The sequence below is a fragment of the Lampetra planeri genome, chromosome 5 (assembly GCF_965212315.1).
Source record: "Lampetra planeri chromosome 5, kcLamPlan1.2.h2, whole genome shotgun sequence".
NCBI classification, from domain to species: domain Eukaryota; kingdom Metazoa; phylum Chordata; class Hyperoartia; order Petromyzontiformes; family Petromyzontidae; genus Lampetra; species Lampetra planeri.
The window spans coordinates 23038973-23327330 of NC_136111.1; the positions used below are offsets into that span (position 1 = coordinate 23038973).

At 48.6% G+C, this 288358-nt stretch overlaps 3 protein-coding genes and 2 long non-coding RNA genes across 16 annotated transcripts; 4 read left to right on the plus strand and 1 right to left on the minus strand.

Annotated features, from left to right (window-relative positions):
• The first annotated feature begins 46140 nt into the window (after positions 1 to 46140).
• Positions 46141 to 56307, plus strand: LOC144719170 (uncharacterized). 2 transcript variants are annotated; one of them, XR_013585539.1, is made up of 3 exons: positions 46145 to 50206; positions 51485 to 51779; positions 54265 to 56307. It is a non-coding gene; the product is annotated as an uncharacterized LOC144719170 (long non-coding RNA). The 2 variants fall into 2 exon arrangements; XR_013585538.1 differs by having other exon boundaries at positions 46141 to 51779.
• Positions 56308 to 77178: 20871 nt separating this feature from the next.
• LOC144719171 (uncharacterized) lies at positions 77179 to 89217 on the plus strand. Of its 2 annotated transcripts, XM_078595049.1 has the most exons (3): positions 77179 to 77406; positions 82107 to 82173; positions 86368 to 89217. In XM_078595049.1, exon 3 carries the CDS (start codon positions 86401 to 86403, stop codon positions 87448 to 87450), a length of 1050 nt encoding a protein of 349 aa, XP_078451175.1. In that variant the 5' UTR covers positions 77179 to 77406; positions 82107 to 82173; positions 86368 to 86400; the 3' UTR covers positions 87451 to 89217. The 2 variants fall into 2 exon arrangements, with proteins under 2 accessions (XP_078451175.1, XP_078451174.1); XM_078595048.1 differs by lacking the exon at positions 82107 to 82173.
• A 13398-nt stretch (positions 89218 to 102615) lies between these two features.
• LOC144719172 (protein tweety homolog 1-like) lies at positions 102616 to 229309 on the plus strand. Of its 2 annotated transcripts, XM_078595050.1 has the most exons (13): positions 102616 to 103271; positions 133360 to 133532; positions 152257 to 152368; positions 163718 to 163935; positions 174624 to 174719; positions 182395 to 182467; positions 189040 to 189115; positions 191273 to 191328; positions 193339 to 193431; positions 199557 to 199649; positions 207597 to 207739; positions 209263 to 209430; positions 226747 to 229309. In XM_078595050.1, exons 1-13 carry the CDS (start codon positions 103146 to 103148, stop codon positions 226760 to 226762), a joined length of 1443 nt encoding a protein of 480 aa, XP_078451176.1. In that variant the 5' UTR covers positions 102616 to 103145; the 3' UTR covers positions 226763 to 229309. The 2 variants fall into 2 exon arrangements, with proteins under 2 accessions (XP_078451176.1, XP_078451177.1); XM_078595051.1 differs by lacking the exon at positions 209263 to 209430.
• On the minus strand, positions 184269 to 197148 carry LOC144719174 (uncharacterized). 9 transcript variants are annotated; one of them, XR_013585544.1, is made up of 5 exons: positions 196913 to 197148; positions 193250 to 196025; positions 190401 to 190516; positions 189221 to 189349; positions 184269 to 189084 (listed from the first exon to the last, which is right to left on the minus strand). It is a non-coding gene; the product is annotated as an uncharacterized LOC144719174 (long non-coding RNA). The 9 variants fall into 9 exon arrangements; XR_013585541.1 differs by having other exon boundaries at positions 193250 to 196035; XR_013585545.1 differs by having other exon boundaries at positions 193250 to 193447; positions 196913 to 197139.
• A 39201-nt stretch (positions 229310 to 268510) lies between the features above and the next one.
• Positions 268511 to 275087, plus strand: MRPS34 (mitochondrial ribosomal protein S34). The gene is made up of 3 exons (XM_078595052.1): positions 268511 to 268955; positions 271641 to 271683; positions 274495 to 275087. Exons 1-3 carry the CDS (start codon positions 268635 to 268637, stop codon positions 274785 to 274787), a joined length of 657 nt encoding a protein of 218 aa, XP_078451178.1. The 5' UTR covers positions 268511 to 268634; the 3' UTR covers positions 274788 to 275087.
• Positions 275088 to 288358: the final 13271 nt, after the last annotated feature.

Consider the following 288358-nt stretch of genomic DNA (forward strand, 5'->3'; position numbering starts at 1 on the left):
CTTTTCACTTGAGGAGGGGGGTCTACGGCTCTAAGCTAATTGAACCCCCGTTCCAAATTGAATGGGCAATGGACGAAGTGAGATGCAAGCAAGCGGTGTGAGTGCAGTGCCCAAGACTGTGGCTTCCTGACTCTGGCTTCATCATGGCCATTTATTTCAGTTGATCGCCAATCTGCGTTTGAAGTGAGGTGGGTGTCTGAATTGGAAGAGTGATGCTTATTCACAAGGCCACGTATTTGCCGTTGTGCACTCCCCTAAGTAGGTCCCACTGGTCTGATGTTTTAAACGGGAGGATCGGTCACCCCCCCACCCCCCATTGTCTACACGAGGTGTCTACGATGAAGTGCTGTTGTCGTGGCTTTTGACTTGATCACTTGTTTTGAGCCTGACGCACACGACTCTCCGTGTACCCACGCACGTTATTGCTATTGTCCTTCCAGCTTGAGCCGCGCCTATCCGGGTTTTGACAAGAGACGAGTAGATCCGTGCCAAGTCGTGCAGAAGAATACAACCTCAGTCAAGGTGTGCCAAGTCAAGCCAAGTTGCGCCGAGCATGAGCCAAACCGTGTCAAGTCGAGCAGAGGGCTCGCCAGGCTGAGCCCCCAGTCGAGTCGAGCCGTGCCAAGTCGTGGAAAGTAGAGCCGTGCCGTGCCAAATCGAGTCGAGCCAAGCAGGTGGAGGCGAGACGCCTCCGCCGCCGCCGCCCGGCGTCGTGGTGGAGGCACTGCTGCTTGTAGTCTCGTGATAGGACATCGAGGATGGATCTCGTAGGAGCGTTTCAACGTCTGCATTGCCCACGAGTAGCTAATTCTTAGATTAAATTGGTCCTAGGTTCGCAGTGTGTGATTGTAAGTCGTTTTAAGATCAAACTTATGACAAAATACAATTGTGGCCGAATTAATCCAATCTACTGCACGATAACAATTGAAATTGGACAAAATATGATTCCTCCTCGAATAATTTAATGGACTCTTCCACCTGCGGGCTCCAATCCCGTTTCCGTTGCCTCCTCGCAGAGCCCAGCGGAGGGATCCGAGCTTCCGGAAGAAAGGCGCTGCCACTCGGCATTCTTTACTCGATGGATGGCATCGTGTGGAGGGGCCACGTAAACGTGGAACGTTGGGTAAACGTTGAGCCAACGTTGTATTCGTCGTGTGGGCCGAGAGAAGAGGGGGGTGGGTAGAGTGGTCGGAATCTGTTGGGAGGGAATCCAAGACCGAAACGAGAACAAGAGTCGAGAGACAAGTGGCCTATGAAGCTGTAGAACAATGGGACTTGACAGCTGACGCTAACCCGATTCCTTGGCACTGTGTCATACATGGACGTGCGGCACCTACACTGTCAACAACCAAGTGGAAATATGCGGAAGCCTCGATATTTTGAGGTTTCCTTGGGAAGGAGGAGATTTGAAAGAACAAAACACAAATGCGCGTCGTATATTCTTGAAACAGAACGGTTTTAGTAAACGAGAATGATAACCGATGGAATTTAACGATAGCAAATGTTTAAATGAGTCTGTAAAGAAGGCTACAAAGCTGGGCTCGAGATGAACGCGAATGTAGCCGGTGTGCAACAACAATTCACTAAACTCGTGAGGATACCTTGTGGGACACAACTGGAAAATGCGAGTTCACTTGCAGGGCAGTAACTGAAGGCGGTGCATGATCAACATTATGGAATAGAGGCAGGCGGCAGCGGGATTGCATAGCGCTATTAGAAATCTGAACTTGACAATTAAAAAGGAGGTTTCATTGCCTCGAGCGTTTTAAAATCGGTGAAAAATATGACCTGCCGTAACATATGGATCCGGAACATGGACATTCGCGAAATAATGTGGAACAGAAGCTGAGAAGGGTGCACGGACGAGTGGGGCATTGCACGGAGCCGGGAGGAGGAGCACATGGGGAGGAGATGGAAGTGCATCCTTGGAATGGTGCTGACCGTCCGGGAGACGTGGGATTTGGGCTGGACCCGTACACGAGAAGGGATCGCGGCAGACGGATGCATCTGCTGGGATGGCAGCCAAAGGAGGAAAAACAACTGACGCCATGGCCAGCAGTGGATAGAAAATGTCTGGTCATAAACTTGTCCTCGATACAACATTGTGAGCCCTATGTACTAAAAGCATTGCACATCTGCTTACTCATTCATCTTAGAATTGTCTAAGCTAAATATAACAGTTCCCAGAGCACATGTTAAAGATCAACTATGTGCTGCTGGCTTTACAGCAAGGCAATATTTTAAACACGAGTTATTACTTAGTGAGAATCAAATTAATTAGCAAGCACTCCTCCATACAATCAATATCTGTCTCTCCACGTAAACAATAGTATTTGTACACGTCCCATCAGCCACACGGCCTTCTAGGATTGTACTAAGACATCCATTAGAAGGCCCTTGCTTTCAAATGCCTGGTACTTCACCCACATTGGTTTTAAAACAAGCCTCACTGATCACGAGAGGCTGTCAAAACCGGCCTAGAGTTTTGGTATGTTGAACCAACACTGTTGAAATGATCAGTGCTGGATTAAGCTAGTGCGGGGCCTGTAGCATATGTTATGAAGGGGCCCTAAATACCAAAAAACACTTAAATATTAAAACACGTAAATGTTTTACTTGAACAGTAAAGTAATTGTATTTTTTCATTTGCTATACAGCCAGACAATACGACAAATCGCTAACCTTAAACACCCAGTCGTTCATAAAAGTTGAAGGCACTATAGTACTATAGTAATAGAGCAAGTGCAGAATCACTGAACCGGAATTGATAGCCTGAGAGCATTTAGCGTGGGGCCCTTTAAAGTGCGGGGCCCGTAGCTACTACATATGTAGCTACTTTTGCTCCGAGAATAATCCGGCACTGGAAATAATGCACTCCCAGAAGGCTGCGTGGCTGCTGTTGTGTATAAATAATTCGTGTTTCATGTGGAGGGACGGATATGCAAAGGAAGCATATTGTCTGCTTATCTATTTTGTCACTTGTATTCTCTATGACACGAATTGTGATTAAGTTGTGCAAGTAGTGATGTTTGTCCTACAATGCCCTACAAATGTGTTTCATACCATATGCGCAAGGCATCGAAGGGCAGTGAAGTGCTTCAGCATCATACCGACCTGTCACAAGCACCTGAAACTTGTCGGCCATGGGGGATTTTAGAATGTTTTTGCGAAGGTATTTCTACTGTTTTGCTTTCACATTTTTAAAAATGTTTTAACCCTGACAACATGCAATGGCAGAGGCTATTATGAATGAGGTCAAACATCTCAATGTAGCTGCACCCTCGTTAGAAATGTTGACTCGATGGGACTTTCCAGGATAAGCAAAGGGTAACTGTAAATCCTGTACTTGAGGACATTAAAAAAATATATATCTTTGAGACAATGTACAAAAATTGGCCCTCGCATGCAGTGATTTTACGCAGTAGTTATGCGCCTTGCGTAGTAAACGCCCAATGTTGACAGCATCCGTAATGGGGGCAATTGAGGAAAAAAAATAGTTGATCCGGGAAAAAAATGGTTGGGCCACCACCTCGCGCCCACCGTAGCGACGCATAGGGTGCAGTTGCCGCTGAGGTGGTACGTTATGATTAACCGCGACCTTCTGTCAAACACCTGCAGCAGCAAACAACATCCTGCGGAATACCCTGGCGCTCTCCGGAGGAGCGAGGCCACCGCGTTCTGTTGCAGCGAAAAACGCGCGCCGCTCACTGAATTATTTGTTGGCTGCGGGGACACACCGCGGAGTGGCTGGTGGTAGCTCCTGCCATCATTAATTGTGCAGGCAAAGCTGAGCTGGCGGTACATTGTTGTTCTATCCGACGCCTCTTTCCCATTCACGAACCTCGCCCCCCCTCCCCCAACACTGCAGGCTTATAGCAGCTATGAGATTGCCAATGTCACACGAAGCTCGTCACGTGTTTCTCTGCAGTGGTGTGGCTAGGCTTTCGGAGATTGATAAACTTGCAACGTTTTGTGCCCGGTATTTGAGTCGACGAAACTGCCGAGTGTGTGCGCGTTTCTACGAGAAGGGGGTTTGCGGAAATAGGGTGCAGTCTGTGGCAGAAGAACGGCGATTGCGTCATCTGTGGTGACGTCTTCATATTGTGCTTTTTGCAGGTGCCGCGTTGGGATTTTTCCCCATCCCGCTGAAACGAGCGAGGATTTTTACTTGAAACGGATGAGAGAGTCCAACCTAAGCGAATCATACTGCCGGCTGGAGAACCGCCACAATCGGCATGTCCCGACGAAGTTCGCTGTGGCCTCATTGTCTCACGTCACCATCTCAATAAGCGTGAGCCAAACGTGGCCAGTCGACAGCAGCAGCAGTGGTGCAGTAATGGACAATTGTGGACCCGGTTCATCCTCATCAGACTCCTCATCAATGCATGCTCGTACATTTTGTGCCACGGTTGCGGACGCTGCCAGCGTGGCACGTGGCCAGGGTGGCGTCTTCCTTTCAAACGGTGAATGAATTGTTTATTTGTCTTCTGGAGGGAAGCCCGCCCGTTGCCACCCATTTGGGGGGCACCGTGCTCGCGGAACGCTGTTGCTGTGGCCACCGCGTTCGCTATTGAACCCACGGCGATGCACGCGCGAAGTGGCATTGTACGGCGTGCACGCTGTCGCCGTGAGCACTGCCCTTCATAGCAGAACAAAAAATACACAGAGTGGATAAGGCGACCTGAACAGTGGGGGACGGAGCAGTGGGGGACGGAGCAGTGGCGCAGCGCGGTTAGCGCACCGCGATTTGAACCATGGGCACGCCGGGTTCGATTTCTGCCGAGTGGCCGAGTGGAACCCGAATCAGTCCTTCTGCCCACCTCTTCCCCAACCCGCCCTGATGAGCATCTGGGTCGAGTATTTGCAACCAACTTCCAGGGCCGACACTGCGCGCGGGAGGCCTTCGGTCTAGCAGTGGAAGAGCCGTGCAGTGATTCATGAGCGGGGGGAATGTGGTGCATCGCGTGCACGCCACACGCGGTCGTGTGTAATACAATAGTGTGCATTGCCAGTGTCATCACTTATTTTTCTTTTGAATTCGCGTTGCTTCGGTGTTGTCAGTATTTTGCTGATGCAACGTTACCACAGTTGTACAAACACGGCCTTAACACATCTGTGATGGGTTCCTATCGATGAATTAGCATCTAAACTTCTCGGCCAACGTTAAGCCAGCGTGCCCGGGCCAAGCGAGCGCGGCGCGGAGCGGGGGGAGGCCGCTGGGATCCTTTCTTGAGGTGGGCGACACTTCAGCGCCGAGGGTCATCCAGAAGAGACCCGCGCAACCCACGGCGACGCAACGCCCCGATCCGCGCATGCGAGTGAGAACCAACGGCGACGCCCTCCGCTGCTCCTGGCTCGGTGATCTGGCTCGACCGCGGCTCAACCACCGCAGCACCGCGGTGGTTGAGGCGCGGTGCCCACGAGCGCCGCGTGGGACAGGGCGAGGGAGTCGCGAACCCAAACACCGAGACACGGACGCGAGCCCGACGTGTGGTCCGCGCGCACGCCGCTGGCACAACGTTCGACTCCGAGGCGTACGCGCTCTCTCACTCTCGCTCTCTCTCTATCTCTCGAGTTGCCCGAAACTTCGTTGGCTCGAATTCCTGCGGCGCAGAAGCGAACTCGATTGTCCGCGTGACGCCCGAAGGTAGAACGTGGCGAGCGAGGCTATTGCGTCTCTCGTCTGTGTGTGTGTGTGTGTTGGGCAGGGCTATAAAGTGTCTCATCTTATTCCTTGACACTCGCCACGTCGCAACTCTGCCTTATAACTTTAACACAAAATAATCGCTGGATACGTTAATAATCAGCTTGAGCCCGGCAGGGACAGCTGCCATGAGGGGTCCCCTAGGCAAGGTAAAACTCTGCACCAAGACGTTTTGCTACGACGCATGCGCAACATAAACATGCGAGTGACCCTGGTTAATTATTGTAAAGGAGAGCCGACACAAGATTGCAGGGGTCTCGTCCTTTAATCCTTTTCTTCCATCCACACCTGTCCCCAGCCGTCCCAATATCGTTCCCGCCAAAGGCCCCCTCTTCCCGCCCGTTCTCTCCTTATATCTCCTCGATCACCTCTCCCACTCACCCACCTATTGGTGGGAATCCTTCCCCTGACACCCCTACATCACCCCCCCCCCCCGGAGAAAAAACAACCGTCCTCGGTTCTGCCTCCCCCATGGACCATTTAAGTCTCCCCATGCCTCCCACCACTGACAGTGACGACAGCCCTTACCCACCCCACAACCATACAATGCAAAATAACACAACGAAATCAATTGCGCGGCCTGCCCAGGTCTCCAGCCAGCATCCCGTAACAGCCCGGACATCCACAGGCAGCAGATGACCGTGGCGGCCCCCTCCTTCGAAGGCCCTCTCGTCGGGGTCCCTGGTTCGGTGGTGCCGGTGTCGCCTTGCCTGGCGCCGCTGTCTCTCCGGCCCCCGCTCGTGCCACCGCTCCGTCAGGCCTCACATGGGGTGCTGTAGGTGACAAGGGAACACAGGGCACCGAACCCCCTGCCGGTCGGCGCGTGGTGGTCGGCGACCTTGGCCTGGGTAGGGATGATGATGATGTTGGCAGTGATGTTGGTGGTGATGTTGGTGAAGATGACGGTGGAGAGATGTATGGCTTAAGGCGGGTGGGGTGTACAAACCATCGTCGCTTACCCAGTTGGACCTGGACGCACTGCGGTCGGAGTGCTTTAATGACCTCGACCGGCCCTTTCCAGGGTCGGTGCAGCTTTGGTGAGAGGCCAACCGGCACCTGAGGACAGTGTAGCCATGCCTGGTCCCCGACTTTAAAGGGCTTGGCTGTCACTGTCCTCTCCCGTATCCGTACATTACTCTCTTGGCTCGTGGCCGATGCGGCCTCGGCTGCTTGGCGGGCCTCTCTCAAATAAATGAGGGAGGTCTTTAGTGCCTTCGGCCATGCGTCGGCTCTTGCGGGAATGTCCGTCAGCTGCACCTCAATAGGCGGAACGGGATCCCGTCCGTACATCAGGAAAAATGGCGAGAACCCCGTCGCCGCGTGTGGGGCCACCCTGTACGCTGCTAAGACCGATGGAATGTGGAGGTCCCAGTCGGAATGGTTTTCGTCCACCACTTGGGACAGCATAGCCGCTATGGTGCGGTTAAGCCGCTCTACCATCCCACCGGTCTGGGGATGATACGGAGATGTTCGGACCTTTTTAGTGCCCAGGATAGAGCAGACGTCCTTCAATAGCTGCGAGGAGAAATTCCTGCCCTGATCCGTGAGCAACCGCTCCGGTGCCCCCTTATCAAGGACCCACGAAGGCATTGGCGATGGTCTGTGCCGTTTGGTCCGGGAGGGCCCACGCCATCGGCCACCTCGTGCAGTACTCGACTCCGACCAACAGGTATTTATTTCCCCGTGGCGTGACCGGCAGTGGTCCCAGGATGTCCAACGCAACCAATTCGTTGACCCTGGTCACCGTGATGGGCTGTAGGGGCGCCCGGCTTACCCAGGGTGGCGGCTTTCGCCGCCCACATTCGACGCAGGTAGCGACCCATCGATGCACGTCAGCGGTCATACCTGGCCAAAAGTACCGACCCTGTAATGTGTACAGTGTCTTCCGCCCCGCCAGGTGCAGCAGCTGGCGGCCATGTACGTCCATAACCAATTGTTGATGCAGCGACTCCGGAACTACCAGGCATCGCGGCGCCCTGTTGGGTCCCATCGCATGAGGAGGTCCTCCCATACGATGTACTCCTCCCCCCCTGCCTCTGCTGAGGCACGTAGCGTTTGCAGTGGGGCTTCCTCCAGCTGTAGCCGTCTCCAATCGTCCAAGGTCAGCCCCAGGTCGTGGTCGGTCAGCTGGACCTCACCCTGTGCGCCCTCCGCCGTGCGTACGGGAGCGATGACCGTCCCCTCCGGCCTCGCCTCCTTGCAGCGTGCCCCGCCTGTGGTGCATGCACAAGGGCCCTGGGGTGCCAGTCAGGACAATGCGTCTGCGTTGGCATGTCTGGTCCCTTTGCGATGCACTACTTGGTACCTGTACTCCTGCAGGCGCTCTATCCATCTGGCCAGCTGGCCCGAAGGCTGGTCGATGCGGAGCGAATACTGCAAGGCCGCGTGGTCAGTGCGGACCGTAAATTTGCGACCATACAGGTAGGGTCGGAATTGCTGCACGAAGTAAACGACTGCCAGGAGTTCCCTACGTGTGACGCAGTAGCGCTGCTCCGCTGATGAAAGCACGCGACAACCATAGGCAATAACCACCTCCCGACCCTGCTGGACTTGCGACAAAACACTGCCGATGCCCACATCGCTGGCGTCCGTGTCCAGGATAAAGGGGAGGCCAAAATCTGGAAAGGCCAATGGTGGTGCATCTGTCAGACGTGAGCGCAGCTGCTGGAATGCCTCTTCCTCCAGAGGGCCCCAATAAAACCTCTGGTTCTTCGCCGTCAACACGTGCAAGGGCTTGGCAATGGTTGCGAAGTTGGGTACAAACCGGCGGTAGTAAGAAACGAAACCCACAAACCGGCGTACCTCTGGAACCGTTGTGGGAACAGCCCAGGCCCTCACGCAGGCCGTCTTTTCCGGGTCTGTAGCCACTCCAGACTCACTGACGACGTGGCCCAAGTAGCGTACCGACGACTGCATAAGGTGGCACTTCGACGGCTTGAGCTTCAAGTTCGCGTTCGGGAACCGCAGGAATACCTGACGTAATCGGTCAATGTGTTCCTCGAATGATCGGCTGAAAACAATGACGTCCTCCAGGTAGATGAGGCACGTTTCCCATTGGAGGCCTGCTAAGGCCAACTCCATTATGCGTTGGAACATCGCCGGCGGAGTCTGGAGGCCCATAGGCAGGCAGTTGAACTTTAACAGGCCCTGTGGTGTCTGGAACGCTGTTTTAGGCCGGGAGGCTGCGTCTAGTGGGACCTGCCAGAACCCGGACAATAAATCCAGCGTACTGAAAAATGTTGCTTCCGCCAGTGCATCCAATGAGTCGTCGATACGTGGTAGGGGATATGCGTCGGCCAGCGTGATGGCATTGAGGCGTCGGAAGTCCACACAGAATCTCAGTGACCCATCTGACTTCTTGACTAGGACCACCGGTGCCCCCAGGGACTCGAGGATGGAAAAATTATGTCGGCCCGCAGCATCTCCTGCACCGCTTGTTGAATGTGCCCTTTTTCCATTGGGCTCATTCTATATGTGTTTTGGCGCAGGGGTGCGGCATCTCCCGTGTTGATGTGGTGCTGCGACAGATTTGTGTGCCCTAGGTCGAACGGTCCCCGGCTGAACACGTCCGAGAACTCCTGCAATAACGAGTGCAGCTGCTGTTTCTGGTCGGGCGGCAATCCTGGCTCAGGCCCCGCCAGCTGGTCCATCCACAATTCGGCCCCTCTGTCCTCGGACTGGTTGATGCTGCCTACAAGCTCGGGCTCTGTCCCTGGGGCTCCTAGTGACAAGGGACTAACGTGGGCCAGAACTGTTCCCTCCTGCACCGTCGCTGTTCTATCGGAGGTGTTCAGCACCTGAATGAACAGATGCTGGTTCCTCTGTACAATAATTTCGGCTCCCACCAGCGCATGGCGATCTATGGCAGCTGACGCCGGAGACACCAGGATGGGTGAGTCTGGTCGGGCTGTCACGAGGGGGGACCGATATTGCAGTGGAATTAGCATCTGGGCTGCCGGGGGAATGGAGACAGACTTACTGACCAGAGCCTGCACGTAGGGTACACCCCGGCTGGCCCCCTCCGCCTTTAGGAAATGGAGATGCGTTCCCTGGACTTCCACCCGCCCATTGGCCACATCGATTTTCATTGGCATCCGCCTCAGAAAGTCCGTCCCCAACAGGCAGGGTACGGGCAACGTTGCGGAGACAAGGATGGGTCCTGCTACCGAAAGCTGCCCAATCTGTATCGGGGCTTCAACCTGGCCCAGGAAGCCCATGCTGCCCCCATTTGCTGCAATGAACGTTGTCTTGACGGGGACTAAAGGTCGGATTTTATCCGGCAGCATCTCGTGCATGGTGCTCGAGATGATCGTGGCTGATGCCCCCGTATCCACCAAGATACGTGCCGACACTCCCGCGATTTCACCGACCAGGACCGAGGTTCCTGACGTGGCCGCTACCACCCGCCTTGCCAGCTTCCTCCATTGTGTGGCTGAGTCTGGCCACTGACCAGGCGGCGTCTCGTTATCCTGTGGTGCATGGTGAAATGATGGGGGATGGATGTGAATGGATCGAAGATGGGGTTCCTCCCTTTGGAGTGCGTCGCAGCAGGGTGAACGCGCCCTTGTTACATAGTGTGGGCTTACCCCTGGGTTGCGGGCTGGGCTCTCTATGTGGTGCAAATTGCCCCCCCTTGGTGACGTAGGATGGGCCCCCCTTGTGGTGTGGGGGGGCCCCCCCATTGTAGGGGGCGGTGGGGCCTGGGGGGTGGGCCTTCCCGTGAGCCCCTCCCTTCTCCCCTCCCTTTCCTTTGTCACGGGGGCGTGGTCCTCCTGGTTCCGTCTCGCTCTGCCGCAAAGCGGTGGTGAGGCGGGCCGTGGAACTGCTCCAGGGCGCAATGTCAATCTTGTGGGCTGCCTCCGCCCCAGGGCCGTTGCCCCTAGCAACTCGCCGGCGTCGCAGGTAACTGGTGACGTCACGCCCGCCGGCGAAACCACGCCCGCCCGCGAAACCACGCTCGCCCGCGACGTCACGCCCGCCTGCGACGCCACTGCCGGCCGCGACGTCACCGCCGGCCACGACGTCACCCCCGGCCGCGACGTCACCTCCGCCCGTGACGTCACCTCCGCCCGCGATGTCACCTCCGCCCGCGATGTCCCTCCCGGCCTCGGCGCGATCCCCGGCGCGGTCCACGGCCCCGGCGCAATTCCCGGCGCGATTCGCGACACCACTTTCGGCCGCGACGTCACTTCCGGATGCAACGTCACGTCCGTTCACGACACCACTCCGGGTCGCGATGCCACTTCTGGTCGCGACGCGATCACCGGCCCCGGCGCTATCCCCGGCGCGATCCCCTTCCCCCGACCCGGACAATGGGGACCGGGGAACAACACCGACGGCGCCCACCCCCAGGAGACTCCCGGTAAGTTCGCGGCGTCGGAATTGTAATTGCTCGGCCCGACCGAGAAGCCGGGCGGGACGGCGTCACTCGCCTGGATCCTGTCGGCGTTCGGCTCTGGCGGGTTCCAGGTGACATTGGCGGCCTCCGGCTCCGTGCGGCACCCCCTCGCCACATGCCCCTCTCGACCACAACGGTGGCAGACCCACGGGGCGTTCCGTCGGGGGGGCTCGGCGCGATGTTGTAGAGGCGGCTGCCAGCGACGCGGCGGCTGGTCGCGCCCCTGGTCCCTGTGCTCCGCCAGTCCCCGGATCGCCGTGTACACCTCCCGCAGCGATGGCTCCGTCTCAGACGTCGGGGCTCCGTTCCCAGCTTCCCCACAGGCAGCCTGTGGCGACGGTGCAGGTTCGGCGGTTGGTGTCGCTGGACCCAGTAGCGCTGCGGCAACGGCTCGGCTGTTCCCCCCCGCCGCGCCAGCCACCGGGCCCACGGGTGGCGCCCGGCCCATGACCTGCTCGTGGGCTTGGATGGTCCGGGCTGCCCACAGCGAGGTGCGTTCCCCCGGCGTCACCACGGGCATTACAACGCCGGCGCGGCAAGCATAGGCGATGAGGTGCTCGACCACGAGGTCCTCGAGCACTTCTTCAGCCAGGCGAGGGAAAGCTCTCCTCGCCAACACGAGCAGCGCACCCCTGTAGGCTAAAGGGGATTCTTTAGCCCCTCGCTGGCGATCCTGGAACCGTTTAAAGGCTCCTTCCGCTGGGCAATAGATCTCCCCCAAAGCCTCGTAGGCCGCCTGTAGCGTGGACTTGCTGTGCGAGGGAAGGGAGGTGTAAGAGGAGAGTGCTTCTTCGCCCAGAACGGATGGCAGCGCTCGTAGTGCCTCTTCGTCTGTCCACTCGAGAGCGTGGAAGGCAGCCTCGAATCGGCGGACAAACCCCTCCCAATCTTCTTCCTCAGCCACGAACTTGTCGACGGGCCCCAACCGACGCGGCCGTCCGGCCACCTGCTCTCCGTGTTGGGTGTTTAGCCCTGGGGGTTTTGGCGGGAGCGGCGGCGGCTGGCGTGACGAGGTTGGTTGCGGCACCTGCCCGGCCGGCTGGTCGGCCTCCGGGTCCCGTGGCCTCTCCTCCCGTAGTACGCGTGGGGGTGGGGGTCCCGGTGCTGGCGGGCCCCCCATAGGGAGCCTCTGCAGTAGCTCCTGGAGTGCCCTCTCCACGCGGGCCATGCGGTCCTCCATGGGGTCCTCCAGGCGATCCGGGCCCCCTGCTGCTGCTTCTGATAGCAGGCCCCCTTGTTGCCCGGGATGGGAAGGATCCCCGGTCCCTGCTTCCTCTTCCCTTGGCTCTTTTCCGCGGGGATTCTTCTTTGTAGCCATTGTAATCCCACCGCTGCCACCAGATGTAAAGGAGAGCCGACACAAGATTGCAGGGGTCTCGTCCTTTAATCCTTTTCTTCCATCCACACCTGTCCCCAGCCGTCCCAATATCGTTCCCGCCAAAGGCCCCCTCTTCCCGCCCGTTCTCTCCTTATATCTCCTCGATCACCCCTCCCACTCACCCACCTATTGGTGGGAATCCTTCCCCTGACACCCCTACATTATTATGAGTTTCGACTCAAAGGAGAGTCCAGAATAGGTACAATTGCCCAATACCATTCAGTATTTTAACATCTGGGATGGAACGGAGCGCCACGAGAAAGCCGATGGAATCCACCATCTTTTGCTGTACTCATCTCCTGCCCAACTGGCAGCCTCGTGGCTACTACACACGGCAAGGCTGGTTGGTCACTAATCCAACTACGAACCAGACTCGAGCAGAGTTTAATTTATTCTCAGAGCAGAATTAAATACAACAACTGGTCTCTTTAGAACTAAACTGTTTTCCACCCACACTGCCAACATCCCAATGTCTTAGCCCCCAAGAACGCCCCCTCCTCTCTCCCGGCGGTCCCAGACGCCTTCCCTCAAGCGAGGCAGCGATGCTTCACTGACCGCGCAGGGCGACCCTTCTCACGCAAACGAGGCTTCAGCAATCAAAGCGTGTCGCCGGGGTTAAAGGCTGCAGCTCCTGGGGGCATCGCGTCTCGCGGCAGGGGACGAACGCGCCCACGAGGCTCTCCTCCTGCCGCTGTTTCCAACGAGCGGTGATCGGTGCGCCGGCGGCATTTGTCTGGGGAGTGTGCCCACGTTGCGGCGGCGTGTCCAGAATAGAGATACATCGGAGTGGGGGCGGAAGCAGCGGCGGCATTCATTACGAATTGACCCACCCGGCAAAGGACCACGGGGTCAACAGACGTGGGATGAGACGCGTGTGGTGGGGCACGCGTCTGCTCGGCGCTCAGTTGGCGAGGCATCGCGTGGGCGGTCGGGTGGCGCAGCGGTGACACCAGTTGCTTCTCAGCAACAACAAAAAACTAAAAAATGGGCCTGCGTTCGATTCCCGGCTGGTGGCTACGTGGAGTTTGTGTGTTCTCTTTGTTTCGCGTGGGTCTCATCCAGATTATCCGGTGAACTTCCCATAGCTAAAAGTCTACACGCAATGTAACTGCATAGCATCACGATGTTGAAAAACGAGCTGCAAATTACTCAGTTGGGACTACACGCGTAACAACATTGCGGAATCCTATGAAAACATTGGCAGAACCCTCCTAAAAAAGAGCCGTGACTCTTGGGGGAGGCTTTCCTGGGTAAACAAACAGAATTGTAATATTAACAACAAACATAATCATAATAACAATAGTAATGACAACGTGTGTTGTGCTTCCCCACCCCCTCCTCCCCCCCCCAAAAAAAAAACTGGGGTGTGCATGGAAGCCAAGATCGCCATCTCACTTCCTTTCCTTTGTACCTTGGAATGCGTTCACTCCTTTGGCACCCAAAAGGCCGGTTGGTTGAGTTGCACTTTGTGTTCCAAACGAATCGGGTTGTTAAATATTTGACACTGTGTGTTTTGTTGGTGTATGCTACGGGTATCGTTTTTATCTCGCCGATTTCTCAGATTCATGGTTTCCTTCTTTTGGTAAACATGCCTTTGGTCACATTTCTGCCAAAAAAAATTCTGATGAAAATGAGGAATCTTTCGAGATTGAAATGATATCCAAAATGTTTTTGAATGCTGGAATGCTTTCAAGAAATTTTCACGACATTGCTTGGCTACAACATATAGACATCTATTTGTTTTGTATTGCAGTACAAACGTCGTCAAACGTTTCGCGGCCACAATTATGTTTCCATCGCAATGTCGCAGTGACTTTTAATTGGACTGTAGTGGAGACTGCATTTGGTGCATTCTATGCGAATGCCATTGTTTCAGACCGTGCTCTCTCACCTCTTCGTATATTCCGTCGCAACTCGTCATCACCTCTCCCGTTGTCGCCTCGCTGATGATCTCTCTCTCGTACCTTCACTGGAACTGGAACCGCTTTCCCTCAGCGCTCACTCCTCTTTCACTCGGCAGCGTTGTGATTTAATTAAAATACCGATGGGTTTGTTTTACCGTTGTGGTCATTAGCAGCCTGTAGTTGGTGGGAGGGTGGAGGTTAGTCGCTTTATGACCCCATTATGTACAACATCATTACATTGTAAAACATCGATTTGGCGCCAGCACTGCGAGCTACATACGCTATTGATGCGTAGGCACGATTCGCGAACACAAATGTGCAGCTCTTTTAAATTCGTACAAATGTGGTCATTCAATAATCTGTAGGGGCGACTACGGCTCAACTCAGCCAAGGATGGACAGGGCACAGTGCGTTTCTTGGCTGAAGTTCGTTGGACTGCTTGCAATTTGCCATCTCAAGCAAAACAATCGAAAAATTATGTTTTGCTTTACCAGCAATCGTTGTTTGGCTTGCGATGGTCTCCTTCAGCTGTGGCACTATTTTTCATTCCTATTCTCATCAGATCCGAGCTGTAAACAACATCTTCCCATTCAGCTGATGTTGAGCAAAGGAACAAAAAAATCCAAGTGATTATGGTAAACTCGATAGCTTGCAGAGTTCTGCACTGAGGGTGCAGTAAGAGTATAGTAAGAGTTTATAGATAATATAAGCCAGTGCACAACATTTACACGTTTTTGTTCAAATGGTTTATTTTGTTTACATTGCCTGACGCTTGAAGTCGTGACTGTGGTTGCTGGACGCATCCAAGTAAGGAAGTTTTGCTGATGTGAAGATTGTGTGGATTGCACAAGGAGCTCGAGGTAAACATAAGATCTCAAAGGCGAGGATCAAAACCATCTGGGAATATTTATGTTTTCATCCATGATCTGTCTTTTGAAAACGGGAGAGAGGCCCAGTGTAAAATAAAAAAACACAACCTAAACAAAAACACAAGCGTTCACTTGCATTCTTCACGAGGCATTATGAGCCATTAGTCCAAGAAAAAATATTAACGCTGATCTTGACAATTCTTATATTCCCTTAGCGCCAGAACACATTAGCTTACGTCCAATTCCCTTTGGATGTGATGTCAATGGGAACTTTAATTGCAAATAACATTAAATTTTGGCTTTATACATCTCATAAAATCCACTTTGGTTTATTACAATGAGTTAATTTTTTTATATATATTTGAGGATTACAAGAGAATGTGCTCGGATGCAGCATTTTTACTTCAAAATGGATATTCTACCATGAATAAAAATGTGCTTCCATATTTACACGTGAAAGCAATACAGTTTGGTACTTTTGATATAAAAAGGGAAATTCCAGGGCTGTTTGGTCTGATAATTATAATTCCGCATTGACAAATAAATTATCTTATTAGTTCAGTATTCTATTGTAGCTTGCCTGATCAAAAAGTAAGATTAAATCTTTGGAGGTTAACTGTGCCCTTGCGATAGACGTCAGGAAGTTATATATTTTTTTCCTATTGTTTGTGTTGGGCAAAATTCTAGTGGCCTATGCCAAATGGATTTGGAGCCATTCTGGCCTTTGCCAATCCTCGTGAAGGCCTGGGGCTTGCACCCTGGCTACAGGCCTGAGTGAAGGCATTGGGCTTAGGCTGTGGCTTAGTGACCGGATGGGTAACAGCCAGCCAGCCCATGGAACCTGGGTCTGTCCCGTGAACTCCTGCCAGAGAGCATTGGACACTTCACGTGGCCTCAAAGTGCAACAAGCCTGGCACAAGCACTGTGGGTTATGTCATCGCCACTGAGTGGTGAATGGCGGTTCTTGTTGGTGGGGGCCTGGCGTGTTGGTTTAACGTGTAAGTGTAACATTCAATGCAGGTGGTGGGAGGAGGTCAAGATAACTATGCTGCGTGTCGGGATTTGTTAATGGGTGGTCAACTCATCCATGTTGACCTCGAGACACAAAGAAATAGACTAAACATGTTGCATTGCCTGGGACACCACTTTAAGAGAGGTGCCGCCCATTTATTTAAGTGTCATATATAAAGAGGGTGGTATTAATACGGTGCAGTGTTAAACACTCTTCACTCTTGTCAGTGTCGTGACGGTATGCCAGGAAATGACAAGGTGACATTGGTGTAATTTACTTCAAATGACTGTGTAAATAGTGAGCATTTCTGAAGTTACATTTTGGATGGATAACATTCAAGAGACAATGGACTCTAAACATCAGCCCTTAGGACTTTAGAATATTACTTTAACCTCCCACGTGTTCCACGTGTTGTACATGTCTCTGCGTTCTATGACTATCGTGATGGTATCTTTTGGAACTGTGCACGGTCATGAACACATTTCATTGTCTCGGGGTCAATGCTTTAACATGCTGTGTGGCCAAATTGACATCTCCACAGCAGTAACAAGCCGATCTTTTCTCTGTAGCCTCCAGGCTCCGAGTCTTGCATGATCTGAATAGCAATATAGTGGGGGTTTGTTTTTATAATTTGAGATTTCGTAAATACCGCACCAATAATGCGGTGTGCTTTTAATGAGGCTCCAGCAGAAAGAGCGCGTCTACAGACGCGCTTGATTGTCTCAGCAACGTGGCGAGCACTCTCTAGTTCGTACATTTTGTTGAAAGTATTTATGAAAAGAATGTTCCATTTTACAGCAGCCCTTAATTGTGTAGGCAAATCAGTACACATTTTTAATTATACTGCTATGCAATTCAGGAAAATTCTGTATCACCTCTGCAGAAGTTTCTTGGGTTTTATTCACATTTTTGAGTTCAAAACATTGCTCACAGCAAAGTTTTTCAAAATAAATCAAGAAGTAGCTTTAACGTAATGCTCTTCTAAACCCGTCATAAGCCCCTTCATAACTTGCGGCTTAAAGTAACCCATCTGCCAGAGTCGTCATCGTGGGAATGTTGTCGTATTATTACTGTCCTCAAAACGTGCGTTGGCAGCTATGGGGGGCGGGGGGGCGGCTGTTTGAAGAACAGTTCGCAAGCCCTCCACCACCTCGTCAAGAATTCCCCCGAGATTTTATTGGCATGTTTTGGCATCGTAGCGGTTTAGCTTTTGTTCGTTTTTCAATCGCATCCATACCACCAAAGCGCTGCAATGTGGGTTTTTTGTGCTTGGGGAAAGAAAGATGCGCCGCTTGTTTGGCCGCGGATGAATTTCTCGGAATTGGTAATCACGGATCAGTGTCGGAGTACAAACTGGAGACGCTTGGAAGAGGCCAAAACGTATTTTGCCTGCGGACTAAAAGTGAATCCGCCCCCGTGGAACGCGAGTGCTGCAACAGGAAAAACGCTCAAATGCACGGCTGGCTTTACCGCTCCCACCATGCGCTGTCTGCAAGGCCGACGTAATTATAGTGACCTTTACCGAGTCTTAAGACATATTCTTTGGTTCTTTTGGTAAAGTCACGTAGATATAAAATATAAAAGTTAATAAACATTTTTTTTTTAAATACGACGTTTCGATCACAACACAAGCAATCGTCATCAGTAGGACCATTGCTTGTGTTGTGATCGAAACGTCGTGATATTGTTATTTTAATTAGTTTTTTTTATCTACGTGGCTTTACCGAAAGAACCAAAGAATATGAATTCCAGCAGTCACGAAAGTTTTTAAGTCGAGTCTTAAGACACTTTATTAGGAGGGCCCTGCTTTGGGAAGAGTGCCCAATCCCATGAAATGAATGTTTCACGGGACGTGGGAGGCAACCCCGGGTTATCTGGTGAAAGCCCCCGAATGCTCGGAGTGACACTCAACACAGCCACATCCTGCTCCGCCGTCTCCTTCAAACGTTGGCCGTGGAAGGTGTCGGTGGCGATTTTAATCACGGAAAGCCACCAGGCTATTGATGAGGAGCCACCAGGGGCGCGTGGAGGTATTGTGGAGGCCTGCGGCAGAATGTTACGTGTGGATACTCTTACATTTATATATGTCATATAACAGGGCTGCTTGTAGAGCCCTCTTTTGCGTTCACCCCGGGAGAAAGAAAAAAACCCTTTCGACACCCCCACCCCCGTCTGGGTGGCCCTCGAAGCTACACAGTCTACACCGTGAAACCCTTGCCACTGCAGTCACACACACGTGCTCCACCATCTGCCCTGTGACGGAGGTGGTGGTGGGTGGTGATGGTCGTGGATGGTGGTGGTGGGGGCATTTCCCTGCGAGCAAAGTCTGAGAACCAGAGAAGAAACATTCGGCGGCATGCGTTCCACCCCCCCTCCCCACACGACCGCAGCAACACGTTGACCCCATCTCCCGCACGAGTCCGCTTTTATTCCCAGCAGCGCGCTGGCTTCCACATGTTGGACACCATGATGGGGGAAGGGCGTTATTGCCGCTGCTGCTGCTGTGTTATTGGTGAGGCACGAGTCCCCATGGGGTGGGGGGATGGAGATACCCCGCTGAGTTGGCTGTTTGTGCATTGCCAATACTACAGAGGCATGGCGTCGGGCGTGCCGGCTGAGAATCGCGGTGTTCGCCTTCGTGTCCGCTGGGCCACGACGGAGATCGCGTAAACACGGCGCGGACGTGCGGAGCAGTGGCGTCTCCTGCTCCAGCCGGGTTCCCACCTCTCCCCCTCCTCGCCGCTCACACGATGCCTGCTCGCCGACTCTGCACGTCCGCGCCCGTCTCGATCTGACGGCGTCGAGCTTTATTCCCAAACGTCTGGAGCGTGCGCCGCGATTGCGTTGCGGGGTTGTGCGCCGACGGGTTTGTTTTTGTTTCTCGACGCCGCCGCCGCCGTATGCTGGCGAACGTCACAGGCGCTGCCTGAAACGCGATGGTCGGAAGCGGTGTTACTTGCCCCCTGTGAACGAACACTTATTGGCCCGACGTGAACCCACTTCCGTCGCCAACTCGTGACGGCGAGCGGACGAGAGTTGACAAATTTAAGAGTGAACGGATGAACGAGGTGTTTTGTACCGCACACCGCCGCCGAGTGGCACGAATTACCACAAAACTACAACAAACTGACGCAAAGTTAGCACAAAGTTATCACAAAGTACCACAAACAATCCTTAAATAACATAAACATCAGGGCATTTTACACTTCGAAAATCATGCATGCTCACTAAATAACATACTACAACACATAACTATAGATAACTTGAGGTGATATACGTTTTGCCTTGATTGTTTGCGGTAACTATGTGGTAATTAGTGGGGTACTCTGTGGTAACTACGTGGTAATTAATGAGACACATCCAGCTGGCCGTGTCCACACTTGATACCACGAGCTCCAGCCTTAATCTGCCCCCGGAATCGAGCAATCCCCTTGCCCCCTTTCATCGAGGGGCTTACAGCCGTGCAGGGGAACGTGGCGATCGGATGTCTGCTTGGTTTGAGCCAGATCGTGAAGGTGCTACAGCTACGCGGCTGCCCGATGTGCCGGTGGGTTCCAGATGGCCAGATCGTGCACGCACGGACGTGGCAGTATCACGTCGTGGTTTTGTTGGTTGGTTTAAACTTCGCTTGGATATTTTGAGACTAGTGAGGTTGTTGGCCACTTGTGTGCGTTTCACTTTCCCTCGTTGGGTTCCAACAACTCTCCCTCCCCAACGTAGTGCAGGTAAAATAAACAAGTCCACGCTAAACCCCTTTAGCATGTGAATAGAGAAACACAACGCGACTTTGGACACGAAACCCAGACTATTAATACAATAGTCGACCACTGTGATCTACGCTCCTACGATTGCTGAATAGCAAAACGACACAAACTCTCTCTCCTGAAGCCCTCTCTTCGTGGAGAGCAGACCTCGGCGTTGGCATTTAGCTCCTAAACATATTGCCATTCACAGGGATAGGAGAGCAGCATCTGAAGCAGTATTTCAGCCGAAGGAAACGCTGGCATCTGCTAGAGATGACCGCGCAAGCCGAGTGCTGCGTGCCGTGTCCGCGTATTAGGGCACTCCTGCTCTGTCAGTATAAAATAATGAAATGTTATACAAAATATATTCATGGGGAAAGTGCCTACATCCATAACAACCTCACGAGACGTTTTTATTGCAGGCGTAATGCTCGAGAAATGCTTTGCTGGTGGTGGATGGTTTACGGTGCCTGCGCGCGCGTGTGTGTGTGTGCACTGGTGGGCAAGTGCTTGCACGCAACAATTGGTCACCTGTCAATTTTTAATTGGTGGTTTTTTTTTGCAATGTGGGCAATTAGTCTGCAGCTGGTAAAGCTGCAGTTCTGGCAACCGGAGAGAGGTTCCAGGATGAGGACACGAACCCCGAGAGAGGCAGTTTCATGCTCTCACTTGAGCATGGATGAGTGCTCGACTGCCATTCCACAACCTTAAAACAGCAGTGGAAATTCCATATTCCCATGGCAGGTGTGAGTCTTACAATTGGACAACCACTCAGTTACGTCCAGGGGTACTCACTTTAGAACCCCACCCCCCTTACCGTAATTTAACTTTCGGCCTTCGCAGGGATTTAGAGCAGGTCGGTGAATGGGAAAGCAAGTCTCAAAGGCAATCGCTGCCTCTCCACTTTATTCACTTAAGACTTCTAGCAAATAATCCTGGGTAGAACCCCGCACCTTGCTTGGCGAGCAATTTTTTTGCTAAGATCTGTCAGCATCCGTGAGCATCACAAGGAAGGAGAATAAACAAGAAAGGTTGGGAAGTCTTTTGTAAAGTAGACACCCAGTGACAGATATCTTATCGCACGGTGCATACCGACGTGTGGGGCTTTCTGTGCCGTTCTGAGCTTTGAAGCTGGCATCACGCGTCTTGATAAACGCACAGAAATAACCGTGCGAGGGAACTGCAACAAACTGGAATCGGGGTTTCTAGATTCCGTTTTTGCCCTGCGGTGGAACTTATCAGTGTGTCGCGGTGGGGGGGGGGGGGTCGTGCGCGTCTTTGTTATGGTGGCGGTAAGATGGCACGGGTTTAATTTCACTAATGACTTTAAAAAAAAAATCTGGTTGCCCCGCTGATCATCGTGCTTTCCCACCAGCGGTTAAATTCTCCCGGCCTTTACAATCCCCATCTTGTTACCCTGCGAATCTTGTCATGGCACAGCAGTGCCTTTTATAGTTATTGGCACGTGGTGGATGATTTTAGACTTTAAACGAGTACACGACTTTCAATGCAATTCAAAGCCATTGCCAGGCATTGTTGCAACTTCAACGTTTTCACGTAGCACGCAAAAATACCCTTCCCCACCCTTGTGTCGCAGTCAACTCGTCTGGTGGCTCTCGACTCGCGACTGAAACCGTCGCTCAGGGGCGACCGGGGAACTGCGGGAGACTACTTGGTGGTGGTGGGGGGGGTCAGTGCCGGATTATCCTCGTAGCAAAAGTAGCTACAAATGTAGCTACGGGCCCCGCACTTTCAAGGGCCCCGCATTAAATGCTTTCAAGCTTTCAATTCCGCTTCAGTGATTCTGCGCTTGTTCTATTACTATAGTACTACACTGCCTTGAACTTTTATGAACGGCTGGGTGTTTAAGGTTAGCGATTTGTCGTATTATCTGGCTGTATAGGAAATGAAAAAAAGACGTTTATTTTACAATGCAAGTTAAAAATTTGTGTGTTTTAACATTTACGTGGTTCTTCTTTTATTTAGGGCCCCTTTACAACATATGCTACAGGCCCCACACTAGCTTAATCCGGCACGGGGGGGGGTGCAATTTATCCGCCTGTGCAGGGGTTGAATTACTTCCCACTACTCGTCGTCGTTTTGTTTTTCCCTGTGATTAGCTTTCATTTCCTCTCTGGGATTAATGGCGCACGAAGGCGGGGCAGGGTGAATCGGTCACATTTCCTCGGGACGCTATGGACCGGCTGCTCCGTGCCCTGCCCATGAATCGAGCTCCGTCTCTACGACCCGTTGGACAGTAGACCCGAGCCATGCTGGCTTTTTCCAAGAATCGACGGGCCCTCTGCTCATTTATTGTTCCGTAGGTTTGAGCCGCACATGTCTGTCGACTCGGATACTCTATTACTCCCTCCCTTCCGACTGCAAAACAAATACAAATAGTAGTGTGGAGGGGGGTGAGAAGCGATGCAAATAAGACGTTGAAAATGAGACTTATTTTTTGAATGGAATTGCATCCCCAGAATCGCGGGGTGCCATTGGTCCTCCCGTGGTACCCCAAGAGAGGATGAATGAGTCACCTGCTTAAGTATTCATGCGAGGAGTGTCGGCGAATGGCCCACGAATTCGTTAAAAAAAACATCCGAAGGGCAACTACGTACAGTATTCCCGTTGGGGAATTAAATAATTCTTACTCTTTGGTTCTCGCGGTAAAATCACTTGATGGCCAACTCGATTCGAAGCTTCTTTAAGGCCTCGACGCAGAGACGTTGTCTTTCTGTGTGCCTATGTGTGTGTCTCTCTCTGTTTGTCTCTGTGTGAGTCTCTTTCTGCTTGTGTCTGTCTGTGTGTCTCCGTGTCTATGTTTTGTCTCTCTCAAATTTAGCAATCTTTGGAATTACGTAATCAACCAGGTGGGGTGTTGACTGTTGTGTTGGCCGACTCTCTGTGTTGTATTGCATTATATTTCCAAGTTTACTATGTTTGTTTTCTCATTCATTTGTACCTGATGATGGTTGCTTGTGTTGCAAATGAAACGTCGTATTCTATTATTATTACATTTATTTCTACGTGACTTTACCGAAAGAACCTAAGTGTAGTTGATGAAGGCACTCTCATTTTTTTGTCGGGAGGAGCAAAATAAAAAAAAGAGTGCTTTCGGTCCGGAGGAAATTACGTGGTCTGTGCTGATTAGGCTCGCAGTCTGCAAAGTCCAAAAGCAGCACAGAAAGCCCCTTTGTCTTGCTGCCTGCCTGCCTGCCAGGAGGCTCAAGGGTGTTATGCTTGGCATCTCTACGTCGAGTCTTCTGTAGTGCCACACATGCCTCGCACGGCCACCGCAAAAATTATTAGTGAGTCAGATCGTCGTAATTGCAGTTCATCCGTTGGCGTACGTGACCAAATGAGCGGTTTGTGTAGTTATACAAAAACATACAATCGAGTCGCACCTTCACACGGGTCATTATTTTTCAGGTGGTTTCAGCTGCTGGTGAGATGAATGGACATTGCCGTGAAATTAACGATCACAGTTTAGACGTATACCTGAGTTGTTACCTGCTCCAAGATGTAATATTTTTGTGATGTTACGTCTGCTAAGTCAAACAAAGTATTTGCTGATGCCGCTGCATTGGCAGTGATGCACGAGCACCATTAACCATAAAACTCCACAAGTTAGTCAACGGCACTGTGCCCTTAGTAGACAAATAGATACAATCTCCAATGTTCTGGGAAATAGCCCCGGTGTTTCATTCGTGCTGTTAAGAAAGAGACATTGCTCAAAATGTTGCCCATGCTATACACGTATTTAAGGCAGTGTTATACGTATGTTGAACTTCTTTCGCGCCGTACACAGCCAACCATTGGAGAGTGTGAGTATGTCGTCGGTCTGCTAACCTAGGCAAGGCGCACCTTGACAGCCGTAGAAATCGTGTCCAGGTCACCGCTGCTCATCCAACGGACAGCCTCGGCATGCGCGTGCCCTCCATACTCGCCTCGCATTGGGCTGCATCTCAACAAGTCCACCGTATCTGCAAAAACTGTCGTCATCTTACTTGCGCAGCAGCAACACGTTGCCGTCCATTCATTGATATGCTAATTTTCTCTGCCCCCTCCCTCTCTCCGTCCCCGCCCCCCCTCCCTATATTTAAGGGACCGTTTACAGAAACGACCCCTCTCTCTGTGCCGATATGTGTCCTCTCTCTGTGTGTCCTTGTGATGTCTGTCTGCTTGTATGTCTGTCTATAGTTTTCTAGTTAGATTTTTGTTGCTATTTCTCTTATGCCTGATGATGATTGCTTGTGTTGCAATCGAAACGTCGCTATTATTTTAATTTAATTTATAATTTATTATTTTATCATTAGACGTGACTTAACCGAAAGAACCAAAGAATAATTCCTGCAGTCACGAAAGCTCCAAAAATTAAGATAGCATTGAGTTTGATTAACAGGACAGTGTTGTGTACATACTGCTAGTGGTAAATACCGTGCTCTCGTAGCTTCAGGCATCATCATTCGAAGCATCTCCAGAAGTAATACTTGCTAGACTTTTAGGTATCACTAAAATACTGCGCAGGAGGTTAATGCTTAATTTCACAACGTGAACAATGTTGATTACGTTGATGCATTTCCAGACGCACACAAGTGTCTCGTACAACAAGTGTCCGGTACACAAACGTCTCATACACAATTGTGTCTAGTACACAAATGTCGAGTAAACAAGTGTGCAGTACACAAGTGTCTTGTACACAAGTGCCTAATCCACAAGTGCCTCGTACACACAAGTGTCTCCACACAAGTGTATCTCTCCACAAGTGTCTCCACACGAGTGTCTCCACACAAGTGTATCTCTCCACAAGTGTCTCCACACAAGTGCCTCTACACAAGTGTATCCACACAAGTGTATCTCTCCACAAGTGTCTCGAGCCAATTGCCTTCCTAGACGATGAGTTGCTGTGCTCCGGGTGTGACCCTCCGCAAATTCCTCTGCTGACCCAGCGATCTCTGCACAAGACCTCTGGCCCGAATCCACAACCCTGAACCCCCAGGATATTTCATCACGTGCGAAAATCATCTCAAGCTGTTACGAATTACGGCCCGCGTTATCTGAACGCCAGCACCCATTTGTTTATTTTGTTCATGCTGCATGTTTTCTTTCTTTGGCAACGACCGCATGCGTTCCTTAACGACATGCTTTTCTGCCCTGTTTTGTAATTTACAAATTCATATTTTCTCAATACTTGCTTCATGGGAAAATGTGCCAATGAGCTGTGGCTGGTGACATGCCGCTCAAGTCCACGTGTGCGTAGCCACAGAGTAACAGCAACTGGAGTTTGCCAGTCCTTGCTGGATCAAGGACTCCGTGCGCCGTGTCGGTTATCGGGGGTTACTTGACCATACTTCGCCACGCTGGTCAGTGCGGGTTGGTAAAGGGGTGGGTGGGGGGCTCATGTTTGGTTCCGTCAGACACCACTCACAACTTGCGTTCGCCACGGTTTCGAGTCAAACTCGGTCCATTCGTGCTATGAACCCTGTAAACAAACCGTTGCACCACTGCGTCCCCCATACTTATCATACTGCAACAGCTAAAAGAAGAAGAATGTTACACAAAGACGCATCCGCAAGAGCCAACCAATGTGTTTTTTAAACTTTATTTTAAGGATTCCGCTCTTGACACGTGAGTTGTTTTCAAGCGGCGTGACCGTCCAGTGACGCACCAGAAGCCCCAATGAGTCGCGCTGGCTCAGCGAGCAGAGTGGGCCTGCACTCCGCGCCTCGGAGCCACAGGCCTTGGACTCGTAAAACATCCCAAAAATCCCGGCGAGCTGGGCGCGATGCAGGCAGCCGAGTAATTAAAACAGGAACGAGACGCCAGCTACGCACGCGGTCGCCAAAGGCGAGCATCGTCATACAGCCAGCAACGAACAGCACGCTTGCATATATGGGGTTGTATCAGCTTCAGCACGATTACAGTTGTATTGGATGAGAGTTGACACGTTTCTTCATTAAAATGTGTTCCATGTCCGACACTATATATCGTCCGAATCATAAGTTGAGTTAAATTTGATAAATTCAGGTTATTTTTTTCAGGCCAATTTACCAGTTTAAATAAATGTCACCTAATGAGTTCTCAAGTAATTAAGAGTCGGGAACATGAAGTTTGGCAATTAGACTAAGTTTACTTTTAATAATGTTCATGGGGAAACGTTTTTTTGTGCCGTTTGGTGAATAAGTTTGACCAAACGTGCATCGGGTCACACGCAGCTCACCCACAAGGATGGAACGAGATTGGTTGTGCGGTTCGCCACCACGCCAACACGTTCACCAGCACCGATGATGAACAGATCGTTGGGCGCCACGGTGGTGGGATGTTAACTACCTCGCCTGGTATACATGACGTGGGTTCGATCCCGAGCTCGATGCCTGTATATTTGGAGTTTGCGCGTCTCTCTCTCTCTCTGTGGTGGCGAGGATGTTTCTCCGAGTCCTCTGGGTTTTCTCTCCACTTTTAAAAACGTGCGTTTAGAGTATTTGGCTGCTATCACTTTCCACATGATAAGCCACTTCGTTGAGCTATCGTTTGGGGCCAGGTTGCTTCTGAAAAAGAGCTCATAGCTCAGTGGGCCTTTCCTTACCCGGTATTGTATCAGTGTACCCGGTGCATAAGCCACAATTCCGTGCCGTTCCGGTACAGCTATTAATAATAATAAACACCAGCAACGCCACTCTGAGTCCGAAGACTCATAACAGCGTCATCTGCTACTTTGGATGTTTGACCAGCACCAATGACTTTGTGCGTGTTTAGCTTTTGTACACAGAACAGGGGACGAACATACAAACTCTACACACTCAATGACATACTCCCTCACACAAACGCACAATTAATTCACATCCACTCACTCCGTGACTCACCCTCAGACACACGACACACTCACGCAACACTCCCACTCCCCCCAAAAACGGTGGGAAAACATAGGGGCCCGAGTCAGGAATCGAACCAGGCCGTTCTTGCTGCGTGGCACGAGTCGTCAACCACCACCGACCTTCAGCCCGCTGCTCCTGCTGCAGCCAGGACACTTCGAACTTGGGCTCGCTGCTCCTGCTGCAGCCAGGACACTTCGACCTTGGGCTCGCTGCTCCTGCTGCAGCCAGGACACTTCGACCTTGGGCTCGCTGCTCCTGCTTCAGCCAGGACACTTCGACCTTGGGCTCGCTGCTCCTGCTTCAGCCAGGACACTTCGACCTTGGGCTCGCTGCTCCTGCTTCAGCCAGGACACTTCGACCTTGGGCTCGCTGCTCCTGCTGCAGCCAGGACACTTCGACCTTGGGCTCGCTGCTCCTGCTTCAGCCAGGACACTTCGAACTTGGGCTCGCTGCTCCTGCTTCAGCCTGGACACTTCGACCTTGGGCTCGCTGCTCCTGCTGCAGCCAGGACACTTCGACCTTGGGCTCGCTGCTCCTGCTTCAGCCAGGACACTTCGACCTTGGGCTCGCTGCTCCTGCTTCAGCCAGGACACTTCGACCTTGGGCTCGCTGCTCCTGCTTCAGCCAGGACACTTCGACCTTGGGCTCGCTGCTCCTGCTGCAGCCAGGACACTTCGACCTTGGGCTCGCTGCTCCTGCTGCAGCCAGGACACTTCGACCTTGGGCTCGCTGCTCCTGCTGCAGCCAGGACACTTCGACCTTGGGCTCGCTGCTCCTGCTGCAGCCAGGACACTTCGACCTTGGGCTCGCTGCTCCTGCTTCAGCCAGGACACTTCGACCTTGGGCTCGCTGCTGCTGCTGCAGCCAGGACACTTCGACCTTGGGTCCGCTGCTCCTGCTTCAGCCAGGACACTTCGACCTTGGGCTCGCTGCTCCTGCTGCAGCCAGGACACTTCGACCTTGGGCTCGCTGCTCCTGCTGCAGCCAGGACACTTCGACCTTGGGCTCGCTGCTCCTGCTGCAGCCAGGACACTTCGACCTTGGGTCCGCTGCTCCTGCTTCAGCCAGGACACTTCGACCTTGGGCTCGCTGCTCCTGCTGCAGCCAGGACACTTCGACCTTGGGTCCGCTGCTCCTGCTGCAGCCAGGACACTTCGACCTTGGGCTCGCTGCTGCTGCTTCAGCCAGGACACTTCGACCTTGGGTCCGCTGCTCCTGCTGCAGCCAGGACACTTCTAACTTGGGCTCGCTGCTCCTGCTGCAGCCAGGACACTTCGAATTTGGGCTCGCTGCTCCTGCTGCAGCCAGGACACTTCGACCTTGGGCTCGCTGCTCCTGCTGCAGCCAGGACACTTCGACCTTGGGTCCGCTGCTCCTGCTGCAGCCAGGACACTTCGAACTTGGGCTCGCTGCTCCTGCTTCAGCCAGGACACTTCGACCTTGGGCTCGCTGCTCCTGCTGCAGCCAGGACACTTCGACCTTGGGTCCGCTGCTCCTGCTTCAGCCAGGACACTTCGACCTTGGGCTCGCTGCTCCTGCTGCAGCCAGGACACTTCGACCTTGGGCTCGCTGCTCCTGCTGCTGCCAGGACACTTCGACCTTGGGTCCGCTGCTCCTGCTTCAGCCAGGACACTTCGACCTTGGGCTCGCTGCTGCTGCTTCAGCCAGGACACTTCGCGGCCACCACCGCAGGCTCGCGGCCTTCCCAGGCCATGGCCGCCCTTCGCCACCAGGAGCTGTCCTCTCGAAGCCTGCGAGTGCTCTCTGCGCACTTGGTCGACGTCGAACCTCCTTCTCTGATCCAGTGTCCTCTGTTTCGTTGTCCCGATCTCGTGGTGTCCAGTCTGCTGTGGGTTGACCGTCAACCTCGCATCGCCAGGACTGAGAGGAGTGAAATCTGAAGGCGACTCTTCAGCCCTCTCGGCTTTTCCTTGTTCGGCGCTCTGCGGTCTCTTATTGGGCAGCGCCCGTTAAGAAGGAAGTGGAGTTGGCTGCCAGAAATAGCATCGGCTTGTCGATAAAACGTGGCAACGACAACTGGCAACAACACTCTTTGGAATGAATCACTTGTGCAAGTCAAAGCCCGTGACCCATACGGGTAATCACGCCCCCAAATAATAGCCTCTAGAGCCCACTAAGTGTGAGTGTTGAGGCACGATCCTTTTGTGTTTTTATGGCTCCCAGTAGGAGTTGAACTCTCCCCCCCCCGCATCCCGACACCTTTGAACTGAGTTTAAGTAGCTCCAAGTGTCACTCAATGGCTCTACACTGCAACCCGAGAGCCAATTCACCTGAATTCCTAACTTAATTCCTATAAAAAAAAACATTACGCAAACCTGAACAAACTACAACGAGGGTGAAGCCTGCAATATGCATCGACAACAAAACATGACAGCCCTTCGTCCACGCCGTGTTGGTAATGCTGGTTATTTGACCTTACTGCACCATGCTGGTCAGTGTGGGTTGGTGAAGCGAGTGGCGTGTCCAGGACCATTTCAGATCGAGCTCGCTGCCACTGATGTTAGTCGTAGCGGGATTATGTTGTGTTGACAACAGTGCCGGATTAAGCTAGTGCGGGGCCTGTAGCATATTACGTTATAAAGGGGTCCTAAATTTAAAAAAACACGTAAATATTAAAACACATTTTAAACTTGCACAGTAAAGTAATTGCATTTTTTCATTTGCTATGCAGCCAGATAATACGACAAATCGCTAATCTTAAACACCCAGTCGTTCATAAAAGTTGAAGGCGGTATAGTACTATAGTAATAGAGCAAGTGCAGAATCACTGAACCGGAATTGATAGCTTGAAAGCATTTAGCGCGGGGCCCTTGAAAGTGCGGGGCCCGTCGCTACTACACGTGTAGCTACTTGTGCTACTAGGATAATCCGGGACTAGTTGACAGACTTATGTAAAAGCCGTGTGCTATTTAGGTCTCTCTGTGATTTTGTTATTTCGAAGAGCTGAATTGAATGCATCGACAGAGGGGAAAGGCCTGCTAAAGGATGTTCCAACGGGAGAAAGACGTCGGACATGGACAAGAGGTTGAACGGATTTGGAAGAATAGGCTGTGGGGTGAAACTAGAGGAGAGCACAAGATGCGAGCGGGCAGAGAGAGCTGGAACATGTCCAGTCGGCGAACTCACAGGAGCATTGTCACGTGCAACATCGTGTACAGTCAACCAAGTTACTTGGTGTAACAAAACACTGTTACGCCGTGATTAACTCTGAACCACAAATAATGAATGAAAGAGTGTGATAGAAAATGATGAATTGACATCCTGACACTTTTGATCTTTCCGATTTGGGTTTGGTATCCACTGTGCCCTTGATCATTATTGACGTAGCATTGCAAGCGTCCGTGTTATTTTTATAAAGAAACGTGATCTCGTGGACTAAAGTTGCACTTTGTGTATGCAAACATTCGTATGCATTTATGGATGCTGAACTTCTTTCGCGCCGTACGTAGCCAACCGTGCTAACCGGAGGTGCGGGGAGGGGGCGGACAACAAACTAAACGCAAAAACATCAGTTGACTGTTCATGATCGGCCGTTATCACTCCACTGCTGAGCGAAAGCCTCCTCGAGCTGTTGCCGCCGTCCATGGTCTCGTGATGCCCCACCTCGCACCCGCAAACGATTTCCTCTTGGTTGGGCATTTCCCTTCTTTTGGCTGCCGATCTATCGTGAGGCTCGGCCACAGGCCAATGTCTACATCGTGAACACTTAGACAATTGTATTCAAGAACAATGCATTTTCGAATGTTTTGTTAAAGTATATAGTTTGCTTAAAACCGATTTTTTTTTTTTACATCAGCATGTCATCATTTGTATAAATGATTAATTATAAAAAAAAAAGTATTGCATTTACATCATGCTCAGCTCGTGAGCGGAGGGATTAATGTTAAACGACGAATTGGTGCATGAATCCATGCCACATACACAGTTTACGAAGTTATATATTTTTTTGTCCTTGAAATGGAAATGGCATACATATTTAAAATCCATTGATTACCTCCTAACGCTGCTGACCACGGTTTATGTCTTTGCCCAAGTGCCCAAGTCCCATCCCTCATCTATTATTCACGGAGTGCTGCTCGTGACTTCAGACTGAGCCCGCCATTAAACTAAACTTAAACCATAATAGAGGTTTTTGGGTAAGATCGCGTAAATATATAAATGTGTCGTTAAAAAAAAACATCCGAGTCACATTTGGCACGGTACATAAAATATAGAAATTAATATCTGGTACAAAGATGTATTACCGAAGCTATCAACAGAAGGTGTGTACAGGATTAACTGCACATGTGGTAAATGTTTTGTTGGGCAAACAGGACGAATGATCAGCACGAGACTAAAAGAACATCAGATAAATATTAAATACTCCCAAATACAACTGTCAGCAGTAGCAGAACACGCGTGCCAACAAGGACACTCAATTGGTTTTGATAATGTTGAAGTTTCGTGCAAAACTAGCGACTACTGGCCACGACTAATTAGAGAATCTATCGAAATTGAAAGAAATCAAAATAATCAATCTAGCTTTGAAGTTTTCGTGACTGCAGGGATCCATACTCTTTGGTTCTTTCGGTAAAGTCACGTAGGTAGAAAATGAAATCACGACGTTTCGGGCGCAACACAGAGATGTATATCTGGTACAAATAACTTTAACCGTTAGGATAGCTACCGCCTTAGTGCTGTGTGGAAGCGATTCATCAAATAACACATTATTTAAATACATGTTTGCAAAAGGCAGCGCACTTCAATAGGGATTACCTTTGGTTGGGCTATTTTAATAAACACAATAGACAGGAAGGACAAGTTCAAAGGGCTCGCATAATGCACATGCATCATGTACGTTGCTTCAGTAATCCCCCCCACCACATTGTGCAAGAGCGCAGAAGGGTGGTCAACACATCTACGCCTCTAGATAAGGAACGAAACAGTAAGACTTCTCCACAAATCTGGCTGTCGCCTGATGAAGCTAGTTGTAATTTCTGGCAAAACGTCGTACTCAGTTTGTCAATGTTGTGGCTTGGCTCTCCAGCACACAGGTGTGCAGTACTAGTGACGAATTGGCCATGTTCTATTTAAAGCTTTCGTGACTGCAGGGATTCATCTTCTTGGTTCTTTCGGTAAAGTCACGTAGAAGGGAAGTAATAAAATAATAAAAATACAACATAATAAAATAATTCTCACGACGTTTCGGCCACAACACAAGCAGTCGTCCTCAGGTGAAGACCAGGTCTGTCGGGGAGACACGTGAGAATTATTTTATTATGTTTTATTTTTATTATTTTATTACTTCCCTTCTACGTGACTTTACCGAAAGAACCAAGAAGATGGCCATGTTCTGTTTACGTGACAACCTTTACTAGTTGGCTGTGTCGGGTGGTGGTGGGTTTTAACGACACATTTATATATTTACGCAATCTAACCCAAAAACCTCTATTATGGATATTGGTCGCGAAAGCCTGCTACGTATAAAACTAAACATTTTTTTTTTTTACCAAGTAAGGCCCACAAATAATAGCCCAACAAAAGTGGTTTATCGCCTGGAAATTGTATAGCAGCCAAATTACTCAAAGCGCACTTTGATTCTAAGTGTGCAAGGAAAAACCGAGGGACGCGGAGAAAAAGCCACAATCTCCCGAACACCAGGCGAGGTCGTTAACGTTTCGCCACCGCGGCACCGTCGTATGCACCACGTACTCATTGTGTTTGTCGACTATTTGTGGGTGGCGAATTGAATCGAGAATCTATTTTGTTTGTCTTTTTTTTATTTACAATCTTGTTTGCATTTCTAATGTGGTCTCGAAAAACACTTGTAAGTTTTCACTTGCACAAAAATGGGGTCAACAGAGCATGCTGTGGAAGAGGGCAGGTTAAAACAACATGTTCACAGCACGTCGGTCGGCGTCAACTCGGTCGTTCACCAGCGCTGGCCGCTTGCCAGCAGAGTGACCACAACGACGTGGAGCGAACTCTGTTCAACACACGGCACCAGCAGCGGCGGCGGCTTTCAACTCCGAGTTTCTCCGAAGGGCACGAGCCCGTGTTTCAACACGGGTCACAATCCACCCACGTTGGTTTGGTGGAAACGTCCTCCAAACCGAACCTAGCGATGATCTATAAGCAGTTATTTCAGTTAACAGCACACACACACAACAACTAATTGCATGATTGCCCAGAAAACTTTGCACAGAGTGGAGAACTTACAGCAAGTGCGACCACACGAGTGCCGTACTGCCAATTTCCTTCTGGTTGACCGCGACTGTGGTGCAACAGAGCTATGCTCCCACCGCGAGACTCGCAGAATAATCATTCTGGATCTGTTCGGTGAAAAAAGCAACGCATAATGAGAAAGTACTGAAGACGAAAGCCGTTGGTGGAATATATTAGGTTGTTGTTTCATATATTTCTCACCAAATTGCCACGACGGTTGCATTTTCTCGATCATCACATGTCGGAAGCTAAGCAGGTTCGGGCCTGCATGTGGTGGGCGACCGAGGGCGGTGCAGCGAGATCCACCGTTGTACTGTACATCTATGATCCGTCTTCACCAACACGCACTGACCAGCGTGGTGAAGTATGGTGTTACAACCCCCACGGAATGGAGAGGCCCTCATCCAACAGTGGATTTACCGAAGGGATGTGTGTGCGCTTGCGACTGGAGGATCAGTCGCCGTGGGTCTGTCGAACTGGCCACTGGGGGCTGAGATGAGAAATGCGCGCACGGTGTAATGGGGCCACGGTGTCAAATTCTTTCTGAAGACTCGATCCATTACAAAATTATTATTTTTTCTCAACGAAGTTTGTAAAAATAAAAACCACGTGGAGGTGTTCCTTCCCGCTGACTGGTTAGGTATTAGATTTCATTCATCAAACCATGACTTCCTCGTTATTTAATCCCTGTTTAATGTTTACAGTGAAGTCCTGCGTTTGCAGTGAAAGCACATCAACTGGATTGACCGTGAATGTGTAAACTAATGTAGTCACAGCAGTGATTTGAAACAAACGACCTCTGGTATTTAAATAGAAGTACATACTGAGGATGCTAGGAAATTAACAGGGGGATAGTTAAGCAACTAAGAAGTTCATAATCCTGTACCATTTGGACAGTGTTGGAGATGTTATTCGGAAAAGGAGGTTGTGATTCAAGTTCACGTGTATTTGTTTATCCAGGTGAGAGCTTGAGGCAACAGGCGCCAGGCACCAGTCTTATTAGCAAGAGCGACCTGTGGTATTGTTGGAACGTGTCTGCACGTTAGCAAGACGCTCATTGGAGGGGCACCCAGAGTTTAGCAGCTGATGGGAGGACCGCAGTCAGATGGTGGCATTACTGTAAGAATTGACCCGCAAAGTTGGGTATTGTATAGTAACATCAAAGGCATTATGACCTCTTGACCTTGATGTTTGTAGGCTGTTTTCCCCTATATCTCCCTACAGCCCGCATCACTCGCGAGGCACTGCAGTGCGATCCGCACGGTGGCGGAGAGGCGTTTGAGTCCTGGCGGAGGACTCGCTCCTTGTTGACTGAGTGAATGAAAAAAAATAGGGCTCCTCCAAAAGGAATCGAGCCCCTAAGGGTTCTTTAAAGTGAACAGCCCTCGCTCTTACAGCTCGCAAGCTTAACTGAGCGCGTGTACGCTGCTGTGGAAGCATGGCACGGATCTCACCGTCAGGAGGTCATCGTGGCCAGCGCTCTCGATGCCACAAGACCTTGCTGTGGTGTCCTCTGGCTTCTACCATCTGGCTTCTGGCCTTAGACGTCGCCCTTGTGCATTGGCGTTGCCTGGTCTCGGTGACCTGCGGCGCTCTATCCTGCAGACGAGTCCAACCCATAGCAACCACAGTTGCCAGTCGGCGTCTACGACCACTGGCTTTCCATGCCCTAATCTGACCCCCCCCCCTCCCGAGATACCTACTCCATCCTGCCACGCGATTCCCCGTTTTCTCGACACTGTAATCTCTAAAAATAAATTCATTATGGAGAATATAAGTAAACAGGCAACATGCATCCCTTCCATATTTATCCATCCACATAAAACATTTTTTAAGATAAAGGGGTTGTTATTTTTTTACACATCTACATGCCATGGGAGTGCAAATTTTCAGTACCATTGGATTAATACAAGCCAATTCTGGACAGGTTTAGACATTCAGTGTTTCATCAGTGCTTAAACCAAACTAATTCTGTCATGCCCTGAAGCTGTATATGAAAATACCTCTGTGATGCATCACATGACAATGTGATGTAGAGCAATTATTTCCTGTTAAACTATACTTCACAATGTCCAGTGCTTGTTGAGACTTCACCGGAATGTTTTAGAGTTTAGAAAAGGGAAAGTACCAGGTGGCTTTTTCATATTAAAATATTTCGCCTGGAAAATCCCTTGAGAAGGAACAACTCATTTGCAAGGTTGTCCAGGGTGCCAGCTGACGCATACATAGCAGACGCGTGTACACACACACACAGGCACACTTAAATCCATAACTCATACAGTGTGCATTAATACAATAAATAGTTCACCCAGCCAAATGCATGACTAATTAAACAGTGCTCACCGCTGGACCATAGGGAACATACTGCCGCTGTAACAGCTGCTGTAGCAGCCAAACCTCCTCGTTCGCCATGTACCGGCCATTTCACTCTTTGTCGTGATGTGGGCCACCATGTCTCCTGGCTTAATGTGAAGCCTTTAAAACGTAACTGAGTTAACATATTTAACAAAAGCTCCGTCCATGTGAAGGCAAAACCTTGAGCAAATGTAAACACGTGGCGCTTGAGTAAAATGTGTTCAAAGACCGCCACTTTGGCTTGTCCACAGACTTTGTCCGTAATACTGGCACGATAATAAAACGCGACTCGATGCATGGTAATGATTAGCCCTGTTAGTAGATAATAATACCGCATTGGCGAGTTTAACCTTTGTCTGTGCTCAACTGCAGCTGTCTCGGGATTAACCTTTAACCCGGGTCTTTCCCATAGCTACGTCATTAGCCGGCTGAGCGCAGCCGGTTCGGTGAACCCTCGGAGCAATGGCTCGGCTTGGTCAAGTCCACGTGAGTGGCAATGGCATTTCTAGTGACGATGTGTGCCACTGGCGGTGAACATTGTGTGGATGTCTAGAGGTACAAGGCCAGTGAACTCTTTACCCTGCCACGTGTGTCCGTGTGTGCGGCTCACACCGCCATCGAAAATCAGCGTCTGTGTCTAACAATGGGTGGCGCATTGACGCACACATTCGAGTCGTCACGTGCCGAGTGTACACGACAGAGGCCGGTTTGTGTTTAATTTACCACGATTATCACATGGGCCACTTTAGGCGTTGATTGTGTTTTGTATTTGTTGTTGTTGGTGTATTGGCAGTTTATCGTGAATGTGTAACTTGCACAGCAACGCCAGCAGTACGTGGTCATTGCTGGGTGGGGTGTGGTGGCGGCACTGCGTGGCCTGGCTGCCCAGGGCACTCCTTATCGCCCCAGTGCGATAGCTCACGATCCCTGCCAGGCGCATCCGTGTGAGTGCATTCACAATCACTCTTGCACAACACGGTGCAATACACACAGGGGAGATGATCGTACAAAGAAGCGTCTGTCGAACTCTGATATGCAGCGCCAATGATTTGCTCGGGGAAGCCTCGCTGAGTTGAGCAAAGCCGCGCGATTCCAGCGAAAATTGCGAGTCTCATGGTGTGCAAACTAAAAGGTTGACTCGGTTCGTTCATTAGACAACATAATAATTCCCATTTTTAATAGAGGGGTCCTTTTAAAAAAACATAACAAAAAAACATCTGGCTTGGTTCAAGCGAGCCTCACTGCTGATGAGAAACTGAATGTCGAAACCTGTTCACAGTTTGCTTGTGTTGAACCAATGCTCGTGAAACTAGACACTCCCAGAGTGCCGTGTGACTGATGGATGTGTAGTGTCAACGATGCAGAGTTTCTAGGAGGCACCTTCGTTATTAACAACTTTCACGGTCTCGTCCGCACACTCTCCACAGTAGCCTAGCCTAGCCTCTACACAACACTAGCCGTCTAACACTGACAGCACTGACTGAGACAGCCAACTGCTCTCCTTCGTAGCGCAATATCTAGCGGAGACGTTTAGCGACAACGGCGGCGAGACGACGGCAACGACGAGACGAGTCCACTCCTAGAAACGGCAGCCTCGAGCTCCCGGCTCTCGGCTCCCAGTGCGGCCTGGCTCCGCCCTGACCACGCCTCCCTTCTCGAACCCGCTAGCAGGTTCCAGGGGCCTCCAGACGGGGTCCTCCATGACCCTTGCCCCAGTTCCTCCCGTCTGCCCACACACCGTGCTCACGCCCTCACCGGCGTGTGTGCTGTCTGTCCACCACAGTTTCCGCCGCTGTCCACCAGCCGGCGCCATTACACTACAGATGTTTTAAAAAAAAATTACTTTAATTTTCATGTGAAGAGACATATGTGAAGGGAGGGGTGTTGTCTACTTATTTATATTGCCATGCATTAGAATGGGGTTCTAGCGGGGATTCTGACATGGAAGATCCATGCAATAGGATTCTGTTGCATTTCTACCTCGAACCTTGCTTCGCGAAGCTTCAGCTGGGCTTGGCACGGCTAAGCAGCGCTGATCTCAGGCGACCAAGAATCGTGGTTGGAATATTATCGCCGATGCCTGGTGCACCGAAGGGGCACGATGTTCACCCAAGTTCTGGCATGGCGTTCAGGTAAATAGGAAGGACCTGGCTGGAAGCCTGCCCAGGAACAGTATGTCTGTGTATGTATTTTGAATTTCTTTCGCACCGTACACAGCCAACGTGCGCCAATCAGAGGTGCGGCAAGAGACACGCCGGACTGCTGATGATACACGTAATGTTGAAACCAGTTCAGGCTCCTTACCCATGCAACACACTGGTTTCAGAGGAACAGCTTCTGGGTACAGCCAGGGCTATATACGGACTTGACTGTCCCGCGCCTGCTCCGGACAACTTATTGGCTGCTCCATGCATAGCCCGGGTGGGCCAACGGTCCCCACGGAGCCTCCCTCCAGGGTCTGCACAGCCAACGTCGCCCCAAGCGCAACTCCACCGATGCTACGCAGTCCCGTCAGGAACTGCGTTCAACACTCAGAATGGAATTGTGGTTTCAGGATGGAGAGTCCTGGGAATCCCCCAGCTCCGATCCCAGGAGAGAGTTTGTTGTTGGAGAGCGTTCGTTCAATGGCATCAGTGAGCGTTAAGCATGTAGAAGGACATCGCAGAGCGCAGAGAAACCCCACTCCATGCACATCCTGATGTGCCCGTGACCTATGTGCCGTGAGGAAGGGCCATTGTCAACAACATGGCCGACGATAAACAGTCGTCCTGCTAAGGCAGAGCCATTGACGCCTGCGAAGTTTTCGTTTACGTGAGGGGGATAACACCCACAGCCTTGTAGAACCCGGATCGGGAGTTTTAGAACCAGTTGCTAAACCATTTGAGACGAGAGCCTCGCAAGACATTTATTTCGCTCCATTGCCCCCCCCCCACCACCCACCGACTTATTTTAGTGACCGTAGCAGGGAGTGACAACCGAGGCGGCGTCGGCGCTTCGCCTCAGGCCTGCCGAGTCCACTCGCACTGCGTCTTGTTGTTGTTGTCGTTGTTGTTGTTGCTGCTCCTGAACCCTTTGGCCGCGGCTGTGGCGATCCCCGCCCCTCTCCTCCTCCTCGTCATCCTCGTGCGGGAGAGCTGCTGCGGGCTGCTCGGCCGGCAGGACCGGGCAGGCCGGGCCCCCCAAGGGGCATCGTTTTGTTGGCCCCGATGGAACAGGTTCGCTTTTCATCGGAGGCTGGCGGTGAAGTAAGTGTACGGGCATGCCCGGTGACGTCCGACGGCATCACGCGTACGCTCTTTAGGAACACCGTAGATTTACACATCCATAATGACAATGGTGATGTCCGATTTTATAATGCACGCAAGATTCGTGCTGCGAGTCTCTCGCTCAACATTGAGAAACAGTAATGGATTGCAGTGTGAGCGGAGTCGAATACAGTGCGTAGGGCTATACACCGGGCAATAAAACGTGCTCCGCTTTGTTGGAGTTCAATAGTTTCCTCTCGAGATACGAGCCCTGTCATGGAAATGTCGAATTTCTCCACTGGCTTAGGGCTGGCAACAGTCTGGGTCCCATGCCCACGTGAGTGGACGAACTCGCATTCCCTTATCCGACACCGACCTCGGTTGCACGTTCTGCTGGGCTTTTGCCAGTCGTGAGAACTTGGTGAATGATGGAACACAGCGTTTTGTGCGCGTGTGTGTTTATATGAAGACCTTTGAGCTAAGGCCTTGTCAAGTGAACTGTGGAGCCACCGATACAATCGCTACTAAACATTGCACTGCATGGAGCTGCACGTTTTCGACTGATGCAAGAAGCACTACGAAGCACTATCGCCGTGCGAATGCTAGATTGCTCCGGCATCTACTCAGTGGAAGTTGAGCTAGACGAGGAATATCTCAAAAGAAGTTATTTGCAACTTTTTGTAAATGGGGGGGGGGGGCACAGTGGTCCAATTTTCATTCGTTTTGTATTTTTTTAAATTAAAATATTTTACATGGAAAATCCCTTCAGATGTCGAGGGGTTCATCTGGCAGGTACATAGCAAACACGGGATGACACGAGCACGCTTGGTTAGTGGACTGTGCTGTGAACCCAATCATGTCAGAATCCCGGCCGAGGCTAATGTCGGTGGCGAGTGGCATCTGAACCGGTCAAGGGTCAATCGATCAACCAAGCCGACCCGCACTGGCCAGCGTACAGCATCGGCAAATGACACAGAGCTGCTGAACATCTCCACTTTATTCATTATCAAGAACAACACTGCTAAAGAATGGAACCTGCCTATTAAATTAACGATGCGGTTAATTTTTTTTTTATCCAGATGTTAACGATTCTTAGTGGGTCTAAGCGGCAATGAGTGCTGCTGGTTGGAATGCTCCTCTGGCGCTCGAGCGGTCGCTGCGTTCGGCGTCTCATGCTGCCAGAACGCGGAGATAACTTTACAAAAACAAATTGTACAACAACGTTGGAGGCGGCGTCTCTTTGGCCCCGACTCGGCTACTGTACTGGAGCGGGCATATGAACCCGGCAGGCAGAGGGGGGTCGTTTTGGTCCAAAAGAGCCATTTTAGTCCTAAAAATTCGCACTCACTCAGGCGGAGACCAATTCTAATTTAAGACCAATTATAATTTGAGACCAATTATAATTGCTATTGGTCTCCTCCTTGGCCCGCTGCCCATACTTGCCATCGCTCGGTCACCGAACCAAACAATAAATTATACTTCTTTGGGCACCCTCCTCGCCTGAGTGAAACACCTCCTGTTAGCACGGTGGGCTACGTACGGTGCGAAAGAATTTCAACACGTACATACATGCATCCACGGCTGCTTTGAAAGGCCTCGATATGTTAGTCAACTCTAAATGTTCCAATCGTTTTTTTTGCCAACAGAAAATTCCGAATGAATGGCCGATGGCTCGACTAACTACGTTTAACGTGCGGTGCCTTGAATGCCTTTAAAGAGACATTCTTTTCTGACCACAGCAGGCCAGCAGCTGGTATACGCGCCTGCAACTCTTCCTGGGCAGAGGCACATGACCTCGGGATGCTGGCGTGTCGTATTTGGTTCAAACAAGCCTGACTGCCGACGAGACGCTGAATGTCGAAAACGGCTCCAGAGTTTTCTTGTAGTGAACGAATGGTGTTGAAAGAGCGTCACTTTCGTAAGTTCCGTGTGGCTGATGAAAACTCAAGAGGCCAATGAAGCAAATATAAATCAGAGCAAACACAACCACGTTGCAAAAGCAATTAAAGATGGTGCACGAGCATAATATTCAGTAAAAATAAAACTCCTAGTAACAAACGTTGGCTTGAATAAAATAACAAAAACAACTCCTAAGAAGATTCAGTTAAAGAAACATCAAAATCGCTGTATGTGATGTTTGCATGAGTGTGTAGGGGCATACGTCAAATACAAATATCCGGGCTGTCGAATGCTACAGCGTCACATTCCAAATATCGGCTGGGAATAGTCTTCACTTTTACGAAGGGGGGCTTGATGCACAATCCACATGCGTTTGGCTCTCTCTCAGGCACGCCGATTTAATTCTAAGAACCATCGGCACAGCAGACAGTGCACCTCTTCGGCCGCGTGAGGAATGTGAAGGAGGTGTTTCTGTCTTCTCTGAGACCGTAGATTCCTCTCTCCCCCTCATTCGCCCCTATTCATTCACCTCCCAGACCAAAATCTGTGCAATTATTTTTCTCCGTCAAACCGCCACTACTATTCGTCTTACCTCAATAACTTGCTCATTACTCTGGGTCAGCAGACTTTTCCGTCCAAGAACTTAAGAGTGCTGAATGCGTTTTTACGAACTGAGTGTGGGCCGTGTAACACTTTCCCCAAGGTTGCAAATGGCAATGCATCAGCTCCGTCCGTCCGTAATCGGGAAGTGGGGGAGCGGTAATGTAGCGGTTAGTGCGCTGCGCTACGAACCCGGCAACCCCGGTTCGATTCCCACTCACGGCCAATGCCAGTGAAGAATATCTGAATCGGTCCTGGGCCTCGCCTAGATCGACTCGGCCTCAAAGGAGTACCTGTTGCGGTGTGTAAACATTGCCACTGGGGAGACAACGGCGAGTGTTCGTGGTGCTGGCCACCCACCTTCTCGTGTGCCGTGCTGGCCTTCATAGGTGCTCGCAAACAGCACTTGCCCCAACTGTCTGATCAAGGCTATAGGGAGATGTTTGGGGAGGAGGGATCGCAATAACTCCAGTAAAGCTGATGCAAATATTTCCTGTTGTAATTCGAGACTCGCCCTAGAGAAAACTGGCCACATTGATCAAAGAGTTTGACGCTAAAACCAGCGCTAAAAGTGTCACCGTTGGCGTTTAGCCCAGACCGCCACACTTGTCCATTGCGTGTGACGTAATCTCGCTATGTTGACATCGTGCGCCGCGTGGGATCGTCTCGTTATGCGACTTGGAACGTAGCGTTGATCATCATTGCTAACCAAATACTTTAATTGGATGAACGCATGCGGGGTGGCATTACAGAACCGAGTGCGCGTGATTCTTCTTCCTTGTATTTTATTGCCTAACAAAAGGGGCATGCAGGCTGTCTCTATCTATCTGTCTCAATAATGAGATCAACGGCATGGGATCTGCACTGTTGAAGACAGATCCATTTGGTGCAGTCGTGTTATGAGCACTAAATATTCACAGTCGTGGTGAGCCAGAGCATGTGATCGGATCTCAACTCCACATGCGCAGCTGTGAGGACGCTATTAATTATTAATGCGCCTAAGTGCTACAAGTTTATGCAATTTGACTTTAATATTCACTAAATTGTTTTAAGTACTTATTAATGTTCACTAGTCCATGCAAAAAAATATCCATTGGGTGCTAAGGCTGCTTCTGTTGGCCATGATAAGGTTCGCGTTCTTTAAATGTATACACAGTCAGAGGTCAGTGGCACTTATACTACAAATTACAATGCGCCATAACTCATCAAATAAGTATTCAGCTCTCCGACACCGTGACATCTCGAAAGGTTGTAGATCCTCAAAGCTGATTTTTTTCTCTCACAAACACACGCATGGAACGCTCTTGACCTTTAAACGGTGTTGAAATATTCTGAGAAAAGTTACTTTTGTCAATGTGTGTCCATTGTTTTAGAATGTTTCACATTGTGTAAACACGGTAAAGGTCGCCTTACACACATCATCATCATAATAATAATACCGCTAAGGGTAGTAGCGCCCTTTACCCAGGAAAGTCTCTCCACTCAAGGCTTTAAAGGTGAGGCCTGCGTTGGAATGTTTGGCCAATTCGTATGAATGTTTGACAAGTGAGAGGAAACAGGAGTGCCCAGGGAAAACCCACGCACACATTTCAAGCTCCAGATGGATAGATTCAAGGATCCATTGCAGCGCTGCCATCTTCTAGGTCTCTGGCAGGGGCCCAACGCCTCCAACAGCTGGTATTCCCGGACAGCCTTCCATCCAACGACATCCAGGCCACAACCTGCCTCGCTTTAGAAAAATGTCACTTGGGCGCAAAGTGATTTGGTCGTAGGTGAGTCTTTATTTTTGTATGTGGACAGTTTCCCCTGTTTTTTTACATGTACGTTACATAATGTCTGCGTTTCACAGCAAAGTGCCTCAGGATGTTTGGTTGTTGCTGAACAGAATTTGTGATGGCGACGGAAATGATTCCACGCCGTGGCTTCGTGGAGCGTTTGAGACGAGTTTCGTCTAACCCTAGACTGAAAACTAATTTCCTTAGAACTGCATTTTGTGTTCAGATTGTTGTCCTTCCCCACACCTCCGTTTAGCACGGTTGGCTACGTACGGTGCGAGAGAAGTTCAACATACCGACATTCAAACGTTCGAGCTTTTTTGACTCACGTGGTCTCCGAGGCGCGTTCGGTTTGCTTCGCCACAGCTGCGGGCCTAGAGGCACAAGTCCCAGGGCTTTGCTGCGAGTCGCAGGAAAGGCCGTCGAACTCGAGTTCGATTACCGCTCACGGCCAAACACCAGTGACGATCATCTGAACCGGGTCCTGGGCTACGTACGATGCGAACGAAGTTCAACCACCAACGCAGACGCTTGCCGAGTTCGCCGCCGCCGTCGCCGCCGCGTGAATACCCGGCGCTGCTCGCTCGCCGACGTTCCATCGACCCGTCAGACGACGGCCGGCTGCCTTTTCCCGATAACATTGCAATGTCCCCCCTCGCTGTGGCGTCACCACGACTGGGAGCACACGGAGCCACACCCAGCAGCAGCAGCGGCGGCAGTAGCAGCAGCAGCGGCGGCGGCCACCGCAGTATCGGAGGCGAGGCGCCAAGCCCCAGAACCTCACGCGGGCGAAAGAATGCGGGGGGCGTTCTGGCTCGAACTCTCGCGGCTCCGCGTGCGAGTGTTCGCGTACAGCGGCGGCGCTGTGGTTGACGCACTGCGCGGGCATCAAACTCGGTGAACTGAGTTAGATCCCCAGCCACGGCTTCCAACGGAAGCGGTGAATATCTGAGCCGGTGCTCGGCCTCCCCTATGTCGACCTTGGTTATAAAGGAGTACCTGGTACGGTGTGTAAATGTCAGCACTGGGGAGACAAAGGCGGCCGGGCGTGGCGCTAGCCGCACCACTTCCGTCATCATTAGGTGCTCGCTAACAGCACTTGTCCCAACACTATGTTTAGGCATCATGCGTATCATTGCATTTGTGCGTGTATGAAAATATTATATATTAATAACTTTAAACGCTTCGTACATATACGTGGTGTGCAATGAAGCGAAGGGAGTGTCGGGGTCAAATATACCCCGTGACCTCACGTTGGGGAGGCCCTTATCCAGCAGTGGATTGGCACGACTTACAATCAGGGCAACGGTAATTGATTGTTTTTTGTTTAAGGAATTGATGAGGAGGGAGGGTGTCAGTGCTGGTTTAGATATTCAGGTATGTCTTAAAGAGGGGATACTTTCAATGACTGTGGGGTCCCTCTTTGAGTCTGTGGGTCATCGTGGGCGCACGGAGTAGCTGAGCCTCTCATTAACGAATCCCATCTGTGGCTGCTACGCCACTGGATCCTGGGTTCTGTCATGTTTAGATCGCACATGTACACGCCACGTGACATGCCACGTTACATGCCACGTGGCGTGTACATGTGAGCATGCTACGTGTGAGACGCATCGACTCGACATCAGCGGTGCGCTTCTTGTATCTACTTACAACACTGGGCATGTGTGGAAAAGTATCTTTGTAGCTCATCGGATTCCTCCAGTTTCAACGAATATTCTGATCCAGCGTCGGTACCAATCCACAAATGCCTCCGGTGCAACTCGAGTGAGTGGAGTTTTTATTTATTTTAAATAAAAACTTAAATGCTGATATATCAGACTGTGTCACTGAGTTCAAAATATATATTTTTAATCGTTAATCAGCCTGTGCGCCTTCCAGAATAAAGTTTCATAGGAGCATTGCTTTAAGGAGGCAAACTCTGGACGTCACTCTTGCTTTTAAAATAAAAACTCGACACATGCGCCCATAACTCTGCGTGGCCTATAAAGAAAAAATACATAGTAAAAGATTTAACAAAAAAGAAAAGAGGCGTTTCGGGCAATGAGCCCTTCGCAGCGCGTACATGGAGGCCACTCGAGTAGCCACGCGTGACTTGAACCAGCGAGTCCAGAATTTGCATATGAAATCGAAGCACTGCTTTGAAAATGTCCGACTGTTGTTGGCACGGACATGGCACTGAGAGAGAAAAAATTGGAAGTGGAAACATGCCCTCGTATTTTCATGGCATTCACTCCAGAGGTAATGCGTTACTTATAATGAGAAGTTACAGGAAGGGCCCTTCCGGGAATCGTAAGACTTGGGCGCAAGGCAAGATCACGGCCAATGCCGCTCATGCCAGTGCACCCAGCAGCCGCGTGCGGCCGCGGGCTCACTCGGCGTCTGCGCAGGGGACGCCTCCCGTCCGACGTCTGCACTTGCAGGAGCCCACCATCTGACTCAAGGTATTTCTCTTAATCGCCAACTCATGTGTTCACTGCAGTCGCCTACAGTTAGAAACGTTTCCGTTGGTCTTGAAATGCCATCAGAAAGTAAAACGTAAAATACAAATTACATGTCCTGCTCAAATGGGCACCGAGTTTGTGTTCATCCCCTGTTTATAACTCCGAGCCAGTGGTGGAAATTCCACATTCCTACGGCCGGATACGTCTCTCCGCAGGACGACCGCTGTTGACTTCCCCGCAAGGTGGCAGGAATTTAGTCGAACTCTGACGGACGGTGGGCCGACTCAACCCCCCCCCCCACCAGGAATTGGAACTCGCAACCTTCCGGTTGACATTCCGCTCCCGGCTTCGCCCGGCTGGCGTGCACCGCTGTTTGATTTGTACATGCGGCTCGGCCCTCCTGGCCACCCTGTTTGGATCCGACATACAATTGTTTATTGTGGACACATTTTTACACGAGGACAAGAAGGATGATGGGTGTTTGTAGTCACCCCCTCTCCTCTCCTAAATCACGGTCTCTGTGTTCTCAGTTCAACTCTCAGATCCCCAGAGGCCAGTGCTGAAGCCCAATCAAAGTGTGTGAGTTTATTGATGATGGTGATGCAGTTAACGCAAACCATATGCGTTAAAAATAATAATAATAATAATTCAAAGCCATTTTGGTATTTTTTTTCACCAGAAGCTGCCTTGTTTGACTAATTTGATATTGGCGCTGCTTATCAATGTTGCTATCTCAAGGAAGTGCCAGTCACGTGAGTCACTTGTAATTAATTAAAACTGGCCATGGCTGTATCCTGATTCCTCTTGAGGCCACAGCCAATGGTCCATTGTCCGCCGGATTCTTGTCAGAGGCTCTTCGCAAGGACATCTCGATTTTCTTTCAACCGCATATGCAAAGACGGCCGCGAGTAAACAGCACTTACCCAAAACGCTTGATTGCTTCGGTATGCTGAAGGGCATCTTTTGACAGATGGCATGTTTAAATAAGCGGACGACGTGCCTCCTTCCCACATCTATCCATCCACATGAGAAAAAAAACTTACACATCACATCAGCCACACAGCCTTTTTGGAGATTTTTTTTCAACAGCATCGGTTTCATATAAAGCAAACTCTAGACTGGATTTGACATTCAGTGTCTCATGAGCAGAGTCAGGCTTGCTAAAACAAATTCTAGTGAACTGTTAGATGTTTATAGGAAAGATGTGGGTCATGTTTCAAAGCAAAACTGTATCATGCACAACACAAAATAATCATTGCCATTGTTGTGTAGAGTATAAAGTAACAATTTAACAAACAGACATGACGCCTCCTCCAAAGTGCATCGTTGTTCTGTAAACTGCGTGTTTGCAGTCTCTGGTTTAAAACAAGTTCTCAAGCTGAATGCTGTTGGTTAACAAGCATTGGCCACACGTTCGTGTAATTATGCTAACAATAGTGGAGGTGCACGACCTGTACATGTGCGTGTGTGGGTGTGAGCCAGTCAGACTGTCTGGAGTGGTTGGGTTGACGCTTGGCACGCTGAATTCCACCCATAGTTGCGCATGTCAATGGAATTTGTTGTTTGTTTTTTTGGGGGGCGTGGGCTCCTCGCTGGATCAGTCGACTCTAAAACGAGAAGTTAGCCATGCACGTCGAGACCGTTCGAAGATCAGATCAAGATGTCCAGCACGACCAAAGCCGTTGATGCCACCGTCACCACCACCGTCATCGCCACCACCACCACCACCGCCACCACCACCACCGCCACCACCACCACCGTCACCACCACCGTCAAGGTGCTCTCTTTACCCTCTTCCGGACCCCGCAGCTGCTGCGCCCGAGACAACACAGAACGTCCAACGTCTGCCCTGATAGTCTCCCACCGTGGTCGCGGATCATTGCGGGGGAGATGCCAGGGTTTATCTGTGTCCCGGTCGAGGTGTCGTGCTTCCCTCTCTCCATCGAAGCCTTCGAACGCGCGAGGGATTCCTCCGGCGAAACGTGACGGACGCAGTCTTTTTTTCTTGATAAAATTTTTCTCGATGATGAGCACAGCCGTGGAATAACGAGTTCCAAACCTGTGCTCGAAATGACTTCGGTGGTCACGTACGTGGGCCGGTGTACGACTTACATTCTAGAGCTCCAAAAAAAATAAAGAAACGGTTAAATTATTGTCAGATGTTCTGAGAGATTTATTTGAGGGGCAGGTTTACAGTATCCTGTTGTTGTTCCCCACGGTAACCACGCCCGGGCATCGCCGGAACTCGTTTGTGACGTTAGCGCTTCGCAGAGTGTGGCCCCCTGCGAGAAGACGGCGATGGCTTCCACATGCCCACGAGGTGCTGGCCAATACCGGCGACCGCCCGAACGGTAGCGATCCGGACAATAAAGGCGCGTCTTATCCGGGCCTCAACAAGAGTTGCCTGCAGACATAAAAGCGCAGCATTGTATCTATTCACATCTGCAGTCAGGGCCCGGGTGTAGCGAGTCCTCCACTTGGGCGGGAGACGTTCGCGGCCACCGTGTTAGCAGTGGCAATCGGGAGAGTGACGAGGGGGTGACGGACCGCGGGTGAGCGAGTGACGGTGAGCGCTGCATCACCACTCACCTTGTGAAGTGCATGCTAACGCGAAGCTAAAGCCTTTCCACGTGACGGCCATAAATGTGGCTGAAAATGAACAAATAAGTCAAAATATTAAGTCAATTGCAACTCCACTGCACGTTATCACGTGACGCGTCTGGGCCGGCGCATTCATAAATACAAGCCCTTTAAATTGGGTTGTGAAACATTTTATCCACTCGAGACGATAATAATAATACGCCTGAATGTTACCATCCCTGAATAGCGAGGTCACGAGTGCCACGGTCGAGCTTGGAGCCGAGTTGTCAGCTGCACTCACGCCTTCCTCGCCACCCGATTGGCACGGCGGGCTACGTACGGTGCGAAATAAGTTCAACGTTCGTACAGCTGTGCCCACGTGGAGTCGACGTGTTATTCAAATACCGGATTTTTTTAAAAGACGGAAATGTAAAAAAAAATCAGACCTTTAAGGAGCTGGCACACGCAAAAAATAAATCACTGCCGCCTCAACGTTTGGAAACAGAAAAATAATAATTTTCAATTGCATCGGTGGGAATGCGAGCTCTAAGGGATTATTAAACAAAGGCGGCGTTTCACCCTCGGTCTAATTAGCCACAGCTTTTGCCAACAGTTACAGCCACATTGAGCGAGGATACAGCGTGCGCCACGTTCGGGAGCCGCCTCTGTTGCTGCAGGTGCGATGCTGTCACTGGCGCCGAACGCTACGGAATGTGCAGGTGAGCAGTGGAGGCGCGGTGAGCGGCGGCGGTCAACTGGGTCCTGGGACTCCCCTAGGTCGACTCGGCCTCAAATTGGTGTCGGGCGCAGTGTGTGGACGTCGACTTTGGGGGGAGACCAAAGCGGGCCGTCTGCTCGTGGAGCTGGCCACGCCACCGTTTCCCGCATTCATAGCCGCGGTCGAGAACTTGAACTCCGGTGATCGGAGTTCAATTCGCGACCACGGCTGTCATCGGTGGTTTCTGAAACCCGCAGTGGAAATCCGCTCTCCGCCCAACTTCACCAACGCGCACTGACCAGCGCGATGACGCGTGGACAAACGACCTCCGTGATTGACACCCGCACGGGGAGGCCCTCATTCAGCAGTGGCTTGACAAAGCGACGTCATCACGATTGTTATCGTCGTCATCATCTAATATCTGCTATTATGAATAATGTGTTTGTGACTTGGATGTGTAATGTTCACCGCATATCTGATCTTCATGTCAGAGTGCATGTGTATCTGCCTAACTGCACGGGTAATGCCCTGCACACACGGGGGTTGCTCGTGTGGCCTGCGCGTGCGTGCTTGTGCGTGTGCGTGCGTCTTGGGCTCTACACTGGGTCGACCGTGTATTTATACTTTAACTTCTCACATAAACACATCTTTCAGCTGCAAAGAGAAAATGCGTACACCATACCCCAGCTCGCCGTAAAAATGACATATTCGGCAGAGAATGTAAGCCTCTCCGACAGGACTCAGGTGAACTCTGTGAGCAGCTTAAGAACTTCCATAAAAGGGAATGCAGAGCTACTGCTGCTGCTGCTGCTGCATACTTCACCATTATTTGCCATCGTCTTTGTCAGCCTCGGCTCCAGGACTGCAAGCCAAGTCCTCTGTGAAATCTGCACTTTAACCCGGAGATGTATACTTTTTTTTAACAAAAGGTGTAGCCCTAGAATTTCTCTCTGACGCCACCGATGGCGACAGGGCCGCCACTAGAGGCCGCTCTACAGAGCCCCTCTACGGCAGTGCCTCCCAGCCTGCGATCCCAAGGACCATGGGAAGCGGGGCTGCGGGACTGTTGCAGATACGACGATTCGTTTTGATTTGGAAATATACGTGGTGTTGATATGTTTTCGGTACACAGTGGTCTGAAAATAATTGTTGAGGCTGGAGGGTGGGACTGTGGATCCAGTGAGGCTGGCAACCATTGCTCTAAGAGGGTGTTTTGGCCGAAACCAAAGACCCTCTAGGGCTCTTGTATAGGGCAATTGGTTGATTATTATTGCACGCTGGTCAGGTGGGAATACTCACCGACGAATGCCAATTATAACGCAGAAAGATGGGAGTTGTATTTAAAACCAAGTGACAATCCTCGCCACCCCCCTCCCTCTCCAGGGCGGCCTGTGTCATCGGAAATGCAGTACAACGGATGCAATACAAGAGCATTCAAATATAACAGAACGATAAGACAACGTCATGCAATGTAAAGGTCAAGAGGTACAAATCCATAGTTTTGGTTTAAGTGGTGTAATTTATATCGGTCAAGATCGTGTGTATTCATATTTTATAGAAGTAAATGGAATCGCTCATTACAAACTGAATGGGAATTGTTTTATAATTATATTGTAGGTCTTGATTTGAAGCTTTCGTGACTGCAGGAATCCATACTCTTTGGTTATTTCGCTAAAGTTACGTAGGTATAAAATAAAATAAATCACGACGTAGCTTTCCCACCTGATGATGGACGCTTGTGTTGCGCCCGAAACGTCGTGATTTATTTTATTTTATACCTCCGTGACTTTACCGAAAGAACCAAAGAGTATATTTTGTATGTGTCACGTAGTTCCATGTGAATAGCACCGTGAATGAAATTGGAATGATGAGATGTAGCACTGATTTTCCCAAGGTGATTGTGGGTCACATGCCTTCTTCTTACAGCATATTGGAAAGGAATAAGCAGAAACGTACTGTGAATGCGTAGCTTGAATATGAGAGCAAGAAACACATGTACGCATTGACTGCTGACGTGAACACATTTTTAAATAATTCCCTGACTCGTATTAAATCCATTGGGAAAAGTCTAATGCAGAGCTGGAATTTAACAAAATCGGATAAATATTTCTGGGGAAATAGCCATCATACCAGGGCCTAAATCTCATTAATTAAATTCAAACCATGAGCATTTTTCGCGCCATGGATAACTTTCACCCTTTGATTTTGTTTAATTTCCTTCGAGGTGTTTTATAGCTGAAGGCACACATAACACAATTGTCCGTTTGTTCCTGGGAAATTATGTTGGCATGTGGATCAATTTTGTTCTGTCCTGCAATCGCTATTACCCAGGAAGAGCCGGTGCTGAAGCAGCACTTGCTAGGCCAGGTGGGTCCAATTGTGGCAACTGAAGAATGAACGTCCTCTGGCATTCCCACTGCAGCTCGAATGGCCCCGCGTGGCAGAGGCATTTCGGAATTTCGTGTTGATGCCCCGAACACGATTGCGCGGATTCCACCACTGACTGTGGGTCTGTTACGCCTTGACCTCTGGTGCTCAGAAATTATTTCGCATATTGTAAAAATAATACAATCACAGTTATCAACCAGCCGCTGATCGTTGACTGTTAATGATACAATACTGACATTTTGAAATAACGAATTATATATGAGAAGGTGTAAATAGTATCACGGGAAAACAGGTTGCACAAATACAACTGTCGCTATTTAATAAATTCTCCTCTGCACTTCTATAAACGTTGCTTGTTTTTCTTTCTTCCCAAAGCGAAGACGCGTGTTGGACGTGACGTGACATTTTCAAAACAACTCGCCGCACACCGCGTGCTCATTGCACGCAGCTGGAACGAGCTCTGCTCGACCTCGCATCTTCAAAGTTGCTGCATTCAGACAACATCAGCACGGCGCTGCCTGGGACTCGTTGATTCCGGATAAGCGGTGTGCCACGTGGCCATGCGGGCGGCACGGGGGACGGCGTCACGGCGCGCGTGCCCTCCCGCTCACCCGGCCGCACTCCACGCGATGTGACCGTCCGCGGCATCGTGCAGAATGCAAGTTACAAGGTGAATCAGCAGACGCTCTACGCCTCCTTCACGCAGCTGTGCCGCCACATACCCACTATTATTATTTTGTACACATCCCGACGGCCACACCCACCTCCGGGTAGGATCTTTTTCTCAGTAACATTGATTCAATGTAAACTCTGCACTGGTTTCGATATTGAGTGTCTCGTCTGCAGATTCAGGCTTGCTCGAGCCATATCGAACATCTGGTAGTTCACTGGCATTGTTTTAAGCAGGCCCGACTCTGCTTATGGGATGCTTATTGTCAAAACCGGTTCAAAGTTTTTGTTGTATTGAATCAATGCCGCTGGAATGATGCAGACTTGGTAAACAATCGCATCAGGCAGGCTTCTCCCCGGGTTGGGTCCCACATAACATCAGAATCAGTATTAATACTGCAGGACAAATCCGATGAGCTATCGAGTGTTTCTTTACAGATGTCCAGTAGGGGCGGATCAGAACGTTACAACAACAAACACTGCGTAAATTTCTTCATGAAATATAGTTACGACGGCTTAGGCTGATTTAGATTGTCAAAAGAGCTAAGCCTCTTTGTTCAGATATAGAGTCATAGGATGACTTTCGGTGCAATTTCATCAAGTCAGATATGCAATTAAACCAACCACTCGTGCCTCAGCAACGGCATGAGCTCATTGCAATCCACTGCCATGAGCTACGGTCGACACAACTTCGCAACTAGTCAGCCCACACAACCGAACTCATTCTCCTCTATCGTGAATGAGATCATTGCTCCATGGCGATGAGTGCACTGCACTCTCAACTCGCCAATGCCAAGATAGATTACCATCCATGGTGAACATCAGTAGGGACAAATATTAAAACACAAATTTTTTACTTGCATAGTAAAGTAATTGTATTTTTTTATTTGCTACACAGCTACGACAAATCGCTAACCTTAAACACCGAGTCGTTCGTAAAAGTTGAAGGCAGTATAGTACTATAGTAATAGAGCAAGTGCAGAATCACTGAACCGGAATTGATAGCTTGAAAGCATTTAGCGCGGGGCCCTTGAAAGTGCTGGGCCCGTAGCTACTACACGTGTAGCTACTACATATGTAGCTAATACACATGTAGCTACTACATATGTAGCTACTACATATGTAGCGACTTGTGCTACCGGGATAATCCGGCACTGCCAACCCGCACTGTCCACTGCGGTGAAACGTCGTCAAGCGACCTTCGTGACCTATTTGGGACTTTTTTTCGAGTATCAAAAAAAATAGGTTTTAACCTTTCTGGCAAAAAAAGAAACCCACAGGTGTTAAGATGTTCAATAACCAAATAGGTACCTCATAATAATTCATAATCAAGGGTTTTGGGTTCGCTCGCGATGTTGCCAATTCGGAGAGGCGGTAATGTCCTCAGCAAAGGAAACGTTTTATGTGGCAACTTTGTTTTCGTACGACGAACCATGTGCGATATACAGAGCGTGACACTTTACACGGCCAGATATACCGTGTGAAATAAATAAACGTGTCCCCACAGTGTCTGTGGCACTGTATTGTGAGTGAGTGGAACTTTCCGGAGCCAGAATTGATAATAGTGAATTCAACTTGTAATGATTGGCCTCGTAGAGTGTCTGTTCATGGGGATATAGATTCCAGTCAACTGGTGTCACTAATTTGGTATATCACGTTAATGTTTAAGAAAGTAAAAACATATGTAGGCACACATTTTTTTGTCAAAACTATATTTTAAAATTTTTATAATAACATTTCATTATTCCTCATTGGAAGCTATCGTTACTGCAGGAATCTATACTTTTTGGTTCTTTCGGTAAATTCACGTAGGTATAAAATAAAATAAATCACGACGTTTCGGGCGCAACACAAGCGTCCGTCATCACCTACAAGCGTCCGTCATCACCTGATTTATTTTATTTTGTACCTACGCGACCTCACCGAAAGAACCAAAGAGTATGCATTTCGTTATATCTGCGCTCTATTTGTTACGGTGCATTTCTCTTTGGGGGTTTCTTGTCGCTGTCTTGCTTACACATTCGAATTCGTTGATTCGCTGGCGCTAACCTAACGTCCGGTCTCCCCAGAAAGAGACTCCTCTTCTCAATGGCCCATTATCAAATACAAGTCACCGGCCTATTTAAACACATTACACGCGGCCCGTGCAATGGATCCATCTGCATTTAAATCGACCGAATCCAGGACAATGGACAAGAGGAGGAGGAGGGAGGAGATGAGCTGACATCGCGTGCACTCTCTAATTGGACCTCCACTGTGAAGAGCTGTTGTGGGTAAACATCAAAATCAGCGACTCTGCCTGACTCACGTTAGCCATGAATCGAACACGCACTCCCGCAATCATCTAGTCAATAAACACGGAGCCATTCAAAGTGCCTCCTGAGAACGGATGGCACCGTCTCGCCCGGTGTTGACAAACGGGGGGTGGGATTCGTATCGTCGTGACTCACAAAGACACGGCCTGTCCCGCGTGCTCGTTTTTGCAGCAGGACCGTTTCCCACCACACTTGCTGTCTGCTGCGGCGACACCAGCTGGGCCCACCTGCTGCACAGAAGGCCGCAGGGGCGCCTCGGGCAAGTTTCGTGAATGGCTCTCCGACTTTTCCTTCTGACCACGGCACCATCCTCATCTGTGTACGTTCAGAGCTCGCATTCCTCTACCCAGTCCGGTCAGAGTAATTCAATCATCTCGGTTGAATGTTGATTTCTTTAGAACTGATTTTTGTATTTAGTTTGATGCCCCCCCCCCCCCCCGAACCTCCGATTAGCGCAGTTGGCTACGTACGGTACGAACGAAGTTCAACATAATACACAGTGTGGCTTCCTGGGTGAACAACTAGTAATACTTGTTATTATTGTGATACTTTGTTGGCGAAGTGGCTTTGTCCACCCTTTGTCCCACAAACCACTGGCTTTGCTTGGTAGCACACAACGCGCGTGATCAACATTGTGGGGGAATTTAAGCAACAAAATAAATCATCAGACGTTCCACCTCCTCCACGTGTCTGTCCCTCCACCGACGGCCCACAACGCCCCTCCCTCATTTCGTCACAATGGACGAGGAGCGAGCGGCGCATCGTCCCAGAGGCCTACGCAGTGGGGCTGTTTTCACTTTGGTCATCTCCACCTACGCTGTCAATTCTCCGACGTCCTCTTGCCTCCCCTCTCACATAAACTTTTTTCTGAAGCGCAGTCTCAAAGCCATCGCGTCAGCGCCCGCAAACGCGTCCACACCGAAAGCGAACCGCAGGTCGCCGTCGACGGTGTTTTTTTTCTTTCTGTGAAGATACGAAATCTCGTGTCGGTGCAGCCAGACGCAGGCAGGAGCTGCCCGCATGGCACTGAAGGGCACACGAACCGGAGTGCTACTGTTTCTGTTGACAGCCGCCGAGATGAAAGGGTTTCTCGTGGCTCTGGTGGCTTCCGAGTCTCGCACTAGGCTACGTTAATGACCGTATAACAACATTCATGATGCCTCCTACCCAATTCGCGTCTTCACAAAACATGTTTTTGGTACATTTTTTGTACATGACCCGTTGGCCTTCTGGGAAGTGCATTTCATGAGCAGTATTGGTTCAAATGCAAGAGCATTCAGAACCGGTTTCGACACTCGGTATGTTGTCAGCGGTCAGGCTTGCTTGACCGTTTACAACAGCTTCCTGGTCAACTGTCCCGATGTTTATCGGCACGGACCATTTCTGTACGTAATGTTCTAATTACCGATTTGTTTTATGTAATGCGGACTGCTCGATAACAGTCGTTGCACCTGTGGCAAACAAAGCTGAACAATTTCCTTTGCAGGCGAATTTCCTGGGAATGTAAAGAGGTTGTCAAACAGAACCACGCCCCTTGTCCTCTGTGCATCCTATTGTTGATTTTAAGCCAAGGAGCGACTTGTAAAACCTATTTTATTAAGCAACGATTTTGTCGAAGCCTTTTAAAGCAGGCATGAAACTGTAAAAGGGATAATAAATAATGTTGGACCTGCGCCAGTGTTTGACAAGTTGACGACAACCTGTCGACACGTGTTTGTGTTTGTCGTGGATGACATCTCGCTGTGAGTGTGGACGTATTTGCGCCGCGCTGGCAGCTCACGCCGCTTACTGCAGGTGCGTTCGAGGTGTGCACTCGCCAGCTGGGCTCGTGAGTCTGACCATCGCCACCACCGTCCCTTGTAGCCACGACGTGTCCTGCCAAAGCCCCCCTTGGATGATGCCACGTATAATAGTGAATTAGGTCGTGGGGAGTTTGCGTGCGTCTCTCTGCATGTTCGCGTGGATTTTTCTCCGGGTCATCTGGTTTTTCCCTCCATATTTAGAAACGTTCGTTGAGAGTATTTGGCTGCTATAAAAGTCCACGCGATAAGCTTCTTCGTCGAGCTCACGTGTGGCCAGGTCGCTTCTGAAAAAGAGCTGTGCAGCTCAGTGGTCCTTGTCCGGCAAAACTACAAATAGTTTTGCTTAGAGTTGATTTTACTTTAAATTATGGATGAAACGCGCGTGGAGCACAATAAAGTTGTACCAAACACACGCACGGTGCTGCTGTGGGGCTTTGCAAAACCAGGCAGGCACAGGACCGTGCAGTGCTGCGCGGAGTCGCACCCGAGGCTCCCATTGCAGAGGTGGATGGAGTGGGGGCGACTTGCGTGCGAGATGCTTTGGGGCTGCCTCTTCTGTCAGCCGTGGGTCCGGAACGCGGGCCCCTGTTTCACGATGAGCTAAACATTTCCACGAATGTAATCTCGCCAGCTGGGGCACTCAGCAGGACCCCTCGCGATTTATCGCTCTGCAACGCGCTGCTTGTTAAAGGGGTTCACTGTGCCGAATACTTTTTCTCCCTTTCGTCTGCCAAGCCATTAAAGTAACGCCGCGCATTCTTCCCTAAGGCAGATGACAATGTTCTTGCCGATTTTCGCCAGTGCATTTTTGCCACAAAAATGCAATTTAATTGCGTAACATTCGTGTGCAGGCGTGTGCCCGTGCGTGTGAGAATACACGTATACGGTACTGTGTGTGTGTATCGCATAGGGGTTTGGGCATTTTTTTTATTTCGCATTCAAAGCTCCACACAAGATTTTGAAAATCCTTTGCTGCATTCGCCATGTCTACAGCGTCTGTTATTCCCTGTTGGTCTCCCATCCAATTGCTAAACAGGCAGAACTCGGCTTAGCTTCCAAGATCTGATGATTTGCGCGCATTCAATGTGATTTGGTCCAACGTGCTCATGTTGTAAAGTTATGTCGTGAATAGGCTTATCGGAGAATTTACACTACGCCCTTATCATCCTGGGTAGTTCGATTCTTGGCCATTGGCAATTAACATCTGACCTCCGGCAGGATCTCCCCCAGATTAGCTTGACAAGAAAACTGGAATACAGAACACGAAATAATCGTGAGGGTTCATTTCGTTTTGGGAACTCGAACGGGGACGTGCGTTTCCAACAGTTCATTTTTAGGAAAGGAGAGAAGCCCTCTCGTGGCTATCAGACCCCAACGTTGACATTTAGCTCCGAACCTCGGGTAAGACCTCAATCCACACGGTGGTGGCGATGGTGATGCGGCGATGGTGATGTGGTGGTGGTGATGATGTGTTATTGTCTGAGCGGACTTTGAAGGTCCGGTCCTGGGTCGCCTTTACAACAATCGCGAGGGAATCAATGAGCAGGAAGGAAGCGGTGGCCGTGTCAGAGGCTCCGGTCGGGATGACCTCAACCGATGTCTTAGGACCAGAGGGGGATCCGGGGGAGGCAATGGGAGAGAATGACCCCCCCGCGCACCCCCCCAACCCCCCCCCCCACTCACCGTCCCCCCCACCCACCGTCCCTCCAACCACCGCCCCCCCCCACTCACCGCCCCCCCCCACCCACCGCCCCCCCCCCACTCGCCCCCCCCCCCACTCACCGCCCCCACACCCTTTGAGACCCTCAATATTGATATAACAGTAGTATTTATGAAAGTGTTTTTTTCCCCATCCTATTGATGTTTTAATAATTTTCTCTAAAATAAATAAGAAAGTACATACAAAAAAAGCCATATTTGCCAGAGAAAACGCATTGAATGTTTGTTTACGTGAACGCAGGGCCCAGTTTGAAAGGCTTGGGTTTTGGACGGCTCCTTTCCTTCGCGACTCCGTCGATATAAAAACAACGAAATAAATGCAACAAACTTCTTCGCACATATCTTACAAGGAATTGTGGCTCATTATCATAGCTCACTTAAAGTTTTCATAATGTTTTCATAATTATTTAAATTGGTCCCAAATGGGAGAATGAAGGGACATTAGACATTCATAATTGGTCAATTTAAGCGCGCAGTCATGGATAATAAATCTTTTACGAACTTATTTTTTACTTAATAATTAAAAACAGTTGCTTCAAGGGAGAGCTGTGCTTAATGAAGACTATACAAGACCGAACACTGGCACGTCCGTGTGTTCGCAGTCGTTCGTATCAATACGGCGTTACTGTAAACGAATGCCACTGAGAGACGTAATCAGTCATCGGGTCCCAGCTGTAGCTGGGAGGCGGCCCCCACGGGGTGGGCAGCCGCTCTGCAGCTCTCAAACCCTCAGGCCCAAAGCCAAAGAAGCCTCTTAGTGAGGAAGATGGGGGGGGGGGGGTCAGTCGGGGGGCCGTCTCGTGACAATTCAGCAGGTGGCTCGACAAACGCTCCACGATGAACTGGAGAAGGGAAAAAAATGCGTTCGGAGCTTCAAATCCCTGCGTGCTGCCTCGCGACTGTGGGTCACACACAGAGAGAGAGAGCGAGAATATACCGAGGGCACATCCGGAGCCAATATCTTCCGAAGTGATTTCCTGCTCAAATGAGCATTGAGCATTGCGGCTCAAAGGAGCTTGCGATGACGGCGGCGGCGCGTGCCGCGGCTGGACGAAGTTGACCTCTGGCTCGTTACACCGCAGAGGATGAAAGGTCAATCGCACAGAGGGTGGACGCACAAGAGGTCGCCGAGCTCCCCTGCTCCACCACGCAGCGCTCTGTGTCGACCACCACCACCACCACTGTGTGGGTTTCTTGCTCAAGTTGCCCCGCCAGAGTTACCCCGCTACAATTACCCCGCTACAGTTACCCCGCTAGAGTTACCCCGCTAAGTTACCCCGCTAAGTTACCCCGCTACAGTTACCCCGCTACAGTTACCCCGCTAGAGTTACCCCGATACAGTTACCCCGCTAAGTTACCCCGCTACAGTTACCCCGCTACAGTTACCCGCTATAGTTACCCCGCTACAGTTACCCCCGCCAGAGTTATCCCCGCTCGGCAGTGCAGGGATACGGTACTGTTTGTGTAAATATGTAAATTGAACTTTGAACCATATTCTAGAGCTGTAATCGATCGCCTACCGTTGATATGGTTACAGAAACCCTCCGTGAGATGTAGGGAAAGACGTACAAGCAGATACTAATGTAGAGCCCTTTGCCAATCCACTGCTGGATGAAGTCAGGGGACCTGTGGCCGTGACTCGAACTCGCCGGGTGCAGAGCGCGCGGCGCCCGGCTGCCGTGAGGTGTGGAGCAGTCGCAGCACACGCTGCGGGCCTTTGTTGGTAGAGTTTAGGGCTGAACGATTAATCGATTTCAAATCGAAATCGCAAGTAGATATTTTCCCCAAAATCGTTCAGCCCTAGTAGAGTTCCGCTCGTTTTCTAATCTGCGCGATCGCATTTTGGAAGCAAAACAGTTTAAATTCACCACCACCACCCTGGATTTAACGTAATGGTTTGGCTGGCAATTACTCTGAACGTAATCACTATAATTAATGCTTGATTGCTCATTGATGAGCGCATGATTACCATAAGCGGTGAAAACCAAAATGAGCCATTGCTCTTTATATTTTGATTATCCTTATGAGTAATTACGACCGATTAGTGATTAATATGGCTCGCTTACACTTTCATCGGTACCATAATAGCTGGGACCGGTGGTTATGTTCATTGATTAAAATTGGATAATGATGCAACAAGCTGCATCCGTGCGGTTATACACCATGATTAAATTAATTATGAACTGCGCTGATTTTAAATGTTACCAGTGCTGTATTATAATGTGGAAATATCATTGCAGCGTTAGTGAGTGTTTCGATGAACTTTCATTATTCTTAAACTAACTTAGCGGAAATAAAAGTTATCGTATGACCACAGAATGGCACCATATTCTCTGGAATATAAGACGATCTGGAAAGTAATACGCGCCCCAAACTTGTGCCGCTGTCAATAAAGTTATACAGTTCTGGCCTCACACATACACACACGATCACCTATACCGGAATGCAACACGCACCCTGAACGTTTGCTTTAAACTCACGGTAGAATGCGTGCGTCTTATAATCCGGAGACGGCGTTTTCATGGTCATAACCATATCTTCGTTATACTTGTTGCTGGAGAGTGGTGTAAAGACGCGCGCCTTTCTCCCAGGCCCGTGACCTCGTGCTCAGGGATCTCTGTCTGAGCAGACGGTGACTGACGCTTCTTCACCTGCGTGCGTCTCATCCATCCCCCCTCGCCACACTCCACATCTGGCATCTTGCGTCTCAGACACACACCCGCCCTCCCCGCGGGGCTATTCCCTCGTTACCATACGAGTCGCCGTACCCACGGCGCACTTCACATTTCCAACAAAGGACAGATTCTTGCATGAAGGGAAGTCAACAGGCGCGGAAGGCATGGCGCGGAATAGCAATGAGCGGCATGTCATTAAACACCGGGGAAGCACTGATCTAAAATAGTCCACGATGGTGCTCGCAGAGGCCGAAGGGTGAGAGGTAATTTGCGGTAATGTGAATAACAGCACGTACACACTTTTACTTGGAAAGCTTCGTTGCTAGTAGTTTCAATGGCGATGGTAACATTGTATTGCTGCGACTTTGTCTAAATGTGTTGGGTCGTGTGAATGAGAGAACCGGAACGATTCGTCCATTTCATCGGTGCCATTTCCCAAGCTCGCCCTGCACGCATTCACAAAGCACGAGGCATACAGAGAGAACGTGTGCGTTTCAGTCCACGCCGAGCTTGCAGCCATTAGAGGCATCACCGTTCACCCAAATGTAAATAAACACACCCGAGGAGTGGTGACATAATTATCGAATGGCCGAGAAAGGCAGGGAACTCCCACCGTGGTACAGGAGTCACAGAGCGGTAATTAATTAGTACACAATTGTAGGCTTGTAAATTTTCGTCAACGGAAGTTCCATCACATTCGGGCACAATTACAATTGCACACGACCAGAGGATTAACCACAGAAACAGATTATCTCCCCATAACAATGTATAGAAAAGCACACACACGCTGAATATAATTCAGGAGGATTAATGTGATGCTTGTCGCCGTGGAATAATCATTACGGTGACCATCGCAGCCAAAACGATTATAAAATGTAAGCGCCTCGCTACTGGCGTTCAGTGTTGGCTTCATTGCCTCCGTTTCTCGCGGCAATGCCACCGTTTGGCGAGAGAATGGAGTAAGTTTTGCCCCTTCGGGGGGGGGGGGGGGGGGGCTCTGTGCCTCGTGCGACGGACCTCGGCCTTCACAATCCCACAGATCCCTCCCTCCCTTGCCACGGAGCGACTCGCCGTGGGACGCGAGGCGTCGGGCTCCAGCGCGGGCCGCGAGGGCGTCTGTGGTCGGCAGCGCTGACCGCAGGCCACACCGCGCTCGAGAGGGCCGACGTGCGGTCGCAATTTTCTGTAACTTACAAATCTAATATTTCCAATACAGCCTGCTTTAATGTTTACGTTTGCGATGGGGTTTACCGTCACATACCGATTCGAATCTTCGTCGGCGAGCTACAACTGGTGGACGCGAGACATTTGAGATTATTTTGCTGCTAGAAATGCCCAAATGATAGGACACTTTGTTGAGCTATCGTTTGTGGCCAGGTTGCTTTTTAACAAAACGTTAATACCTCAGCGGGCCTTGTCTGGAAGGATGGGGATAGTTTAGTTTAAGTTGTTTGTGTGTGGGTGATTTGTTTACCTTTCTTGTGCTTTGCACTCCTATCGTGTTTTTGTCCTGTTTGTTGTTGTGACGTTCTTACCCGCCCCAACTGGACATCTGTGAAAAAAGAGCTTCATAGCTCATCGGATTCTTCCAGTATAAATACATCTTCTGATTCTGATTGAGAATAAATCGGCTCCTGAAGAAGCTTCCTGTAGTACACGGAGCGAAACGTCGTATATCGTGCCCCAACAACAAGCGGCACAACCCGAGAACATGTCGGGGGAGGCCCTCATCCAGCAGTGAAGTGACAAACAGGCTGCGCACGTGGGTGTCACGCGTGCCGTGTTTACTGCTCCCTGTCGGGAGAGAGGTCATGCCCCCCACACACACACAGACACCCTAAACTTAGGCCTGCCTCGTGGCTGCCTTGGCAAATCTGTAATTCCGCGCGGTCTACTGCAGCAGCAGCAGCATCTTGCGGCGTCAACGCCGAACGATGACGAACCGCCCGGCCCTCTGACGCAGTCTGCTGCTGCGCTGCGGTGCCCGAGGGCGACCCGTGGACAGGTTTGCTGCTGGCGGGGGGGCGGTGGGGCGCGTGTGGGGAGCTTTCGCGTGGAGCTGGGGGACGCGCGGTGCCTACACGGTGTGATCGCCGCTCCAAGGTTCAGGTTTCCACGCTCAGAGAGAGAGAGAGAGCGAGGGGGAGGGAGGGAGACAGACAACAACATAAACAAAGAGAGAGAGAGAGAAAGTCATTACGTTTCGTGATGCGTTATGGATTCCAGAGCTCACAACCCCAGAGGGAGAAATCCAGTGGGAACGGAGTGCGATCTGATATTCGGAACACTCCTGGCAGTCTGTTTTCCTAAATCATTGTGGCATTCAAATAATGAATTAAATATGAACCTGGTAAAATCATTGGAATACAATGGGCAAATGTGATGCATTTATTTAAACGCAGTTCCTGAGCAGAGGCATAAAGGCCCAACACGTCAAACGGCCAGCAGACACGGAGCAGCACTATCAGCGTTGTACGAGATTCGAGTGAACGCGTTTCTTGAATCGGGCGAGATTATTTTGCGAGCTTCGGAGCAGAGAGAATGGGAGGAGGGAATTCCAACGTGGAGCAGTGCGAGGGAAGAAGCAGAAAGAGGAGTGAGGCGACCTGCAGTGTGGTGAGTGGGTGGGCAAGCACAGAGTTTGAGTTCATGTGTTCCACGGATGATCCCCAGTGTGAATGAGACGGAATGGCAAATGACAAAAAGCGATGCATGATCTACAACTGCACAGCAAAATAATGTGTCAGTAAATGAATAAATGATACGGTGAAACATTTAAACATTTGCACTACATGGTATGCAACTATATTTCACTCGGTCAGTGGGTGGAATGTGCGGTAAAGTACCTGTGTAATGTGGTGGCTATTACAGCCTATATATAACAAAAGGTCCAGTCAGTCGTCTCTCGATAATTAAGTGCAATTTGAACCATTTCACGAATTAATGAACATTCCTTTAGATATGAGGAACAATTATCTAAAAAAAATCACACAAAAGTGGTTTCAATCGTATACAACACAGAATAATCCACGTTAGCATCGTTGTGAAGAAAATCAGTTGCAAAATACAAAGGTGGACGATGCCTCGTTCCCATATCTCTCTCTCTCTCCAGACGGCCTTCTGGGAGTAGATTGTTTCAGCAGCATTGGTTTAATTCGGCAAATTGTGGAATAATGTTGACATTCATTGTGTCAGTAGTCAGGCTCGATTAAACCAGTGCTGGCAGACTGCCGCATGTGTGCTGGCAAGTGCCCCCTCATCGATAGGCGATGCAAAGCGATATAATACAGCACCAAATAATCATTCACATCGATATGGAGAACATACAAAATAATAATAATAATGAGACAACATGCCTCCTTCACGTAAAAAACGTACGAAAAGTATGTTTCATACATCCCATTGGTCACACAGCCTTCTGGGAGTTATTTGTATTAATCTTGATTTGAAGCTTTCGTGACTGCAGGAATCCATACTCTTTGGTTCTTTCGGTAACGTCACGTAGGTAGAAAATAAAATAAATCACGACGTTTCGGGCGCAACACAAGCGTCCGTCATCAGGTGAGAAAGCATGCCTGTTAATTGCATTAATGCCTATTAATTGCATTAATGCCTATTAATTGCATTAAGGCCTATTAATTGCATTAATGCCTATTAATTGCATTAAGGCCTATTAATTGCATTAAGGCCTATTAATTGCATTAATGCCTATTAATTGCATTAAGGCCTATTAATTGCATTAATGCCTATTAATTGCATTAATGCCTATTAATTGCATTAAGGCCTATTAATTGCATTAAGGCCTATTAATTGCATTAAGGCCTATTAATTGCATTAAGGCCTATTAATTGCATTAAGGCCTATTAATTGCATTAAGGCCTATTAATTGCATTAAGGCCTATTAATTGCATTAATGCCTATTAATTGCATTAAGGCCTATTAATTGCATTAATGCCTATTAATTGCATTAAGGCCTATTAATTGCATTAATGCCAATTAATTGCATTAATGGCTATTAATTGCATTAATGCCTATTAATTGCATTAATAGGCAATAATTGCATTAATGGGCGACTGGAGATGAGCCACGCTCCGATCATTTAAAGAGGCTGCTGCGCCTCTTCCTCAAGGTCACGTTGCTTCCCACGGTCTGTTTTTTGAACATGCAAATGAGTCTCGTTAAACGGCACCGGACACGCAATTAAGCTGAACCAGTAATGTGGTTACATTCTCCACTGAGTTGACTGTCTGAGCGAACGTTGTTGTTGTTTTCCCTAATTACGTCCGATTTTTTTGTTGCAGAATCTTACATTTCTTCCATCTGGTCAGTTGCACGACATATGCACATGCAATTGTTGATTCATGCCAATCGTCTAGCTGGTGCTTCAGTGAACACAATGCATAATAAAGCAGATGTGCTACTTTCAAGTATGGTGACAGGTTTGTTTATGCTATAAATGAGGGTCGACTGGACTATTGGCCTGATATAGCAAATGTTGACATTTACAGAGTCTTGGAAACGGAGTTTGGATGGTGGGTACATTTGAATTGGAGTAACACTTTACTCGCCACTAATGTTCACCACAACCAGCAATCGAACTCTGGGTGCTTTCTTCACGGCGCGGGGCTCTACCCAACACCTCACTGCCGCTCCCTTCCACCCCAGCGCATTGCACTTCCTCGTGAGTTCTTATGAACTCAGTGGTAATGCACAAGGGCCAGCTTCATCTCAATGTCAACAAGCTCTCGTCTTTGTACAGCTGTGTGTGTTTTGTGTGCGAGCCACTCGTCGTCCTCTTCGTAACTGAGTAATCGCCCATTGTCATGAGGGTGAGCCATTTGCGTACCTCGCTAATCCCGTGTCTGGCCGTGTGTCTTACCGTGAAATGACATCGAACGGCGTCTCTATGTTCGCGTACTCCGCCTCGGCTAGAGGAAGTGTTGTATACATAAATAACCTTTTAGCCGTTGCTGCAGAATCCATGAAACTCGTGCTAAATATGAAGCTGCAGCAGCTGCAACCACAGACCTCAACACGGCAACGGCCTCAAGCCACAGAAGTCAAGATCGCTAATTACGCCTCTAACCCAGGGAAGCCTCACGCACTCTCAACTACCGGACAGCTTTATAGCTCATCTTCTTGGTTCTTTCGGTAAAGTCACGTAGGAGGGAAATGAAAAAATAAAAAATATAATAAAATAATTCTCACGACGTTTCGGCCACAACGCATGCAGCCGTCCTCAGGTGAATAAATGTAGCTTTATAGCTCGTCGGATTCCTTCAGTATAAATACATATCTATGATTCTGAACTTTTTTTTTTAGAACGTCGTGCCAATTGTTGGCAGTAGGGTGCCGGTGTTGCTGTGTACAACATTATCTCGATTGATTTAATTTGCAGGTACAATTTTCAGTATTGGAATGCTTTGGCCAATACCATTTCTGTTGTATGTTTATTTTTTTGAGCTATAGGAGGGAAACCGGAGACCCCGAAGGGAACCCATTGCAGAACATGTGAGCACGTTCAATGTCCTCGCAGAGAGGCGCCTGAGTTGGGAATTGAACGCGGCGCTTCTTCCTGTGCGGCGTGCGAGTGTCTCCACTGGCGCTGCGACCCTGCCGGTCACAGGGAAGCCATCCGGAGAGAGAGAGAGAGAGGGGCGGCCGCGTGGCTCGGAGGTCAGAGTGCTGAGCCGCTACCGCTGAGGACCTGGGTTCGCACCCCGTTACGCAGACTTGCTGGGTCCCATTTGGAAAAAAACATTCAGTGACTCACACTCGCGTGTGTGTTTTTTATTGTGGCATAAGTCAGATGCATCATTATTGTTGACAGCCTTTTTTTCTGACAAATCTACCGCTGGATGCAGGCTTCCCCACTCCGTGCCGGTCAGTGCGTGTTAGCGAAGGCTGGCGCCCAACACCTGTGCAGATGTCACTCGCCACTGGTATTAGTCGTGGCCCCGAATCTAACACGGGTCGCCGCATTTACAATGCGGCACACTCTGCGACCCCAGGTCAGAGACCGCGATTAATTAGCGAATTAATAACAAATAGCCTTGATGAGTGCGGCAGGAAATTGGTCACGTGCCAACTACCTGCAAGCCCTCTCTGGGCAGCTGCCCCCTCTCTCGTTTTGTAATGACGCAAAGCCTCGGTACTGAGAAAGCCCCCTTCTCTCTTTTTCTCGCTTCCATTCATGGTGGCGCAAGGTTTTGTAACGCACGAGCCCAGGGTGGGAATTCAGGAGGGATGTTTATCTGGCTCACACATCTGCTTGCTGCTGTTTGGGCTTCTCACAGCCGTGTCCTCGCTCCGTAAGGGAGTTGCTGCTTTGTGAGTGAGTCTGTGCTCTGGTCAAAGTTAACTTGCCCAACAAAAGTAATGTAATACACTCACTCCAGAATGTGTATTATGATATATGTAAAAAAAAACCCTGTACTGTTAGGTATCCTGAACCGTAGACAATAACACGAAGTATAATATACCGGCTATTGGCCACATTCCTCCCACGCTGAGGACTCGCTCGACCAGACTGACCGTCTCGTCTCATCCACAGTGCTCACCCTCCACAGTGCAGGCCACACTCACCCACTCACCCACTACACCGCATGCCACTAACCTATCACAACTTCGCACCCGGCCGCTGTGTTGCTGCCCGCTTGACGTTTTGCCCATTAGGGCCTGCACTCAGCGACCTTGGTAGAAACAAGTTAACCGGTCCTGAAACCACCCGCCCCGACGCTTCTCCAAGCCGCAATAGCCGGTGCAGCGAAGTACGGCCAATCAACCCGCATGGCCAACAAGATGCGAATAGATCTTCATCCAGCAGTGGGTTGACAATTAATTGCAAGTAGTTTGCCTAAAATGTTACGGCTAAATCAAGCGAACAAAAGCGTGCGGCCCAATGGTAGAGTCACCATCGAGACGCGGGATTTATTTGGTTTTGTCCACTATGACGGACAGCAGTTTTCCATGCCTGGGGGGGGAGGGGGGTCATTAGTCGCTGTGGTTTTTTTGTTGTTGTTGCTGTTTAACCGATTTATTTACGTCCTTCAGAACAGCGAAGACAAAAAATAACGAATGAAACCTGTGGGAACCACGGGGACATTTCCGGATTAGAGGGGCTGCACACACACACACACGCCCCACCGCCTCCCCTATTCGCCCACGGCTCTGCGTGTCCGGGGGAGTGATGCGTGGTTGGGAGTGGGCGTACAGAGTGTTGGGGGAGCGGGGGTGGGGGGCATCACCTGCACCCCCCCCCACCCCAGGAAACAGACGCACGCACCACGCACAATGGACGGAAACAGCCAACGGGGACATCATCGCGCGTCGTTATTTATCGTTGTAAAAAAGTGTTTAATTGTAACAACAGCAGCAGCATTATTATTATGATGCCAACACGTTTGAAACAATCAAAAGCAATGTGACAACGATGGCGCTGCGTGTCAGTTGCAAATGCGTTTTGACCCCAACAACGAAAGCTCGACACATCCCTTAATAAAACTGGCGTCAAGAGAAACCAAACAGGTGACAGTCTGGGCAGTGGCTCTTTGTTCGTGGCTTAGAGATAAGAAAAAGGTCCGTCACCACGTGGGGACCTTTACCAACGCGGTCTCACGAACACCCACCCACACGTGGCTATGTGTGTACAGTTTGTTGCTGTGAAAAAAGAGCTTTATAGCTCATCGGATTCCTCCAGTATAAATACATATTCCGATTTTGACGCTGATGTACGTTGAACTTCGTTCGCACCATACGTGAGCCAACCGTGATAATAATCGGAGGTGCGGTGGAAAAGGGGACAACGCGCTGAACACAAAACGCAGTGTGTAAATAAATGTGTTTTTCTCCGTTCGCGACTCTCGTCTGCCGCGTCGCCAGAGACTCGAAGTCGTGAACGTCGAAGGTGGAGCTGGAAGCGGTGGCCGCCACGCGCTGCTGGCGCTGCGAGCGACGCTCCAACTCCGTCCGCGCCTCAAGCGACGGCTGCCACAGCGCAATTGGCGCCCCACTTGGGCCACGGAGCAAAGCGGACGGTCCCCGCTTGGCGCTGACCGTGGAGTTTGTCGACGGGGCGCGCGAACGCCGCCGATTCACTCGCAACGGGCTCGCACTAAAGGCAGAATGTCCTCGAGGAAGGGACAGTATCACACGAGCGACACACAATAACTCCCGCTGGTTACATGCCGTTCGCTTCTCGGAGCAATTGTATAGCGTTGTAATTATGCGGTGATCATCTGCCAAAAAATGTGCTACTTGTTTTATTTGTACTTAACTCAAGTTTAAAGGATTTTTTTTGTAATCTCGGAGAATACAATGAGGTTTCTGATCCTAATGGTATGCCTTAGCCAGACTGTGTAGTATTCCAGATAAGACACCAAGATTGGAGTGTTCAAACAGTCATGGTTCTGTTTACCACTCTTGCTGTACCATTGTCTTCTAGATTGACTCACGAGTCGCAGCAAATGCCCTCACTTGATTGCAAATACAAATGTGGCCTCAACTGCGGCATGTTTGTCCTGTGCGTACGAAATGAAAGCTTGGCACTCACACTGGGATGACCTAAACACCCCCGATTACAAAACAATCATTAGCGTCTTTGTGGAGAATGTAAGGTACACAATAAATAAACACTCGTCTCCTTCCTTTGATCTGAATCCACATGAACACAAAGTGGTTTGTACTCATCCATCCACGGCGCGGCCTTCTCGTGTCCATGTCTATACACATCTGGCAGTTCAGCATTGGTTTAAGCAAGCGTGATTCTGCTGATGAGACAATTAATGTTTAAACTAGTCCAGAACTCGCTGCTGATACGCAGTGCCGGAATAAGCTAGTGCGGGGCCTGTAGCATATGTTATAAAGGGGCCCTGAATATAAAAAAACACAAATCTTGAAATACAATTTTTTTTACTTGCATAATAAAGTCATTGTATTTTTCCATTTGCCAGATAATACGACAAATCGCTAACTTTAAACACCCAGTCGGTTATGAAAGTTGAAGCAGTATAGTACTATAGTAATAGAGCAAATGCAGAATCACTGAACCGGAATTGATAGCTTGAAAGCATTTAGCGCGGGGCCCTTGAAAGTGCGGGGCCCGTAGCAGATGTAGCTCCTGTTGCTACTACGATAATCCGGCACTCCTGATACATTCACTCACTACTAAGAAAAACCCGTCATGTAACCATTGCCGCATTGATTCATGGATATTGTGCCACCCATCGCGAGCAGGAGTAACTTCAGCAATCACAAACCATCGCTGTGCCTGCAGGCAGTTGTACAAGTAACTTTGCGTGTGTGCGAATGTGCGACCGGAGGAGACGAAACGATTACTTTGAAACGATTTACAATAAACAGTGGCAATAATAATCAGGCGGCACCCTGCTTTGGCGTGATCGTGGATGAGTGGAGTGGGCGAGCGAAGCGGGCCAAGACTACAACAACAACAACACATTTACGGCACGCGAGAGAATAAAACTCAATTACATAAAAAACAACTAATTGATATCAGCACAAACAGATGTGTATACACCGATAAACTAAGAATCGATGACGATCGGCACGATTCAACATTGCCAATCACATCGTCTTCTCCAGGTTAGAGGTTGTTTGGGTTAGATCGCATAAATATGCGTCATTAAAATCCGCCCCACTCGACACAGCCAACTAGTAAGAGTTGTCACGTAAACAGAACATGACCAATTAGTCACTAGTACAGCACACCGGTGTGTTGGAGAGCCAAGACACAACATTTACAATCTGAGTACGACGTTTCGCCTGTAATTACAAGGAGCTTCATCAGGCGACAGCCATATTTTGTGGAGAGGTCCACATCGTCTCCTATTGTACGTTAATTCGCCACCACCCCCGGGGTCGACAACTCAACGATCTTCTCTGCCACCCCCTCCGGGTGCAATGGGCACAGAGGATGGGGTGAGCGGCTCGTTCACGGCGAGGGCCGCTGCGCCCACGTGCTGCGGACCGGTACAGTGCTGCTGGGGCTGCTGCTGCTGCTGAGGCTGCTGGGGCTGCGTGCGCCTGCTGCTGGGGCTGCTGGGGCTGCGTGCGCCTGCTGCTGGGGCTGCTGGGGCTGCGTGCGCCTGCTGTTGGGGCTGGGGCTGCTGGGGCTGCGTGCGCCTGCTGTTGGGGCTGCTGGGGCTGCGTGCGCCTGCTGCTGCTGCTGGGGCTGTTGGGGCTGCTGGGGCTGCGTGCGCCTGCTGCTGGGGCTGCTGGGGCTGCGTGCGCCTGCTGCTGCTGCTGGGGCTGCTGGGGCTGCGTGCGCCTGCTGTTGGGGCTGGGGCTGCTGGGGCTGCGTGCGCCTGCTGCTGCTGCTGGGGCTGGGGCTGCTGGGGCTGCTGTGCGTGCGGCCCCGCTGCTGCTGGGATTGCGCCGACTCATCACATCTCTGACACGACCCACTGGCGAGCAGAGAATGTTGCGTTGGCACACAAATAACAAAAACACACACATTCGCACACATTCACACACATTCACACACATTCACACACACACATTCGTCAACAGCACTGTGGCCCGAAAAGAAACAAAATATATCCCGCAAAACGGCGATGTTTAGGGCAATGACGCACCTCATTGCCCTGCACATCTCATTATTTTTTTCCTGTTAGGGCCACGGAGTTATTGGTAAATGTGTGTACTTTTCTGTTGAGCAGAGGCACAGTGCTTCTCTGTAGGAAGCTGACTGTGGCGCCCGTCAGTAGCCCCCTATATGTGAACAGCCACGTAAACATCCAGCCAGATCACATTCACAGCTTTGCAATCACTCCACTGATGTCACGATTCAAACGTTGTGCCAGGGCATTATAATTTTGTTTCTAAATGATAGTTTGTCAACATGATGTATGAACGTAAATATTACAAACACGTATATAAATGCGTATATGAAGTTAATTGTACGCGGGATGCTAAAGTTATTGAAGGATATGTAATTAAATTAAAACCCCATCTTAACACGTGACATTCCTTCGACTATGTGTGAAAGCTTGAGAAAGCACTCGAACATTTTTTTTTTAACTCTGACCTGGGTGCCAATGTGAAGCAATGCAGAGTTACACAGTGTTACATCTGGGCGGTCGTACAGTACCGCTCTCTACTGCGGCGTGATATTTTCCAGCACATGTGGAGCGCACACGTGGATTATGAACCATTCGCTCTGCGGGGGAGCCACGCTCTTTCTCCTCTGCTGCCCCTGTAATCTGGAAGTCCTTTCCATCGAACAAACGCAATGTTCATTTCCAGCATCAAGAGCCTCCCCCTGTTATTTGCCCATCGTTGGCCGTGCTTCTAGAAATAAAGTACCACTCGCTTTCCCTACCCCGTGATGACCACATCGCGCTGTTTGTGAAGAGCATCTTGAGATGTGGTTGTATTTGGACGTTCTACATCCAGCTTGTATTCTAAGGCAAATTTGATATCCTTTTAACACATCCGGGCTGAACAGCATCTGCTTCTCTATACTTTACCTTGTGCGCTGACTTAGTTTACAGCCCCTTTGTGTCGATCCACTGTTGGATGGGGTTGTTTTTGACCACACTTAACCACACTGTTCATTGTGGGTTGAAGGAAGGGGCCCTAGACGTTATAGTACAGTATAATACAATCAGCTTATTTTTTTTATGAAATGCTGTTTGTGGACAACATCGCCCCGTAGCAGCCTACAATAATACACAGTGGCCGCCCATCTCAGCACAAACCCAGGCTCAAACTCAGCTTAGCTTCCGAGATCCGATGGGATGTGACGAGGAACACAGTTTCAAAATAATGTCGCTCCCACACCGTGTCGATGTTAGCCGTGGCTGGGAATCGAACTGGGGCCGACAAATTCAACAGCGCGGTGCGCCCCTGCCCTGCTCCACCCCACGAGTCTCCTGCCTGAACTTGCGCTCATCGCGACGGAACTCGGCGGCTCGCGAGCCAGCGGCGGTGCGCCGCCGCGCGCGGGGAGTCCGCGCGTCACGGCGCATCGGGCCGCACGAGAAGGGGTAATTCTGCTTCGGGATTTTCCACCTCCAAGCCGCAAGCGTTGTCCTGTGGAGCCTAACGGGCTGAGTAACGATTTGCTGGTTTTACACAAAGTAAGCAAACATTGCGCGCCCGCCACACACATCTGTCTCTCCGCGTAAATAATAGAAGTGAGTTTACACATCCCATCAACCACATGCCTTCTCTCGGAGTGCATCATTTCGGCAGAATTGGTTCAACATAAGTAAAACTGACTTAAAACTTTCGTGGCTGCAGGAATTCATATTCTTGGTTCATTCGGTAAAGTCGCGTAGATAGAAGAAAAGTAATAATAAAAAGAAAGTGAATACAAATAAAAAGAATACAAATAAAAATAAGAAAAAAGATATTATTTTAATTCACTTCATTTTTATTTTTCTATCTACGTGACTTTACCAAAAGAACCAAGAATATATAAGTCAAACTCTGGGCAGGTATTAACATTCAGTGTCTCATCAGCAGTCAGGCTTGCTTGAATCAATGCTGATGAACTGGCAGATGTTTATCGGCAAATAAGATATGCGTCCTAGTTACATGCAGTGCTGTGCATTAACACGACGCCCACATTGTTTTGCGTACGGACCCGAGAGTTTACGTTAGAGGCAGATCCGGGGCTACATTTTCATCAAAGGGCATTGCGGAGAAATCCATTGTTGTCCTGTACATCTCCACTCCTTGACCAACCCGTCGTGACCAGCGTGGTCAAGTGTGGCGCCCACATCACGACCCCCAAAATAAGCGTGGGGGAAGGGTGGGAGGGCGTGGACACCCCCTCCCTTTCACCAACCTGCACTGACCAGCATGGGGAAGTATGGTCAAACAGCCTCCATGAGCAACATGGTGGTAAGTAGGGCCCTCATCCGGCAGCGGATTTGACAAAATATGCATGTACACCCACGTCAAACAAACAAAGACACTGATATCCCGTGAAGAAGAGGAAGGCTGGAACGTGTTAATGCTGATTTAGGCAGCCCGGCTCAGGGATAAATACTTAATGTGCACGGGAGTGTGGTGTATGGGGGTTGGGAATGGTGGCAGCCGGGATGGGATGGGGGGGCGGTGGACAGGAAGGGAGGGGTGGGGAGGGATGGGGCTGTTGGGCAGCTCTTATTGCAGACGAATAACTGGAAAACCAGCATTTTTCAAGGCTAGACATTAGACTGTTAAAAGTCAAAGTGTGATTTCCTGCTCAAATGAACATCTCCCGTTGACAGCTCCGATCCAGTGGTAGACATTCCTCATTCTTATGGCAGGATCGAGTTGTTGATTCCCCCACAAAGTGTTACTCAATTTATAGATTCTGGAGGGATGATGGGCTGAGTGAACCTACCCCAACCAGAATTGTAACTGGAAACCTTCCGCATACGAGCCGCTCGCTGTACCACTAAGGTCTCTCGCCGGGTTGAGAGTTGGTTATACCAAAAGTGATTTGAAGCTTTCATGACTGCAGGAATCCATACTCTTTGGTTCTTTCAGTAAAGTCACGTAGGTAGAAAAATCTAATGAAATTTTTGTTTATATATCACGACGTTTCGATCGCAACACAAGCGGTCGTCCTCAGGCTGAAAAAAACAATCCAGCAGTGGAGCTGCTGGATAATTGACAGCCTTCTCGCTGGTCCAGCAGTGGAGCTGCTGAACCAGCGAGAGAGCTGAGGACGACCGCTTGTGTTGCGATCGAAACGTCGTGATATATTATTTTTTGATTTATTTTATTTTTCTACCTACGTGACTTTACCGATAGAACCAAAGAGTATCCCAAAAGTCTTCTTCACAATTATATAAAACAACAGGAATAGAGTATAATTGTTTTCATGAAAGGGGTAGTATAAAAAGAGAGTTTAAATCTTCAGTTAACGCATCGGTTAGAATGTGAATTATTGCACGTTTAAAGCTACAAATGCTCTAGAAAGCGTTTTCTGAATACTTGGGCAATTCATCATTGGTCTTGGCAGAGGGAAATATGAGTCACTGGCTCTCTCGGCACCCAAACTTACATCATCAGTAGTCGTCCTTTTCTCTCCAGCTCAGCCACATTCTCGTGCACTCTGCGTGGCCATCAACATTCGTGGGCTCAGTGGTTTGTGTCCAACGCTTCGAACCCGGAGACCCGTGCTCGACCTCCGGCTGTGGCTCACATCAGCGGCGAGTGTTATCTCGCCCGGTCCTGGCCCCCCTCCCCTTCACCAATTTGCACTGAGCAGCATGGTGAAGTATGGCTAAACAACCTGCATGAGAAATATGATGTAAGGAGGGCCCTCATCCAGCAGTGGATTGACGAAGGACTGTAAATTGTATTTTTGTTATGTTTACTGCCGAAAATGACGATGTTATGCGTTCATTAAACATCAATAATAATTAAACGAAAAATGACAATCATTTGGATATATCGCCGATAGCTTGAGGAATAGTTTCAGTAAAGTTTATATACATTTTCTACACTGGGTTTTTTTCTGGTGCCTTGAGTGTAGAAATACTGTTCATTTCATTATACTGTACAGTCCATTGAATATTACGTTTATTTATTTAACCCAAGAGAAATGTCTTCAGGGAATATACTTTTTTACGAGCGAGACCCGGACACATGAGCGATTCTTGTTCTTGTGTGGACCATTCAATTCTAGTATGACGATGTCAACCTGTGCTGCCCGAGCAATGACGTCCATGAGCTGTGTTGGCCCACAGACATCACGACCACTGCGGTTGCGTCGCGTCCACGCCGTGGGAGACCCCACTCGTGACGAACGTCCACTTCGACCGGTTCTCCTCACTCTCTCCCTCGCCAGCCCTCGTACGTCTCCCTCTCGTTGTGCGATAGCCCCTGGTGTGGCACCCAAGGGCATCGCTGGGTGGTTCTCATTGGTGGATACTGAGCAGATTACCAGACAGGATACGGGAAGTTCACAGCCGCACCACTTTGTCACGGATAAGATGCATTTTACTGCTCCATAATTATCTTACATATACACAACTGCTGGCGACTCAGTACTGAGCTTACTGTTGGTGTGCGAATGTGTTTATAGGTTCCGTCATCAACATTATCAGCTTAATCAGCACATATGTCGCCTGGTTGAAGGGATAGCAATGTGGACTCAGAAATACCAGGATTTTGTTGTTGTTGAGGTGTCTGCACCCTCATGACACACACAGTTGTCGCTGCTCGTATGACGCAGATGTGGCACACCACTGTAACCGGTGATAATAACGGAGCCTGGAACACTCCATATGGGTGAATCAGCCCCGAGGCTGGAGTGTCCGGAAACTGCAACAATTCATCCCAGTCTGTTCCTCTCCCCCGGGGTTGTTTCTCCCCCACTCCGAATTGAGCCTCGTCTTGCCAAAAGCAGAGCAGTGCAAGACGGATGATGACTCCATTTCACGGTCAGCGATGAGTAATGCTGATGCCGTGTGAGCCACTTGCGGGCTTGGCTCGCGTAAGTTGTTCCGCGTGCATTGTTGTGCAATTTAGAGACGCTAATTAAAGCTCTCAGAATACACACACGCCGCGAGTGCCTCCACCGCAATACACAAACCCGCGCGATCTCTATTGTGCTGCTGGGTCTCAATCCGCACTGGAAGATCACAGACCGACTCCTCATCACAATACACGACTCGTGAAGACAAACGCGCCGTGGACTGTGAGGCCTCCCACAGTCCTGGCTCTCACGCATGTCCACACCCCCTTTGTCAATCCACTGCCGGATGAAGGCTTCCCCACGTCGTACGAGTTATAGTTCACCATGCTGGTGTGTGTGTGTGGGTTGGTGAACGCGAGGAGCGTAGACGTGAGACATCGAAATACAACGGGCGATTTGGCTGCACTGCCTTCCACACAACCCTGTATTAATACTCGATCGCGTTATATGTTGTTTTTAATCAAACTTTTATTTAAGGGTTGACAGTCGTTAAAAATGGCAATGAACCAGACATTCACTGGTATATTGCTAGCAAACACGAATTACAAAACCTCCACCGTAAGTGAAATATAACATCAACGATTAAATGTTGGCAGTCATAATTGCAATGAATTGGAAAATACGCAATACATATTGCTATATTGACCCATTTATGTTGTAAGTCTTAAGTGTTAACAGGCTACGTGGCTTGGCAGCAGAGCGGCTAACATTTGGAAAGTTTGGAGTTTAACTACTGGTTGAAGGTTGACTTATCTCCATAATCCCTCTGGGGTCGATAAACTACTGTTTTGTTGGGAAAGTCAATAGTGGATGTCCTCTGCATATACTTGCACCCGACATAAGAATGTGGACTTTCCAGCAGTAGTTCGGGCTATACGCAGATGAGCACCGCCTAAATGATAATATGAGTAGGAAATAACTTTGAGCTTTGTTAGTAATGTACAGTGTCCTTATTTTATGTGAACTGAATTTTAGTCGATGGGCCAGAGGATATTCGGTAGATATTTAGGATTGTGCGGGCAGACATTTAGGATTACCAGTTTCTGTATATTACAACTCAAGGTCGATAATGTGATAGCATACTAATTAACTCATATTATTTCGATTCAAACACGTTGGTGCAACTCGCGTTTTGCCATCTCAGGTGGGGTATCAACAAGTCAAACATTTGGTCCTGCTCCCACGCTCCATTTGGTATCTCGTGACGCATTTAAATGGAATGGCCCCGCCACCCAGCGCCGCCAGGATTGGGCGGCGCAAAAACTCCAAGCCACGCCCACACCCCGGCTCGGCCCCGCCCCCCTTTGCGGCGGCTCGCGACGCCATTGGCCGAGGGGCGCGCGCGCGGACGTGGGCCTCGATCGACGATTGGTCGGCGAGGCCCGAGGGGCGTGGCGTTGGCCCCGCGTATCGGGGGAGGCGCGGTCCGCGTGCGGCACTCGCCGGGCCGACGCCACCGTGCGAGCATCTCGGGACTACCACCTCCACGCCGACCTGCCCGCCTCGCACCCTCTAATCCGCGACTCTTTAACTTCCCTGCGGCTCCTCGACTCGGCAATACCGCTGCCCCGACGACGACGACGGTGGGGAAGGTTGTTTTGTGGCGCCTCTTTTGGAAGGGAGGACGGGGGGAGAGCAGCCTATGCAACGCGCCGTCCGCTAGCGCGTTAAAACCAAGGTGAGGTTTGGTTTGTGTGTGAAGAGTTTATTTTAGTTCGTTCGCCGTGTTCGTTACACGCGCACGGCTGGTGCGGGCTGCCCCCCCGTGCTGCCCCCCCCGTGCTGCCCCCCCCCCCCCCCGTGCTGCCCTTGAGCTGCCCCGTGTTAACGCGCGAGTCGCTGCTGCTGTCCACGCACGGCCCGCGCTTACTGCGTGCGACGCGACTTCGGCGATGTTATAACACCGTGTGGCTCTTTCACAACGAAAGCAATCGACGTTTCGGGCAAATGGCCCGATGGTCGCCGTGGTCAGCGTTGTTGTCGAACACCAAAGTGTCGAGTTGTTGTTAGAGAGAGAGGTGTTGGTTGCGGGATTCCAAAGTTTCTGGGGAGCGGTGGCGCAGTGGTTGGCGCACTGCGCGAGGAACCTTTCGTCCCTCGAGCTCGATTCTCGGACACGGCTAACATCCGTGTAAAGTGATATCTGAACAAGCTTCGTCTCCCTTCGCCACCAACCAGCGGTTCGGTATTCAACACTGACCAGAGGTTGAAGTATGGTCAAACACCACCCCCCCCCCCCCACATGAAACGGAGTGGGGAGTCCCTCATCCAGCAGTGGCCTGACCAAGGGCCGCGCTGGTTGATTGTGCCCAGACCACACGGCAGACGCCGGCGAGTTGTTGCTGCTGATCGCGGGCTCGATTAGGGTGGCTCGAGAGTGAACAACAACAACCACGACAACATCACCCACAACCCCAACACGGCAAGGCAACAGCGATGGGGGGCCCCGTGATGTTCGTGCATGGCGATGTCTGTGGCCACAGTGCTACTCGTCACGCATTCCTCAACAAGAAGTTGTTCTTTTGAAGACAGTCGACCTCTGGAAGGGCGATTTCCAAGGAAAGGTTCAAACACTGCACTCTGATGGCAGGGTGTGATGGGCGGGGGGGGGATGTCGCTTGACCATACTTCACCGCTCTGGTTAGTGCGGGTTGAGGGAAGGGGTGCTGCTGGTGTGTGTGGAGGGGCAGGGCTGGCTCGGGTTTCACTCGCCACTGCTGTTAGCCGTGGCCGGGACCAGGTTCGTAGCGCAGTGCGCTCACCACCACTGCGAGTGGGTTAACTTGGAAATAACCGAATTGGAGAAGTGAGGAATGTCCCGCGAAGAGCTGTTTTCTATTTGTGTAAGTGCTGCCGTGTATTGTGAGCTCACGAGGAGAAGATGACAATGATATCGTGCAGTTCGGTGCAGTTGAGAGTTTCGGGTGTGTGGATTGTAAAGTGGACGAGACGTTGGATAGTAAACACTGCTGCTGCACTGTACCAGGGTGAGGCTAACCTCTGTGCCAGGTGTGCACGTGGACTGTGCCCTCCCTGCATGGCTCATAGACCATAGCCATAGCAGGCCGACACTGCTGATGAGACACTTGAGTGTGGAAACCAGTACAGAACTTTGCTTGTTGAAGCAAATGTTGAAGAATGTATGTACTCCCATTCGGCCGTGGGATGTGTAAATTTAACATATCTATTTGTTTTTTTATGTGGACGGAGATTTATGAAGTGAGACGAATTGTCTGCTTATCGTATTATTTGCATGGTATTCTCTGCAAGGACCCGGATGGTGATGTTGTCTTATCTGGTGGCACACACATCTGTTGGGAGGTGGTGATCTTCGAGAGCCAGATTGCAAGTTGTGGGTTTTCAACCTTATACAAAATATAACAATGTAATGCCACATCCTGTTGTCACTCGGCTGCTGTACGAAGGCCTGCTCGCACTGATGCCAGTTGTTTAATCATCGTTCGCCACACTGGTCAGTTGCCACTATCAAAGTCGGCCATATGGATCAAATATCTGTGTGCCCTGGAGGCCAGAAGCCGCCATGTGGAGGGCGGGAGCTTGCTTGCCATGTGTTGTTGTTCTGCCATGCTACGCGATCGCTGGGGGCATTATCAGAGTGCGCTGGAGAACGTTTAGGGTGCTTTGTGTTCGCGATGCGGAATGTGCTGTTCGTCAGATGTAGAAATCCATGCTGAGCAAAGTGGGGACATCCATGTAAGTTACTCTAGAGATTTCGATCGGGGATTTATTTGCCTGCAAAGGAGATCACGTGGTTAAGTAAAGAGAATGTGTGGGACGTGACTCTAAGAGCCGAGTCTTCCAGGGGTGAACCTAAACTATTTGTTTTCACCACTAAAAACAAAACGAACAACTGTGATCTCACAATTGCAGACGCACTGTCGTCTCCAATTAAATCCGCAGCCCCCTATCTAACACGTGAAGCGGATTGTAATACGTTCGGATGCGTGAGCACGCTAACAAGCTTGGTAATTACAGTGGTGCTCTTTTGATTCTTGCTGAACATCGAAAAAAAACCCATCCCCAACATTCTAATTAATGGTGTGCGATGATCCGTGCCGCTGGTTAATTAGGAAGGCGTCACGTGACCCAGCAGTGTGCTAGTTAATTAGCCAAGGCGTTTGTTCCGCAGTCCTATAGCCAGACTCCTCCAGCCACGATGAGGATGAGGGTTGAGCAACAGGAAACGCGGCGGCACAGAGAGACCAGGGGCGTGCCCAGAGACGCATCGAGCTGGTCGAATAACTCTGAGCGGACAGCGCCCTCTGTGGAGCGCGGCTTGTGGCTTCGTTGATAAGTCCCATTGTTGAGACCAGCAGAAGGCATAATGATGTCACTGCCAAACAGACGTTCCATGCCCATTAATCGGTGCCCTTTGCGGCCGTCGTCGTGACCACAGACAGACGGGCGTTCCTGTGTATTGGGTAATTGATCATTTGAATCGATCACGGTGGTGGTGCTTTGTATATTCCATGTCATGCAGAAGCACCACTAAACCGGCACAGTCCTTATGGAACAGTGTGGCGCATTGTGTTATCCATCGGGCTGTTGTTGACTCCATGAGCTGATTATTTAACAATGGTTGCACCTTTGAGTCATCACATGGCCTTCTTATTACACGACGTTGTCTTGTCTGCTTGCTGCTTGCACACTCGCTACAGTAGTTTCTCGTTTCACTTCATCGCACACCTCACGGCCACCACCAAATCACCCTCAAGGCGCCAAATCTTATCCGATCATGTAAGCTAAGCAAGTTTAAGCCTGGTTTGTACTTTGGATGGGTGACCATCAGGGGCTTTCCAGGTGTGATAGGCTTGGGGCTATGAGATGGCCATGTAATGGTGCAGTGTCTCATATATTAGTCTTCTCTGGTACTCAGTTTTCCAGGTTTCCTCTTGCCAAGCCAAACACTCAATCATGAAATTGGCCTAAATCCGATTGTAGGTAGGAGCTTCGTGAAACATTTCCTGAGGCTCGGTGAGGCTTTCGCCTGGTTGATAATTAATGGGTATTACAACATTACTAATACACATCTGTCCTTTGCAAGAGATTTGTTATATATTCATATCCTTGGGTCTTTCGGCAAAGTCGCGTAGATCGGTTCAAAGAAAATAACAAAAAACTACGACGTTTCGATCGCAACACAAGCGTTCTTCCTGATGGCGAACGCTTGTGTTGCGATCGAAACGTCGTAGTGTTTCGTTATTTTTTTAAATTATTTTCTTTGAACCTCTCTACATGACTTTCCCGAAAGACCCAAGAATATGAATTCCTGCAGTCACGAAAGCTTTAAGTCAAGATTGGTTATAAGTGGAAAAAGAATCGCTACACTTTACCATTAGTCGAAGAGTCTTTGGCTGCTGCTATAAATGTCCACGTGATGAGCCACTTTGTTGAGCTATCATTTGTGGCCAGGTCGATTCTGACAAAGAGCTATACAGCTCAGGAGGTCTTACATGGTCAAATAAGAAAATATTAAAAAATAATGAATAAAATGAGTTAGTGCCAACATTGCCAATGCTGTATTAAGCACATTTTTTTAATTATGCCACTCGATTTTATTCCAATGCAATTGTGTTTTTGTTTCCTGCTCATGCTCCTGAAAGATATTCCACGTCCAATAATTGGATTCTCGTCGGGTTAAACACAGGATTGATGCGTTGTGTAGAGCTCATCGTGTAAGGAGACACGTACACGCAATGGTGCGTGTGGATTTCATTGCATTGTATCCCGTGTAACACTGATGGCCACACTTTGTTGGTCACCTTACCATTGTTGAGGTCAAGAACAATGCTCTATTTCTCGGGGGAGGCCATGTCCTCTATCTGTGATGGATGCGTTCTACTTTGTGCTACTCGCCCAACTATTTCCAATGCAGTGAATACACAAGAGGACACGAGCGCACATTGTAGTCTATGTGCAGGATTTAGCAATGCGGTATTCCCCTTCCTTTTCCGCTGTTGGACAGGTTTGTGCCATTTTTAAGCGTCTACAAATTTGTCACTTTACAGGCTGAAAACACTTGACATCCACTGTCAATGGAAATTACTCGAACCGATATTGCATCCATTTACAAAAGGGATGCATCGAACATGCGGTTTAATATTGATTCTGAAGGTTCATATTATGAAGGATCATTGGCCAAAATGTCACTTCATATGATAGTCATTTCACATTTTGGACAGTGCCCCTTCGTTTGGGGAGATTCAACGACAAATCCATTGAAGATGTCGTTCATCATTAGGATGCTTTCGGTCATCATGGTTTTCGACTTTTTACCTCTTAGCAACTAACAGTAACGCTCAGATTGCTCATTGTTGTGGCCATTACTCACTTACCATTGCTTATTTTTGCTCACAGTTTATGCTACAGCTGTTGAATCCAGAGTTGCTGACTGCCAGATTCTGCCCGTAACTTTGAAAGCAAAGTGAGTGGAATGTGTTCTTTTTCATGCTTTTGCCAAACAGCTGAACATTCTTTCTACAAACATGCCGGGTGGTTGGATGCTTCTAAATGGCATTGCAAATATTGAGTTGTTTTAACGTTGTTTCTCCCGTGCACGTGAACCGTAAGGTATTCTGCCGCCGGTGGGTGTTGTGGGGTAATGAAGATGGAACGCGCTGGACTTTGCAGTCCAGAGGTCACCGGCTCGATCTCCCCCTCTGCCCACCCAGCAGCAACATAAATGGGCACACCCAAGCGAGTTTATCGCTTGCGGTGCGGTGGAGTGTGGCGACGCTCACCTCCTCCAACACATCTGATCGGTGTGGAATAGTCGACTTAATAGACTTCCTCTAGTGGAGGTCCTTCTGCCAGCAATGTCGTGAACAAGCACGCAGGAAATTGCAGGGCTTCACCTTTATCCTTTGCCTTTGCTAACGCTCTCAGACGACGCGCCCCAATTCGCTGCGGCATGTTGACACTTTTCCTCCCACATTGCCTTCGTCCCCAGTTGGCCAGCGGAGGCGTAATCAGCTGTGAACATGCACACTCCAAAGTACAAAGAAGGCAGCTAAATGCCATTTGTATAAATACTGTACCACATTGCTGAACGAGCTACGAGAAAAAGTGTTTGAATTAGTTGTTGCTCTTAAGCCTATTCAAATTTGTCCCCAATGTGGGGAGGGGGCTGGTCAACACAAGAAGACCTTCGGGTACAAATGACAGCAGGAGCCAATGCTGGCTATACCGTGCTGATGAGTCCAAATAAGGGTAAAACGGGTACGCAGTTGCCTTGCAGTCCTTTTTGCTGCCAACAAAAAAACTTTCCAGAATCTGGTATGGTTTGAGCTGGTGGCCATTGGGGTAATGCTGCACGTTCACAAAGTACAATCCAAACACGAGCTGCTCATTGTTCCAATGCAAGTCACTCCACCTCTTTACTGTACACGACCTAAAGCCGTACCATTCGCATTAATCGGATATTCTGGTGTGTCCACACATTAGCTGCGTTTGATCCTGTGTTGGATGCTCGTAATGCTCGCGCCGATAAGACTAGCCCTGTGTGTTCCGTCGGTCATTTGTCCATCCGTAGCTGTAGGAAGGGAACTCCATGTTGATGCAGTAGTACAGCGAGGCAGCAAAAAAGACTTGACTACACAGTGCCCACAAAAGTATCGTCTTCGTAGTTTTCCAACGGCGGGTTGAACTGTAGTTAAAATGTCGGCAGCTTATTTCCTTAAGGCGCGTGATGAGCGCTGGAGACGAGCGTGGTGGAGATGTGGGCGGACGGCCGGGACTGGAGCGTGGCGACGCGGGGACTCGCTCGGAGGCGTGGGGTCAGGAGGAACGAGGCTCTGCTGGGACAGCGAACATCGTTCACACTGCCAACGCGCGTGCCCGTGTTGTTGGCCCACTTCGAACTGCTGTCTCATTTAGACTTTTGTTTTAAGCGTGGATGACATCTTTATGTAAAAGGTGCAGTGCTACAGTTTTGATCGCACCACTTCTGGCGAAAGGGCCTCCGCTGGAGCGAACTATAGATGGTATTTGGCCTATTCTTCCGCTATTTAACACCTTATCCCACCACACGCGACCTGCCGATGGACTCTGAACCCATTTACACTGCTGAGTGGATACATGTGGTGGTGAGGTAACCTCTGGATTGCAGGTGCAGGGCACTAACCATTACACCATGGTACCTGTGTACCTTTATGGACCCTGCTTTATATGGGTTACCGTACTACGTTTACTTCACCACTCCACACACTGCTCTTCTCAAGTCTGAAAGTCCTCAAAAGGCTTCCGAGAGTTTACGCTTTAGAAGATTAAGAGCTCAGAATAGCTCGTGACGTGCGGTGACAAACACGCCGGTGGCAAGTGCACGCACGCAGAGGTCACGTTGGGGTGCTGTGGTAGTGCAGGCGCTATTCGCTTCATTGGAAGGAAATCTTGTAAAGAAAATGTGTTTTTTTTCAAATGCAATTTATTGAAAAGTTTCCCTTAATCCATTCACCCAACTAAGCAGCTTCAATTGCATATATGGATTGCAGTAGTTATTGCTGTGGTCCATGCAGAGCATTGTCTTCCCAATTGTTATTCCCATTTTGCCATAATCTTCGTTCTGAGAAATGAATTGTCCACTAAATTCTCGTAAAGCAATGCATTCCACTCGTGAGAGAATGATCCGTGGAAGCAGATATCACAGAACTGTTTGTACTTTCTAGCATACTTTGCTACATGGCAGTCAACGTGATATTTATTTTCATTCTCCGAGCTAAGTTTGAGTTTAGTACAAAACTAAGTGTAACACATTCTTTGGTGGCCAGGCTTAGGGCATCAACTCGCTACACTTGAGCACCGGGATTCAAACACAGGAAGTAAGCGAGCGGTATCTGCTGAGTTGCTGCGATTCCCGGAACCACCTGGCCTCTATTTTTGTTTGACAGCTATTGGCCAAGGGATTGCAATTGCTATTTTGGAGTTTACAGACATAATCGTACGGAGCTTTGAAAGAGGCCCAATTATCCTTAATTGGCACGTCTACTTCCACTGCACGGAGGTAATCGTGTGCAGGCTTTTGTTCCCTGTGATGAGCGGCATGGCAAAACGAGTGTTGGCGTTTCGGCCACCCGAGGTCGTGCGGGGCCCAGCTGCTTATGGCTCATGAAGCCGCTGCTAATGCCAGGCAGCCGGTGCAGCACTAGCATTTCCGATGAGCACGGTTGGCTACGTACGGCGTGAAAGTAGTTCAACATGCATATGTACGTTTTGCATTTTACTGGAAAAGATACTGTGTTTCCTACATATGTGTTTACAGTACAGAAAATTACAAAGCTCTTTTTTTTACGCTTCGTATGGTTTTCCTTTTGTCGTAAATTTTAACTGTGTTTAGGAAGGCGCATTTTCTTAAAATATTCTCAAGCATCTCGTCAAATTGTATTTACAATCCTTTTTGCACAATTAGATTAGATTTATCCAATAAAAATGGATATAGGCCATTACATTAATTCAGTAAGGCAGGACCCAGTTAAACCATAAGCTTGTTTTGCACATTGACTGAGCCAATGGTAATTGCTGCACCATGTGAACAATTTCGAAAGTCCATGTGCCTTTGCATAATTCTGATTTATCATTGAAACTGGATTGTTTTTTGGATCAGATCCTACACATTTTTCTGCATAAACACTAAACACCCACTGTTACAGTCACCTGGCACTTATTTTCAAGTGAAAGCCCCTTGTGGGTGGTTGCAAAGTATGCCAACATTTTAACCGCCTCCAGTGCGGTGGTATTTAAAACCCAAATTGTTTGTTTCAAGAATAATTTACGAGGAAGGTCCCACTTTTAAAAATGTGAGTTCCCGACTGGTGATGTTGCAGGATGAAACTGCCAAGAGCGTTACACCGTGAACTGACTGTAAAAACAAACAAGGCTGAAATCCCAGACTGGTAAATGTACCCCCTTGTGTCGCTGCCGCTTATAAAGGGGACCTATTCACCGATTAACATCGTCAGTGATTGTGGCGTAACACGATGCTGCGTGTGTTTCTTTTACGATTAAAATAACTTCCCTCAAGGTATGCAAAGTGCATACTGTGAAGCGTACCATTCCAGTGTTTCATGCATTATTTAATTTTTAGTAGGTGAGACTGTTTAAGAGGAAGTTACCGACATCAAAAAATTGAAACTTGGCATCGTAGCTGACACGATTTGGCGACGGCAGATTGCACGCGTTTGCACTTAACTGTGTTCATAATAATTTTGGGAAAATTTGGGCTAATTTAGTGACTTGACACTAATTATTTTTAGCCATTGGGAATGTAATTTGTGCTGATTGTATCCAATATTTAACAAAAGTTGCAATCTGTCTGCTGCGCCAGCAATTATGTCGCTGTGTGTGGCTGCCACGGTAATCATTGATTCTTTCCCAGCTAAAATGCGTTTATTTTACGTACGTTAAATAACCTGACGTGATTGTCTGTGTAGATTACAGCTATGGCATTAAAACACACACAACCAGAATTGCATTCGAGGTGCAGTCGTGAATTAGTTCCAATAAAAGACCTTTTTTTCATCAAGGAGAATTGTAATAATTTTCGCCGACGAACATTGAATAAAACAAACGAAAACCAATTCTATGCCTTGTATTGACACCGGTCTTTGTCCAATTACGCTTGCAGGTGCTTCCTTCGCTGGGGGGACGGACTGCAGCCATGCCCATGTTCAGGCAATCCAAGCGCAACTCGCGCATCGACCGCGACATGATCAGCGGCCCTCTGGGCGACTTCCGGCACACGATGCACATTGGCCGCGGCGGGGACGTGTTTGGCGATACGTCCTTCCTGAGCAAGCCCGGGGCGCCCCCGGACCGCGCGGCCGACGCTACGCCGCTCCCCTCGCCCGCCGCCAGCCTCGCCGCCCCCTCCGACGCCTGGCCGGCGCCCGCCGCCGCCGGCGCCAAGGCCAAGTTCTCGTCGCCGGACTCCGGCCTCTTCGACGAGTCGGCGCCACGGGCGGACGCCGAGTGGTCCTTTGCCTCCCGCGGGAGCCGCGCCGGAGCCCCGTTACCCGCGGCGGGCGGGCACGCCGCCAACGGCAAGCCCGCGGACGACGGGCGCGTCGCCAACGGCCACCCCAAGCCGGAGCGGAGCAGCGGCTCGGACATCGAGTCTTACGACAACTACGGCGGAGACGCCGCGCCGTTCTCGTCGCCGAGCGGCGCCGACCCCAGCATGGCGTTCGACCTGGACCTGGGGCCGTCCATGCTGGACGACATCCTCAGCATCATGGACGTGAAGGGAAGCTACGGCTCCGCCTCTGCCTCGTCGCCGGAGAGGCGTGACCCGGCGCCGAGAAAAACGTGGGAATTCCACCGTGACCTCGACGAGGACGAGGAGGCCGGCGAGGGGGCCGGCGGCCGTGGCCGCGCAAGCCGGGCCGGGACGACGGGCGACGGCCACGGCGCGCCGGCGCCGCGCAACTGGAACCACGACAGCGGTGTGGTGTACGAGGCTGCGAGCCCGCGGAGGGACGACGTGTTCGGGGGTGCGGGGGCCAAGGCGATGCCGGCACCGTACGCCTCCCCGAGCCACACGGTGCGCTCGGCCGGCAGCCACGCGTCGTCGGGCAGCTCGGCGGAGAGCGGCGTCGCGTGCGAGGACGAGCGCAGGAAGTTCTCGTCGGGGTCGTTCGACAAGCTCTCGGACGACGAGCCCGGGGAGTCCTACACGTTCGACGACGACGACGACGAGATCAGAGTTTGACGGAGGAAGATGGCGAAACTAAGAAAGAACAAACTTCACTGCGCGTCTTAAACGGGCGCTGCTGCTCTCGAAGCGCAGGGCCCCACGGTGGACTTGCAACCGAACGTTTTTTTAGTTGATGGCAATAACAGAACTCGGGAAGGAATGAACTCTCTCTGCTCTGTAATAATTAGACGAACCCCTTTTTAAACGGCGGTGTTTAGCCCCCTCGGGTTTCTGCACGAGACTGCGGGTGCTCGCGAACTCGCTCGTCACATTCTCTTCATTCTGCACATCTCCCGTCGGGTGAAACTGGAGCCGTCTCAGCAGCAGCAGCACCACCACCACACCAGATGATTTTACTGGGAGATGTCATTCACCACAAAGAGCACAAACTTAATATTTATATGATAGTTGAAAAGTTGCCAACACGTGAAATTCTCTTTCTGTTATTCATCGTCTGTTTCTGTTGAGAGATTTGCTGTTGTTCAGAGGGTGGCTGGTGTGTGTCTATCTCTCTCTGCGTCACTCTCATGGGTGATCGAGTCCACGGTGTCGCGTCACGTTGGGCGTGTGAATATTGCCACTGCCTTCTCAAGGCCACTAAAACGTCGTTTGTATTTTTCTTTTCACGAATGCTGCTGTGCTGAAATGGACACCCTACTTAATGACCACCACATGGTATGCACATTATTTTCACGTTTGTGAGAATTACAACACTAGCCAAAGGGATATACATGGCAGTTGTGTGTAGAATGTGCTTTAAACTTTCATCTCTAAACACACGCAGGTCTTTTAGTTAGTTTAAATTATTCTGCTGCTTTAAAGCTTTGTAATATTTTCAAGCTGTGTTTTTATAATTTAGACCTGTTGTAGTTAACGATCGTTTTGCATCACACATCGGTTCTGCCCACACTCAGCCATAGCACACTCGCTTAACCCTCACCGCTGTACATCGAAGCGAGCACACGAAGTGTGCGTGCGTGTGATTGGCGGATGCTTGCCAAGGTTTGGAATGAACGAGGATCGCCAGCAGCCCCTGCACTCTTCACCGGAAGACCATGCGCAACACGAACGCTGACATTTTTTTAAAGCAGAAAATAACTTGGAGGTTGAACATAATGCTTCATTGGTTTGGCTCTGGTTTGACGATTAGAAGTCTGTAAGCTACGTGGATGGTTTTAACACGGTGCTGTCATGGGGGCGCGACTTGCCGCGGTGGTGCCGAGCGGTCCTCCTCTGGATCTGGGGATGAAAATCATCGGCAGGCAATCCAAGTGGGCTCCTGGAACGCGATCTGCCGCGTTGTTTTCTACCTGCATCCTGAATTGAAGAGGATGCTGCCACTGGTTCTCAAGATGGTTGTCCCATTCATCTGACCGTATCTGCGTCTGGCGGAGGTCCGGAGGTTTGGAGAGGTGGGCTACTGCCGTGAACGACGATGTCTCTCGCTTTGACATGACCTGCAGACCTGATGGAGAAGAGCTTGCTGTTTAAACCTCGTGGTGGCATGGACCGCGGTCACGTCAAACGCAGACCCAGATTTATTCACGTGCAACAGGATTAAAAGCTACACAAGATGCAAGCGTGCAGTTTCCATTGGTATCGTTACGAACTTGGCTACATGCTTAACGGGAATAACGTCTACTGTGAACGTTTATGACGAGGTGGAAATATATTTTGCTCAAAAAGAACAAATGTGTATACACAATAACTATGTAATCCGTTAAATACTAATTGCTTTCCTGTTGGTACTTCCTTTAGAATAAAATAACATTTTTGAAAGTTGCTTGTTCTCGGCTCATATCATTTATTACAGAACCACCCTAGCTTTGTATTTCATTTCCGTCCGTTCGGCTCAAGTGTAGCCGATGGTGCGTCAGACGGACCGCGATTGTCCCTGCTGTGAACGCTTGGACTCTGTGGGTTGCCCCTGTGGGTTTTAGAGCTGTTGATGACGGCGCTAATGTACATTTGACTCTTGAACCCACATCTACATTTGTTTTTATCGCCTAGGATTTGGTTTGGATATTTCCCACATAAAGACAGGCTGCGATTGCTTGTGAATGTTCAAGATATTACTATTGAAGTGGCTCGTTTTTCATTCATTTTTAATGGTTGTATTTCCAGTTTTAGTTTTGATCACATTGGTTGACAGCAGCAGGATCGTCTTGAATGTAAAAGCCACCGTGGGGTCAATATTGTAAAGGCTATTTCTGGACACTCGCCAAAATCTACAGATTTGTGCTCACTCATAAATCCTTACAAATGCCATCCTTTAAAGCTGCGCTCTTCACTTCAAAAGCCACATTCCAACCTAAAGGCCATGTTACAGTCATAAGGCCATGTGCCAAATTTAAATCTCTGGCAATTTCAGGTTCATGTGCCAACCAAGGTTAAGTGCCAACTTAAAAGCCCTGTTCAGCTGTATTTAAGTCCGTGCCAGCTGCTCGCGAGCCGCCAATGGCGACTTGGAAAATGTAATTACCGTTTGTGGCACGTTTGCCACGGGGGAAAACCCTTGTAGCGTCCACGGCGCTTCATTTCAAGCAATTAGAGGTGCACCCGTGCATCAATGTAATTGATATGAACTCTCAAACGCACTGCATACAATTGGGCTTGTCTGTGTAAGAATCAATTCTTATTGATAAGAATGCGTTGCATATGGAAGCGCAGCATGCAGAGCCGTGTGCTTCGCTTCATACTGAAAGAATAATAAGTAATAGTTAAAAATACTTTTTAAACACACGCTTTAATGAAATGTACCGTACTCGTAATGGCAGAACCCCACGACTCCAGGAAGTGGCGGCAAAGCTTGCCATAACGTTAAGGGGCCGTGGTGATTTATAGCCAACGTCAGTTGAGCGTGGACAATTAGACCCAAGCCGAAACATAACATAAAACAATGTTTAAAAATACATATTATTTGTATGATAGAATATAGTATTGTCATCAGTATGACATAAGTATACCAAGTTTGCAGTCGATACCACATTGGGAAGTGGGTTAAAATTGAGTTACAAGATTTGAGGATACGACGACAACAACAGACAGTGAGTTCATAGAAAGCGTGTAAAAATACAAACAAGATGAGCTCGTGGATTAGAGAACGCATTCACATTAAAGACGTCATTGTGACTTGTGACTGTAAACTGGCTTGAGCAGGACACGTGGTCGCTAGGGGGGCCGATGGTCGGCGGTAGACTGCCGATGGAGCGGCAAGCCCAGGGAGGGAATGCTCCTGTAGGGGCGTCCTGTAGGGGCGTCCCACACGGAGATGGGCGCGTGTGCAGCGGACGGGAAGGATCGTTCCATCATCCTTTGTCGATCTGCTGCTGGATGAGGGCCTCCGCAAGCCATGTCGGTCATGGGGGTTGTCTGACCATATTTCACCACATTGATCGGTGCAAGTTGTTGAGCGGGGATGTGCCCATGATCAGTTCAGGTATCGCTCGCCACTGATTCCAGCCGAGGCCGGGAATCTAACTCTACTTGCCATAGTATCAGTGTCTCATCTCGATGAAGCAAAATAATCGAAACAATGCTCTCGGTACTAATTACGAATCCGGAACCGCTGGAGAGAAGCGACGAGCTAGTCCATGACAGCCACAAGTAGGCGTGTCAAGTTGAACGTGTGTCTCTTTGAAATCCAGACAACAGCTTCTCTACACAGGTGCAAAATCCCGACCTGACATCATAGTCTATGCGTGCGCTTTACCTGCGTAAACAATGAGTCATTGTGGAGAATGTGTACCCACTTCTGTGAAAGATTAAAACGCTGCAATTTAGCGAGGCGGTTTGGCACGACCGGGGCAATGTTTGTTTAGTGTTATTGACCACCGGTTGCTAAGAGGTGATCAGGATTTTGCAAAGGTTTGCTGGAAAGCTTTACAAACCTACACACGGTTGTGTTACCGATGGCAAAGAGGCTATTCGGGTGCTCAGCACAGCCGTATATACACACACACACGTAGCGACGATGGCATAGCCGCAGTGCGGCACGGTGCCGCGACGCCTTTCTTCTCTCGCGTGGCCCTGAATGGGAGTCGCAGCTGCAGGTCGATGTCTGGGGTTGTGGTCTCACGCTGCTGCGTGAACCCCACTCGTGCCCTCGGAGATCGCTGGCATTGGACAGGCTCAGACAGAGACCCACAGGCTCGCATCGACTCGCAGTGGTCATATGTTCACTCAGACCCATGAATAGACACGCTCAGAGACCCATAGACTCAGAGACTTGCACAGAGACCCATAGGCTCATGCAGACTAGTGCAGATCCATCGACTCAGATATGCATAGACTGCCAGTGGGCGAGTTCACACAGGGACCCATGTACTCGCTCGGATATCCACAGACTCACGATTTGTTCCACTGTTGCGTTGCGCCGCGGTCACATTGGGGCGATTATATAATTTTCAAATTGTGAAATACCTCCAGAGACCTGGTCGGATGTGGTGCGACGGCGAACTTCCACCACGCAGTGAAGTCATGCTATGAGTGATGAGAGCACGGAAATATGTGGAGGTGGAATCGGTAATTTACCGCCCGACCACAAAACGTATGCGGATTTGCACATCGTCGAATGCGCCCCAGTGATTGCAGCATCGCATCGCATCAGCGAGAGCCGTGCCCTTTGTTACTGCCGTGTTACCCATCCACAGGAAGTGCCACCTAAACACGAGTCGGTGGGGGGGGGGTGTGAGTCAGGATCCACGGCACGCTGAGCTCCAGTTCACAAACATTTACTCGCTTCTTGCAATCCATTGCGTGCCACGGAGTGTCCTTGGTGAAGGTGACACGACCCGTGTCATGATACGGATCCGAGCTCGGTTCACAGAGCAGTTGGTGGTGAACTTCACGAAAGATTGTAGTTTTTGTTGTTATGCCGATCGGTGTTGGACTACCTGCCGTGAGGTGCCTCGGGAGGGTGGTCGTTTACGACAACACAACAACAACTGAAAAAGTGTGCATAGAAGCGGAGATTGTAAGAGGACATACACAGGTTAGAGACATCATCCACACGACAGTACGATGGACGATGGCGAGGCACGTGGAAGCCACGAAGGAGATCCACCGTGAACTCACAAGTGAACTCAACGTGAGTATCACGTTGTTGTGTTGATACTTGGGGACTTGCCGTTTAGGAAACCGGCCATGCTGGGTCAAGGGTTGCGCAACATTTTTTGAGACAAACCAGGACAACAAAGAACGACATAATTTACACTTCACGCAACCACGTCGCTGTACCTTGACAGCTTCCGAACCGCTCACCAATCACTTCCGAAGACAAACACGCGTCGGACAACATTACACAATACATGTGTACACACCATTGCGTTTACTTGTTTTAAAATGAATGTCACTTTCCTCTATCTTACTTTACTTGACATGAATTTAAAAAATAGAGACGTGACTTTGGCTGTCACTACATGTACATGTTCACTGTACAGTGTGTAGACATGGCGTACTGCATCGATTGTCCTTGTGAATTACGTTCGTGAGGTCTTTCAGTCGAGGAATAAAGTGGCCCATCACCACCCTCAGGTCATTAAAATCAGTTCCAATTTACGGAAAGCCGTCAGTGGAGGCCTCTGCTGTCGGAATGTGGAGTTGGAATCACTGGTTGAGGACCATCACTGAATTAAGATGAACACCACATAACTCGAAATGAGCAGGGACCTATAATGTTCTCAGAATTCATTTAAGTTCATAGTATAAAATATGCTTGCATCTCTTGACTTAAAGCTTTCGTGACTGCAGGAATTCATATTCTTTGAGACTTTCGGTCAAGTCACGTAGATAGTTTTGTGTTTGTTATTTTCTTTCAACCTATCTACGTGACTTAACCGAAAGTCTCAAAGAATATGCTTGCATCTTTAATTAAAACATTTTTTACGTCAAGTTTGTAATAATGTTATGATATGTAATTGTTTTTACACCTGTAGCTGTAATAATGCATACAAGCCTTACCTTCCATCTGTTACAACTGTGATATGAGTGCTGTTTGTTGCTTGCTGCTTGACCTTTTGGGCCTCGGGGTCGGTGCTCAGGGACTGTGTTAAAAAAAAACAGTCTACTGGAGAGGTCATTCAATATTTAGACCTTGGTTACATTTAGTCCGTTTTCTGTACGTAGTGATGATGATGATGATTAGGTGGGCTAAGCGGTGCATTGTGGAGAAATCGTTTTTAATCCCAAAATTGTTGTTTCCCTTGCAAGCATCCTCCTCTCTGCACCCGACAGGAACAGCCAAAGCTGATTTTCTGTGGACCGCAAAGCGGTGTGTGTTTGGACAGACGGCACGAGCGTAATTATGATGAGCAATCTCCCAACACCACCCACCCACCAACACGACCATCAGAGGGTCCTGTGAAACTCGCTTCAGAGCAGCGCACGTCAACTAATAAGGTGCCCGCCTCGACAGAAGCGCACACCCTCGGTGGAAAATAGGTCACGTTGTGTATGTATGTCACGTACATGTTTGAGGATACAATTAAATAACAGTATGTGCTGGAAATAACTCCAGAACCATTCTTTTTGTTTACATCTTTGGTTGTTTTGGAGAATGACATCATCCACATGCTTCATCATTGTTGTGACAGATTTATGAACTGGGAAACCGTCTTGTTTTCCAACTCTGGCAATCGAATGATAGCAAGGGTACTACAATGGACAGCTCTTTTACTGTCGGTCCACTGCTGGATTTCATCAATGCACTCCACTGATAATCTGATGATCCTCACGTGTCCATGATGTCACAGGGTTGCTCAGGTTCACTTCAAAGCCAAGGGAGAACAGAGTCTATACCTGCCAGTGCTTCATCTGATGATCACCCAACACTGCATTGGCTCTCATGGTCCAACCAAATGCTGCAGTAAATGAACAATTATGAAGTGGATTATTAATTTCATGATAAATATGGATATTAATCTATTATAAAGGGTACAGGCACATTCAACATTTAACTGAGGTTTTGCTTTTTTACAAAAGCATAATAAGACCATGACCAGTGGTCATGAATCACACATGCAGTAGACCCACATACTGCAGCACTCACGAAAGTGTTCAACCTTCCTATTTTCCTTCAAATAAGACAACACACTCGGAAACAACATTGCCTTAAAGGAAAAAAAATCGGCGACGTTTTGGGATGGCCCTTCTTCATAGCACGTGTGCTATGTTGAGTGTTTTTGTTAATTGTACTTGGGCACTACTTCCCAAGCAGCAGCATCAAGTAATACTGTATTCTCGTTGTGCATGCAAATAAAAATTAACCCCATCGTCAAATAGGCCAGGTACTTTTTTCCCTACAAACTTATACAAATCGGCAGTAGAATGAAAGTCAAACTTTCGTATTTCCAGTTTTGATGGAATGCCCAGCGTCTGGAACACATTTTCACATTTAAAGTGCGGAATGTGAATCTCCCTCCTCCCCGAGGCTATAAATGTGAATGTGTGCCTGTGCACAACACCAATACGACGGTGGCCTTGGACAAACGGTGCTTCTAAGTGGTGGAGTGACATTGGCTAAACCCGACACCGACATTGTGAACGTCTGCGTGCGGCTTGTGCAGGGACACCGTGGTAGTGTGCAGTGACTAAACAAAGCAGCAACGGTTCATTTGTGCACTACATTAGTATACGTGTTGCGTGTGTGTGTGTGCTTCAAAAGTCCGGCAAAAACAACCCCCTACCTCCTCGTGGTGCCGGACGGCAACGCTGTGGTGGGCAGTGCCATGGGGGGAGGGCCAATTTAGATTGACCATTCCCCTCATGGCGGTTGTAACCACCACAGCGGCCAAATGGGGGCTCTGGACGGGTGCGATGGGCTGGTAACTCCACCTTCAATTAATTACCACAAAACCACGTACAAATAAATCATCTAATTAAATAATCGTCTGACGGAGGCCCCGGGGGGACATGCGTCTATGACGTCTCCTGGCCAAATCCCATTTGGTGGAGCCAGGAGATTGAATATTTACCCTCGGGGCTCCTCCAGAAACAATAAAAAACCATTGAGGGTGGCCACATGGAATGTTCGAACGCTCACTGCGGAGGAGAGGCTGCCACTCCTCTGTCGGGAGCTGGACCGGTACCGCCTGTATCTCTGTGGTATTCAGGAGGTCCGGTGGGCCGGCTCTGGCTCCTGTCACCATGAGGGGTGGACAGTCCTCTACTCGGGGCGGGAGGCTACCAAACAACTGGGAGTGGCTCTTCTTCTGAACAAAATAATGAAGGGGGCGTGGGAGCGTGGCAGTGAGGTGTGGGAAGCGGTAAGCCCCAGACTACTTTGGACTCGCCTTCCCATCAATCGGAGGCGAGGAGTGGTGGTCGTGGTTACTTATGCCCCCACCGAAGACGAACATACGTGGAGGGATGCAGGCAAGGCCGATGGCTTCTATGACCTGTCACAGGTGCTAGCTAAAGTGGTCTCTTGGGATAGAGTCATCCTGTTGGGTGACTTCAATGCCCGAGTTGGTCATGATGCTGGCACCTGGTCTGGAGTGTTTAGAAGGCATGGGCTAGATCAGCTCAATAACAACGGTAGGAGGCTGCTAGATTTTTGTGCAGCCCATGGGCTTGTAATTACCAACACGCTGTTCCGGCATTGGCGCATCCACACAACATCATGGATGCATGCCGGGTCCAAGCAAGAACATCTGCTGGACTACGTAGTGCCAGAACAGCGGATGCGGGCCCATGTCCTTGACACCAGGATCTACCGTGGAGCTGATCTGCCCACTAACCATCGACTTGTCATCTGTAAGATGCGCCTGCCATTCTTCCACTCCGGTGGTGGGTATACACCCAGGACCCCATTCAAACCCAAGGTGGCCTGGTCTCAAACCCAAGGTGGCCTGGTCTCAGCGAACTGATGAAAATTGCAAGCGATAATTTAATCATCGCTTGCGGCTGGGGTTGGCATCATCCCCCGCTCCTCCATATGTCGAGGGGGAATGGGCGAGGTTTAGGATTGTGGCTCATGCAGCTGCAATGGCTGATTTGGGTACACGGTCCAGACCTCCCCAGAGACCCTGGCTGACAGAGGAGATGTTCAAGCTGGCTGAGAAAAAGCGACAGACCCACTCTCATCTTCTACAGGAATGAGGAGGCTTACCGCAGCCTTCGCTCGGAGGTTTGGAGAGCCGTGAGGCACTGTAAGGATGGGTGGTGGTCACGGGTTGCTGAGGAGATGGAGTCTCCCTCAATGGCCCGCGATCACAAATCACTATTTAACTCCATCAAAAGAGTAACCTGCAGCGCCACACCTATTACCATCATTAGGGGAAAAAACGGTGATCCAATCTCCGACCCCCAGGAAGAGGTTTGCAGATTTGCTGAGCATTTCTGTGAAGTCCTTGGGGAGGGGAAATCCCTCGGCATGGAAAACATCGTGGATGATCCTGCTGAGGCTGCGGTGTCTCAAATATTGGAAGAAGTCACCCCCTGTGAGTGGCTGGCTGAGGTGCCATCTGTTGAGGAAGTACTAAAGGCGATCCAGAGTCTGAGACCAGGAAAGGCACCAGGCAGAGATGATCTCGCAAGCGAAATGCTGAGGGAGGGTAGCGTCTGTGCACAGACTGCCCTACATGATATCATTACAAGTCTGGACCACTGGACGGGTTCCGCAGGATTGGAAGGATGCCCTGGTGGTCCCCCTCTTTAAGAAGGGGGACCGCACAGACTGGAACACCTACAGGGGCATCTCACTCCTCAGTGTGCCGGGACAGGTCCTGGCGAGGATTATTCAACATCCCCTTGCCAGGCACGCTGAGGAGAGGCTTGCAGAGCCCCAATGAGGTTTCAGGAAAGGGTGGTCTTGCACAGATGCCATATTTTCTGTCCGTCTGCTACAGCAGAGGTATAGGGAATTCCAACAAGACCTACATCTCTGCTTTATTGACCTGGTCAAGGCCTATGATACCATCAGTAGACCTGGGCTCTGGGGTATTCATTGTGCTTTCGGAGTCCCTGACCCTCTGCTCACGATCATTAAGGACCTTTATGATGGTGAGTGGGCCCGGGTAAAACTACGTGGCCGGGAGTCGGAGCCATTCCCTGTTCACCTTGGGGTGCGACAGGGATGTCCTCTGGCTCCCACATTATTTCACATATTTTTCGACCACGTAGTTCGTGAAGTCTTTGATGGCTGTACCGGAGGAATTTACATCTGGTATAGATACAGTGGGAGGCTGATCGATGCCCAGGTGCGGTCAAGGCATGTCACCCTATTGGTCAACCACGTTATGTATGCCGATGATCTGGTAATTGCCGCTCACTCAGAGGAGGAGTTAGAGGCGCTGCTGCTGAACCTGGAGTGTGCCACTAAGAGGTGGGGCCTTACCATCAGCTCCACCAAAACTAAGCACTTGTCTGGGTATTTTGTACCATCGGGTACTCCACCCCCACAACTCCCAATTGGTGATGGGGCATTTGTGGAGAGAGTGGAGTGTTTCCCATACCTGGGCAGTGTGCTCATGACCAGCTCCGGTTTGACAGCAGATGTCTCACTCCGAATCTGTTGAGCGGCATTATCTTTTCATCAGTTGCGTAACGCTGTGTGGAAGCTACCTGGTCTGTTGCTCCGCACGAAGCTTTGGGTCTTCTCGGCCACGGTCATTCCCTCCCTTTTCTACGCTTGCGAAACGTGGACCCCCCCTAATGGATCATCTTCGCCGGTTGGAAACATCTAGGCTGGCCTGCCTACGATCCATCCTGGGTTTAACCAGGCTGGATTGTGTGAAGAGCTCACAAATTCTTGAAAGATCTGGACAAAGTCCCATCGGTGAGCTCCTTCGGCAGGAAAGGCTGCTTTGGCTGGGTCATGTAGCCCGCATGCCCAGTCACCGCATGCCTACCTAAACAGCTTTCGTTCGACCGAATATAGAGGGCTAAACGGGCGCGCACGGGTTAGAGAAGAGATGGAGTGATGTGGTACAGTCGGATGTGGAGCTGAGTGGACTTGCTGATGACTGAAACCAGCAGTGTCAAGATCGGCCTCTGTGGAGGAGGCTCGTGAAGGACGCTGATACTGTGCAGTTGGAGGCAGTCGCACTCCAACAACAACAGAGGGCGGAGGAGCGACGCTTACAACAACGAGCGGAGCGCCGGGTGGCTAAAGCACAGCAAGTGAAGACAGTAGGAGGCACAGGAGGTACATCAGCCAGTCATCTCAGTCAGTCGACCCGTGGTACCTGGGTCTGCCCCGTGACCTCCTACCAGCAGGCGTTCGACACTTCACGTGGCCTCAAGGTGCACATAGCCTGGCACAAGCATCGTTGTGACGACACCGCCACTTACTGACATGCGAAAGAGAGAGAGAGAATGCAGGCTTCTTGCTCGCGAGCATCCATCTGCCTTCACGGTCCCCAGACGTGCCAATGATCCGCTCCCATGTGGCCCCACGAAACAACACCCCGGTCCTTCTCGGTATTATTTTTAGACATTGGAATATGCCATCCCTATTCGCAACAGTGACTCACATGTGTGTCGTCTACGTGTATGCAAATTATATATATATACACCGTACTGTAATGTTGCAACTACGGTCACTATATTTGTGGGAACATTGTTTGGCCACTGAAGCCTCCGTTTCAATCAGTTTACATTCAAGATCACGCGTCCCAAAATCACATATCTCAAGATCACATGTCCCAAGATCACGTCTCAAGATCACATGTCTCAAGATCACATGTCCCAAGATCACATGTCTCAAGGACTCTAGCCGCTGATGCCACCACTGCACCTCCTCAACGCCGTCTGCCGCCTGTACCAGACTCAGAAGCTACTCCCTTGCATAGTCGACACAGACACACAGAGACCTGTACGCTTCTTGGCAGGGAGCGGTGGTGTAGTGGTTAGTGCACTGCCAATAACCCTAGCGACCTGAATTCGATTCCCGACCACGGCGAACATCAGCGGTGAGTGCTGTCTGAACCAATCCTGGACAACCCCTTCATCGTCCCACACACACTACGATGGTGACGTATGGCCCAAAACCCGCTTTACTGACAGTGTGGGGAGGTCTTCATCCAGCAGTGTATTGAGGCAGGGCTTTATATTATTACTGTATAATAATGATGTTGTATTCCATAATGTACTTCATACGTATTTTGGTACAGGGCTCAGCTGCAGACTGGCCATTCCCTTTAGTGAATGATAATAGTAAAGAGAGGTCGAGTGGATGGCCAATGGCTTCATCTGAAGTGGATAATAAAGGTAATTTGCCCTGTAAACTGCCCCGTAGTTTGCCTAAACAGGATGATGAGTGGTGCATTGTAAACTTGTTTGACAGAACACGGGGGCAGGCAATTCTCTGCATTCCTCAGCGCTTAATCCACAGTCTGGGATCTATTATATTGCTTCTCTAATCCCTTGATTTGGCAATTACAGAACAACCGCATGAAGAGACGTTTATGTTTAAAATTACAAAGTGTACTTCTACCTCAGCAATACACAGTACGTATAGCAGTTCACACCACACACGCTGTAGTATAATTAAGGGCCACTTAGCACACTCCCATAATACAAAGGCAATTTGAACGGTCGCTGTTGGATCGATGTGAGCGGCAGAGAGAAATCTGGACAAATGATTCAGAGCAGGCCTCGTGAGAGCTGACTTGGTTGATGTCGGTAGCAGGGCGATTAAAATAACGATGTTTTGTAAGAGAATACTTTGCGAGCTTGCATCACGGCACAGGTATGAATATATATACACTGTACTGTACAGGTCTTGAAACCCTAACTCGAATGAAGTAAAATTGTATTAATTGTCCACAAATATGAAAGAGCTGAGTCCAAACAAGGGATTTTGCAGTGTATTCTTTAATGAGATGAGTTGGAAAGCTGGCTGATTTTTTTACATCTAGCAGAGCCTTTTTTATTCCAAATCGAGCTTAGAAGTGAGTGCTTGCTTGATTGCTAAATGCTGGTTGACTGCCAAATGTTTAGAGGCAAATGTCCTCTGTAAAATAATGGGCCCTAGTTCGATGCAACGCTGTATAATACACATCACGATTCTTTTGTTAGCTTGTTATCGCTCTACAGTAAATAAAATTAACACATTGGTCAATTACACTGTGGCCTTCAAACGAGAAATACATTATGGGCAACGTTTCGAGCAATGGTCCTTCTTCATAGTGTATACTGTTACGTACCATTAAAAAATGTTTATTGCCCGAAACATCGATAATTATATTTCTTTTTTCTCTTCAAGGCCATTGTTAATGGAGTGGAAGATGGCAGCCTTCACGCGGCTCACTCTGTTCAGTGAGAAATAACGACGAATGCCATCAACGCGGCGACCGAACATCGATCATCGATCTCGCAGAGCAACAGCACAATGACGAATGTGGAATGCGTCGTTAATACGGTGCTACCGCCCCCAACTGGAGCCATTATGTAACCGCACCGGGGAATGATGAACAAGTTCGAAACGTGCTTGGCATGCCGTGCGGCAGTTGACGCCTGTTTCCTCATGAGAACAAGCCACGTTTAGAAGGGCATGTGCATGGTGAGTAAGAAGGGACTCGTGGTGTTGTAGCATTACAGGCCTGCCCTTTCCATGTGCACATATCATAAAGCAGAACTCCATCATGTCTCTCGACATATGAATACTGTGCAGATGTATTGTTTTAGTCCAGAAACCATGTGGTGTTCCACAAGGCCAGTGGTAATGACGAATGTGTTGAGCTTTTATTATTTTGTATTCGAACGCCCCAAAAATAACCTCCCTTGTGTCATTACGAAGAGCCCGATCTGCAGCACACGCTGGCACATCGGTTATTTTGACGCCAGGTGGCGCCTTTGCCTCAACAAAGACCCGTGGGTTCGTCCGAAAGGAGTTTTTGGGAACGTCATCATCGGTCATGGTCAATCCACTGCTTGCTGGATGAAGGCCTCCCCAAGTCGCCACCGCCACATGTCACGGCCCTGCCGTGCAACGATCCACCCAGCGTGAACTCATTTCACGAGTAGCTGGCTTCGTTTGTAGTTTCGCTAAGAAACCACCGAGGCAACACTTTTGCAAACAGGGGGACACTTGAACGGAGCGTATCCGTAACATCACGTGATATCCACAAGCTGCGGATATTTGCCCGAGTAATTCCCAGCATCAAACACCAACAGAAGTCGGTAGACTGTGTGTAGAATAGAGTGAGAACATTAGCTGCTCAATTTAGTTCAATGGAGACGGTGATGTACTGTATCTGACCGTGAGGACATTGACGTGAGTTCCATCTGCCCGTGGACCAGTAACGATGCATTTTAAAATATAACAAAACCTACAACTTTTGGGGAAAGAATGGAAGTGAGTGTGCAGAAACTGCTGTCAATCATCTAGAAACTTCCAAAGGGGACGCTACTGAAATTTCAAACATTTAAAATAGGACCCTTACACCCCAAATCAATAAACATGCGATATATCTCACGTGGTGGATAGCAGTTTACAGTCATACTGATTTTCGGAGTCTCGTGGTGGGGGGAGATTTGTATTGAGAAAGAAGTGAGCGAAAGTCGTGTATTACGCAACGTTTGAGGTGAATAGGAAATCACTAATCGATGCATTAATGATGATGGGCAGAACAAGATAAACAAATCGTCCACGCGAGATCCCGTACAGGTTAGTTGGGCTCGCGAACACCTGGGGCACTTCCAATTGCATTCTGAGGTCCTGAAGGGGCTTTGTTGTTCCTGCTGCTACTGCTGCTGGTGGGAGACACGGGCGAGGGGTACAAGAGGAGAGGGCAGGCTGTTGTCGGCGGGCGGAGAGGAGATCTTTCGTGAAATATTTCATTTAAAAAGGGGGAGGGGGCACATAAAGCAAAGCATTGAAAAAAAAAACGAAATGATGAACGAAGCAAAGTGCCGACTACACCGAGCATCTTCGTGTTTCCTCTGATCGTAAAAAAGGGGAAGAGGAAGAGAGGGGAGAGAGGGGCGGGGAGCGAGAGGAAGAGAGGGGAGAGAGGTGGGAGCGAGCGAGGGATCGAGGAAGTGGATCTGTGGCGTTGCGGGGAGAGGGAGGCAGGAGGGAGGGAAGCGAGAGGGGAGAGAGGAGAGTGGGGGGAGGAGGGAGGGAAGCGAGAGGAAGGCAGGAGGGAAGCGAGAGGCGAGGGAGGGGAGAGTGGAGGGAGGGGAGAGAGGGAGGGGGGGGGAGAGAGGGAGGGGGGAGGGTGGAGAGGCGGTGGAGGTGGAGAGACACTGCCGGCTGGAGCACCGAGCGCGTCGCTCTATCCGAGGTGCGGGCTCCGGGCTCCGGGACAGAGAGATGCCCGAGCGCCGTGCGGGGGAACCACCACCAACAACACCACCAGCAACACCACCAGCAGCAGCAGCAACAACAACACCAACACAAACACCACCACCAACACCACCAGCAGCAGCAGCAACAACACAAACACCACCAACACCACCAGCAGCACAAACAGCAGCAGCAGCAACAACAACACGGGACACAGAGACAGTAACATTCATAGCAGCAGCAGCAGGACAGGAAGAAAGAGAAACAGCAGCAGCATCAGGAAGAGCAGCGGAAGCAGCAGCAGCTCTTAGAGAAGCTATAGAAGAAAGGGCAGCAGCAGTAACAGAAGCAGCTGCAGCAGCAGTCACAGAAGCAGCAGCAGTCACAGAAGCAGCAGCAGCGGCGGCGGCTAAAGAAGGAACGGGAGCAGCAGCCGCAGCAGCAGCAGTCGGAGTGTGTCTGCGGACAGGCGGTTGCCATGGCATTCGCGGTGAACTACACGTCGCAGTGGTGGGTGTCGTGGCTGCACAGCTTCCCGCACGTGAGCTTCGGCTTCCAGCTGCTCCACAGCGACTTCCAGCCGCAGGCCGAGACCTACCTGCAGGTGAGGCCCGCCGCCGGGAGCACCCGTCGCCATGGCGACCCGGTCACCGTGGTAACGCGACGAGCTCTCGTAACCATGGTCTACCGCTGACCCCGGTCACCGTGGTAACGCAACGAGCTCTCGTAACCATGGTCTACCGCTGACCCCGGTCACCGTGGTAACGCAACGAGCTCTCGTAACCATGGTCTACCGCTGACCCCGGTCACCGTGGTGGCGTGACGACCCCGGTAACCGTGGTATAACTCAGTGACCCCGGTAACTATGGTAACACGATGACCCGAGTAACTATGGTAATGATGTGACCAGGTTAACAGTGCAACCTGGCAACCCTCATAGAATGGTAACTCGATGGCCCGATAGAATAGTAGCCATGGTAACGTGTAAACCATGCTGCATGGTAATATATAATTATTGGTACCACGGTAAGCTGGTGGAATGGTAATCGATTTACCAGAACCTGGTTACCCTCGGACCGCAGTAACCCAGCTATCGTTGTTACCCTGTCAGCAGTATTACACATGGTACTACACTTACATGTTAACTTGGTAACCATAATACTCTGGTAACCCTGTCCATTGAGCAATCCTGGTACGATGGTTATGGGATAATCATGGGTGTGCGGTAACGAAGTAATGCTTGCCCTGTCAACCGAACAGCCCTGATGCAAGCTTATTATCCCAGTAACCACGGTACCTGGCGTGGCACGAAGATGCGGGTGCTATGATAACCAGACCTGCCACTGCGATAATCCAGCAGCAGATTTCATTTTCCGCCATTGCCGACCCCAGCTTTGGGCTGGACACCTGTCACAAACAGCTCCATAGCCACTCGAGCTCATCAGCTTACATCGAATGTCTGTGCCTTGCTACTGGAGTACCTATAAAGCAGGTACACATTGCGTCCTTCCAGCTCTCACGGTGCCCCTGCTACGGCTGTGTACACTGATACCACATTGCTACGGTGACCGTGATATCTGTGAGCGTTCGCCCGCTCAGGGACACACATTCTGCTGTCTGGGGCGCGTGTGGAGGAGGCACGTTCACTTACTGTGCCACGCACGCGCACACTCCAGAGGTGAACATGTCCCGTGTGCCATTGTCCCTTCTAACACGCCACGTGGCTCAGCGGTAGAGCGAGCGGCTCGCAATCAGAACGGGTTGTTGACTCAGCCCATCATCCCTCCGGGTCGGTAAAATCACGACCACTGTGTGGAAGTCAACAGTGGTTGTTGCCTGGAGAGACTCACCTCCATCATTTGAAATATGGAATTTTCGCTGACTGACTCAGGGCTATGAACAGGATCCCAGCAAGGTCTCGATGCTATAATCTTGGTTCTTTCGGTAAAGTCAGCTCTCGTCCCCTGCCCACTCACTTTGGAAACCCTCATAAGCAGTTGCATTTGGAGGCTTGCCCCCTCTTTTCTCTCCGCCTGATGAAGACTGCTTGTCTTGCGATCAAAAGTCGTGGGTTTTTTGCTTTTATTATTTTCAATTTATTAATTTTAATTTAATTTGTATTATGTTTTATTTTTATTTTCTATCTACGTGACTTTACCGAAAGAACCAAGAATATGAATTCCTGCAGTCACGAAAGTTCTAAGTCAAAATGTCTCGATGCTAATTTGAGAAAGAAACTCACCACACTCATACCAACAACACTTCCTTTAAAGAAAAATAAATAAATCGGTGACATTTCAGGCAACGGCCCTTCTTCGTCATAGCACATACCCCAGAAAGGACATTGCCTCAATCATCGCCGGCTATATGTTTGGCAGTGTTCTTGACAAGTGTGCTGAGTTGTTTTGGTAATTGTGCTTCTGCACCACTGCCAATGCAGCAACAGGACCATCATCACGAAATAATTTGTTCAATTTACGAAATAGATCACTTAGACTTTTTATATTTAACTTTTTTTTGCGAAGGACGCCATCATGGTGAAAATGAAACGAGGGATGATGGGTAGGAGGCCCAAGGACGGCTCGAACGACGGCTGTTGTGTTCCCTTCAGCGCTTGCAGTTGAGCACGACCGCTCTCCACCCAGAGCTGCAGCCTGCCGGAGAGCACTCGCTGAATGGAACATTCACGCCGCAAAATGCCTCAATTACACCCGTCAACCTTTCTCATCCGCGGCAACAAAGATGCTGAATTAGTATTTGTAACCATCCGGATTTTGTAGAAGTGAAAGGCCCGCCGCCTCGAAACAAACGAATCTACTGAATGAATTTATTATCTCTGATTAAAAAAGAATGAGAAAGCGCGGAACATTTTCTGAAAATAGTCTTGATGAATAATCTATTGCATGCAGCATTGAGCTGCTGTTAATGCTCCATATGCCTACTATGAATACTATTGATCGTGTGTACTCAAAGGAGCGTGCACACAAAAAGACTACTATTTTAGCTAAATTATATTTTGGAGTTATACGTCACTAGGCTTTTATGTTAACATTGATGAGAAGTGAAGCGTTGATGTCTCAACATGTGACGACTGGTTCTGGGAAATCTGCATAATTGTATACGATTTTTATTCGTTAAGTTTTTAATTGGCTATGGGCTGCGTGTCTATAATTGCACGACCATCTCGCATTGTGCATTACCTGTGCATCTTTATGCACCGACACATGGTATGAGCACATTCATGTAGGTCACATGCTCATCGTGCAAACGGGTTAACTGGAACAATACCATGTTTTCTTTAGACTCATGTTTTACGTTTATTTGATTTACTCAAGTTCCTAGCTTCCATAGATTTCACGCCATTGCACATTAGACAAGCCCTATTGGATGTGAATTTATGTATCTCTTTCATGGGCTATAGGGTCGTGGTAGGGCTTGGGGTTACAGATTTAGTCTGCCTGATCCCTCTACCTCTGACAAAGTGCTATCTTGCCAGTTTTAGCAACGCAAGCTGTGATGTGCTATCCTATTGCCACTGAGAAAAAAATTGCTACGAGGGTTTGTACACAATAATTACTGGTACTTCCATTTCATCGCTTCGTGCAATAAGTGGGTAGCACAGGAGTAAAGTGACCTACGTGTTGGTTTTGTTTAAATCTCAGTGGCTAAGTAGAGGCCCGAAAGATTTTCATGCAAAATAACCAGCAACAGCAACTATGGCACTTGGAACATCCAAAGCGAGATCCTGCGTGATGATGCATGCAGTGCTCCTTCATGTAAACTTGTGTACTGGTACAGCCCGTTTGTAAATCCACAGCTGGATGAGGGCCTCTGCATGCTGGTCAGTGCAGGATGGTGAACACGAGGAGCATAGATGTAGTAGCATGGAAGTACAGTACAGTAATGGCTTTTGCTGCACCGCCCTCTGATACCCTCCACGTAGCTAAGCTGCCCTATGACATCCGGTTTGAGTAGGGTGGTCATCCATCCAAGCATTATCCAGGCTCACCCTTGCTTAGCCTCCGAAGTCAGACGAGATCGGCGCTGTGCGGTTGATTTGGTCACGCCCTTTTACAACTTAACCCCCATTACAGATTACCAACCACACTTATAGTGTTGGCTTATCTCTGCCAGCATTGACATCATGGTGAAGCGTTAGATGACAGTCATGTATGCGGTGTAAAGTGGAGTAGCAAATGATAAATTACGGAGTGAAATGCACCAATCGTAGCGAAATTTAGTTTGGTGCTCAATGTTGGGCTTGTTCGTGATTTAAATGATTAGGTTTATTTCAAGCGGCAAGGCACTGCTGTGCGCGAGTGACGAGGGACATCTGAAGCACGCTGTGATAATCTAGCATTGAGAGTGGGGCGAGATGTGAATGTTGAGCACCGACCTAGGGGCCCCCAAGGCATTGCCATGCACGCCGTTCTGAGAATGAGGCTCCTCAGAGGGCATCTGCATGGATATGTTCACTTTGAAAACTGTATCTGAGAAGGGCCATTATACGGCTCGTGTCGGTCATAAATGTTCTAAATTACAAAAAACGACGATAAAATCGAGCAGAGTACAGCCCTTCATTCGTTACAAGTGGAGAATGTCACAGCGCACTATTGGGATAATCCACAATTTTTAATGTATGAACCGTCTTTATACAAAAAGAGATAATGACACATGCATTATTAAATAGCAATTCATAAATAAGTAGTTTTTTATTACTTCAGAATGATTTTTGGCCAGTCCATGAATTACAATATAAAGATATACAATACATTATGCTATGATGTGCTTATTGGCAAATGTTCATTTTTTCTCCAGTTTTTAGCCCAAAATGTGCTGACATTTTCAACACCAACAATGCGGTAACATTCCGGCAATGTGTTGCCACTGTTTTGTTAAGAAAGTGAATGTGGCTCTTACAGAGCTCTCCTAACATTCCAGTTTTTGTTTGTGCACGTGTGTATTTAATATACACAATGCATTAAATGTTATATCGCCATTATAAATGCCGTTTCACCTAAAAGGAGCATTTTACCAGGCATGCCGCTTCACATGGCATGGATTGGAAACACGATCTCACAAGGTACACACATCAAGACATGTAAACAGAAGAGGAACGTCAATTGATAATAGGGTTTCCCCTTTTTTCTGGCAACAAAACAGGTGTTAAGATGTTAAAATACCAAACTGAAACCTTTTACAAGGAATCATGTCTGCATTAACCACAATACTTGTGGTCAGAATGCTGTACGCCTTTTGGCGTCCTCTGGTCTAACACCGTTTTGAGACTAGGCTCAAAAGAAAGCTGACTCTGGTGTGGACCAATCAGTTTAAAAGACAATGCATATATTATCAGAGTATGTTTTTGTTTGCATTCTGACCACAAGTATTGTGGTTAATGCAAACATGATTCCTTGTAAAAGGTTTCATTTTGGTGTTTTAACATCTTAACACCTGTTTTGTTGCCAGAAAAAGGGGAAAACCTAATCTCATATTTTGGTACTGGCAAAGGAGGTCACATGATGAACCTCAATTGCTTCGGACAACTGAAAGTTAGTAGAGAGGCCACATGGAATGAGGCTACCACCCAATCTCTGGAAGGCTCAACCAGAACACGCGGTGGGTGATCTGGCGGCTCCTGCCTCTGTCAGCCCCGCCCACTTTGACATAACCACGCCCACTTCGACATAGCCACGCCCACTTTGGCATAGCCACGCCCACTTTGACATAGACACGCCCACTTTGGCATAGCCACGCCCACTTTGACATAGCCCCGCCCACTTTGCCATAGCCACGCCCACTTTGACATAGCCACGCCCACTCACCCACTGTTCCCATCCACACACAGAGAGGGGGTGCTGAGCTCACAAGTTGGCCTTACCCACTACTCATAGGCCCTGCCCACTCCCCATGCAGCCCCGCCCACTCCCCATGCAGCCCCGCCCATTACACAGGTAGCCCCGCCCATTACTCAGGTAGCCCCGCCCATTACCCAGGGAGCTCCGCCCTTTGCCTGCATCCCGAGTCGAGCCTGAAGCCAACACAATGTTCGACTGGGACAAAAATCCCAACGTTCACAAATGCTTCACGACACTACCATGGCTCTCCTGAACCGGGACATCTGGTAGTTTTACACATGGATTGCATTACAATTTGCTATCGGATTGACAACCAATGAACACAAGCTTAGAATTATCATGCAGCCAAGAGGAGTAACTAATTTTATTACAATAACAAAACATATTTGCTGTGGAAATGCCCAAAAGATCAAGCGGCCAACCCAAAACACTAATATAACAGCAGTAATAGGTGAGAGTTAACACTTCCCTTGAATTGAGCAAAGTTAAAAGAGTTTCGGAAATAAGACGATTAATGTCCATGGATAGTGGATAAGGGGTGAAGTGATGGATATACTACGGCACGCGTGCCAACAAGGGCACCACATGAGGTCGTGGGTTCGATCCCAATCCTGATGCCTGTATATTTGGAGTTTGCATTTTCTCCCTGTGGTCGCGTAGATTTTTCTCCGCGTCCTCAGGTTTTTCCCTTCACAATTAGAAACATACGTTTAGAGTATTTGGCTGCTATAAATTTCCACATAATGACAAGCCACTTCGTTGAGCTATCATTTGTGGCCCGGTCACTTCTGTATAAGAGCTATATAGCTCAGTGGGTCTTACCTGATAAAATAAAATAGTTGTGTTTAGTATCGTCTAAAACAAAATGATTTGCCGTTAGCTGCACATGCCCAGTGGTATTGGCAGTAGGCGGTGGATGAACAGACCTTCCTGAGAATAGTTCACGATTGAAATTTCCACTTATAGTGAGGAGTATTTGATCCCCTGTTGATTTTGTACGTTTGCCCACTGACAAAGAAATGATCAGTCTATAATTTTAATGGTAGGTTTATTTGAACAGTGAGAGACATAATAATAACAACAAAATCCAGAAAAACGCATGTTAAAAATGTTATAAATTGATTTGCATTTTAATGAGGGAAATAAGTATTTGACCCCCTCTCAATCAGAAAGATTGCTGGCTCCCAGGTGTCTTTTATACAGGTAACGAGCTGAGATTAGGAGCACACTCTTAAAGGGAGTGTGACAACAGTTGGTGCGATTATTCGCAAATGAAAGAAACACAAAAGAACTGTTAATCTCCCTCGGCCTGGGGCTCCATGCAAGATCTCACCTCGTGGAGTTGCAATGATCATGAGAACGGTGAGGAATCAGCCCAGAACTACACGGGAGGATCTTGTCAATGCACTCAAGGCAGCTGGGACCATAGTCACCAAGAAAACAGTTAGTAACACACTACGCCGTGAAGGACTGAAATCCTGCAGCGCCCGCAAGGTCCCCCTGCTCAAGAAAGCACATATACATGCCCGTCTGAAGTTTTCCAATGAACATCTGAATGATTCAGAGGACAACCGGGTGAAAGTGTTGTGGTCAGATGAGACCAAAATGGAGCTCTTTGGCATCAACTCAACTCGCCGTGTTTGGAGGAGGAGGAATGCTGCCTATGACCCCAAGAACACCATCCCCACCGTCCAACATGGAGGTGGAAACATTATGCTTTGGGGGTGTTTTTCTGCTAAGGGGACAGGACAACTTCACCGCATCAAGGGGCCGATGGACGGGGCCATGTACCGTCAAATCTTGGGTGAGAACCTCCTTCCCTCAGCCAGGGCATTGAAAATGGGTCGTGGATGGGTATTCCAGCATGACAATGACCCAAAACACACGGCCAAGGCAACAAAGGAGTGGCTCAAGAAGAAGCACATTAAGGTCCTGGAGTGGCCTAGCCAGTCTCCAGACCTTAATCCCATAGAAAATCTGTGGAGGGAGCTGAAGGTTCGAGTTGCCAAACGTCAGCCTCGAAACCTTAATGACTTGGAGAAGATCTGCAAATAGGAGTGCGACAAAATCCCTCCTGAGATGTGTGCAAACCTGGTGGCCAACTACAAGAAACGTCTGACCTCTGTGATTGCCAACAAGGGTTTTGCCACCAAGTACTAAGTCATGTTTTGCAAAGGGGTCAAATACTTATTTCCCTCATTAAAATGCAAATCAATTTATAACATTTTTGACATGCGTTTTTCTGGATTTTGTTGTTGTTATTCTGTCTCTCACTGTTCAAATAAACCTACCATAAAAATTAAAGACTAATAATTTCTTTGTCAGTGGGCAAATGTACAAAATCAGCAGGGGATCAAATACTTTTTTCCCTCTGTATTATTATGGGCAGACACGTCGCCACCATTGGAGATGGTTCTTACACCACGCTGAACAAAAATAGCTGACATGTGTCTCGGCTTGGTTCATACCGATCGCACCACCATCGGCTTCCATTTTTAAAAGAAAGTGCGCATAGCTCTTGTGAAACGTGGCTGCCGTTGCTGCATCGGTTGTCTTGGTTGTATCGATGCTGCATCGGTTGTCTTGGTTGTGTCGATGCTGTGAGGCTGTTGAGGTGTAAGCCGCATCGCTATTTGCTGGTTAAGGGCTCTTCATTTCTGCTTAATTTAGGGCTGTTATTAACCTGGCGGTAATAATACCAACAGTTTGGAATGACGCTACAGAAACACTGCCGACATGAATTAAAGCCACGCTGTTTATGGCTTTTTAAGCAGCGGGCTTCAGCATTTAAATGAAGAAAAAATGCATCAAATGGCAGGAATATTTCTGGATTACCCACTAAGTTGCATTCCATAGCCCTCTGTGCACATTGACCATAGCATATTGGAAATAAGTTCACCCTTCGACAACAGAATTGCAAGAGATCTGGCCTTTAGAGTGTGTGGTGATTATCAAGCTGGTGTCTTGCAGGGCATGACAAGACACATATGTACACTACATATATACACAGTAATACATACTATTTGGAGTTTTAGGTAAAGTCACGTAGATAGGTTCAAAAAAAATAACAAAAAACTAAAACACTTCAGGAAGACGACCGCTTGTGTTGCGATCAAAACGTCGTAGTTTTTTGTTCTTTGAACCTATCTACATGGCTTTAACGAAGGACCTAAAGAATATGAATTCCTATAGTTACGAAAGCTTTAAGTCAACACAGTAATACAATAGAGTATAAGTTGTATTACATAGTGCATCTCAAGATCCCACACCTAAACACTGCGCATGTTTATTTTGTAGAGAGAGGCAGTAAGTCATTGGTAGATGGAACAAAAAATAGGATTATTGAGCCTGGGATTAAACGGGTTCAGGGAGCCCACGGCATGGTTGGCAGGGGGAAGGGAGTCAAACTAAACTAAAAACTAAACAAAAACTAAACTAAAAACTAAACTAAAAAGTAAACTTTTTTTATTTCACCAGGTAAGGCCCACTGAGCTATATAGCTCTTTTTCAGAAGCGACCTGGCTATCACAAATTATAGTTCAACTAAGTGGCTTTTCACGTGGAAATGTACAGCAGCCAAATACTCTAAACGGATGCTTCTAAATAATGGAGGGAACATAAGCAGCAAATACAGTGGCCACTGTCAGATGATAACAGCAGAGATCCCAGTCAGTGACAGTCCGTTTATGTTTTCATATGAACCCCAGTGTGTAGATCATTGAGAAATGAATACTCGGCAGTTTGGGGCATTGCCAGATATGACTGCAGTAGCTCTACATTCAGCAATGGGGATTTTGCGTGGGTAGATGTGAATGGGGACTGTGTCACATGACCATCAGACAGACCTGTGTGTCTGCATCCATTATATAAACGTATAGTGTGTACTCTGTAGATTTTCAATATTTGTGTACGTGTTATTACATGTTTGCTTTGTGGGCCTCACTCGATGGCCTAGGCAAAAAAATCTAAAATAACATAAAAATCTATGTTTTCAATGTCACATTGGCTTATGAGTCTTTAAAACTAGAACAATCAGAAAAAGTATAACACGTGACTTTGAACATGTTTTCGTAAAGTTAAAAAATCATATGTAGCATAAAAATAATAATGCTGTAACATGTATCTGTGTTAACAAATCCGGCTATTTTTACTGCTTGTAATCCGGCCATCTATCCCAGCGGGCACACGTGACCCGACTCTTACTCTGCTTGCATACGAGGTGGACATTTTCAAAACCAAAAAACCTCCAGCTGCGTACAAACCCAAGCGCCCAGCCGAATCTGGGAGCAGCGTGGCCATTGGTATGATCGCACTAGACCGCGGCAAGGTAAGGTAAAAGGTAAAAACAACGAGCCTACCTTTACCCTACCTTTTACCCTTACCCCATACAAATTACCCGATTACAGGGTAATTACTGGTGTACTACACATGAAAAAGGTTTATAACAGGTAAATGCTAGGTAGAGCGCTTTATTTATATAGAATATTCTCGAATCGTGCGTTGAGGCTGTCGACGACACCGTCTTCCATAACCTCCTCATCCCAGTCGTCTTGGTCGATGACGATCTCATCAGCAACCTGATCAAGGTCGTCATTGCCGTCGTCCTCGGACGAATGACAGGCTACTCCGGCCCACTTAGACGGGACTTTCAGGCAGCCGGCCATGATCCACGAGCACAAGCACATGGACTGGATGAAGAGCGTCAACGACAGCGACTGGCAAACGCACGTGAACTCCCGCTCGGCTCCGCTATTCGCACGTTCCCAGGGAGTTGACGTCGCCGGCGCTCCCAAGTAGTCGCAGGCCATCTTGTAGTGGGCGGGGAGCAGCTGTTTGCGGGGAGACCACCACTTCATTACGTCAATGAAGGCGCTGGCGGTCTGACACCCATGCTCAGAAAACGATCGACTTCATCGCCGTCTTCGATGGAGCTGCCGACGTTGCTGAATAGGGTGCTGAACAGCAAACCCCTCCTCCATATGGGCAGCGACTGCCGTCAGCGGGATCGCGAGCACGTCCGAGTAGTGATGCTGCAGGACAGAGTGGATCGTGGCCGTCAGTGTAGCCAGGTCGTCTTGGTCTGTCGTGTTCGGCAGCTGTGGATTCAAGTAGGATGCCACAATGGCGGGTCCTGAACCAGGAAGTCGCGGTACCGCACCAGCTCGGCCTTCATCCCTGTCGCGGTCAAGGACTCATCGATCGCTCTAAGGGCGGCTTCACCGTGATCACAATGACGGATCAGGTGCTCCATCATCACCAGCATGAGATCCAATGTCGACTTGCGGTCCGCCGTCAACGAGGTCATGACCTGGCACGGCATTCGCAGGAATGCTGTCACGCCCTCAATGTTTGCCCACTGCAGTTCAGAGAAAGCACCGACGTCGATCACACCTGGAAAGCGCGCCATGATAATGTCCAATGGGACACGCTTTTTAATGGCATCGTCGCCCATGTCAAACATCGAATGCCACCTGGTTGGCGAGTCCTGGTGCGTCGGCTCCTTGCTGGCGAGCTTGGCGATCTCAGCCTCGCGGCGGTACGACTGCCGGACTACCTTGCTGCACCTGATATTGACGAGCGCCTCGTGCAGTTAGGCGTTGGTCGACTTGATCGGTTTGAAAACTTGGACGACACTGATCTGGACCGAATGATCCGCGCAGCGAATATGGTGGCAAGCCCGCAACTGCTCATATCCGGCGTCCGCGTTGACTAGGGTGAACAACGTTTTGACAGCACTGATCGCATTGGAGCCATTGTCGCTGGTGACGGCGAGCAGCTTGGTCGAGACATTGTGCCCGAGGCTTTGGAGGTGCTCAAACAGAGCGGTGCCAACTCGCTTGCCGACACCCCTTCCGGACTGCACATCGAGGATCGTCAGCAGCATGGATTTCGACGCACCAGATTTGGTGTCGATCCAGTGCACCGTGACCCTCCAAAATCCCTTCAGGTTGTGGTTCGACCACCCGTCGATGGTGAGCGAGATGGCGACGTCCAGGTTGGAGAAGAACGCCCGATGATGGGCAGCATGATGGCGTGATGCTCGACAATCCTGCGAATGACGGTGCAGGTCGACGGGTCCTCGTATCCCTGCGTCAATGTGTGGACCAAGGTCTTGAACTTGTCGCTGCCGGCGGCTCGCAAAGAGATTGCACCTTGGATCACAAAATTAACCATCGCGTTCTCAAACTTTACCAGGAGGCGATCCGGGATTGCTGGCCGGCTCACCGTTTGCTGCATTAGGCGGCTCGCTGATGTCGACGTCCCGACCTCGCTGCCTGGGGCGAGCACGTTGTGCTTCCTGAAATGGGCTTTCCACCCCGACGTGTTCGTGTGGGAGGAAAACTACTTGCGGCAGTGCACACACTGCCGCTTTCCTTGCTGCACACGGGAATCACCCTCCATCTAATCGTGAGTGTGCTCCTACGGGAACGCATGCCGCTGCCTCTTTCGATTGCTGTTTGCAGCGACCCCGAAAATGCCGTTGCTGGCATCCTCGACCTCATCCTCTACCTCAAGAACGTGGTCCGTCTCCATCTGGTCTGACATCAATGATTCCAATTTAAAATGGAGGCCATGGACTGCGCCACGGAGCTTTTAGCGAACAGGGTATTTACCAGGTAATACTTCGCGCTACCTTTACCCTACCGGGTAATTCTTCCGCGCTACCTTTACCCTACCCTTTACCTTACCCCTTGGCATGGTTGACACCTTTACCCTTTACCTTTACCCTTTTACTTGGTAAAAAGGGTAAATTACCTTACCTTGCCGAGGCCTAGATCGCAATTCCGATTCGCGCCATTGGCTACGTACGGTGCCAAAGAGATTCAACATGCACACGTCCAGCTATACGAGCCGGGACCCCTTTTCTGACCATAGTGCAGCGCGAAGGCCAAGAGCGTTGTACACGCAGGAATGTGTTGCAGGCAGCTGTGTCCGTGGTGAACAGAGCCTCCTCTGTTGGGAGAATGCCGCTGAGCTCTGAAGGTTTTGGTCACCGTCACGACGGGTTCTCTCCAACCAAGAATCCCACTGGGAGCACAAAGCGAGGAAACGGAAAGGAAAAGAAAACCCTGAGTCAGTTGTTGGAACTTGGAGGCACAGATTAACGTTCCACGCTGTGTTCTCGAGGGTGAATAGTTTGTTTTGTTCCCTTGTGGGTTTTTTTCCAGACCTTTGCAAAATAGTGCATTCGTTAACAAGAAAGGTCTAGCGAGTTAAAAAAAAACTACAAAATAGACGATGTACTTAGCAGGGTGGTTAATGGGATGGAATGCTTTCAATGGTCATTTGTTCATGGCTGAGCTTTAAAAGTGCAAAGTGTGAAAACGACTTTAGAACAGGATTGACATGCTTTATCTCAATTTCATTTAGAATTAAAAAAATTAAGTCTCCTTCTTTGATAATAACAAAAAAACAACTTGATTAAATGTTACCATAAAACCAGTAACGGCAATAAAGTCGCATTTCATCACGTGTGTCATCAACTCACAGCGGCGGTAATAACACACCCCGAGCGTGCGAGCACACGCCACCGAAATTGGCAGCGGGCAACGAACAATATTCCTGAATAGAGAAAGCCTCACGAGCTGAGCACTTGAGGCACTTCGTGTAAGCCAACGGTATTCCCAATACGCTCGGCTTCATCCTTCTGCCGCCAAGGGCAGAGGGCCGGGAGAGGCTTTATTCCCGCCAACTCGTGGGGCCATGCACCGCGAGCGCTTCCACTCCACCAGCCTCAGTGAGCCACTTCCCATTCAAGGCAAACCCAGCGATGTCCACATTCACGACGGCGATGAACTGAGTTTGCCGTCTTTCATGTCTCCACAGGCCCGCTTTACGTTTGAAGGCCCCGCGCAAATGTGCGTGGCGCGTCGGCGTCGCGCGTTCTCCCCGCGCGAGATTACGAGTGTTGCAGCATGAAAGCTGCTTTGGTAATGCTCGTTGTGGCTGCCGTTTTATGCGTGTTGAGGAGGATTTAAATGCCAAAATAACAAAGTGCCAACGCAGCGGAGTCAGCGGGGGTTGCCAGGGAGCTTAGGCAACAATCTGCGGAACACGTGGATGAATGAGAGCGGATCGCGCAAGGAACGTCTTACTTGCGTTTAATTGCAAGGAACACGTTACGGTCAAACATGTACACAATCCGTCGTGTGACTGCAACACGCTTCTCTGATCACAAGTGATTATTTGTTTCAACGTTTATGGTCACCGCTTTGATTTTAAAGAAGTTCATGTATTTAGAATGTTTTGCCACGCGGCAAATGAAATTTAACCATTTAATTATGGCTCTTACTAATAAAGCACTGTAAATATAACGCATACTGAGCGAATCCCTTTGGAAATATTGCTGACAGTTCGTGTGCATGCGTGAATGCTGTTACCAATCGCCAGGAATCTTACTGAATCGGTAAGAAACATTTTGACCAATAGGCCAGAACCATGGAGACCCCCAGGTCTGGGCTATTGGGAATAAAATACATTGGCCATCTGCTGCGTGTCAGATAACAGCACAAAAAATCCTTACGTATAAACATTAGAGTTCACGGCCATAAATGTGCTTTTACTGATAATGCCATGATGTAATTATAGATAATGTCTGCAGCTTGCTTTTCACGTGTGAGAAATGCAGAGTGTGCCACTTAATGGCAGAGGTATCTCGCAGAAGCGTGCATGCGAAGCAAATGTTTATTCACTGCGTTTACTGGAGACACTGCACCTCATGCTATCCTGCATGGCCTCTCTGGTAGGATTTGAATGTTAAGTTTGTGCATGGTCGGTACAATGTTGTCTAATTATGGAATAATGCGGACCTCTCCGCAAAATATCTTGAAACTCTTTTCCATCCACAAAGACATTTTTTTAAAATGAAGATCACTGGGAACCAAGCAATGAACAATGTATAGTCCAGGGGTCGGCAACCAAAATAACAAGAAGAGCCATTTCTTTCCAATTCGGTACAAAATTCAGTATTTCAAGAGCCGCAATGCATCTATGTACATATGTACATATCGTCAAGAAGCAGCCCGCAAAGAGCCGCATGCGGCTCCTGAGCCGTAGGTTGCCGACCCCTGGTATAATCCAACCAACCTCGTGAACTCCTGTGATCTAGAAAAGTGATTTCTGTCGTGAACCGCAAAGACTTACCGAGAGAAGCGTGCTTGGGATTACACCGAGAGACAGACAGAGGAGTACATGGACCAGAGCACGTGCACAGGTTAGTGACGTCACGTTGAGTGTTCATCACGTGCACAGGTTCGTGACATCACTATGAGGGTTCATCACGTGCACAGGTTAGTGACGTCACGTTGAGTGTTCATCACTTGCACAGGTTAGTGACATCACGTTGAGTGTTCATCACGTGCACAGGTTAGTGACGTCACGTTGAGTGGCAGTTAAAGGAGGTTAACCGGACAAACGACGTGGACATGGATTGATGATGGAGTGATGTGCTCATGTGCTGGAGCTCGATTCATTTTGCATCACAGGATGATCAGGGATGGTGTCGATTTCAGCCGGCCTTCGTGCTGATAGTAGTTAGATCACGGCTTATGATGATTCCATTTTTTTTTATTTTCGTGCTCAAGAAATGCTTTTAAATGTCACCTCTGCTGTGCATATGTGAGCACCAAGCCAATAGTTGTTCACATTCTTTATATTTTAAAGGCCACATCATGACTCGTGACACATTGCTGGAAATTGCTTGTCATTTCAAACAACACTGAAATTGTCCATCAGTGCAGTGGATAGACATCAAATCCAAGTGTGGTGTGTTGCTTGTAATCGAGCGGTTTGGAGGCAAGGATCGATGGATCAGAAATTGATGGAACACCAAGCGGGCTTTTTAACCCACCGTATTTGACCTATGAGTATAATCCCCTCATATGGCCATGGGTCTCCTCCGGCTACTTGTGATTGTATTCCACATGGCAAAAGAACCGTCGAAAAGGAATTGGCCATGAACTAATGAAGCTCTGCTGACTCAGATATGAGCAGCCCGCTTGGACTTGGTTCCGAGGTACGAACGTGATGCCCACTCACTAACACGGCAGCCCACTCGCTAACACGGCAGCCCACTCACTAACACGGCAGCTGATTGTGCCGTCCCCGTCTCTGCAGGGTTAAGATTGAACCACGTTGTTGTTGCCGCGAGAGGTGTAAACATTGCACGGATTTTATTTTCATATCAGTTTTTAACTTGACGATGCTTGCATCGAATGACCTGCGTCAGAATCGATTTCCCCCCCCCCCCTTCAAAAGACACGTGTATGTCAACACAAGTCGAAGTGATTTCCTCCTCATGTGACCCTTGAGGCTCATCTCCTGCTTACTGCCCCGTGCCAGTGGTGGATATTCCTCATTGCTATGGCGGGGGAGAGTCTATTCATAGAACAACAACTGTTCATTTTCCTAATTTTATCGTCCCCAGAAGGATGATGGGCTGAGTCAACCCCCAACAAGGATTTGAACTCGCAACCTTCCAATGGCGAGCCACACGCGCCACCTATGAGCCACCCACGTTACCTATGAGCCACCCACGTTACCTATGAGCCACCCACGTTGCGCGTCGTGGGTTCATGCGACCACTGTAGCCACGGTTCACTGTGTGGGGGTCGCTAGCCCCCGAGATCCCTCCCTCGGTACCCCTAACGGCCGGGTTAATCTCATTACTCGCCCCCTCGCTGCTAGGCGAACCGCTGCTGCGTTCTTCATCCATGGGGTGAGAGCCGTCGCTCCAGGATTCTCCTCCCCCGCGGGTCCGCGTAGTAGGCATGTTTAATTACGTACGCGCACACCCACACACAGCTCTGCGCGGCACTCACTCAACCCTGACCACTCACGCTAGGATCGCGCACCTGTATTATACACGTCGTGAACGTGCGCGCACACACGCCTACAGCTCCACACGCGATACCCACTCTTGCGCCGCTCTGCGCCGCGCTCGCCGCTCACGTTATGATCGCGCACCTGGAGTACGCTGATTACGCACGCCGCGAGCTTACGCATACACAGTACCACACGCGTTCACACTTATAACACGAGATCACACGACGCCACGATCAGCTATTAATGATTTATTATCCGCTACCTGGAACTAGATGTTAAATCAGTGAGTCGACGAGGCTGGCCTACGCTGATACCTCTATACCTATTCCCGATTTATCTGCTATGATTCTAATTCACCTTCTTACTCACTGTTAAGTGTCCACGGCGGTCCGCTGATCCTTGTGCTAACAGCGTACCTCGGTGCGTCGCACGGACGTCCGGGTCGCTGGCTGGAGCTGTGTCTCGTCGCCTTGCGCTGGAGTAACCCCCATTTCCCCTTTTTGCCCCACTATTTATCCTCCCTACATCAAAGGGAGGCTGCGCTGAACAATGGGCTCGTGCACCTCGAGCCCGCGCACGGCGGTTCCGGCGCTTTTGATATGCTAATCAGTGAGCGGCGTTGGCGGCGTACATCCTAATTACTCCCTTACCCTTCCTAACAATGGGGCCTGTGCGCTCAAGCATAATGTTCCCAACCCTCCATGACTATGCGCAAGAGTCCATGCGGTCCCGCTATTCATGCTGTCCCCTCCCTCCTCCGCCTGTCTCGTCGACCCGTGGGGGTGTGTGTGGGGGGAAAATGCGCCTCCACCGCGGTGGCCGAATGCCCCATGCCGCGACCCCACCATATTTAAGGCTGGTCGCAGCGCCGCGGCGCCACGTAGCACGGGGGAGGTCGTCCAATTCCCTGATCGCCGGAAACCGTGAAAGTTTAATCCCGATAAGGGCTTCTCGGATAAAAACCGGTCGGCCAGGTGACCTCCCCACGAGCTCTATGGGGGGGGGGGGAATGCGTGCGGGTGTGTTCGTGCGAGGTGAGGTGAGGGGGACGCGGGGTCGGCTCCGTCGCTTGGTGGTGGCGAGGTCTTAGATGGGGCGCCTGCTGAACGGCTTCGTGGCGGCGGCATGACATAGCCCCCCGAGGTGCTGGTCCCCGTCCCGGGTTGACTGGAGCACCTTGCTTGAGCCGCGCCCACGAGGAAACGCTGCGGGATCCGGGGGGTCCGTCCGGCCCTCGTGGCTGGTCTCGGGGTGGGTGGCTCCGTCCTCTGCAGCTCCTGCGGCGGCCTCCTCCTCCACTCCAGCGGCTCTCCCTGTACCTCGGTACCTGCGGGCTGGGGTACAAACTCAGAAGCGGAGGGGTTTAGGGGCCGTCGTCCGCGCCGTCCCCTGGCGGGGTCGGGGCGTCTCGGGGGCCCGGCGGGGCCCATGTAGGGTGCGAGGCCCCCCAACACGAGGGGTGCGGGTACTCCGGGATTACGGGGCCTTCGAGTGACGGGGTTCTCTCTCGCCGGGGCCGCTTTCCACGGTTTTAAGCGGCGGACGTTGACCACCGTCTCTCGATCCCTCTCCCCGCCATAAATTAGTACCGTCCAGGGGGAGATCTGTCGCACCACGGTCCAGGGTCCCCGCCAGTAGGTCGTCAGTTTCCCCACCTGCCCGGCCCCGACGCGAGGGGTGTGTAGCCACACCTTAGCGCCTGTCAGGAATAAGGGGGGTTCCATGCGGGGTCGGGTGCCCTGTTCCTGCCGCCGATGCGCGGCTTCCCCTTGCGGGTATGCTCGACCTCGGGCTTCTCGCAGGGTCTCCAACAGGTGTTCCACGAATGCCCGGGCCACCACCAAGGCCGTTTTATCAGGGATGGCCACTGCCACGGGGTAGCGGGTGAAATACTCTACTGCGACTAGGATATATCGGTTGCCTCGATGGGATCGCGGGAATGGCCCCTGTAGGTCAATCCCGACCAGCTGATTCGTGCGGCTGACGCGGAACGGCCTTAGGGGTACCTGGTATCGTGCCGGTTTCGGCCCGCACTGCTGACAGGCGCGGCAGCCCTGTACCCAGGCCGCCACGTCTTGTGCCAATTTGGGCCAGAGATACTGGCGACGCAGGGTCTCTCGAGTGCGTCGTTCCCCATCGTGGCCCCCGAGTGGGTGGTCATGCACCAGCCGAAGCAGCTGGGGTCGCACCTGGGCAGGAACACAGATGCACCCCGGCTGGCCGGCCTCGGTTAACTCCCGTACCACTCCGTTCTGCACACACAACCGGGCATACAAACCGCTCCAGGGTCCTGGCAGGGCGCTCTTTTCCTCCCGCAGTGCCGCCTCCACTGCCGCCAGATCGGGATCTCGCTGCTGGGTCTGTCTCAGCTGCTCGTCGTTCAGGCCCGGGAAGGCGCAGCCGACGTCCTCCTGGATCCGTCCGATCGGGTCCCGAGCCGCGGGTCCCGCGCTTGCCGTGCGGTCGACGGGATCCTCGGTGCCACCTGTGAGGGCCTCTGTGGCGCACACTGCACTCTCTCTCGCTGGGGGGGGGTCAGTGGCCGCGGCCGCTCGGGGGTCCGTTGCCTGCCGGCAGCGTCCCCCCGTGAAGCACGGGCAGGCCTCCTCCGCCCTTGTCTCAGCGTCCACCGTGGGTCGCCTCGACAAGGCGTCCGCGTTTGCATGCGTCCGGCCAGCCCGATACTCGATTTGCAGGTTGTACTCCTGCAACTGCGCCAACCACCGGGCCATCTGCCCCCGCGGCTCCTTGAATGTGAGAAGGAACTGCAGAGCATAATGGTCAGTGCGTACGCGACATTTCCTGCCGTACAAATACGGCCGGAACTGCTTACATGCGAAAATCACGGCGTACAACTCTTGGCGGGTCACGCAATAGTTCAGCTCGGCCCCACTCAAGGTCCGGCTGGCGTACGCGATGACTCGTTCCGTCCCATCCTGTACCTGTGACAACACCGCGCCCAGCCCGCTGCTGCAGGCGTCGGTGTCCAAAATAAAATCGGTGGTAAAATCGGGGAAAGCGAGGGTGGGGGCGTGGGTGAGGTGGTCTTTGAGAGTGGTGAAGGCCGTCTGGCAGGCCCCCGTCCACTGGTAGGGGTGCTTAGGGGAGGTGAGTTGGGTGAGGGGGCGTGCAATCTCGCTGAATCCCTTTACAAATCGACGATAATAGGTGGCGAGCCCCAAAAATGATCTGATCTCCGTCAGATTCCTTGGCCGTGGCCACTCCACTACGGCGCGTACCTTCTCCGGATCAGTGTGCACGCCTGCCTCGCTGACGCGATGCCCGAGGTACCCCACCTCGCGTTGTGCGATGTAACACTTACGTGGCTTGAGCTTGAGATGAGCCGCTCGCAATCGCTGGAACACCTCTCGTAGCCTGGACCAATGCTCAGACAAAGATCTACTGAACACTATCACATCGTCCAAGTAAATCAGGCACTGTTCCCATTGCAAGCCCCGCATCACCAACTCCATCAGCCGCTGGAACGTCGCAGGCGCATTGGTGAGTCCGAACGGGAGTACTCGAAACTCGAATAGTCCCATCGGGGTGGTGAATGCGGTTTTCGGCCGATCCTCCTCCGCCATCTCCACCTGCCAGTACCCGGACGCGAGATCGAGGGTGGAAAAATATCGCGCTCCGGCGAGGCTGTCGAAGGTGTCATCGATGCGGGGTATGGGGAAGGCATCGCCGAGCGTGACTGCATTTAGTTTACGGTAATCGACGCAGAACCGGGTTGACCCATCCTTTTTCGTAACTAGTACCACTGGGGCTGACCAGGGGCTCGCCGAGGGCTGAATTATGTTATCGCGAAGCATGTCCCCAACTGCCTCTTTGATTTGGGCGCGTTCGGGTGCGCCCACTCGGTACGAAGGGAGTTTGATGGGTCGGGCTGCACCGGTGTCAATTTGGTGCTTAACAAGATCGGTCCGACCCACGTCCGAGTCGTGCTCACTGAATACGTCGGCATACTCCCGCAGTAACTCGCGCAGCCGATCGGCCTCTCCCTTAGGTAAATCCGCCCATGGTACATGTAACGCGTCGAGCAGGGGAATGACCTCGGCTCGGGGAGTCGGGCCGACTCGCCAGGCCAGGTCCTGGTCACCCTCAGGACGACCGGGGTCTTCAGCCCAGAGTGCGAACACCGAGTCGTTAGAGTGGCGTGCGTGCAGGGGGTGTACAGTGGCTATCGGGGTGCGCCGCCGCAGTATCGCTGGGGTACTGTGGGGGTTAAACATCCGCATAAACAATCGGCCCCCATCTGCGTTTACCAACGTGGCGGATCCCACAACCCCATACCGTTTTGCCAACTCCGGGTGAGGAGTTAGCATTACCTCCCCTGATGGTCGGAGCGCGGGGTCGGTGGGGGATGTTGCCACCGGCACCAGCATCTCGGTGAGCGGGCCGATGGTGACTGCCGTCGCCAGGATAGCGGCCACAGGTGCGAAGCGGGGGCGCGTCGGTTCTCGTCCCAGGAACGGTATCCGCTCGCCGTTGCTCTCCATGGTGGCGCATCGCTGGCGGGGTTGCACGTTGAGTCCCAACCGTTCTAGGAGGTCGGTACCTGCGATACACTCGTGACACAACGCACTCGACACGTAGAACTCCTGGGTGCACACCTGGCTGCCTATGCGGACCTCTAGGGTGGCTCTCCCTAGCAACCCCATTCCGGCTCCGCTCGCCGTGTGCAGCGCGCGGTCCGGGGCCTGCAGGTGACGCACGTCGACCCCGATCGCGCTGCAGTGCGCTGCGCTCACGAGCGAGGCCACCGCCCCCGTGTCCAGCAGAATTCGGGTACGCACTCCGTTTACCTCCCCTTCCACCAGCGACGTGGCCCCCGTGATCCCCGCCACCAGCTCCCGCAGCCAGTCGTCAGGAGTCACCGTTTCCGTTGGCATTGTTGCTGGAACCTGTGTGGAGATCACTCGCTCGCCATTATTCTCACAGCTTGTTTGTGTCGGGGCTACGTCGATTTGACCCCCCGGTGGTCCCCTCTCTAGGGGGGCCTTAGTGTTTGACCTTAGCTCTTGTCTAGCTCGGGCGACCTGCGGACAGTCCCTCCTGAGATGCCCTCGCCGATCGCACACATAACACGCCCGGGGAGGGGTGGCGGTTCCGTAGCGGGTCCCCTGTCCGCTCCCTCTCCCTCCCCCAGTACGCAGTTGCCCCACATCGGACTCTAATTGGGACACCCTCCCGGCTAGTCCCCCTACTGTCGAGCGTAGTTCACCCATCTCAGACTGGAGGGTCTTCACATTTTTATTTGCTTCCTCGCGTACTTGGTGTACCTGGCTAGCAATATCTCCCATGCCGGTCTGTAACCCAGCTACCCACCCCGGAGTTGTTTCGCTGGGTCTCTGGGGCTCCCTTGCCCGTCCCCTTACTGCAATGGCGAGCTCTTCCTCCTCGTCGGAGAGTAGGCTCGCTACGGCGCACTCTCGTCCCCTCCCTCGAGGCTGCGCGCGCTCACCTGAGAGTTTCTCGCATTTTCGCGCGCGCTCGACGAGGGTGTTAAAGGAGAGGCGTGCACCGTCTACATTTGGTTGCCACCACGGGGTGCGTGCCAAATATCGTTGGATTTTACCGGCGGCGAGGCCCTCAATTATTTTGGCCTCGTACTCTGGGTACGCGAGCTGGGTCAACATGCGTACATCCTCGGCGTAATCTCGCAGATCCTCGCCGGGTTGACGACGGCGTGCCTCTAAGGCCGCCTGCGCATCCTCCTCGTCATAGGCGCCGAAGCGCCGTTCGAGTTCGCACATTAATTTTTCCCACTGATTTTGTGCGCTTGCGGGCAAAGCTTCCACAAAGTCAGCTGCCCGCCCATCTAAATGTAACTCTAACTGCTGCAACGCCTCCTCATCTGACCACCCATTAACTTTTTTAGCCCCTCTGATGCTGCGGGCAAACGATTTCCATGATGGAATTCCTTTGCCCGTAAATGTGCATTTGATTTTAATCTGGGTTGGGGGGCCTCTTTCGCTTGGGGGTGCGGGGGATCGTCCCGTTTCTGACACCAATATGTGGGGGTCGCTAGCCCCCGAGATCCCTCCCTCGGTACCCCTAACGGCCGGGTTAATCTCATTACTCGCCCCCTCGCTGCTAGGCGAACCGCTGCTGCGTTCTTCATCCATGGGGTGAGAGCCGTCGCTCCAGGATTCTCCTCCCCCGCGGGTCCGCGTAGTAGGCATGTTTAATTACGTACGCGCACACCCACACACAGCTCTGCGCGGCACTCACTCAACCCTGACCACTCACGCTAGGATCGCGCACCTGTATTATACACGTCGTGAACGTGCGCGCACACACGCCTACAGCTCCACACGCGATACCCACTCTTGCGCCGCTCTGCGCCGCGCTCGCCGCTCACGTTATGATCGCGCACCTGGAGTACGCTGATTACGCACGCCGCGAGCTTACGCATACACAGTACCACACGCGTTCACACTTATAACACGAGATCACACGACGCCACGATCAGCTATTAATGATTTATTATCCGCTACCTGGAACTAGATGTTAAATCAGTGAGTCGACGAGGCTGGCCTACGCTGATACCTCTATACCTATTCCCGATTTATCTGCTATGATTCTAATTCACCTTCTTACTCACTGTTAAGTGTCCACGGCGGTCCGCTGATCCTTGTGCTAACAGCGTACCTCGGTGCGTCGCACGGACGTCCGGGTCGCTGGCTGGAGCTGTGTCTCGTCGCCTTGCGCTGGAGTAACCCCCATTTCCCCTTTTTGCCCCACTATTTATCCTCCCTACATCAAAGGGAGGCTGCGCTGAACAATGGGCTCGTGCACCTCGAGCCCGCGCACGGCGGTTCCGGCGCTTTTGATATGCTAATCAGTGAGCGGCGTTGGCGGCGTACATCCTAATTACTCCCTTACCCTTCCTAACAATGGGGCCTGTGCGCTCAAGCATAATGTTCCCAACCCTCCATGACTATGCGCAAGAGTCCATGCGGTCCCGCTATTCATGCTGTCCCCTCCCTCCTCCGCCTGTCTCGTCGACCCGTGGGGGTGTGTGTGGGGGGAAAATGCGCCTCCACCGCGGTGGCCGAATGCCCCATGCCGCGACCCCACCATATTTAAGGCTGGTCGCAGCGCCGCGGCGCCACGTAGCACGGGGGAGGTCGTCCAATTCCCTGATCGCCGGAAACCGTGAAAGTTTAATCCCGATAAGGGCTTCTCGGATAAAAACCGGTCGGCCAGGTGACCTCCCCACGAGCTCTATGGGGGGGGGGGGAATGCGTGCGGGTGTGTTCGTGCGAGGTGAGGTGAGGGGGACGCGGGGTCGGCTCCGTCGCTTGGTGGTGGCGAGGTCTTAGATGGGGCGCCTGCTGAACGGCTTCGTGGCGGCGGCATGACAACTGCACTGTGAACGAGCTGTCATGCCGGATGATAAGGCATTGGCCAATGATTACACAGTCGCTCATGACATGCTTATATTAAGCATCGTACTGTGCCGCATTTCTCACGTGAATATTGGGGACAGGCGAGACCCAGGAGGAGAGTAAACGGAGGAGTCGTGCAGGCTGCGTGTGTGAGGGAATGAGTAGTCCGTCTCTTACACAGCACACTGAACACAGTGGGATACATTACTCGGTGTCTCGGTCAAAATGTTACAGTGGAGGACAGAGGGAAATAACTGGACTGCAATGTCAATAGAATCCGGTTCAGGGTCTGGGGAGAGAATTCACCACACGTGGAGGAGAGGAGGACCTGAGCTTGGAATTGAACTGGGCGATTGCAAGGCAGCAGCCGCATCAGCAGGGAGGGTGAGAAATGCGTCCATAGTTCCGTCGATTAAGGCGCCGCCTTGCCTTGAGGCGATTGGAGATGTGAGGGCCCAGTTCGGTGGAGTGAGTGAGTGGAGGCCACACGAGAAGGGGTAGAGTGAGATGAGATTAGCAGGCAGACAGGGTTTAAGACCGTGCTGGTTTCGAAAAGTGTGTGAAAATGCATTGTTCCTCTAAAGGCACCTAGTCCTAAATGAATAGTTTTTCTGTAGTACGCCGATATAAATAACTGAATATTATGGAGTCGGTGCGTAATTACGGTTTTATGGTTTTATGAAGCAATTTCCTTTCCCAATGGTGTATTAAAAAGCCATGTCAAATGTGGTTAGTCTCGCATTTATTAAACCGCGCTTTAATAAACAACATCGCCCCCAACAGTATTACAGTAGCATACAAATCACGCTGACTGCAAACAACAGCAATGCAAAGCGCGTCTCGTCACTAAACAGTCAAGAGGTGCCTCTGCTCTCGTGAGTTCACGTGGCTGGTTTTCCTCCGCTTTGGCCATTTCTCGCATGGAAAATTGGCAGGAGAGCCGCTTCCCAGCGGCAAGCGAGCCAGGTGAAATGCGAATTAGCCCCCTTAAAAACAAACATTCTTATATCAAACGTTTGCGCCTTGTAGAGGTGGTGGCAAGTCTGTATTGCTGGGACACAAATGCACCTGTGGCCAGGAGAGAGCGGTAAACACATCTCAACTGCTGTCATCATCACGTAGAATTTAAAAAAACAGAAAGCTATTCCTCCGCACTGTGATGCTAGCGAGTGAATCTGCGGCGGCATGTTTGATGCCACAGTAAGGCATCGGGTATCCCTCCTGGCAGGTTTTGTTGTAAATTCAGCGCTAATAGCTGCACGATGATAGGCCTGTGAAGCAGAGATGGTTAATTTGTCGCTTAGCAGGAGAGCATTATGGTAAAAACAACGTGAAACGAATGTGCAAGTAGCAAAACAAACGCAACACTTTCACCAAAAAAATGCGTCCTTAAAAATAACCAGTCCGTAATAGGCAACGTTTCGGGCAATGACCCTTCTTCAGAGCACGTACGGAGGCCGACTTCTACCTCTCTGGTCTCTCTCTCTCTCTGTACTATGAAGAGGGGTTGTAGCCTGAACCGTCGCCTTTTATTTGTATTTCTGTTTTCTTGTAAGGCCAAACACACGGTGTTATTGAGGGCTGTGTTGTGTAGCGGTTATTTGTGCTTGTGCATCACTGCCGACGCAGCATCACCAACTGATTGCTTTGTGTGCAAAGAAGATAAACAAGTGCAACGGTTAAAGGTGATGTTATGAATCTAAAACGCATACGTCTGCCATACTAAAAATGGGTAATGTAGAAATAGTTTTGAAGAATTGGCACAGGCGAATAATAATTAAACAATAATTCACATCCCTGTGCCAAGCAACTGCTGCATGAAGTGCTGCCCATGCCACATTGGCCCTGGGGGTCTGTTTGCCCATACTTCACCAACCTGGTCAGTGCGAGTTGTTGCTGGAAAGTAGCCCACGACCGGCTTGTGTATCACCCGCCGCTGACGTTAGTCGTGGCCAGAGTTCAAACTCGGCGTTGTCAGATTCATCGTTTATTTTTTGGGGGGGTCAGATCGCTGCCGCTTGAGTCAAACGCCAACGTGTGTTGTACACCCTCCTCCACCCGACACGGCCAACTAGATAACAGGTGTCAGGCGAGCAGACCCGCCAAACGGGTGACTGCTCCAGCAGCACCGCCAAACGCGTGACTGCTCCAGCAGCACCATCACCGGGGTGCTGCTGGAGAGTGGTCCAGGCGCGCGTTTAAGAATCGGGTCTTGGTGTTTATTGAAAGTTACAGCCAGCAACATCAAGCGTTTGCCACAATTGTGAACATTTCCTCTAAACGTGTTCAATAGTTGATACTGTATAGCAGAGGTGTGGACTCGAGTCATGCGACTTGGACTCGAGTCAGACTCGAGTCATGATTTTGATGACTTCAGACTCGACTTGGACTTGCCTCATCTTTGACTCGACTTGACTCGGGACTCGAGAGCAAAGACTTGAGACTTACTTGTGACTTGCATAACAATGACTTTGTCCCACCTCTGCTGTATAGTTAATAGTGCAGTGTGCTAACCACTGCGCTACCACTCCCCGGCCTGACATAGGTAAAGGGTTATTGTACAGTGTTTGCTTAGAAAGAAGGTAACAGCTGTTCATCGCTTAGTCCTGCATCGGAGGATGAGGCGTTACCCTGAATTGCTATCCGATGTGTGAGGATTTGTGAATGGTTTGGTTAGCATGTCTTTCACACGTGGTGTCCTGAGCCAGAGTGCCTGTAACGATCGATGGCCACTGCAGGGGATTTCATTGATCACCGGCACACCCCGAGCCGCAGGGTAAAGCCACGTGAAACACGATTTGCGTGTATCCTACACTGACGGATGGAATGTCAAAACCGTTTATGACATCTTAATTGTCATGGACACAATTGTCAATGGTCTAAAGAACTGCGTTATTCCGTAATGTACACTTTCACTGGCGCGTCGCTTGTAAACATGCTCACCCATAGGCTCGACCTTTCTCGTTGGCAACAAGGGTGTTATGTAGAGAAGATAGGCCGGGCAGAGCGAAGCTTGATCCCTTTGTAGGACCGCGATTGTCATGACAGCATCGTTATTGTAGCAGCAGCTTTTGCTTCTGGCTTCCACTCATCAACAGGAGGACGTAACCCTTAAGCCCTACACAAACACGCGCTCGAGTCACGTCTTAAATAATCCAGAGGTGATGAATATTTCAACGCGTCTGCGCCTAAATAAAGTGCATCACTTACATGCATGCATTCTGGTGGCCCCTTTATAGACACGTGCGCGTGTGTGTGCGCGCGCCTGTGTGTGTGTGCACGCGCGTCAAAGCGCGAGCTACGAGGCGTGTGGGGGGGTTAAAGGGAAAGCGATGTCACGCAACAGCCACGTGTGGTGGAGTAGCCCTCGAGCACAAGCTGTGCGTGTGCGACGAGCAGCCCGACTGCTATAACCGAGCGCGACGTGAAGTATTTATAAGTCCTGATTAAGCTGACCTCCGCCCCAAATTTGCCAGTATTTCTGGTCGCTGTTTAACCGAGCACTTACGATGTTGCCAAAATGTTTACGTGAGTTTCATGGAAATGTATTTTTCAGTGCCGGAAGCAGGGGACAATCGGTAGGTAGACAACACGAACAATTGCAGACACGCTTGTCCTCTTGCGATGGGGTTCATTGTTTTTCAGAAAGTCACTCGGAGGAAAACGATCTCTTCCAGACTGATTTGCACACTCCATGCACCGTGTTTGCAACAGCCTTGTCTGTTGGCAAAGCTGAGATTTTCAGCGCGATAATGCAGGAACTTGTTAAAAAGCTACGATTGAAATCTAAATATTTTAGGAACCACATTTTTTGTCAAGGCTTACCCGGAAGAGTAATGGTCGCGAATTATGCAGGGACATCCTCGCCGCGTCTCACGACTTCCAGGGGGTCCACTCTTCACCTCATGTGGCCAATTTGCTCCTGAGCCTTACGTCGTGTGGGAGGAAACCGATAAGCCAAGAAATAATAATTACTTAGAAATCATCATCTCCTCTTTTCCACGTGGGTTAACATTTCACAGATCAATTGCAATTGAACCTACCAAAAATGACCCGGAATAATACAAAGAGAGTGGATAGCATTTCACAATGCACATGGCTCATCACCAATCTACTTGCTATACTACATCCCCTGGATACAATTATGGTTTTCAAACACGCAGTGATAATTATCGAGTGAACCACCAACCCCAACTTCAAATCACGTGGCGTACGCCTATGTTTGCCCCCTGTCCCGGTTTGACCCCAGTACGTTGTGAGAATTGGCATCTGTGTCCGGATGGCAGGGATTTTATTTCTACCGAGATCTGGCAGGAGTATTTAGTTGAACTTTATTGCCGTTATCACAGAAGACTGCTGCACAGTTTTAATAATAGATCTAGGTCGACTCACCCACTCGCTTGCTCGCTCGCTCACTCACTCACCCACTGGGGTTGCCACCCGTCTTGGTTTGACCCGGGAATTGGCGTCTGTGTTTGAGATCTGGTGGTTTTGTGTTGAACTGCATCACGCTATGTGGCTCGGTTTTAATAATAGACCTGGGCCGACAGAGAAATATGCTTGGGTCTTCAGTGGGACAGGTGGCAACTATGATTGCAAGCACGTGGAATTATGGTTTTCCATTTTAGCACAACTAGGGGTTGAATGATCGCTCTGTTTCCCATTGTGTACAGCACACACTGTGCCCGCTGTTAGATCATGCACAGTTATTTCTGAACAGCTTCAATCGTGCGGAGCTGCAGGCTGTCGATTCGTCATCCATTGGTTAATGAAGTTTTTATCCTGTGGCCGTCACTGTACAGTGAAACGTATGCATGCATATGTATGGGGATGATTTATTTGCATGGCCAAAGATTTAACAGACGCATAGCAGTACATTCTTCGCTTTGTTGTTCAAGAAAAACAATGAAAATGCTAATTATGTTTTTCTGCTTTGTTTGGTTGCGAAGGTGTTTGCCTCCTGCCCAATTCATCTCTCCATATTTGTTCTTAACTTTTTCCCATTCCCACTATCCGTGCGTCTAACCAGGTCCCTGCATTACGCATCACATTCTTATCTTTGTGCATTTGCCAACGCATTTCCCGGCTCACGGTATTTTGCTATTTGCCGCTGTTACCTCCATAATGTTAACTCTACAACCAGAGCGTTGAACTTTTGTCCACACCCGATGATGCTGGGTGTAATCTACGGCGAAACGTCGTTTAAAAATTTGTGAAAGGGTTGCTTGCTTTTGATCATTTCTCTGGTTTGCTGATAAACCAAATCAATTAGCACATTCACCCACGTGACAACTGGATTTGGTGTAGGGTCAGAGTTCAAAATTGTCAGGATACCTTCACGCTGAGCCAACCGAAAATAAAGGAATTATTCATCGACAACAAAGTTAGAATCCCTCTGCCATATCCGGGGTGCTGCACCCAGTTTCATGTTTTTTGCACTTGACTGAATTCGATATGAAGCAGTCGGCGTGGGTGATGATTCAGCACTCGCTGATGCACTCCAGTCAGTTGCTCATCGGCGGTCAGTCGCTTCCTTATCTCTCTGCTGTCGCTGCTACCATGGTTACTGTTCCTGCTATCATCACTGTTTGATTCCTCCTCCCATGTTGCATTCTTTGTCTGCCAGACTATCTGTTTCCTCTCATCCACGCTGTGTCCACCCCCTCACTGCAGGTCACAACACTTCTCTTGCAGCATCTTCCCTTGCACTGTTAAACTCTGGAATCCCTTCCCTCAATTTATTTTGCCAACTTCTTCTAATAAGCTTGCTCAATTCACAGAAACGGCTTAAACATATCAATAAAACAATTGTGTTAAGATGTTAAAGGTCCAAACAGAAACCTTTTGCAAAGAATTACAGTAAAACCTTGGATTGCGAGCATAATTCATTCCGGAAACGTGTTTGTAATCCAAAGCACTCGTATATCAAAGCACTCGTATATCAGTTGTGATCACGTGACGCTCGGCAGACAAAGCGTCTACACGTACTACTCGTATTGCAAGACCTCACTCGTTATATTTATTAAAAAATTTTGCTCTTCTTGCAAAACACTCGCAGACCAAGTTACTCGCAATCCAAGGTTTTACTGTATGTCGGCATTAACCACGCATACTTGTTGTGAACATGCAAACAAAAACATGCTCTGACGGTATATGCATTGTCTATGAAACTGATTGGTCGCCACCAGAGACAGCTTTCTTTAGAGCCTCGTCTCAAACGGCGTTAGACCAGAGGACGCCACAAGGCGAACAACACAATGCAGACAGGATTCCTTGCCAAGTTTCTGTTTGGTGTTTTAACATCTTAACACAACTGTTTTATTGCCAGAAAGGTTAAACCCAATTCTTATATTTTGATACTGGCAAGAAAGGTCCCATGATTAAACTTGTCAATTAAATATGTATTAGTGCTGTTTGTTGCTACCTGCTTGATGTTTGGGCTTTTGGACCCGTGCTTAGCAACTGTTTTCAAATCACAGAAATAGTGCCGCTGTGTCTGTCTTCCCCTATTTTGCAAACGAGACTGCTGCTCCCTCGACTTGTCGCCTGCTTCACCGGACGTCAACGTGAACTCTCGGCCGTTGCGTTGTGCCCCCCCCCCCCCCCCCGGCAGTCGCTGGTGTTCCTGGTGGGCATCGCCGCGGCGGGGCTGGCGCTCAACCTGCTCGTGCTCTTCGTCTACTTCGTGCGCCTCTGCTGCTGCCGCCGGCACGAGGATGAGGCGCAGAAGCGCTCCAATGTTTGCTGCACCACCTGGTGCATCGTCATGGCCACGCTCATCTGCAGGTACGGCCGTGCGCGCGTGCGGTGGCTGGGAGATGTTATCTCCCTCGCCTGGTACGCAGGAGGTCGTGGGCTCGACCCTAACGCGTGTATATTTGGAGTTTGCGTGCCTCTCTCTCCGTGGTCGCGTGGGTTTTTCTCCGGTTTTTCCCTCCACATATTAGAAACACGCGTTTAGAGTATGATAGGCCACGACGTTGAGCTATCATCTGTGGCCAGGTCACTTCTGAAAAAAAGCTACATAGCTCAGTGGGCCTTACCTGACAAGAAAAATCCCCCTGCTGGGTGCCGACGGCCTCCGTGTGCCCCGTGTAGGTCGTGGCGGTTGTTTGACGGAACTCCATCACGACGGTCGGTGAGGGTTCGCGACGATGGCGGAGTGCAGCCTTCTGCTGACAAGGAAGCCGTGCAGCGTGCCGTGGCCACCTGGCATGCATGGCGGTCGCCCCATCCACGCACTAGCCAGGCTCAACACTGCTTAGCTGCTGAGATCTGTCGAGATTGGGATTTAATATACAGTGCCGTCGTTCAGGAGTTCAACTCAGAATTTCGGCATTTCAAGTTTGGTAAAATGAATTCCACTTTAAACTTGATTCCACTTTGTTGGTAGGAAATCAACAGTGCTTTTCTGATAAATCGGCTACCACCCACCATAGGAATATGGAATTTCCACCACTGACAGAGGGCTACCATTGGCATTGAACAAAACCTCAGGCTGGTTTGAGTGGCGAGACGCTTGGTGTATTTAGCACGGAAGTCCAAAACATTCCGTATGCGAATGAATATCCATTCAAGCCAAATCAACACTTCATTGCGAGTTTATGTGAAAAAATGTACCTTCACTTCATTCATGCACCATCTCACTCTGTCTTTCATTTTGACCGAAACAGATCGTATTCATTTTCCAATGTTCCCACATGAGCCCATTTTATTTCAACTTGGCAGGTGTTTACGTGATGCACACTCCGATTCCAAACCACTAAACCAAATGAAGCGACAAATTGTTTGATGTCTGCTGTTCACCAGTGCTACGTGCGTACGGGCGCTTGCCGTTCGCAACTGGTGTTGTGGCACAAAAACGCTTCCCTGCAGCCTCGGAGCGAGGCTGCTTCAGTAGTTTTGCTGCTGTGTCTCTGATTTATCTGTACCGACAGCACATTCGGAGGAGCCACAATGCTGCGAGCAAAGTAAAATAAAAGATATTTCATTTACGAGATGACCTATTTGTCATGGTCTGTAGTTGTTGTTAATCTGTTTTGTTGTCAGAATTTCAGGTCTTATGAAGCAACATTAAAATAAAATAAAACTGAAAGAACATTGAGTTTTTATGGAAATTAGTCCAAAACTTTTACAGCTTAGAATAACCAGGGTTAACATTGCTAGATTAGGGAGTTGGTAGTGTAAATCTGTAATATCATTCATATAATATTCAACAATAAACTACAGTCACTTACAGCCCTTTGTCAATCCACTGCTGGATGAAGGCCTCTGCCAAGCTGTACTGGTTGCGGAAGCTGTTTGACTGTACTTCACCCCGTTGGTCAATGCGGGTTGGTGATGGGGGAGGGGGATGCTCAGGTCTCGTTCACACGGTGCTACTGATGCTAGCGATGACCGGAATGTCGAACTCCCCGGCTCACGGCACAGCGTGTGGTGAACCTCTGTGCCACCACCCACTTCTACCCCAGCATGAACTCATCCTGCCGGAATTTTTTATTGGCCAATTTTATTTGTATTCACAACAGCAAGAAGAACTTTCCCACGGCGTGCGCACGCGATGAGTGGGTAGGGTGCAAGTGCTTAGCGACGCTCTCCGGGTTCGAGAGATGTGCGACGTGAGGCCGCCGCGATGGCGAACCCCTCGGGCAGCTCGGTGCGGGCACGGCCTGCGGGCACCGTGTGGGGGCACACACCGCACCACTCGGCTTGCGATGTCTTGTGAGCCCACAACACATTGCTGCCTGTGGGACTGGCTCTGGCACGTGCAGAGTGTGATCTAATGCACATCTGTCTGTGTGTAAGATGCTCGGAGTGGGTGGTAAGGCCTCGGAGTGCACCTGGCCTGGCACGAGCAGCGCGGGGACAATGGCTGCTGTTGTTGTTGGTGGTGGTTCTTATTATATTCGAGTTAAAACTAAATTAATTATAAAACCCCTATTTAAAAGTTTTTCATCATTACGACCACATGTGTGTTCCATTCGCTATTTTAAACGCTATGCATATGCACATATGCAGACTTGTACATGTTTAGCTTCTGATATCTCAAGAGATCGGGTGCATCTTGGGCGATTTGGTCATTCGGCAAAATTGGACAATATTACACAAAGGTGATATAATATTCTATATCCTGCTTATGAACATTGGGGGTTTCTTTAATACATGAACGCGTTTAAGGCAAACCCATTTGTGAATCTAATTTGTTTTGCCGACGTCATTCGCACTCAGGCGACTCTCCCTTACGTACGGTTGTTAAATCCGTTGAACAAACTAGGAGGGAGGGACGAGTGTGTGGGGTCAAGTGAATTGCAGCCTGCTCTGCCACGATAGGTGAAGTCCCGAGATTGAGTTACAGATGACAGCGAGCCAGCGTAATCCTCGGAGATGCTGGGCGAGTCCAGTAAGTGCTGATAAGGCTCTTGAGCGGGCAGTGGTTGTTGTTGTTGTCGTCGTCGTTGTTGTTGTTTTTGCCACGCTGGAGGCTACTCGGAGTCGATGAGAATGAGGAGAATATTGCCGTGGGTCTCGCGTGCCCGTACGGCGTGGTTTCTTTCCTCAAACCTTAACTGTTGACTTCATAAACCTGGCAATGAAGCCAGATCACCCAGAATGATCTGGCTCTTGGAAGCTAAGCAGAGTTGAGCCTGGATAGCGGTTGGACGGACGACCACCCTCCGTGCTGCCTTCGGCTGCTGCTGGCTATGTTGTCAGCGGACGGCAGCGCAGCACAATCCATTGTTGTACTGTACTCTGTGCCAACGTCTATGCTCCCCACCTTTACCCTCCCGCACTGACCAGGGTGGTGAAGTACGGTCCCACACAGCGTAGAGACCCTCATCCCGCAGTGAGTTGACGAAGGGGCCGTGCGTGTCCAGCGCGTGGGTGACTTCATTGCAAGGTTTAACGGATGTGCGTGCACTCTTGAGATTTTTGCTCGTGTAATTGTGGGAGGATTTAGTTAAAATTGTGTTTCATTCGAATCTGGTTTTGTAAAATAATTTGTATGGCATGCTTGGGCTCGGGTTGAAGTAAGAATGCATTCACAATCGCTGATGTGGAATGGCTGTAGAAGCTCGGCCACGCTGCTCCGTGGCAGCCCACTGCGCCGGTCGATGTGACAGGTGACATTTTGAACATTTACTGCCTCCAGTCCAGAATTATGGTGTCCATCCGTCACTGTAATTGATTCTAGTGGTTGATTATTTCCTCATTAAGTGACAGTAATTATCCCAAACGATCGTTCGCGCAATACTTTTGATGTCTGCTTTATTTGGCCACCACTTGGAAAATAGGTTTTCACTCGTATGATGCAATGTGGCTGAGCGAGAAGGGAAGGTTTATCTCTTCATTTCGTATGATGAAAATGTATTCCCACCATGCCTTTGTGGGCTATATTACGAGGATATATATCCCGGTCAGCTCAAGCCTCCCGTAACCCACGTGACTTCCGTGTGCCCACCCCCACCCTGAGCCACTCTCCTCCCCCCATCGCCGCCCACTGTGAAAACACACGCCACTCCTCCGTGCAGCGGAGGAGCCTCCTCCTGCCTCCCCTCCTCATCTCTCCCCGAAACCTTCGCTCAGTTTCTCCATTCCGTTTCCACCCTTTTCCTCGCACCTCTCATTCCTTCTCTCTTCCCATCCTTTCTTCTTTCTCCACGCATCACACCCTTGACACTGCAAGTTTAATTCTGCACAGTGCACACTCGGTGCAGGTTTGTGGAGCCAGGCAGTGATGGCTGCTGCCTGTGATGCAGCACTGGAGTCAGCAGCGAGGGTTGAGAAACTCCATTCCCGTGGGCGTCGAGGAGGTGGGGTTTTTGGGTGCTTCAGTTTACTCCCACATGTATAATAAACATATCATACATTCTCTTTGGTTCTTTCCGTAAAGTCACGTAGGTGAACAAAAAAAAAAATACGTGACTTTACCGAAAGAACCAAAGAGTATGGATCCTTGCAGTCACGAAAACTTCAAATCTAGAATATCATACATTGGCTGAAAACATGCAAATAAAAACCCAATGCAGGACCCTCCTGAATAGGTGCTGCAGTGGTGAGATGTTAACTACCTCACCTTGTATACAGGAGATTGTGGGTTCGATCCCAACCCTGACACTTGTATATTGGAGTTTGCATGTTCTCCCCGTGGTCGTGTGAATTTTTCTCCGGGTCCTCCGGTTTTCCCCTCCACATTTATAATCAACATCATGCTTTTAGAGTATATGACTGCTATAAATGTTTACATGACAAGCCACTTCTATTGCGGTATTATTTGTGATCAGGTCGCTTCTGAAAAAGAGCTTTACCTGGTAAAATAAAAAAGTTACTTTTTTTTATTTAATAGTTTTTAGAATAAGAGTCTTACAACTGGCTGTCCTGGATAAATAAGTAAAATAAGCTGAGGAGCCGCGTCAGCGCTGTTAGGCGGCATTCACAGTTGTTCAGAACTCCTCTTGGTTGCATCCTCTCAGGAAGAGGTCACAGCCGTGGGGGCTGAGCGAAGCAGCAGGAGTCCTATTATTATTATTCAGCCACACCCGCGACGAGGGCTTTTGTGTCGAGGCTGAGAGAGGAGGACGTGCTGCGACTATGCGATAACTTTCGGTTTTGAACGCCGCAAGACCGAGGCAAAAGCACGGCCGCTACGAATCAAGCGCGCGCTCGTTACCCTCGGGGCTCATCGGCGTGCCCCCGGGATGCTGCCATTGATTAATTGTCGTGCATTTGCAAACAGAAGCGCTATTGAAGTAACAGCAAAAAAATATCTAGAGCGTGGTAACCGCTGTTTGGGATTTGCATCAGAATGCAGGAAATGCCTCCTGCCCGGGGACTGCTGTTCCGTTGTTGCAGTCGGGCAGAGTTGGAACCTTCCACCAATTCCAAGGCCTTCCGTGTGGTGATGAGAAACTCATCGGGTATAAATGTGTGTGCGGGCAGGAATCAAATAAGAGTAATACCGCAGGAAAACAAAGCGTGTTCGGAGATTTCTGCGTTCACGTAAGCTCCCGAGGTCACTCGATAAGTAATTGTCCTCCCGATTGCAAAAGACAAGAACTCAACGCAGTCGTCAATAACACTGCGGTTTAGAAAGAGAAAACGATATATAAAACCCGCCGACGTTTCAGGCAATGGCCCTCAGAGCACGGTGCAAAGGAGTTGACTCGCCGCTGTGTCAGTGGGACTCACTCTGTGATGTGTTAGTGGGACTCACTGTGTCAGTGGGACTCTGTACGTCCACACACACAGCATCCAGTCACGCTCGCGCGCCGCTGCCTCTGCTGATATTTACGGGGCTCACGAGAGAAGCGCCGAATGGAGGTGACACTTGTCTGGCTCCGGTTCAGCTCTTGCCGTCTTCCAAACAAGTTGAGTGCATTTACCTTTTGTTACGAAGACACTTCTCCTCACTTCGTAACACTTCCTGACAATATGTCCTCCGAGCTCGACCCGTAATTTGCTACCAAACAGAATGAGTGGTTAATGGCCATCTTCGGTGGGTCTGTCAATCGTCGCAGCCGTGCCTCCACTCCCAGAGAAGCTTGAGCGCCCATCCACAAACTTGAGTCCATTGGCGTACGAATATACTCTCAACTTAAGTGCACCAAGTAAATAACATTACGTCAAAGGGACAGACACGCCTGCAGCATAGCAATCATTGTTGCACGCGCATAATCACAGAGTGCTGTGCATGGAGAATCAATAATTATTAAATACACCTCCCAACATTTTTTAAACGCACCAATATTTTCAGTCGATTGGTTTATTGACCTTCCAGACATTGTTGATCAACAAGAAAACTCTGGACCAGTTGGGATTTCATCATCTGAATCAGGCATGTTAAGTAAACACTGCTGGATTGTCGGATGTTCATTTGAACAGGAGGGCAGATTTGAAATGTTTATTATTTTCTGATGAAAGCTTTTGAGTGTCGTTTATTTTATATTTCCCAAAATGCTTCATAACAGGGCACACTCAGTTATTTGTACACATTGAGCCCTGACAGAAGCGAACAGATCCAGAATGTTCTGAAATATGGTGGTATTAAAATAGTGCTTCGTATAAGATAATACCGGCTTGTGTATATAAATATTTTCCAGAATTAAATAAAAGGGCATACACGTGTGTGTGTGTATATATTAATACATGGTTTGGCTGGCATGCCGTAATATATTTCAGCACATGAAGAACTCTGCAAGTTACTCTTAATTTACAAAGAGCACAGTCGGGTCGCATCGCGTTGTCGAGATGAGACTCTGCTGTGTTCAACATGGACGGTGGGGCTTTATAAAACCAGCAAACAAACAAACTCTATGCTTTGAGCCTCCTTGACGGGCCCGCTGCCGTTCTTGTCATCGGCGGACTTTGGTTTCTTGTGCAGACCTGAGACCAGGGGCGACGCGTGTTTCAGAATCCCCTTGAACAAATGATTATTTACGGAGAGAAAAAACAAACAAAAATCTCGATTTAAAGCTTTCGTGACTGCAGGGATTCATCTTCTTGGTTCTTTCAGTAAAGTCACGTAGAAGGGAAACGTCGTGAGAATTATTTTATTATGTTTTATTTTTATTATTTTATTACTTCCCTTCTACGTGACTTTACTGAAAGAACCAAGAAAAAACAAACAAAAATCTGTGTGGGCCATTGGAATTATTGCCACCACCGGCAACAAACGCAGCAGAGTTGAGCCACCGGCGTGGTCCTGCGCTTGCTACAGACAGACGAGAAGTCGTCTCCCGGGCAGCAGCGTGGCATGTCGGGCTGAAAGATTCATCGATTTCAAATCGAAATCGGAATTCGAAACAATGCGATTTTTTGCGATTTGAAAAGTCCTATTACTTTCTTATTGGAATTGTTTTATTTTTTATTATTATTATTATTATAACTGTATTTAATTAACTTAACAATTGTTCTATGTTTGATTGTTCTATTTCAATTTTCTTTTTTTAATAAATACATGTTGGAAGCAATTAATATATTTTAAGTTCTCATCCTTGCATTATAATATATAGAGCAGTTCATATTTTGATGGTATCATGTGGTAATGCTCCATCACATGTTTGAAATCTATCACACAGTGAATATTGAACTGAAGCTTGACTTAAAACATTTTAATCGCAATATTTGTCACAAGAATCCCAATTAGATATTTCCCCCAAACCGTTCAGCCCTCGTGGCGTGGAGTGGCCGGGCCCCTTCCCCCCCCCCCCCTCATCGGAGACTGGGCGCGATCGCCCCGCACGCTCCATCTCGCCCCACACGCTCCGTCTCGCCCCGCGCGGTTGCCCAGCGGCCCGTGAGCGGTCATCGACCGCTACCGCTCCTGCGAGATCCATTCCGCCCCCACCACCACCACCTTCGACAAGTCTGCTCTCGGTGGTTATAGCACGGAGGATAGTGCTCGACGCATTTTAGACGACAGGCGGTACCAATGTAAAATGCCTTGCGTCAGCAGCGCAAAGGCCATCACGCATTGTGGACTAAACATTTGGGACGTGTTAAGATTCTTGACTTGAAGCTTTCGTGACTGCAGGAATTAATATTCTTTGGGTCTTTCGGTAAAGCCATGTAGCGTTCGACGACGCTTGTGTTGCGATGGAAATGTCGTAGTTTTTTTTGTCATTTTCTTTGAACCTATCGACGTGACGTTACTGAAAGACCCAAAGAAGACGTGTTAAGATGCATGGGGGGGGCGAGCCGCAGCACATTGCTTGGCGTGCTGCAATATGAACCCAGTGACCCGAGCCCGATTTAAGACCACGGTCAACATCAGTGACGAGGACATTCTTGAACTTGCCCTTGGCATTGCCTCCCCATCACACACAGACCAGCACGGCGAAGTATGGTCAACACCCCACCCCGACCGACACGGCACAGAGAGGCATCTTTTGAGCAAGTCGTGGATTAATTACAGGTCATCGGTAACTAAAATGCATTAATAACGATGCTTACGTGGCTCTAATAATTATCTTGCCGCTCATCACCATGACGGACCAACTGTGCTGCGTGGCAGCACGTCGGGCTGTTTGTCTCACGCGGTGAGGGTTAACCAATCATGCACAACAAACGCGCGTTCGCGTCACGGCAGTTGTGTTGTTGTGCGGCTTGGATTGGAATCATCGGGGGGGAAATGCAACGAAGAAATCATTGTGCGCTGCACAACGTGAGCCGCTCGAGCAACGGAATTGTTTAAAATTCTCCCGCGGTGTTTCCGTTCCTGTTTGAGGTGACGTAATGGAAATGAGGGAGTCAAAAGTTCTGTTATTATGGCGACTCCATTATGTGAGGCCGCCACCCCTCCTCTGGACGTTCAGGGTCGCTCGCCACTCGGGTTGATTTCCACGACGACTCGGTTAACGAGCTTCGCCATGTGTGCACGTCTTCTCCAATACTCGCAGCCTCTAGTCGTGAACTGCATTTGAAATCCATGTATTTGGAAGTCGTTAAATTGGCACGCTATCTTTGACCAGCGTGCAATTTGCCACATTTGTGGCTCTTGAATGCTATCTTTTTTTTTTACATTCGTGTTATGAATTGTCACTCTACAAGGACCATGTAGATGAATCTTCTCATGTTTGGCCAGCGTACAGACACAACTTATGAACTTTTATCTTTTTAGTGATGCCAGATATGGCGATGATGACTGCCTGAGGGCCCATGCACTTTCTCCACCATTCGACATGGCCCAACACATTCACTCCCCCCAAATTCAGTAGAAGCCGGATATATAAGCACAACTTTTTGGGAGCAAGGCCAGGTGTGCGTATATCTGTCATGATTACTCTGCTTTATATACCCAGAAAAGCCTCACTGAGTCTCAAGACGGCTTTTTTTCCAGAAGGATCCTGCCAAGCTTTCGTAGCCGGGAGGCGATGTTGCTGCTGTGCGTGATCCCAAATGAGTAATTGGCAGGTCATTTGTCATCATTGCAATGTTTTTGGCCAATATCCGGTGAACAATGTGTGGGGGTGTTTTTAAGCTACGGTTGGAGGAAACGGAAGAATCCGGAGGAGACCCAGGCAGAACAGTGTGAGAGAATACAAACTCCACATAGATAGGCGCCCAAGTCAGGAATCAAACCCAGGGCCCTTCATGCTACGAGGCACGAGTGTTACCACCGTGCCACCCTTCCACCCATAGCGTGCTCATATAACAGATATCCCTTTACCTACCCCCGTGCCGGATTATCCTCGTAGCAAAAGTAGTTACATATGTAGCTACGGGTCCCGCACTTTCAAGGTCCCCGCGATAAATGCTTTCAAGCTATCAATTCCGGTTCAGTGAGTCTGCACTTGCTCTATTACTATAGTACTATACCGCTTTCAACTTTTATGAACGACTGGGTGTTTAAGGTTAGCGATTTGTCGTATTATCTGGCTGTATAGCAAATGACAAAAATACAATTACTTTACTAAGTAAGTAAAACATTTATGTTTTAATATTTACGTGTTTTTTTATTTAGGGCCTCTTTTTAACATACTACCATAAGTACCCGGCATTGCCCGGGTGAAAAATATATTTCTTAATAACCTTACATATATACACAGATGGGCTGCTACCCCTGCCCCCCCCCCCCCAGCCACGATCTCCTGGGCCGCTGTGCAGTAATATGTACGGCCTATAGTGTGGTGGGGTGTCGAGGCCTAGTACCGTGCAGAGCCTCCGGCCTCGCCTAAATTGCCCACCCGGCTGAGGTTGGGTACAGGGGCCATTACCCACCCCCCCCCCCCGCGCTACAATAATACTGTCTAATCGCTATAATTTTATTATCTACCGACCCTATAATAGTAATTGCACACATTGTGGTGGGGGGGGAGTGAAGAGAACGTGAAACTTTGATGAATTTACCTCAGAGTCGCGTGGTGGGTGTCGAGGCCTAGTACCGTGCAGAGCCTCCGGCCTCGCCTAAATTGCCCACCCGGCTGAGGCTGGGTACGGGTGCCGTTCCCCCTCCCCCCCCCCCCCGCGCTACAATAATACTGTCTAATCGCTATAATTTTATTATCTACCGACCCTATAATAGTAATTGCACACATTGGGGTGGGAGGGGAGTGAAGAGGACGTGAAACTTTGATGAATTTACCTCAGAGTCGCGTGTTAATGCGTGCGCATATTTTTTACGGGAATTAAAAATGGCGTCCACCCCGCAGCGAATGCGTCGCTACCCGTTGCCAGGGGCAACCGCCGTGGAAAACCAAACGGACCAATCGTGTCTCGCAAATCCCTCACATTTCGTCCAATGAAACTGCGTATGGTCCGGCGACACACAGAAAGACACACACACAGACACACACACAGACAGACAGACAGATTTGCGATTTTATATATATAGATGCTACAGGGCCCACACGAGTTTAATCCGGCACTGCCCCCCCCCCCGGTGCAATGTGAGCACGTGTTGTCTATATCACAGCTGTGCTTAATATAAGGTGCGTTTACATCCAGCTTTCTCCCGTGTCCCCCCACCGGTCGTGAGAGCTGTTCTCGCCCTCACTTCACGGGTCTCTCCTCTCCATTCACCCCTCCACTCCACCATCACCATCTCTCGCGCAGCCATTCCGCCGTCGGCTGATGAAGCGTCGATACAGTCTGCAATTAACACCGAGGGTGTTACTTGTGACGATATTTAAGCAAACTCTGCTAATATAATCTTTAATGGGAGCCAACAGCACATTTTGGAAGTGTGTTTCTGATGGTGTTATGTTTGGTCTATAATTGCAATCACAATCCTAACGTATAGCTCTTTATTAATCCACTGCTGGATGAAGGCCTCCTCATACACACTGTTGGCGATGTTTTTATTGACTATACTTCACCATGTTGGTCAGTGAGTGTTGTGAAGGAGGGAAGCCAGGACATGTTCAGATGTCCCTCACTGCTGATCTGAAGGAGTCAGATTCACGGTTCGGTGCATAATCACCACTGTGCCACTGCACCTGCCTATAACTGCAGCGATGATGAATGAATATTCTTTGGTTCTTTCGGTAAAGTCACGTAGATAGAAAATAATAAAATAAAAATGATAAAATAATGAAAAAATATTTTTTAAATAAAAAAAACTCACGACGTTTCGATCGCAACACAAGCGGTCGTCACCAGGCGGAGATGACGACCACCTGTGTTGCGTTGGAAACGTCGTGAGTTTTTGGTATTTATTTATTTATTATTTATTTTATTTTATTATTTTCTATCTACGTGACTTTACCAAAAGAACCAAAGAATATGAATTCCTGCAGTCACGAAAGTTGTAAGTCGAGATGATGAATGAAGTTGCATTTTTTTAAAATAACGTGTCTTCATCAAAATACCTTATTGAATTACTCCTCACATTAAACACGAAACGTTAAACCCTTCCAGGTGCCTCAGCGATAGAGTAAGCGACTCGTGATCAATAGGACACGAGTTCACATCCTCATTGGGGGTAGACTCAGCCCATAATCCTCTGGGGATCGTTAAAATCAGTACCACATTGTGGGGAAGTTAACAGTGGTGTAAACAGGAGATAACTGATAATATGAGCAGGAATTCACTTTCATTTTGACACTTTTGTATTTAAACGGTAATGCATTCAAGTTTATTATTACAATTAATTTACGGAGTCATAACAACGTCTGGTTTGCTTTTGCCTTATTATCATGAAGAGATACTGTTAAACTATCATGTTATTTTTCCGTTGTCGAGGTACACTGAAGCCAAGAATAACATAGCTTTGTTCAACAACAAGACTGCAATACAGTCAAACGTTAGAGTCTGTGCATTGTGGGCCAGGGAATCGTACCCTTCACACACATAAAGGAGCACAAGACAAATTCACATCCAAACCTATCGGTGATCCAAACGATCGTTTAAGATTTGGGGTGACAATGTCATTTGTCGACTCATTTGTTCACGAGTCTTGCACTGGTGTCACAGCCCAGGGGCGTCAAGTTGGCCTCCGATGTGCGTGAGGGTCACACAACAGCCGCGTGACTCCCATGTTCGACTCGACTCTCACCGGATATTTGAACGAGGAGCCGAATGCCGCTAAACACGAATTGTCCGGGTATTCGAGGTGTGTTGTGATGCACGCGACATGGTGAGCATGAACGGGGCTCGTAAGTAGTTGGGGTGAACGCGTCCGCCCCGCTCGCGTGTGATCACGCCAGCTCTCGCCTGGCGCGTGGGGCGGGACGATAGCGGTGTGGGACGATAGCGGGATGGCAGTGGTGGCAGCTAACTCGCCGTTCCTATTGTTGTCTGGAAGGACAAGGATTCGCACACGTTAAAAAGGATCACGTATTGCATAGTTTCAAATCACCTATGAAAACACAAACCAGAAATAATTTTTTTTTATAAGGACAAAAAGAGGAGAGAATGAGAGTGATCAAGGACGTCTATAATTTTGTATTATTAATCCCGGTTATGACAACCAATTCAGTGGCATGAACTTTAGTTAGTAGGTAGGACATCTTAATGCTGTGGAGCTGCTGAGTCTGAGTCACCTCTGTGCCCACTAACCCGCTCAGCTGTGTCAGAGCGTGATCTCTGGTTGTGCTTGGTCAACCATGGCAGTTGATGGGGTTCACCAGATTTCTACTTCCAGCTTAACCTTGCTGCCACGGCAAAAAAACACCGGGATCCTTTTTTTAGCCATATACCCGCTGAGTAACTGCATTGACCACCATCATCATCGCCATCAGCCTCGGTCCCTTAACCGTGAGCATTGTGGGAGCATCAGTGATGCTTTAGCAACTCAACTCTGTACGCCTCTTGCCATATCCACAACGCCTGCCGCTGATTCCCTGCCATGGACACTTGTGTTCATCTGGCCGCTGCTCCCTGCTGACGTCTCCTCCTCGTCCCTTCCAGGGGGCTTTGCAGGACGCTGCTGGGAAGTCTCTCTGCTCTGGGAGTGAACGTTGGTCAGACCATCGCAAGTGTCTTCCACCCCTTTGCTATTGCCGTTCGTGGTTTGTGAATTCAGATCTCTTTGTAGAGCTTTGACAAACCACTCATGGTTTGTAACTCCTAGAGGCAGAGTGTAATGTGCCCCTGTGGCCACATTAACTCAGAAATATAAAAATCTCAAAACTAAAAGGTAAAATCATTACTATTAAAATGAACATCGAGGCGGTGATTATTTCAAATTTACAGCCCTGAGCCAGTGGTACAGATTCCACATTTCTATGGTGGGGACGAATTTATCCAACCACTGTTGATTTCTATACAAAGTGGTACATATTTGATCGACCCCAGATATATGATGGGCTGAGTTAACCGCCAACCAGGGTTATAACTCACAAGCTTCCAATTGTGAGCCGCTCGCTCCACCCCTGAGTGACCTGGCCGTTCCAATCCAAACCCAGGAACGTCTGATCTGATTGGCTGCACTCAGATCCACTCGGCGCTTCATTGCATTTACACAGAGCCGTTCCACTCCCTGGGGATGCTTTGTGTGCATATGTGTGTATTGACACATAGGCTGTGCGCTTTAAAACTTTAAAGAAAAGCAATTTAAGGCTTATCCAAATTTTACATCGTATTACTATTACGTATAACCACCAGTACCGTTTTTATTTCTGCGATAACAGTGACCACTTTATTATGAAAAATGTTGAAAAAACTTTCAAGCCAGATAATAGTTTGCAGTGGCACTCCTGACATCATTTTATACGGTGTGGTGTGTACACATCGTGGCACGCCGAGGTGGCTCAGCAGTGGAGCGAGCGGCTTGCAATCGGAAGTTTACACGTTCTGAGTAGGACATCACTTTGACTTGACCACTATTCGGTAATAATTTGTCACCGTTCCTTTTATTTGGTACACTCCTTTATTGTGCAAAAACAGTCGGCACAGAACCAGTTTTCCATTTCGTAACGTCTATACATTCTCATGCAGAAAGTATTAATGGTTTATCAGTACAGTGCTGGGATTAGTGCAGTATCACCACGACATGGATAGAGGACATCCTGGCTTCACAGAGAAGTTGTGCCAGATCCGTCACTTGGCAAGGAGTTGATGTAAGCCACTCGGAACTAGGGCTGTACACCAGGTAATTGTTCACAGCATGTGATAATTGTCAACGCAACTTCGTAATGTTCAGCGCAAAGTAGTGTATAGAGCGGCATGCACATGTATTTGTCAATCCACTGCTGGATGAAGGCCTCCCCAACCCGTGATAATTATTGTGTTTGACCAAACTTCGCCATGCTGGTCAGGGGGTGGGGGTCCAGGACAGATTCAGATATCACTCGCCAATCATCTTAGCTATAGCTGCTGCTCGAACTCACGTGGTCAGGTTCATAGAGAAACGTGCTACCATCTATTGCCACTGCTCCCCACTTGCTTAAAAAAAAAGAAACACTGAGTGAGTTGGGAGAAAAAAACGAAGTTTTAATCGCTTTTGTATTTACTCCGCCTATTGCCACTCCACGCGAGAGGCGGTTGTCCGTTCGGCTTTTATCGTGAGTGCCAGAGTGGCGCGCTGCAAATCGCTGGCCCCCAGTGGGCTGAACAAGATGGCCGGTGGCAGCGCCGAGGCCAGAGCGCGGCCCCGTGCACCGGACTTTGAGCCCAGTCGGCGCATGGCCTCACCGCGGACTGGGAGCCCAGTCGGCGCATGTTCTCACCGCGCCGGCCGCCGGACCACACTGCACGGGAAGCTCGCTGCCACGTGTTTTTCGCCGTGCACATTTGTAAATAATATTTCCGTAAATATGGGCTTCAAACGATAACTGCGTGCACATTCTCCGAGCTTGTTTAATGCAACCTTTGGCACAGGTTTCTTTCCCCTGCAAAGGAAATGCACGTGGTCCTGAATTTAAAATGAACACAGTTAGACTCTGGGTTGAGTAATGTGTTAATTGCATCTGTGACCCAATAAAGAGGTCCTCGTGTGATGAACGCCAATGACCCCTCACCACCACCTGTGACCCCTCACCACCACCTGTGACTCCTCATCACCACCTCCCCGCATGGAGACTTGTCTGTCAGCTCGCAAATGTTGATCTCGTGACCTTGTAGCTCATCCACCCTCTCTGCCGTTGATACGCAAGATCCTCTTCTCCTAAAACGGCCACTGACTTTCACCTGTAACCAGACCAACTGTGTCCCCATCCATGTCTGTCACTTGCATCTCCAATTCAACAAGGTTTGATTCGCTAGACAGAGCCAGTATGTTCGTACCCAGTTCCTGCACCTACCCAGCAACATAAGAGACCCACGCACTCGCACAGATCCACACAGACATCCTAGACTCAGAGACAAAGACCCCCCCATATAGCCTTAAGAGATTGTTGGGGCTTGTGCTGTCAGCGAGCACCTACGAAGGCCGGCACGACTCACGTGGGGGTGGCCAGCACCACGCCCGGCCGCCATGGTCAAGGTCTGTCGATTATTGTTGGGGGTTGACTCTACTTTACCATGCTGGTCAGTGCAGTTTTGTGAAGGGGGCTCCTCTCGTCTGGCCTCTTGCTGACCACGTGCTGCCGTGCATGCCCCTGTCGAGTACTAGAGCCGCCCAGGCCTGCACAGCCCTCAAGCCTCTCGTCACCACAAGGGGTTTTGTTTCACTATATTCTACTGCGGATGCGTTCGGCGTTGTGCTGATGTGGTTTGGAACTTCTCCACCTGGCCTCAGGTTGCACTCAAGAAAAACGGAGAGCTGCTTCCTTCGACTTTGAACGTCTCGGCATTTTAAGAAAATCATTCAATCACCGAGCGATTCGGCCTCCACTTGTTTCCCACTCACGCAAAAAATAGAGGTTACAGCGACTGTCATTTCAGCAAAATAACTGGCCTGCAGCTCGGTGTGATTTCACGTCACAATTCCCTTAAAAATTACGGCTGTTCAATCTGTGGCGGTGATTCAAACTGGTTCCCCCCCTCATGCCTCGCGCTCGTTCGCTCGCTCTCGAAGGGAGAACGAACGTCGTGGGATTGCGGCCGCGCTTTATGAGTTTAAATTATTGTCGCTATGATTATAGTCGACGGTGCTCAGGTGATTGTGGTTATGGTCGTGCTCAATTGGCCATTGTGGAGGCGAATCGATTGCGGAGCTTTCGTCGCGTGCAGCTCCACTCGGCCCTGCAGCGGAATATTGATTCAAAATCACGCTCTGCACAAGTAGAACGCATCACCAGAGCAATTAATGGGGAGCGGAGGTAGACTCAAAGTTCCAAAAAATATATTTATATGAAAAATAGGAAGAGCTTTTGTCCTTTCTGGCAATAAAACAGGTGTTAGATGTTCAAACACAAAGTAGATACATGTCGCAAGGAATCAAGTCTGCATTAACCACACTTGTGGTGAACATGCAAACAAACTGATTATGATATATGCATTGTCTTTGAAACCGATTGGCCTACACCAGCATTCGTTCTGCCTCTGGTGTAGGTCAATCAGTTTCAAAGACAATGCAGATGTTGAGAGTTGGTTTGCATGTTCACCACCAGGACGTGTGGTTAATCTCCTTGGTTCTTTCGGTAAAGTCACGTAGGAGGGAAACAATAAAATAAAATATAAAACACATATTCATTATTATTTTATTATTTTCCTTCTACGTGACTTTACCGAAAAAACCAAGATGATTAATCCCTGCAGTCACGAAAGCTTTAAATCGAAATTTAAATCGAAATTTACGTGTGGTTGTTAATGTTGACTTGACCTGTTTAATTGCCAGAAAGGGTAAAGGGTAAAACCTATTCTTATTTTTCATACTTTGATACTGGGAAAAAGGTCCCATGATATGAACGTGATTATGCTGAGGTGCAACATGTGGCAGATTATTACTATAACGAGGCAAGGATGTCTGTTTGTGTGTAATGTACGTGACGTCACTCCACATGTCGCACCCCCTTAATTAATATTCATGAGCGGGTGGATTTTTACACTCGCGCAGAAGGTCGAGCGGAAAGAAATTATTTTTTCCACAAATTCGCTTTAAGTTTGACGTTTCTTTATTGAAAGTTAATCTAATTAATAATTCTACGCAGCAACAAAGTGGATTTGGTGTCTTTATTTATTTATTCAGCACTTGCGACAAAAGATAAGTCTAATTTATGCTTCTACATTATGGTAAATTAGACATTGTATGGAATTCCAATTTATTTCAACCCCATCGACCGAAAGCAGAAGCGAATAAAGTGAATGTGAACAAATTGAAGGTCAGTTATATACAGTGCTACAGTGACATGAAGTGAGGTGTTTTATGACATAGTTTCGTGCAAGAATCACTGTCATTAAATTTACACAAGATACAATTATACACTGTATTTTTGGTTCTTTCGGTAAAGTCACGTAGAAGGGAAATAATAAAAGAATAAAAATAAAACAATCAAATTCTCACGACGTTTCGATTGCAACACAAGCAATCATCATCAGGTGTGAAAACCACAGCAATAAATTTTGAAAAAGTGGCGGTTTTTTCTTAACGTTTCAAATTTTCTTGCAGTGGTTTTCACACCTGATGATGATTGCTTGTGTTGTAATCGAAACGTCGTGAGAATTTAATTGTTTTATTTTTATTATTTTATTATTTCCCTTCTACGTGACTTTACCGAAAGAACCAAGAATATGAATCCCTGCAGTCACGAAAGCTTTAAATAGATAATTATACTCCGCTCAATTTTTTTTGTAAATATTACAGCTTCCGTCCTAGGACGGGCAAAGAAGCTAGTATTTAATAACGCCGTGCCTAGAGGGTTCAGCAGCTTGCTTCGCAATCATGTCTAAATCACTTAGATTCAGTTTACCTACGTCGCAACGGATTCTCATTGCAGCTAAAACAACAAGGCCCCCCCCCCCCACGCTTTTCAAATGCAGCTGCCACGAGAAGCTTATTGAAGCTACTGGGCCATGTAACTATGTGAGTTTAACACGTAGTCGGCTTTCGTCACCGATTTCCATAATCGAGGTGTTTTGGGTTATATCTCGTAAATATACAAAGGTACCGTTGAACCCACCACCGCCCGACACAGCCATTTAGTAAGGGTTGTCACGTAAACAGAATGTCATTTCGTTACTAGTACAGCACACCAGTGTGTTGGAGAGCAAAGCCACAACATGTTGGCATTTTCTGTTTACAACCCTTACTAGTTGGCTGTGTCGGGTGGTGGCGGGTTTAATGACACATTTATATATTTACTCGATCTAACCCAGAAAAAAACGTGTATTATGGATGTAATTATGTGTTTGTGTATGTATGTGTGAGTCTGTGGATATAAACACATGTTTTGGTGATGCTGCTCCTGCAGCGTTGGCAGTGGTGCACCAGCACAATCAACAAACAAAAACAACTCAACACGCGCAGCGTTAGCATGGGAAGAAGAAGGGCCGTTGCTCAAAACATCGCCGATATGCAGTATATTTTCATTTTAAGGCCGCAGTTATAAGCGTGCGTGCGCGTCACCACGTGTTTGCGATGCATGTGTACACTGACACCATGGGCACGCTTGCAAACGAGGTGTCCCATCTCCGGCGATGTCCCCGGGTGAAATAACGATGCGAGGGCTGCGTCTCCTCTGTCCCCCCGCAGCGGCGCCATCGGCGTGGGCTTCTACGGGAACAGCGAGAACAACGACGGCGTGCAGAGGCTCACCGCCAGCCTGCACAACGCCAACAGCACCGTGCACACGGTGGACGCACTGGTAAACATGGCCACGGGCCACGCGCACTCGCACACAAAGATCTCCCGTATAGCCTGTACCAGCCTGCACAACGCCAACAGCACCGTGCACACGGTGGACGCACTGATAAACATGGCCACGGGCCACGCGCACTCGCACACAAAGATCTGCCGTATAGCCTGTACCAGCCTGCACAACGCCAACAGCACCGTGCACACGGTGGACGCACTGATAAACATGGCCACGGGCCACGCGCACTCGCACACAAAGATCTCCCGTATAGCCTGTACCAGCCTGCACAACGCCAACAGCACCGTGCACACGGTGGACGCACTGGTAAACATGGCCACGGGCCACGCGCACTCGCACACAAAGATCTCCCGTATAGCCTGTACCATCTTCTTAGGTTTTTTCGGTAAAGTCACGTAGAAAGTAAAATAAAATAAAAAATAAAAATAAAAATAAAATACAAATAAAATAAAAACAAAAATCACGACGTTTCGGAGGCAACACAAGTCTCCGTCATCAGGTGGGACCGTCACAGCCAGATTAGCTGTATCAAGTGAGGCAATGATTCAAGATGTAATCCCTTAAAAGCGAGTTGAGGGGGGAGGGAGAGGGAGGGGGGAGCTCATCAGACTATGGTAGCCAATGAAAGGAACGTATCGGGAGGGAGGGGGGGCGAGGCCAAAAGGGTGGGCGATGGACGTGGAAGCGCTTGTGCCCAAGCGGCCAATTACTGCACACGCCAACACAATGGAGCGATTGTGCGCAAGCGGCCAGCCACTGCACCCGCCAACACAATGGGCAGAGAGGAGGAGGGGGAGGTCTAATACACATGATAGACAAAAGAACGAAAATGATGATGGGTACAAACTTAGGGGGAGCTCATCAGACTATGGTAGCCAATGAATGGAACGTATCGGGAGGGAGGGGGGGGGGGCGGGGGGGCGAGGCCAAAGGGTGGGCGACGGACGTGGAAGCGCTTGTGCGCAAGCGGCCAATTACTGCACACGCCAACACAATGGAGGGAGAGGGGGAGTGGGGGGTCTGATACACATGATAGACAAAAGAACGAAAATGCCCATGTTTATACCAATGCTGGCTGAACAATGAAGAGAGTACTGTTAAAATAACTGGGGATGTTAACACTCGGTAAAGTACAGTAAAATAGTGCCTGTCAGATAAGATGGTCCAAAAAATTTGTGATTAAGTCTTTTTTGCGTGGTTGATAACATCTTTCCAATGATTACTAAGTTTGTACCCATCATCACGGTTGAAATTATGTCTGTGTTTGTATATTTGTATGGCTTCGTGTACAAACCTTTGATGGTAGCCGGGAGGTTTGCAGAGAACCTTGGTCTCGGAAAAGACAATTTCATGAGAGCCCACCGAGTTGTAGCAATGATCGGCCACGAAGCCATACAAATATACAAACACAGACATAATTTCAACCGTGATGATGGGTACAAACTTAGTAATCATTGGAAAGATGTTATCAACCACGCAAAAAAGACTTAATCACAAATTTTTTGGACCATCTTATCTGACAGGCACTATTTTACTGTACTTTACCGAGTGTTAACATCCCCAGTTATTTTAACAGTACTCTCTTCATTGTTCAGCCAGCATTGGTATAAACATGGGCATTTTCGTTCTTTTGTCTATCATGTGTATCAGACCCCCCACTCCCCCTCTCCCTCCATTGTGTTGGCGTGTGCAGTAATTGGCCGCTTGCGCACAAGCGCTTCCACGTCCGTCGCCCACCCTTTGGCCTCGCCCCCCCCGCCCCCCCCCCTCCCTCCCGATACGTTCCATTCATTGGCTACCATAGTCTGATGAGCTCCCCCTAAGTTTGTACCCATCATCATTTTCGTTCTTTTGTCTATCATGTGTATTAGACCTCCCCCTCCTCCTCTCTGCCCATTGTGTTGGCGGGTGCAGTGGCTGGCCGCTTGCGCACAATCGCTCCATTGTGTTGGCGTGTGCAGTAATTGGCCGCTTGGGCACAAGCGCTTCCACGTCCATCGCCCACCCTTTTGGCCTCGCCCCCCCTCCCTCCCGATACGTTCCTTTCATTGGCTACCATACTCTGATGAGCTCCCCCCTCCCTCTCCCTCCCCCCTCAACTCGCTTTTAAGGGATTACATCTTGAATCATTGCCTCACTTGATACAGCTAATCTGGCTGTGACGGTCCCACCTGATGACGGAGACTTGTGTTGCCTCCGAAACGTCGTGATTTTTGTTTTTATTTTATTTTTATTTTTTATTTTATTTTACTTTCTACGTGACTTTACCGAAAAAACCTAAGAAGATGATTCCTTGCAGTCACGAAAGCTTCAAATCTAGAATTAATAGCCTGTACCAGCCTGCACAACGCCAACAGCACCATGCACACGGTGGACGCACTGGTAAACATGGCCACGGGCCACGCGCACTCGGACACAAAGACAAAGATCCCCCGTATAGCCTGTACCAGACTGATGGGGCAAGTGCTGTTAGCGAGCACCTATGAAGGCCGGCACGGCATACGAGGAGGTGGGTGGCCAACACCACGCCCGGCCGGCCGCCTTTGCCTCCGCAGTGGTGATGTTTACACACCGTACCAGGTACTCAATTGAGGCCGAGTCGACCTAGGGGAGGCCCAAGACGGGTTCAGATAATCGTCACTGGTGTTGGCCGTGAGCGGGAATCGAACTGAGGTGGCCGGGTTCGTAGCGCAGCGCGCTAACCGCTACACCACCGCTCCCCACACACGCACACACACACAGACAGGACTCACCGCCTCAAGTCACTGGCTGATTGTAATTGTGATTTGTTAATGCTCTCTGGGAAGGAGCAGTGTTGTGTGCTGTTGTCACTTCAGATTGATTTGTAAATTAGAATTGTTTGCAATCAGGGCTGCTGTTCAAGGCTACTTCCTGACCACCACAAGACGGACACACAGATGCTTTCAGCGGCTGGATGGCCTCAGCGGTAGAGCGGGCGGCTCGCAATCGGAAGGTTGCGAGTTCAAGTCCCGGTTGGGAGTGGAGTCAGTCCAGCGTTCCTTCTGGGTCAATTGGGAACAACTTTTGTGGGAATTAACAACAGTGGATGTCCTATGGATAGACTCACCCCAGCAATAAAAATTGTGGAATTTCAGCCACTGGTTCAGGGCTGCAAACAGGAGATGAGCACCAATGCCACAAAGTTTATTTGAGGAGGAAACTTGTCAAAAAGAGCTTTGCAGCTCTTCGGATTCCTCCAGTCTAAAGAAATATTCTGAGGATTCAGAATTAACTTTGATTTGACCGCTGTGTAAGGTAATACATGGAGAGTTATGATAGATACTACAGACTGAGACCAATATCGCGGTTTGTCAAGTAAAACACCGGCTAGAGTGGGGGGCTGGGATCTCGGGAGGGCATCGTCGTCGTTGGGGCCGTCCGTGCCGGTGTGGGTGGAGCGTCGCTTCCGTCCACGCGCATTGCGAGGTCACCAGCAGTACGGCCGTGGCACGGCAGCCGTAGTGCCACTGGCACACGGGCTATGTGGAGGGCAACGCTGAGGGAGATTGTCCGCGGCACGGGGATTGATGATCGGAGCGCACCCTGTTCTCCTCACCATTCAAGCGAGGCGATTTCCCCATGGTCGTGCTGCGAGAAGACGTCCATAGTCGGCGCTTGGTAATATGGACATGGCCGCTTTGGAGCCCTATCTCAAATCTCAACGCACGTGCAGCTTCATTTGTGCCTCGGTAATTTGTTAGTTTTGATCCCTGTTTGTATTTGTGACCCGAGTTCCTCTTGTAAAATACTATTTTTAGTGTCTCAATGGGCTCTCAGAAGGAACATTCACGGAGCTCCGATTTCCAGCAAAATCTGTAGATTAACCATAGGGTCGGTGAAATGCAACGTGCTTTCACGGCCCATGGGCTGATTCATTCAAATTTCTAATTAAAAAGTGACGGACACACGGACGCGATTTACAGTGGGCCACATGCGACGACCGCGGCCTCGCCACATGCACAGCGCTCCACGTCCGTCTGACAGTTTTGTTTGAAGATGTCCATCGTGCAGTGAATGTTGAGCCGGTGTGTTGGTTGTGACTCGCACCTGAGATCGAAGCGTCCCGCTTTGAACCGCGCACACCGATGACATTCTTGAATCGAGGAGTTGACAAACCGGCTCCGTTGCGTGGAGCAGCACGCGATTACCCCATCGGTAGAGTAGCCGATGATCGCCACGATCAAGAGAAGAAGCCAGCGCCTAGTGAACAGCGCGTGGCGTGTGGAAGGGTCAGGGCTAATTCCTCCATTGCAGCTGAGACAGCGAGGGCCAGCTGAAGTTCCGCCGATGCGGTTCCTACTCCAGTCTACGGCCAATGCCGCTCATGAAGCCGTTTACAACGGTGTCCACTTATATTGTGATTTCCAAGTCTTTCGTCGCGGACCATATTATCAATGCAATAAACAATGGGTATTTTTCTTTTTACATTTAACAAAAAACATTATACACACATGTCAGTGCATAATGTGTGTCTAATTTACTTTGTTGCACAAACATATTAGTGCCAAATTACTCTTGAGGTAGGGACATTACTACTTTAGTAAGCCACGAATGTGTGTCCCGTGCGTCACCTCACTCCACATGAGGCCCACCCCCCACGTGACGTCACTCCACATGAGGACCACCCCCCCACGTGACGTCACTCCACATAAGCCCCCCCCCCCTCATTAATATTCATGAGTGGGTGGATTTAGGTCGAGCTGAATTAAATAATTACTAATATAATAAGCCAAGAATGTGTGTCCTGCACGTGACGTCACTCCACATGAGCCCCCCCCCCCCTCATTAATAATCATGAGTGGATGACGTGAAGCACCCCCCCTCATTAATAATTATTAACGGGTGACGTCACTCCACATGCCGCACCCCTCCCCAATAACCATTTGCGGGTGACGTCACTCCACATGGAGCACCCCCCTCATTAATAATCATGAGCTGGTCATTATTTTCGATTGAATATTTCAGATTAACTTCAATACACACCCGTCCTTGGACGGGCAAACAAGCGAGTGCTATAAGAATGTGTAATTCTCTGCAGCATGTTGACATTGTGACAGGGTATGTATACCCCGTACACACACACGCTCGGCTGGCTTGGCCTGGGCTGCAGGCTGGAACTCTGCTGATGAGGCGAGACCGAGAGGCGCGGGGCAGGAGGGCACGGCCAATCCTGTCGGCGTTGTGATGTCCTGCACACACCTCTCTCTGTGTCTCTGCTCCCGCAGCACCCATCTCTCTCCCCGTCTCCTGCCCCCCTCTCCCCTCGTCTCACCTCGTCTCACCTCGCTCCGTTGTGTGACGGTGCGAGTACAATCACCCCGCAAAATGGGATATTCCACGGGCGCACGGCCAGTTTAGTAAACGTCCATCACGGTTCACGCGACGATTCAATTCTCCGGGCGTTAAATAATACATGGGGGTGTGCACGCACGGGCAATGCGTGCGCTCGCATGCAATATTCAGAACCATCCGTATTTACATTGTTAACTACAGGTCTTGAATAGCTTTGAAATTCCTGTTGATATTGAATATTACAGAGGCGCCCTGTAACCCTACGAGGTCAAAGCCATTAGCGTCAACGTTTCGCTCGGCTCATCGTTTGGCCAGACGCGCTCACGGTGGCCGCCCGCACTTGGCTTCGTCTCTGCTTGCTGTCTCTCCGACTGCGTTGTTGTGTTGTCCCCGTTGTGATGTCGGACGCTGTCTCTCCGTCTCTCCGTGAGACAGCGTCGGAGGCACGATGGCGGTCACGCTGGCAGTTCCGTCGCCTATTAAGCAGTCATTCGTTCCATTTCAGTGAATGAATAATATGATTACTTTATTTTTCTAATATAAAAAATTCAAATTTCACGTTTTATTTATTTTTAGCAATAAAAAATAAACAACAAAGTCAAAGAGATTTTCTGCTCAAACGAGTATTGGGGCGATGCTCATCCCCTGTTCACAACCCTGAGCCAGTGGTGGAAATTCCACATTCCTATGGCAGTCGTGAGCCTCTCCATAGGACAACCTCAGTTGACTTGCCCACAAACTGGCACCTATTTTACCAACCCCAGAGGGATGATGGGCTGCATTGACCGCCCAGGAATTGAACTCACAACCTCCCGGTTAAGAGTCCCTAGCTCTGCCGCTGAACCACTTGGCCGGATGAGAACGGCGGCAGGAGACGTGGAGTCGTGGGTGACTGGCTGGGAAGCCTGACGCGGGCGCTCCGATAGCATTGCCGCGTTTCACGTGCGCGCGGTGAAGAGACGCTTTTTCATACGGCACGGGAGACGGTGATTGATTCGGCGTCGAGAGAGATATTAGCGCAAAGCATCACAGCCGGAGGAAGAGGCAGCCGCCCTGAGAGGGCTCTCCGGTCGTCACTGCCAGACGGACATGTTTCTTCGTCGTCACTTTGACAGAGCTTATCACGTGGCTCCTCATTAAATACTCGTTCATGTAAAGTTGCATGATTAAGGCAGTCAGATGAAAAGGCCGGTCATTAAGTGCAGTAATTATCATATGGAGCCCATTGTGTGAGGTTTGGATTGTGTTTCGGTTGTCAGAGGGCCATTGAGTCTGATGCATGACGGTGGTGCTTGATTGCTGGCACAGTGTGTGCCTAATTACGAATGAAGCCCCCAAAATGGAGCACTTTTTTGCGTTGGACAAAAAAAAAACCCCAGTCTCCCGCGCTTATAATTTATGCGGTTAAAATGAGTGAACAATTTCTGCTTCTTCCCTCGTAAATGTAGCTGCACCCGTGAGTGTCTGAGCCGAATACTTTATAGCCTTTCAACTCACAGCTCACAGACGCAACAAGATCCTTGTTTGTAAATAGCATCGAGGGGCAATTTGGGTTGTCGTACAAATGCGTACGTGTAGTTGTAAACTCTAATTTTAATGAATATGTAAACAGCAGCACTGTGCATGCCATGAAATAATTTGTCAAACACATTGAGACGTTAACAATAGGGTGCAGGGAAATAGGATAATCATGTAAGATTTATTTTGTTGTAAAGTTTGTGGCTCATTTTCACGGTGGTATTGCCAATAACTGGTACCAGCAGTGTTAAGATCGGCCTCTGTGGAGGAGGCTCGTGAAGGACGCTCCTGGGCAGTAAGAGGCAGATGCCCTCCAATGACAATGGAAGACAGAGGAGCGACGATCACAACAACGAGCGGAGTGCCAGGCGGCTAAAACACAGCAAGTTGGCATAGTAGGGGGCACAGGTGGTGCATCTGCCAGTAATTTCAGTCAGTCGACTCATGCCACCTGCCAGCGGGCGTTTGACACTTCACGTAGCCTTAAAGTGCACATTTGCCTGGCACAAGCGCCGTGGTGACATCACCGCCAGTGGTGAATGGCGGGTGTTGGTGGTGCGCACAGCAAGTACGACCAAATCTCCTCCGTGCTCGTGTAGATCCATTGACTCTTTGCTATCACCCCCTTGCTTGTTGATCCCCTACCTGTTGGACGTCATAGATTCTGAATAATTATCGCAGCCACTACGATTCGCCGCACACACACCGCAATGCATCCTTGCGTCGGATCGTAAACTTAAATTGTGACAAGGCCATCAAATTCCCCGCGAGGGGACGGGTGACTAATTCCACCGCTTATTGCATGAGTTGAAACATTACATGGTAAAATGTGTTTCCAGCCTCATATATTACTAGCTTTACTACCCGGCTTTGCCCGGGACTTGGATTTACCACGCCCGGCCGCCTTTGTCTCCCCAGTGGCGATATTCACACACACCAGTTACTTGTTTGAGGCTGAGTCTACCTAGGGGAGGCCCAGGACCAGTTCAAATAATCGTCACCGGTGGTGGCCGTAAGCGGGAATTGAACTCAGGTCGCCGGGTTCGTAGCGCAGCGCGCTAACCACGACACTACCGCTCCCCCCCCACACACACACATGCGCGCGCGTCCATAGGTACACATACACGCGCTTGCTGCAGACACACGCAACTTTCAGGTTGCGTACGGCAGTAAACGACTGAAATAATAAAGCAGCAATGGTGCGCGAAGAACGCCTTAGACCTGCAACACATTTGTATGGCACGTTACTCGCGGAGGGTTGGGGGGGGATGCGTGACATCAGCAGGCACACTGCGTGACGCTTCCGCATGTGGGTGACATCACAGATGTGACGTCAGAGCTTACTTGCCGTGCAAAATATATCCATTATTGCGCCCCCCCCCCCAAAAAAGGAATGTTTTTATACTTTTTGCATGGTCTACAGTCTGGAAACTACCCACATGCCAAATTTATATATATATAGATTAAAATGAACCTTCCCATCAGTGATTTGGTGACGCTGCTGCTGCTGCATTGGCAGTGGTGCACAAGCACAATTAACAAAACGGCTCAACACCATTCGTCACTAACACTGTGGCTCTGCAAGGAAAATATAAAGGACGAATACATGCGTGACCCCTATCTGTGTGCTATGTAGGAGGACCATTGCCCAAACCGTCGCCTATCATTTGTTGCCAAGTCGCTTCTGAAAAAGAGCTGTATAGCTCCGTGGGCCAATTTGTTCTATAAACATCTTACCAGTTCACCAACATTGCTTCATGCGAGCCTGACTGCTGGCCATTCACTGAACGTTGAAAACCGGTTCAGAGTTTTCCTTGTGTTGAACCAATACTGCTCAAATTATGCACTTTCATAAGGCCATGCGTTTGGCTGATGGGATGTGTAAAATTAAAAGCTTTATTTTGTATGTGTAGGGACAGATGTGTGAAGGAGGCATAGTATTGTCTGCTCATTTACTTTCTTATAGTCTCCGCAATGAAGAGAGCGATTAATTTGTGCGACTAATATTCGCAGAGGCGCAGAGCCGCTTTGGATGCAGAGAGGAGTTACTCCGCTGTTGCAGTAGCAGCAGGGCAACAATAGAGCCGAATAACTGTGAAGGCCTTTATTCATTCAGTTGAGAGCAATTTGTATGCAGGGTATGGCAGACTGACACTCGAGAAAGTTCAGCGGAAATGCAAACCAAAAATAAAGTGTTTCAAGCGCAGTGGACTACTGCACAGGGCTGCCGTGCGTCTGAGCGAATCACCAGCAAGCAGGGACCAGGAAGACTCGGTTGTAATTGTTATTATCATCATCATCATCGTTTACAGCACTGTGTCAACCCGCTGCTAGATGAATGCCTCCCTGTGCCGTGTTGGTCATGGTGGCTATTTGACCAGAAACTTCATCACACAGGTCAGTGTCGTAGGTGAAGGTGGAGGGGATAGGGTGCTAACCCATGTTAGCCGTGGCCAGGAATTGAAACCAGGTCACCAAGTTCACAGTGCAGGGCTCTAACCACTGCGCCACCACCACCAGATTAGATCGTGACACGTATAGCAGACCTCCCTCACAAATGGGGAAGGTCTTTCGATCAATGATAATGAATCCTCGACAACCTTGATAATTGATCGTTTTCAAGACTTACTTTCACTGCAGGGCCAGCAATGCAGAGAACGTGATCGATGAGGAGACACTGCATTATCCTAAACTATAGTGCACTGGGGTTTAGGGAATTCAGGACTAACGAATTTCATTCAAGCTGTGCTCAGTGTATCGGCAATGATGTTTTATTTTGAGTGCAATCAATAGAGGAAGTGAATCCAAAGCTGGGCCTTGCCATGGAAGGGTTTCATGGTCACAAAGCCAATGGCCATACGAATTCTTAATGCTGCCATGTGAGGCGATGGATTAGCCTTCTCCATGATACACGGCTTCTCCAAGCCACGGGTCTGGTTACCCGCTATTCTTAACATATTCGCACCCGAACCCACAATCCTTTTATGGATGGGTTCTTCACATTACCAGCGTATTTGTCCAGATTAAAAGGAGTGACCTCGAGCAGCGATGATCTGCGGGAAGCTCCGCGGATAGCGGTGTGGAGTGGCGCCTGCGGTTGTTGTTGTTGCTGGGAGACGAACGTGGGCCCTGAATAGTGTCAGAGTCGTGGCGCGGTTTGCCTTTTGCAGCAGAACTCCGTGATTCAAGACCACCGGCCGCCCCTGGGTAATAAAACTGTGCTCGCGCATTGTTCATGAAATGTACCGCGCATGCGCAATCCGCTTCAGTAGTGGATGTTAAAGATCCCACGACGTTAGTTGAAACACGAGTGGACCCTGTTTGCCGGCCTCATGGTTCAAATTCGAAAATTACTCAACCGAGTAAAACCACACAGCGACACTGTCCCCTATATGCAGACTACACGGTTTGTGAAACACAACGGCTTCGTGATGGCCTTCGTGGTATGAGAATGGCATTGATATCATCATCAGCATTGATCAATCCACTGCTGGATGACGGCATCCCCAACCTGCCCCTCCCCCCTCACCTCGCGGGACATTGCGATGCGGCGATCCACGCAGCTCTTGCACGCAGCTCTCTGTTAAGTTTCCGCAACGTCGCGCCATGACGTGCGAGAAACGACGCCGCGGTGACCGCGTCGCTCCCTGGGAGGAACGAGCGGCAGCATCGCGCCGATGGCCGCTCGGCCCTGGGCTGAGGATCAGATTTAGCGACGGCAACGTGCGGTCCCCCCCCCCCCCCACCGTGCATTGGGGGCCTTCTGTGCGCCGCGAGAGCCCCGAGCGTGAACCCCTCGGGAGGTTGAACCCACCGGTGAATGCTTGCTGGAGATCGCCGTGGGCGGTCTCTCGCCTCTGGCGATTGGCAGATGGTGTGCGGTGGGGTAAAGCGTGGGTAGTGCCACCTCTTGGGAGATGTCTGGCTAGTTTGGAAGAGTCGACCAAAATATTCTCTGGAGGGGCTCTCTGGAGCTTCCTCCGTTTGAGACCCTTCTGCCAGCAGTGGCGTGAGCGGGACGTTGCAGGGCTGCACCTTTAACGGTTTAATGCCATATTCTTGGTTCTTTCGGTAAAGTAAAAAAAAAAATTATTGTTTTATATTTATATTATTAGATTATTTCCCTTCTACGTGACTTTACCGACAGAACCAATAATATGAATTCCTGCAGTCACGAAAGCTTTAAATCAAAAAATAAATTAAAGGTTTAATGTCATTCAACCGAATTGGTTAGCGTCCTTAGTGTGGTGAAACTGAGCTCACTTGGATGTGCAGAGAAGACACGCAACAAACACGGATGTGACAGGGTGGAGATTGTGAGTCAGTTCCACGGTGAAGATTCACAGGGACTGTCTGGCCTCGAAAGACTCGCTCTGTGTTTACACGACTCTACTGGCATATTAACTAAGCAGTCGAGCTGGGGATGTAGTGAATTCCTCCGATTAGAGGCCACCGCTCTGACCACGGTGCGACCGTAACTCTCGGCGACGCGACCGTGACTCGCCGCAGGTGCTGGTGACAGAGTCGAACCTGCGCGAGGCCGTGGGCTCGGAGCTGCTGCGGCTGGAGGAAGCGTTCGCCAAGCGGCCCGAGTTCCTGCGCCTGGTGCGGCGGGCGCGCACCGAGCTGGACGGCCTCCTGCAGCAGCTGGCCGGGGTGCCCTTCTGGGGCCGCGGCGTGTCGCTCGAGCGCACGGCGCACAGCATCTCCTTCGTCGAATTCTACAGGTCAGCGCTTGCTCGCTCGCTCACTCGCTCTTTCTATCGCTCTCTCTCTCTCTCCGGGTTTTGTTTTTCCCATTTGTTTATTTTTTGTTACGCTCCCCACCCCCACATTGGGCAGCTGCTGGATGAGCGAAGGCGCGTTTGTGAGCTTGGTTTAAACTCTGGGCCGCTTGTTAAGAACGCCACCGAGGTGGAGGCAATGTAAGCGGACGCGTGCTCTGGGCAGAGCTCAGGGTTGTGACACGAGTCGAGATGAACGGGGAAACGTTCACGACATTTATAATTGGTACGATCGGTGGTAACGCCTAAGAGTTTGTGACTCCGTGAGCGTGTTTGTTTAACCGCCCGGTTCGTTTGTTTACGATAGCATTTTAGTTCATATGTTGGGCCTGCAGGGCTTCCTTCAGGAATGTTGACTGTGAGTCACTTAGGATCAGGGTGGAACAGTTCACATCAAGTCCGGTGATGGAAATGGGAATGTATAAGTTCTGCTGTGCAACCCATTCGTCCCGAAGCCCAGGAGTCGGAGTGGTTGTGGGAAGTGGCGGTCCGCACGTTCGGTGCTCTGGGAAGCTCTGGCACGGCTCCTCTTCTACTGCCGCTCAGGTCCAACACGTGATCCATAAACAAACTGTCGGTTTTACAAAATAGCTCACGGTGGGAGTATGTTCATCCCTGGATTGGTCAGGATTTGTCCCCATCAGCAATGTGTTACTGTCGCATCATCATCATCATCAAATAAATCGCATTCAACTCTTAACAGCTAGCAGTATGCAATACGATGACGTCATGGTTGCACAGGGAGAGATGCATCTAGCAGTGGTTTAATGCAGATGATTCAGATGATGATGACCACCACAGAGTTCACGTCATAGGTTCTATGTACGCGCGTGTCTCGCCGAATAAAAGCCTTGTTGTTGTCGAAGAGTCAGCATTTCATGAAGTTGTTGGTTCTCTGGAACAGATTGAATCATATTCACCATGCTCTGTGCATCGATATTTCGCAACAACAAAAAAACATCATCAATGTTGACGCCGTGTTGTGAGCGTGGGGTTACGTCTCCCGCATCGGCGTGAGCAGTGGCAGCCGCCCATGCTCATTAGCATAAACATCACAGCCATAACGAGCATCTCGCCCGCCAAATGATGATTTGCACACTGCGGATGGTTTTATATTTATTTATTTGAAGCATTTGGTCCTGAATGAAGGAAAACTTTGCAACGTTAAATCGTGGATTTTTTAAAATTCCCTTCATGACTTTTCGATAAAACGGCACGCGGTGCGCACTCGATCCGTGTTCACTCTACGAGGAGGACTCGCGCGCGATATCCGCCGTTGAGGACGGCGTGCGCGTGTGCAGTGGGGCCACGGGGATAACCGAGATGAATCGACCACCGGCAGAGGTCCGTGGTGTCCACAAATGCCGCTGTTGATGTTCTAGAGGTCATTGGCAAGTCGGTAAATGGCAAACGATAAAGGTGCATCCCTGCAATTTCTTGCTCAGGCCACTGCCAGCCTCCAATGGAGGGAGCTCCCTAGAACCGCTCTCTGTCAGCCAGGGCCTTGGTTTACATTGCCGTGGGTTTAGCGTAACGTGAACCACCCAGCTCACAAAGCAACTTCACCGATGTAAACGGTGTAACGACGCTGTTTTGTAGTTAGTCTGGTGTGTTTTTTCGCAAGCAGCAAATGCATACTTTTTGTCACGGCAAGCAACTTTGAATTCCAAAAGAAAGGACATGAGTTCCGTTGAAGTTTCCTGCCCTGTGTAATTTTTTTACCTACGTGACTTTACCGAAAGAACCAAAGAGTATGGTTTCCTGCCCTGGTCCGGTGAGCGGTTTGTAGGAGCAGCCTCGTAAGTATGTATGTGTGTTGAACTTCTTTCGCATAGTACGTAGCCAAACGCTTTAATTGGAGGTGCTGGGGAAGGACAATTGCTGCTGCTGCTGCAGTGTAAAACAAAGATGCAGCTTTGGTGAAAGTGAACTTTGCTTTAGTTACTCTACTCATTCATGTATCTTTGCGTCCTTGTAAAACAGTTTTTCTTCCGAACACAGTGATGAATTTATGGGAATCACTGTTGCCAACAATTGTTTGGTGACGAATCGTAATGTCTCGGCTTTTGTCTGTCCACTGACGGAGGCCTCTCCCTCCGCTCGCCAGTGCAGGTCGTGACGGGGGAGTCCAGGATCGGTTCACTTGTCACACGCCACTGATGTTGGCTGTGACCGGGAATCAAACCCAGGTTGTGTGGGTTCGTAGTGCAGCGTGCTAACCACCAACCGGTGCCGCCGTTCCTCTAATGTGGAAATAAATTGATTACACAGCAAACGATTCGGTGATAAACTGTTCCAGTTAGAAAATGTTTTAGAAGGTATGTTTGAAATGTGACTGCAGTGGCTGGACAGGTTATACATGTAAACAGGTAGGTGACACGTTTAAAATTCACAGCCTATGCTACAAATCATGGCCACAATTTGAGAGGAATTATGCTGCAGTCAAAGGTGGCAGGTTGTGGATAACGATGATAAATGTCAGGGCAATATATGAATACAAAAACACCCTTTTTTGCCAAGCGTATAACCTCAAAAATGTTCTCTCCACACGAACTTATTAATCAAATTTGCTGATTTTGCTGTACCAGTCCGTGTGCTAAATGCGCGTGTAGCGATGCCGTCGTAAATTTGTATCGCCGTGCATTCATCACGGAGGGCCCCGAGCTTCACGGCTCCACACGTTTCAAAGCAACATTTCCTCTGCCTCTAAAACAAATACGCGCTGCGTCTCTGGTGCCGTTGGATATAGATGTTGCAGGAATCCAAATTTGCGTTGTGTTTTTCCTGGTGATTCGTCCTGAGATTCTTTCTGAACGTGTCAAAAGTGACGTCAAGAAAGCAGAGAGAACACAGCGGTACTGTTGTTGTAACAGAGTACAGCAAGAGAGAGAGAGAGCAGGCGACACATTCACATGAGCAGACATGCACAGAGACAAATAGAGAGACAGACACAGACCAAGAGACAGACAGATACAAAGACAGAGAGAGACAGAGAGACAGATACAGACAAAGGCTGCACAGACAGTGAGAGTAACAATGCTAGCAATCACAATAATAGTACAATGACCTTCATTTTCACGTCTCCAGAGCCAGAGTAATGCAACATTAATATTCATGACGTGTTGATTAAAGGTATTTGTGTCGTATAAATCTGCAGTGGTGGGGCGTTAAAACGTCTTAGTACGATAATAGGTTTTCCCCCCCTTTTTTCTGGCAACAAAACACACCTGTTTTGTTGCCAGAAAAAAGGGAAAACCCGATTATCGTATTTTGGTACTGGCAGAGGAGATCCCATGATGTTTTAGTACGCACGCACACACACGCACGCGCACACACACACGCGCGCACACACACACGCACATGCACGCGTACTTATGCACGTGCACACACGCACACGCACACACGCACGCGCACACACGCACGTACGCACACACACGCACGCACGCGCACACACACACACGCACGCATGCACGCACACACACGCACGCACACGTGCACAAAGATAACAAAGAAAAATATCCCCCAGTATAGCCTTAACAGACTGTTGGGGCAAGTGCTGTTAGCGAGCACCTATGAAGGCCGGCACGGCACACGAGGGGGTGGGTGGCCAACACCACGCCCGGCTGCCTTTGTCTCTCTAGTAACGATGTTTACACACCGCACCAGGTACTCATTTTAGGCTGAGTCGACCTAGGGGAGGCCCAGGACCGGTTTAAATAACCGTCACTGGTGTTGGCCGTGAGCGGGAATCGAACCCGGGTCGCCAGGTTCGTAGTGCAGCGTGCTAGCCGCTTCACTACCAACTCATAAAAGGGGTTTAAAACAATTATCATGTAATCAAGCGTAATACTTTTGATAAGTTCCTGTTTTGTTTGAGTAGCTTGTTGTAGTCGTTATGCTTGAGACTCTAGAACACACTGGTGCTGGGTTGCAGTCTCTCCCGTAGTCCTGTGAATAACCTTCCGGAGGCATGCAGCAGATGCCACATTGCATATGCATAACCCAGCACACTTACTCTGCAGTCCCATCTGCCACATTTAATCCACAGTGTCGAGTCAGATTCAAGTTCAAGTTCAAGTTCATTTATTAGGTATAGCCCTGTGAGCCATTCAGCTCTTGAATCGGGTGCAACCGCAACAAACAAAAAACAAAAACATGAACAAAAAAACATCTTAAAGTGAATATGTGACTAAGTGCAAACAGAAAATCCAAGAAAAGACAGCAAAATATTGCAGAAAAAACACCGTACACCAACGCTGTGTGCAAAAATCCCAGTGGGATGCAAGTCAAACAACAACAACAACAACCACAAGACAGCTTAAATTAAGGCCATCAGTCTAACTCTGTACTACAACAAACAAACATGGCTAAACCAATAAACTTTTCGAAATCACCAAAATAAAGCCATGAAAGCAATGAGAAAGCAATCATAGGAACTGTGACAGAATTTTCACAATAAATGGCATAAACAACATGTACTACCAAAACCCTGCAGCCATAGCTGGCTGCATGAGTCACTCCACCTTTAAGATCAGCACACTAAATCAAAACACAGGTCATACTTTGTAGCGATCATCCGGAGCGAAACATTTTATTTTAGGTCACTGAATAGCACTGGCAGCTAGGGGTGTACAACTCCTCTAGAGCAGTTTTGAGTGAAGATCTCATAGGTAGTGACTCAAGTTTCAATTTATTGGCAACAGCATTCCAGACCCTGGGGGCATCAATAGCAAAGGCCCTTCCTCCAGTATATGTACGGCAATAGGGAATATTAAGCTGGTAAATGAGTGTAGACCTTAGGTCAAATTTGTTCTTTGAAACAGAGATGAGATCCAGCAGGTAATCTGCAGATTCTTTTGCAAGTACATCATGAATAAATAAGATCTGGTGCACAAGCCGTCGAACATTCAGAGATGTTAAGTTTGACCCAATGTAGAGGTCACAGTGGTGAGTCCTATATGGGCAGTTCAATGCAAATCTTAAGGCCGAGTGATACATTGAGTCAAGCTTCTTCAGTACAGTACTTGGGGCTGATTTATAAACAATGTCACAGTAATCAAGTAGAGGCAGTATGGTAGCTTTAATCAATTCCAAACGGAACATAGGGGGGAAGCAGTGCTTGTGTCGATATAGAAAACCAATTTTAATTTTTGTCTTTTTCCCAATATAATCAATGTGATCTTCAAAATTCAGTTTTGAATCCAGGATGATCCCAAGATACTTATAGATCTTAACTTGCTCTATTTGATCATTATTTAAGGAATGTAATTTGGGGAAAATAACTTCCCGCTTTAGTCCTGGTGAGAAGCATAGCACCTTGGTTTTGGCAGGATTTAGGACTAGTTTAAGAGCAACTAGCTGATGTTGTAGTTTGTTGAAATCACTCTGGAGCTTAGCAATCACGTCATCCGGAGAGCGGCCAGCAGTAATTAGTACCGTGTCATCTGCAAAAAGATTTACCCTGGAATAATCCAGTTCAGTGCCCAAGTCATTTACATAAAGAGAGAACAAGAGGGGGCCGAGAATGGAACCCTGTGGAACCCCTTTTGTTATCTTAACACTGTTTGACCTCCAACCATCTGTGAATACAGTTTGGGTGCGAGAAAAGAGGTAATTTTTTAACCATTTTACTGTGTTTTCGGAAAAACCGAGGCAACTTATTTTACTAAGCAGGATGTTGTGGTCTACTGTATCAAAAGCTTTGGACAAGTCAAGAAAAAGACAGGCGCAGTACTGCTTATTATCAAGGCTACTGTAAATGTGATTCATAGAGTCTAATGCAGCAGATGTGGTGCTGTATTTTTTTCGGAACCCAGATTGTTTTAGATGTAATAGATTGTTGGCGGACAGGAAACTGATAATTTGGTAGTTCAATAATTTTTCAAAAATTTTCATCAACGGGGACAAAATTGAGATAGGTCGGTAGTTATTTGGATCATCTTTAGGGCCCCCTTTGTGAAGTGGACGAACATAGGAATGTTTCCATTCTAGAGGAACTGATGCTTCTTTGATGGACAGGTTGAAAATATGGGCTATAGGTTTGTATATTAGGTGACCAACACTTAGTAGAGCAAAGACGGGAATACTATCTGCTCCGGTAGAGGAGGACCCTTTGAGGAAGGACAGTTGTTTCAGAACATTACTTTCGTGGATTGGCTGAAAACTAAATTCGCTTAATGTTTGGATAGGGGTGTAGGAATTTGCATGAGCAGGGGTGACTCCCAATAGATTATCAAATAGGGTACCAGCTTCAGAAAAATGAAGGTTAAAATTGTCAACTATTTTTTGGGGATCTGAAAAATATTCCCCATTTCGGTTAAGCTGAACGGGCAGATGATCTGTTTTGGATGCTTTTTCGATACATTTGATTGTTTTCCAGAAAATCCTGGCATTTCCATGAGATTCAAGGAGAGTAGAAGAGAAGTAGTCATTTTTTGCATGCCGTATTTTTTTGACGCATCTATTCCTTAAAATCCTGTATTCTAGCCAGTCATTAACCAAATTACTTTTCTGAGCACATGCCCAAGCCTTGTCTCTAGTTTTCATGAGTTTTGTAATCAAAGGATCAAACCATGGTGGACGATTGCCTTTAGTTTTAAATTTAACCAACGGAGCATGTTTGTTAAGAATTTGTAGAAACGTGTACCTGAAGGTCTCCCAAGCCGTAGTCAGGTTTGGAATATCACAGACCTTGTCAATATCCGAGTGAAGCACATCATTAGTAAATGCCTGTATGCTGAAGTGTCTCATGGAGTGCTTCTCAACCAATTTAGGGGGGGCTTTGTGTCTGGCTGATGATCTCACCCCAAAAATGAAGGAGTGATCACTAAGGTTATTACCTAGAACACCAGTCAGTGCGAAATTGTGAGGGGCATTTGTCAATAGGACGTCAAGCAGAGATGACTGTCCCGGATTTTTTAGGTTGGGTCTTGTGGGGACATTTATTAATTGAAACAGGTTAAATTCATCTGCAAAATTTGTGGCCACGGCCGGCGGGTTTAGCCAATTCCAATTTAGATCACCCACTAAAACTATTTCACCTTTAGGGAGGCCCCCAAGAAGCTCTCTCAGTGCAGATGCAGCTTCAACATCCTTACCACTAGGCGGTCTATAGCAGCACACTACCAATATGTGTTGATTATTAGGGAGAGTTATTCTGAGAGCCAGACCTTCAAAGCAACATTTTTTAAACAAGGAGTGAGCTGGTGAACATGCAATAGTATTACGAACATAGATGGCAATTCCACCTCCTTTAGATCCTCGGTCAAGCCGAAAAAGGTTGTAGTTGTCAATCGTAATCTGCAAGTCATTGACGGCAGGAGTGAGAAATGTTTCTGTTAGGCAAAATATGTCCGGGTCAAGATTTGCTACTTCTAGTTTTAGTTGACTTAATTTTATCAAAAGCCCTCTGATGTTGACATGTAGAACACCAACACCTTTTCTGCCAGAAAAATCTACAGAATTATATGAGTTCTTTACATTTGGGCCAGGATGAAGCTCAATACCACCCAGAAATAAGAAAAGTAGAATTAATAGTTTGCACAGGTATTTTCTGTGAAAGGATGAAGAGCGACGAACCTTGGACGAATAGCAGCAGCTCACAGATGGTGTTATTTTTAAGAGCAGAATGAAGTTTGGAAGGAGTGCTGGTGAAGTAATGGGACAAAGATAGGGTTTAAAAGGATACAATGATGGAGTGTAGAAGTGTCTATAAGCTGTTTCATTAGCAGGTGTAGTGGCAAATTTAGCAATAAGTATTGACGCGAAGTAACGCGGGTAGCCGTTTGTAGAGTTGAGTGTGGCACTAGATATGGCCGGGAGGGACAGTAGTAAGATACACAGCAGGTGAATTGACATCTTTAAAACACTAAATTTAAACACACACACAGCTCACTCACACGCAGCTCACCCTCACCCACTCTCACGCACAGCCCACACCCATGCAGCACAACGCACACACGGCCGCACACGCCGCCGCCATCTTGCTGCTGTTGTTGTTGCAGCTGCTGCTGTTGTTGCAGCTGCTGCTGTTGTTGCAGCTGCTGCTGTTGTTGCAGCTGCTGCTGTTGTTGCAGCTGCTGCTGTTGTTGCAGCTGCTGCTGTTGTTGCAGCTGCTGCTGTTGTTGCAGCTGCTGCTGTTGTTGCAGCTGCTGTTGTTGCAGCTGCTGCTGTTGTTGCAGCTGCTGTTGTTGCAGCTGCTGCTGTTGTTGCAGCTGCTGCTGTTGTTGCAGCTGCTGTTGTTGTTGCAGCTGCTGTTGTTGTTGCAGCTGCTGTTGTTGTTGCAGCTGCTGTTGTTGTTGCAGCTGCTGTTGTTGCAGCTGCTGTTGTTGTTGCAGCTGCTGTTGTTGTTGCAGCTGCTGTTGTTGTTGCAGCTGCTGTTGTTGTTGCAGCTGCTGTTGTTGTTGCAGCTGCTGTTGTTGTTGCAGCTGCTGTTGTTGTTGTTGCAGCTGCTGTTGTTGTTGTTGCAGCTGCTGTTGTTGTTGTTGCAGCTGCTGTTGTTGTTGCAGCTGCTGTTGTTGCAGCTGCTGTTGTTGTTGCTGCAGCTGCTGTTGTTGTTGCTGCAGCTGCTGTTGTTGTTGCTGCAGCTGCTGTTGTTGTTGTAGCTGCTGTTGTTGTTGCAGCTGCTGTTGTTGTTGCAGCTGCTGTTGTTGTTGCAGCTGCTGTTGTTGTTGCAGCTGATGTTGTTGTTGCAGCTGCTGTTGCAGCTGCTGTTGTTGTTGCAGCTGCTGTTGTTGTTGCAGCTGCTATTGTTGTTGCAGCTGCTGTTGTTGTTGCAGCTGCTGTTGTTGTTGTAGCTGCTGTAGCAGCTGCAGCCGACCCAACTGCAGTTGCAGGAGTCATACACGAAGCAGCCGCAGCTGTGTGTACTACAGCAGAGCAGCAGCGGGCGTGCGGCCTGGAGGCGCCGAGGCCGAATAGTTGCGTGATGTGGACGTGGAGAGGCGAGATGTTTGGCCCATCAGCTTCATTGTTCTGCTTCCATTGACGAGCACCCTCCACGTAGGCCTCGACGTAGGCCCCCACGTAGGCCCCCACGTGGGCCCCGACGTAGGCCTCGAAGTAGGCCTCGACGTAGGCCCCGACGTAGGCCTCGAAGTAGGCCTCGACGTAGGCCCCGACGTAGGCTTCTATGTAGGCCCCCACGTGGGCCTCGACGTGGGCCCCGACGTAGGCCTCTATGTAGGCCTCCACGTAGGCCTCTATGTAGGCCTCCACGTGGGCCTCGACGTAGGCCCCGACGTAGGCCTCTATGTAGGCCCCCACGTGGGCCTCGACGTGGGCCCCGACGTAGGCCTCTATGTAGGCCTCCACGTGGGCCCCGACGTAGGCCTCTATGTAGGCCTCCACGTAGGCCTCGACGTAGGCCCCGACGTAGGCCTCTATGTAGGCCCCCACGTGGGCCCCGACGTAGGCCTCTATGTAGGCCTCGACGTAGGCCCCGACGTAGGCCCCCACGTAGGCCCCCACGTGGGCCCCGACGTAGGCCTCGAAGTAGCCTCGACGTAGGCCCCGACGTAGGCCACGAAGTAGGCCTCGACGTAGGCTTCTATGTAGGCCCCCACGTGGGCCTCGACGTAGGCCCCGACGTAGGCCTCTCGGATCCCTCAGGACAGAGCAAAGTCCTGGTTAGACTCCAGCTTGTTCAGAATGCAGCTGGATCAATGGCGTCGATGGAAGCAGCTCCACACTGCACTGTTTCAATGAAGAGGGCGGGGTTGGGTGGGGGCTAGGGGGGAATGATTGCATTTTGCAGATAATCGTATTGCTGCTGCTTGATCTCTGGGCACCCATGTGTACCGAGCACTCCCTTATCCTCAATCATTTCATCGCATTTTTTTTTATCTCAGCCAGAGGGAGACCCTTTATGGCAACACCCTGTGGTGCTTTTCAACCGATGGGATTTCTGTTCACAGTAACCATCACTCTACCCCCCCCTGCCACCACCCCCTCTTGCACTTTCAACTAAATTATTTTAGCGTTGATTTTTGTTCAACCAGGTGGGAACTGAAGAGGCCAGGATGAGTCTGAGTTGTAAGAGCCGCTGACCTGGCTGACCAACACGACAAAAAGCAACGACGTCAAAAAGAATTACAACAATGGCCCAAATATAAATCGGCAAAAAAAACAATCAAGGTCATATAAATTCGAACAAAAACAACTGTGTTACAGAGGCAATGAAACAAAAAAAGTCTACTCATATTTTATTTGGACTGCATGCACAGAATGCATGCACAGAGTGGTTGACGAAAACCTTTACAGCGATGCACAGAGCACACGAAGACCGTTTCTGCGCATTGTGAGTCGAGCAGCAGCAATGGCTGCACCATCGTGGTCTGTTGAGAAATGGGCTCCAACGTTTGTGTTGCCATTGTGGCCTGCGAGTTGCGTTGTTGAGCAAGCCGCTGTTGCAGGTGTAACGAGCCGATGCTCGCCACCCCCTCTCGGAGGCCAGGTGCCGAGTCACCTCGTGCCGCACAGAGACGGCTGCCACCGGGGGTGCTCAGTGGCAGACGGGATGCGGTGCAGGGCGCTTTGTTGCCAAGGCATTTCAGCGCCGTATAAATGCAACGATTATTGTTGTTGTGTGTGTGCTTTTAAATGATTACACGGCATTCTTTTCCCACGCACAGGTGGCTGGCCTACCTACTGCTGCTCATCCTGGACATTATCATCTGCCTGTTGGTGCTGCTGGGCCTCTCGAAGCAGTCACGGTGCCTACTCATCCTGTGAGTTTTCTTTTGCGGGACAGCCAATCACTCTTCTCTGCCTGCTACCATGGTGACCATTCCCGTGAAATTCACTCGATAATTCCTCCACCCACGTTGAGGACTCTGACTCTGCCAGACACTGACTCTGGGGTTTCATCCATCCACAACATTGCGTTCAACTACCACACTGCTGGCCACAACAACCCACTCACACACTCGCTAACACACTCACACACTCACTAACCCACTCACACACTCGCTAACACACTAACACACTCACTAACCCACTCACACACTCGCTAACACACTCACTAACACACTCACACACTCACTAACCCACTCACACACTCACTAACACATTAACACACTCACTAACACACTCACTAACCCACTCACACACTCACTAACACACTCACACACTCACCAACACACTCACGAACCCACTCACACACTAACCCACTCGCACTAACTCACTCACACACTAACCCACTCACACACTAACCCACTCACACACTCACTAACCCACTCACACACTCGCTAACACACTAACACACTCACTAACACACTCACACACTCACTAACCCACTCACACACTCACTAACACACTCACACACTAACCCACTCACCCACTAACCCACTCACACACTAACCCACTCACACTCACTAACCCACTCACACACTCACTAACACACTCACACACTCACCAACACACTCACTAACCCACTCACACACTAACCCACTTACACTAATTCACTCACACACTAACCCACTCACACACTCACCAACACACTCACTAACCCACTCACACTAACTCACTCACACACTAACCCACTCACACACTAACCCACTCACACACTCACTACTCACCCACTCACCCACTCACACACTCACTAACACACTCACACACTCACCAACACTCACTAATCCACTCACACACTCACTAACCCACTCACACACTCGCTAACACACTAACACACACACTAACCCACTCACACACTCACTAACACACTCACACACTCACCAACACACTCACTAACCCACTCACACACTAACCCACTTACACTAATTCACTCACACACTAACCCACTCACACACTAACCCACTCACACACTCACCAACACACTCACTAACCCACTCACACTAACTCACTCACACACTAACCCACTCACACACTAACCCACTCACACACTCACTACTCACCCACTCACCCAGTCACTCACCCACTCACACACTCACTAACACACTCACACACTCACCAACACACTCACTAATCCACTCACACACTCACTAACCCACTCACACACTCGCTAACACACTAACACACACACTAACCCATTCACACACTCACTAACCCACTCACACACTCACTAACACACTCACACACTCACCAACACACTCACTAACCCACTCACACACTAACCCACTTACACTAATTCACTCACACACTAACCCACTCACACACTAACCCACTCACACACTAACCCACTCACACACTCACCAACACACTCACTAACCCACTCACACTAACTCACTCACACACTAACCCACTCACACACTAACCCACTCACACACTCACTACTCACCCACTCACCCAGTCACTCACCCACTCACCACACTGCAGGTCACGACTCCCCTCCTCCCGTCGGATTGTTCCCCCACGCTCCTCTGCTCAAGTCAAGAGACGTGCGACACTCTCATCGATTCCTGGTAGTGCTGTTTGTCGCTGGCCGCTTGACGTTTTGTGTCTCTGGGCCTGTGCTCAGCAACTGTTAAATAAACAACATAAAGCCCACTATCTCCTGTGATTGGTCACTAACGGACAGCCCGTCCTCTAGACGAGCTAATGTGAGATTCACCTGACCCTCGTCACACATTCACCGTTCTAGTAGGGCTTGTTTGGCCAGGGTGAGAACTCAGGAGGCCAGGATAGTCTCATTCTGCACGAGTGGCCTGGGTTACCACAATGACAAAAGCAGTAACGTTTCGGCTACAACGCAAGCAGCCGTCTTCAGGTGAAGAATGAGACACTGCCAAGCTAGGAGCTTATATATAAGCTGGGTTGGAGGTGGAAGAAGAGCGCCTTAACAAAAAGAATGTGCATATCAAGAGGAATTTAGCATATTCATGGGAAATGCGTAGGAGGTGGGCGGGGGGGTTTCAAAGTCATATTATGCCCATGCATTATGCAGGATCAGCAGCACCAAGAGAGGGTGCAGGGAGTAGCATTAACAAAGGAAAGGAATGTTAATGCTACTCCCTGCACCCTCCCTTGGTGCTGCTGATCCTGCATAATGCATGGGCATAATATGACTTTGAAACCCCCCCGCCCACCTCCTACGCATTTCTCATGAATATGCTAAATTCCTCTTGATATGCACATTCTTTTTGTTAAGGCGCTCTTCTTCCACCTCCAACCCAGCTTATATATAAGCTCCTAGCTTGGCAGTGTCTCATTCTTCACCTGAAGATGGCTGCTTGCGTTGTAGCCGAAACGTCGTGAGAATTATTTTATTTTATTATGTTTTATTTTTATTATTTTATTACTTCCCTTCTACGTGACTTTACCGAAAGGACCAAGAAGATTAATCCCTGCAGTCACGAAAGCTTTAAATCGAAATTTACAAGCAGTAACATCCACCACTCGCCTGGCCCTTACTACTCACCCACTCACATGGCATAGACAACCACTGCCAAAGGTTTTGCATTGTTTGTATACACGCATCATTACGTGTTCTTGGTTCGTTCGGTAAAGTCACGTATAAACAAAAATGATAATGAAATAAAAATAATAAATTGAGAATAATAAAGAAAAAAACCCACAATAAAAAAATAGCAAAATATTTTTTATTTTATTTTTATAAATTGAAAATATGAAAAGCAAAAAACCCACGACGTTTCGATCGCACCACAAGTGGTCTTCATCAGGCAGGGAGTGTTCTCTTCGCGTAGGTGTCGATTGACACCCTGAACACCCTTGCAAACGAGACGTTCCATCTCATTGAGTTTTCCAGTTGAAATATTTGAGCTAAAAAAAAGTTACGTTGGAAAGTACACGTGTGTCTGTTGCGGACGGGCGGTGTTTATAAAGCGGGTCAGATGTTCCGTGCAGAGCTTCTCGCAGACTCCCCTTTGAAGTATACATGGCACTCCCCCTCAGATGAGACGTTGATAGTTGCGCTTAAAAAAAAACCGCTGCACCTTTTCTTCCTTAGGGAGCAGGGTTGGCTGCTCAGCGGGGTGCGGTGCAGGATAAATAGAGCCATGTTCTGGGAAAACGTGTGGCTGTTGTAAAGAAGATTAATGAGGTAGTTGCCCCATGATGCTGATGTATGCCCCGCTCGCCACCGAATCCAAGCATCTCCAGATTCCAAGCATCTTATCATCATCATCATCAACCATGGTCAATGCACTATTGTATGAAGGCCTCCTCAAACGGGCGTCGCATCTCACACGATCCTGTGATGCAACATTCCGTCTGCCACGTGAACTAATGTCATCGCTCCATCTCCTAAGAGGACATCCTCTAGGATGGCGTCCATTCCACGTCTTGTTCCGTCTCAGGCTCTGCAATTACGTGTTGGGAAAAGCACCAGGTATCCCCATCACCATTCCCCTGGAGCAGATTTCTAGAAGGCCTGCACAGGTATTTTGGGTAATCTGATCCAGCGTGAAACCTGCGTGAGTGCTCAACTGTCACCAAACTCGTCCCTTGCCTTGGGTTCCCGTGGACAGGGCAGTGTTTTTGTATGGGAGCTACAGGCGACCATGAGACAGTGGTAATTTGTGACCTTGCTTGCTGTGTTTTTTTTTAACGGCAAAGCTTTTTAACACTTTCCATGGCAGCACTAATTAGGACAATTAATTAAATTTGGTTGCAAATTAAAATTGATTACCGACCCTATTCCCAACTATCTGATGGGCTTGACAATGTGAGGGGATAGAGTCACGGGGGACATTGCAAAGGACACAAAGCGAACAGGATTTTACGCACGTAGTTTAATATAAGATCATCCTCCAATTATTTTCACGAAATGAGTATAATGAGCCAGAAAAGTCACGTAGAAAGAAAATAAATTAAACAATAGAAAACGACGTTTCGATTGCAACACAAGCAATCGTCATCAGGTATAACTAAATTTGAGAGAGAGAAAAAGCACAGACACGGAGACACACAGACAGACACACAAGCAGAGAGAAACACCACAGAGACACAGAGAGAGAGACACACAACATAGACACACAGAGACGTATTCTATTATTTAATTTATTTTCTTTCTACGTGGCTTTACCGAAAGAACCAAAGAGTAATTCCTGCAGTCACGAAAGCTTCAAATCAAGTTTGAGTATAATGATAATTACAATATCTGGGTGGAGTAGTGGCACAGTGGATAGGGCACAGCGCCATGGATCCAGCAGCCCGAGTGTTCACTCCCAGTGCTTATCGAGTTGCTCGTCCCATACTGCATTTGTCCTGCACCGCGCCGCATCCCAGTAAGCAGTTGCTGAGTGAGTGGAGCTCATATCTAGGTGAATGCCACTGCATATTCCGTAACTGGCCGTTTCTGAAGTTTTTCCGCCGATCCCACGGAGAATGACGGCGCTGGTTCTGTGCGCGCGTGCGTTCGTCTCCTGGAAACGTGGCATGCGGGCGGCAGAGGGCAGTGCCGAAAAGTATGTTGTTGTACTGTACTTCTATGCTGCTGCATCTGTGCTCCCCGCCTTAACCAACCCACACCAAACAGCGTGGTGAAGTACGGTGAAGTAAATGCCCAGGACCCGCGCGGCGTATGGAGGGCCTTCATCCCGCTTTGGATAGACAAATGGCTGTGCGTGTGTACTGTAGCTAGTGTGTAGGTTTGAGTTGTATTTAGAGGTGGAACGGGTTGTCTCCCTTGCGATTCGATGATTTGTCCTGATTCTGTTTCACGATTTGAGTTAAGAATCAGCTCTCCTCTTGAATATTGTCGTGGAATGTCGTGGACATCAACTCCACCTGGTTCAAGCACAGGTGGCTGAATCCTGGATTCGAACCCAGGAATTCAGCGTTGCTGGCACAGCGCTCAATCTCTGAGCCAAGTGGCCGCCTCCTCCTTGGCTGTGTTATTTTCTGACACTATGCTGGATGTACGCTTGCCTTCACAGTTCGTGTGTACAAGGGAAAATATTCGATCGTAGAAAAAACACACAATTTCTCCAGGGAAAAAGATACCACGGCGCAATTTGCACCTACGTGTACCAACATACGAACACAAAACGAGCAGCTCCTACGTCTAATATCATCACAACTCATGCTTTGCATTTAAATTGCTGCCTATGCTGCACGCTCAAGCCAGATTCAATTTTCACCTCTGCATTGCGGGGGAGGCGTCCGTCCTGCCGGAGCACTCGCGCAACCACCCCGGCACGGCGTGCGGAAGAGGCCCTCATCCAGCTGCGGATTGACAGCAGGCTGTGTGTAAGAGCCCGCTGAGACCAGGAGCCTACAGAAGTCGTGTTTCTCATTTGGAAGCCTTCTCTAGAAATAGAGCTGCCAACGCACTCGCGTGTCTTCGCCGACGTACGCACGGGCCGGCATTCGAATCCAACTCGTTGTCAGGAGCGTTTGCGATAATCAGATGACTGATTGTCAATCGTCTAGGATTTTTTGCGTCGTATGTAATGAGAAATAGGCCCAGGGTCGAGTAGCCATGCCCGAACTCTATCGCCCTTGAATAGTGCTCCTCTCAGCGCTGTCTCTCTGCGGGAGGTCTCCGACTCGAGCGCAACGCCCCGGCGAGCGCTGAAGCTCATGAATGGATCTCTCACTCTCTCTGTCGTGCATCGCTTGATTTCTCTGTAATCCATTTAAATGGGTTTGTGCGGTGGTCAGGTGTCTAAACTGACCGTCTGACAATTGACCACATGTATAGCTCTTGTTTTCATGCACATGGTAAATCCACTGCTGGATGAGGGCCGCCCCCCTGCCGTGCCGTCATGGGGGTAGTTGGACCATACCTCACCACGCTGGTCCGTGTGGGTGGTTGATAGCGGGGAGCATGGATTGTGCAGAGCAACAGGGAACGTTCCTGTACCGCCCCCTGCTTATAACGTAGCCCTGCAGCAGCCGGTAACACCCGGTGGTCGTCCATCCAAGCACGTGCCAGACTCAGGCCTGCTTAGCTTTCGAGATCTGACGAGACCGGGTGCAACTTCCAGGTGATTCAGTCCAGGGGTCCCCAACCACCGGGCCACGGGCCGGTACCGGTCCGTGGCCTGTTAGGAACCGGGCCGCACAGCAGCAGAAGGTGAGCGGTGAGTCCGCGCGTGGCCCGCCCCCATTGTTTTATTATTCACCACTTCCGTCCGCGTCTCTTTCCCGCACTGCGCACTTGTCTCAGTCACAGTGTTGGTCAGCCCACAAGCTGCTAACCCCTAGTAGCCACAATGAGTAACAAAACAAACGTCGCTGGAGAGCTTCTTTGAAAAGGGGGAAAGACCCAATGAAAAAAATGTCTTCCACGAAACCGGTCCCTGGTGCCAAAAATGTTGGGGGCCACTGATTTAGTCGTGGGACCGCTGGTTTAGTCGTAAGCTCGCGGATTTTACAGCTTCACATTTTGGACGCACATCGCATTTGGTTGCGTGTGTGGTTTGTGTTGGTTTGTGTATTGCGCCGATAGAATTGTGCACGGCTTCATGTAATTACTGCACAGTGCATTCAATGTGTTCCTGCACGCGATGGACAATGGGAATAAGTCAACGGCACGTGTACGGATGAATATAGGTGCGGTAGAAATGAGTCTTTATCAGCCAATTTCTACATTTTTTTACGTTTGATTATACGGAGGGAATTAGGCTGTTTATGTTGACATAATCGTGTTGCTCTGTGTTGTAATGGGAGATGCTAATTCGCACCCTGGTCATCATTTATTCATGGTCTGTTTGTCAGATGTAAGACCGGTGGGGGCATAGGCACTGATCACCGAGCCCACTGAGTCACTGATGCGCTCATGAGGTATCGCTGGATATCTTCCCTATGACTGTACAGAGCACATTGTGCATAGCCGTCTCCTGCTTACTGCGTAGTGCTATATCCACTTGCGTTGTGTATTCCATAGCGGTGTGTCGAACTAGGGTCATTCCCGATAACCGTCTGACAGTTCAGCACTGCTTTAAGCATGCCCGAGTCTGCTGATGAGATACCAAATGTCAAAACCGGTCCAGAGTTTGCTTACGTTGAACCGATTTTGCTGGAGAATAAAAACTCGCTCCTAGATGTTGTGGTGTTACATTCTGTCACAAGCATCACAAGCCAAAAAACAAGTATCGCCCCCTCCAGTAATTTAGTACATTTCCACGATTCAGGGTTGCGATTCAAGATTGAAAAACCTATTGTTTTCATCTCACTTTCTGCATGTATGTTGGACTTCGTTCTGACCGTACGTAGCCTAACGTTGTAATCCTTAGGCTCCCTTTATTTTGTTTGCTCTTTCATTTTAGGCTACAGAATAGTTCTGTCGCCTCGAATGCAGCGTTCGCATTTCATTCGTGCGCGTTACAAATCACGGATTCCTGCACGCGTTATTCTACGCGTTTTATCCCGAGTGCAACGGTCGATGTTGGTGGACGCGTTGCCGCGTGCTCCGTCACGATGCCCGCCACGCTTGTGCTAAACTACCCCCCCCCACCCCCCGTACGTGTGTGCGTGCTCCAGGATGCTGTTGCTGGGCATCCTGATGTTGATCGTGAGCTGGGGAACTCTTGGAGTGGAGGTCGCAGTGTCTGTGGTAAGTTGCCGTGGTAACCGGGGGTCGCGGGCGGTAGTGATGGTGTGGGGATGGAGGGGGGGGGTGTGAGAATGGACCGGCTGGGCTCACGGCGCTCGCCTTGGCGATGGTGATCGTGGAGGAGGAGGGGGGGGAGCTTGTGGCTGGGCCGTTGGGCAGCGGCGCTAATCGCAGCGATTGCTCTCTCTCTTCACGCCACTCTGCTTAGCAGCTGAACAATGAGGGTGGTGACGGTGGTGCGCTGCTGCGTCACCCTCCTCAGTGAGGGTGGTGATGGTGGTGCGCTGCTGCGTCACCCTCCTCAGTGAGGGTGGTGATGGTGGTGCGCTGCTCCGTCACTCTCCTCAGTGAGGGTGGTGATGGTGGTGCGCTGCTCCGTCACTCTCCTCAGTGAGGGTGGTGATGGTGGTGCGCTGCTGCGTCACTCTCCTCAGTGAGGGTGGTGATGGTGGTGCGCTGCTACGTCACTCTCCTCAGTGAGGGTGGTGATGGTGGTGCGCTGCTGCGTCACTCTCCTCAGTGAGGGTGGTGATGGTGGTGCGCTGCTGCGTCACTCTCCTCAGTGAGGGTGGTGATGGTGGTGCGCTGCTGCGTCACTCTCCTCAGTGAGGGTGGTGATGGTGGTGCGCTGCTACGTCACCCTCCTCAGTGAGGGTGGTGATGGTGGTGCGCTGCTACGTCACCCTCCTCAGTGAGGGTGGTGATGGTGGTGCGCTGCTGCGTCACTCTCCTCAGTGAGGGTGGTGATGGTGGTGCGCTGCTGCGTCACTCTCCTCAGTGAGGGTGGTGATGGTGGTGCGCTGCTACGTCACCCTCCTCAGTGAGGGTGGTGATGGTGGTGCGCTGCTACGTCACTCTCCTCAGTGAGGGTGGTGATGGTGGTGCGCTGCTGCGTCACTCTCCTCAGTGAGGGTGGTGATGGTGGTGCGCTGCTGCGTCACTCTCCTCAGTGAGGGTGGTGATGGTGGTGCGCTGCTGCGTCACTCTCCTCAGTGAGGGTGGTGATGGTGGTGCGCTGCTCCGTCACCACCCTCAGTGAGGGTGGTGATGGTGGTGCGCTGCTACGTCACCCTCCTCAGTGAGGGTGGTGATGGTGGTGCGCTGCTACGTCACCCTCCTCAGTGAGGGTGGTGATGGTGGTGCGCTGCTACGTCACTCTACTCAGTGAGGGTGGGGACGGTGGTGCGCACCACCCTCACTGAGGAGGGTGATGGAGCAGCGCACCACCATCACCACCCTCACTGAGGAGGGTGATGGTGGTGCGCTGCTACGTCACCCTTCTCTCGTCGTGTTTCTCTGTTTGTTTGCAGCGAGTCGCGGCGCCGCCAGTAATCTCAGCTGGAATGACGATGTCTTCGAGAATGAATTATCCATGCCACGTGGTTTGAAATGAAATGAAAAAAATTTCACCTGTAAAATCCCTTGATTTATAACATCTCATTTGTACGCGTGTCCAGGGTATCAATTGACACACGCACAGCAAACACCTAATGATACGTTCACTACAAATGTTAATTATTTTAGGTTGTGTGCACAGGACAGTAAATAACGGGTTTTTGTAAGTGATGGATTTTTTTATATGTGCTCTGCAGACTTTAAGCGAGTTTGTCACACTCCAGAAGGCCTCATGTAAAGGCCTATATTCTATTGTTACTGCCACTGCACATGTACTATTTATGATTTTTCCACCCACTTTAAAGTAAGCCACTTAGACCTTGCCAATATTTTGCCAGCCACTAGTAAAATAGCCCTGGGGAGTAGTCATGGAAGGAACAATAAATAGCCACATTCCACAGTAATATTCACAGTCATATTCTTTTTATATTTCTCATTCGGGAATACCCACTGGCTTGCTTGGCCCTGCTATGAAACCCCCAATTCCACACTCCTCACTCGAAAGCCATCGGTGCAGTGGTGTGGATCGTTGCGGGTGCCGCTGTGCTCCGATGGGTTCGCGTGGTGCTCGTGGCGTGGATAGCGGCGTTGTGTCGGCAGTCTGGCCTATCCTGACCCTCTACCACTTCCTGTAATCGTAGAAATAAAATGAAAGTGAGAATCCTGAATTATATATTCTGCAGCTTCAAATGCCATGTTTGACCCACAGAAATGTCTAAACTAAGAATGTGGTTGGTAAAGAACTCCCGTAGCACTTCCCCCATATGAATTATGCACAGCATATTTTCTATATGCTTTCTCCTTGCCCTCTAAACATACCAACTATAAGCCCATTTGTATTCAATGCACATTGTAAGCCACGGGATCATGTTCGTAGTATTTCAGTCTTTCAAAGCTGACTCTAGCGGACATAATGTTGTCAGACTGTCCCAGCCTCACTCTCCTCCTGGTTCTTTATTAAGGTGACTGAGATACGTTGCAACAAGTCAATGTAAGGCCAAGGCTGCTGTTAGGAAACAGACATTGCTCTATTATTCCACAAATCTGTGGACCGTTCGGAGCTCGTTCTGTTCTGATGATGCCGTGGGGCATTTACACGGTCTCCGGCTTCAAGGGCATTGGGCTCGATTCACTTGTCGCCGAATGTTCCGTTTTGTCTGATACTGTGGAAAGTGTCTCTGTTTCCATCACCAAGACCGGTTGAGAACATCACTCAAGGGTACTTGGTGAAGGTGCGAATCTGACCCATGAAGCGTGGTCATGAAGTTTAGCTTAAGCTGACTGCGGATTTGTGTTGAAATGTATCACTCCAAGGTTTTGATGCATACATGTTCAATAGGATTGAAATCTCAAATACTTTTTATATTTGTAATATATTTTTTATATGTTGTATTTTTTGGTTGTACTGAGCTATGGCCCCGTGACCTGAGTTTGATTCCCAGCCACGGCTAACATCGGTGGCGAGCGATATCAAAGCCCCCAATTTCACCAATCCTCACTGACCGACGAGCTGAAGCATGGTCAACCAATCCCGGTGACTGACCCAGCATGGGGAGGCCTTCATCCAGAAGTGTATTGACAAAGGTTTGTGGATTCTTAGTCGTAAATTGCCTTACATGTCTAAGAATCCACTTTGTGTGTAACGGTCTTGTGTAGTAAAGGCATCCTATCACATCCTTTTGTCAATCCATTGCTGGATGCCATATCAGTCATCAGGATCATTAGGGTTGTTTGACCGGCTCTGATATCACTCACCACTGATGGTAGCCATAGCCTGAAATCTAACTCAGGTGGCTGGTTTCATGGCGAAACTCGCTAACCACTGCGCCACCACTCCACCCCACGGTAGAACTCTACTAATGTGGTTGTGTAAGACGTCTGTTGGGGAAGGCCCCACAATGCGTCATAAGCGCGCTTTCATGTGCCAATGTTTTTCACAGCAGACTTAATTCACTCTCAAGCAATAGAAGTCGTTTTTTTGTTTGTTTTTGGGCCTCGTGCCAACCTTGGCATGCATGGTATGGTTATAAAGCACTGTATGGTTCCACTGTGAATTAATTACAATTCAAATCGTGCCCAGTGGCTTCCAAGGGACAATTATTCTATTTACTTTCAACACACGCGGGTAGTTTTTTTCCTCACTTGGTGGCTTTCCTCCATGTCGCTACGAAACAACCGTGCACATTTGAATTCACGAGAACCAGGTTTGAATTCCAGACGAGGCGGCTGAAAGGGTTCCCTGAGTTTTAAAATCAGGATTTACTTCGGTCCACACATCACCAAAAGGGGACATCAAACGAATTCACTTGATTCAATGAATTGGGTCGGGTGAAGGTGAAGGCACTGCCAGTTCCTCCAACTACGCCAGTTTGAAAGAGTGAGCAAGAATGCCTTGGGAAGTCTGATGCCTCTGTGCTGCGTGGCGCTGCGCCCTGCGTTGCCAGCACTGGCACCGTTCAACTCTGATGATAAAAGGATTTCAGATTCAGCTGGGACATGCTTGGGGCTTTTTTCTCTTCTGGGCGAAGGACTTAGTGTTTCACATCGTACCTCATTCCTGGCTTATTACGCAAGCCACAAATTGCCACTCCGGCAACTTGAATGCTCGTTTGTTCAGATAGCATTCTGTTTAAAATGTAAGCGAATTTACTCGTGCCTTATTTAAATGTAAATTGCATTATGTTTCTGTGGCTGTATTTCATCTTTAAATTGGAAATTGTTTTGCGTTAAAGAAGTTCAGTAAAATAACTCCCACGACCCTCCTGGCATGGGGAGTCCTTGACCCAGCAGTGGGGTGGGGAGGCCTTGACCCAACGTTGGTGGGGGCAGGCAAATTGTCCGGGGGTTGAGACGAATGACTGAGTGTCAGTTAGGGGAGGGAACACGCTGAGAGGACGTCCACTGTGAGGCAGAGCGATAAAGTCCGCTCAGTCGCAGGTGCCACACAAATTGTTGCGTCGCAGGGTTGTGAGAGACGGTGACAACTTGGGGAGGCCTTCATCCATCAGTGGACAGAGCATGGCTGATGATGATGAAGGTTGTGTTTTTTTGGCGTTACGCTAACCTTGAGAAGTGGAGAATGCTCCGACATGCTACCCGGCAAAGCCGCTCTCTCCTGGAACACGTGCGTCTCGTATCGACCTCTTTCTTTGTTTTGGCGAGGAGTTTCCGATGGAATTTCTGTTGCTCGCCACAACTCCAACGTTAAATATGTCGAACAAAGCGCCGTTGTTTTGAATTGCTTGCCAGGCATAATATATATGAACACTCTTTGTTGCTTAGTGGTATTATTTGTTCTGCAAGGTTCTTATTTGTGAGAGCATGATTACAAAGTAGATGCATTTTAGCAAGTCCAATGCTCAAATGAGCATTTGAGTGATGGTCCTCTCCTGTTTACCGCCCTGAACCAGTGGTTGAAATTCCACATTCCGCAGTTGACTTTGCTGCAACGTGGTGCTTATTTTATCGACCCTGGAGCAACGATGGACTGCGTTATCCCCCCAAACCAGGACTTGGACTCGCAACCTTCCGATGCGGAGCTGCTCGCTCTATCTCTGAGCCACCCTTGGCAGATTATTTGCAGTGGAGGAAGAAAAGAGGGAAAACTTTACACTTGTCCGGGAATTAATTTGCCTGGAAAATGCGGCAGATTGGGTTTAGGTCACTGCATCAATGAACTTTGCTGCGCATGTTCAAAGGAACGAGAGCAAGGTCGGCGTTATCTTTGCCTGGATGTTCGTTTTTTTGGCATTATGGCTGCTCAAAGAGGGCCGATGGTAAGCGGCCTCTGAAAGGCCTTGAAGCCCACAAGGATTGCTAGGCAAAGGAGTAGAGGAATGTGCGATGTTTGAGAACTCACACGCACATGCCTTGCTTCGGCATTCTAGCCGAGTTTGTGATGATGATGATTATAATGATAGTGATATCATATGGAGGAAAATCAACATCTGACAGTGAAGTTTTGATATCCACTCGAGAGCTTAAGGAGATGCGGAGTGAATCTCAGATGTTTCTAGGGAATGAGTGATCATGGACCGATAGTTGTTCACGAGGTTTTCCATTGTGATGTTTTTCACCCCACATCCGCACTGTGAAATGTCCCAAGTCTCCATATGTCCCTAAATCGTGTGTGAGTGAATGGGTGAGCATCTATGAGAGATTGATCGTGTGAGAGATTGATCGTGTGAGCGAGCGAGTGAGTGTGTCAACGACCCAGCGAGCGACTAGTTGGGTGATTGCACAAGCGATGGTGAGAGTCTGCGTCCGTGTGTGAGCTCCTCCTAGCGTCGGTGTGAGGATCTCTTGCGGTCCATGAGCATCGTCCGCTGAGAGTTACAAACGAGTTATTGAAGACTTACTAAATGGTTACTAAAACCACCATCTGCTATGAAGAGTACATTATGTTCCTGTGAAGTCTTTTGGAGCGGCGACGCAAAGGATCCCAGTTGTAAACCTGCAGGATGCCCTGGTTAATACTGCGGGTGTATTAACTCAACTTCTTCACGCCATCTGGTTCCCATCGGACATTAAAGATCCCCTGACGTCATTAAAAATATTCCATGTTCGGAAAATATACCCACAAATTACTGAATTGTGATTATGCATAGCAATCATCTCCCCCTTCTGGCAGACTTATACCCACTCGCAGGCCAGGTGCCGGGTAACCTCGTGCCACACAGGGTCACCTGCCACTGGGGGTGCCCCTTTCATATGTGTTAAAATGAGTGTATGTGATGCAAGTCGCTGCGTGCCAGTCACTGAGTTCCTTATATCTGGGTGTTTCTTATTTTTTATTGGGTGCAAATGTGAACAATATCCACATCAGACATTAGTACATCGAATGGCATAATCATTTGTTCACTGCATCTCAAAGACTCGGTCCTGCAAGGCGTGCAGTGAAGTTAGGCGATGTCCATGTGCTCGGCATTTAAAGGCCTGAAGACCAGAATCGGCGATCTCGTCGACAATGTGTTCAGGGAGGTAGTTTCCATATCCGGACATCAGAGAGCTTCTGTCCAGGGATCATGTCTTGGCAACTGGGGGAAGGGCAATGGCGTGGCTTGGCCGCGGCTTGCCTGTTTCATTCAATCATCCTGGCAGATGATTGAATGAAACGGACGTCCGCGATGTTCATTGCTCACGTGATTGAATGTGATCTTGTGTTGTTTTGGTTGCAGGGCGTGAGTGACTTCTGCATGGCCCCGGAGAAGTATATCACGAACCTAACACAGGAATATTCCATCATGAGCAAAGGTGAGTCCGGCGGTGGCCTGGTGTATGTGAATAATCATGCATTGTGCTCGTGTCATCTTCAATGTGGGCATTCAAAAAACATGATCATTATTTATCCAGGAATACCTTTGCTGAGTCTCAAGACTCGTGTTCAGGAGAGTGCTGCCTCATTGGGATGTTTGGCCAATCCTGTCTGTGAATATTTGGCCTCGTGTGGGAGGAAAGCGGAGTATCTGTAAAAAAAACCCCACGACACTGCATACGAGGGGGTGACCCTCAGCATTGCCACCTCCAGCCCACACCTCGCAGCCCCATGACACCGACAACACCTGGCAAACCTCACCAGGCGCAGGCCTGCTTAGCTTACGACACCCGACCAGATTTGGGCGCATTCAGACCCATTTAGCCAAAGACTATTAAAATCCTTGACTTTGTTGACTGATTATTCACAGCCAATAAAGTGAGTTCCTGCTGAGATGAGCGCTGAGGCGGTGCTTACATCCTGCCCACTTCCCTGAGCCTGAGGGCTATGAAGAGTACATTACGTACTTGATGGGAGTTCTTGACGCTGTTGTTGATGTGTATCTAAGCACTGTTTATTTGTTTATCCTGTCTGCAGTGAGTTGTGGCGTGGGTTTCGTGTAAACAAGTTGTTGTTGTTATTGTTGCTCTGGTTGGTTTGCACTTTCCCTCCACCCTGCGATGCCCGGCAGCTGCCGACGGCTCTGGGCTGTGGCCGTCTTCGTGCCACAGCTGCTTAGTCGAATGGGGCCTCACCAATGGTATACATTCCACATTCCCATGGTGGGGACGAGCCTCCCCATAACAAAACCACTCTTGACTTTTCCACAAAACGGTGCTCGTTCCGTCACGGACCCCCGAGTGACTAAGGGCCGAGTCAAGCCCCCACCAGGATTTAAACTCCGCAACTTTCCCATCGCGAGCCGCTCACCCGCTGGGCCACATGGCTGCACTGTGCAGACTGATCGTTAAATAGAAGAGCATAATACCATCATCACATGAACTCCGGTCATCTTCGAAGCAGCGGCTTTGTGCTAGCCATTGAACAAAGACGGTCACCGCATCGCGCGAGATTTCAGATGCACTTCTGCGGCGGTCTGGAATGCCCTTCAGATATTAAGAAGCCACTGGTGCTATGCAACTTTTAAATAATCTAGATTGAAAGCTCATTTCTTTATAACTGTTCTTTAGAACTGCTTTATGTGTTTAGTTTGTTGTCCCTCTCCCGCACCTCCGATTAGCGCAGTTGGCTACGTACAGTGCGATAAAAGTTCAATACACGTACATACATACTGCTCTGCGTTGCATCTTGCCCAAGGTTCGGAGCAGAAGCAACGCGGATGCCCCGTGCGCGTCTCGTCGTCACCACATCGCCACGATGATGATCCCCCCCCCACCGAGCTGCGCGGCAGAAAATCCGTGGAATTAGCGAACGCCTGGGGGAATTACCCTGACCGCGGCTTCCGGGAAAAACACAATAATCTGTTGACTTTATATTTCTAATTCCTAAACGGAATGTTGAGTGCAACTGAAAATGCTTTAAAAAAACAATTTTTTGGAAACATCGACTGCTCAATGAATTTGCTTCTCCGTCCAGATCTACAGACCGATGGCTCATTAAGCTGCAAGTCAGGCACGTTTGCAGCCTCGGGCGGGGAATTGCAAGTGGGATATTGTGTTCGCCTTGCTCCTTTCCTCGTGCTCTGCCCTTGTGGGCTGCTCAATCGTCGGAGCAGTGATGCGGAGCGCAGTGCAGAGCTCTGCCCCCACCAACGGCGATCGCTTTTGCCTTTGCATGTGGTCATCGCAACAACAACAACAGCCGCAGCAGCAACGGAGATGATGCCCTCTGCTTACCCAGCAGGAAAGCTTCCCTCAGTCTCAACACTCTCTTTAAGGAAGGCCTCAGAACTTGTTTTCAGGAGGGTCCTGCCCTGGCACGTTTGGCCCTGAGTATTGGGCACGTGAGAGGAAACGTGTTTCATGATTAAATTCCACGTGCAGTCTTCTTCTTCTTTCGCACGGCAGGGCGATTAGCGCCGCCGTGCGTAGGCGTGGGGGTTGCCTGAGCCCCGGGGAGCGACGTTGCGAGCACCGCGCATCCCTTCTGTGTGATCCGTAACGACCGTCCCCCCCACCCCCCTTGTGTTGTTGCAGACGTGTTGCAGTACTACCTCCACTGCAGCCTCCAGACGAAAAACCCTTTCCTGCGGGTGAGCATTGCGCCCTGGCGCGAGCGTGGCACTGTGTGGCCACGTGCTGGTCCTCTGTGCGTGCGATCGCAGCTGTGTTTACCGACGCGCTCTATGAAAGCCCTCGCACACCGGGCACAGTGCCGGATTAAGCTAGTGCGGGGCCTGTAGCATATGTTATGAAGGGGCCCTAAATAAATAAAAATACGTAAATATTTAAACACGAATTTTTTTTACTTGCATAGTAAAGTAATTGTATTTTTTTATTTGCTATACAGCCAGAAAGTCAACAAATCCCTAACCTTAAACACCCAGTAGTTCATAAAAGTTGAGGGCAGTATAGTACTATAGCAATAGAGCAAGTGCAGCATCACTGAACCGGAATTGATAGCTTGAAAGCATTTAGCGCGGGGCCCTTGAAAGTGCGGGGCCCTCAGCAAACGTGGCGACTTGTGCTACGATGACGACCCTGCAACTCCTCTCGCGGGCTCAACAACCCCCCCTCCCCATCCTCTCCTCCCAGCCCCCCTTCGCACCTTCGCCTCCCTCATGAGCGGTTCGGCTCCCACGTCGTTCATCAAACCCATTTCACGCTTATGACTTACGCGACGTTGTAAGCACCGGCCAGGTGGCTCAGCGGTACAGCGAGCGTCACGCAGGCAGAAGCTTGCGAGTTCAAATCCTGGCTGGGGGTTGACTCAGCCCATCACCCCTCTGCGGTCAATGAAATGCGTGCCGCTTCAAAGTCCAGCTGTGGTGTCCTATGCAAAGACTCGCCCCAGCCATGTGAATGTGGAATGTCCACCACTGGCTCAGGGCTGTAAACAGGAGATGAGCACCGCCACGATGCCCATTTGAGCAGGAGATCGCTTTGGCTATCTGTACACGTGAACACGCTCGCACGTGTCAGAATACAATAGCTCCCTTGGTGTTCAGTCGGTTATGCGAGAGCGGTTGCTCTGAATTGTGCTTTGGAGGATTTAATGGGTTTGATCCAGTGCACGTGGTACAGAGTGAGTCACCAGGTTGAAATCTTCACCGCGGATTTTTTCTTGAAGGTTGCCCTTTCAAAACACCACCTGAAGGGAGGTGATTGTGGGAACACGTGTGCATGGATTTGTTTAACTTGTCTGTGTGTGAGTGCGTGTGGAGCAGTGGCGCAGCGGTTACCACACTGAGCTGCATCAGTGGCAAACCTTGGGCCACTCTTATGTCCACTCAGCCTTAAATGAGTACCTGGTATGGTGTGCAGATGCCAAAAATGGGGAAACAAAGGTGGAAATGCATGGTGCTGACCATGCCACCCCCTCGTAGATCGTGACGGCCTTGATAGGTGCTTGTTGGCACAACAGTGCGACTGTGGATGTGTTGTGGGATGTTTGTTATGCGTGTGTGTGCATGTGTGTGTGTGTGTGCATTCATTCTTGCCACGTTATCTTACTCGTGCTTTGGAGATGAAGCCACTGTTAGGGATGATTTGCTACTAATGGAAGGTGGTGGTGGTGGTAGCATATTCAGATATGTACACTGGAATCTGTGTATGGACTGTGTACTCCAGTGTGGGAGTTTCCAAAGTACATTCCTCAGGACCCACCGCCGTTTCACTCCCCACGTGTCTGATGACTGTTAAACACCTCGCACGTGACGACGTGCGAAGCAGATAGTGCTCTCTGCATCACGTGTGTAATTTACACACACTGCGATCTCGGTCTTCACTTGAATCGGGTCTCTGTAGAGCGAGCGGATTCAAATTGAGAGACAGATCCAATTCAAATTAAGATTGAGATCTCATTGTGTGTGCGCCACGTGGGACGTTTTTGAGCAATCATCCGGCCTGTGCAGAAAGACGTAGCGCGGTGGTGGGAGGCGGGGACTGGCGTTTGGGATTCTCTGCCCGAGTGGCCGTTACACCCGAGCCCGAGTGACCGTGCGCTCGCCGCACCTGGGCTGCCGGGCTTGTCGATCGTGCCGACGTTGTCGCGACGTTGTCGCCCGTTTGTCGGAGCACTGTCGGGGGCGTGTCTCCTGCAGAAGATGACGGGCAGCCTCCGCATGCTGTCGGACTTGCAGTCCTTGGTGCTGGAGCTCATCATCTTCGCTGTGCAGGAGTTCCCTGCCATGCAGGTAGCGCTCCCACACTCTGCACACCTCGCACAGAGCAATTCTTTCACGGAGCCGGTTTTACATTTTGTTTTGTTTAACGGCAAAGCTTTTGAGCAAGTTTGTTTTTTTACAGCACTTGACGAGCCCCCTGCAAATATTAAAACACACATACATCCCACACAGACACCCACTCAAGATACACAAAACTCGGTTCACACAGCACAACATTCACCACGCTGTGTACAGAACACCACTGTTACCATCCACACCTTACCCAGCGCACCCTACCCCAAATCTGCACAACACGGCACGAACAAAGCGAGATGGAATGTTTTCAAGTCGAGATCAAATCAACACAAAGACACGTCGCGTAGGCCGTAGAGACGGAAGGAAGCTGCGGACACGTGTGTGTGCGAGCGCTCACTTTGGTTCTCCTATCACCTGGGAGGCTTCTTGTGGCCCCTAGAGAGCAACTCAACGATCTCTGCTCGAATTAATGCAGACATTTACAGGGTTATATTTACACAATTAACTTCAACAATTAATTAGGTTGGGTGAATTGAGTGCCTCCGTGGACTGTTACCTCGAATTCCAGAGCCTGGCAGAGTGTTTAATCTGTCTGAGCCATCACTCTGTCCAAATTCAACCTCTTTTCATCTGAAGTGTGTCCTTAATGATGAACAAATTAACTCAAATTATTAATGACCAGGTGGCAGTTTACTAATCTTTTCACTCACAATACTGGTGCAATTTACAGCAACTGTGGGAACAGCATGGCGAGTGCGACATTGGGATATTATATTTGAATTGCATTTTGTTATTTCACTTTCCATCTACGTTCTCCTTAGGCAAATGACGGGCCAGTGTGAGGTTCAAATGTATAAAATGTGTAACGCGCCCTCACTCGAGGACATCGCTTCTCGCGCTTGACGACACAAAGCACAGCGGCCATGGCAGGGTAGCATTCGTCCCCGGGCCCCTGCGGCTCCGCGTGCCGCTCGGCGCTCCGGCCTCGTTATGCTGCCACAAGCGATAGCTCCGTTGATAAAAACGCAGCAGCATTGGATAACCAAACGTGAATTTCGAAGCACACTTTTTTTATCTTTTAAGTAGGTTGTTATACTAAAGGGTGCCCTGACAAAGGTTAATAAGCAATTATACCAGCGTTGTAAAGGGACAACTTAGAAACAAAAGGTAATTGGGAGGAAGGAGAGGATGGGTGAGTGTGGGAAATGCTGTCACTACTTATGATTTAACATTTTTATTTCTACAATCATCGCTTTTGCTTGTTAATCCACTCGTGTTCTCGCTCATTCTTTATGATATTTTCATTATTCACTTGCCACCAGTCCTACCCTTTACAATCGGTCCGGACTACGGGACAACTTTACTATAGCTATTTTGAGAAAACTGTAAGTAAGCGTTCAACAACAAACACATTTTGGGTTTTCTGATGGCTGCTGATCACTCGAGGCCATCAGCGGTGTCTACAGTGAAACCTGTGTACAGACCAGGCCAAGGGCAAAGTCAATTTGCACCGGCTGTCCGCAAGTTAATTTACGTGGATCTCTGTGGACTGTAAACTTTGTAGTCAGTCATCGATTCGAAGAACCAGCTTTGTTTCACCGTTTGCGTCGTATTTTCATGATAGTTTTACATTCATATTGAATTTCTCGTGCTCGTTACGTTTCGGTGTTAGCTGATTAAATAAAACCGTTGATATGTTTTACATTAAGCACAATATTTATCTAGAAAGGTAAATGTAATCATTATCCTGCTGGCAAATATAGTTGAAACTAGTAGCTGTTTATATGCGGACACTTTTTTTGCAAAACTACAGTGGAGTGGCAGGTGCAATGAAAGGATTTAATAAACACAACTGAACGGAAACAAGATTTTGAAGCACACTAACGCAGGTTTTACTGTAGACAGACTAACGCAGGTTTCACTGTACACAGACCGGCCTACAATGTTTTTGGAGAGATTTGATATCCCATTTGAGTCGAGAATGTGTCACATCAGCAACGAAGCACATACAAAGTGAAATCTAGATTGGACACACGCATCTGTCAAGATTTGATATATGCTCAAAGTGGCAACAGTCTATCTAGGTACATCAACGTTTAACTGGATACCTAATCTAAAAGTTGTAACATGCCAAGGATTTACATTCATTAATGCGTTGGTATGCAAATTAATTAATTAATATGGTGCTTCATTAAAAAGCAAACACGACTCTTCTGCTTACAAGCCAATGCCTCATCACGGTCAATGCAGCACCACCAGAGATAATTTACATAAAAACACAGATGGCCGGTTAAAAATGAAACTTTAACATTCACAGATTTAAGATATGTTTGCGAGTAACCATTTTTAAACATAAGCCTTTCATATCTGAACATTATAATAAATATGGGTTGGAACCTTTGCCCCATCGCATCGTTTGAAGTTGGTCGTTGCAGATACAAAGGCTTTTACCCTAGATTCCTAAGGACAACTTTGGCTGTGATCTGTAAACCATAGAGCACACCACACTGGGTTCAACCACCACACCGCAGGTCACAGCCCTTGTCTTTCTGCTTCTTCCCTCGCACTGCTCTCTTCTTTGGAATTTCCTGCGACCGTCTCAAAGTTCGTACAATAATAACCTTAATTAACAAAACACGTCATCTCTTCTCTATTACAACTTTGATAGTGCCGTTTGCTGCTGGCTGCTTGACGTTTTGGGCCTTTGCGCTCTGGGCTTGGCGACTCTGTAAGGCGCATTCTTGCCTCGGTATCACTCACGCCACTTGGATCTGATAATGCAATGTGTGATTTTAGAAAATGAATCCATACATGTTGCACACTCGAAATGAAGGACGTGGGCAGGTTCTCCAAATCGAGGGCAAGCACATTTATTTATTGTGGTTAATATTAATCTTGGGAAGAACAGCACCGTCACTCTGTAAAATGCAACAACACGTGTGTTACAACCAGCCTTGCGCCCGAGTCGCCATTAACCATGTGACTGGTATATCCGCGTGGTTATTCATTAACCCTTTCTCTTAAACCCAATTCTACTACTGATAAACCATCTTTGTCTTTGACAATCACATTTGCACATCACTATTCGAATATTACTTTAATCCTAAGCTGTATGTCTATCTATACCATCCACTTATATCGATATATTACACCCATTATATGTACTGTATGTGTACAGTATACCTACTGTATCGCACCATTGTACAGCTTACTACTTTACATGTGTTCTATTCTCAATAACATTGCAAGTAGTTATACTCTGGGTACATGGGCATGGTTATAGACTAAACAGTATTAGAGTTAGAGAATTACAATGACAGTAACTAATTACAGTGCGTCATCCCTTTACAATGCACAGTGCTAAAACGCCTCTAATTGCATATATCACAAACAAACAATTCAAAGCCAAGCTTAAAGTCTAGAACAAGTCTAGAACATTTATATAACGATCAAAAACAACTTTTGGGTCCTTTACCTGTAAAATGCAACAACACGTGTGTTACAACCAGCCTTGCTCCCGAGCCGCCATTAACCATGTGACTGGTATATCCGCGTGGTCATTCAATAACCCTGCCAGCCACCTACAGGCCCGACTCAGTCATCACATGCTGCTGTACACACATGCATTGATGCACTGCACAGCACATCAGGACTTTCACAGAACCACACTTTACTCCCTTGCTGCACAAGGACATACTTAAAAGAGTGATCCATTCCTAATGTGCCACATACATCTGGAACGGCACGCGAAGCTCATCTGGCTGCGCCACTGAAGCACCACGCACGCACCCACGCTCACACGCACGGAGCGGCTGGACCCACACGGGGACATCCACACACACTCAGCCAGGGAAGCCTTCGTGCTTGTACGATATTGGCCTCCACGGCGTCGTACGCTAACCAAAAAATAGAGAATTCGAAATACTCTCCACATTTGTCACGCACGCTGCCTTGCGCTTTGGATGCTTTCGCTGTACGTGCGCCGATCCACACCCTTGGCACCTCTCCAAACGTGAGGTTCCATCTCAAGGGGTTTTCCGGGTGAAATCTGTAAAAAAAAAGATGCATAGAAAGCACACGTGTCTCTCCTGGTGCTTATTGAGCGGGTCAAATGTTCTAGGCAGACTCCCCTTTGAAGTCGACATGGCCCTCCCTTCTCGGATAAAACGTGGATAGTTCCTAAAAAGTGGAATATTTTGATTTAAAAAAAGAACGATTATGATAAAAAAACACGTTTATTCGGTTTACCTTTTGAAATGTCAGCCCACTATATATGTCAGTGTCCATCACGAATTGTGGCGAGTGTTTGTGCAGCTGTGCCTGTGCACCACTGCCCATGCAGTCGCTTGATTTATCTGTCTAACAAGAATAGAGATATACTGAAGCAACGCACTTTGAGTTTACATCAAAGCCTAAACACGCTAATATGTCAAGTTCATGCAGAGTGTCCTGGAATTAAATGATTTTAATTTAAATTAATACAACATCAAAAAATAAGTGAATGTTACAGCAGTGTATTTATATTTAACCCATTGGTGCTTTCATTTCATCGTAATGTTTTAACTGTCTAACATCATCGTGGTATTTAAATGGCCACATTTCCACGGTTTGCGATATTTCACTTTTATCATCAATTACTTTGACATTCATGTATTTATTTTATCAGTCACAACGTAAATGTCTGTCGCTGTCAAGTGACCCATTAAATCAGCAAAACCGTGGGCTCTTGACCTGGAAAGGTGTCACTGTCCCCAGCGGGGCGGTTACAAGTCGGGCCGACAATATACCGACAAATAAACATTTAAACGGGGACGACGTCTTCTGTTTAACCACGGAAATGAGACGGCACACCAGCCTGTCGGTTGTCAGTATCGCTCGCCGCTCAAACAGCGACCATCGCAGGGCCACGACACCACCCACCGCTTGCAATGATTCTTCCTCCTCTTCCTCCCTGCGCCGTGGATCGCCATCGCTGCGATACCATGGCTGCATCCGAGGGGCTGCTGGCCTGAGCAACAGTTCACTTTGTATGTGCTTTATTTCTGCTATTGTTGCGTCGTCGATGACACGGATCCCCGTTTTGTTCGTGACTTGTGCGTGGAGGCGTGTTTGCCTCGCTGTAATTTGGTCCCGTCATTTTGGGTAACCGCTTAGTGTGCTCCTCACGTGACCGTCTTGCCTGCGAGAGAGATTTATGTACGATTTACTTTGACTGCACGGATGAGGAGTCTACGGGGTGGTTAACATGTAAATGTGCAATGCTGCGCTCCACGTACGTATGATGCATGTGCGCGTACGTGACATTGCGTGCCTCGTGAAGGCCATATGAACGTGCAGATTACGAGCGGCATGTGTGTGTCTGTGTAGACCACCAGCCGACCCAAATTCACATTTACCAATTCTAAAATACCATCGTGATGTGAACACATTGTGTGACGACGTAAATATCATAACTTAAACTTATAATTTACAGTCTTTTGTCAATTTATCAATCAACTGCTAGATAAAGCCTTCCCTACGCCATGTCGGTAATGGGGGTTGTGTGACCATACTTCACCATGCTGGTCAGTGTGGGTTGGTGACCTGCACGAACCAGCGTGGCATTAGGCCCAGACCCAGTTCAGACATGACTCGCCACTGAGTTCATAGTGCAGTGCAGTAACCACCTCACCATCCCTCCAACCCTACTCCTCTCTTGGTCAAACACAGTGGCCAGGAGACATCAACACTCACCAGGACACATCTACACTCACCAGGAGGCAGTCACACTCACCAGGGAGATTGAGGCACTAGTGAGGGAGATTTCAGAGCTCAATAGTTTAAGAAACTCCACTGAGACTCCTGTCTAGCACGTGGCCTAGCTCACAGGCAGCCACACACACACCGTAGGAAAAGCTGCATGACAAAGGACCGACATTTTTTTACGGTCCCAAACTATGAAATGGCCGGTCGATGTATTGAGACTAATGTCTGGGCCGTAATTGGCAAGTCAAGATCGCCGCAGGTGCGGGTCTCCACCGATCAGGATCGGCCGAGTGGAGCATTCATTACTGGTACTCGCAATGCATCTCACACCCACGTGATTTGTTTTCTCTTCGTCCCCCCCCCTTCGTCTTCAGAAGGAGCTGTGGAATATCCAGGGGTCGCTAAATGCGACAGAGACCTCGATCCACCAGCTGACCGCGCTCGTGAATTGCCGCAGCCTGCACAAGGTAATCGGCCCCAAGGCCCTCACCTGCCGCTGGCTGTGGTGCCGCGGTGCCGTTCATGACGATGCGGTGGTAACCACGCAAATCGTCCACTTTGGTCGTAAATTGCAAAGCCCTTTCACTTCGAGCGTTGCAGCAGAGGGCTCTCTGGCCTCCGCCATTTGTGGCTCTTTTAAATTCAATAAAGGAAAATTGTCTGATAAATAGTCGCTATTTTGGGTACATTCCTGACTATGGCCATGCTGGGGTTTGTATATTTTACGCTTTCTAAAGCGTTCGTCGCACTTGAGCTGCACGATGACTGTGCTGCACCTCTCTATGAAGTAGCTATAACCTGTTATGCCGCATTGCTTTATTCCAATAATTATTCTACTCGACATTACTGAAGTATATTATTTGAAAGTAATTGCCGCGCAATGTGGTGAACGTGGCGTTAACTCTGTTGGTTAAGATAGTTTTGCATTCGTGATAACCGCATTGATAGCTGCACGGTCAACATCCGGTTCCCGACTCCTTGTCCTTCCCCCGCACCTCCGATTAGCACGGTTGGCTACGTACGGTGCGAAGGAAGTTCAATATATGTACACACGTCTCGTGACGAACGTAACCCTTGTACTGCTGCCACAGCGATGTAATGGCCAGCACTCTGGACTTGTAATCCAGCGGTCGTCGGTTTGATCCATCTCCTGGTACGGCCGTTTAAACAACGGTGCCAGCTTCCTAATTCCCGCAGCCTCTGTACACCCAGCGAGCCAACTTTGGGGGCAGCACAGCGAGTGGCTCGGCAGGTCGTGTGTGGTGGTGAGGTGAAGGGTGGTACGCCCACTTCCAACGAAATAGAATTCCACTGGAAACAATTCCAGTCCCGCTTCTTGACAACACTGCTGGCATAGTGAAGAAGACTGACGTGTTAACTCATTCTGAATGTTAACGTTGATAGTTTAATAATGCGTGTAATCACACAGTGGCTTATTCAAGGTGGTATTGATGGAAGGGTTAGAGTCAGGTTATCATAGGCAAGCTGTTTTTTTTTTTCCAAAACCTCACTGTGCCTCTGTGATTCATGTGATCCTTGACGACAGACCTCATCAGTTCACATACCATCACTTCCGAATAAGTCCTTTGGAAGTCCTTGTGAAGAAATGCTGACATTCCTCTCCGCGATTGTCTCTTGGGCACAATGCTCATTGGAACATGACAAGGATTAAATATCACCACGTCTGGGATACTCTGCGTACGGTGCAGGTTTTGCACGAACAATGCATGGACAGTATGTGCCTGAGTTGTTGATTTCAGCCAAATGTTGGATTGACTCAAACGGCGATGCAATGCACAAAGCAGGTTACACATTTCACGTTGTTTTTGGGTGGGCTCTCGAGTATTCACGTCAGATCTTGTCTCTAACCTTGAGTCCATGATTCTGTTTTCATTAGCCTAGTTGACTGGAGCAGTGAGCTGGCTGGAGATCACACCTCACGGCAGTTGTGGTCATCAAGATTGTTGCTCAGGAGTGGCAAATGCAGCCAGGTGGCTCAGCGGCTCGCAATCGCCAAACGCTGGTTGGGCGTTGACTCGGCCATTCCCTTCAGGGTGCACACATGAGTACCGCTTTGTGGGGCAGGTCAACAGTGGTTGTTCCATGGATAGACTTACCCCTGCAATGGGAATGTGGAATTTCCACCACTGGCTCAGGGTTGTAAACAGGAGATGAGCACCCCCTCCATGCCAATTTGAGCAGGAAATCACTTTTGTCTTGACCCTGCTCTCTCCCGGATAATTAGCATGAGCTGTATGAGACTGGAGGAGCCACTGCTCCACGCACATGGCACGTGATCAGCCTATTGCGGTGGTGCGTTCGCTGTGCGCGAGTTTGATGGCGGGCCCCATAAAAGCGGCCTGCCGGGGACACGTTACTCATGGGCTAATTATCCGTTTGCTGTGCAGCAATAGGCCGTGTAAATCTTGCCGCAGCTGCGAGCCGTGATGCAGAAATAGTTGAAAATTAGATTTTACAAATGCAGAAACGTAGGTATACATTTTAATCCTAATTTAGTCACTTATGAAGTTATATTTTAATGTTTCATCTTGTTTATGGATATATATTGGGCTGTGCGTTTCAAACTTACGGTTCCAAATGGTGAATAACATGGCCAAGTCTGTTTGTCTTCTTGTCACTGTATACCGTTTCGTTTTATAACAAATAACACCTCGTGTCCCCCGCGCAGGTAGGCATGTGACTGGTGTTCACGGTTAGGTGACCGAGACTTTAATGGGAATCGGATCTGGCCGAATCCATGCATTCGATTATTCTGTATTATTCTTGTAAGAATTGCATACGGTTGTAGAATCGCTAATTCAGCACACAGGCTGCTCGACCGAATCACCCTGAATCCTAGAAGCTCAGCTGGGTTGAGCTTAGTTTGTTAAATGGTGGAACATGGCGATGATGTCAAGTGGGCCACATTCTTGAAAACTCATCAAGTCTGTTGTGTTGGTTTTCATCTTGAAGGCACAAATACAAACAAATGGATGTGTGAATATCACCTGCCTGACTGGAAGTCATACACCTAAACATGTGATACATCATCTTAGAATTAAAAACAGTGCCAAATATTACAGTTATTTAAAGTAAAAATTTGGCAGAAGTTGGAATCCTGTGTTCATATCTGGGGTGGAGAACCCAGCTATGACGTCACTGCACTTGACAGAATTCACTGCAAAGCAGTCTGGGTGATTGATAATGCAGTGCTCACTGTGTCTCTCTAGGCACTCGCTCCCGATGGGGGCAGCCACCTCCTTATCACTCTTCTATCGCTACTACCCATGGGTACTGTTCCTATGAACTTGACTCGTTGATTCCTCCTCCAGATATTGACTCTTTAGTCTCATCCACATTGTGTTCAATCACTGCACTGCAGCTCAACTGCCTCCTCACTCACCCACTAACCCACTCATTAACTCACTCTTCACCCACACACTCACCACACTGCAAGTCACAACACTTATCTCCCTTGCTCAATTCAAGAAACACGTTCACTCTTATCTATTGCAACTTTAATAGCGCTGATTCATAATTAATTGTTGCTTTTGGTCACATAGCGATCATGGCTAAAATGTGTGCCATTCAGAACCCTCCACGACCTGCCACAGCCAAACAAAGGCCTTTTGGCCTGCGCTTGGCAACTGTGTTACAACAAAAACACCACCGCCCCCCCGTTCCAGTGTGAAACTTGAAACACACTTCAAGCGAAGCGAGTTGGGCGCCGCGCGATTCACCCGCACGGTGAATGGTGCCCCGGTGGACGCTGTCTCACATGAGAGCGACTTGTCAAGTCTGGCTGAAGGAACACGTGTGCATTGTGCATTGCATTCGTTTGATTTCATTTCCACGGACTTGGGCTTTACAAACATTGGAGCCTCTATTTGGGTTGCAGGGTGGTGCCATGGTAACACTCGGGCCTCACCGCACGGAGAAGGGCCTGGGTTCGATTCCTGACTCAGCCGCCGTTCTGTGCGGAGTTTGTATGTTCTCCCCCTGTTCTGCTTGGGTCTTCTCTGAGTTCCTGTCTCCTCATAGCTGGAAAAAAATCCATACAACGAACCGGTATTGGCCAAAATAATTACCAATGCGGACATTTATCTGCAATGTACTTGTTTGGGATCACACACAGCAGATGCAATATCGCCCCCAATTGCGACAACTTGGCAGGATCCTCCTGAAAAGAGTATGGAGACCCAGTGAGACTTTCCTGGGTAACCAAGCAGAATAATAATAATAATGATTTAATTCTAGATTTGAAGCTTTCGTGACTGCAAGGATTCATATTCTTAGGTTTTTTCGGTAAAGTCACGTAGGTAAAAACATAAAAATTTATAAAAGTAAAATAAAATAAAAATCACGACGTTTCGGAGGCAACACAAGCTTCCGTCTTCAGGTGGAACCGTCACAGCCACGACAGCTGTATCAAGTAAATGAGAGATTGCAGGAGCTACCACTCCGTTTATATAATGGTTGGCCCTTCCCCCCTCTCCAACCATTATATAAACGGAGTGGTAGCTCCTGCAATCTCTTATTTACTTGATACAGCTGTCGTGGCTGTGACGGTTCCACCTGAAGACGGAAGCTTGTGTTGCCTCCGAAACGTCGTGATTTTTATTTTATGTTACTTTTATTAATTTGAATGTTTTTACCTACGTGACTTTACCGAAAAAACCTAAGAATAATAATTTATTTGTACAGTATTTTGTTGAAAGGTTTTACATTTCTCACCGGCATGTGTTTAGGATTTTGAAACGTCATGAGAGATTGAATGGCACCAGCTGGCTTTGTGATTTCTTTGGCATGTTTTTAAAACCTGTTTAAGATTATACACAGCTGCTTGGCGGGTGCTGTTTTACCAAACATTCCAAGCGCTGTTTGAACAGCGAGCCTAGATCTGCTCTGCAGTGCATGTCGTGGTGCATGTCGTGGTGCATATCACAGTGTATATCAACACAGAGTTAGATAGCAGTGCGATCGTATCGTCTTCCCATACCCCAATCGTGCTGCTTGTTAATATCCTTACACATGTGCTGGGGCACGACGATGTTGAGATGTTAACTATCTCGCCTGGTATACAGCAGGGCATGGGTTCGAACCCGACCCTGAAGCCTGTATATGTTCTCCCCATGGTCGTATGGCTTTTGTTCCAGGTCCTCCAGTTTATCCCTCCACATTTAGAAACATGCATTTCGAGCATTTGGCAGCTATAAATTTCCACATGATAAGCCACATAACTGAGATATAATTTGTGGCGAGGTCGCTTCTGAAAAAGAGCGACATAGCTGAGTGGGCCTTACCTGGTAAAACAAAAACAGTTCAAATGGTTTTAGCTCATAACATAAAAGAAATGTGTCGTGTTCTTACCCTATTAAATAATAATAGCTATCGATTTTTGTAGACATGATTTTTGGAAGAATGTTATTAACCAACATGTACAGGAAGAACTGCGGAAAACATCTAGCAATGACTAAAAACCATGAATATAATTGATATTTTAGACAGTTTTTCACTCAGCCCATTTTATCAACGTGCTGCGTGATGATTTGATGCCTCTAAATGGCAGAGCCATTTATCATCATGCAGTTTGCAATTGCGGGCAACAAGAGATTCGTTTTATTGTAACGTAGGCTCCCGGTCCCCGCTTGAAAATCGCCACAAATCATTTTCTTTGGTCACATTTCCCAATGCTGATGCTGTGTTTTGCCTCGATGGCCAGGGGGGTGGCCTGCTGATCTTGTGTGCAGGAGTCATTGCCGAGCGAATCGCTATGTAGCCCTTTCACAATTACTCAGTCAGTGCCGTTGTTGATCTTTCCAGTTAATGTGTGAAATTAACGACAATAGAAGGACAAGTTTCCTCTCATCCGCAAGGATTGGCGGGGGCCTTGCACAAAGCAACAGATATGTTATTCCTAATATCTGGAGTAAAACTCCTCTGCTCCACAACTATTTATCTACAGAAATTTGGAAATGGGAAAAATGTCCTGGCAGTACAGTGTACCACGACCGGTTTTATTTTTCGAAGCTATTTTCACGGTAACATTAAAAGTGCGTTAATTAGAGCTGACATTTTCCTGCGCGTATTTGGTTTGTACGCGGATTAACTGCGGTGCAATACAATATTCCCCAAGGATAGGAAAGGAAATTCCACGATGATATGATTACATTTCTCAGCAGTGTTGCAGCTTGAGTGGATAACGAGTGCAACGTGAAATAAACTTCGGTTAGAGTATAGATTTAATTATAAAGTATTTAATTAACGAGTGGCATACCAACAGCTGTTTAACCCAAGTGTAAAAACCGAAAAAAAGACCGTACACAAGCCCCTGCTTTCATGGCTTTAAAATTTATTTGAAAAGTATTCTCGCAATGTTTGGTTTAGCAGTGCCAAAGCAATTGCACAATGTTACGGGAATGCTATATTATGCTAGATATTATAAATGCTATATATTTTTTAATATGATGAATAATACATTTGAAATACGGCACTCCTGAATATGTTTACATTGATGCAAAGCAGTTTAAAATCGTGATCCGGTGTGATAGGCACTGGAGAATAACAAAGCACATTTGAGGTCTTATAGTGTACAAGATCATTGCTTTTGCAAACACGAATAAAATAAAATCCTCTAACCCAATGCAGTTCAGTATTTGTGATTTTGGCTCACATTAAAAAGGGTGAGTTGCTTTCGGTTAAAGGCATTATTTTATCGCTTTTACGAAAACAGTACCCGTTTAAATTATCTCCCAGCTGATATGATGATTTATAATTTATTCATAATTGATTTACAGTGATCTGGCCAACACTGTGACTCTAGGAACCCTCCACCACCCGACACAAACAATTGTATCGCCACGTTTACGAGCGTAGAACGACGCACAAATGAATTATTATCGTTTTGTTCAGCTCACGTCTCGGCCAGAGGTAGCGATGAAATACGCGGCGTTCCGCTCGAGATTCCGTCAAGACGTTATCGTGACAAAATCTAGGAAGTGGCGGTGGCGCTCCCAACAGACATTGCCTGCTCACTCGGACGCCTGGTTGTAAACTCAACAGTCAGGCTTTGATGCATCAGCCAACTAACCACTCACGCAAAAGTGGGCCGTGACCTGGCTCTGTTATGTTCAAGTTCGTCATTGGCACTTCTCAAATTCGGGAGGATGCTCGTTATTATGGATTATATTTTTTCCGCCTGAGGTCGACCGCTTGTGTTGCGATCGAAACGTCGTGATTTATTCTATTTTCTACCTACATGAATTTACCGAAAAAAACAAAGAGTATGGATTCCTGCAGTCACGCAAGCTTCAAATCAAGATTATGAAGATTGTTTTTCCCAGACAGCCGAGTCTCGAGAATGTGGTCCATTTCGTCTTGGAGTGTTTTCGCTTCATGTGAGAGGGAAGCTCAGAGAGTGCCAGGAGATAGCCCGCACCTCTGTTGTGTCGAGAATTAATTACCGTTCATAAATCACGCTCACAACATAAGCAGAGCGTTTTGTTCATAAAAATCAAGTTGATAAAATTACGCGGCGTCAACATAATCTTTATAAATGTGTTACGTCACAAATTCACGATCGATGTGTTCCCAGGTGGGGGTGGTCTTTGTTTAACTGGACTCCACACGATATTGGGTCTCAGTCTATTAATAAAGAGATAAAAAATTATACGCGCACCTCCGATTAGCACGGTTGGCTACGTACGGTGTGATAGGAGTTCAACATGCGTACACGCCGCAACGCATGTGGAGTATGTGGCGGTCGGTAGGGCGGCAGTGGGGAAGCCCAAGCGCGACGTCTCCTCCCTGCGAGGACTCCCACGACACTGCCCCAAGGCCATGGATAATGGCCTCGCCTTCTGTGTGTGCACTTCAACCTCACTGTTGTAGCGCGTCAAAAAATTCTAGATTTTAAGTTTTTGTGACTGCAAGGATCCATACTCTTGGTTCTTTCGGTAAAGTCACGTAGGTCAAGAAAATAATAAATACAAATAAAATAAAAGATACAAATTTAATTACATTTTATACATTTTTATCTTTTATTTTTATTTATTATTTTCTTGAACTCGTCAAAACCGTTTGTTCAAAGTGTATTTCGTGATTACACGTTATTATTATTATCACCGTTTCAAAGTAGAATTGTAATAAAAAAAACACGAGCCAAAATGTTTTTTTTCACGTCACAGAAATGTGGAATTTCCACCACGCACTCTGCAGGGCTGTTAACGGGAAACCAGTAGCGTGGCGTCAACACTCATTTGAGCAGCAGGAGATGGGCAGATGTTGAGCAACTGTGGTGCGGTGTGACGTGGTGTCGCGTGGGGCGATGCGTGGTGTGACGTGGTGCGGTGACTGGTGTGGTGCGTTGTCACGTGGTGTGACACGTGCTTTGACACGCGCTGCCCCCACTGCAGGACTACGTGGAAGCTCTCAACGGGGTGTGCTCGGAGGGCCTCAAGGGGATGCTTTTTTTGGCGCTCTTCTCCATCGTCTCGGCCCTCATGTTCAACAGCGTCATCTGCATCGCCCCGAAAACCTGGCGCAACTTCCGCAAGAGGTGAGCCCCGCTATCGTAATGCTGCACCACGACAGTGCTCGTTTCTCACTCGCAGCCCTGTTAGACACTGGTAGGAGTTCCACATTCCTATGAGGGGGGAGGGGCAAGTGTGTCCATAGGACAACCACTGTTGACATTTACCCCCCCAAAAAAGTGATACCTATTTTAATGACCCCAGACGGATGATGGGCCGAGTCGGCCCCAACCGGTATTTGAGCTCCGCTTGCGAGCCGCTCCGCAAGGCTGCGAGGAGGAGGAGGCGAGCGCCGCTCTCGCCGTGAGCCCGTACGACGAGGGGCGTCACATCCACGAAGCCCGCGCGGTCCACCAACCCCCGCAGTGAAAGCGCCGGCTTGCGGGGCATCCGTCGCGCCACCGTGCTTGCCCGGCGCGGGCTCGGCGGTGGCGGCGCACGGTGGTAACGGCGCGCGCGGCGCTCTCGCATGTGGGCAGCACTTTGCCCGTGCGGTTCTCTCGCCACTGCCGGCTGCTCTGGGCCAACAAAGCGAGGCGCGTGGCTTGACGTTTACAAATCACGTGGAATTCTGAAAAGACTGAAGTGCTGGTTTATGTGAAATCGTTAACGGACCTTTCTGTCGTAATTTGTTTTGGTCTTCAATGAAAAGGAATCTTTCCTGGGCTGATGACGCAGTTTCTTACTGCTGCCGACAGACAGGCGTTAATGGATAAAAAAAATTACGGGTATTTGTAAATTGTATCGTGTTTGTTCGGATAATTTTACAGCTGCATTTAAAACAGGATCAGTTGACATTCCTGAGTTTCCTCTCATAGCAAACAAAACAATGTAACCTGTACGGGCCAAACGTCCCAATGCAGAAAAAACAAACCTGCATATTGCTCAATTGGGATCACACAGCAGCAGCAGCATCGGCCCCGACTGCTACAAGTTGGCAGGACTCTCCTGAATAAGAGCCATGGGACTCGGAGAGGCTTTCCTTTGTAAACAAGTGGAGTAACAAGTGATACCATTGACAAGGCCACATAGGTTGTCCGCACACTGCTTGGGAAGCGCTCGTTTCAGTCCACGCACGGGGGAATTCCGCTGCAGTTTGTGGAGTTAGCAGTGGAGTAAGCCTGACACGGACAGCGTGAACCATGCATTAGAGCAGCAGCAGCAGCAGGAGTGTGAACTAGAGGGGCTCGTGACCCTTAACCATTGTGTCTACCAGGACACTAAGCCGGGAGCGAACTCAAATTACCACAAGGTACGCTCACACTTGGGTCACTGACTCGTGATTTTAACGGCCGCTTGGGCAACGTGTACCTTGGGTCCTGTGTTTCGGAGCGGAACGGTCACAGCAGTGCCGCTTGGACATTCGCTTTCATTCAGAATTGACGATAAATACGTGGGTCAGGCCAGGGCTGTAAACTCCGACCGGATGTCGCACGGGGCATCATGCACTGACTGGGGCGGCACAGTGGCTACTGCTCGCTGCTGCTGCTGCCACCTTTGAGAAGGAAAGACGGTGGTGGTGGTGGTTCTGGTCGTATGGTCCCCGCAGGGAGAGGCAGTATGAGGACATGGATGAGGATGAGCCGTGCCGGCAGCCGCCCGGAAACACACGCCGCCCGCCACTGCCGAGCTTCTACAGTTACAGCAGCTTCGGCAGCCAGACGAGCATTCAGCCCACCTCCCAGTCCATCACCAATGCGCCCGTCTCCGAATACGTGTGAGTGCGCAAAGCCATTGGCCTGCCCTGCCCCGCTACGTGCCCAGCCGGTGCCGTGTCCTCACGGAGGGTGACTCTCCCCCTCCTCGACTCCCCACCCCCCCCCTCATCATCACCTGAGTTGTGTGTTTTTTAAGCCAAATGTACCCCCACCCACCTTCCCCCCTCCCCCCAATTTTTTTTTCGGAGTTTGTGCCCAAATCTCAGAAGCTGACCACTTATTCGTGCGGGAATGTAGAAGGGCTTGGCAGTGTTCAGGAGAATGCCTCACAGGCTGGGAACGAATACAAACCACAACACGCACGGAGACGTGTGACTGCAAACAGCCACGTGTTCAACTCTTTGAGTTTGGTGGTCTTAACGATAATGCGGCCACCTGTTCAGCCCTTTTGTGGTTGATGGTCTGGACAAGGCTGAGGAGCATTAGCCGTGGCGTGATGCGACAAGCGCCTTGCGCGTTGCTATTTCTCGACTGGAAAGGCGTTTACCCCTGGGAGTTTAATTATTCTTGTTGTTGTTGTTGTAATCGAGCTGAACGGCTCCAGCTGGAGCCCCGGTGACAGAAATTGCGGCATCTGCTGCCCTCCCCAAAGCTGGGATGGCTCTGTCTCGTCTCGTCTGCTCCACATCCAAACATTTGATAGCGTGCCACTGATAACGAAACAATTTATCGCCCTAATGCTCGGAGAGCGATAACTTGTTTGATGGCTGGGGCGGCAAAGAGGATAACATTTGTGTAAGGTTAATTTAGCGGGCCATTGTTATCAAAATTCAATGCCGAAATTGCTCTTTTGGAATGACTCCTAAATGTGATTTATGTCCCCGTAGAGAAAGAAAGAGTCATTGTGTCTGTGGACAATATTTTTTTACATTGAATCTTTTAAGAGTTCCCTGTAAGTACGAAATGTAATTATAAATTGCATTAAATTTGCAATACAGCTTTTTCTATGCTGGAGCAAGTCACAGCAAACATTCAATGAGTTCCATTATTTATATCATCAAATTGACGTTGAACTCAAACGAATACATCTAACTTAAACATTAACAAGAATTCTATCTGCATGCCATATAATTTACCTTCGAAGTAAACATTTTTTCTCAAGATTTATTTTGACTTGGTAAACAAACGCACATTAAAAGCACAAGCTGTTTGTGCACTTTAATTGTCTAAATTATTCACTTGTCTGTGGACAATATGTTAATGTTTTACTTGTTTATACATTTGCGTCCGTTAAAAGCAATTCAAGTGTCCGTGCATGTTATGTTTGATTTGCGGTGGTGAAAAAATAATTAATTAACAATCTCCATTTCTGCGTGTGAAATTATATGTTGAGGCACTTGGATGTCTGTGCTGTTATTGTGCATCACCACTTAGTCCGCCATTACGTGTGATTCCTGTGACAGCTTCACAGAAGCCAACTGAATGCTCTCATCGTCTCTAAAATACTGATTCAGTATAATTGGGTATACATTGTCTGGCATATGCATTGGCCTTGGAGAGAACAATTAAGGTGGTGATTTGTTGCTAATGGACTGATGGCACTAGTGGATGCACATTTATGAAGTGTGACAATGTGACCTGGAATGTCAATGCATGAGAATAACACGAGCATAATAGAAGTGGAAAAAACTCGTGATAAAGGAAACCGATTACTCGCAGTCTCCATGAGCCAACATCGGTTATAGGGGTGCGTTCTAAAGTTTGTAGCATCGGCATTTTTTTCTCAATTAAATGGCGTTTAAAACATTCCCACCGAAATTGCTGAGGAATGTCATCGTGGCGCGGACCATCTGGTTAGAAAAGGGTCAAAGCCATTCATTCCATTGCTGTGGGGTCACGGCAGCATTCATGCCACCGTGACCCTTCACCTGTTCCCAAATAGTAGTGGCAAATGACAAGGACGGTCCCCTTTTGTTAAAATACTAAGTGACAGATTTACATTTCGCAAAATCAAATTAACAACCCATTGCATACGACGTCCGCACGCAATATTACCACCGGCAAAAAACGCACATCGCAAAATCGGCATCACATGAAAAGAGGAAAGACAGCAGCACAAGGCAAGTGGTCTCAGTCTGGCTTAACGGACACACGGCCACAGCACCGGTCTTGTATTTCCTAATCGTTCCATGTGACGCATTCAACAAGGCTGCCCATGCAGCTCCAGAGCAATTAACATAAAACCAGCTCAATATGTCCCAGATGTTCTACTTTGACCGTCCGCAACGCATCTCTCCTCCAGTACGCCAGGGTTCGAAGAGAGACAAATTAACCCGTTGTCCGTGTGAGGGGGGGGGGGTCCCAGCGGCAAGTCACGTGGGAACCGGCCGGGCCTCTCTGTGCGTGGGATGCGTGGGAACACGCAGCCACGTGCATTTGCATGCAGATGAGGGTGACCCCCGCAGACGCTCAAACGTGACCTCTGCCCCCTCCCCCCCTACACTCTGTTTCCTTTCTAAGTTTCCCCGCTCTTGAACGAAGCACGGCCCTTTCTATTCTCAGTCTGTGGCTTTCTCTGCGTGGCCGTCTGCGGCTCAAGGCTTCCCCTTTTTCTGCGAATTGTAAAGCGCCTGAACAATGGTGGCTTAAGATGGTTTTGTCTCGCAGCTAGGGCATTGTGCCAATTGTTATGCTAAAAAAGTCTGTGCTAGAATAATAATGTAGGGCTGAGGACAGAGCTTCGTTTTCCCCAAGTTCACATCACGATTTCCATGCATGTTTCATAATTGCAATTGCAAGAGGAAATTAACTGTGATTAGAGGCAGAAATCTCATGAAATGTACATGACGGTATGTGTTTAGCACATGGCTCTATATGCATACACAATGAAGTGTGTGAACATCTTACAGTTATGAATACACGTGGCAGAAATACGTTGTGTAAATAGCTGTTATGAAGGTAAAATAAATCACAAATAGGTCATTACCGTCTACTGCACACGTATTTAGTTCTCAAATAAGTATTTTACGATGCTATAATTAATTACACGAGAGATATTTATCGTGATTTGTTGATAGTTCCCCAGGCTGTGTGGCTCGTTCCCTTAGACGCCAGTGTGGGAAGTAATTCCAGATTTCAATCCGTGATCGCAAGCACAAGCAAGGGCCTGGATTTCGGGGTGTACTTTTATCCCTGAGCACCTGCTTGGCCCTGCAGGAGTCTAGCTTGAAGGTAAATGCCCTTTCTGCGCAGCTGCTGCTCCCATTCCACCAGATGGCTTCAAAGCTCAAGTAAATAACACAACACCATCAGTCGCCTCGTTGCGGAAAACATAAAAGTAACAAAAATAAATAAGCAGACAAAAGCACCTCCACATATCTGTTCATCCATATACAAAATGAAAGTGTATTTTTTTCATAATAGAGCAGTTTTGGATTAGATCACGTAAATATAAATGTGTTGTTGAACCCACCACCACCCGACAGACAATTTGTAAGGTTTATGACGTAAACAGAACATGCCAATTCGTTACTAGTACAGCACACCGGTGTGTTGGAGAGTAAACCCACAACATTTACATCTAACCCCAAAACCTCTATTATGGATATTGGTCGCGAAGGCCTCCGTGTGAAACTGTTTTTTTTTTTACACGTTCAGCCACACGGCCTTCTGGGGGAGTGAATAATGTTAGCAACGTCAGTCTCAACACACGCAAACTTTGAGACCGGGTTCAAGGCAATCATCTCTTGTGTGGCTTGTGTAAAACAATGACTTTACGTGGAGGTCACAGATATGTGAACGAGGCGGATGTAGAGCTGTGTTCCAGTTGGACTGCGACCCAGGAGCATAAATGAACCCACAAAGCATTTACGTGCTGCGTGGGACGGAACGGGACGGTTCACAAGCAAGCATCGTAAAGCACTTCACAGCCGCCGGTTTGCGCGACGCAAAGCAGTCAAATGCCAAGTGCAATTTATCTTCATTTAATATTCATTTGTGATTACGACGCTGCTTTTGCGGTGGTAGAGGCAGAGCATAGAACATCTCAAAATAATTTGCTCGACGTTTTACGTTCCTTTGTGATATATTTAATATGCGGTGCACAGCAACGTTCAGCGTGCCACTCCGTAGGGTTTCACGGTTGTGCTGCGCAAGCTCTCAGATGCGTTCTCGGGTTCATACCGCTTCGTGTTGTTCGGCACGATGTCCGACGTTTTTCTCCACGTGCTGGGAGCTCCCTCAGGAAATGAACCAAGCTGCTCTCGACTGTATCGCTGCCGTTGGCCGCTATCTCCGGACAACGCACGGTCCAATCCGGAGACGCGCTAGAGATGCATAAGAGTGGCCCGCCGAGGGAGCTTGGACCCTCCTCGTGGTCATCAACCTAGGGACCCGATGAATCTGAGGCATTGCGACCCCGATTGAGACTGTTGGCCGATCCTACGTCGGATCGTGACCAAGAGGCCTCCCGTGGTGGAATTCCGTGTCTCGCCAGCCACGGACTGCTCGCCATGGCGATCGCTGAGGCCGAACATAAACTAACTGGAGACACCAATAAGGATCCTGTGTACCCCACATTGATGTCTGAGTGGTCCCCTCGCTGTCTCCTATCAGCCCCTAACATTCTCACAGTCACACACACAGGCTCGCAGTCACACACACAGGCACACAGACACAGGCTCGCAGTCACACACACAGGCTCGCAGTCACACACACAGGCACACAGACACAGGCTCGCAGTCACACACACAGGCTCGCAGTCACAGGCTCACAGTCACAGGCTCACAGTCACAGGCTCACAGTCACACACACATGCTCGCAGTCACAGGCTCACAGTCACAGGCTCACAGTCACAGGCTCACAGTCACAGGCTCGCAGTCACAGGCTCACAGTCACAGGCTCATAGTCACAGGCACAGGCTCACAGTCACAGGCTCACAGTCACACACACAGGCTCGCAGTCACAGGCTCGCAGTCACAGACGCAGGCTCAGGCACAGCCTCGCAGTCACAGGTTCACAGTCACACACACAGGCTCACAGTCACAGGCTCGCAGTCACAGACACAGGCTCGCAGTCACCGGCTCACAGTGACAGGCTCACAGTCACACATGGACTCAGAGGACAGCGCTGTCTGACAACAGTCCTGGGCCACGGTCGCAGCTCGCAGAGCTCTCTCCCCCGGTGAGCCTGCGACCACCGTGCGGAGCCGTGAGCCGGCAGGGTCGCTGAAGGATCCTCCACCGTGGAGAGAGGAGAGAGCTCCACGGTCCCACGCTCCGAGCCGCCACGTTCACGTGCCGTGCGCTCTGTTTCCGCGCAGGAATCGGAACACGGCCTCGGGTAACAATCCCAGGCACGAGAACGTGCCGTTGATCGGACGCAATTCTCCTCCGCCCTCCGTAAGTGACGATCAGGAGGGCACCCGTGAGTTTCTCCATCGGACTCCCCCGGTCAGTTTCATTTTATAGAAAAAATAATTACGCTCCTGTGACCGGACAGAGCCAAGCAGTCAGCCCACCAGAGAGCATTGCCTGCCGCTTGCTGCCTCCTGAGCTATGGAGGTCGGGACAGTGTTTCACCAGGATTGTGTTTGTCGAATTATAAGTGTAAATACATCAGTGTTTGAGTGGGTCATTCGTTGTTTTGGATTGGATCGTGAAAGTATGATGTCGCTGTTTAACTATGACCCTCCACCACCCGCCAGAACCATTCACGATCTAACCCAAAACAAATGATGAATTAGAATATTGGATGTGAAAGCCTGCACACAAAAGTCTACTCACTTAACCGTAGTTTAGTATCAGTTTTAGATGTTCCTACCCATATCATCAAACAGCCGAATAGAATCCCTCTGTTAGGAGTTCAGTGCTGGTTTGTATTGGACTGACTGCGCTGCCTGGGCTGCTGGCAGTATTTTGGTTGTACAGGAACATCCACAGCTTCATGCTTGCGTATTTTTTTTCAGCACATTCAGTCCATTTTTATATGTAAAATAAAACCCATTGTCACAATCGCCATTCGTATTTGAATCAAGAACGGCGTTTAATGCGGTCAACGTTTCCCAATCACGGTGTCGTCCACGGGCGTCGGACGTTACCCAACGCAAACCTCATTGTCCACAACGTGGCTTTAGCCACTACTACGTCTCCCCTGTGAGAAGCGAACCCTTAACCAGACCACCGCTCTCACCTCGGGGGCACTCGCAGGCCTTGGCATCCTTCTTCGCCCTCACCGCCGCCACCTTACCGCCAGGCACATCGCATCAAAGTGTGACATTCGAGGCGTTGTGAGTTATTTGATTATTTTGTTGTTGTTCCACCCGTGCTTTTTATTTGCTTTGTTCACGGCCTTTGGTTTCTTCCTCCCCGGCGCGCACAACGCGGGCAGCGGTCTCCGGACCGCGCCACCTCGGGGCGAGGCCGCAGCTGGCAATCACACGGCTGGGAACCCGTTAAAGTAATGGAGGAGCGCTTTTAGCTCAAACTCCTGTCTCCTCCTCTTCATCTCCGTGCCCAGAGCCCAGGTACCAGTCGCGGCCACCCCTCCTGCAGTCAATTCCACCCCCACCCCCCCCTGGGTGTTGTTCAGCAGTTGTCGCCGTGCTCCCCTGTTCCGTGTCGGGTTACTCTGGCGTCAACTCCCGCGTGCCCCAACAAGCCACGTGTTCAATCTTGACTTAAAGCTTTCGTGACTGCAGGCATTCATATTCTTTGGGTCTTTCGGTAAAGTCACGTAGATAGGTTCAAAGACAATAACAAGAAACTACGACGTAGTTTTTAGTTATTTTCTTTGAACCTATCTCAGTGACTTTACCGAAAGAACCCAAGAATAAGCCATGTGTTCCTAATGAACGCCGGTTGAGCAAAGCCTCGATGACGGACATTTAAAAATGTCTCAAAACGCCGCGTCACAGGGGTTGCATGATTATTCCCAACCCGATCGCCGCCAACGCCACATGATCAATCGGGGAAGCCCATCAGAGTTTAAATGCATGTCCTCTCCCCTGGATATGATCGTGTCCTTGACAACAGTTCCTTTCCAAATGCATTTCCTTTCTTCAAACCTCCTGAACGTGGACTTGTTGTGTGCGGTAACATTTCCGCTGTTTTTCACGTTCACGATCCTTCTTGCTTTTCCATTTGCTCATTCGCTTTTTGGTATTTGCTGTCCTCTCGCCTTTTTTTCTTCTTTCTCCCCATCGACTAAAAAGCGAGTGTTGTGGGTAAATGCGACCCATGCAGAGATATCATCACACACGTTGTGCTCAGGCTGGATGTTTCCCAGTGATGCCAAACGGTGGAAACAATTCTCATATATCCCTCACTCGAAATGGGTAACAGTGATTTAGAAAAAAAACTAAACAGTTGCTCAGCACAGGCTCGCAGATGCTAAACGTCCAACACCCGGCAACAACCAGCACTATCAAAGTTGTAACATATAAGAGTGTAACATGTTTATTTAACCTTCTTGGTTCTTTCGGTAAAGTCACGTAGAAGGGAAGTAATAAAATAATAAAAATAAAACATAATAAAACAATTCTCACGACGTTTCGGCCACAACGCAAGCAGCCATCCTCAGGCGAAGAATGAAACACCCCAAGCTTGGAGCGTATATTTAAGCTGGGTTAGAGGGGGGGGAGGTGGGAAGAAGAGCGCCTAAACAAAATAATTTGCATATCAAGAGGAATTCAGCATATGGAAAATGCGTAGGAGGTGGGCGGGGGGGGTTCCAAATCAATACTATGCCCGTGCATTATGCAGGATTAGCAGCATCAAAGGGGGGGGGGGAAGGGGGGGAGCATTAACAAAGGAAAGGAATGTTAATAGTATGTAGCTGTAGTTACTAAACAACCACGTAAAAAACTACAGTATAAACTGCATGACAAACTAAAGTATAAACTACATAGCATCATCAGTAAACTTACTATACTCTACAATAAGCTGAGTTACTAACAGTAAGTAATACATGAAAAATTCTACGTTGTAAAAAATTATATAATATGCTTCCATCTAAACTTTATTCTCTTACATCACACGCGTCTATACCGTACTATATACTTCCATAGGCAAAACCAACATTAAATTACATACTGTATTGCTATAAACCACCCTATACCTTATACATTTTAATATAACACTATGTATTATTCTACCCACCCTAATGTGTAGAATAATACATAGTGTTATATTAAAAATGTATAATGTATAAGGTATAGGGTGGTTTATAGCAATACAGTATGTAATTTAATGTTGGTTTTGCCTATGGAAGTATATAGTACGGTATAGACGCGTGTGATGTAAGAGAATAAAGTTTAGATGGAAGCATATTATATAATTTTTTACAACGTAGAATTTTTCATGTATTACTTACTGTTAGTAACTCAGCTTATTGTAGAGTATAGTAAGTTTACTGATGATGCTATGTAGTTTATACTTTAGTTTGTCATGCAGTTTATACTGTAGTTTTTTACGTGGTTGTTTAGTAACTACAGCTACATACTATTAACATTCCTTTCCTTTGTTAATGCTCCCCCCCTTCCCCCCCCCCCTTTGATGCTGCTAATCCTGCATAATGCACGGGCATAGTATTGATTTGGAACCCCCCCGCCCACCTCCTACGCATTTTCCATATGCTGAATTCCTCTTGATATGCAAATTATTTTGTTTAGGCGCTCTTCTTCCCACCTCCCCCCCCTCTAACCCAGCTTAAATATACGCTCCAAGCTTGGGGTGTTTCATTCTTCGCCTGAGGATGGCTGCTTGCGTTGTGGCCGAAACGTCGTGAGAATTGTTTTATTATGTTTTATTTTTATTATTTTATTACTTCCCTTCTACGTGACTTTACCGAAAGAACCAAGAAGATGAATCCCTGCAGTCACGAAAGCTTTAAATCGAAAAATGTTTATTTAATTGAGCAATGTCATTCATTATAAGCGCTTTGGGAACAGAGAAGATAATGGGAGGAGGGAATTCCGAAGTGGAGCAGTGAAAGGGAAGAAGCAGAAAGAGAATTGTCGTGACCTGCAGTATGGTGGGTGGCTGAGTGCGTGGGTGGGTAGGTGCGTGGGGGGTGGATGGGTGAGTGAGTGGGTAGGTGCGTGGGGGGTGGGTGGGTGAGTGAGTGGGTGAGTGAGTGGGTGAGTGAGTGGGTGAGTGGGTGAGTGAGTGAGTGGGTGAGTGAGTGAGTGGGTGAGTGAGTGGTGAGTGAGTGGGTGGGTGAGTGGGTGAGTGGGTGGGTGAGTGGGTGGGTGAGTGGGTGAGTGAATGGGTGAGTGAGTGAGTGGGTGAGTGAGTGGGTGAGTGAGTGAGTGAGTGGGTGAGTGAGTGAGTGGGTGGGTGAGTGAGTGGGTGAGTGGGTGAGTGAATGGGTGAGTGAGTGAGTGAGTAGGTGAGTGAGTGGGTGAGTGGGTGGGTGAGTGAGTGAGTGAGTGGGTGGGTGGATGGGTGAGTGAGTGGGTGGGTGAGTGGGTAGGTGGGTGAGTGAGTGGGTGGGTGGGGGTGGGTGGATGAGTGAGTGGATGGTTGGGTGAGTGAGTGAGTGGATGGGTGAGTGAGTGGGTTGGTGAGTGAGTGAGAGGGTGGGTTGGTGAGTGAGTGAGTGGGTGGGTGAGTGAGTGGGTGGGTGGGTGAGTGGGTGAGTGGGTGGGTGGGTGGGCGAAGTGGGTGGGTGGGCGGGTGAGTGGGCTGGTGAGTGAGTGAGCGGGTGAGTAAGTGAGTGGGTGAGTAAGTGAGTGGGTGGGTGAGAGTGGGTGGCTGGGTGAGTGAGTGGTTGCGTGGTGAATTTGTGGGTGGGTGCGTGGGTAAGTGAATGTACTGTATTGTTGGGAGCTGGAGTGTGGTTGAACACTGTGTGGATGAGAGATGAAACAGTCAGACTGATAGGCCGAGTCCTCAACAAGGGGGGGAAGTATACTCTTAGGTTCCCCCCCCCCATTCTGTACCTCGTCCTCCCTCCACCATCCGTTGCACCCGTCCTCTAGGATCACCTTCACCTACCTGGCTCCACCCACACCCCAAACCCCCCCCCCACCCTGCACCCGTCCTCCTTGGCTCCTCCCCCCTCCTCTGACCCTATATAATAATGTCCCATCACAGATAACTCTCACTACAGTTATTTTGCTGTGCCTTTCACACCTGATTAAGGAAGCTTGTGTTGCCTCCGAAACGTCGTGATTTATTATTTTATTTCTGTAACTATTTATAGTATTTTATTTATTTACTTTTACCTACGTGACTTTACCGAAAAAACCTATGAGTATGAATCCTTGCAGTCACGAAAGCTCAAATCAAGGGGGGGAAGAATCAATGATAGAAGTTCACGGGAGCAGTTACAACTTTAATTGATAAGCATCATCAAGTTCAACATCCATATGCAGATATATATATTTTTAATGTCAGTCTATGAGCATGCATACTCTGGAAAAATATAATTTTGATTATATCTAATTGTCTGTGGTTATTTTATAATAAGTGACAATTTACTGTCACGTGTAAAACGTACATTTATATGCCCGTGAATAATAGGGCCTTGCTGGACACCATTCGACTTTTGTTGGTTTTAAACTTTCCAATGTGTTTACTGTAATACAGACAAAATCTAAGATCATTATCTCACGGTGTGAAATACTCAATGAGTACTATACAAACAGAGACAAGATTTACACGTTGCACATTTCCAAGTGCAAGCACCAATTATATAATTATTTGTTTTAGTTTAAACCTTTAAAGTCAGTGCCTGTATACGAGCTGCAACATGCACGTCTGGGCAGTGTTTTGTCAGATGGTAGTACCCGTTAAAAATGTCCTCTTGACTACACGAAACGAATTATTTGGTGACACTGCTGCTACATTTGCGTCAATAAGACCGTCGCCGTGAAAGGACAAATATTTAAAGGGTGACGTTTACAACAATAGCCGTGCTCCACCAGACAGAGAGACGCCAGGGAGATCAGAGTGGGGCCCTGAAGAGAGCTACACTTTAAAGTTTGTTTTCTGATGAGCAGTTTATACATGGGTATGTGCATTATAACCTCACAGCAGCTAATTGGCAACAGACGAACCTTTGTTGTCTACACTGGTAGCATACAGCGTGGCTCAGCCAAACGTGAGCTACAGTAGTTGATTCGTTAAGTCACGCAGATGTCCATATCTCCAACATTTTAAAGTTACATCCATAATTGTTGCTTGCTCATGGGTCAGGATTCAGGGATCAGCGATGAACTGATTCATGTGGACGTTTAAGCTGAATGATGCACGCAACCAAATGTTTTGGAAAGTAGTGAGACGATTCGTACTTGCTCTGCGTCATGGGTTCGTGTAACCGCCTGCATCCACTAGAGGCCGCGCTCATTCATGTTAGAGCAAGAAGCGAGTCTCGTAAATTACGTTTTTTTCAGTTTCATTTATTAGGCGTAGCCATGTGAGCCATGAGGTTCTTGGCTCGGGTGCAAACGCAACAAATACAAACATGAACAAAGAACATCTTAAAGTGACGACGCTCAACAGAAACATCCAGGAAAAAAACAGCAAAATCTTGCAGAAAAAAGCACCGTACATTAACGCTGTGTGCAAAAATCCCAGTGGGATGCAAGTCGAACAATAACAACCATAAGACAATTTAGATAAAGTTATCAGGCTAACTCTGAACTCTTTGGTTCTTTCGGTACAGTCACGTAGGTATAAAATAAAATAAATCACGACGTTTCGATCGCAACACAAGCGGTCGTTCTCCGGCGGAAAAAATATAATCCAGCAGTGGAACTGCTGAACCAGCGAGAGAGCAGTTACAACAAGAGGTTATTATATACGTGGCGATGGGCAAGCAAGCGGGGTCTGAGCTGGAAAGGAATTCCATCCACGGAAGTAAGCACGCCAGTTGTGTTAATGGGGGAGATTAGGGAAAGAGGGATTACTTCAACAAACAAACATGGCTTAACTATACGTTTTTGAAAATCACCAAAATAAAGCTATAAAAACAATGTAACAGTGATCATAGGAACTGTGATTCAAATTTAACAATAAACGAGAAACATAACATGTACGACCAAACTTTGCAGCCATCGCTGCAGCACGAGTCACTCCATAACAGCTGGAGTATCAGCAGGAGTATCACAAATTTTCAATGCACCTTTAAAGATCAGCACACTGTAATCGAAACTCAAGATCATACTTTGCAGCGGACATCCAGAGAGGTGCATTTGATTTCAGGCCACTCTGCATAGCAGTGGCAGCGGGGGGTGTACAGCTCCTCAAGAGCAGTTTTGAGTGAAGATCTCACAGGTAGTGATCCAAGTTGCAGTTTATTGGCGAGAGCATTCCAGACCCTGGGGGCATCACCAGCCAAGGACCTTCCTCCAGTATTTGTACGGCAATAAGGAATGTGAAGCTGGTAAATGAGCGAAGACCTTAGGTCACATTTGTTCTTCGAAACAGAGCGGAGATCCAGCAGGTAGTCTGCTGATTTTTTTTGTAAGTACATCGTGAATAAATAAGATCTGATCCACAAGCCGTCGTGTGTCCTGAATCGCCTGTCGGTAGCCGGAGGAGGTAAATCATTCCACCGCTAATTTCCACGATAATTTCCACGACATGGACCTGACATTCATCACTTTTCCCTCTTGCCACGAAATTCTTTGTGGCTACAGGCAGGGGGAGTGGGTGGGAGGTGGCGGGGTGGGGAGTGGGTAGTGGGTGGGGAGTGTGGAGTGGGTGGGGGGTGTGGAGTGGGTGGGGAGTGGGTGGGGGGTGGGGAGTGGGTAGTGGGTGGGGAGTGTGGAGTGGATGGGGGGTGTGGAGTGGGTGGGGAGTGGGTGGGAGGTGGCGGGGTGGGGTGTGGGTAGTGGGTGGCGAGTGGGGAGTGGGTGGGGGGTGTGGAGTGGGTGGGGGGTGGCGGGGTGGGGAGTGGGTAGTGGGTGGCGAGTGGGGAGTGGGTGGGGGGTGTGGAGTGGGTGGGGAGTGGGTGGCGAGTGGGTGGGGAGTGGGTGGGGGGTGGGTGGCGAGTGGGTGGCGAGTGGGTGGGGAGGGGGTGGATGGCGAGTGGGTGGGGAGTGGGGAGTGGGTGGGTGGGGAGTGGGGAGTGGGTGGGGGGTGTGGAATGGGTGGGGGGTGGGTTGGGGGTGGGGTGAGGGCCATCATCCCCTCCTCCACCCATCCCGTAGTGTCTGTGCTGTAGAGTGATCCCTTGAGGTATATTTACTACTACTGTATATGAGCCAAGAATGCCTGTCCCGCGCGTAACGTCACTCCACATGTAGCACTCCCTCAATAATCATGAGCAGGTGACGTCACTCCACATCGAACAGCCCCCCTCATTAATAATCATGAAGAGGTGAAGTCTTCCAAATGGACACCCCCCTCCATTCATAATAATTAGCGGGTGACGTCACTCCACATGGGGAGGCCGAGGCGCCTCCTCCCCCCTCCTCGGCGTCAGCTTACAACCCTCACTACAAAGGCAGAACCCTCACGTCACGCGATCTCCGTAACGCTGTTGAGACATCAAAGTAAAAAGGACGTCGTGATGAACAAGGGATTATAACCTTGAAATGAAATAAGCCTGTGTCACCGCGCCCTTACAAATTGCACACGCATTGATGCAATGGATATCACGGTCTGGTTTCCGCTTGCAAGTTTCAGATTTACTGAAATACACCCGTCCTTGGACGGGCAAAAGGCTAGCATTCTGATATTTGTCATGAAGATAATTAAGATTAATACCTCTTTGCCAAGCAAGCATACCTTTGTCTTGTTCTTCTTACGGCGATTCAGTTACCGTGCCGAACATTACATCATCAATATGTTGATGTTACTTGGTACGAAAATTATTTCGCTTAGTGGAAATGTATTTTGTATTCCAGGGCAATTACAACATAATTCAGTTCCTAAATTAATAATAAATAAATATAGCTCTTATGCAGCAAGATCAGAATCAGAATATGTATTAATAACGGAGGAATCTGATGAGCTATTAAGCTCGTTTTTACAGATGTCCACTTGATCGTCCCAGGCTCCCAGCAGGGCTCTTTCGGGACATCTCTCAGTGCTGCGCTCACTCACGACGGCTCTGCTCCTGTGCAGTGAAGTGCGTGATGCCGGAACACGTGGGAGCCTCGTGCACAACATCTCACAGATTCTGAGCAACGCTTTCTGCAGCAACGTGTACGCCACGCGTCTATAAAACTCCGCCAGCAGTTGGAGCGGTGCAGCTCAGCAGCGCTGCAAGTCGACGGGCATGCACGGCCCGGTGTCGCACGGCAGGGCATGGGTGGTTACCCAGGACTCCGGCGGAGGAGTAGCCACAACGCGAGGCACATCGGCGAAGGCCGGGCACTGCTGACAGCGTGTCAGACATTCATGGCACCCACTCCCGCAGCACTCAGCCTCCGCATCGATACAGAACGGGGCCTGCGCATCAACCTGCCCCACGCTAGAGGCATAACACTCTGTAACACCATTTTTTGTTACTGGGTAGTAGTTGTTATTTTTCAAATTGCTTAAGCCTAAAAAGCTTCTAAAATGGCTATTATTCCCCACAACCTTTGCTTTTGTGACCACGACTTTATGTGAACGAAAGACACAAATGCACACGTTTTCTCATTGACAATAGGTCAATTTCAAAATATCACTGTCCTGGTCACAAAAGCAAAGTTTGTGGGGAATAATAGCCATTTTATATACTTTTGAGGCATAAGCAATTAGGAAATAACACTTAGTACCCAGGAACAAATTATTTGTATTTGTTACACAGTGTCATCAGACCGGCTGATTGGCACGTGCCAGCGACCGTGCACCGTGATGGCAGCAGGGCAAGATGTTCATCCAGCAAGTGGAATGAGAATCGTTGGCGATGAACAACGATGTAGTCGTCATCTAAAGCTGCCTGGTCCATCGTCGGAGCTATGAGAGTAGAGAGTCCAGTCGCCTTAAGTCACAAAGCAAATATGAGTTTGACCATACTCTTTTGTTCTTTCGGTAAAGTCACGTAGGTATAAAATAAAACAAATTACGACGTTTCGGGCGCAACACAAGCGTCCACCATCAGGTGGGATAACCACAGCAAGAAACAATTGCTGGAGTGGGCAAAAGGGCTGCTGTGACAAGAGGCTATATAGGTAAGAAAGGGGGGAGGAGCAAGGGAGGAGAGATCGAGAACGCTCTCGCAGCGCTCCACTCCCCCTTCCCCACACCCCCCTCTATATATCTCCTCCCTGGCTCCTCCCCCCTCTCTTATCTATAAAGCCTCTTGTCACGGCAGCCCTTTGCCCACTTCAGCAATTGTTTCTTGCTGTGGTTGTCCCACCTGATGGCGGACACTTGTGTTGCGCCCGAAACGTCGTGATTTGTTTTATTTTATACCTACGTGACTTTACCGAAAGAACTTCAAATCTAGAACGACTGTGACCGTTTAGCGATAGTTCATTGTTAAAAAAGCAAAGAAAACGCACGTTCAAATTACTTTCTGATGAAATTATGTCTTGTTCTATTGTTCCATCAACATTTTAAGATTATTAACGGGTGACAATCGAGCAGATATCACGCTTGGAAATCTCATTCCTCAACATCTTGAATTCGTGCTCTTAAAGGATTCGCTCTTCCAGTCACGGCGATTAAACTGCCTCAAATGAAACGTAATGACATACATATACATTTACATTGAAGTGATCACAGTGTAGCTTGTAGTTTCATAACACAGGAGTCATTGAAACATTTACACAAAGAGAAACTGCAAAGCATAGCCTTAAAGAGATTTCCTGCAATTTTGACTGTCAATAAAGCATGAGGAGACTGCGTTGCATCGACCCATCTATCATTGTCACGCGTTCTGCACAAGCTTTGTGTACTCGGCAACGTTGATAATCTGCCCTCTTTTTTCAATCAATTTGACCTTTGGCTTTTACGAACGCTAATTCTAGATTTGAAGCTTTCGTGACTGCAAGGAATCATATTCTTAGGTTTTTTCGGTAAAGTCACGTAGGTAAAACATCAAAATTAATGAAAATAAAATAAAAACAAAAATCACGACGTTTCGGAGGCAACACAAGTCTCCGTCATCAGGTGGGACCGTCACAGCCAGATTAGCTGCATCAAGTGAGGCAATGATTCAAGATGTAATCCCTCAACTCGCTTTTAAGGGATTACATCTTGAATCATTGCCTCACTTGATGCAGCTAATCTGGCTGTGACGGTCCCACCTGATGACGGAGACTTGTGTTGCCTCCGAAACGTCGTGATTTTTGTTTTTATTTTATTTTATTTTCATTAATTTTGATGTTTTACCTACGTGACTTTACCGAAAAAACCTGAGAATTTACGAACGCTGTTTGCACTTTTCATCAAGTATGACAGAGTCCTGTATGTTAATGATTTGCCGAGACTCAAGCGCGTGAGGGCTTCCATCGTAGGCAGGTTCGCCAAGTTGAATAAATCTCCGCTTCGCACGGGAGCCCTCCGAGAGGAGGCTCGTGTTCGCAGTGACGGAGGAAGATTGTTCTTTGAAAGTCCAACATTGCAAAAGGTCTATACATAAATACTCTTCCCATGTGCTGTAGTAGATGTACTTTTGGTGTTTGTTTATTTTCCTTTTACGTTTCATCTGAAGTTGGCGTCTGGAAACATTCGTGGAGGTGTTGGCCCATTTGTTGTCGCTTGTCAACATTCGCGTTTCCATTCTGTGTGTGCTCCACTCACGACACATCGCCATCCCTGAGGGTGCTTGGATGGTGAAGGATTACAAATCTACTTTAATCGTTTTTTAATCGTTTTATGACTATAAGAATACAGTAAACAAATGTAAAATCTCCCAGTGATTCATACCTAAATGTTGCTACTCATTCTTAAAAAAACAAAGATTAATTGAAGGAAGCCTGCCTTGCTCTTCTATTTATACCGCAGTCCCTGATCGAACGTTTGATGTATATTGAGCTTCTTTCGCACCGTACGTAGTCAGCTGTGCTAATGAGAGGTGCGTGGGAAGGACAGCAAACCAAGCACACAAAGCTAAATCGTTATGAGTTGCAGTCGCCACTCATAACGATTAATCTAACGTGAATATAAATCTGCAGCAGTCTAATATTAAAAATTCTGCTCGTCTTTGAAAAAGCAACGATTACCGATTTCAATCCCGATCATCGGCGTTAATGGAGAACGTGCTGGAAACCGCAGCACGCGCTCGAAGTCGTAACTAATTTGCACGTTTTGTTTACGTGACAAATCTAACTAATTGGCTGCGATATTTACACGATCTAACCCCCCCAAAACCCCCTTTGCTACTGATAATATCTGTCGCGAAAAGCCAACTAGCACGTGTCCAGCTGCCCCTACCGCTGTGCTTCTTCCAGTAGCCTGACTCGGCGACGTGCGTCTCTCGCCCCGCTGCAGTATTCGCCGGGTATGAGGGTCTCCTTCCTGTCCACGACCAGCGCGCCCGACCCGGGACGAGCGGGCGACGCCGCGGAGAGGGGAAGCTGAGACGTGGCGCGGGGCAGGCGGAGCGGAGGAGGGACGTTACCGGGCAACGACGCCCGCGCTGCCAACCGCACGCAGCTCGCAGATCGTGGCCACGGCCTGTGAGCCCGTGTGACATCTCTCACCCGTGTACATTTCTATTTTGCTGTTGTTGTTATCGCTGTATAGGCCATTGTTGCATATGTCTCTACAGGTCATCTATCTAAACTAGGTCTCGCTTTTTTTTTAAACCATCAGTCAATTGATGTTATATTTTGTTCTCCGAAAGTGGAATACCGCATAGATAATTCAACGTGGCTTCGTAAGGGCTGCAGCTGTAGCGTGTAGATGTATGGACATCACACATGCCGTGTGTTTTTATTGTCAGGGTTAAGATGTGGCGTGGGAAATCAACTCAATGCTTGTGGGACAGAGCGTATGGCTCGGCACCATTCTTTATTGTCAGTAGTGTTGTTTACTTAGAGCCCGAGGTGATTCATTTACGCAATTGAGATTAAATATAGCAATCGTTACCCCCTACTGGCAGACTAATACGAGAATAAGGCTGATGCTGAGTCATCTTGTGACCTTGTGCTGACACTGAGACAGTTGCCACTGGGGGTGCCCTTCGAATGATTGAGATGTGATGTAAGGCATTTTGAGTTGCTGGCACATTTAAGCGACGCCATATATATGCCGTGTTTATTGTTCGAGATACACACACAGTAACATCTTATCACTGCAGTTGTAGCTCTCCCCTTGTGAAGATGTCTCGCCTTGACGCACGATGATCAAGTAATTTTCAGCAAGTAGCAGGATGACAGAAGCTACCGTTCTTGTGCCACGAGTTTAACTTATCCAACTGAAGTCTGCTGCATGAAACGTCTCGTCCACCTGGGCGCTGATTTTGTGAGGGAGCCACTGGTCGCCCACGCATTGGACAGTGCGCACGAGGCGTTAAACACCTGGCACAGGCCAGGTAGCTGTTGTCAGGAGCGATGGTGGAGTTAGTTTTGGTGCCCTCGTATCTATGTATTTTGAACTTCTTTCGCAACTTAAGTAGCCAACCGCGCTAAGCAGAGGTGTGCGGGAAGGACAACAAACTAAACACAAAAAGCAGTTCAAAAGAAATTCGTTTTCAATCTCGATGATGTAAATGTGCATAGCTCCAGTCGCTTCCCAATGTCGAAAGGAAGAGCGTTCCAGACGGCCGCAGAAGCGCACCCGAAAGCGCGCGATGCGGTGACCGCCCTCTTTGCCTGATGGCCAGCCAAAGAAGCACGTGACCCGAACTCGTGAGTAATCCTTGCGACGAGACCCGCACGATGGAGATCCAGGGAATTCCCTTCTCATCAGTCTCTCTGTTTGCGCGCTGTCTGAAGCGAGGGCAGACGCTGGGATGCGCGGCCTTGCGGCGCGTCGCAGCCCGTTCGGAGGCAGTGGCGGCGGTGCGAATGAGAAAGTTAGTTTAACACGTAGGCTTTCGCGACCAATATCATCCATAATAAGAGGTTTTTTTGGGTTAGATCACGTAGATAGAGTTTTTTTGGGTTAGATCGCGTAAATATTTACACGATCTAACCCAAAAAAACTCTATTATGAATGAGAAAGTAATTTATTTACACACACAAGCCGCTCCGCAAATCGGGCCCGCCGAATTAGATTGAGCAGCGCATTAATGCTGTGTCGGTCCACTTCTCTTGCACGTTGTGGGCTTGAAGATGTGTGGATCAGTTTTGATGTAAATAAGCGAAGCGCATTGCCACAAGACCCCCCCCCCCCCACTCGATGCAGTGGGCATCCACCGTGCAGCTAGGCTTCCTGAATTCATCTCGCACACGTTCAGTTAACGAAACAAGTACGCATGCATTGCGCCCTACTTCCCATATCTCGCCCTCTGCATGAACAAAATGAAAGTGTTTAGTTTTGATTTTTACCCGTATACTGTATTTTTAATCGCTAGACATTGATTTTTAAAGACCCGTGAACATCGCACGCTTGCAGCGGTTTGATGTTCATGTTGAGGTCACGTTACACAGTGTGATCAATACCAGGGACCAACTATTCGCTTCAGATTGTTACTTCAAAGTACCTACTACCCCTTTTAACAAAGTAACTGTAACGTTTTGTAAAAAAAAAACTCTAATCTACGCATCAGATTTATTACGTAATTTACCCTCGCGGCAGTTTTTGTTTGTTAACGAGCACGATGTAGCTCGAGTTAGCTACCCTGTGTGAAGTCATCATTAATAATAATAGTAGCGAGTAAATATGATTTGTTGCATCTATGAAACGACAGGGAAGGAGCCTTGATCCCAGCAACACGACTACCTGATGATGACGGCGAGTATAGAATGCGTAGAGTAAACATCACTTTCTCTACGTACTGAGAGTGATACCCGACCAGGAGCATTCGATTTGTTGGGCACAACATGATGCCAGTTGATAGCTTTCCATTTTGTCCACGACTCAGCAGTGTAAATAATATTTTCCCGAATGTATTGTTCATGATGTTTTTGTTACACACTATAATACACAAAAACCTGCCAGTCATCTTCGTGACAACAAAACAATATGTTCTGCGAAGGCTATTTGCATTTTACCTAACATCCCTCACCTAACATCCCGAGTGAAAGTTGTCGATGCGTTTCCGCAAGACAAAGTGAAAGCTTCGTAAAATTATAGAGAGCAGTGGGATGTGGATGATGTATAATGATGCGCACTTTGAGATGTGTGGTGTTATTTTGTCATTGTCAGCCCTCCGTAATTACATCCCTGCAGCGAGCGTTGCTGCCGCTCTGCTAGAATGCAAGCCACGGTGCATCAGGATAGAACAACGCATTATGCGTTCGTATATAATTGTCGGTTGAACCGTATGGCGAGACCCCGTGGTCACGAATAAACGGAAGTCAAAAATGTCATTAATTAATTAATGTATTGGCGACTCCTTACCACCGCGCACATAAATTGCCGCAGTCATAAACAAAACGTTGACACTTTTATTCGCGCATCGTGTAGAGCTCGCCGGGAGGAATAGATTGCCGTATCGTTCGCCTACAACAGACATAAGATGACGTCGCAACGCAGTTTATGCGAGAGCCGGGGGCTTATGGGACCCCGGGGTCCCGCCATAAGGTTCAGTTAATGTCCGTGAGAAAAGAAAGGCTAAGCATAGCTGCTGTCAAAAAGTGCGTGGAGATGTGAGAACATCTCTCTCAGTGTTTCAAACTTACTTTCATAATGACAATGAGTGGCTTTGGCAATCCTTGCGTGGTGACGGCAAGCTATTAACACGAGTCATTTTCAATGTCCCAAATGCAACCGCTGCAGGGCTGTTTTTTTGTTGTTGTTCATTAATCAGATGTGAGAAACTAAAAATGATCGTGTTGCGGACCGCACCGCTGGGTCCCTGTGCAGGCCGAGCGGCCTGGCTGCGCAGTGACGCCAGGGTCACTGCCAGGGTCACTGCCAGGGTCACTGCCAGGGTCACTGCCAGGGTCACTGCCAGGGTCACTGCCAGGGTCACTGCCAGGGTCACTGCCAGTTGCGTTAACGAGCGTGGGTGGCCAACGCTACGAGTTGGGTCCCCTTGACAACCACACTGGTGTTTAACAACAACAGTGTAAAGGAACAACTTATTTTGTGAAGATGGGAGCGCCCCTACAGCGTTATGTATTCGAGACCGTGAGCGTAACGATGCTGTGATTAGGTCAGAGGAGCCGAGATGTATAATTAGAGTCTCTAAGTGCGACCGTCCGAAATAAATCAAATTCTGGGGCCCCACCTGACCAATTGCCGCACCCCCTGAGCTGATAATGCCGTTACTACACCACGGGTCACTGCTTGTAAACAGCATCTTCCTTCCTGAGTTCTGATATAGGACGAGGGTGGTTACGGAGACATTGATCCAAAGCCCACATGGTACTTCTCCGCCTGTGCCCTCATGTGTTAGCGCACGCAAGACACAGCAATGGCCGGGCCTTTGTCGCTGCTGTCGTGCTTTGTACTGTTGTAACGATGCGCAGTCGTCGATTCAAATTGATTCTAAAATTCACAGTGCATCGTCGGACATCGATGGAATCGCGCGTGCGTAAGATTCGATCGTGTGCAACGTGCACGCGTGGTGCGCGTTGAACGCGATCCACACGATCCACACGATCAGCCCCTGCGACCACTGTGAGGCCGCTTCACTCATCACGCAGAACAACAATCATCATCGTCTCATTCTGACGTTGAATCATGCCCCCCCCCCAAATCATCCTGACGATTTCCTAAATCGCAATGGGGCGGGGGGATCATCAATGTGAGCAAAGCGCGAGATCTTGTGCTACTGCACCTGGCCCATCCCTCGTTGTCTTTCATTGGCTCGACACACCGAGTGCATTCGCTGACTCTGTGAACTCGTGCCAGATCTCCGAATGCACCGAGCCACAGGCGTTCTCCTCTCGCTGTTGGACTCGTGTGCGAGTGCTTGGGCATCGTCACAAATTGTTAATGCACCCCGCCACCCCCCTCCAAATGTGCGGTTTTAAATGGGTGGCTTCTAACTTTTAAAGCCGCAGTGTATCCTGCACATGTCCTAGCAATCATCCGTACGTGGTATTGATGTTGGCTTTCTTCCACGTAACTTCTTCCTGTGTGGTTCATTGTACCCTTAACTGCTCGAGAACTATTATGGCATGCTGCTTCTGTTGTATCCAGTTCCAGGTGAAATGTGAGTGTCAGTGTAACGCTTGTGTCTGGAGAACGTGAGTGTCGCGCTTGTGTGGTGGTCACCGCATGTGAACCGTGCTCTAGGCTGCATACTCACGACTTGTGCATTCACGTTGTTTTGCGTTCGTATCTCATTTGTACAAATGCATGGGCCCAATAAACATTGAACGTGGGTCGACGTTGGGCCAAGGGTTTCAACCTCGTGCCAACGTCGGCCCAACTGGGAGCAGGGTAGGTGTGAGTCAACTTTCACAGCGTCGTTTGCGTTACACTTTAGTCAACTCGTGCTCCCACAGAAAACCATGCTTTGGCATAATATAGATTTCCCATGCAAGCATTCACGTCCATTGATAAGAAATGTGTTGTGAAAGTGAACGCTGTATAAACATCATGTGAGTGTGTGCGTGCTCTTGGATTCAACAATATATAAATTGTAAAATACAGGCTCCACCATTATCGTGCAGTTCGTTCTTAAAATATTGTAGCTTAGGGATTATTGTTTCTTACATTTTTCTTATATTATTAATCTCCTGACATTACATTTATGTAGTAAAAAATATAGTTCGACATACAGTCATAATTATGAAGGGTTTAAATAACTTGCTATTGTCCAGAAAATTAATGCTTTTTAAAGACATTCTGGAGTAATTAACTGCATGGTGGTTACATGACGTCGTAGTTCTCAACATGAATTAGATTAAGTAATAACTTTGTACTGACAGCATGTGCATCACAAGTATTATACACCGTGATGATTAGATGACCGAGAGCGCGCTGATTTTTGAGTGAACCGCATACAGTAAGTCGTCTGTATTCGTATAGCAAAGCACAAACTAAGACAACGAAAAAGTGCTAAATAAAACCACACGAGCGAAGGGAAACCGATACCGCGATTATCGTCCTGCCGTGACGTCACGCGGCAGGGCCGTGACGTCACGCGGCAGGGCCGTGACGTCACGCGGCAGGGCCGTGACGTCACGCGGCAGGGCCGTGACGTCACGCGGCAGGGCCGTGACGTCACGCGGCAGGGCCGTGACGTCACGCGGCAGGGCCGTGACGTCACGCGGCAGGGCCGTGCCCAGATCACATCGTCAGGCGGGCAACTTCTGTAAATGATATCTGGCGTCTAAATTAAGTTTGCACGATGTTCAATTAAAATTATCCAACATGGAGCATACGTTAAGGACAACTACTTATTTCTTCACGAATATTACATTCGTGAAAAACGACGACAACGCCTTGTGACGTACACCTACATACTCAGGCCGTTGCTAATTATCAGGTGAGGGGGGCACTGTGGGAAGCATCTGCCACCTCCCCCCTCAGTCGGGCACCCCCCCCCCACTGCCCCCTACACGGTGGTCGTGTTGAGTGGCACGGCGCTGCTGGAGAGTCACGGCGCAGGGAAGACATTGGGCGACAATGAAGCCGGTAATGATGTAATTTGACGCCGTCAACATTTCAGCCCTTCTTCTTAACCTACGCTGCAGCCTTGCACCCCTTTGGTCCTCGATCGTTAAAAAAACATCGGGGGTTTGATGAAACAAAGTAGTTGTGCTGACGTGCCCGTGCTTAATGTGTTTTTCGATTATTTACCTTCTCAAAAAATATGGCCATGCCTCGCACCCCCAGAAAGGGCATCCCAGGGGGTGCGCATGCACCCCAGGTGAATGCAGACCCATTATTACACTGCACATTAGCGCTGTGCTGTTTCCCTAATTGGTGGTGCCATCAGGTGTCGGGATGAGACACGAGGTCTCATGGAAATGGAATACTGTACTGTAATATTTTATATTTTCCACGGTTCCGTTTTTGTCTATAATGCTAGTTTTGTAACTACTTTGAGTCGCCAACCCAAAGTCTTAACCACTCAGATTACAAGGCCGAGGGATGTGAATGAAAATGTCCCATTTGTTCTTCCCTTTATGATGGTGCTGAGGTTTGTTTTTTGTTGCAGATGAATAACCTCTCATTAGTTAGGGTCACCAGGCAATTACTGCTCTTCCTGTTACTTCGGTGTCATTCTCATTTCTCGTGTGAAAGTGACGAGGCCATTGAGATGCTTGTGAAGATTTTGTTGATTTACCATTGCACATTTTACGACGTCGCGTCCGTGCTTTGTGTTAGGGCTGCAGTTTAGTCAAAGTCGTCTCTGCATAGGTGATGTTGTCCTACATTACCGGATTCCCATGATTGTGCAATGGAATCTAAGAGAAATGTACCCTCGTGGAGAAATCATTGTACAAAACGAGGACGACATGTAGATGATTAACTGAGTAGGCTAGATGGTACATGCAGAGGCATGATTGTTTAACTGCAGTATGGTATTGGGGGTAATCTTGGAAAGTGTTAAATCATTAGGTTAGCAATTCACACTGACAAATAAGGATATCTGTAATGTTAGGCTTAGCTTTGCAGAGCCTGTGACATTGTGTAATTTGCTCTCCTCTCACCATCACAAGTGATAATGTGCGCAGAGCGCCAGAACTAGAGTACGTATATTTTAAAATTTAAAATTCTAATATGTGTACTCCAGATTAAAACGTCATTTGAAAGGGCAACGTGCGACTTTTGCCGCCGTCATCGTGGGTCCCGTTTCGTTGAAGAGATCTTCAACGAAATGGTGGCGGTGAGTGTGGTCGTGGTGAGTGTGGTGGTGCTGGTGGTGAGCGTGGTGGTGGTGTTGGTGAGTGTGGTGGTAGTGAATGTGCTGGTGGTGGTGAGTTTGGTGGTGCTCGTGGTGGTGATGGTGGTGGTGTTATATATGTTATGTATACCATGATATATGCCGATGATCTGGTGATTGCTGCTTAATCAGAGGAGGAGTTGGATGCACTACTGCTGAACCTGGAGCATTCCACGAAGAGGTGAGGCCTTACCATCAGCCTCACCAAAACTAAGCACCTGCCTGGGTATTTTGTAACATCAGACACTGCACTACCACAACTCCCAATTGACGATGGTGCAACTGTGGAGAGAGTGGAGAGTGTTCCATACCTGGGCAGTGTGCTCATGACCGGCTCCAGTTTGACAGCATAGGTCTCACTCCGAATCAGTCGAGCGACATCTTTTCATCGGCTGCATAATGCTGTGTGGAAGCTACCTGGTCTGTAGCTCCACACAAAGCTTCGGGATCTTCTCGGCCACGGCCATGCCTTCCCTTCTCTACACTTGCGAAACGTGGACCCCCCCCCCATAATGAAACCTCTTCGCCAGTTAGAAATATTTAGGCTGGCCTGCCTACGATCTATCCTGGGTTTAACCAGGCTTGAATGTGTGAGGAGCTCACCAATCCTTGAAAGATCTGGACATTGGTGAGCTCCTCCGGCAGGCAAGGTTGCGTTGGCTGCGTCATGTAGCCCGCATGCCCAGTCACCGCATACCTAAACAGCTTTTGTTTGGCTGGATAGAGGGGGCTAAACGGGCGTGGCACGGGCTAGAGAAGAGATGGAGTGATGTGGTACAGCAGAATGTGGAGCTGAGTGGAATTGCCGATGACTGGTACCAGCGGTGTCAAGATCGGCCTCTGTGGAGGAGGCTCGTGAAGGACGCTGCTGCTACGGCGTAGTTGGAGGCAGTCGCCCTCCAACAACACGGAGGGCGGAGGAGCGACGCTCACAACAACGAGCCGAGCGCCGCGCGGCTAAACACAGCAAGTTGGCGCAGTAGGGGGCACAGGTGGTGCATCGGCCAGTCATCTCAGTCAGTCGACCTGTGGTACCTGGGTCTGTCCCGTGACCTCCTGCCCGCGGGCGTTCGACACCTCACGTGGCCTCAACGTGCACATAGCCTGGCACAAGCGTCGTGGTAACGTCACCGCCACTTAGTGGCGAATGGCGGTTGTTGGTGTTGCTGTTGAGTATGGTGGTACTGATGAGTGTGGTGATGCTGGCGGTGGTGGTTAGTGTGGTGGTGCTGGCGGTGGTGCTGGTGGTGTGTGTATGTCAATGGAGCTAAGTGAATTCGCGTAGACAGGATGGTTTGCGTTTTGGTGACCCTGCATTGGCAGTGGTGGACAAGTACAAATAGCACACTCAGACACATTTAAACGACCCTCCGCCAAGGCAGTGTATGGCCCTTATGGACTGATTGTTTCCATAAGTACATCAGGTCGCATTTCTGTGTATAATGGAGAGTCCTGGCTTTTAACGTTTCTCGTGGTTTATTCTCCCTCCACTTGTGTTGCGGCCTTTTCTTTTAACGGTCATATGGTGCACTGACATTTGCCTATATTCTGCATTTAGGATGCAGCAGTGTATAATGCACATGCTGGGGGGTTGCAACTGTACAGTTTAAGATGACATGCTCGGACAGTATTAGGTTTGCAAAGTAAATGTTAAAGATAAAATCTGTTGATCTTAACCAAATAACTGAGTACTGTGTGTATGTGTGTGGCCGAGGCACGTTTGAAGGCAATCCCTGCCCTGGAATACAGGCGGCGCTCGCCACTCCACAGCGCAAGCATCCTCTCAGTAATAACAGATTCAGGGACAAGTCTAAAGAGCGTCAGATTACTAAAACAAACTAAGTGGTTAATTTAACTTTTATATAAATGTAAAAAAAAAATTGCATTGCAATTGCTTGCGACGGTAATGAACAATGCGTTGTTTACAGGCGGTGTGTTGTGAACGTGAGGTTAACGGCATGCAGCATGTTCATGGCGCAATCACGGCGTGTGCCGTGCGACCGTCTGAGATGTTCGGGCGATGTGGCCGTGCGCTCGCTCCGCTAAGTCGCTTCCTGTAGTGCCACGGGCCGCGTGACCCCCGGCGTGTCCCCCTCCACTGCCACGCCATTGGCTGTCGAAGTGTTTGCTGTCAATGGCCTTTTGAATTCCACGCGCATTTGTTCATCGTGCGGGACAGCAAGTTGCCCATGTGGGACCGAGCACAGGGCAGATGTAAATGAAATTTGAGCTCAGTCCGGTTGCAATGCAGTGCATTTTACAATGTTTACCAAGCACAAGTTTGGGGGATGTGAATGATGATCTACAGAGTAATTCAAAATTAGCGAAATAAATTAGCAGACAATATGGCTCCTTCCCATTTATGTCCCTCCGCGTAAAACACAAACGTTTTTTTTACACATCCCATCAGCTAAAATGGCCTACTGGGAGTGAATTTTTTTGCAGCATTGGTTCAAGCAAACTTTGCAGTGGTTTTCGACAATTAGTTTAGGCTTTGCTTCAACGAATGCTGGCGAACTGCCCGATGTTCATCGACAAGGACCCTCTCTGTCAGATATGGGTCTTTGTTCGATGCAAAACTACATATACTGTGACGCATAACACCATGCGAATGATCACATCGTTACCTAATTCAAAAGTGGCCGGTGTCCAAAATGCCGATGGCCATCCACACTCGCACGCCTTGACCTGCTGTGATCCTAAATTGAGACCCAGACTGGACACGGGCCAAGGAACTCTCCTTGGCCCGCCCAGGCAACGCGATGTCGCTACGCGGCGCAGAGTAACTTGTTTACGTCACGCAATCTCGACGCTATTTTCAAGTTGTATTCCTCGAGAGCAACCTGTCAGCACATTTCACGCATCGCACGCTACGGCTTAGTTGAGGAGCGCCTGAGCATTTGCTCGAGCGTCGCAAGTTCGTGCCGGTTCCCACGGGGTCCTTTGAGGCTGTTGAGTCGTGCTGGCTGTGTTTAACCGCGTGAGGGTGCAGTGAAAGTGATTTACACGACACTTGCGTATGATTTGCTTCACCAGCATGGCCGGTGCACCGCATGTAGCAGCTATCGAAGCAACAGAACTCCACGTTACACGTGACTGAATGGACGAGGATAAATTCATCGCTGTTATCAATGATTCATGATTTAAACGTCATTTTCAAAGTTTGTTTTACATAACTAGGTTTTATATGTTGATTTACGCCAGTGATATTGATAGACGGTTGCAACATTGTTTTATTCTGCCACTTTATTAAAGATGGATAATTAAAACATTAACTTTTTATATTTACCGACATTTTGCCAGTCTTAGTTTGCGTATTTCCTAACAATATTTTAATGTTTTTTTTTATGTTGGTAGGCTTAATAGTATTTAATTTTATATTTCAACACGACCCTTTACATTAAATTGGGTATTGGCTTGCTTTTTGTGATGTGATTATTGTGCAGCTATTTGCATTGTTCAGAGCCATAGAATGTCCGCCTTTCAGTATATTCATAAGCGCGGTTGTCTTTGGGGAAAACTTGTAACTGTAGCATCATAAACGGTAAATGCAGAGTTTAACACTGCCATTAAGAACTTGGGTGAATTGCAATGGGGATTTGCTGCTCACGTGAGCATTGAGGCGATGCTCATCTCCTCTTCACAGACCTGAGCCAGTGGTAGAAATTCCACATTCCTATAGCGGTGCCAAGTCTGCCCGTAGGACAACCACTGTTAACTTCGCCATGAAGTGGAACTCATTAGACGTCCCTGTAGGGATCACGAGCTCAGTCAGCCACCAACCAACGCTTGAACTCGCAACTTTACGATTGCGAGCCGCTCGCTCCAAGGCTGAGCTCCGTGATTGGGACTACAGACGTCTGGGTAATCCGATGTATTTATTGTATGGGCGTTTGAAGTGGTCTGTACATTAAGGCTGCCCATTGAATTTCACACCAGCACAACACTGGAACACAACCCGTGCATATCGGTGCATTAGAGGCCACCAACGTTGAGCATGCTTGAAGCTGGCATTTTGCGCTCCCAATTAGTCGTGACGTACCCATTAGATCCCGGCGTGATTTTTCCGAGTTTGGATAAGAGTCGAGCCTTTTCTGCTGTCGAGCTTGCACCATGACCGGACGATTGACGCAGCGCGTGGCGAAAGCTTTCCAGCAGACCGGGCCACGAACCCACGGCGGGACTCGGAGCGCGCTTGAGAGAGAGCGCGCGCGCGCGTGAGAGTGTGGGGAGCGGTAGTGTAGCGATAAGCGCTGCGCTATGAACCCGGCAATTTGGGTTCGATTCCCGCTCACGGCCAACAACGGTGACGATTATCTGAACCGGTCCTGGGCCTCCCCTAGGTCGACTCTGCCTCAAATGAGTACCTGGTGTGGTGTGTAAACATCGCCACTGGGGAGACAAAGGCGGTCGGGCGTGGTGCTGGCCACCCACCCCCTCGTGTACCGTTCCGGCCTTCATAGGTGCTCGCTAACAACACTTGCCCCTACAGTCTGTTAAGGCTACACGGGGGATTTTTGTCTTTGTAAATATCCTCACTTGGTGCCGACCGTGCTTGGCGTGCAATGGCAGTACTCGTTGCCTGCCGCCCATGGACGTGTACCCATGGACGTGTACCCATGGGCGTGTATCCACCTGCGCAGCTCCGCGTAGTCGTCGTCGTGGTCGTCTGTAGGCTTAAAGCGCCATCCACGTGTCGTCACCACCTCCGTCCTGCCGCTCGCTCGCTGTCTGCTAGATTGCCACGGCCTGCACGTGCCGTGCCGCTTGTCGACGATTGCGCCGCCGTCTTGGGTTGCTTTACAATGTTGTGATGCTTTCACCCCCCCATCGCTTCTCCGTGGTATAATAGTAATACAAATAACGACAATGGTTATGATATGAACACGAGGAGATGTGTTTGTTTAAACGGCTTGGAGCTGTTTTTTTTACGAAGCTTGATATTGTGTGGGAAATAATGTTGTGTTTTAATGTCTCACGCGTTCATATTCTTTATCTCTCTTTTTTAATAATAACAATTCTCATCCCAAACTCAAATTTGTGATATAAATGTCCGTTAGTAAAAAAATAAAGAATTGATATATTGTAACTACCCGGCAGCCTCGTGTGTTATTGGTAACGCAATCATTCAAAACAAGAACAAAATGCACCGCTTGTACAGAAAATGATGATGATGTGAGCCACCTGTTTCAGATGTCTATATGTTTTATTGTCTGGAAAGCAGACACTCTTCAATTATATTTATGCAAAAACCGGTAATCCCGCTGCAACGTCAGAAATGCAGATTTATCGCCATGACATTCACATTTTATACAGCAATGTGTTGATGACCACAATAGCCAGTAAGCCGAAGTGGACATTCTGGTGACATTTCTGCAATGAAATTAACAAGGAGTCGATACCCCTCCTCTTCCCATAGGCCTCCTCCTCTCTACGTAAAAACTAAAAATCCCATCAACCACGTGGATTTCTGGGAGTGATTTTTCAGGCGCATAATTTTCTTATTTCACTCCTACCATGGTGACTGTTCCCATGAACTAACGTCATTTATTCCTCCAGCCACGTTGAGGTCTCCCAGACGCTGTCTCGTCTCTCAATTGCTCTACCTTGACAATTCCTTCCCATCGTCCCTTTCCCAAGCTATAAAAATAACTTTGCTTAATTCAACACGTGTGTTTACACGGTCGATATCTATTACAAATTTGACTGCTGTTGTTGCTGGCCGCTTGACATGTTGGCCTTTCGGGCCCCGTGCTCAACAACTCTGTTTAAAAACCACCCCAACAGCGGGAGCAGTGGCGGCAGCAGCGGTGGCAGCGGCAGCAGCGGTGGCAGCGGCAGAGCAACGCGTGGCCGACGAGAAGAACTTCCCGGCGGTCGGAGCCTCCGGCGCCGTCTTGCTCGGAACAATCGGAGAATCGCGGCCATCCCCCCGACCCCCCCGGCTGGTGGCAGAGCTTGGCACGAAAGACTGACATGGCCAGGGGTGGTGGGGGCAGTCGGAGAGAAAACGCAATTTCGTTTTGGTCGGTGTCCGCAGCGCGGCTGATAATAACAATACGTGGTCGGCAGGGTTGCGCGCCGCTGTGATGGACGACTCGAGGGCGAGGAGGAAACTGCATCACGCGGCGCGCGGCCGTGGGAAGTTTCACTGCGATCGCTGAGAGCAACTCTCACACGGGGAGGATGCACTGATCTGTCTCCGGTTGCCAACCGTCGGGGCTTTGACCCGGGTATGACCCGGACAGTCCCGGGACTCGGCGTCTCGCGTTCGAGCGGCAGGAATTATTTTGTACTGAGATCTGGTACCACCGGTATTGCTGTGTTGAGCTTCATCGCAGTACGCTGCACAGCATTGATCATTGTAGACCGAGGCTGACTTGAGAAACTTGGCCAGGTTTCGTCAACAGTGGGAATGGTGGAAACCATACTCTGACGGACCACAGCGAATACATCGCCAGAATTTTAACAAAAACATCCGTTTTCATCCGTGGGGGTTCTTATCGTGGAACAATAAATTACTTAAAACCCACGAGAGTGTAACTTTGGCCTGGTTTGTGCTCGAGTTCGATATGTCATAATTGTTTGACCTAAAACTACAACATATACTTGTTACGCTGGATGATATACCATGACAATACAGATGTGCTATATTGATTAATATACTTTTTCAACATCAACAGCCATGATTTACCCACTGCTGGATAAAGGCTTCTCCAATGTGCGCGTCCCGTATCCACGACCATATTGTTGAAAGTGGAAACACGTCAATGCATAGCGTGTTTAAGATGGACTCCAATTCCATTTGTAAAGGGGCAGCCCTGCAATATCCTGCTCACACCACTGCTGGCGATAGGCCCTCTTCGACAGTGAGCTCTATTGTGGCCCACTCTTCCACGCCGGGCAGACATCGTGGAGAAGGAGGGAGTACCCTGCACTTTACCCCACCACGCACGACCCACCGAACTGCGGTGTGCCCACTCATACCGCCCGCGTGGACAGAGTTGGGGAGGTTTTGTGAGCTTGCCCGTCACTTAAACTGCTGCGCCTGGAGGACACACTGGAGACCCCTGGGATGCAGGTCTCGTGGCCTCACCGTGACGCCACTGCCACATGACTCCATTGTCACGTGCACGAGGGATTCGATAAGCAGATTCACCGAGAGGAAATGAAAGTCTTAATGTTTCAGTCGAATGGCCTTGCTTGGGAAATGTTAAAGTTCACTGAAGCAGCGTCGTAATAACTTAGAACATAACGCCCCGTCACATCGGTACTGCACATGGCAGAAGCAGAATATTGCGGAATAAATACAATTAGAATTACATGCGTCCATGTAATGATTCACATTCCATATGGATTACAAGTGCGAGTGGGATATCGAAACCGCGTGTTGTCGCACTCGTGTCGCTGTGCATGACGAGTTTTGATCTGAAGCCACTTGCTACTTTATACATCGTTTCGGCTTTGTGGCGCCCACTTCTGTCCCCTGTCCACATCTGAACATCGACATTGAAACACCGCAGTCGATATCGTTATGCCGTTGTGGAACGATTGCCTCGCTCTGCTGATGAGACACTGGATGTTGAAACAGACTTCGGGTGGTACGCTTGTGTTGAACCAACATGCCCTCCCAGAAGACCGTGCAGCTGCTGGGAGGTAAACAATATACCTTTGTGCTTTATGTGGAGAGACAAATGATTGAATGAGGCGTATTGGCAGCTTGTTTAATTAATTTAACATTTTACTTTTGCTGGGGTAAAATCAAGCAAGTGGGAAGGAAAGCCTTCACTTAGCTCATGCCGCCCTTTGAGAAATGTGCACTGCTGCATAGTTCATTGTGCACATTTGGCCAGACCTCTGAGTATGAGCCGGTCTTCTCTCGATACCCTGCATAACTTGGCCATGGGCGTATCGTCGCGTGATGAATGGTAAGTCTTCAGGCAGAAACACTGGTCATTTGTAAGAGTCTGGATCAGCCACCTTGGCAATTGCAAACGCACACATGTGAATTTAACGTGGGACCGCTCTTATAGTGACAAACTACATGGTGTACAAATGTTCTGGTGAAAAATGGGACTTGCAGATTCCTGATAGGTGGCAATTTTAATACAATTTTATATTTTTAAAAATCTATTTCACTGTAAAACATTTGGTAACCACTCAAACTCGATTTTTTTTCATTCTGTTCAAGTTGAAATGAGTACGTTTATACAGTGCATTGCATGTGTTCTCTCTTGACTGTGAATTCAAAACAAATACGACGAAGTGCATTACTTCGTAATGATAGTGCATAACATGTTTAAATTTTCATGATTATTAAAATAACCCCATGGTAATGGTATTAGATATTATACACATTGTTCAACCTTTCATAATGTTAATGCCTCATTGTGAATTATATAAGATCACTCCCCTTGAAAGGATATTGCCTTAGGGTGGCAAATCGTATACTCGGACTTAAGTAAAACAAACATAATCTCTTGCAGTCATCGGTGACCATCAATGAACTCCGCAATGTGAGACGTTGTCTTGGTCTCGGGCAGCCGATCATTATTCGAACCCAGATCCTCATCATTGCCGCTTGCCTTCTTCAGCCAGGAGAAGGCGACGCGGCCGCTGCCCGCACGGCGCCGGCCAACGAGAGACGACGTCTGCCGATTCGATCTCATCATGTCGGGCCAGAGTAGAAGAGTAGGCCAAGTGACCCTGTTTAGGGGCCCTCTAGAGTTGCCTCTAGCGTCAGCAGTGGCACGAGCAATTGCACGTCTGCACCTTGAGATATTATTTCGGCAAAATACATCTAAACGTTATGTACATACTTGTCTACATTTGCGAGTGACAGAATGGAATATGACATGAATCGATCATGGGACCTCCTTTGCCAGTAGCAAAATATGATAATAGGTTTTCCCCTTTTTTCTGGCAACAAAACAGGTGTCAAGATGTTAAAACGCCATATTGAAAACTTTTGACATGAATATAGTATCAGTTAACAACCAATCAGTCGATCTGCTGGCCAGCACAAGCCATAATTAACGAGTTTCAGCAGCAATGCTGATTCTGTCAATGAGCATCGGAAAACGAAGTTGATGGTGCCTTGTGCTCCGTGTGTTGTCGTGCTCGTGCTGCTTCACGGCTCTACAATGAGTTTTCTGGTTGTTCCGCGTGTTGTTCGGCACGATGTCCGACGTTTCGTCCCACGTACTGAGAGCCTTGTCAGGAACTGAATAACTCGGTTCCGATTGCGAACAACACGTGGAAAAACTCGAACACACATCGGAGAGCCTCGTAAACTCCTCGCATTTTGTACAAACGCCCAACAATTAAACGTGACAGCTGTAGACTCATGCCCAACCTATTACACTTAATTTGCTTTCACGACGATTCACCGGCACTCTGTCGTTTCCCATAATGCACCGTGGTGTCTGGCTGCGCGGGTGGGGAATGGGAATGTTCGTTACGATTTTCCAGTTTTTTTTTCCGTTTGCGGCGGCAGATTTAGTTGAAGCAGGCGACCGATCGTGCGCCGCTGCGAGCGTGCACGCTCCGGTGAGCATCGACTCCTCTCTGGCCGTGGGGGCGGTTGCCTTTGTAAATGAACACCGCGGAGGGATGTCCGATGTCGCTGACCTTGTTTTCTCTTGCGGCGGAGTCTGTGGGAGGTGGCGGACATTGACGACCCCGGCCATTCGTGGGATTTGTTTGAGATGCTGCTGCTGTGTTGGCCGTGGTGCACATGCACAATTAACAACAACACAAAACTCAACACATTCGTGAATAGCACTGTGGCCTTAAAAAAGAATATATGTAATTGGTAACGTTTCAGATTATTGTTCTTCCTCATAGCACAAAATGCAAACAAAATTTGCATGCTATGAGGAAGGGCCATTGGCCGAAACGTCACTGAATCAAGACGTGTTCTGTTCAGGCTGCAGTGTTCTTCACGAAGGTGTTGAGTTGTGTTCGGCCAATCACGTGGGGTCTCCAGTGAGAGCGTAAACCCTAACCGCATATATTTTAAATGCAATATCACCTCCACTCAAGGGAGTATCAAAACACTGTACACTGAAATGAAAAAAATGTTTTAGTAAAAGCCATGAGAAAGTAGTGAGTCTTGTACTCAAAACACACGGATGCTCGTAGCGTGCGGATCACCGCCGGCAAGACATTCCCGATCCTTGGGGCAACACTTGAGAAGCCTCGAACCCAGTGCCGGATTAAGCTAGTGCGGGGCCTGTAGCATATGATGTTATAAAAGGGCCCTAAATAAAAAAAAAACGTAAACATTAAAACACGAAATTTTAACTTGCATAGTAAAGTAATTGTATTTTTAAATTTGCTATACAGCCAGATAATACAAATGGCTAACCTTAAACACTCAGTCGTTCATAAAAGTTGAAGGCAGTATAGTACTATAGTAACAGAGCAAGTGCAGAATCACGGAACCGGAAATTATAGCTTGAAAGCATTTAACGCGGGGCCCTTGAAAGTGCGGGGCCCGTAGCATTTGTAGCTACTTTTGCTACTGGGATAATCTGGCGCTGTCAGAACCCCCCCACCCCAGGCGTCGAGCGCAATATCCGAGGCTGGGAGAGTAAGTCGGTCCTGCCCTGCAGAGTGTCGCGTGTCACGCGATGCCGTGAAGCGACGCACGCTCCCGTCACGGGGGGCACGACGTACGACGGTTCCCGCCGCAGCTCGCGGGGAGAGCGCAGCCCTCGGGCAGCTCTGCTTCGTCGTGGCCGGCACAACTCCGTAAATCGTACGCGCGTTTTCACTTGGACTTTTTCAAACCGAGCGATGAATCGCGGTTTGCATTTCACACGGGGCTTGTAAATGCCTGGCTCCTGGTTTAATTGCGCATTATACTCACTCGCTGTTTTAACAAGACAGCGCACCACTTTCAAGAGGCACTTGTTTGTACCCGATTGACAGCATTTCCTATTTCAGATCCCATCATTAGTATTAGCTATGTTGCGAGCGAGGCGCGGCATTTGTTATTTCTCAGCAATTTTCTCCGCCGTTTCCCACGGCCATTCCTTTCACTCGGGAAGAAAAAACAAACCGAGATGCGAGACAACGAGCACGGATTCGAACGACACCAGCTGCTGCTGCTCGATTTAGCGACAGGAAGGAGCATTCGAGTGCTCCGTGGAAGGGACAGAGAAGGAGAAACAGGTTCTCTGGCTCCTCGGAGGGAACGAAGGGGGATCTGAAAGACTGCGGCTCTCCGCCCAGAGCTGAGAAGTGCTCCCGCAACTCTTACAGACACGTTTTTTTTCACAAAACACCGGGTTTTGCACATTGCAACAACCATACTCTTTGGTTCTTTCGGTAAAGTCACGTAGGTATAAAATATAATAAAAATACGTGACTTTACCGAAATAACCAAAAGTATGGATTCCTGCAGTCACAAAAGCTTCAAATCAAGATTGGAACAATCATTTCGACGTTTTTTTGTGCCTCATCAACGCAGCTGGCTATTGACCGAATCTGCCGATTGTTGGCATTGATTACTCGGGTGCGGTTTTAAAATGAAAAAAAATATCTTCGTGGTGCGTGGTGGCGCGCGGACGTTTGTCAACGGTTGTCAGTGGCCCGTGAGAGTCCACCACCACCACCACCACCACGCGACCACCACCACCACCACGCGACCCCCACCACCACCACCACCACGCGACCACCACCACCACCACGCGACCACCACCACCGCCGCCACCACCACGCGACCACCACCACCACCACGCGACCCCCACCACCACCACCACGCGACGCGACCACCACAGGTCCCACGGGAGAGCCGCTCAGCGCGACCATGAAGCCGGACGCAGCAGCGTGAGCTGCGTTACTTTGGTGAAGTTAAGACGCAGCGAGAACAAATTGTACGATTTTTAAAATATGCTTTTTAACAAGTTTCAATTGGTCAAATCTCGAACACGTCGAAATGTCACCATGACCGATGCTTAAAGGTGCCCACTACATTTTTCCGTCACTTCATTCCGTCTGCTGGAACCCAGCCCTCGGGCAAAGATGACACCGGCACTCGGAGTGTGGACAGACAATGTTTAGATCCAGGGGTGGAGAAGGCCTCACCACTACCCATCCTCAGCACTGCCACCTTCGCGCCTGTGGACTGCTTGCGTGGACATTGGCCCACTCCTCGGAACGGAAGGCAATGTTTACAAATGACTGGAAACAACACTTTGCTCAAGGTCGTTTTTTTTCTATTTGACAAGGAAATTGAGTTTTTTTTCTTCCCCCCGTTCGCTTCGACCCCATCCGCATCAAAGTCCTACCGCCAGAAATTCCCCCCCCCCCATCGCAGTCAGCGGTCGGCATTGATGAAGCCAGCCTCGTCAACGGCACTGTCAGCCGTAGCGTCAGCACGCAGCAGAACTCGTACCCGCCCTGGCGGTCGAGTGTCGACTGCAGCAGCTTGGGGATGATGGGGGGGGGGGGCATTGGGAGCGAGGAGGAGTGGTGGGAATCACGGCTTTGGCCATGGGAATATCTTGACTTTCACCTTGCTGTGGGCGAGCCTCAGCCTCGACGAGCATTACTGCCGAAACAAAAGGGGGGAGGGAGGGAGAGAGGGAGTGGAAATGCGCCGACTTTAATTGCGCCGGTTGTTTGTTTGGACAGCAGATGTGAGCCTCTCTCTCTCTCTCGCGCGCCCATCCTCGCGAGAGTACCCCGCGGCGACCTATAAATAATGGCGCTGCTGTTGCTCTTCATGTTCACAAATTGCCCGCACTGTACAGGGGGGTCGCTTGCGCTCTGCACTATAATACCGCGGGGCCTGATGAAAGAGTCGTGTTCCGAGTGGCTGGTGAGGGCAGTGCTGGGCATCCTTGCCCACTGAGCCAATTTGCACAGATTCAGCGGATTGATGTTGTGCCCCCTCGCCGCGGTAGCTTCTGTAGGGGATGACCGAGGGACGCCGTCCGCTGTACAGCGCTCTATATTCGTTTCAACGGAAAGCCATTGTGTGTCGACGTTGGGAATATTTCTAAATTATTTGCATCTAAGAGTCAATAAAATAGTATACATTCTCAAATGTAGTCCCGATCGTACGATCGCCATGAGACAAAGTTCAGATTTCTTGCTGAATGCAACCTTTCCTTGAAGAATGGCCCACGGAAGCGGATATTGCAGAACTACGTTTGAGATCCCGAAAAGTTATCTCCTTCTACACAGTAGAGGGCAGCGCTTTCCCACCCTCCCAACAATGTGAGAGAAATGTTTGTTAAATGGCAGTCAAACTGATATTGTTTCGTTCTCAAAGCTGTAATTTCACCAAATGAAGTTCAGAACCAAATTTATCGTGATCTTTTTTTGTGCAGTCATTAGTGGCCGGCCTGAGGCCATCAACTAACTCCACTTGATAATCCAGTTTCATCACAGGCAGTGGTTGGAACTGGGATTTTCAAACCCAAGATCTCAGCTGTGCCGGCTCAGCGTCTCTGAACTCTGAGTGACCCGGCCACCGCCTTCTGAGTGTCACCACATCTTGAGTCATCGGTGCCGGCTGTCCAATCGCTTCACCGCCGTTGCCTCGAGAGATTTCTGAAGGGAGTCCAATGTCATGGGTGTGGATGAATGTAATTGATGACCTCTCCCTTGTATGCATGGAACACATCGACTGTGCTCATTCGGGGAGGAACGATGCCCGGATTCACCAACGCCGATTATGAAGCACACAACACGTCCACTGAATTTCAATGCGTTTATTCTCGAATTTAACCGTGGCCCTGCTAATTTTGTAGAAATAAACAACGATGAAAGCAACTGACATTTTTTTACCCAATAATAAAAACATGGAACAATTTGGCAGCTCTAATATTATGAAACACGCGTTCTTAGTTTGATCAACATATGGCAGTCTCTCTTAGTTTTCAATGCATTACGAGACAATTGATCAGTTTTACAGGGGGTGGGGGGGGTCTAATGAAAGTGTGAACTTAACGACTGCACATTTATATCGCATTCGTTTCACAGCTGCAACTTTATTTTTTCATTAATTTAAATCGAAATGCAGCAGCGTCAACATACAAACGATGACTGCGGGCCGCGCATTCCTCGGGACCGGCGCTTCCAGTGTGGCATTTGTGAGACGTCGATTGAAAGAGACGCCACGGCCGGTCGTCTCCCTTTAGGGACCATGCCACGGACGACAGCACACTGATTATAGAAACCGTTTGACACACGCCGGGGTCGTAGCTCACAGTCAGTGTTGAGGAAAATTTCACGGCGCTACGTATCGTTGGGTTTTTTTTAACTTAAACTACCCAAAGAAAATACTTTGAGAGACCATTCAGCACCTTGCCCAACACCCAACAGCAGCAATGTTATATCAAATGGCAGGCGTGTGGATTGGCCTAATAGCGTTAACCATTTTAATAAAATTGCTATTTTAATAACATTTAAACGGAATTGTTAATTGCGTGAGAAAATGTTGCTACCGTTCGCAAAATCCAATTTAAAAATAATCCCAATTTTTTAATTGACTTTGTGCGTAAATGGGGGAGAGGGGTGGGGATTAACTCTTGGTGATATTAAAGATAGATTTTTTAGAATTTAGGGGCGATCCATTTAGTACGTACGCAAAAATCTGTCAAAACTTGACTCCTCCCTGTACGCACGCGAACGTTTTACTCCCCCCCCCCCCCACCTGCGTACGTACGCTGACGCACCCCCCCCCCCCCCCGCCGAATCCCATAGAACGGCCGATATTTAATCCACGCAGAAACGATCAAGGATTAAGAATATTAACGTGGTTTAAGCAAACAGATAGTGCACCGCCGGACTATCTAACTAATTTGAAAGCCAATGTAGACAAATTATTATCGAGGCTTCACCCCCCCCTCCCCCCTCCATGCGTACGTCCTAAATGGATGGCCCCTTGCGCGACTGGCATGGAGGCGGCGAGAGGACCGTGCGGGAAATACCGAGACGCGACTCGGGCGTGGCCACGAGCCGGCACGTCCCGCCCAACGCAGCCGGGCAGCCCTCGGCAGCACCCCTTGAGTCTTCGCGGAGCTCATTCCTGCATGGGGCGACACGCTCAGAGGACAACCGCAGCACCGCTGCGTGTTACCACGCTCCAACAATGGCATTACTGACCCGGTAAGCAGAGGCTGAAAAAAGATCAATCACCAACCTTCACAGATAAATAACAGTATTATTTTTCCAAGTTGCTCTCTGTGCGTACTATATCTGACCTGGGGATGGGTGAGTGTACCAAACCGTACCCGGACTGGAGAATTAAGCTTCTGCCTCATTGGCTGATTGATGTGCCCTCCCTCACCCTGCAAGGGGATCATTATCCGGGCCGCGGGGCCACACACGATGTGCGTTGCCTGCATCGTGGAAAACAACGACCAAAGGAAACCCATTGCATTGTGAGCGTTTTCATTCCATCACATTCAATATGTCAAGCACACGGCTGCACGTGTGAAGCCATTTGCTTCATCCACTGCTGGATGAGGGACTCTCCACGCAGTGTGGGTCGTGAGGCCTTCATCCAGCAGAGGATAGAGTGTGGCTGACGACGATGATGAATAAAGTTCGCTTCAAAATGTCCCGTTGAAAAAAATATTTCCCCGAATGCTGAAACATTAATTTGCGTTGCTTAAATATTTACAATCATATAACATTTACTAATGAGTCAAATTCAATTTGTTAAATGTTTTTCAGAATTGTATTATGTATGCAGAATACATTATTTCACGAGATTAATATTGTGTTAATTCAACCTGTACATGTGGAAAGTATGGTATGCAGTAGAGCACACACAGCACGTGTCTGTGTGCATGTAGCCTGATAAAAAATACATGGTGCTCGAGTGGTGAGCTCACTGAACTACAACCCTAGAGACTTGGGTTTGACTTTCCAAGCACACAAATCACTGGCGAGTGGGAATTGAATCTGTCTTAGGCTGACTCTGGGGTCAGCCTTAAACGAGTACCTGGTCTCGTGTGGAGAGACAAAGGCAGCTGGGGTGGTGCTAACCGCTATAACTCCCCCTTGTGCCGTGTCAGCCTCAATTGTGTTCACCAACAGCACTGGCCCGATAGTCAATGAGGCAATCGGGGGATAAACAGCCTTTTGGCACTAAAGATGGTGCAAAAATGTAAAAGTTTAGGGTTTGGGGAACTGAAAGAGCCAAATATATGAACATTAGTCGGTGACACTGCGTTGGCAGAGCAGCACAAGCGCAGACAACTCAGCACGTGCGTCAAGAACGCCGCGGCGTTATTTGGAAACACCAAACATCTGTGTGCTGTGAAGATGGGCTATTGCCCTGAACGTCAAAAAGTATCGATGTATATATTTTTAAGGCCAAAGTATTCGTGACGAATGTGCGTTTTTAAGAAGTCGCTCTGTGATGTAACCTCCCACGGTCCACTCTCCAGTGCGGGGCGACGCGCTGCTGTGCGAGACGTCCGGATAGACGCGTCGCCGTCACCCAGCAGTGACATGCGTGGCGAGCTTGTGAGTGGAAGAGAGCGGAATGAACACTCTGTCGTCCGTCATACAGCAGAGCACAGAATGTTATACTCGCTAATATCGACTTGGAGGTGAGACTGGTGGCACGGGTGGCAGCCAGTTTCATAGTGAATACGCGAATTTTAAAACCTGGAATTTGGGTCAGGTCAGACAACTTAATTGTGTTATGATCACCCTCCGATGAGTTTGACAGGTAAGACATTTTATTCCGCAAGTCAACAAAAGGATATTCTCCACTGGCATTGACTCCACCACTTTCAGGTCTGTTGCTAGGAAATAAAATGGGGCAAAGAAAATGCAAAATGAAAGTAAATATATTCGCAGGTATTGCTTAGAAATATTATTGGGCACGTACTGTATTTAGCTTAATCACTAAACATTTCAACTAACTGTAGCAACGTTATTTATGTGTTGGTAAACCTCGTTATTTGATTCTCAATTTTAGCAAAAATAATGGCATCTGAATAAAGTTAATGACGTCTATGGATGACGAGTTGAATTATTTTTATCATAAATACATCTTACCTATCAGTGACATCACAGATTAAAGTGATATACACGTAAAATATAAAACAAATTGAGTTTAAATTCTCAACCTAAGCATAATACTGAGTAATGACAAAATAAAATTACAGCACAATAACAAATATTTCACAGCCTTGTGTCAGCCTTGTGTCAGCCTTGTGTCAGTCCACTGCTGGATGGAGACCTCCCTTCGCCATGTTGGTTATTTGTGGGGGGGGGGGGGGTGGTTTGACCATACTTCACCAGGCTGGTCGGGTTGTCAAAGAGGGGGAAGCAGGGGGGGAATGGCCCAGGACCGGTTCGGATATCAGTCGCCGCTGATGTTTCCCGTGCAATCCAACTTGGGTCGCTCGGTTCACAGTGCAGTGTTGCTCAGCACTCTGTGCCACCTCGACTCCTCCACAGTAGCACTATGCAAGCCTGCAATGCCATTGAGAACTGACCTCACATGCAATGCTTTTTTTTTCCTGTTTAATCTTAATATTTAAATTGTAATCTTCAGAATATATTATCTCACAACTGTGCTGAAACATAGCTTGATCTTGGCCCTCCACAGCAGGGCAGGCCTCATGCACCCTTGACACCAAAATGTCTGCGGTGCCACGGCTTGCCTCTGACAGCTCGTACGTCGGCAGTACTGACTCGCCACGACTCTGTTTGGCTTCTGACATATGTCAGAGGCAAGGTGCAACAGTGATATGGCTGGAAGCGTCGCGGTGGAGCCGTGTCTTACGCCTGCTCGCGTGGAGCAGAGCCAACGGGGAGGCCGTTTCTATCGCACCACGGCGCCACGCTCGGCACTAGAGCAGCCTCGCGAATGTCACGATGGGGCCCACGTTCTTTGACCCACTGGCACGGCTGGCAAAGCATTGGCACGAATAGACAAGGCTGTTGTTTTGCGAGGGCCTAACTGTGCATTGTTCGTGATTCATGGTAAATTTGGCATTCGCTCATGGTTTTTATTTATTTAAATGTGCCACCTCAAGATGAAACGTTTTTGCAAGGGTGTTCAGGGTGTACAACTCGGGCGTACACAACGAATTAGTTTGGGAGTCTGCACAGGCACACTGAACAAAACCGCACAACACGTTCGTCAATAAGGCTGCGTTCGGAAAAATATATCATATGCAACGATTCGGACAATCGGTCTTATTCATAACACATACATAGCAAGCACGTAAAAAACTTTTAAAATCTATACCTTATACAGTTGGCATTCATACGGTAAACATCACATCCAGGCAACACACGTAATAAATATATACACAATCAAGTGGTGCATGATGCCACTTCATATGGAATGTATTTTAGCTGCAGCATTTGCAGATATTGTGAGTTTTAATTAAAGATTTAAATAAGCGGAGACTGTGGATGTATTTTAGAGAGTCAGCTCTGTATCTGGGCGAGAGTTCGGCTTCTTAGGCGCTACTCGCTAACGTGCAATTGCCCCAATTGTCTGTTTAGGACAGTGTTTTTCATTGGGAGATAGAATATGAGGGAATCTTTCAGTGGCAGAAGACATCATCTGGACATAAAAAAACGGTGAATAAAAAAAATAGATTGAAATAAAAGTGGGGGTGAAGATGAATGGAGAAAGAGAAAAACGGGTGGCGTTATTTGTGTCGAGGCGAGCGGTCGGGCGTGAAAATAATGAGAGTCGCAGAGAGAGAGAGAGAAGGGAATGGACCACAACGCGAGAAAAAAAAATCGCTAACCAATAATTACCGGGGCACATTCGCTGCGATGGAGCAGCAGGGCGGCGAGTGTGCGGCAATTGGATGTGATGACAGATAGCCCACTAGACATTGTGGAAATGTGTCGGCAAATCAATACAAGGCAATTGTGTTTCTGTGCACACAGCCAGCAGCTGCTGACTGCCTGGCAATCGGTATCACTCTCTCTCTCTCTGTGCTGCACACGAGCCCGCGGTGCCTCTCCCTGTTGCGAAATGCAGTTTTCAAATTCCAGCCGTGGATGTTCAATGGGGCAGGACAGCAGTGCCCCTGAGTGGTATCAATATATTAGACAGTTTTGTATCGGACCAGGGCCCTTATCTTATAGAGAGGGTCCTTGCCTATAAACATTTGTAAGTTCACCAGCATTGGTTAAAGCAAGATTGACTCAGAGCCACTGAATCTTGAAAAAGGTCGACAGGAGTTTCCTTGTCTTAAACCAATGCTACTGAAAAAGATGCACTCCCAGAAAGCTCTGTGGCTGACGGGATATGTAAAAACATGTTTATATGAAGGGACAAATATGCCAAGGGGGCGAATTGACGGCTTATTTATATTGATTCTCAAGAGTTTTTAGGAGGGTCCTGCATTGGGATGTTTGGCCAATGCCATTAACGAGTGTTAGGCCTCATGCGGGAGGAAGCCAGAGAACCCGGAGAAACCCCACGCCGATAAAGAGACAACACAAGCCACAATCTCGCAGCTCCATGCCTACAATGCCTGGCAAGCCCTGGTGGTCGCCCATCCAAGCACCTCACCAAGCTCAAGCCTGCTTAGCTCCCGAGAGCTGACCGGATTGGGTGCATTTAGGGAGACTTGGTCATTGGTAAACAATCGACGTTATGGTTCACGGTTCTCAAAGGGCAAGGAAGAAGCAGCTCTCTAATGTCACGCTTGTCCAGAAATAGTGGCAGCGTTTTATTGGCCACTGAAATCAGTTACAAGCGGAACAGATACGTGAAGACGTGTGTCTTACAGCTGGCATGTTTACATTTGTAAGAAAATCCAATTGGCAAAGGATTTGATTGCCATTGTGGCACGCGGATTCTGTGAGTGTTTATTATGGTCGTAGTCTGCCTGTAGAAACCTTCTAAAATTAGGGTACATTACAGTTGCAAGAGGGACCTGTGTATCACGGAGTCCAGAAGCAGGAAGGGCAGCACAACCAATTTAACAGTGACTTACCACTCGGGGGGAGAGTGAACTTGGGTGGGCCAAGCAGGGCCCGCCCAGAGCCAGACTGGTTCCATCACCTGTTCAGAAGAGGGTCATTAGACATGTGTGGGTTATCTAGGAATGATTCACCTTCAATTTTCTGAGCACAGGCCCAAAAGCCTAAGATGTCAAGCGGCCAGCAACTAACAGCATGATCACAGTTGTACCTAAGCGACTTGATTACATGAGTTTGGGACAAGAGTGACCTCGAGCAATGCGAAGGAAGAAGCAGACAGATAAGGGTTGTGACCTGCCGTGTAGTGGTGATTGAACACTGTTGTTTATGAGTGAGTGTGTGTGTGGATGAGTGAGTTAAATAGGTGAGTGGGTGGGCACCTGCTGTTGCGTGGGTTGACCACTCTTTTGATGAGAGATGAAACAGCCAGTCTGGTAAAAACTGAGTTCTCAACATGGGATGAATGATAAACTAACGAATGCCATTGTGTAGTCTCAGAGGGCACGTGAAGAGATCGATCCACTGAGAGATATCTGCAGATTCCCCACGGCAGGTGGGGCCAATGCTGCCAATGTGAACACGGCAAGATTAGTGTGCATTGTCATCAGCCCTACAGGACATAGGCAGCATGGCAAATACGTCTCCGAATGGTTCGACTTAGTTATTTATTAGAACACTTCGATGGAACATCTCGTGTTACATTCACATGCGTAGCAAACACGTACGGACACATGTGCAAACATTTTAAACAAATGACTTGTACAGTACATTATTCATTTTTTCAATTAATATCACAAGAAAAACACATCCGTAAATACACAAATGATTAAGTGGTGCACACCGACAGCCCATACAGAATGTTATCTTGCTGTCACAGTTGCTCAGCCTGTGCCAGTGAGTTTTAATTAAAGATGTAAATAGGTTGAGACTGGCAGCACGTGTCCGTGTGTAACTCACTGGAGAAGCTGGGTCAGCAGCACAACTTGAGATATTGGCCTCAACGCGAGCACGGTTCTCAGAAATCCATACGACTTCAAACGTATACCATGGCTCTCTTGTTTATTCACCATTATCATACCTATACATTGATCACTGATCCTAATGTATCTTTAAAAAAATCCCAGCCCTTTGAAAATCAATTTGCTGGATGAAGGCCTCACTACGCCGTGTCGCCCATAGCGGTTGTTTTGATCATATTTCACCGTGCTCGTCATTGTGAGTTGGGGGTTTCATGGCATTCTTTTGGATATCGCTCGCCACGGATGATAGCCACGGCTGGGAATCGAACCCAGGTAACCAGGTTCAAAGCACACTGTGCAAATCACTGTGCCTGCCATCACTCCACCCATAAAACTGTTAACGTTACTCTAAAGTAGATACTTTATTAACGTTTGTAAGTTAATGTCCTTGTTTATCCCTTTCTCCTTTCAGTGTTTTTTTCCTGAAACATTTTAGCACAAAGTGGACGCAAAATGGCACTCCCATACTTGAGTAGCCTGGAACTGTGACTGTGTTATCTAAACAGTCTCACGCTTGTTTAACGCAGAGCGTGTCTTGCAAGAGCAGCAGACTCCTGGGAACCAACGCTCGGGTCGATCATCACCTCGCTGTGCTAAAACAACAAACTGTGACGGGGTTCTTAAGGCTGCACCTGCACACAACGCTCTGTTGATGTCGTTGGTCTATCATTTCCTGAACAGTGCAATGACCGTGAGTCTAAATTCTGGCCACGGTTCTAATGTTGATATGTGAACCCAGCTTGAGTGTAACATGGTTAGACAAGACCCATGCCCAACATGGCATCGGGAGGCATACAGTCAACATTGATTAACAAAGAGTTATAAATTAATAGTATGTTTCAAGTTGTATTTTGTGTAACCGGGTGAGACCTCAAGATACCAGGAGGAGTTTCATTTGCAAAAGTGAGCCAGGCCATCTAAATGAAGTCGTTATGTCATTGCATTTGAAGATGTTGAGGTGTTTCTGGGTTTTACACGTTTGTGTAGTTCATGCAAGATTCGAAGATTTTTAAACAGATGAAACAACAATAAAACTGAAATTTTTATAAATCATCCAGCAATTTGCGGTTTACATATTTCCAATGCTTGTGGAAAACTCACGGAAGGAATGTGCAAACATTTCCAATTGGTTGTTTAAGATGTTGAATGCAATATTATACTTGGCAAACATCTTCAAGATATCTGTACATTTAAAAAATGAAAAAAAACAATTTTAAAATTGAACAAAACTGTTGGCGAGTTGCCCTGGTTACGGCATCGCTTCACTGAGTTTGCTTTGACGAAAGCCAGGTCTCATGATTGCTGTAAAAAACAGGGGGTTATCTGTGCTGTAGATGTCTCGGATTTCATATGATTTCTTATAATATAACGCTTTGTCCTGGTTTCATTACACGCGATCTAATTTCTTGATATATTACAAAAATGAGGTTAAATGCATTTAATAATTGTTTTATGTTAATTCGTAAAGACATCTACTCACCCTTGACCAATATATTATATAAAAAAAAACAATCTTCATAGATTTGTAAATGCCCACCCGATATCTCCAGTGTAATTTAGTAATGCTACTCATCAAGGAGTTTCGAACAGGAAATAAGTATCCGACCTTCTGGAGGCTATAGAAAGCAGTCAAAAGTTTTACATAACCATTTCAAACTGAACAGGGAAACCTGCAAGACCCAGTTGTCTTTTAAAATCCCACTGGGGCTTATTTAGAGCCGTCAGCCACTCTGTTCTGTAATGAGGCCCGATGTTTGCTTCCTCTACCCTTGGGGTAACGAGTGCTCAGCCGAACAGTTCCACTCGGGGCCAGGACTGATGTGCCGCATCTGCAGGGCCGCATCTGGTATTGTGGGACAACGCAAACATGTGGTCATAAACAACTGAATATTCCCATGCAGATGTTAATATTTCCAATGATTTACATTAGCAAGTATTCGTAACATTTGGTTGGGCTGTAGATTAGTTCTGGTCTATTTGCTTAAATACAATAATAAGAATGTCCACCCTTTGTCAATCCACTGCTGGATGGAAGCCTCCCCATGCGGTGTTGGTTGTGGGGACTGTGGAGGCTGTTTGATTATACTTCACCACAATGGTAATTTTAGATTGGTGAAGGGCAGGCCCTCGTCTAGGATCAGATATTGCTCCTTAGTGACGTTCACCGTGGCCAGGCATCTAACTTCGGTGACCAGGTTCAGCATGCAGTGCTTATCACGGTAGCACTGCTCCAACACCTATTTGCCTTTAAGTTAATTTAAAATGTTCCACCACGAAGCCCCAAGCTGGTTCAGTGGTAGAGCGAGTGCCTCGCAGTCCAAGAGTTGCGTGTTCAAAACTTGGTTGAGGTTGGTCAGCCCATTGGTGTTCCACAATGCTTTAGAAACAAGTCAATGGTGATTTTCTTACGGTGAGACTCGCCTACTCCATAGGAATGTGGATTTTTTTTACCACCGGCTCAGGGCTGTAAACTGAAGATCAGCACCTCCTCAATTCTCATTATAACTGTTTAAACACAGTTATATAAGCGAATCAATGAGAATAATTTATGCCTACATATGCTGAAATTAGTTTTCTCATGAATACAATAATCTCTGCAGTGTTCATCATTTGTTGCAATATAAGCAAATGGATGTTTTCTTGTAAGGTTGAGAAATGTGCATTTTCCATTGGTCACTATCTGACATTTTTCACAAAATGGAATGAATGAAAAAAAAATCTTTGGTCTCTCCCAGGTGATGAGAATCTCCAAGAAAATGCCCTGTAACTCAACTGGCATGGTTGCAAGTCTGTAAATGACTTACCACCTCTACAAAGTTAATTCCTGAATAATAGATACACAACATCGATCTCTACACGAAAAATAAAACAACGTTTTATTGCATCAACCTGAGGGCCTTCCGTCCCAATGTTTAATGCAGACACTTGACGATAAAGTAAATGACACTTTGGTCCACATTGATATGGAGAGCTCCTTCTGTATTTCTTCTTTTACCCAATGCCTGTGGGTGCATCAATAAGCAACTACTGATATCAGCGAGAGGCATACATCACATTTTCAATTATTGTTTTATACCTTGATTTTTATCATTGGCAGAGGATATTCTGAAAATAAAAAATACAATCTCGTGGCTCCACAACACAGCGATAAAGCGACGTTTCACCTCCGACTTGTGGATGGAAACTCCACCACCGTCTTTATGACACAAAAACGCTTCAGCTCAACGTGCGGTACTTTAAAAATGCCTTTAAAACACATTTTGATTAAACATCAGGTGTAAAAACGTGAGTATCTCTACAAAGGATATGAGTTACACGACATTATTCCTCCTCCACAGCAGCCTGTCAAGTGAACACAACTCTCATGCGATATGTCTGACTCCGGTCCTATTGCCTCAACTTCTGTCTCCCCCACGCACCGACCCCTTTGACACACTGCAGCCTGTCTCAATAAGCACCATCACCAGCCATCTCCCACATAACCTCCTGCCTCTCCCCTCTTACCTTTCTCTCCTCCCCTCCACACACTCTCCCATCCCATAGCCCCCAGTCCACCTTCGCTCAGTGAGAGGTCATGCTTTTCTCTTCTGCTGCCCTCATAGTCTGCAACTGCCGACCCCAAGCCATCTAAGCTGGTGACTCCAGACTTAACACTTTCCATTGTTCCTTTTCCTGTGACTGACTGCCTCTCGATACAACAACAAAAACATGTGTCCACTGTTTTACACGCAGCGACTTGAGATGCTTGCTACATGTAGATGCTATGCCTGGGGATTGGCGGCAGGAATTGACTCGTACCGAGATCTGGTGCCGGTATTGCGTCGTACCTTGTAGCCTGCACAGTGCGCTAATGCGCACCTGGTGACTGGTGTTTGAATCCCAGCCATGGCTCACATTAGTGGTCAGTTACATCCGATCGGGTCCTGGCCCCATCACCAACCTACGTCGGCCAGCACGGTGATGCCTCCACAGAACCGGCGTCGCGTCTGGGGGCCCTCATCCAGCAGTGAACAGATAAATACACACAGTGGCTAATCCTCCCTATGCAGTGCACTTGCACCCATGAGAACATTCCATAAAACAGTCAAAGATAGATACAAGGTCACTCATGGAGATAAAGTAAAATAGCACAAAGATGCTTTAGGCTGTGTAGACACAACACTCAGTGTGAATGTCTCAGTCTGTGGAAGTGACCTTTAACCCATGTCGATCCACACACTACAGATGTCACTTCCCGTTGTCCATGTTGGCCAACGACCAATGCCAAATCCTGGCTGCCAATTGACTAAACTTGCCAAGGCACATGTTCACATATCATACACCATTGTTTACTCCCACTGTAAGCAGTGTTGTTTATCGTTACTCTTCGTTGTGTTCGACATGTTGAAGACTGCCGGTATTTGTTTGCATTTAATCAGCATCTATCTCTTAGTTTGAACTATTATTACACATTTGATACTGTTATTATCAGCTCAGCAGGCAGATTCAGTTCATAAAACACAATACTAGATCACTGTGCTCTGATTTTAAAAATATTTAAATAAATCCATGGCTACTGTTAATCCTGATGCACCAATTTGTGCAACGCACTTTAAGCCTGGCACACGAGAGAACATCTGGTGCTTGATTGTCAGTGCTGTCCAATAAATGCATTCACCATCATTTCGAATGTATTCATGTATTTCTTAAAAAGCCTTCCCGCTTTGGGCTACTGCTCGTGTGAAAAAACAAGGACCAGTAAAGTATTGTGAAGTGGATGTCATTCCAAATCAAAGTGCGCATTTGTGGTCGCCAAACGCAGATTGGCTTTCGTAAAACTAATGCTGTACAATTATACGAATCATATTCATCTTCATTCTCAATCACACTCGGTTCATTTGGAAGCCCATGTAATATAAATCTATCACATAAATCAAACCCGTGCTCAAATGCACATTCACACTCCGTTTTTTTATGTTACATGTTAAAATGTCGAGATGATTTAAATGAATTAAAAATACATTGACATTTAATCCATTCGCATCATGCGGCTGTGGTCACTCCACCTTGGCAATGTGACTCTTTTTCCGTCTATACTCTCAGAAAAATGTGAAATAATGTAGATGTTTCATTATTTTGAATGTCTTACAGGAGCACAGAGCTGTTGATGTCGACGGCGATTGTGACCTCCAAGTGCTCGTTCATGCTGATAGATAGTTTGGAAAATCATGGATAGTGATATATTTGGGTTGTATCTAAAACATCGGTTTAACGGGGCAGTCAAAGGTGAAAAGATAGCCTGTCATGCCGTGTAGATGACATAATATGACCAATATGACGTTATATTTGAAGCACGCATCTCTGTTGTTCCACATTCACATTGGGTTCAAGAAACTGACACATTTGCTGACAAATGTATATAAGTGGGCACTGCGGATGTGCTGAACCAATATTCATTGTTTCTTAGGTCTTGTGGGGAGATAAGGTTGATTCAACCCATTATAAATCGAATTCATGCAATATTTGTACGTTTTTAATATCCCTGAAAACAGGATATAGCAACAATATAAACTCTACTACTAAACTGTGGTTGGAGGAGAGAAGGTTGAAGGTGGTAGTGGAATTTGTGTACATAGGCAGTGATTTCCAGATCTTTAAGAGGCACGTTGCTTTAGCAAGGCATGTTTTTGATTATAGCTATGGAAACCACTTTGGAAGAGTAGCTGCTACGTTTGCGTATAAAGAAAAGGGGCATTTGAGGCAGCATCACTGTCTGTATTGCCATGTAGGCTCCGGAAGACCTTAAAGCAGGCGGTGGGAGGCTGTCAGGGCTGAGCTTGGAGGTCGCTCCATGTCGGCTCTGCACGCAGCTGCGGGAACTGACAGAGGGTTGACATCGTTGGCGAGGAGTGGTGGCATTAACGGCTTTGGTCATGACGACAACTTGATCTTGAGAATGTGACCTAGTGCAAGGCTATCCAGCCACTGGCACAAGCCAAGTTGTTTAGTGGTGACATCAACGTCTTAGAGACTTGACGTGTGGTCGCATTTGAGATTGAGCTTTGCTAATTAATTTCATGGACATTTTGGACGCACAATTATAAATTGCAAGAGTAACATTTGTGTGAATATATACGATAAAATATACATGTTTAGGCTGCTGTGATGTATAAAACATAGTTTTGTGTTATTAATACACCACTGCCATTCAGTTTATTGGAGTAACTTTTTTAATGCACGGAAACATATACAGTATAATGTACAGGGACAGAAATGATTGTCTGCATTATAGATGGTGTTGAGAACATTATTTCACCAGAATTTACGTATTAAACAAACCACGAGTGATAACTAACCACCTGGCAGATATTTTCTATTTAGTCGGCAATGTCAGCCATTCAGTTTCACTTCTCAAACGTCTCCTCTTTCAGAGTTACTACAGAACTCCTCTTATCCGTGGTGATATTTCACGGATGCTGTTGTCCGTGCAGTTACCCACCGGCAAATGTCGCGGATAATATGAGCAATTTGTCACAGATCCCACTTATCCGTGAAAATATCATAGGGGATTGGAAGCATTTCCGCAATGAACTTGGGGCAAATTCCCAAATGGCGGTAGATGTGAGAAAGATTCGTGCCGCGAGTAATGAGAGTTCGTGGACATTGCCGCTCCAATGGGTAATAGAAGGCAAACAGGGTTGCGTGCGTAACAGGGTTGCGTGCGTAACAGGGTTGCGTGCGTAACAGGGTTGCGTGCGTAACAGGGTTGCGTGGGTAACAGGGTTGCGTGCGTAACAGGGTTGCGTGCGTAACAGGGTTGCGTGCGTAACAGGGTTGCGTGGGTAACAGGGTTGCGTGCGTAACAGGGTTGCGTGCGTAACAGGGTTGCGTGCGTAACAGGGTTGCGTGGGTAACAGGGTTGCGTGCGTAACAGGGTTGCGTGCGTAACAGGGTTGCGTGCGTAACAGGGTTGCGTGGGTAACAGGGTTGCGTGCGTAACAGGGTTGCGTGCGTAACAGGGTTGCGTGCGTAACAGGGTTGCGTGGGTAACAGGGTTGCGTGCGTAACAAGGCTGCGTGCGTAACAGGGTTGCGTGGGTAACAGGGTTGCGTGCGTAACGGGGTTGCGTGGGTAACAGGGTTGCGTGCGTAACAGGGTTGCGTGCGTAACAGGGTTGCGTGGGTAACAGGGTTGCGTGGGTAACAGGGTTGCGTGCATAACAGGGTTGCGTGGGTAACAGGGTTGCGTGCGTAACAGGGTTACGAATGGGAGGAATACTGTAGGTGGCAATCGGATAGAATGCACATCAGCAACAGCTGGTTAGCCTTTGAGAGCAGTTGCCCAGGAGAGCAGTTGCCCAGGAAAAAAATGTTTTCATCGAAATCATTGTCTTCGTTTAACTCGTTTGAAACTGAAGCATGATTGAAAGCGTTGTGCTGTCTCTCATGTGGAAAATACATGTGCATATAAAAAAAAACACCACATGTACAGTGCTGCATATGTATCTGTATGCAGAATTGACAAATTGTGTTTAAGTTATAGTGTTTATCTTCGAGGAAAATGTTCCGTTTACTGTGGGTATGTTTATTTAACTACAAATATTAATTGAAAACAAGAGAAGAACAGAGTCTATTTTAGGAGTGGTCTTTTCTTAGGACTCAACAGTTCTGTCAGTCAAATATTGACATGCATACATCTCACACATACGTCCTACCTATGCATATTAGAAACATGGATTGGAGCATATATCCAAGTTATTCATTGCTTTGACTGTGAAGTGGACTTGGGCTGAACGTGTCATTTATAAGAGATGATGTCCGGTGGTCGAGACTTATGACAGAGCAGAAGCCATGGGAGGCAACACACCAGAGAGGGCAACTACAGCAGAGGTGGAGCAATGAATAAGCTCATGCGGAGGTGCTAGGTGGCCTGATGCATCACAGAACCGAATAAGATAAATCTGGATTGATCGTGGCTGAAGCAGAAACATATTTGAACAGAAACACATGTGTAACCTTCACGTTCCACTGCATAACAAACGCATCTGCAGGCCATTCATTTAATTGCTCATGTTCCAGGAAAGCTTTCATTCCCAGTGCTGTAAAATAAATACCGTACCTGTAAATTGTCTGTCAAGAAATCGTGTGACTTGGCGGTTTAGTGAGATTCATATATCAATAGGTAGGGCTTCTGAAAATCTAATTTCTCAAAACCCATCATGCTGCAGTGGCCAATGTTACCACTCGTCAAGTGCATGAAATGTACAATCGCTGGGTTGACATTGCACTCAATTATATATAAAAAAAAAATCAGCTTTGCAAACAGAGGACACTTGACAATCTGCACACATCTTTTCAATGCTGGCTTCGAAGCAATTTAACAATTAAATTACCCAGATATTGAAAATGATTTGAAGATATCCGTTGGTGTAATATTACAACTTTTTACAATCAAATATAATACAAAGTAATATTTTGATACTTATAAATATAGTCAAAGTGTCATCAGGTTGTTGTATAAATAACAACGTTTAATTGAGGGGAAATGTTTTATATGGTACAGTACAGTGAAGTAATTCAGACTCAGTAATTTTGGAATGCATTTTAAGATATTCCTGTGCGATATGATATATTGACTGGGCAATTGACAGAGTTCCCTAGGGACTCTGTTAGTTATGAACAGACTTGCCAATATCCCACACAATTGTGCACAGTGACCCAATTAGCAGCAACAACACGCCCCCAATTTACACTCTTTCTATTCATGAGACAAATTTAAATATGCGTTTTTTTGTTTAATGAACTCTACTATTGACGTTTTCAGATTGATAACTGGGAACAGAAGACTTGTTTTGTTCTCAAGTTGACATTGTTTAGAAGTGTCATACCAGGTACATGCTTATGTGATCATAGATGATAAAGACCTCAATTACATCCGTTTTTGTGTGCTGCATAAATAGAAACTTCGCAACAATAAAATGGTACCTTAAAGGTACCATTTAATTCATATAGTGTTGCCTATAAACACTTGGCAGTTGACATGCATTGGTTGAGGCAAGCCTGAATGCTGATGACAGTGAATATTGAAACCAGGATAGAGTTTGTGTGTGTTGAATCAATGCTGTAGAAATGATGCACTCTCAGAAGGTCGTGTGACTGATGGGATGAGTAAAAAAAATGCTTGGAGAGACAGATATGGAAAGCGGGGTATTGTCTACGTACTTATTTTAAAGCGGATATTTCTGCACACTTCCTCGTTATTAATGTGCCCACTTTAATCGAAATTCAAAATACCGTAGCATTTCAGAAACATTCAAACTATCGCAGTGATGTAACATGACATCTGCATGCCCTTTCAGCAGTCTTTCATTGGTCATGATGGGAATGTATTGTGACAGTTTTTAAAATATAAATGTCTGTTCTTAATGAGGCAATTTAAAAAATATCATCCCAACTTTTGCAGCTACTCGTTTTTGTTTCTTGTGCACAGTAATGATGCGGTGTGATAAATGTACAATGTTCGTGTCAGCACAATCCTTTGTCCATTATTATTATACAGTACTGTTGCTGACTGTGTTACGAATTGCTGAATAGTGTAGCAGTAAAGTATTGCTGTACTAAGCATTGTAAGATCTCAAGATAAAAACATCCCGAAAATATAATTCGTGAAAATGTATAACCATAGTTAAATGTATGCCAAATAAAAATCATTAAAACAATCTTAACATTCATATTTAATCACATCAAAGCATAAGTACATGTGCTATTCCTGCCATTCCTTTAGCACAACGCTATTATCATGGTGCATCACAAACAAGTGTAGTGACATCGCTGGATGTTAACATGCTGGGTGCAGTGCCGGCCTTAAGAGGGGCACGGCGTGCGGTGTAGCGACATCGCGGACACCACAGTGGTGTGCGTGTAGTACCGGCCCCAGAGGGGCACGGTGAGCGCTGAATGATAGCGCTGGGTGGCACCACGCGTTGCATGCAGTGCCGACCCTACAAGACAGGGTGTGTGGGTGCCGGCCGAAGGATGAAGTTACTCGAGGCCATGGCACTCTGGTTGACTCGGGAGGACACGTGACCAGTTAAGTCTACAAAGGGGCCCCAAGAGGGGGTTAGGGGTGGTCACGTGATTGGGACCCAGATCCTTCCCGAGGATTCTGGAAGGTGGACGTGGCCAAGGGCGGAGCCGGCCACGCCACAGAGAATATAAGCCGGGTCCCGAGAAGAAACCTTCATCTATGTTCTCCGTTCAACAAGTCTCCAACAAGTGGACCCGGGCCGAAGCTGTTGGTCCCGGTCCGTAGTAGCAGTTACGTTGTAACTAGTGTAGTTAGCCTGGTTGTCACCACCCGGCTAAGTACACCAGTCACGTAGTAACTAGTGTAGTTAGCCCGGTGGTCACCACCATAGGTTGTTATTATGTTAAGGGTAAAGTTACCCCGTGTGTTGGAACTGAATAAATGTGTTGCCTCCAATTCTACGTCTTCGACTCAATTGAACCCATTACACAAGTACTGTATAGACTGCAGTAGTTATACAGTCAGGCTCGATGTTGCTTTGCAGCTTTACTATATTAACATAATTCGCATCATTGTAGATAAAGTAATAAAAAAAGACTATGTTTCCTTCACATATCTGGACCGGTTTCGACATTGTGTCTTATCAGCAATCAGGCTTGCTTGACTACTGGTCAACTGTCATTCTTACCGGAAAGGCCCATCTCTTTGGGTCCTAGTTTGATGCAAAATTATATTGTATACTCCCAGAAGGTCGGGCGGCTGATGGGTTGTGTAAGATATACTTTCATATTCATATGTGGATATGTGTAGAAAACATGTCTGGCTTCACTAAATTAGGTCATTTGCGAGCAATTTTCTAATTGGGACTGTTACACCAACACAATAGCTTCTTCCTTTTTCGAAAGAAGTAAGGTGACCTATAATTGCCACTGTGAAGCATACGGTGTGTAATATCTATGTTTAATATACCCGCAGTATTAACCAGGACGGGCGTCGGGCTGGAACCATGAACAACAAGTAGCCATGTCACTGCCTGACATGAGGGATGTTCTAGAAGTTTTGACAATATTTTCATCGAGACCAGATTCAATACATGCATTATTTGAATTACGTTTATTGTGGCCATCAATTCATAAACAAAACCTCCATGAAAGATCAACTGTGAAGCGTTTCAATGAAGCCTGCACAGGTTAACTCGATGGTAATGTGAAGGGCACTATTCGTGGATCCTATTCGCTGCGGTTTTTTTTTCTCCAGAAATCACTGCCGTTGTCCGTGCGCATATCCGTGGGAAACAGGATGAATTTGGTGATACTTGTGGTAAGCACGATCCACAGACAGATTCGATGCGTGGATATGATACTCCACGTATTGATTCTAGGACGTGGATAATATGAATAGTGAATAGTAGGCACGCGGATAGGAAGAGTATTCTGGTGACTCGTATATTTTGGACAGCTAACCTGCTGAAACCATTTTTTCCAAATGAGCTCAGACATCTAAATACTAAATCACGTAAAACAAATATTAATAGAAATAAATCCTTTCCTCCAAAAGTATTACCAACATATGCGTTTTTGAGCATAGATCTGGGAACACTTCATTTCTAGATTTGAAGCTTTCGTGACTGCAATGATTCATACTCTTAGGTTTTTTCGGTAGTCACGTAGGTAAAAAATAAAATTAAAATTAATAAAATAAAAATAAAAATCACGTTTCGGAGGCAACACAAGCTTCCGTCTTCAGGTGGAACCGTCACAGCACGATTGCTGTATTATTATTAATTTTATTTTTTACCTACGTGACTTTACCGACAAAACCTAAGAGTATGAACACTTCCTTTGTTTAGGAAATTTTGAGGCAAAAACCTCTAAATCTGGCATGAAAGCTGCGAAGTAAAAAGTATAATAGAGTGCGTGCAAGTTGTGCGGCACGGCTCAGCGAGGCTACGCTGCCACCTGGCGTCTAGGTTACTCCAGGGCCCAGGGCGGTCTCGTTTCGTAAATTATTCTGGGTCACCAAAATCGCAAAGCCAATTACATACAAACAATACGCTGGGCCAACTTTGCGTGTTTGCTGGATATAAGCCAGAGAAATGACAAGGAAATATAAATTGGAGCTAAAACATCCAAATTGATATTAGGGAAAAAACAGAAAAATATACATTCGAGCAGAGACAACCAAATTGAAATTGGGGCAAAAATAACCGCGTCACAGAAGACGAAACATTATTTTTTTTAATAGAATACGTCTCCTGTGATGAGAGTTGGATCGGGCAAATTCCTTTAGAATCCATGTATCATCATCACCACCATCCGTGCAAACGAACCCCGCAGCGTTGCAACGATTCATCAGTGCCATGAGAATATTTCTCAACGGGGCTTATTCATGAAATCGTGTGTAGAAATGTAATTGAAAATGGATGTATTGTAGATGCGATTAGAACATCGTGAGAGGTGGCGGGGGAGGAGGCCCTCATGCAGCAGTGGATAGACCCTGGCTGATGACAATGGTGCTCACCAGTAGTGAATGTGGTAGCCTCAAGCGGCTGCATTGTTTATATCCTAAGCGGCTCTTTGCGAATGGCCAAGCCCCTCGTGAATTTAACACGTACGCTTTCGCGACCAATAGAATACATAACAATCGAGGTGTTTTGGGTTAGTTCGCGTAAATATATAAATGCGTCGTTAAACCCGCCACAAATCAGTAAGGTCTGTCACGTAAACAGAACGTGCCAATTCGTTACAGGTACAGCAAACGCCGGTGCAGTTGGGAGAACTAATTTGAGTGCGACGTTGCGGCCAGTAATTGTGGCGATGTGGGGCCCAGTGGTGAATATTCATCACCACTCGTGAATATGAACGACCTCGCCGCGAGCCAAGGTCGCGGCGTCGTAATCCCGCGTCATTGTGAAGACGAAGCACGCCGCCGGCCATCTTTGTAAGGGAGGAGCCCAACTCAATCGACGCGCCGCAGCTGCGCAACTCGAGGCACGCGAGGCGACGTCAACTGGGCGGCCACGCCGACCCGTCCCCACCCCGTGCCAATGTGGCCGCGATGACTCCGGGGGCGCCGTTGGACGCGCGACGCGACATGTGACTCGACACGTGCGACCTGAGCCGGGTTGGGGACGGAGGTGAGCGAGCGAACAGCCAAGAGTTACAACAACACCACGAATAGTCTACAACACGCCTAGCGACTACAACACCACAACAAGACTACACCACCACGACTAGTCTGCAACACGCCTAGCGACTACAACACGCCTAGCGACTACAACACCACCACTAGACTACACCACCACGACTAGTCTACAACACGACTAGCGACTACAACACCACAACTAGACTACACCACCACGACTAGTCTACAACACGACTAGCGACTACAACACCACCACTAGTCTACACCACCAACAGACTAGAGACTACGACAACAACAGCAGCAGCAGCGGCGGCAGGATGTCCAAGAGGCGCGTGCGCTGGATCGCCGAGCTCGCCGAGCGCGTGCGCGAGGTGTGGGCCGTGTCGCGGCGGCAGCCCGACAGCGTCCGCCACGCGCTCGACCCCTCCACGATGCGGCGGCCCCACACGGGCCGGCGGCTCCCGGCGCGCGCCTGGGCGGACGCGGCGCGCGAGTCGCGGCTCCCCGCGCTGCTGGGCGCGGCGCGGCGCGCGGGCCTCGGCCGCCTCGCCACGCGCGCCTCGTGGGCGGCGCTGCACGGGGACGGCGCCGCGTGCTGCTGGCGCGTGACGGCGGTGCGCCTCGACTACACGGCCAGCGTGAGACGCCTCGCACGCGCACGCAACACCACCACGCTGCGTGCCACGCCACACTGTGTGCGTGCCACGCACATCTATGTGTGCCTATGTGGCATGCACCGAATACATTCGTAACACACAGTTCGTTACGCATAGAGCTGTGGATATAATTTACGTTGCACTTTCGCAGCGTACGTAACCAATCGTGATAATCTGTGTCATGTATATGCACGCGTAGCACGCATGCACGTGTGTGATGAGATGCACGCATGCACGTGTTCCATGAGATGCACGCATGCACGTGTGTGATGAGATGCACGCATGCACGTGTTCCATGAGATGCACGCATGCACGTGTTCCATGAGATGCACGCATGCACGTGTGGGATGAGATGCCTGCATGCACGTGTTCCATGAGATGCACGCATGCACGTGTTCCATGAGATGCACGCATGCACGTGTTCCATGAGATGCACGCATGCACGTGTGGGATGAGATGCCTGCATGCACGTGTTCCATGAGATGCACGCATGCACGTGTTCCATGAGATGCACGCATGCACGTGTGGGATGAGATGCCTGCATGCACGTGTTCCATGAGATGCACGCATGCACGTGTGGGATGAGATGCACGCATGCACGTGTTTCATGAGATGCACGCATGCACGTGTTCCATGAGATGCACGCATGCACGTGTGGGATGAGATGCACGCATGCACGTGTTCCATGAGATGCACGCATGCACGTGTGGGATGAGATGCACGCATGCACGTGTTCCATGAGATGCACGCATGCACGTGTGGGATGAGATGCCTGCATGCACGTGTTCCATGAGATGCACGCATGCACGTGTGGGATGAGATGCACGCATGCACGTGTTCCATGAGATGCCTGCATGCACGTGTGGGATGAGATGCACGCATGCACGTGTTCCATGAGATGCACGCATGCACGTGTGTGATGAGATGCACGCATGCACGTGTTCCATGAGATGCACGCATGCACGTGTGTGATGAGATGCCTGCATGCACGTGTGGGATGAGATGCACGCATGCACGTGTGGGATGAGGTGCACGCATGCACGTGTTCCATGAGATGCACGCATGCACGTGTGGGATGAGATGCACGCATGCACGTGTTCCATGAGATGCACGCATGCACGTGTGTGATGAGATGCACGCATGCACGTGTTCCATGAGATGCACGCATGCACGTGTGGGATGAGATGCACGCATGCACGTGTGGGATGAGATGCACGCATGCACGTGTGGGATGAGATGCACGCATGCACGTGTTCCATGAGTTGCACGCATGCACGTGTGGGATGAGATGCACGCATACACGTGTTCCATGAGATGCACGCATGCACGTGTGGGATGAGATGCACGCATACACGTGTTCCATGAGATGCCTGCATGCACGTGTGGGATGAGATGCACGCATACACGTGTTCCATGAGATGCCTGCATGCACGTGTGGGATGAGATGCACACATACACGTGCTCCATGAGATGCACGCATGCACGTGTGGGATGAGATGCACGCATACACGTGTTCCATGAGATGCACGCATGCACGTGTTCCATGAGATGCACGCATGCACGTGTGGGATGAGATGCACGCATACACGTGTTCCATGAGATGCACGCATGCACGTGTGGGATGAGATGCCTGCATGCACGTGTTCCATGAGATGCCTGCATGCACGTGTTCCATGAGATGCCTGCATGCACGTGTTCCATGAGATGCACGCATGCACGTGTTCCATGAGATGCACGCATGCACGTGTGGGATGAGATGCCTGCATGCACGTGTTCCATGAGATGCACGCATGCACGTGTGGGATGAGATGCACGCATACACGTGTTCCATGAGATGCACGCATGCACGTGTTCCATGAGATGCACGCATGCACGTGTGGGATGAGATGCCTGCATGCACGTGTGTGATGAGATGCACGCATACACGTGTTCCATGAGATGCACACATGCACGTGTTCCATGAGATGCACGCATGCACGTGTTCCATGAGATGCACGCATGCACGTGTGTGATGAGATGCACGCATGCACGTGTGTGATGAGATGCACGCATACACGTGTTCCATGAGATGCACGCATGCACGTGTTCCATGAGATGCACGCATGCACGTGTGGGATGAGATGCACGCATGCACGTGTTCCATGAGATGCACGCATGCACGTGTTCCATGAGATGCACGCATGCACGTGTTCCATGAGATGCCTGCATGCACGTGTGGGATGAGATGCACGCATGCACGTGTTCCATGAGATGCCTGCATGCACGTGTGGGATGAGATGCACGCATACACGTGTGGGATGAGATGCACGCATACACGTGTTCCATGAGATGCACGCATGCACGTGTGGGATGAGATGCACGCATGCACGTGTGGGATGAGATGCACGCATGCACGTGTGGGATGAGATGCACGCATGCACGTGTGGGATGAGATGCACGCATACACGTGTGGGATGAGATGCACGCATGCACGTGTGGGATGAGATGCACGCATGCACGTGTGGGATGAGATGCACGCATGCACGTGTGGGATGAGATGCACGCATGCACGTGTTCCATGAGATGCACGCATACACGTGTGGGATGAGATGCACGCATGCACGTGTTCCATGAGATGCCTGCATGCACGTGTCCGATGAGATGTACGTGTCGCATGTTTCTGTGCAGGATCTGGACCATGGGAAAGCGTGGGGCGTCCTCACCTTCCAGGGTGAGCCGTGCAGTGCGGTTGCACAAATCTACCCACGCGCCCAGCCAGTGTTGTTCATCTGCTGTTGGGTAATGGTTATTTGACCATACCTCAGTCGGTGAAGGTGGGGGAGGCGAGACTTGGAGCATAGTGCAGGACAACTATGGGTTTGCTGCAAGTACTGCCCTCGAAAGTCGATCCATCCAATGCATGGTGGTCGCTAATAAATGAAAAAAACACTTTCCAGACTCAATCTTGCTTAGCCTCAGAGTTTTGCAGAGATCGGGCGCGTTGCGGGTGATTTGGCATTCAGACCTGTCACTTGATTTCTCTCGGTCCACATGAAGCCGTCGATTTCAAAACAGTCGGCTACATTTGCCCGTCAATGCAAGCATTCTATCCGCACTGGTTGGTTACTGAAGGGGTGAAATGTTCGATCTGTCGACGCTTTGTTTCTATCCTTAGTACATCAAGTCGTTTCTTTTACTGAAAGGGCCTTTTGGTGGTGACGCAAGCGACGTGTGTGTGTCAGTGAGTGGTTACCCGTCAGAGGGTAATTTTGGATATTTTGAAAGACATATTTGGCCCTCGGTGAGGAAAAGGTTCTCCACCCGAGACGTCCATTATGATGTGTTCGCTCTGTGTGATGTGTTCTCTATGTGTGTGTGTGTGATGTATTCTCTGTGTGTGTGTGTTCTCTGTGTGTGTGATGTGTTCTCTATGTGTGTGTGTGATGTGTTCTCTATGTGTGTGTGTGATATATTCTCTATGTGTGTGTGTGATGTGTTCTCTATGTGTTCTCTATGTGTGTGATGTGTTCTCTATGTGTGTGATGTGTTCTCTATGTGTGTGTGTGATGTGTTCTCTATGTGTGTGTGTGTGTGTGATGTGTTCTCTGTGTGTGTGATGTGTTCTCTATGTGTGTGTGTGTGTGATGTGTTCTCTATGTGTGTGTGTGTGTGATGTGTTCTCTATGTGTGTGTGTGGTGTGTTCTCTGTGTGTGATGTGTTCTCTGTGTGTGTGATGTGTTCTCTGTGTGTGTGATGTGTTCTCTATGTGTTCTCTATGTGTGTGATGTGTTCTCTATGTGTGTGATGTGTTCTCTATGTGTGTGTGTGATGTGTTCTCTATGTGTGTGTGTGATGTGTTCTCTATGTGTGTGTGTGTGTGATGTGTTCTCTGTGTGTGTGATGTGTTCTCTATGTGTGTGTGTGATGTGTTCTCTATGTGTGTGTGTGATGTGTTCTCTATGTGTGTGTGTGTGTGATGTGTTCTCTATGTGTGTGTGTGTGTGATGTGTTCTCTATGTGTGTGTGTGGTGTGTTCTCTGTGTGTGATGTGTTCTCTGTGTGTGTGATGTGTTCTCTGTGTGTGTGATGTGTTCTCTATGTGTGTGATGTGTTCTCTATGTGTGTGATGTGTTCTCTATGTGTGTGTGTGTGTGATGTGTTCTCTGTGTGTGTGATGTGTTCTCTATGCGTGTGTGTGATGTGTTCTGTGTGTGTGTGATGTGTTCTGTGTGTGTGTGATGTGTTCTCTATCTGTGTGTGTGATGTGTTCTCTATGTGTGTGTGTGATGTGTTCTCTATGTGTGTGTGATGTGTTCTCTATGTGTGTGTGATGTGTTCTCTGTGCGTGTGTGTGATGTGTTCTCTGTGCGTGTGTGTGATGTGTTCTCTGTGCGTGTGTGTGATGTGTTCTCTATGTGTGTGTGTGTGATGTGTTCTCTATGTGTGTGTGTGTGATGTGTTCTCTGTGCGTGTGTGTGATGTGTTCTCTATGTGCGTGTGTGTGATGTGTTCTCTGTGCGTGTGTGTGATGTGTTCTCTATGTGTGTGTGTGGGATGTGTTCTCTGTGCGTGTGTGTGGTGTGTTCTCTATATGTGTGTGTGTGATGTGTTCTCTATGTGTGTGTGTGATGTGTTCTCTATGTGTGTGTGTGATGTGTTCTCTATGTGTGTGTGTTCTCTGTGCGTGTGTGTGATGTGTTCTCTGTGCGTGTGTGTGATGTGTTCTCTGTGCGTGTGTGTGATGTGTTCTCTTTGTGTGTGTGTGTGATGTGTTCTCTATGTGTGTGTGTGATGTGTTCTCTATGTGTGTGTGTTCTCTGTGCGTGTGTGTGATGTGTTCTCTGTGCGTGTGTGTGATGTGTTCTCTGTGCGTGTGTGTGATGTGTTCTCTATGTGTGTGTGTGTGATGTGTTCTCTATGTGTGTGTGTGATGTGTTCTCTATGTGTGTGTGTGATGTGTTCTCTATGTGTGTGTGTGTGATGTGTTCTCTATGTGTGTGTGTGTGATGTGTTCTCTATGTGTGTGTGTGATGTGTTCTCTATGTGTGTGTGTGTGATGTGTTCTCTGTGCGTGTGTGTGATGTGTTCTCTGTGCGTGGGTGTGATGTGTTCTCTATGCGTGTGTGTGTGATGTGTTCTCTATGTGTGTGTGTGATGTGTTCTTTGTGCGTGTGATGTTCTCTATGTGTGTGTGTGTGTGATGTGTTCTCTGTGCGTGTGTGTGTCATGTGTTCCCTATGCGTGTGTGTGTGACGTGTTCTCTATGTGTGTGTGTGTGATGTGTTCTCTATGCGTGTGTGTGTGTGTGTGATGTGTTCTCTATGCGTGTGTGTGTGACGTGTTCTCAATGCGTGTGTGTGTGACGTGTTCTCTATGCGTGTGTCTGATGTGTTATCTATGCGTGTGTGTGACGTGTTCTCTATGTGTGTGTGTGACGTGTTCTCTATGCATGTGTGTGTGACGTGTTCTCTATGTGTGTGATGTGTTCTCTTTGCGTGTATGCTGTAAAATTACCCGGGTGCCGGTGCTTCCATCCTGCAGGCAAGACCGAGGGCGAGGCCCGCGAAATCGAGCAGGCCATGTACCACGACTGGCGACTCATCCCGCGGCACGAGGAGGCGGCCTTCATAGCGAGATGCGTCCCGGCCCCCCAGGAGGAGGACACGGGCCCCCGGCTGGTCCCCTTCCCGCCGCTGCTGCGAGCCATGGTCCTCGCGCGCGCTGCCAAGGATGGTCGCGAGCAGAGCGAGCCGATGCTCGATCTCGCTTTGGTGTCGCTCGGCAAGCAGCTGCAGCAGCAGAGGGAGGCCAGGTTGAAAGGCAGATGCCTGTAGGTAGGCGAGGAGCATCGTCAAATGTGTAGGCAGTTTTTAGTTCATCAACGTCATGGTCTTCCCTGAATCTTTGTGATTTCCACGAGCCCTCTGGTTAAACGTATGTACTGGATGTCCTCTGATCTGGAAAATAGTCTGGTGTAATATTTTTGAATGAACAAACGTCAATGTTCCTGAGCTTTCTGGTATAATAGTAATAATGTGTGCTTATATGTACGTGCTTGGAATGGTTCAAAATAGGGACATGTTGCACCTATGTAATATACTTTACACTTGAATAAATATTAACCGAGAAACTGATGTCTTAATAGTATTGTGTTCATTAGCTGATCTCACACGTCGGCATGTGTGGTCAGCCTGAGTGATGATGTGATATAATCTGCCAGTAGGTGGTAGTGTTTGCCTGTTTCATTGATGTGTGTGGTACTGTGTTTAGTCGTTTTCATTCCTTAATGCTCTAAAAAAGCATCTTTTTCTCTTTAGCTTTTAATTTAGGGATGCAATTTTTTGGAGTAAGCCAGATATGGTCGCTGTGTATGTAGTTTTGTATTTGGTCTGCTTAAAAGGCTAGCATCTATCGACTAATCAACACCTTCCGAGTTCATATGGGTAAGGTGTTTAAATGTTGAGTTTATTGAATGTCTACTCTCTCTGAGAGCTGTACTTATTCCCCGAATAGTGCTCAAGCACAAGTCACATGTCAAAGAACTAAGTGTTGGCTGCAAGTTGCCGAGTCCAGTTGAAGATTGATAGGAGAAATGAATGTCATCCATTCGCATTAACTGCAGTTGTATACAACAATCATCGTAGGTGAGAATATCAATGTGGCTTTATATTACAGCTCAAAACTAGTTTTATATTCTGAGTTTTAAGCAGATGCATCTTAAAAGTGCAAGTGGCCCAGCGGGAGAGTGATCGGCTCGCATACAGAGAGTTGCGGGTTCAAATCCTGGTTGGAGGTTGACTCATCCCATCATACCTCTGGGGTCAATAAAATTAGTATCACTTTGTGGGGAAGTCAACAGTGGTTGTCATGGAGGGATGTACCTCTACCGTTGGAATGTGGAGTCTCCACCACTGACTGTAAACAGATGAGCACTACTTCACTGCTCATATGGGCAGATAATCATGATCTTACGTCTGCACTGTGCGTGGACTGCATGTGCTGATACCTCCTCCTTGGACACCCTGCCGCCACTGATCTGACTTCTGATCAGGCACTTTGAAAGTGTTTTATTGTTACACATGTTTATCTAGGAAACTTCGCCGAGTCTCAAGAATATCTTTAAAGATGTTCGTGCCAAATTTTGCACAGGGCGATGTTGCTATGTGTAAGTCCAAATGAGTAATTTACAGGAAATTTGTTTCCATTGGGATGTTTGGCAAATGCCGGTTACATTGATATTTTTTAGCTCTCGCAGGAAACGCAAGCACCCAGAGGAAACCCGTGCAGAACAAGGGAGAACATGCGTACTCCACACAAAGGCAATGGAGGCAGGAGTTTATTGTAGGCCCTTGCTGTGAGGCACAAGTGTTACTGCTGCACCACCCTCCCACTGAAATAATAGCAGCCTTATTGAAATAAACATGGAAAAAGCTGCCCAAAATCTTTCAATTCTGTAACAGTTTATTTTGTCTCATCCTATTCTCGATTTTGTTCAGACGATGTGCAGACAGCATGTTTACTGGGAATGCCAAACATGGGATTCAAGAGACTCGGGACAAAATGTTCGAGTTATGATATTTTGCTTTTCATATTATTTGCGTGATATCAAAATACATCCTGAAATGAAATATCATTTAGATGTCGTAGACTGTATTTTGGCTATCAAATAGAGTTTTAAAACCTAACTTTAAAGCCATTCCCCAGATGGACTGGTGCATGAGATAATACACATTTCTGGAAGTAGCATTTAAAACATTTCTGGAGTAAAAAAGATTAGTTAGTCAGGGTTAGAGTAACCCCTATAGCCCTGGTTCTCCGTCCCTTAAGGATCAAATTTGAAGGCGTAATCTTGCGCCCGTTTTTGTTTCTACTTAGTATTTGTTAAAAATTGCGTACAGGGAACATAATAGAATAACATTGCAAGTTGATGTGACTTTTTTCCATTCATTGAAGGCATGAAAGAGGGAGCAGTGGCGCAGTGATCAGTACACTGCGCCACGAACCCGGTGACCTGTGCTCGTTTCTCAGCCACGGCTACCGTCGGTGGGGAGTGAAGTGTCTGAGCCAGTCCTGGGCTCCTCTCCAACCTTCAATCCCCGCTGACCAGCATGGTGAAGTATGATCACACAACCCCAACGCGGCATGGGGAGGCCTTTATCTAGCAGTAGATTGACAACGAGCTTTATATCGACATTTTTGTGGGGCTCAGTCAAAATAATACTAGACTTTTGTTAATGCCACTCGTTATATTACTCTGTTATGTTAGAGTTTGCCCCCTCCAGTTATTTAATCAACTAGCCTTTTGCCCGTCCAAGGACGAGTGTATTTAAGTAAATCGGAAACTTGCAAATAAAAAGCAGACCGCGACGTGATATTCATTGCATCCATTCGTGTGCAATTTGTAAGGCCGCGGTGACACACACATTTCATTTAAAGGTTATAATCTCTTAGTCATCATGACGTCCTTTTTACTTATATGTCTCAATATCGTTAAGGAGATCGCGTGACGTGAGGGTTCTGCCTTTTTCGTGAGGGTTGTAAGTTTATGCTGAGGAGGGGGGAGGAGGCGCCTCGCCCCCCCCATGTGGAGTGGCGTCAGCTGCTAATTAATATTAATGAAGGGGGTGTGTCCATTTAGAAGACGTCACCTCTACATGATTATTAATGAGGGGGGCTGTTCGATGTGGAGTGACGTTACTTGCTCAATATTAATGAGGGGGGGGGGGTGCTACATGTGGAGTGACGTCACCTGCTCATGATTATTAATGAGGGAGGGGATCCATGTGGAGGACGTCACCTGTTCATGATTATTAATGAGGGGGGCTGGCCGACGTGGAGTGACGTCACGCGCGGGACACACAGACATTCTTGGCTCATTATAGTAGTAAATTATTTAGTCTACTGATAGTTGGCTTGACTACATAAATTGTATAACGAAAAGTTGGTAAAAAAAGTCACCTCTTCCCACGTGTGTCGCTGGACGGGAGGTTGACGGGTGTTGCTTGGTGAGGTCACCGGTTGGGTCGTGCTGGGTGTGGCCTGAAGGGGGTTACCCACCTTCGGGAGGCAGGATGTGGGGGATGGCCACCATGTTTAAAGGGCCTGGGCAATTGATCACAAGACGTAGTCGATTACAATTTTTAGTCATTTGACTTGATGAATGGTCCCAGCTCTACTCTTTTTTAAAGTTGAGAATAAATGTCACGTTTGTGTTAGGAGCCTTGAAACAGTACACTATGCCCGACACTTGCAAATACTGGAGTCGTAAACGTATACACTTTTCAGCTTAGACTGTGCTTTGGGAATACCTTGCAGAAGTTGTCAGAGAAGTGCGAATCGGAGTGTGGATTCTTGCGTCTGACGAACCGCACAGATGTGCTGACTGACGCAGAAGAGCGCGCGATCTGACAGCTCACCTGGTTGCCCAGGTGACAGTTTAAGTCAGAGGCTGAATACATGAAAGCCTTAGGTAGGGTAAATATAAAGAATGTAACTATGCAAATGTATTGATATATTAATTGCAATTTAATACATAATGCATTATATGCATGAGAAAATAATCATTAACGTTGAAAAAATATTTCTTGTGTGATGGACCGGTTTTGAAATCCAGTATCTCATCAGTGGAGTCAGGCTCACTTGAACCAATGCTAGTGAACTGCCAAATGTTTACAGGTAGCTATGGGTCCTAGTCTTATGCAAAACTACGTCATACATAACATTCCGCGTCAACAAAATATATGTTGAGACAAGGCTCTTGGGAAGGTTTCATCGTCTAATGGGGTTTGCACTTAGAAATAGTTTAAGTTAGACGTGCCATTTTATATATCACATCCTGCTAGGTACTAAGTGATGGCTGCTGCCTTTGCTTTGCTTTTGCTAACAGTTCTTAAATCGACCCATGTTATGTAAATATGTATTTTGGAAGAAGTATATATAAAGGAATTTTGGCAGAATGATGGTGACGAATTCTGTAGCCCTTCTTCACAAGCATTTAACTTAATTGGGGGGGAACCATTAAATAATCTACTTACTTTGATGGGACTAGTGCAATAAATCAACATGAACATCAATATCTTAGATTTTGTGGGCTTTTTCGCTTTTGTGGATTATTCAGCATAATTATTTAATTTCTGATATTGTGTTTGTGATGTTCTTGAAAATTATACTTTTTAACAATACATTCCTGCCCAAATGCATACCCAATCTGTTTAATTTTCTCACCAAATATAGACTCACTGGCCCTGTGCTGTGTTAACTAGTACGCGGTAAAACAGGCGGTTTGAATCCAGATGTGCCCTTGGGTGCTTTGCCATCTTGTGTGGTGAGGAAGCATTATTGCTTTGGATTAGATGGGATACATTAACAATTCCATGCTCATTTTAGCTGAGTGGAAGCTATTTTACCATGTTATAATGTCAAGTTTTTAAATGGAATTTCTCCTTCCTGTAAACACATGTTTTTATATTCGTTACTCAGAGAAGGATATGACTAAAATGTTGGGTCTTGCATTGTTTGTCTCTAAATATGACACGTGACCAATAAAAGCAGCGATACAAATAACTGCAACCGACCTCTCGTGACGGCAACCCCTGAAGTCCGAAGCCAAGTACATATGCGAGAAACGATTTGGTTCAAAACAAGCATGGGGTCCAACCAAGAACTTTGTATTTCTCATCATTTGTGAACCATAAGCCAAAATCGAAAGTTTTTTTCCCCCATTTGGGAACGAACACTTTTCGGCCACATTTGGAATAGAGACAGAAAAACAGGCACGAAGACGAAGAGATCGAGACACAGACATTGACATTCAGAGCGAGACAAACCGGGATAGAGAGACAGACAGAGGGAGAGAAAGAGATGGGGACAAAGACGGGGGAAATAGATATACCGAGAGATAGATCAGGTCTTTCAGTCAATTTCCCTCCAATGTTGACACTGTGAGCAAAATGTATTTTCAGGGCATTTAAATGCGACTGCATGTCAAGGCACTCTGCAGAACCGTGAGCGTGTTTTTGTAGAGAGGCAGTCATCCTGCCAAACGTTGGAATTTGTGCACAGAAATTAAATTGCGCACAGAATTTTGGTTACGAATGGCCATACGTCCAAAATCAATAAACAAAACAAAGGGAAATACAGTATTCAATATCACAGAGCAGCTCGCTATTACACATTTACACTGGGCAGTTACCGTGTGACTAGTGCTTTAATTTAAAGATGCTTATTTTCCATTGATGAAACAAAGACTTATACCGTCAAGATTCTGACAAAGTTCCAACATCCTCTGACTGCTAATTAAGTTGAGATTAATCTGAGGAAACCGACTACAGGGGCTGGGATTAATACAGAGTAGTCCATATGAAAAGGAGGTGGGGGTGGTTAAGGGATTGTATAGTTGACTGCCGAGGTCTTGTCTGCTTAATGATGAAAGGCACCGGGAGGAAATGGATTGACGAGACTTGAGTTGTATTCCAGCACAGCTCTCCGGTGCTCGCGCCTGCCGACCGACCGAGTGTGTGAACAGCTTGCAGGCCAGCCCTCTCGCAGGCCCTCCGCAACCTCCTGCCTCCCCCTCCATCCCGCTGGCTCGCCCTCCCAGCCACCCGCTCGTTTCCCTCCCTGACAGCAGATCAAAAGCCATCAAGGGCCCACGGCGAGGGAGGTGTCCCCGAGTAAACCGCGGAGCGCGCGACTTGAAAAGGCGATGTCATTCCGCTTGCAATCGGAAACGAGCAGCCGCCCCGTTGCACGTGTCACTACGTTGGGCGGCAGGACGACGCGGCGGTGATGCTCGTGCCTCGCAGCAGAAAGGGCTGGCGTTTGATTCCCGACTCGGGTGCCTTCCCGTGCTGGGTTTGCATGGACTTCTGTTCTGCAATGGGTTCCCTTTGGGGGTTTCTCCTCGCATAGGCCGACACACGCACTGTCAGTGGCGTTGGCCAAGTGGTACTCCTGGCAGTCCCCCAGGGTAACAAATAATACAAGACGGCTCGAGGCAATTATATATTTTATTTCTGGGACACTCTTTTTTCCAGGGGTGTGCATAAGGGGCCATCCATTTAGTCGGTACGCAAACGGCTGTCAAAACTTGACCCCTCCCTGTACTCACGCGTACTTTTTACACCCCCTCACCCCACCTGCGTACGTACGATTGACGCACCACCACCCCCCCCCCCCCCGAATCCTATAGAACGGCCGATATTTAATCCACGCAGAACGATCAAGGATTAATATTATTAACGTGTTGAAGCAAACAATCCACCGCCGGACTATCCAACTCATTTTAAGGCCAATGTAGACACAATTATTATCGAGGTTTCACGCCCCCCTCCTCCGTTTCCTATGCGTACATTGTCAGTAGACCCCTCATACGCACGCGTACGCATTTGGGCTAACCCTTCCCCCTCCATGCCTTCGTACTAAATGGATGGCCCCTAACTCCGCGACTGGGGTACCAATCAATCTGCAATCGGTGCTAACTCCGCGATGTCGAAACGAAGCGGTACGCACCGTAGTGGTGCATCGTGGCCACCTCGTCGAGATGAGTCGATTGCCGCATTGCTGACCATCTAGAGACTAAAACGACTGCATCACGGACATTATGCGAGAGAACCGGGGTACTATGGTGCCCCGGGCTACCGCCATCAGGTTCAACTATCGCTGTGTAGCAGGGCCCTCCTGAGAGACAGCATTCAGACTTTTCGTGGCTTTCCGGGGTGAATGAGTGATAATTGTGAGTGGCGAGGGCTGCGTTGCTTGCGGGCGTTACCCTGACACTGGCGGTGTCGCGCTCAAAGGAAGGCCACCTCCTGTTACTCATGTGGATACATTTTACACAATCATCTTTAGTTTTATCTTAAAAAATTCGATAGAACGCTCGTTCGAAGGAAATCCGTCTTTTGGTCCTTTAATTTGCAAATTAAGTAGCCACCTTTTCCACCGACTAATCCCAGTCATATTTCTCATTATCCAAAGAACAATTGTGAATCGTATGATTGGTTGTGGTAACCTGCGTGTTAAGTGAATAGTATCAGTAGTGGATCCAAGGTGGCAGGGCATTTATCGTCCCTCCTCATTCGGACCCCAAAACATTGTCTTGTATTGATATTTACCAGAGGAAATACGTGGAACGTTTTATTTTTAAATCAACGTAGGGGGCGTTATTTAAAAAGCTTGAAATTTCAGGACCGCTCCTCGTTCGGGAAAGGTCCTAGATCCACCCCTCGGTGGCACAAACTAATGAACAAACGCAGCACACCCCGCCAACAAGCGCGCCATGCAGAGTCCGCGGTACCGCTCACGACGCGAGCGCATCCAGAGCGCGGCTCAGCGCCGCTCCGCAAGCGAACGCGCGGCTCAGCGCCGTGCAACACGTGACAGTGTTTAGAGCACAGCTGGGCATCCTCGCGTTTTAACTCCCAAGTCGAATCGGGAAACAATTACGTTTGGTTAGGAAGGAATTTTTTCGTCAAAAAAGAAGGGGGCTGAAGTCACCCCTTGGCTGCCAACACGACTCACTGAAGAGAGAGGCGTCCTCCGGGGCAGCCACGCAATTAACTCTCGCGCACATTCTGCACTTGCCGCTTGACCCCCGGTGACAAAGCAGCGGAGGGATCGCGCCGGGCTCGGGGGGGGGGGGCGCTGCGTCTGTTTCCTGCCTTTCTGACCCCCCTCGCGGCAAACGCCCGGCGATTTGCTGTCGCGTCTCTACAAGTCCACGGTGACTTCGCCCACAAATTTCGTTTCGCCCCGACGTCTGTTTTGTGACGTCGCAGAGTGTAATCTCTTTTTGGACATTCGAGCCGCTCTGCGTGTCCCTAAACAATTTGTGCAATGTTTGCTGCGCTGTTATGCACACACCGAGAAGAAGATTGTTGCTTTCTTTCTGAGCCGTAGCTCGTTGCATAGGGTGGAATATACATAACGTACACGCGACCTTGTGAGTCCTGTTAAACCCTCAATATAGAAATACCATTTATTAGACCGGTTAATTTTTTAAAGTATTGCCTAAGAGCTTCCTAACATTTCTGATCTTTTATTTTTGACTGTTGTGAAATATTTACGATAATCTCTCTCGAACATCATTGTTCTCATTGGTAAATGAAATGTGTTAGAATATTCCTAAAACATTACAATCGTGCTATTTTTTTATATCATCACAGCAGGTGCAACGATTCAAACGTGCCCTGTGGTTTCACGAATTGCAAACGACTCCGTGACAATTATATTCAATACTCAATTATTATTTACAATGTCGTGAATACACTGTCGAATAATTCCTGTAGAGGTCATGTGGCCCCAAGTACATACAACAGATACGGCGGTGGAAGGGGTCACGATGGAAGGGGCTGCAGTTGAAGGGGTCACGGTGGAAGGGGTCACGGTGGAAGGGGCGAGAGTGGAAGGGGCGGCGGTGGAAGGGGTCACTGTGGAAGGGGCTGCAGTTGAAGGGGTCACGGTGGAAGGGGCGGCGGTGGAAGGGGTCACGGTGGAAGGGGCTGCAGTTGAAGGGGTCACGGTGGAAGGGGCGGCGGTGGAAGGGGTCACGGTGGAAGGGGCTGCAGTTGAAGGGGTCACGGTGGAAGGGGTCACGGTGGAAGGGGCGGCGGTGGAAGGGGTCACGGTGGAAGGGGCGAGAGTGGAAGGGGCGGTGGTGGAAGGGGTCACGGTGGAAGGGGCGGTGGGGGAAGGGGTCACGGTGGAAGGGGCTGCAGTTGAAGGGGTCACGGTGGAAGTAGTCAAGGTTGAAGGGGTCACGGTGGAAGGGGTCACGGTGGAAGGGGCTGCGATGGAAGGGCGGCGGTGGAAGGGGCTGCGGTGGAAGTGGTGAAAGCGACTGAGTGGCAGCCGAGGGAGGGATCGTGCCTGGGGCCACGTCCACCACGGAAAAGCAGTGCAAGGTGCTGTGCAGATGAATAATGAGTAGCTCGATACTTCTGCCCACGGAATTCTGACGAGCGCAAGCCAGCCACGGAAACACCACCGGGCCGCGGGAGACGGACGCGGCTTAGTGTGGCCTTCATCTAGCAGTGGATTGATCTTGGCCAGTAATGACGATTCGAACATCTTACAATGAGCGCTCAAGTGGCTTGCGAGGCGGCCCCCCTCTGCGTGATCAGCGCCCGCTCCCCACGGGGCCCCCGCGAGACCGAGGGGATGAAGCTCAGAGGCGGCCAGCACACGTGGCGGGTTTTCTCGCACGCGGCGCTCGCACGTGCGCACACCACGCGTGAGTGTGTGTGTGTGCACGTGTGTGTGCACGTGTGTGTGCACGTGTGTGTGCACGTGTGTGTGTGTTTGTGCACGTGTGTGTGTGTGTGTGCACGTGTGTGTGTGTGCACGTGTGTGTGTGTGTGCACGTGTGCACGTGTGCGCGTGTGTGTGTGTGTGTACGTGTGTGTGTGTGCGCGTGTGTGTGTGTGCGTGTGTGTGTGCACTCACGAGGGTGCACGGGGAGCTCGCAGATGTGAGACTGCGACTCTCGCCACTCCTCGTCCTGAAGTTTGCTCTCCAAGAGTGAGTCACCGCCACAACCCTGCGCAGACAAACCGCAGACAAACATAACAAGTTTAAGCCCTTAATCCGCCGTTGAACGGTGGTCATGGGGGCTGTTTAACCATACTTCACGCTGTTTAACCATACTTCACGCTGTTTAACCATACTTCACGCTGTTTGACCATACTTCACGCTGTTTGACCATACTTCACGCTGGTCGGTGCTGGTTTGTGAATGCAGGAGGGTCCCTGGGCCGGTTTAGATATCGCGCGCCACTCAACGTCTTAGCGGCTGTGAAAAGAAGACATGTCAGCTGAGTTAATTATATTTAAAGGAGGAATGGCGGCAGAATGATAAGCGCAGTCCGCTTAGAATTTGGCAGCGCGGGATCAATTCCTGGCCACCGCTAACAGTGGTGGCGAGTGATAGCTGATCTACCCCTGTGCTCTGCCTGCTGCACTATCCCCACGGACCAGTGTGGCGAAGTATGGTCAAACAACTCCAATGACTGATACGGTGTGGGACCGCCTTCAGCCAGCAGTGTATTGACAAAGGACTGTAAATAATCAATTCAGGTGGCATATTGTGACAGGCATACTGCACACTTGGGGTTGCCACCTGTCCAGGTTTTACCGTGGGATTGGCATCTGTGTTTTTAGATCTGGTGGTTGTGTTTTGAACTTCATTACAGTAAACCGCACAGGTTCCATAGGCCTAAGCTCACTGAGAATTATGCTCGGGTTTGGTCTGCATTGGAAAAAGTGGAAAACCCATGCCCAATTAAACTAGTAAACTATTTATTTTTTATTTTACTAGGTAAGGGCCACTGCGCTTTTGTAGCTCTCTTTCAGAAGCGACCTGGCCACAAATGGTAGCTCGACGAAGTGGCTTATCGCGTGTAAATGTCTAGCAGCCAAATACTCTCAACGCACCATGATTCTAAATGTGGAGGGAAAACCGGAGGACCCGGAGAAAAATGCACGCGACCACGGGAGCGAACCCACGACCTCCTGGAGCCATGCAAACTCCAAATATACAGCAGGCGTCAGGGTCGGGAGCGAACCCACGACCTCCTGCATACCAGGCGAGGTAGTTAACATCTCCTAGCCACCGTGGCGCCCGATCGTTGCTCTGCAAGCCGTATCAAGTTGCAGTGACCTCTTGTCGTGTTGCAGTGTAGTTATGCAAAGGTTGCCGGGTGACATGTGCCAATGACACCGGAGGGAAAATGCCTGCAGCAGATTCCCAATAGCACAGTCATTTCTGTTGACCGATATCCCCACTTAAGCTCCCGCACAGTGTATAATTAACATTCTCTCCACACAGAATTTTACAAATTCACAGATTAGGCAATCATCTTGTTTCCCCCCTATGAAGACATTTTGTCAAATTGTGTAAATCTCTGTTCTGTGTATGTTGGGTAAAAGGCTCTTGTCCTCATGTCTCTCTGTAGTCCTCCTTGTTAATAATTGACGTGAATTGTGTTTACAAATTCCTATAATCCCAATTCACTGATATCAATAAAAGGGGTGATTTGCAACAAGCGGTTATTTTTCTATAAAGTGCAGAGTATTCCAGGCATCCACTACAACATCAACTCATTTTGACCTCTACATAAAAAAGCAACTTGTAACCAAGACCACGTTTCAAACAATTAAGGATTGGTATTTAGGAAAATATGTGGATATTGCATGCTTTTGAAAACGCTTTCCAAAATATGAACCCAAAACTCACCACTGTCTAATAACCCACCCTCTGAAGTAACTTCCTCTGGCTCAGTCATCGTTCCTGTGGACATCCAGCCCTCCGCTCGACGCTAAATGCTTCTCTCATCTCTCAGCGAGGCTGTACAGCTGATAAACGGTGCTCCCCTCGCGCTATATTAGTTCTCTAACAGAGCGGCGAACTTTCCGTTTGGACATCAAAAAGATTTAGGCGATAAGATGAGAAGTCATTGTGGGAGACCGGCAGTGCGAGCACACCTGCACATTTGTTTTAGGTAATTGACCGCCCTGGGTCTGCCCAAGGGCCACCTGCAACCTCGGCCATCACTTGGAGTCTCATTATTTGAGAAAGACACGAAAATCATGGGCGAGGATAGTGGATGAGACGAGAGAAGAGACTGGGGAAAAAAACAAATCTGAGCAGCCAATCCCGTGCAATGATGATCATCATTGGCGTCATTGTGGAGAGTTTAAGTAATAAAATAAATACGCAGAAAATGTCTCCATCACATATCTGTCATTCTTTTACACATCCCATTGGCATAAATCATAATAAGGCTTTTGTGTTACAATAAGACAAGATTCAGATGTCTCGCTTCACTGATAGGTTGTCACTCAGGAGCTGCAAATGTAAAAGCGTTTCTACGGCAATTCATGCTATTTGTATTTCAGCTTCAGAGGAGACATCAGATCAGACACTTCATATTGAAACCGATCCAGAGTTTGCTTGTACCGCATTACACCAATGGCTGCTGAATAAATTCAGTCCCAGAAGGACGTGTGGCCAATGGGATGTGTAGAAATATAGTTTCGTGTGTTTTTTTACGTGAAACGGCAGATATGGACAGGAGCTGTATTGGCACCATTAGATGGTGAGTGAGCTTAAGTAGAGATTACATTTGAAACAACTTTTTCTTAATCATATTGTTCGTGTATAATGTGTGTACATGCTCAGATAATTAAGCACAAGGTGGGAGTTTAGCAATACAAGTAGAATGCTAAAATATGAACGGGTATTTTTTTTACGATTTCAAAACTTTTTTTTTCTTATGATCCATTGGCAATTCTGTCAAAATGTGAGACAGTGGTTTCTCTATGGTGGAAGGAATTCTCAGATGTAAAATTGAAATAATCTTTGATACTGCCAAGTTCCAAGAAGGATAAAGGTACCCCGAGCTTTAAAAAAATTATATTTTTAATTTATATATATTTTTATGGGATATAAGCCTCCTGCGAAACAGTAAAAAAGCACAAAATTGGAATATTTTGAGCCAAAACTGACACAAGGAGGTCGGGTTGGGCACTGAGGTCCTCCAGGAGTCAATTTTTTTTTTATCTTTGTTAGCAAGGTCCCATGGCTGATGGGATGTGAACAAAATACTTTAATGTGGGGTATTGTCGGCTCACTTACAAGTATTGTAAGGACATTACGAGAAGCCAATCGCAGGTTACGTTTCTACTGAGATATTACATGATTTATATTAACTTAATCCAAGGGGTATTCATATAGAGGTAATATAGAACGTCTTTTTTTTGGTTCTCAGAAACGTGTTATTTTGGTTTTAAGTCAGCTTTGTGCAGCGTCTTGCATTGCGGACACATTGAGACGTTATACACAAGGTGACATTGTATTGTAAATGCATGAAATTATCATCAACGGTGGTTTGAGAAACCAGATGAAACAATGTGCCGTGTGGGTTTAAGTAAACAGTGTTCGTACTCAGTCAAGTCTCAAACAATCAGTGCCACCAATCAATTGGTGGGGTCCGTATTCTTTGAAGAGGCACCCCCAGGTGTTCTGTTGGAGGCAATGTCACTCAAGGCTGATTAAGGGGCTCCCTTTCAAGTTGGCGCTTCTAGAGCCGCCCAGAACCGTGCACATATTGAGATGTACCCACGTTGGTCGAAACTAAGACGTTAAAACAATAATGCACGATACATGGTGCTTAAAAAAAATGTTAACACTTATTTGAGACTATCGTTTTTAATGGAAAAAGAGCGGATAATACACTTTAACATGATAACAAATTTGATTTGAAGCTTTCGTAACTGCAGGAATTACTCTTTGGTTCTTTCGGTAAAGTCACGTAGAAAGAAAATAAATTAAATAATAGAATCCGACGTTTCGATTGCAACACAAGCAGTCGTCATCAGGTAGAACTAAATTTGAGAGAGAGACAAAACAC

Bases quoted from the DNA above. Each gene is read 5' to 3' on its own strand.
- LOC144719171 (XM_078595049.1), top strand. From the start codon at position 86,401: ATGCCCATGTTCAGGCAATCCAAGCGCAACTCGCGCATCGACCGCGAC.
- LOC144719172 (XM_078595050.1), top strand. From the start codon at position 103,146: ATGGCATTCGCGGTGAACTACACGTCGCAGTGGTGGGTGTCGTGGCTG. The intron at 103,272-133,359 runs GTGAGGCCCGCC...CCCCCCCGGCAG, and splicing joins AGGCCGAGACCTACCTGCAG to TCGCTGGTGTTCCTGGTGGG. The intron at 182,468-189,039 runs GTAAGTTGCCGT...TTTTGGTTGCAG, and splicing joins TGGAGGTCGCAGTGTCTGTG to GGCGTGAGTGACTTCTGCAT.
- MRPS34 (XM_078595052.1), top strand. From the start codon at position 268,635: ATGTCCAAGAGGCGCGTGCGCTGGATCGCCGAGCTCGCCGAGCGCGTG. The intron at 268,956-271,640 runs GTGAGACGCCTC...GTTTCTGTGCAG, and splicing joins GCCTCGACTACACGGCCAGC to GATCTGGACCATGGGAAAGC. The intron at 271,684-274,494 runs GTGAGCCGTGCA...TCCATCCTGCAG, and splicing joins GGGCGTCCTCACCTTCCAGG to GCAAGACCGAGGGCGAGGCC.